The 282971-nt window shown below is 44.9% G+C and overlaps 1 protein-coding gene and 1 long non-coding RNA gene across 2 annotated transcripts; both read left to right on the plus strand.

Annotated features, from left to right (window-relative positions):
- The first annotated feature begins 89026 nt into the window (after positions 1-89026).
- Positions 89027-240440, plus strand: PPP3CC (protein phosphatase 3 catalytic subunit gamma). The gene is made up of 14 exons (XM_082255785.1): positions 89027-89342; positions 170162-170359; positions 171382-171506; positions 172011-172122; positions 200380-200525; positions 204151-204290; positions 204390-204467; positions 204749-204843; positions 210005-210130; positions 212693-212770; positions 213445-213526; positions 233483-233580; positions 236475-236495; positions 239627-240440. Exons 1-14 carry the CDS (start codon positions 89288-89290, stop codon positions 239779-239781), a joined length of 1509 nt encoding a protein of 502 aa, XP_082111911.1. The 5' UTR covers positions 89027-89287; the 3' UTR covers positions 239782-240440.
- Positions 240441-245745: 5305 nt separating this feature from the next.
- Positions 245746-247316, plus strand: LOC309554170. The gene is made up of 2 exons (XR_014225209.1): positions 245746-245800; positions 247070-247316. It is a non-coding gene; the product is annotated as an uncharacterized lncRNA (long non-coding RNA).
- The last annotated feature ends 35655 nt before the right edge of the window (positions 247317-282971 follow it).

Genomic DNA, 282971 nt, shown 5'->3' on the forward strand with positions numbered 1-282971 from the left:
GACCCCCAGTGGGCTCCCCATCCCCAATTACTGGCATCCATGGTGATACGGATGGACACTAGAAAGGACCACTGAAGACTCTGCAAGAGGTTCTCTTCGTCCCTCCACCACCACAGAAACCGTTTGGTCTTTGGAAATAAGAAAGATCTTGTTCAGCGATTTGTTGTCTGCCATCCCAGTTTCCTAGGATATTGGCCTAGAGACACCTGAAATGGCCCCTTGTGCACAGAACCGCTGGGATTGTTGCTGCCAAGAGACCTAGACCCGACATGTCTGTTTGGACAGTAACCGCTTGACTGCTTTGAAAGGAAGTGGCTGTAGCCTTTACCTTTTTCTACCTTCTCCACCGTGAAAGAGACTTTCTGTGTTACCAAGTTACCCTAGGTCCTGTGCCGGGGTTGGGTTCCATTTTTCCTTGTTTATCAACCACCCCAGATCTTGCAGAAAAGTAATTGCCACCCGCAGGTCCCCTTGTATTTGGGGCGAGGAGGGGGCAAAAAATAAAAGGTCATCTAAATAGTGCCTCTGCCAGGATCTTCGTAAAAATCCTGGGGGGTGAGGACAGGCCGAACGGCAGAGCCCTGAACTGGAGATGGCAGACTTTCTTCTCCCACTTGGTTGCCACTCTCAAAAATGTTTGCGAATCTTTGTGGATCGGTATGTGCAAATAAGCGTTCCTCCATTCGAGGAAAGCCATTAAGCAATTTGGGAGAATAGATTTTGCCGTAAAAATTGTTTCCATTCAAAACTTCTTGTAGACCACCCAATTGTTCAGAGACTTCAAATTCAAAAATAGGTGGTATTTGCTGATTGTTTCCGAACCACGGAAATGTGTGAGTAGAAACCTTGGTTTGTCTCTTGCTGCGACAACTGAATGAGAACCTGCTGGTCTACCAGGTCACCAATTTGAGAGAGAAGGGCTGTAGCCCTCTGAGGAGCTGTGGGAGAGGAGGTTACAAGTGTCCTTGCGGGTGGAGTGCCCTTGAACTGAAATCCATAGCCCTCCCTGATTATCCTCAGTATGAAACCATTTGGAGTAACCTTTTCCCACTGTGGGAGGAACCACCCCAGTTTCCCTCTCACCAAGTCATTGGGATATAGGGCTTTTCATAGGAGAGGAAAAAAGGATGGCACCCTTCTGTTTTCCCCTACCCCACTGCTTCTAAGTGGCTGGTACTTTAGGGGCCTGCCCCTGCATCCTTTGGCAGCGAAAAAAAGAAAGCCTTTCTGGGGTCTTCTTGGTTTTGATCGGAAAGGCTTTCTTCTTATCCATGGTTCGGTCTAAGACCTTATGCAGGTCATGTCCAAAAAAAAGGTCCCCTCTCAAAGAGATGCCACTAAGTCTTATTTTTGACGCCGAATCTCAAGACCAGGATTTCAGCCATAGAGCACGGTGAGAAGAATTGACCAGGGCTGTGACTTTAGCTGCGAGTGTGACATATTCCGCTGAGGCATCTGCCATATAACCCGTGGACTTCTGTAACATAGGCAGGCAGGGAATCCAGGATTTCCTTCTGTAAAGTCCTACCTTCTAGATGGGCCTGTAGCTGGTTTAACCAGACCTCCAAATTGTGAACTACCACTGTCGTAGCCATTGCCTTAATTTCTTTCTTCACACCCGAAATCAAGTCCTTACACACCCCTGTTGCTTCCTTGTATACCAATTTGTCTATACAAGGCTTGCAGAGAAGTTTGTTCCATCCCTCTTTAAACTTGGACGCACAAGCCGGGCACCTCTTCCTCCCCCACTTTCTCTGATTCTTTTGGGTTGAGCCTGAAACAAGAGAAGGGGAGAAGAAGGGAAGGGAGGAAACAAAAAAGGACAAAATGCTGTCAAGCACCCTAGACATGAATGGGTGCACCTTCACCAACACCCACGTGCACCCCCCCAACAGCCGTAACCAGATTCACAAGGCTCCCAACCAGGATCCGGTAACACTAAGGAGGGTGGGGGACCCTGGGGGAACCCCCCAGCCCTACCCTCCACCCCGTAGGCCAAGTATCCCCAGTGTTTACTTACCTTACCTGAGTGTGGCTGGCACCACTTCCACTCTGCTCTGCAGCCTCCATGGGTTTTTCGTCATCCTGCAGCATCTCACTGGTGCGCTTGTGTCAGTGGATCCAGGACCACGAGCCGCTCATGGCTGACATTCCATTAAACCGCCAGAGTCCCAGCGTCCATGCTCCCTTCGGGACCTAAAGGGGTGTGCCGCAAGCCCTGCCCTCCTTCTGTGTTCCAAACGTTAGAACTCGAGACCTCGCTCCCACCCTCCACCGTGCTCACTCGGAATACCCTGGTATCCAGCCTGGCAGAGACTCTCTCCCCACTGAGCGGACCACGTGGGGAGTGTCCAGCCCTCCCTGGGCTAACATGTGTAAGGTTCTGGCACTCTCAGTGCCTCCTATCACATTATTTCCGGGTGATTTCCATCTACCTAGATAGAAGAAACACATATAGGTGTGTTTCCCTTTAAGACTGATGCTGTCATCACTCAGCGCCGGACTAGATGGCTATTTAAATCGCCGGTTCTCACTCACATGTGTTCGTTCAAACACCCTTACCTGGATGCTAACTTGGCTTGAAGCTTTCGTGCTTGCAAGCATACCTCGCTGACGGAACCTCGCTGCGCTGATCCCTGCATCCCGCTTCCGGATCATCCGCTCCTCCTGAACCAACCTTCGGCTGTATTGCTATTAGTGCTAAGTACCCCGCAGGGGAACCCTCTATAAACTTATACTAAGCTTACACTATCTAGCTCTGCATAGTAAAGACTATTTATCACATCTGCATATCTAGATTGCTAGCTCTTAAGACTACTGCTACTTATTCCTGCACTGGGTTGATCTCTCTTGTATGTCCACCTGCTACTCTGTCATCTACTACCATACATGATTGCTAAACCTACCTGCATCCATCTGCTACTGTCTTACCTTCAAGTGTCTGTCACCTACCACCTCCACTCAACCTGTCTCTTAAATCTTCATCACTGTGTTACTACATACATAAAGTCACTCTAGGAACCAGCTTGTTGAGTGTGTGTATTTACTAGCTGAATTAAGACCTTCCACACATGATGAGTCATTGAGGTTGGGAATGGTATCTCAGCATCTCTCTTACATGACTACTGAAGTGGAATATTTCTGCAGCTGAAAATCCACACCATACATGAAACGCAGGAGCGTTACAGATTGAACGAACCTCAAATGGATTCAGCAGAAATAACCACTCAGGTGACACAATTAAAACAGCAAGTAACTGCGTTAATACACGCACTTGCTGAATTAAAAGAAGACAATCAGGCTCTGTCGCAGCAGGTAATTAGACTGACACAACTTACCTCTGCTCAGTCCCCTGAACCCAAGATAAATCCCCCTTTGGTATTTACAGGCGATCGCAAAAAATTTCGCGAATTTAAAAACGCATGTGAGTTACTTTTTTTGCTAAAACCTCGTACCTACCTTACTGATCACATTAAGGTTTGTACTATTATTTCTTACCTAACAGGCGATCCTCGAGCCTGGGCAGACTCTCTTTTTGAGAAAAACGACCAGCTTCTCAACTCCTATGCCTTGTTCCTAGCAGAACTCACTAGCCTATATGATGACCCCAATAGGCAGAGTACTGCTGATCTTCAATTAAGATCCTTGAAACAAGGAAGGAGGCCTGTAGAGGACTTTGTCGCGGAATTCAAGAGATGGACCCTTGATTCAGAATGGAATGATGCATCTCTGAAAACCCAATTTAGGCTTGGCCTATCAGAGGCCGTTAAAGACGAGCTGGCCCGAGCGGATCTGCCAAAAACCCTGGATGCATTGATACAACTCAGTATCACCATAGATAGAAGACTACGAGAAAGGAAGTCTGAAAAAATGGGAATGCCATTATCCAGTTCTTCTCGGATTTCGGCCGTTGACCCCACTCCTAAACCTGCTCCAGGTAACCACAGACCCCGGTTACCTAGGGAAAATAGGAAACCAAATAAATATGGTGATCCTGCCTGGTCATGGTCCAAGCCTGCCTTAAACAGTCAGCCTTGTCACTCTGACACATCCCATTTGAACCCTGATCCTACAGAGATGGATGAAGAGCCTATGGAGATTGGTGCCGTACATACTAAGTTGTCCTTACAAGAAAAAAGAGATCACAGGAGAATCTGTGGCCTTTGTTTTTATTGTGGTGAAGGAGGACATTTCATTACATTCTGCCCAATCAGACCCCATAGGCCTAAGGCTCTCCCAATGGAGGCCAGGCGAATCCGAAGGGTCTTCCCTGAAAAACAGCCTGGAAATTACCAAGGCTGTTGCCAGCCCTGTCCCCGTTCTATATCAGAAAAGGACACCCAGAAATTGGCAGATGTTGGTATAGATACTCCTATTTTTGCAAGCACATTTTTAGCTTCCAATGAAAACATTGAGATTCTTGCACCTGACTGCGTACGCGCTTCTAATGGCACGGTGGTATGTAGGAAGGATCTGAGGATGTTTGAAGAAGCATTGGTTGCTAGGACTACTAGGATTACTTCGGATGGTTATGCGTCCGATTCTAGTGAGGGGTTCATGTAGCAGACACCCTAACAACAAGTGATCCGATTTTCATATCGGCAACAAGTGATCCGATTCTCAGATCGGTTACCAACCTGATCCGATTTTCATATCGGCAACAAGTGATCCGATTCTCAGATCGGTTACCAACCTGATCCGATTCTCATATCGGCAACAAGTGATCCGATTCTCACATCGGTTACCAACCTGATCCGATTCTCATATCAGCAACAAGTGATCCGATTCTCACATCGGTTACCAACCTGATCCGATTTTCATATCGGCAACAAGTGATCCGATTTTCATATCGGCAACGAGTGATCCGATTCTCACATCGGTTACCAACCTGATCCGATTTTCATATCGGCAACAAGTGATCCGATTCTCAGATCGGTTACCAACCTGATCCGATTCTCGTATCGGCAACCAGTCTTATCCGATTCTCGTATCGGCAACCAGTCTTATCCGATTCTCGTATCGGCAACCAGTATTATCCGATTCTCATATCGGCAACCATTTTTTTTTTTTTCCGATTTTCATATCGGAAACCAGTCTTATCCGATTCTCGTATCGGCAACCATTTTTTTTTTCTCTTCCCGATTTTCATATCGGCAACCAGTCTTATCCGATTCTCGCATCGGCAACCAGTCTCATCCGATTCTCGCATCGGCAACCAGTCTGATCCGATTCTCGTATCGGCAACCAGTATTATCCGATTCTCGTATCGGCAACCAGTCTTTTCCGATTCTTATATCGACAACCAGCCTTAGAGGCCTTCCGGAGCCGGCCTTACGGGGGGGGTACTGTAAGGTTCTGGCACTCTCAGTGCCTCCTATCACATTATTTCCGGGTGATTTCCATCTACCTAGATAGAAGAAACACATATAGGTGTGCTTCCCTTTAAGACTGATGCTGTCATCACTCAGCGCCGGACTAGATGGCTATTTAAATCGCCGGTTCTCACTCACATGTGTTCGTTCAAACACCCTTACCTGGATGCTAACTTGGCTTGAAGCTTTCGTGCTTGCAAGCATACCTCGCTGACGGAACCTCGCTGCGCTGATCCCTGCATCCCGCTTCCGGATCATCCGCTCCTCCTGAACCAACCTTCGGCTGTATTGCTATTAGTGCTAAGTACCCCGCAGGGGAACCCTCTATAAACTTATACTAAGCTTACACTATCTAGCTCTGCATAGTAAAGACTATTTATCACATCTGCATATCTAGATTGCTAGCTCTTAAGACTACTGCTACTTATTCCTGCACTGGGTTGATCTCTCTTGTATGTCCACCTGCTACTCTGTCATCTACTACCATACATGATTGCTAAACCTACCTGCATCCATCTGCTACTGTCTTACCTTCAAGTGTCTGTCACCTACCACCTCCACTCAACCTGACTCTTAAATCTTCATCACTGTGTTACTACATACATAAAGTCACTCTAGGAACCAGCTTGTTGAGTGTGTGTATTTACTAGCTGAATTAAGACCTTCCACACATGATGAGTCATTGAGGTTGGGAATGGTATCTCAGCATCTCTCTTACATGACTACTGAAGTGGAATATTTCTGCAGCTGAAAATCCACACCATACATGAAACGCAGGAGCGTTACAACATGGAGGACAGTGCCAGTTCTAGCTTCCCCTGCAGCCTGAATGGGGGCCCAAGACCTCTGCACCCAGGTAATATACAGACCCCCCTCCCCCAGCTCCACACCTTCCTCCTCCATTGGAGGAAACACAAAAGACTGGGGAAGAGGGACAGTGACCACCCTTTATGGAATTAGGATTTTTGTTTTCCTGCCTCTGGAGGTGGAGCCTTCTCTCCTATGCTGTCCTGGACAGAAGACTGGAGAAAAAAAAACCACACATGATACAAATGTTATAAATTAAGTTGCTGTTCAGTGAGTAAAATAAGTATTTGATCTCCAAGGCAAACATGATTTAGTACTTGGTGGAGAATTCCTTGTTGGCAAGCACAAAGGTAGGATTTTTCTTAGTGACCAGGTTTGCACAGATCTCAGGAGAGATTTTGGTCCACCCGTCTTTACAGATCTTCTCTTAATCCTTACGTTTTCCTGGCTGTTGTTTGGCAACTCGAAGTTTCAGCTCCCTCCAATTTTCTATAGGATTATGGGCTGGAGACTGGCTAGGCCACTCCATGGTCTTAAAATGCTTCTTCTTGAGCCACTCCTTTGTTGCTTTGATTGTATGTATTGGATCATTGTCATGCTGGAAGACTCATCCATGACCCATGTTCAGTGTTCTGGCTGAGGGAAGAAGGTTCTCATCCAAGATTTTACAATACATGGCCCCATCCATTGGCCCCTCAATGCAGCAAAGTGGGCCTGTACCTTTAGCAGAGAAACTGCCCCAAAGCAAAATATTTCCACCTCCGTATTTGACTGTAGGGATATGAGATTTTTTGCTGGAGGATAGGAAAAATTGCACCACATCCCCAATCTTGAATACAGAATGTCAATAGGGATCTTTTGGGACTTTAAAGGTGCATAAATCACACATGAATCTAACTGATGGAGAAAAACCCCAATGAAATATAAAATCCTTAAAGCTTTTTATTTAGAAAAAATTACAAACATATAAAAGTACAAAAAGGCACTTGTGATGGTGTCGGCTCTACATGTTTCTCCATGATAACATAGCTTCCTCAGGAGACTTCTGAACCAATAATACAAGTGATGTTCTGTATATAACGACAAAGAATCATGTAAGAATTGGTGTGGAATTTAATTACATATAGCTGTGTAAAGAAACATACATACTTATACAAAAATACAAAGATCTTTTTCTTCACTATTGGATAAATTTAAATGTGCACATGTAGGAAAGAACATACCTCAAGAATACTCAATTTGTGCTGGCTGTTGGTGGCAAGCTGTGGATGAAGAGGTCTCACATGAGAACCAACGGAGAAAACCCATCAAAGCATTGGTGAGTCCTAGAGGGAAAATGACAACAGCATAAAATTACCTATATGTTGACAATGCAACACATAGAAACATGTAGACTGAATTTGATAAAAATCTGATTCATTCTACTTTTCTAACCAATAACAGAAACAATATATGGATAACTAGATCGGGAACATTAACCCTATGACGGGATGATCCTAGGCTGGATAGTTCATATGTTGATGGTTATGATGGTCTGGTAAGGTTTTCCACTAGATCCTCAGCCCCCAAAAGGAGAACTTGAAGAGCTATCAAAAAATTGATACTTGTCGCTAGATATAATAGTACCCAAGAATAGTCTATATTATTCGATTTGGTAATGACAAAGCATGCATAAACAGTATCATTTGCCAACTAGAAAGGGACATTGTTCAGTTTGAGAATCCTTATATACCTTTTGTAATGGTTAACCTCTTCAAGAGGAATATATATCCAAAGCTGATAAAATCCCTGACCCTTGGGCTTCAAATCCAGCTGGCTGCAAAAGAGTATACATGCATGAAGCATATCCAATCCATAAATACAATCTACAAAATGAACCATTTGGTTCAAGGAATCACTGAACAATAAAAGGTACTTTACCTAGATGACACAAATAGCAGCCAAGATTGATTCCTTCTATTGAGCAGTCTCAGAATGAATACTGCTATTGAGCTGGGCTTTAAATGTTCCCTCCATTCCGGCGGCGTCTGACGTCACCGCCGGAATGAGAGCAAAGTGTTCTCCCACTGCTGAATGTCTCCTCGATGATAGATGCTTGCCTATTGGCCGGTAAGGGCACGTGACCAACGGAGCCGCATGATGACGTCACGCGCATGCGCGGACCGCATTTGGAAACCCGAACGGCCATCTGATGGATGTCTATGTCTTTACAGTAGGTGAAGGAAAAAGTACTGGCAATAGTACTATTAGCTATTAGACATGTTCTTAGAGTCATAGTCAAATTTTTCTTCCTCCAAACATGACGAGTTCCCCTCTTCAAGAAGGCACATCTAGAGTCATGCCAGTGAACATCTAAATGATTCAGAGAAGAATTGGGAGAAAGTGCTGTGGTCGAGCTCTTTGGCATTAACTTGCTGTGTTTGGAGAAATAAAAATGCTGACTATGACCCTACGAACACCATCCCTACAATCAAGCATGGTGGTGAAAACATAATGCTGTGTGGCTGTTTTTCTGCTAAAAGTACAGGCCAACTTTGTCGCATTGAGGGGCCAATGTATGGGGCCATGTATTATAAAATCTTGGGTGAGAACCTTCTTCCCTCAGCCCAAACACTGAAGATGAAAAATATTATATAGAGTTCATATATAAGAAGTCCACATGGACTAACTGCCACATCCCCAAAAAGTACGAAAGGACAAAGTTATTCCCAGTGGGATTTTTTAGGCCGTAAACAGGGAAAGAAAGTATATCAAGTAAAATGTATTTTATTCAAAAAAGATAAAAGATGCAGAATACATCATACAAAATGGTATAACAATATACGTGCATTAGTGTACATGTAATACTGGTTCAAGGTGAACAGGCCAGGGACATCAATCCCATGAATTCACAGATGCCAACATGTTTCGGACAAATCCTTCTTCAGGGAATTTTGAACACAGTAAAGGCCTATATGATAAAGTATATATATCAATACAATACAGTGGCGGCTGGTGCTCAAAATTTTTTTGGGGGGGCGCAAACAGAAAAATCTAATAGGCATTGCTTTGCGGCAAAAAACGCGGCAAAAAATTGCATAACTTTGGGGTCACAAAAGTATGAAAGGGGCCTTCAGTAATCAAAGTATAGTGTGCCCCCCATTCAATGCGGAGGGGAAAGAGAAGGAGGGGGGGGAGGGGGAGAAAAAGAAGGGGGAGAATGGAGAGGACTGGAAAAGAAATAGAGAGAGGGGGGAAAAGGGGAGAAAAAAAGTGGAAAGAAAGAGAGGGAAAGGGAAAAAAGTAAAGAAATGAAATGAGATACAGTGAGATGAAGAAAAAGATGAGAAAAATGGTGAGAAATGGGGAAAAAAAGGGGGGAAAGAGAAAGAAGAGATACAATCAATCATTATATGTCACACAGAGTAGAGTATAGGCAGAGCAACTGCTAAGAAGTACCTGTTTGGAGTAAAAGAGGCTCCTTTGGTGTGTGTGGTACACAGCATTTAATAAAAGAGACTACTGAGGATCAGCATATATGCACGTACCTGGTGATTAAATTATTGCAAATAGGTGCGGAGAGGAGATAGAAAAAGGGAGGGGAGGAAAAGAAAATGAACGAGGAGGAGGAGAAAAAATAGGGGAGTAGAAACTGGATCGATCCATCCAGAGGCTGTCAGTGTGTGCCCCCCCATGCCCTGATGTGGCCATGTGGCCCCTGAATCGGGTGTAGACATCCATCGTCTTACCGCCACAAGCCCTGTGTCACTAGCAGCGGTCCCCCGGCTCGGCTGCGTCCTGGGCGGCTGCGCATGCACAATGGCATCCAATGTCAGCGGACCGCCGGCACGTGATAGGCACCATGGACACCCGAGATGGAAGGGGCAGATGGGTGCGCTCTCCAAACGGAGGTAATGATTGATTGCATCTTTTCTTTCTCTTTCCCCCCTAATTTCCCCCTCCCCTTTTTTTTTTTTTCATTTCTCACCATTTTTCTCATCTTTTTCTTCATCTCATTTCATTTATTTTCTTTTTTCCCTTTCCCTCTCTTTCTTTCCACTTTTTTTCTTCCCTTTTTTCCCCCTCTCTCTATTCCTTTTCCAGTCCTTTCCATTCTCCCCCTTCTTTTCCTGCCCCTTTCCCCTTCCCCTCTTCCTCTCTTTTCCCCTCTATCGAACCTCCCCCCTTTTTATCTCCCCCTCTACCATCCTTCTCTTTCTCTTTTTCCCCTTCCCTTTTTTCCCCTTTCCTTTTCTTTTTTTTTCTCCTCTCTCCCATTTTCCTTCTTCCCCCTTTCCCTCTTTTCCCCCTTTCCCCCTTTTCCTCCCCCTTCTCTGTCCTCCTCTCTCTCTCTCTCTCTCTCTCTCTCTCTCTCTCTCCTTTTCCTTCCCCTTCTTTCCCCCTTTCCCCTTTTCTTCTCTATCTACCTTCCCCCTCCTTTTGCTTTTACTTTTTCTCCCTTTCTCTCTCTTGCCTTTATTTGTCTCTTTTTTTTTCCCCTTTCACCTGTTTTTCTTCCCTACTTTTGGGGTACACACACACCCCCCTGACATGCCATATATCCATTGCAGGTCCAGGTGATTTCTGGCACATAGCGATCCTTAAGGGCGGTGTGTGTGCGGTTGTGGTCCCAGAGATCTTCTCCTTCCACTATATACCAGGTGGAGGGATTTTGCCTGACAAAAAAAAACACATGGGTGTCCAATTGCTTCTAAACAGCCCTATACTAGGGGCTTTTTTTGCACTGCATTCTAAGTGAAGCTGGCACTTGAATACTCTATATACTGCTATATTGAACAAATGTGAGTATATATATATATATATATATATAGTACACACACATTTTTTGCCATTGCTATGTTATTGATATGGACATTTTACTTTTACCTATGTTTTATGCAATATTATATTGTATTGATATATATATACTTTATCTTGATGTTCCTGTCCTGTTCACCTTGAACCAGTATTACATGTACACTAATGCACATATATTGTTATACCATTTTATATGATGTATTCTGCATCTTTTATCTTTTTTGAATAAAATACATTTTTACTTGATATACTTTCTTTCCCTGTTTACTGCCTAAAAAATCCAACTGGGGGATAACCTTGTCCTTTCAAACACTGAAGATGGGTCATGGATGAGTCTTCCACCATAACAATGACACAAAACATACCGCCAAGGCAACAAATGCGTGGCTCAAGAAGAAGCACATTAAGGTCATTGAGTGGCCTAGTCAGTCTCCATACCTTAATCCTCTAGAAAATGTAGAGAGGGAGCTGAAACTTGGAGTTGCCAAGAAACCAAAAATGGATGTAAACCCCATTCATGAAATTTGACCTGGGCCCATATATCTTTAGTGTTTACTTATCTCTCTCCAAAGCCCTAAGTCCCATGTCTTTCTGCTGCTTCGTTCCTCTCTCATCAGCATGATAACTCCTGACAAGTTCTCAACACAGGAGATAAAAGCGGCTGGAAATTTGTGTCAGGTGGGTGCATAGAGATCGATTAGCAGAGAGCTGGTCCATTCACAGCACAGCTCTGCATGTTCCTTCTGTTCCTTCCTTCCTCTGCCTATGTGGAGGGTGTGTATGTGCGTGCCTTTCCTCCAATCAGCTGTCACACAGTGTATGCCAAGACTCCACACCCAGTGGTGGAACAGGAAGAAAAAATTCTAACTCAATATTCACTTTCTAAACAGTTTAAAAAAGCTGAAGATCGCAGATATACAAATAAATCTTATGTAGGGAGATTTTTTTCATCTGTTTCATCTGAGGCTGTTCACTTCACTGGGTATATGTGAGGGTTTACATCCACTTTAAGAATTTATAGAAGATCTGTAAAGAAGAATGGACCAAAATCCCTCCCGAGATGTGTGCAAACCTAGTCATTAATTACAAGAAACGTCTTACCTCTGTGCTTGCCAATAGGGGTTTCCCCACCAAGTATTAAGTCATGTTTTGCTTGGGGATCAAATACTTATTTTACTCACTGAACTGCAACTTAATTTACAACATTTGTATCGTGTTGTTTTCTGGATTTTTGGTTGATATTCTATCTATCATTTTTTTATAAAATACACCTATGATAAAAATGATAGACCCTTAATTTTTTTCTAAGTTGTAAGACTTACAAAATCTGCCGATGGTCAAATAATTATTTTCCCCACTGTATATATACCTGCAAATCTGGAACTGAAGGAGCAGCACCTCTAAGGGACTAAAGTAGGGGTGTCCAAACTTTTTTCAAAGAGGGCCAGATTTGATGAAGTGAACATGCGTGAGGGCTGACCATTTTGCCTGACATCTTTGGACCATTAGAATTGAATGAAAGCTAACTTTTTTATGCAAAGTTTATTGCAAATGGCATACTTTTCATTTCATCACATGGATGACAAATCTAAACAGGTATTAAATCACTCTGCCTTTCATATCTGAAGGCCAGATGAAAAAAGAAAAAATCCAGGAAGCTGAAATATATGTCAGGAACATTGTAAAGTACATTACGTATTATTGGTAATAAAGGTTGTCTGTCAACTTTTAAATTAAAAAAAAATATGAACAGGAACATAACACCAAGTATACATGTTGTGTCCAAATATATTTATAACTGTTTTAGACCAACTGACATTAACTGAGATTTTACAATGTATTCATCTCAATTTGGAGCATGTGTGCTCCCTAATCCATCACACAAAAGGTTAACCACATATAAGAGTTATATGAACCCACCAAAGATGATTAATGATGGCAGCAATAATAGTCATGAATAATGCCAATGTAGTAAACAGAACATTGAAAAACAGTTCCATGTATGTATAAAACAGCAGTACACATTGTACAATGACGCCCGCTGGATCTGCAATATTGAAGCCAAAATAAGGGGTTAAAAAATGCAAAGCTTGGTGTCCATCCAGTGTGTGAAGACATAAAACTAGGCAGTAACAATGCAGCAGTGTGGACAGTTGTGCCTTGCTCAGGCTGTGAGGAGATGATAACGGAATGCCTCAATCCTGGACAGGGAAGGGTGGAAAAGGGGTCACACAATGCCCGGTAAAGGAGGCAAGGAGGGTTGCCGTCTGTGGCTGCTCGGATCACCCATGATGAGTGCCGACTGGGAAGGGGACCCGGACGTAACGTCAGACTCTGGGGGAAGGAGGGCCATAACGAGGCTTGAACCGCTAAAGAGCCACTGATGGTGAGTGGCATGTGCGGTGACTCAATGCAGGGGAGCCAGGGGAGCGTGAGGAGTGCCTGCTTCTCGTATGGTTGTCCTGACAACTTTTTAATGTTCTATTTACTACATTGGCATCATTCATGACTATTATTGCTGCAATCATTAATCATCATCGGTGGGTTCATATAGCGCTTATATGTGGTTAACCCTTGTGTTTTGTTCCCACACAGCTGCTACTTGACCCCCAGGTGTAATACCAATTATCATGGAGAGGGTGCTGGTCCTGTCATACTAGTGCTGGAATAATTTGTGTTTTTTAGTGCTCCCTAATCAGGCTAAGTCCAAGGCCATATTGAGCAAGGGATATAAAGCTGGGAGCGGGCGGTGGGTGTTAACAATAGTGTATTCACAAGTAACAGGAAAAACTGGAATTGGATGCAGCAGGCCAGGATGGACCATCATTTTGAGTATAAGTCATTCAAAACAGTAGCATATATGAGGATGTATAAAATTAATTGTAAAATAACTAATATGGCATGCATGCAGTCCCGCGGTGTTGAAAGATCCAGAAATCCCAGGGGTCCTGAGCAGTGCCGGGGATTCACAGGGGCCACAACAATAGATTTTTCCAAAATACCTGTGGGGGCATATTAAAGCGGCCCGCGGGCTGCAATTGGCCCACGGGCCAGACTTTAGACATGCCTGGACTAAAGGAATCCCAATCAATGAAGCAGAATCCCCAAGACCCTGAGAAAGGTCCCATAAGGTTAAACAAGGTACTATGAACCCTAAGTAGAAAAGATAAAATTGTACAAATGAATACCGATCCTAGGGTTTGATAAGAAGGCAGCTCAAACATAGTAGTATTAGTGTTGATAAGGTGTTTTATAGCCTACCCATCATAATAAGAAATAGACGTGTATTCAGTCAATGTTATCCCCTTGGGTGGTGTATCCAGAGTGTAAGCACATGGGAGTTATAAAGGGGGCCAGGGTGGTGGCTGGAGGTAATGAGCCAGTCCACTTCATGACCGCACCTTGGTGCATATGTTAAAAATACCCAGTCCAATCATGTGGTGGGAGTGCTGTAGGCACCATCCACCTATTCCAGCATAACTGTGGCTGGAGAGGGCCAGAATAGCAGCTGGATGCTGCTCATGGCCCAGCAGTAATGGTGTCCCCCACCTGTAGATTCGTGGGTGACATCACGTCCGCCGACACGCTGTGTCATTTCCGGAACTATGCTGCTGACGGCGCACATCCCCGACACTCATAGAAAGCTGCCAACACGCAAAGGAATAGCTCTCCTGGAAATGCAGGATGCGGGAACGTCCAGGGCCAATGGAAAGAGCCACCTAGTGGAGGAGAATTGGTATTCACCCCATGCTTCTCACCAGCCAGGTAGATCAAGAGAGCCCCAATCATTCGCAGAAATTTGCCCATGGTATTTGACACTTTGGGCCTAATTCAGTATAAGTTTGGAGTAGAGCTGCTCACTTCTCCAGAAATAAGCCTAAACTCATTAGCATCCTAATTAGGTATGTGGCTGGAGTTAAACCTTCAACTAGGTGCTTTAGTGAATTCGGAGTTGGAGTTAACTTAGACTGAATTCGGGTTTGGAGTTAACTTAGGCTGAATTCGAGTTTGGAGTTAACCAAAATCCCTTTGTGTTTTTCATAAAAGGAAATTTGTCTATTCTGAATCACTATTACAAAGCAATGTCATCTATTATGGTTTATTTTAATTTTAAGGTATAGTTATGTATCTTATGTGTTTTAACCTTTAGATTTACTAATAGCAGACTACATAGCTGTCTAATTAGCAATCTTCATTCTTTATTCATCTGAAACTTTCAGGCATATCTGATTGTATTCAGCACTTTGGTGTAGTGGGCTAAGCTCATAGACAAAGATTGCTAGGTCATGAGTTCAAGGCCCAACCATGATAACACCTTGTGTGCTCAGTTGTGTGTCATTTTTTTTGGCCACATAGTAATACATTAGCTACATTACCTAAAATTGCATGGCAATGGCTATGTATATTCAAGAAACAAACATGCATATGTGCAGGGTGCAATTATGCATTTGCCTAGTTTTAGTATTTATTTACAGCTGTCTAAAATTTAAGGAGTTGATGGCACACTTGGGATTTGAACTCATGCTCTCAGTGTTTATAGACAGGAACACTAACTACTAAACCATTGAGCAGAGCATGATTACCCCCTGGAATATTTATTCCCACGTTTCAATAGTTAACCACTTCCTTACAGGGCAGTTACACCCCCTTCCTGCCCAGGCCAATTTTCAGCTTTTTATACTGTTGCATTTTGAATGACAATTGCACAGTCATGCAACCCTGTACCTAACACAAATTTATGACATTATTTTCACACAAATATTGCTTTCTTTTGGTGGTATTTGATCACTGCAAGGTTTTTTTTTTATTGGCAAAAAGAAGACCTAAATGTTTGACCCCTAAAAAAATGTGTTTTTGCTTATGTAATAAAATTTGGTAAATCAATATGTTTTTGGTTGCACTGACGAGCATTGATGAGGCTGCGCTTGCAGGCACTGATGAGACACTAATATGCAGCACTGATGGACACTGATAGGCGGCACTGATATGCCCCTCCCCCCCCCACACACACCCCCCCACATACACACCTACCTCCCCCCCACATACACACACACACCTCCCCCCCACACACACACATAGCCCCCCCACACACACCTCCCCCCCCCCCATACACACTTCGCTGGAGTACAGGGAGAAACCCTACCCATGTTCATACTGTACTGCCATTGCACACACACAAAAAATCCAAGAAATTGATTACATTCAATAGACACAAAAGATATCTGAATTACATCCAGACAAATATGAAGAAAAGAAAACAAAAAACCATGAGCTGTGTACAAATGAATAAGCTTTATTGAACATGTATAAAACATCAGTAATCACTCAAGCAGGCATGTGAAATGTCTCCCCCCCCCCAAAAAAAAAAACCCCAAATCAAGTAATTTTTATTCAAATTACAGTGCAAAGATACAATATATGATGGATAGATAGAGCTTACAATATCCAACAGTCAAGCAAAATAAGTTGTAGACACCTTAGTATTAAGCATAAAATATACCCAACATACTTTTATGGTTATTGTTTGCATGAGCCTGCCTTTCCATTTAAATACCATCAAATCAGTAGAACATACAGCTACACAGAGGCATGAAAATAAAAAAAAACACATGTATAGAGTACATAAAGACACACTTTGCAAAAACTATACAAAACATTTAGAGCATGAAAAGTATTCATCCAACAAAATACACTTACTGCAATATGGGTCCTTAGGCATGCCAGCAAACCCCCCACCCCCAAAAGCAAATTCGGACATAAAGACATGTGGCTCTGCTGCCAGAAGCCAAATGAGCTGCTCTTATACATCCCTTTATATAACCTTGGTTAAACTACACCCACCCAGTATAGGAAACGCCCAGCAAAGTAATTAATTGGGCCTCTTGGGTCCTAAACCAAAATCACTAGTTCACTAATGAATGAGTGTTTGGCTGGCCATACATGATCCAAGTTTCTTACAAGTCAACACACATAAGAAATGCTTTCAATAATCTCAGCATGAGCACAAAGTGGCTTTTTCATTTAGACTAAGGCTGGCCATACATGATCCAATTTTCTTACAATTTTCTGTCCAATTTTCTGTCAATTTACCTTCAACTATGTAGTACAAAGGCCTGCCTAATTAGATACAAGTGAATGTGTTGTTTACCAAAACCAGATAATATGAGGTCAAACCTAAACACTTTCAATTTGTATGCAATCTGACAGGCCATTGCACTACATAGAAAAGGTAAATCTGAAGGAAAAAGTCTTCAGAAAATCTTATAGTATGTATGGCCCTTTAGGCTGGCCATACATGTTTAATTTTTGTTGTACAATTTTCTGATAGATTAACCACAAACCACATAATGTGAGGTCAAAGCTAAAGAACACTTTCCCTTGTATCCAATTAGGCAGGCCTTTGTACTACATACTTGAAGGTAAATTTCAAGAAAATTGTAAGAAAATTGTAAGAAAATTGGATAATGTATGGCCAGCCTAAAGGGCCATACACACTTTAAGATTTTCTGAAGACTTTTTCCTTCAGATTTGCCTTTTCTATGTAGTGCAAGGGCCTGCCAGATTGCATACAAATTGAAAGTGTTTAGGTTTGACCTCATATTATCTGGTTTTGGTAAATCTAAAGGAAAAAGTCTTCAGAAAATCTTATAGTGTGTATGGCCCATTAGTCTAAATGAAAAAGCCACTTTGTGCTCATGCTGAGATTATTGAAAGCATTTCTTATGTGTGTTGACTTGATGTAGTATTTTTTTTTATACATATATATCTATTTTTTGGGGGGGGGGGGGTTGTTGGATTCTCAGTTCTGGGGTGCCACTGCATAGGTTCAATCAATTTGCAAATTCTCAGATTTGCAAGCTCAAACACTTTGCTATTTTTCAGAGTGTAATGTGGCTCTATATAGGAAGCAACACTAATATGGCTCCCCACTCAACCAACAAATATATTAATTTCACACATATACAATGTTTTATTTTTAGGGAGAAGCCATATTAGTGTTGCTTGTCATATATAACATCAGACAGTTGTAGGTAGTTCAGGGATTTGAACACCCAAATACAGTGTTGCATGGCAGATGTGCTCAAGCTCAATACATATTTGCAACATTTTGCAAAGCACAATTTACACAAACATAATCACTTTGTTACTTTTATTTCATAATATATGCCACTGATAGTTTCTTAGCCTATCAATTTATATTTAAAATGCTAATTTTTCACAGAAATAAATGTTTTAAACACCTACATTGGGTACGGAAAGTATTCAGACCCCCTTAAATTTTTCACTCTTTGTTATATTGCAGCCATTTGCTAAAATCATTTAGGTTCCTTCTTCTTCCTCATGAATGTACACATAGCACCCCATACTGACAGAAAAACACAGAATTGTTGACATTGTTGCAGATTTATTAAAAAAGAAAAACTGAAATATCACATGGTCCTAAGTATTCAGACCCTTTGCTCAGTATTTAGTAGAAGCCCCCTTTTGATCTAATACAGCCAGGAGTCTTTTTGGGAAAGATGCAACAAGTCTTTCACACCTGGATTTGGGGATCCTCTGCCATTCCTCCTTGCAGATCCTCTCCAGTTCTGTCAGGTTGGATGGTAAACGTTGGTGGACAGCCATTTTTAGGTCTCTCCAGAGATGCTCAATTGGGTTTAAGTCAGGGCTCTGGCTGGGCCATTCAAGAACAGTCACGGAGTTGTTGTGAAGCCACTCCTTCGTTATTTTAGCTGTGTGCTTAGGGTCATTGTCTTGTTGGAAGGTAAACCTTCGGCCCAGTCTGAGGTCCAGAGCACTCTGGAGAAGGTTTTTGTCCAGGATATCCCTGTACTTGGCCGCATTCATCTTTCCCTCGATTGCAACCAGTCGTCCTGTCCCTGCAGCTGAAAAACACCCCCACAGCATGATGCTGCCACCACCATGCTTCAATGTTGGGACTGTATTGGACAGGTGATGAAAAGTGCCTGGTTTTCTCCACACATACCACTTAGAATTAAGGCCAAAAAGTTCTATTTTGGTCACATCAGACCAGAGAATCTTATTTCTCACCATCTTGGACTCCTTCAGGTGTTTTTTAGCAAACTCCATGCGGGCTTTCATGTGTCTTACACTGAGGAGAGGCTTCCGTCGGGCCACTCTGCCATAAAGCCCCGACTGGTGGAGGGCTGCAGTGATGGTTGACTTTCTACAACTTTCTCCCATCTCCTGACTGCATCTCTGGAGCTCAGCCACAGTGATCTTTGGGTTCTTCTTTACCTCTCTCACCAAGGCTCTTCTCCCCCGATAGCTCAGTTTGGCCGGACGGCCAGCTCTAGGAAGGGTTCTGGTCGTCCCAAACGTCTTCCATTTGAGGATTATGGAGGCCATTGTGCTCTTAGGAACCTTAAGTGCAGCAGAAATCTTTTTGTAACCTTGGCCAGATCTGTGCCTTGCCACAATTCTGTCTCTGAGCTCTTCAGGCAGTTCCTTTGACCTCATGATTCTCATTTGCTCTGACATGCATTGTGATCTGGAAGGTCTTATATAGACAGGTGTGTGGCTTTCCTAATCAAGTCCAATCAGTATAATCAAACACAGCTGGACTCAAATGAAGGTGTAGAACCATCTCAAGGATGATCAGAAGAAATGGAAAGTTAAATATATGAGTGTCACAGCAAAGGGTCTGAATACTTAGGACCATGTGATATTTCAGTTTTTCTTTTTTAATAAATCTGCAACAATGTCAACAATTCTGTGTTTTTCTGTCAGTATGGGGTGCTATGTGTACATTCATGAGGAAGAAGAATGAACCTAAATGATTTTAGCAAATGGCTGCAATATAACAAAGAGTGAAAAAAAATTTAAGGGGGTCTGAATACTTTCCGTACCCACTGTATATATAATTTCCAGCATGCAGGATTATTTTTAAAAATGTGTTGATTTTATACAGTTTCTCTAAACTAGGTTAATTATTTGGGAATTGTGGTCTCTGAGGTTTATTTTTTTTTTATTTTTTTGTTGTTTTTTGTTATCTTTATACCAAACATACATGCACTGGCACCTTAAAAATTAATATAGTTTGATTCGATTAGTCAATCAAATTTTTTTAATAAAAATTATTTGAGCTTGAATTGGGTCTAAATAGTATATATATATATATATATATATATATATATATATATATATATATATATATATATATATATATATATATATATATAATTTTTTTTTTAAAAGCACAAATCACACATGCTTTGAAAAAAATGTCATTAGCCTCAGGTGGTTAAGGGGTTAGCACAGCTGCCTTGCAACAGTGTATTTGGGTGTTCGAATCCCTGAACTACCTACAACTGTCTGTTGTTATATATGAAAAGCAACACTAATAGGGCTCCTCCCCCCTAAAAATGAAACATTGTATATGTGTGAAATTAATATATTTTTGGGTTGGTTAGATATAGGAAGTAACAATAATATATTGTTTTTTTGCATATATATATATATATATATATATATATATATATGCATATGCAAAAACCCATATATTATTGATATATATATATATATATATATATATATATATATATATATATATATATATGTGCATATGCAAAAACCCATATATTATTGTTACTTTCTATATCTAACCAACCCAAAAATATATTAGTCTCACACATATACAATGTTTCATATTTGGGGAGAAGCCATATTAGTGTTGCTTTTCATATATATATATATATATATATATACACATATAGGCAAATCAATAAATAAAACATATATATATATACATATAATTATTTTTTGGGCATCTATATATATATATATATATATATATATGTGTGTGTATATATATATATATATATATATATATATATATATATATATTTATTATTTTTTTTGTGATTCATATATATATATATATATATATATATATATATATATATAGACATACATAGATATGTGCAAAAAAAGAAAAGATATGTGCATTTCTCTCATTAGCGCTGGAATAGCGCCGTTTTACCGCGAATTTGCGGCGGTATTTGCCGCAAATTCACTATAACACCCACTAACGTTTTCAAAAACATTATTTTCAGCCTAATTTTTGGTATGGAGCATGCGCACATGGGCTATCTGCCAGAAATTGACTCTGGAGCTATTTTTGCATTTTACACTTTTATTAATATCTTTTTTTCTACTTAAAGTGGTTGTAAACTCATTTTACATTTTTTTTTTTTTTTTACAACCTGAAAGAGAAACACATAATGAGCTAGTATGCATCGCATACTAGCTCATTATGAAATACTTACCTAAGAACGAGCCCCCGCCGTGCCTCCCGCTTACCTCTATGACGGGCGACATGTTCAGTCGCCCGTCTTCCAGGATCGCGGCATCCGGCCATCTGATTGGCCCGGAGCCGCGGTGGCGGCACGGGGCTCTGAAGGAACGGCACGAGTGGCTGTTCCTTCAGAGCGCATGCGCCAGTGACGTCACTGGCTGCATGTAAGGTAAATATCTCCTAAACTGTACATGTTTAGGGGATATTTACAGTACCTATAGGTAAACCTTATCATAGGCTTACCTATAGGTACAACTTGCAGAGGAGGGTTTACTTCCTCTTTAACTTTTTCACACAGTTTAAAAGCAGTTTAGCTCAAAATCAAATAACACATCTTTCCCACACATTTTTTATTTTTTTCCTGCCATATTTTGTGATTTTGAAAAAATTAGTCCACCTTTTAGCTGGACTGTTTTTAAGTACAGTCCTGACGTTATTTTATCTTAATGAATTTGACACTGCTCATAACGTTTCTGATGGTGTTATAGTGAATTGCATTTGCACCTAAAAATAGTCAAAATGGAGGTAAAATAGAACAAAATCAGCATTGGAGGTACAATGAATTAGGCCCATTGTATCCACTATTGGAAGAAAAATTCCTGGAGACCAATTTGTCGTGAAGAGACGGAGCTCTCCTAAAGGTAATTTGGGGACATGAAGGAACTATTCTGGCCACCTTTGTATCTGACATCAGGAGATGCTAATCTTTTTGGATGTATTTCCTAACACTATCGTGCTTGGCATTAGAGGTGGTGAAAATGCGCAAAGACTGATTATCACTCATTTTCTGCTTGGGTGCAAAAAGTAAATTTGATCGTGTTATACAGCTCTGTTGTAGGCCCTAAGCAGACAGGACTTAGATTATGTTCTCTGCGAAAGGCGATATTTCAGTTCATCGGCCGCTTGTTTAAATAGAGTATCATCGAAACAATTGCGCCGAATGCAATAATATTGTGCAAATGGAATAGATTGTATTAAGGGGCCAGATAGGAAACTTTTAGCCTGGAGAGTTGTGTTACCCACTGTGGGGTTCCTATATAGATTGCTTCTCAGGACACCTTCATTGGTTATTTCAATCTCCAGATCGAGAAAAGTCACTTGACGATCAAATGCCATTGTGAACACCAGATTATAGTAATTAGAGTTCATGGTCTTCAGGCATTAGTTTAGTAGAGAAAGGGGACATCCCAATTAAAAAAAATGTTGTCAATGTATCTCAAAACCAAAACTTAACTTAAGATACACTCAAAATATTATGATGAATTGTCCGAAAGTAAAAAGACCGCTCCCACTCCTCCAGGTACAAATTGGAATAGGATGGGGCACTACACTTCCGCATCACTACGCCATGTACCTGGAGGAAGTGGGACCTGTTAAACATGAATGCATTATAGTGCAGGATGAAACTTAGGACCTGCAAAACAAATTCAAATACCACTGCTGGATATTGAGCACTTTGACGAAAAAAGTTTTTGATAACGTCAATCCCTTTGGAATGTAGGTCCGTGCACATCCTACAATAATCTGGATAAGGCTTCAAAATGTCTTTGGGTCAAACTGGAGTCTAAATTTCTATGGTGTGGAATACCTTCAATCGCCTTGGTAACACATTTTACAAAGGCAGAGATCCTATGATTCGAATTAATAGAAGGAAATTTATGGAATTTTCTCTTAAGTATAGAGGGGTCACATAGAGGTGGTGTTGATGCAAGAGTCTCTAATAAAGAGTCTAGATCCAGTTGATCAATGAGGTCCAAGAATATATCTTCCTCACATTGATCATACAAGAGAGTGAGGTCCCGTAGGGCTGTACATTTCTTTCTCAGGATTGGAATTGCATAGATGTAGGACAATTTTACGAACAAAGATATGGAGATCTTTAATAATGTTCTATCAATCTATCAATGTCAGAGGTTGGGCAGAAACTCAGGCTCAAGGATAGGACCTGAGTCTCCTCCAAGGAGAGGAAGTGTGAAGACAAATTAATTACTTTTAGTCCTGCTTCATCATTGAAAGAGGCCTGTGAGATACGACTCAATCCCCTTGCCCCCTCTGGCTCGATTTGGGTCCAAGGGGGACTTGGGTATGGGAGAATAAGGAAGAGAGGAAGCAGAAGCAGCACTAGTAGAGGCACCCTGTTTGGCCAGTGCCACCAGTTCAGAGGGCAGGGCTGCAGCAGCCTGACCCTCACTGGAGGGCATGGCAAACACAGGTAATATTTCTTTATATTCCATCTATCTTGAGATTAACTCCTTTGACAAGTGTCGGTCATATGTTCCTCTTCACATCTGGGTGTTGTATCCTGTATGTAGGTTATGTGAGTGGTTATACTTCACCTACTGGGCATTTTTTTTTGTTTAGCGGCAGCTTGTCCCTTGAATCCCTTGGGTCTCTGGGGTACTCCATGTTTGGAATGGCTTTTGTCATCAACGTTGTAAGTTTATGCATTTACCCTGCTTTTGTTCATTATCCTTTACTGTATTGAATTCTAAACATTGTATTTATACGGAACTTACTCATCAATTCAGGGCGTGACTTCCTTTACCATGCAAGGAAGTGGTTAGAGGAGTGTGGTCAGCGGGAGCTCCGTGCTCAGCCTCTAGTCTCCGCCAGAATCCTGTAATATATCTGTGGCTCTGAGGACCCATAAGGGGGTTTTTTCATCCAGTGAATACGGCGACAGAATGAGCAAGGACTGACATGCGGTGGCGGAGCGGCTCCAAGAATATGCCAGGAAAGAGAAGCAGGAGGGCGGACGGAGCCCGTCTCTGACGCGGAGTGGCGGCCCGCCAAATGTGGAGACACAAAAAGTGAGCACCGCTCAGTCTGAGCAAACTGACCAGCAACCGAGGCTTACTCTGGAGCAAATGAATACACAGCTTCTGGCAGCAATACAAGTAAGCAGCAGCACCTTAACAGGTAAAATGGAGGAGCTAAAGGAAGATATAGGACTGCTTAGACATGATATTAAGAACATTCGGGAAAAGATGGCTGAAGTAGAAAACAGAGTGTCAACTTTAGAGGATGCAATTCCTCCGATATCTAAAAAGTAGCAGACATGGGAAAGCAAACTGTTTGGTTGCAACAGAAAATGGATGATTTGGAGAACCGCATACGGCGGAATAATATTAGGATTGTGGGGATGCCTGAAAGAGCTGAAGGGCAGAACACGGGTGTATTTGTGGAAAAATGGTTAAAAATAGTTTTTTCTGAGGTAGAGTTTTCCACTGCATTTGCAGTAGAGAGAGCTCATAGAGTTCCAGCAAGATCCTCACAATCAGGTGCACCTGCAAGACCAATAATAGCACGCCTACTAAACTGCAAGGATCGAGATCAAGTGTTGTGGAAGGCAAGACAGAAACGCATCATACAGTTTGAAAGTCACAAAGTATCCATATTCCGAGATTTTTCATTGGAATTACAGAAACAGCGTGCTACATTTAATGAAATTAAGCGGACACTTCAAGAAAAATAAATAGTATACTCAATGGCATATCCTGCTAGACTAAGAGTAGAGGATAATGGAAAAGCAGTGTTTTTTAGCTCTCCAGATCAAGCACAAGAATGGTTGAGAACATATAAAGCTGCTTTGACAGAGTAAAAACATAGCTACAAAATGATTAAATAGTGAAGCTGAATGAACATATAAAGAAATAGTTAAATAAGGATAAACTTGATACTGTGGGATAATTAACTGATTGGTTCTATAATGGACTATGATGATGGATTTTGTGGGGGGAGGAGTGGTAAAAATTTGGTTTAATTTTTTTTATTTTTTTTATGCTGGAGAAGAGGTTGCACTATTGCACTTATTTTCCCCCCTTTTTTTGTGTTTTGGGATTGAGGTGTATTGTTGTTGTTTTTTATTTATTTATTTTTTTTTTGCACTGAAAAATAGATTATTTGAATGCACTGTCAACAGGTTTGGGTTTAGTTATATAGAAGGAAGGAAGAAATAAGGATATAAACACCATGGAGTAATAAGATGATCACAGGATAATTTTGGGATAGATAAAAAAAAAAAATACATTATTGTGGCTAAGGAGCATATAAAATGTCTCCTTTCCCCCTTTTTTTTATTTTTTTTTTAATAGCACTGCACTAAAACACTTTGTATGTTTGTGGTTGAGGAGCATATAAAATGTCTCCTCTCCTCTTCCCCCCCCTTTTTTTTTTTTTAAATAGCACTGCACTATAACACTTTGTATTTTTGTGTATTTTTGTGGCTGAGCCCCGGTTCACACTACTGCGTGTGCGGGGTTCGCATGTCATGTCGGAGCGCACTGCTCCGACATGACATGCGATCAGCTGTGCGGTGCGAGTTTAGCCATACAGTTTGTATGGCTAAATTCGCATCGCACCCGCAGCAAACACGCACAGGAGGCATTTTTGCTGCCGCATCAGGATCGGATCGCACAGCGGTTCACACTTGTGCGATCCGATCCTGTGCGAACTGCACGATCGCACTGCGATATGCGATCAAACTGGGGGTGTCGTTAAGATTACATTGACACCCCCAGCGTATCGCATATGGCAGTGTGAACTGCCGGGGGTGCGTGTGCGATGCGGGAACAGGCTGCGAATTCGCAGCCTTCCCGCATCGCATATATGTGAACCGAGCCTGAGGGTGTCAAATAATTTTTTGTTGTCCTTATAGAATTAGAAAATAAGCAGAAAGGAAGAAAGGAATACTAATGGGTCCCCAGAGCTGGATGGGCTGAGCTTAATCTATATTGCCTACATATAAGCATATGCTTTATAGTGGCAATGCCCTATAATTTTTTTTTCTTTTTATTACTATTATTTGGCTGTATGTATTTCTTGGATGGGGTATGAATGTAGTAGAGTGGATGATTAAGAATGGGTTTTATGTAGATAGAGGAAAAGAGATTGGTGTATACAAGGACGGGTGCTGGGAGCTACTTAAAAATAAGGGATGACGAGAAATGGGGAACATATGTGGATGGAATTATATTATAAGTTAGATATTGGAATAGATCAAAATGGTTGAGCAATGTGGCTTTCTAACATGGAATGTAAGGGGCCTTAGAACAGCAGAAAAACAAAATCAAGTTTTTTCAATTATTCATAAAACTAGGGCCCAAATGATCTGTTTGCAAGAAACACATATGACAAAAAAACGTTTAGAATGTTTAAAGAAAGTATGGGCTCCCTGAGTGTGCCATACGTGTCACACAACATATTCAAGAGGTGTTACACTGATGGTACATCGGTCTGTATCTTGGGAATTTATTCAAGTTAAAAAAAGATTCAGAAGGAAGATATATACAGGTCCCTCTCAAAAAATTAGCATATTGTGATGAAGTTCATTATTTTCTGTAATGTACTGTAATAGACTTTCATATATTTTAGATTCATTACACACAACTGAAGTAGTGCAAGCCTTTTATTGTTTTAATATTGATGATTTTGGCACACAGCTCATGAAAACCCAAAATTCCTATCTCAAAAAATTAGCATATCATGAAAAGGTTCTCTAAACGAGCTATTAACTTAATCATCTGAATCAACTAATTAACTCTAAACACCTGCAAAAGATTCCTGAGGCTTTTAAAAACTCCCAACCTGATTCATTACTCAAAACCGCAATCATGGGTAAGACTGCCGACCTGACTGCTGTCCAGAAGGCCATCATTGCTGAACGAATAGGCTGTTCCCAGAGTGCTGTATCAAGGCACCTCAGTGGGAAGTCTGTGGGAAGGAAAAAGTGTGGCAGAAAACGCTGCACAACGAGAAGAGGTGACCGGACCCTGAGGAAGATTGTGGAGAAGGACCGATTCCAGACCTTGGGGGACCTGCGGAAGTACTGAGTCTGGAGGAAGACTGGGGAGAGGGAAATGCCAAAATGCCTGAAGTCCAGTGTCAAGTACCCACAGTCAGTGATGGTCTGGGGTGCCATGTCAGCTGCTGGTGTTGGTCCACTGTGTTTTATCAAGGGCAGGGTCAATGCAGCTAGCTATCGGGAGATTTTGGAGCACTTCATGCTTCAATCTGCTGAAAAGCTTTATGGAGATGAAGATTTCATTTTTCAGGACGACCTGGCACCTGCTTACAGTGCCAAAACCACTGGTAAATGGTTTACTGACCATGGTATTACTGTGCTCAATTGGCCTGCCAACTCTCCTGACCTGAACCCCATAGAGAATCTGTGGGATGTTGTGAAGAGAAAGTTGAGAGACGCAAGACCCAACACTCTGGATGAGCTCAAGGCCGCTATCGAAGCATCCTGGGCCTCCATAACACCTCAGCAGTGCCACAGGCTGATTGCCTCCATGCCACGCCGCATTGAAGCAGTCATTTCTGCAAAAGGATTCCCGACCAAGTATTGAGTGCATAACTGAACATAATTATTTGAAGGTTGACTTTTTTTGTATTAAAAACACTTTTCTTTTATTGGTCGGATGAAATATGCTAATTTTTTGAGATAGGAATTTTGGGTTTTCATGAGCTGTATGCCAAAATCATCAATATTAAAACAATAAAAGGCTTGCACTACTTCAGTTGTGTGTAATGAATCTAAAATATATGAAAGTCCAATGTTTATCAGTACATTACAGAAAATAATGAACTTTATCCCAATATGCTAATTTTTTGAGAGGGACCTGTATTTGTATATGCTAGGGTGTTCTCATTACCTTTCGTAATAATAGGGCTTTATAATCCCCCCCCCCCCCCAGCCAATATGAAAATATTAAAGGAAGCTGTTATATTTATGACGCAATACCCGGATGCATATGTTATATGTATAGGAGACTTTAATATGTTAATGGACCCCACATTAGATAAAAACGGGAAAAGCATACGGGACCGAGTGGGGGGGAATACGTATATTAACCTCCCTGGCGGTATGATTCTTTCGGATTTTAGGTGCTGAAAGTAGTACCATTATTTTGCATATAATTCTTAAGAATGAGCAGCCCAAAGCAACTATTTACATATGATTTTTTTTTTCTGTGCGTTCTTCTTTATAACATCTCAGGTATGATAAAGTTTGAAACAAAAAAATCATAAATTATAATATAATTAAAAACTATAAATAAGTTAAAGTATGTATGTATATATGTATACATATATATATATATATATATATATATATATACTGTATGTATATATATATATATATATATATATATATATATATATATATATATACGTATACATATAGTATACATATATATATATATATATAGTACAGTAAAACTGCAGGAAAGGGCACTGGGGGGCAAACTAATGTGACTATATTTTATTTTGCATTGTATCAGTGTGTTTGGTGTGTTTTACATTTGAATTTGCCGCCGGTTCCACCCCCCTGCGAACGTCACGTCGCAGGAGACGGAAGCCGGGGCACAGAGAGGATCGGGAGGAAGCTCCGCCACCGCACACTGCCGGGATACATCGCTGGATCCCGGTGACAAGGTAAGTAACCCCCCTACCAGGATCCAGCGATCTTCTTAACTGTACCCCGAGTGTGGCTCGGGAATACCGCTAGGAAGGTTAAAAAAGGTTGCACGGGAGGTAGGCTGGGTGGATATTTGGAGGTCAAAGTATCCCCATACTAGAGCATATTATTGTTCGGTACCCGGTAAGTGGCGATTCACATTTCTGCGATCACAGAGACCGCATGTAATTCCGAGCGCACTGCTCCTAAAATGACATGCGATCTCTGTGCGGTGCAAATTCAGCCATACAGTTTTTATGGCTTAAATCGCACCGCAATCGCACCTAACTCGCACAGGACCCTTTTTTTGGTCCGCAGCAGAATCAGATCGCATGGTGGTTCACACTAGTGCGATCCGATTCTGTGCAAACTTTCAGATCGCACTGCGATATGCGATCTGATCTGGGGGTGTCGTTAACTTTTATTTGACAACCCCAGCGTATCGCATATGGCAGTGTGAACTGCCAGGGGTGTGGATGCGATGCGGGAACACGCTGTATATTCGCAGCGTTCCCGCATCGCAGAAATGTGAACTGGCACTAAGAAGAGCTTGTCTAGGATAGACTTGATACTTGTTAATGCGAAAACAATACCTTTGGTGGACTCAGTCAAGTATCTACCACGAAGTGTGTCCGATCATTCATTCACCATTGGTCTGCTTTTTAACAATAGGCCCTAAGGGAAGAGGCCCTGGATGGAGAGTACACCCATATTGGTTGTCTCAGATAGGCACAAATGATAGAGCAATAGATCAGTTAAAAATGTTCTGGGAGGCTCATGAGGACTCCCAAATGGATGGAGTTATATGGGATACATTTAAGGCATATTTACGAGGAACCTTAAAATCTACAATAGCATTTATAAAAAAGACAAACGGAAGAGAAGAGGAGGAGTTGGCACAAGCATATATGCAGGCAGAAGTAGATTTTATAAAAGATAGTACAGATCATAATCAACAAAAATGGGAAAATCTTTGCTGCAGACATAAGAATCATATTATAGCCAATTCTAAGCGAAGATTATTCTTCCATAGACAAAAGAAATATGAGCATGGAGATCAAATAGGTAAACTGTCAGCATTTCTGATAAATCAGCAAACAACAGCATTAGTAATCCCAAAAATTAGAGATAAAAATGGAGAAGAGGTATATTTAACGGAAGAAATAAGTAAAACTTTTTATGATTATTATGTTTCAATGTACACATCCACAATGTCATATAGTGAGGAAGAAATAGAAAGATACTTAACCACTTAAGCCCCGGAGGATTTGGCTGCTAAAAGACCAGGGGGTATTTTGCGATTTTTTACTGCGTGATTTTAACGGACCATTGCGTGGTCGTGCAACGCTGTACCTAAACGAATTTGACGTCCTTTTTTTCCCACAAACAGAGCTTTCTTTTGGTGGTATTTTATCACCTGTGCGATTTTTTGATCATGCGCTATAAACAAAAAAAGAGCGTCAATTTTGCAAAAATAACAATATTTTTCACATTTTTTTATATGAAATTCCCCCCAAAAAAATGTAAAAATCAAAATTTTTTAACATTTTCGGCCTATTTGTTTTATGCTACATATGTTTGGTAAAAAAAAATTGCGAAAAGCGTATTTTGATTGATTTGCGCAAAAGTTATCGCGTTTACTAACAAAGGGAAAGATTTTTGTCATTTTTGGTGTTTTTTTTTTTAACGAGTAATGGCGGCGATCTGCGTTTTTTTTTGCGGTACTGCGACATTGCGGCGGACAGATCGGACCCTTGACTGACATTTTTGACACTTTTGGGGTTACCAGTGACATTACTGCAGTAATCAGTGCTATACATATGCACTGTTACTGCAAAAATGACACTGGCAGGGAAGGGGGTTAACTGTATTGGAGAGGGAGGGGTTAAGTGTGTCCTAGGGGTGTGATTCTAACTGTAAAGGGACATGGCTATTGGTGTAAAAACAAAGATTACGGTCCTACATAGTAGAACCGTCTGATCTTCATTTTTACACCAGGGAGAATTACAGACGGCTTGTTTACATACGCCGCCTGACTTTCTCCCTTCACCGGAGCGATCGTGAGTGACCGGCAGACGATCGGGTCCGCCGGTCACACGCACTGACTTGTCAGTGAACGAGCCGGTGCGGGCGCGTGCCCGCCCGCAATCGGCTCACAAGTCAGTGACAGGCGAGTGACGTACCCCTACGTCACTCTGCCTGGCCGGGGCTGACCGCCGCAGTATATAGTCGTGCGGCGGTCGGCAACCGGTTAAGTGACTTAGTTATCCCTGAGCTTGCTATGGAGAATAGATTGAGAATGGAGGAGCAGATCACGGAGGAAGAGGTGAGAATGGCCATTTTAGCAATGACAGAGGGTAAAGCTCCGGCCCTGATGGGATACCGCTAGAAGTTTATGTACAATATATAGATATCATGGTACCAGCCCTCACTAAGCTATATATAAATATGTTTAGGCAATGGTTACTGTCTGAATCTATGTATGAGGCTACAGTTATACTTATACCTAAACCTGATAAAGATATGAGAGTATGCTCTTCTTATAGACCGATTTCATTGTTGAATATAGATTACAAAATACTAACAAAAATTTTGGAAAAAAGATTAAATACAGTTATTTCAACTATCATCCATAATGATCAGACAGGATTTATGCCTGGGAAATCAACATCAATAAATATAAGAAGAATGCAAGTAGTGGCACAATTAAAGGATTATGTCCCGGAAACAAGTGCGTTGGCATCTTTGGATACAGCAAGAGCATTTGACTCTATTGAGTGGCTGTTTCTAAGGGTGGCGATAAATAAATTTGGATTTGGGGAAAACTTTATTAGGTGGATAGAGATAATATATAAACAACCATGGTCGACTATATTGGTAAATGGTAAATTGTCATCCCCTGTAAGATTGTATAGGGGGACAAGACAGGGGTGCCCACCGTCCCCCCACTTGTTTGCTAAAGCAATAGAGATAATGGCCCTGGGATTTAGACAATCTAAGAGATATAAAGAGATAACGATAGGAGGGAGGACGGAACATATTGGGTTATATGCGGATGATATTATATTGTATATGAATGATCCCCAGAGTACACTGGATGAGGCAATGAGGATTATAAATGATTTTGGTGATTTCTCCGGTTTAAAGATAAACTGGCAGAAATCAGTATTGATGCCACTTCAACAGGAAATACAGGCAAAGGAGAGTAGGAACTACCCATTAAAAATAGTTGAGACATTTAAATATTTGGGGATCTACATTACCCTCCAGCCAAAGGATTCGCTGGGAGCTAATGTATATCCCCTAATGAAATATATAAAAAATACATTTGGGGATATGGTCTAAAATGCCACTATCAGTGGTAGAAAGAATAAGTTTGATTAAAACAATAATATTACCAAAATGTCTATATGTATTCTCACATTCACCAGTAATAATACCTAAACTGATATTTAAAAAATGGAATTCTTACTTTACAAAATTTATATGGATTAATGGAAGATGTAAATTAAAATTAACAACATTACAGTGGCCAAAAATGGAAGGAGGACTGGCTCTACTGGATGTATATTTGTATTATCTGGCAGGTCAGCTAAAGCATCTACAGAAGTGGTTGAATCTGGGCTATGGGTTAGATGTAGAGGGATGCTTTTTAAGAATGCTGGGAATCGATTAACTTATTGTGAGTTTAGAAGCACAAGCAGAGAAACTACCTAGAATAAAAATTCCCATTGTAACCCTAGCAAAATCGGTCTGGAGAGAAACAAAAAAAGTGGTGGGATTTAGTGATATTCCACAAGAAGTCCCATTATGGAATAACGCGGGCTTGGATCAAATAAGTACTGATATAGACAGGGAGTTTTGGAAACAGAAAGGCATTTATACGCTGGCACAAATAATATATAATGATGGGGTAATATACTCTTTTGAGTATATAAGAGAGCAGTACAACATAACCCAAAAAAATTTCTATAAATATCTGCAACTCCGGCATGCCTTACAGACACAAATGAGGGCACAAAAATGTAAGATATCAAAATACCCTATTATTGGAGTATTGAGGTCACAGGGCCCAAAGGGTCTGATCTCCATACTCTACTCATGTTTAATCCAGGCAAAGGTAAATAGAAATAAGTTGAGAGTAAGAGATACATGGAAGAGATTTGTTCTATACATTTAACAGTATCACCTGCAGCAAATAATAGATTAACACAATTATATATGACACATCAAATATATTTGAGTCCAAGTAGATTACATAGAATGGGACGGAGGGCCACATTGGAGTGTCAAAGATGCCACCGAGAGGGGGCGGATTTCTTGCATCTGATGTGGGATTGTGAATTCACAGTTGAGTTTTGGAGACAAGTGAGGGAGATCTTGTCAACGGTCTTGACAAGACCAATTCCATGTATTGTTGAACTTTGTCTGTTTGGGTTGTTGAAGGAGGAAATATGGTCAAAATATAATAAGATACTAATACAGGAAACATTATTTTTGGCCAGAAAACAAATAGCGGTAAAATGGTTACAGACGACATCACTGTCAGTGAATCAATGGATTAAAACTGTTAATCAAATTATTCCCTATGAAAAGATAATGTATGAACATAGAGGGGTAATACAAAAATACCATAAGATTTGGGATGTATGGATAAATGCTTAATAAACAGGCAAAAAATTTGGGGGAGCATACCCATATATTTCCAAAGCTGCTGCAGCTATGAACCAAAAGACATGTATATTAAAAAAGAATAGCGCGCAAATGCAAAAGAAATTACTACCAAATCTGAAGAGAGTCCATAAATAAAAATGGGGGTTTGGTCCCACCATATGGCCATATCGTGCTCAAGCCCACTACTGCGTCAAAGTACCCCATTATCAGTGGGATCCTACACTATCCATGAAAAAAGAGATGAATCCAGCCTTTCTAACCCTTGGAGACAACACTCCTTGCTGGTAGAGATGTGCAAATGCACTACAGGGGACTCCTCCTATATCCACTTGATGGTGGACACTGATTGAGTACAGGTGTGTGTGGGGGGTGGGGAGGGCTGCTCAACCTCGATAGTCTGGTCAGACCGAATACATAATAAACAGGCAAAAAATTTGGGGGAGCATACCCATATATTTCCAAAGCTGCTGCAGCTATGAACCAAAAGACATGTATATTAAAAAAGAATAGCGCGCAAATGCAAAAGAAATTACTACCAAATCTGAAGAGAGTCCATAAATAAAAATGGGGGTTTGGTCCCACCATATGGCCATATCGTGCTCAAGCCCACTACTGCGTCAAAGTACCCCATTATCAGTGGGTCCTACACTATCCATGAAAAAAGAGATGAATCCAGCCTTTCTAACCCTTGGAGACAACACTCCTTGCTGGGAGAGATGTGCAAATGCACTACAGGGGACTCCTCCTATATCCACTTGATGGTGGACACTGATTGAGTACAGGTGTGTGTGGGGGGTGGGGAGGGCTGCTCAACCTCGATAGTCTGGTCAGACCGAATACATAATAAACAGGCAAAAAATTTGGGGGAGCATACCCATATATTTCCAAAGCTGCTGCAGCTATGAACCAAAAGACATGTATATTAAAAAAGAATAGCGCGCAAATGCAAAAGAAATTACTACCAAATCTGAAGAGAGTCCATAAATAAAAATGGGGGTTTGGTCCCACCATATGGCCATATCGTGCTCAAGCCCACTACTGCGTCAAAGTACCCCATTATCAGTGGGTCCTACACTATCCATGAAAAAAGAGATGAATCCAGCCTTTCTAACCCTTGGAGACAACACTCCTTGCTGGGAGAGATGTGCAAATGCACTACAGGGGACTCCTCCTATATCCACTTGATGGTGGACACTGATTGAGTACAGGTGTGTGTGGGGGGTGGGGAGGGCTGCTCAACCTCGATAGTCTGGTCAGACCGAATACATAATAAACAGGCAAAAAATTTGGGGGAGCATACCCATATATTTCCAAAGCTGCTGCAGCTATGAACCAAAAGACATGTATATTAAAAAAGAATAGCGCGCAAATGCAAAAGAAATTACTACCAAATCTGAAGAGAGTCCATAAATAAAAATGGGGGTTTGGTCCCACCATATGGCCATATCGTGCTCAAGCCCACTACTGCGTCAAAGTACCCCATTATCAGTGGGTCCTACACTATCCATGAAAAAAGAGATGAATCCAGCCTTTCTAACCCTTGGAGACAACACTCCTTGCTGGGAGAGATGTGCAAATGCACTACAGGGGACTCCTCCTATATCCACTTGATGGTGGACACTGATTGAGTACAGGTGTGTGTGGGGGGTGGGGAGGGCTGCTCAACCTCGATAGTCTGGTCAGACCGAATACATAATAAACAGGCAAAAAATTTGGGGGAGCATACCCATATATTTCCAAAGCTGCTGCAGCTATGAACCAAAAGACATGTATATTAAAAAAGAATAGCGCGCAAATGCAAAAGAAATTACTACCAAATCTGAAGAGAGTCCATAAATAAAAATGGGGGTTTGGTCCCACCATATGGCCATATCGTGCTCAAGCCCACTACTGCGTCAAAGTACCCCATTATCAGTGGGTCCTACACTATCCATGAAAAAAGAGATGAATCCAGCCTTTCTAACCCTTGGAGACAACACTCCTTGCTGGGAGAGATGTGCAAATGCACTACAGGGGACTCCTCCTATATCCACTTGATGGTGGACACTGATTGAGTACAGGTGTGTGTGGGGGGTGGGGAGGGCTGCTCAACCTCGATAGTCTGGTCAGACCGAATACATAATAAACAGGCAAAAAATTTGGGGGAGCATACCCATATATTTCCAAAGCTGCTGCAGCTATGAACCAAAAGACATGTATATTAAAAAAGAATAGCGCGCAAATGCAAAAGAAATTACTACCAAATCTGAAGAGAGTCCATAAATAAAAATGGGGGTTTGGTCCCACCATATGGCCATATCGTGCTCAAGCCCACTACTGCATCAAAGTACCCCATTATCAGTGGGTCCTACACTATCCATGAAAAAAGAGATGAATCCAGCCTTTCTAACCCTTGGAGACAACACTCCTTGCTGGGAGAGATGTGCAAATGCACTACAGGGGACTCCTCCTATATCCACTTGATGGTGGACACTGATTGAGTACAGGTGTGTGTGGGGGGTGGGGAGGGCTGCTCAACCTCGATAGTCTGGTCAGACCGAATACATAATAAACAGGTAAAAAATTTGGGGGAGCATACCCATATATTTCCAAAGCTGCTGCAGCTATGAACCAAAAGACATGTATATTAAAAAAGAATAGCGCGCAAATGCAAAAGAAATTACTATCAAATCTGAAGAGAGTCCATAAATAAAAATGGGGGTTTGGTCCCACCATATGGCCATATCGTGCTCAAGCCCACTACTGCGTCAAAGTACCCCATTATCAGTGGGTCCTACACTATCCATGAAAAAAGAGATGAATCCAGCCTTTCTAACCCTTGGAGACAACACTCCTTGCTGGGAGAGATGTGCAAATGCACTACAGGGGACTCCTCCTATATCCACTTGATGGTGGACACTGATTGAGTACAGGTGTGTGTGGGGGGTGGGGAGGGCTGCTCAACCTCGATAGTCTGGTCAGACCGAATACATAATAAACAGGCAAAAAATTTGGGGGAGCATACCCATATATTTCCAAAGCTGCTGCAGCTATGAACCAAAAGACATGTATATTAAAAAAGAATAGCGCGCAAATGCAAAAGAAATTACTACCAAATCTGAAGAGAGTCCATAAATAAAAATGGGGGTTTGGTCCCACCATATGGCCATATCGTGCTCAAGCCCACTACTGCGTCAAAGTACCCCATTATCAGTGGGTCCTACACTATCCATGAAAAAAGAGATGAATCCAGCCTTTCTAACCCTTGGAGACAACACTCCTTGCTGGGAGAGATGTGCAAATGCACTACAGGGGACTCCTCCTATATCCACTTGATGGTGGACACTGATTGAGTACAGGTGTGTGTGGGGGGTGGATAAATGCTAATGTTACTCTCGATAAGAGTGAAATATGGAAGGAAACGATTGTCTAATTACCAAAGTATAAGGGTATGTTAATATATTAAGATGGATATATATCATGTTATATAGTACGCTGATTCTCTTCTATCTGTATTGTTGTGAATGTAGGGATCCCTTGGGGAACCAAAAGTATGTGATTGAGTATGTTAAGAGATGCATATTATTTGTAATGATTACATAATTCTGTAATAAAGAGTATTTAAAAAAAAAACCATTGTATTTATGTTCTATATTACTTTGTAAACATATTGGTTTCTTGTAGAATCTACCCTCCCGGCATTATCCCCGAAAAAGACAATAATTGTTGAAACGCGTTGGGATACATTTCCATGCTTTAAGCTCAGTTTGGTTCTTTGGGGTATGCATGTATTTGTATATATATGTGACTCATACGTACAAGGGATTCACATGTTTTTAATCTCTGTACCTGTTTTTAATCATGATGTATAATAAACTTTTTGCACTTTTTATGGTTGTCATTTTTGGTACCGTTCAAATCCCATTCATTATCTTTTTCATTTAAAATGTTTCTATGAATGTGGCACCAGCCACATCTGGTCAGGCATCAATTGTCTGACATAATTTCCCTGTAAATAAACCAGTTTAGTACATTTAGGATTCCATTGAAGTGTCCGGTCTGGACAAAATTTTATTGGCTTTTAAACTAAATCAGCTGACTCAACAATGACAATATAGAATGTTCTGACAAACTATTTTTTCACTGTGTCTACGTGAATGGTCAATCTAAAACCTAACCTTTCAAAATCCTATATTTATTTCCACATTGTATTTTAATTATTTCTGGTCTACTTCTATTAATCTGAACAATCTTGAAGTTTTGTAAACTTACTCTGTGAGGATCCCCATATCTTTACTTCCTTAAATTCTGTGACACATATTCCCTATGCCCTGTGAGTACTGCTGTGTCACAGAATTCAAAGTGCCTGCCTTCTGATCTATGCAGAGGTGCTGAGAGGGAGGAGTCAGTACAGGAATCACTTCTTGCAGATGACAAGGTACCATGGGATATGTAGTCCTTAGAAACGGTAAGCAAACTGCAATGAAGAAGCAGTAAAGCATGCAGGGAACCCAGGAAGGTGTGGAAAGAGATGGCCAGCATACAGGCAGAACTCACAACGTGAAAGGAGAGATTTCAAGTAAGTTTAAAATGGATTGCCAAAAATAACTATTGTTTGTATTGATATTACAATGTTGATGTTGACCTTGAAGCTCTGCTGCGTAATTCTGATGTAGAACAATAACAAGGTCTATTACTGGAGTCCTTCAAAATTAGAGTATTAATTTGATAAAGTCATGTCAGAGGTAAGAGTCCATAATCACCACTACATCCTTTATCTGCATTCAGTAGTTCACAACCAAGGATAAACCTGGAAAACAAGGTATGTGGGACTTTTAACCACTTGAAGACTAGACTTTTTGTGGCACTTTTTTGTTTAAAAGTTTAAGTCCATTTCGGAAACCGGCCCAGCGGCTCATAAACTGCTCAGACCGTTTTCATGAGAAAGTCGTCTGCTGAAAAAAAATGGTACCGTGCTTGTGGCTGATATTTTCAGTCATAATCCTGGTACACTGCAGTCTGCAAGTGGTTAAAGTGGATAATCTCTCAAAAAAAAAAAAAGTGAAGAAATCAAATATTAACAAATAGCTTTTGTTTACATACATATCAGTTACATTTATAACCATGAAACATGATGCAAAATAACACAAGAAAAATATTTATGAACTTTTTATTGTGGGAAATAAAGAAAAAACCCCACACAAATATCTGTGTCCTGCAACAAAACGTGCCTTGAGTACCTTTTTTTTTTTTAACTGCCCTCCAACTGCAAGTGTAAACTAGGCCTAAGGGTGGCCATACATTTTACAATTTTCTTGTACAATTTTCCTTTACTGTAGATCTACCAAAACCCATATATTTTGAGCTCAAATCCAAACAGTTTAAATTTGGATGCAGTAAGGCAGGCCCTTGCACTACATCAGGGGTCGGCAACCTCTGGCACGTGTGAAAAGTCTGCCTTTTTCAGTGGCATGCGCTGGCTTCCTTGAACTGAGGACAGTTCCACTGTTCTGGCAGAGCATCTGTAATTTTTTCCCCTCTTTATTACTGCTGCGTACATCCAGCTCTTGTCCCTTTCACCCCGGAACTCACAGCCACATGAACCACACCAGGAAGTGCTAGAAGCAATATACAGCAGCCAAGCCGAAAATACAGCACCGTGAAAGCAAGATCAGGAGACATAGTGTCAGATACCAGTGAGCGGGAGGAGTAGCGGGAGGTACCAGTGAGCGGGAGGAGCACTGTTGGAAAAAAATTAGCAGGAGGTATGGTGTCAGGTACAGTGGTGTGTGTTGATGAGCAGGAACAAAAGTGCCAGGTATAAATGAGAAGTGGGGTACAGTGGTGGGTACAGTGTCAGCAACAGATGTTTGGCGGTACAGCGCTGGGGCAGAAGACCAGGGCATACAGTGTTGGGGAAAAAGTTAAGAGGGCATAATGTTGGGGCAGAAGTGAAGAGGGTACAGCGCTGGGGCAGAAAAGCAGAATATACAGGAGTGAGGCAGAAGAGCAGACGGTGCAGCGCTGGGGCAGAAGAGCAGACGGTGCAGCGCTGGGGCAGAGGTGCAGTGCTGAAGCAGAAGAGCAGGGGATACAGCTCTGGTCAGGGGCGTAACTACAGGGGTTGCAATTGCAACTGGGCCCCATGCTCCAGGGGGCCTGTGCGGCTCCCCTGTACACCTGGATAGGAGGGGCGGCGGGGGCAGCATGTAAAGAAATCACTGTTCTCCTTTTTCCTCCTGTAGCTGCAGGAGGAAAATGGAGGAGATTGGTTCCTCTGTATGCTGCCCCCTTCACTCCTATCCAGTTCACTTGTGTTCTGCTGTCTCTGGGCCGCTGTGTGCTCCCACTACTGTGCTCTCTTTCCTCTCCTTCTGGATGCTGCAGGGGATGTGTCACAATAGAGAACCAGGAAGGGGTCGGTAGATATGTCATTTACCAGCTCCTTCCTTTTCTGAATGGACAGAGTCATAGTCAGTGACATTGTAAAAAAAAAAATAAAATAATTAAAAATAATAATATTAAAATACCAAAAAATAAAAAAGACTGACACCAGTGGATGAAATTCCTGGCATTCCACCACAGTGGGGAGGCCCCAAGATTTCAGGAAGGGAGCCTACTGCAGAACTTGTGAAAGGGTCCCGCAATGAGAGTAAAGGGCCCCAGGATCAGTGGGAAGAGTAACAGGCTTGAAGGGAAGGGCCCCGGCCAGGGGTCCGGGGGGGGGCCTTCATGGTTTCTTGCACCGGGGCCCTGAAGGTACTAGTTACGCCTCTGGCTCTGGTACAGAAGTACAGGGTGTACAGCAGTAGAGTAGATGAGCAGCGGGTACAGTGCTGGGACAGATGAGCAGTGGGGCAGATGAGAAAGGGGGTACAGCAATGGGGCTGAAGACAAGGGGGTATAGTGGTAGAGCAGATGAGCAGTGGGGACAGAGGTGGGGCTGACAAGAAAGGACAAATGGGAAAGGCGGGTAAAGCGGTGAGACAGATGAGAAAGGGAAGTATGGTGGTGGGGCAGATGAGCAAGAGGGGGGCAGTCATGGGTTGGATCAGCAGAAAGCACAGTGGTGGGACAGATGTGCAGTGGGGTACAGTGATCTGAGGTGTGAAGGTGCAGGAATTGGGGTGATCTGAGGTGTGAAGGTGCAGGATTTGAGGAGATGCCCCAAATCCTGTGAAGGTACAGGAATTGGGGTGATCAAAGGTGTGATCGTACAGAAATTGGGGTGATCCGAGGTGTGATGGTGCAAGAAATGGTTGGTCTGAGGGCGCTGTTGTCCATCCAGCTCTTTGTGTGCCCCTGGGTGCAGGAATTGGGGTGATCTGAGGTGTAAAGGTGCAGGAATTGGGGTGTTGTTTAGGTGCAAAAATTGAACCTGTTCTGAGGTGTTAAGGTGCAGGACTTGGTGTGATCTGAGGTGTGAAGGTGCAGGACTTGGGCTGATCTGAGGTGTGATGGTACAGGAATTGGGGTGATCTGCGGTGTGATGGTGCAAGAATTGGGCTGATCTGAGGGTACCGTTGTCCATCATGCTCTGTGTGCCCCTGGGTGCAGGAATTAGGGTGATCTGAGGTGTGAAGGTGCAGTATTTCGGTGAACTGAAATGTAAAGGTGCAGGATTTTTAGTTATGCCCCAAATCCTGTGAAGGTGCAGGGATTGGGTGGATCTGAGGTGTGATGGTACAGGAATTTGGGTGATCTTAGGTGTGATGGTGCAGGTATTGGGCTGGCCTGAGAGCTGTCCGTTCTGCTCTATGTGTGCCCCTGGGTGAAGGAATTAGGGTGATCTGAGGTGTGAAGGTGCAGGAATTGGGTGGATCTGAGGTGTGAAGGTGCAGGAATTGGGGTGACCTGAGGTGTGAAGGTGCAGTATTTAGTGTGATCTGAGGTGTGAAGCTGTAGGAATTGGGGTGATCTAAGGTGTGATGGTACAGGAATTGGGGTGATCTGAGGTGTGATGGTCCAGGTATTGGGCTGGTTTGAGGGGACGTTGTCTGCCCTGCCCTGCCTATGTGTGCCCCTGGGTGCAGTAGTTGGGGTGATCTGAGGTGTGAAGGTGCAGGAATTAAAACTGATCTGAGGTGTGAAGGTGCAGGAATTAAAACTGATCTGAGGTGTGAAGGTGCATGAATTTGGGTGATCTGAGGTGGAAAGGTACAGGAAATGGTGATCTGAGGTGTGAAGAAGCATGAATTGAAACTGATCTGAGGTGTGAAGGTGCAGGAATTGGGGTGATCTGAGGTGTGAAGGTGCAGGAATTGGAACTGATCTGAGGTGTTAAGCTGCAGGAAATGGGAGTGATCTGAGGTGTGAAGGTGCAGGAACTGGGGTGATCTGAGTTGTAAAGGTGCAGGAATTGGGGTGATCTGAAGTGGGAAGGTGCAGGAATTGGGGTCATCTGAGGTGAGAAGGTGCAGGAATTGGAACTGATCTGAAGTGTGAAGGTGCAGGAACTGGGGTGATCTGAGTTGTAAAGGTGCAGGAATTGGGGTGACCTGAGGTGTGAAGGTGTAGTAATTAGGTAGGTTCAGGAATTGGGGTGGTGTGAAGGTGCAGGAATTGGGGTGATCTGAGATGGGAAGATACAGGAATTGGGGTGATCTGAGGTGGAAAGGTGCAGGGATTGGGTTGATCTGAGGTGGGAAGGTGCAGGAATTGGGTTGATCTGAGATGGGAAGATGCAGGAATTGGGGTGATCTGAGGTGGAAAGGTGCAGGAATTGGGTTGATCTGAGGTGGGAAGGTGCAGGAATTGGGTTGATCTGAGGTGTGAAGGTGCAGGAATTGGGTTGATCTGAGATGGGAAGATGCAGGAATTGGGGTGATCTGAGGTGGGAAGGTGCAGGAATTGGGTTGATCTGAGATGGGAAGATGCAGGAATTGGGGTGATCTGAGGTGTGAAGGTGCAGGAATTGGGGTGTTCTGAGGTGGAAAGGTGCAGGAATTGGGTCGATCTGAGGTGGAAAGGTGCAGGAATTGGGCTGATCTGATATTAGGATGACCACTATCACCTCACGCTTTATTTCCAACGGTATATTTCGCAGAAGTTCTTGGCTGGCACATCCATTTCATCCTTACAATATTTACCTTTCAGCACACGTCTTTTTGAACAAGAGTAAGTTACCTTTTACTTTACCACATCCCGATGATCTTCGAAAGCTTATTTTTATTCAAGTAGTTTAAAGCATTTATTTTTTAGAAAACAAAAATCACTTTCATGATTTTTTTTTCTTTTTTTTATATCTGGCCCTCTTAATTTCTTTGAAAATATTTTTTGGCACACTGTGCTCAAAAGGTTGCCTATCCTTGCACTTCATAGTTGATGGTAAATCTAGAGGAAATTGAACAAGAAAATTGTATAATGAATGGCCAGCTTTAGGCTACATTCAGAAAAATGTGTTGCGCTTGTGATGCCATTCACCCAAAACACTGCAAGCCAACAATACAAAACATGCAATTAAAAATGTGTAAAGCTTAACGCTTAAAAAAAAAAAAAATGGGATGTGCTACTTTGCCACAATTTTCACACATAGGGCACATAGTGTGACTCCTGATGTTGTGAATCATAATGTGAATGGAGCCCTGGTGATTTTTTACAAGCAGACTGTTTATTTTAATTCATATGACATGTGTCATCAGTCTTACAATCCATCACTTTAGCCTCTTTGATTAGATAAAAGTATCCACTCAAGTGTTTTGTGTCATAGTGTGCAGCACAAAGGAAAAGAAAATAAAAAACCAGTGAGTCTGAGAGCCGGTTCACACTGGGGCGACTTGTCAGGCGACCTGGTCGCCTGACAAGTCGCCGCGGGTCGCCTGCCATAGATTAGCACAGGGCCCGTTCTAATAGGAGCGACACAAGTCGCCCTGACTTAGAAAAAGGGTCCTGAGCTTCTTTGGGGCGACCTGGAGCGACCTGCATTGACTTCAATGATATGAAGTCCGTGCATGCCGCTCCGAGGTCGCGGTGCGAGCTGCGCACCGCGACTTCACAGGTCGCCCCGGGAAGTCGGGTCGCCTGTATGTGAACGGGCTCTAAAGAGCAAAGGAAGAAGGCAAGAGACCAGCATGGTTAACCACTTTACGAACGCTCACATTGCTGCTACTGGGGCAATGTGGCTCGTTATCGTCCAGCGACGTAGACCTACGTCGCTGGACTCCTCCCCTTGTGGGCGCCGTGAGCGCGCCGCCGGAGGCTCGCTCCCGCCGTATTCAGTTACAGCGGGAGTCGGGCCAGGGGAGGAGCGGCTCTTCCCCGATCCTTGGGGATCGTGTGTGGAGTTCCGCCCGCTTGTGTAAACAAAGCGGGCGGATCTCCTAAGTGACAGGCAGGGTCAGATTGCAGGATTCAGCATAGCTGAACCTGCGATCTGTCCCTGTGTCACATAGTCCCCTCCCCCCACACACATCAGTAAGCACCAGGCATACATTAACCCCTTGATCGCCAATAAAAATTAACCCCTTCCCTGCCAGTGTCATTTTTACAGTAACAGTGCATATTTATAGCACTGATTACTGTAGTAATGTCACTGGTACCCCCAAAAGTGTCAAAAATGTCAGTCAAGGGTCCGATCTGTCCGCCGCAATGTCGCAGTCCCGCAAAAAAAATCGCAGATCGCCGCCATTACTAGTTTAAAAAAAAACAATAAAAATGACATAAATTTCCCATAGTTAGTAGCTGCGATAACTTTTGCGCAAACCAATTAAAATATGCATATTGCAATTTTTTTTACCAAAAATATGTAGCAGAAAACAAATTGGCACAAAAAGTTTAAAAATTTTGATTTTTAAATTTTTTGGGGGGAATTTCATATAAAAAAATGTGAAAAATGTTGTTATTTTTTCAAAATTGTCGCTCTTTTTTTGTATATAGCGCAAAAAGTAAAAATCGCACAGGTGATCAAATACCACCAAAAGAAAGCTCTATTTGTGGGGAAAAAAGAGCATACATTTAATTTGGGTACAGCATCACACAACTGCGCAATTGTCCGTTAAAATAACGCAGTGCCGAATCGCAAAATATGGCCTGGTCAGGAAGGGGGTAAAATCTTCCGGTCTTAAAGCTGTTAAAAATACGCTCATTGAGAAATTTTTTGCCAAAGACATGTAGCTAAATACATTTTGGCCTAAATATATGGCATAAATTGAATATATTGGATATTTTTTAACTGTCAAAGTAGAAAAATATTGTTATTTTTTTCAAAATTGTCGCATTTTTTTATTAATATCGCAAAAAATGAAAAGCACAGAGGTGATAAAATACCACCAAAAGAAAGCTCTGTTTGTGGGAAAAAAAGGACGTAAATTTTGTTTGGGTACGGCGTTGCATGACCGCGCAATTGTCAGTTAAAGGCGCACAGTGCCGAATCGTAAAAAGTGGCCTGGACGTAAGACAGCAAAATCCTCCGGTGGTAAAGTGGTTAAAGATAAAGACTGCAAAACTAACTCCAAAGAACTTCCTATTTCTGTGCCCACTTTGCTAATATCATCATGCAACTAATGGCGCTTTTCCACTGCATGGAACGGATCGGTTTGGCTCGGTTTGCACTGGTTTTCCACTGCATGATACCGCATGGTACTTGTTAGAACGATTTGGTATGGTTTGGTACAGCGGCGCTTTTCCACTACATGGTTGTGGTTCCAAGCGGGCCGTACCGATACCATATCCCACAATCCTTTGCATGCAGCATTGATTGTTTGTCACTACTAGCCACCGATTGGTCAGAGAATCGTTGTAATCCCACCCACTTACTACATAGTGGAAAAGCAAAACGAGCCGAGTAGAGCCTATACAGTGCTGAAAGGTGCCGACTCGTACCACGCAGTGGAAAAGCAAACTGAGCCGAGCTGGGCCAAGCAGTGCCGAGTGGAGCCGAGCCGGTACTTGCAGTGGAAATGTGCCATAATGGGACCCAACCTCCAGTACTACAGATTGAACAGGAGGATAATCTGAATGATTGAGAACGATACTTTACATGGTTGTAAAGGCAGAAGGTTTTTTTTTTTAACCTCACCCCCCCCCCAATACATACCTGAGCCCGATCTCAATCTGGTGATGTGCACAGAACCTGAGACTCTCTGGACTCTCTAACTTCACTTTGGCTTAGATACAGCAGCAGGAGCCACTGGTGCTGCTGCTGCTCCTCCTGCTGCTGTCTGTCAATCAGAGTCAGTGGGGAGAGAGCTGGGGTCAGGGCCAAGTCTGAAGCAAGCACACACACACGAGTGCCCCCTGTCGCTTGCTATGGGGCACTGGGGGGGATGGAGCCAGGAGCGCCGGTGGGGGAACTGAAAAAGAGAAGGATCGGGGCTGCACTGTGCAAAACCATTGCACAAAGCAGGTACGTATATTATGTTTATTTAAAAAAAAAACTTAAAAAAAACCAAGCCTTTAACCGCTTGCTGACTGCTCACAGTATATTTACTGCGGCAGTCAGCCCCTCACAGGCAGAGTAACGTAGGTCTACGTCGCTCGCCTGTGAGGCTCTGGGGAGCGAGCGCGCGCCCGCGGAGGCGCGGTCTCGGACCCCCCCGCGCGTGTGACCAGCGGACCCGATGTCCGCCGGTCACTCGGCGATCGGCGGGGGAGAGGGAGAATGTCAGGCAGCTTGTGTAAACAAGCCACCTGTCATTCTCCTCGCTGTAAAGACACTGATCACACGGATCTAGTATGTAGATCCGTTGATCAGTGTCCTTACAGCTCAAGCCACAGCCAATCACAGTAGAAAGCACGCCCCTAGGGATACACACAGCCCCTCCCTCCCAAATAAAGTTAACCCCTTCACTACCAGTGTATTTTTACAGTAACAGTGCATATGTATAGCACTGATTACTGTAGAAATGTCACTGGTAACCCCAAAAGTGTCAAAAATGTCAGTCAAGGGTCCGATCTGTCCGCCGCAATGTCGCAGTACCGCAAAAAAAATCGCAGATCGCCGCCATTACACATTAAAAAAAAAAATAACAAAAATGACAAAAATCTTTCCCTTTGTTAGTAAACGCGATAACTTTTGCGCAAACCAATCAAAATACGCTTTTTGCAAATTTTTTTTTACCAAACATAGGTAGCATAAAACAAATTGGCCGAAAATGTTAAAAAATTTTGATTTTTACATTTTTTTGGGGGGAATTTCATATAAAAAAATGTGAAAAATATTGCTATTTTTGCAAAATGTACGCTCTTTTTTTGTTTATAGCGCAAAAAGTAAAAATCGCACAGGTGATCAAATACCACCAAAAGAAAGCTCTGTTTGTGGGAAAAAAAAGGACGTTAAATTCGTTTAGGTACAGCGTCGCACGACCGCGCAATTGTCCGTTAAAGTCACGCAGTGCCGAATCGCAAAATACCCCCTGGTCGTTTAGCAGGAAAATCCTCCGGGGCTTAAGTGGTTAATATTACTTTAACGAGGTGGAGAAGCAGGGCACTGATGTCACACTCTCCATCTTGTCCAATCAGAAATTGCAAAACATTCTCTGAATAGAGCTTATGCCAGGCATTCAAACTCCTATGTTCAGCAGGGCAGCCAGTTGGTGCAGGACCCTTAAGCAAGTGGATATCACTGCCGTAGTGGTGTCTACTTCAGTGATTTCCAGCTTCCAGAGGCATCCGCCAGGCATGGTATATAGTATACATAGTTCCAATGATTCGAGCTGGACCAGTGTAAGAGTGACCATACATTATACAAATTACTTGTACAATTTTCCTTTAGATTTACCAAAACCTTAGATTATGAGATCAAATCGAAATACTTTCAGTATTTGTATGCAGTCAATCAGGTCCTTGTACTACATAGTTAAGGGGAAATCTAAAGGAAATTGAACAAGAAAATTGTACAATGCAGTGTTTCTCAACCTTTTTAAGTCTAGGCACCCTTAAGGCCCTGTTCACACCTGAGCATTTTTCAGCTCATAAAACACTCATCTCTAAAGTTGCAAAATGCTCATCAAGCAAAATCGATTTCATTTCAATGGCCCTTGTTCACATATGAGTGATTTTTCACCTGAAGAAAATAGTCTGAAGCTCAAAAAAAAAAAAAATACATGCGCTTCTTTTTTGGCAAATTACAAGCGTTTTTGGTCAGATGTCAATGCCTGCCTCCAAACACCTGCAAAAAATGATATGCTCAGGTGTGAATGGAACCTTAAAAATTATGGACAATCTCGAGGCTCCATTAACCCCTTGCCTACTGGGCACTTAAGCCCCCTTCCTGCCCATGCCAATTCTCAGCTTTCATTGCTGTCGCACTTTGAATGACAATTGCATGGTCATGCAACACTGTACCCAAATGAAATTGTTATCAATATTAGAGCTCTCTTTTGGTCTTATTTAATCACTGCTGTTTTTTTTTTTTTTTTAGCTGAACAAACAAAAAAACACTGAAAATTCTGAAAAAAAAAAAGTTTATAGTTTACTATAAAAATTTGCAAATAGGTAATTTTTATCCTTCATTGATGTGCGCTGATAGGCTGCAATGATGGGCATTGATAGGCTGCACTGAGGGGCACTGATAAAGCAGGAATGATAAGGTGGCACTGATGGGCACTGATGGCTGGCACCAATGGGCACTGATAGGCAGCACCGAAGGGCACTGGTAGATGGCACGGAAAGGCCCTAATAGGCACTAATAGGTGGCACTGATGGGTGGCACTGATGGGCAATGATAGGCACTGGTAAGTGACACTGATTCAGCTCTGATGATGGGGCACTGATAGGTTGCACTGACCTGCACTGGTAGGTGGCGTTGGTGGGCACTGATAGGTGGCACTGGGGCACAGAGTATTCTCTCCTCTTCGGGACTGATGTCCCTCTTACAGCAGCCGGCGATCGGCTTTGGCATGAGGAGAAAAAAAAACTGATCTCCGGCTGCTGTTTACATCACGTGATCAGCTGTCATTGGCTGACAGCTGATCATGTGGGAAGGGGCCTGGATTGGGCCCTTACTCAGATCTGTGATCAACCGAGTCTCATGGACTCGCTGATCACAGAGCAAGCTGCGCGCAGGCAACTCATGCACGGAACGACATATACATAGACACTCCCGGCAATTAAGGTCCGCGCTATAGTCATCTTTCGGCTATAGCACGATCGGGAAGTAGTTAAAAAAATGATGGACAGTCTAGAGGAACCCCATTCTAAAATGTAAAAACTATTCTAGTAGTTTTACATAATGCAGCAACATCTACACAAGTAGGACACCCAACGTTAGAGGTGATGTATTCTTCCAACACAAGTACACTTTTGCAAACTGGTACTGACTAGTATTCCAATGTTTCTCCTCTCCCTCAGTTTTTCTCCATCACTCAGCTAATGTGAGCCCCAATGCTTACAGAGAGGGGCAGGGGAGGGTCAAATAAGGATGCTGTGCAGGTAACTGACATGCTTCATATCAACTGATGATGCCATTGGTTGTTCAGATGCTGGCAGCTAGAAGGTTGTATTGGTGCACAATGAAAATCTGTGGCTTTGTGTAACTAAAAGGCAGCCTTCATACACAAGCTGGCTTGAATACAATTCGTGGGCAATTTTTGGCATTTTGCCAAGGCACCCTTGAAGAAACCTCAAGGCACCCTGGTTGAAAAAGGCTGGTATAGTGTATGAAATACATAAACGTGATGCGCTAGAAGTGCACTCAATAATACTGTAGTGATGATATAAATAAAGAGTCCATATAAATAGTCCACTGTGATCGTGTTCAACTTCAACAGATGGTGCATAAGTGATCAAATCAACAATTCCAATCTTGTGGGAAACAAACACCCATAGTGAAATCCCTCCACCAGACAGATTGGCCTCTCACCTCAGTAGGGACCCAAACGGGCCAGCATACGCCTATATGAGGGTATAAGACTCCTAGGGTTGACTCTCCAGCTGCTCACCTCCGGAGGTCCCGGGACATGTAGTAAAATAATAATAAAGGCAGATCTAATGCTCTCAGTATATACACTGTGGTAGGCTTTATTAAGAAAAATTGGGCAACTCACATGTTCATGGCACTCAGCCGTGCCTGCTAGTAAAGCGAAAGCGTTATCCACTGGGAGAGAGAATCTGCGTCGGCCACGCAAGCTCCGCCCACCCTATACGCGTTACGTCAGAGCGTAGGGCTCCGTTGACTTCCTCGGTAGGGGTGGCCTATGCGTGTCAAGCCTCGCTATAAATCAGCACAATGAGAGGTGGATTGGCCAGCGGATCTCTGCCCCTCCTCCTATTACCAGCACTATACGGGACACCGGAACCAACGATCTAAGCACCAGATCTTCGGTGTCACGGGCTGGCATGTTCTATTGGGGCAATCTAGTGCATATAATATACACCTTAGACATCTATAATTATCTTATTATTTGCGGAGATCGCGTGCCTGCTTCATTCTCTCCCAGATGTCTTGAATTCATATATATTACATAGAGATATGCCATAAATAATTAAATCAGTTAAAAATGCAAACTTAAAATACAATTAAATCACATATGCCATACAGTATTCTAAAATAACATATTCAAACATAACACTGTAAAATCTAGTGTAAAATAATTAAAAAATTTTTTTTAAAATATTAAAATATTTTTTTAATTAAAATATTAAAAGCTATATTATTTATTTATTTAAAATACCCCGGATGTTTCTAATATATGAGGAAATATCATCTATTACTAATAAAGCAATTGAGGTCAAAGTCTTTGTTAAGACCTCTGGGTGCCAAAACCTTGGCCTCGTATACCCAGAAAGACTCCCTCTTGCTTAGTTGACGGATAAAATTCCCTCCTCTCCAGTGAGGTTGTACATGTTCAATCCCCCAAAATTTAAGGGAGTGGGGTTTCCTATCGTGAACTTCTCTAAAATGCTTTGATACATTGTGTGAGACTTCTCCCTTCTTTATGTTAGTGATATGTTCACCTATTCTCACATTCAAAGGTCTGGAGGTGCGGCCCACATATTGGAGTCCACACCCACATTCCATCATGTATACAACTCCAATGGTGGTGCATGTTATTAGGTCTTTAATTTGGTATTCATTGCCTGTGCTGGTGCATATAAACGATTTCCTTTTCTTTACATTTCTCCTCGTTTGTCGGCAAACTCCACATTTTCCACACGCGTGGAATCCGGATAGGAACTGGAAAACAGTATTTTTCTTCAGTTTGGGGGGGTTAATCACTCCCGGTGCTAGCCTGTCCTTCAGAATAGGTGCCCTCCTATATATGAAGCCAGGTCTCTCCGGGAGGTGGGGTCCTAAAATTCTGTCCTGCTTCAAAACACCCCAATGTTTCTTAATGATACGCTCAATCTGCCTATGTTGGGCGCTAAAATCAAACACTAGTTTAAAATTACTGTTATCCTCCTTGGGTAAGGCTATTTTGTTCTTTAAAAGCTCTGTTCTATTCAATGAGGATACCTGTCGCAAATCAGAGGTTACTTTTACCATGTCATAACCTTTGGCCTGAAATCTGTCTACCAATATTTTGGACTGTACTTTAAAATCCTCCTCATTCGAGCAATTCCTCTTAATACGGATAAGCTGACCCCTTGGAATGTTAAAAAGCCAATTCCTATGGTGGCAGCTATCGATGGGTAGGTAGGAATTGCGATCGGTGGGTTTGAAGAAGTTCCTTGTGTGTATATGGCCTTCTTTCTTAAAAATTTCTAAATCTAAAAACTGTATCCTTTCCATACTTTCAGTCCATGATAGAACAATATTCCTATTATTAAAATTCATTTTCGCTTTAAAATTATTGAAAGAATTCATATCACCCTCCCAAATCATGATCAAATCATCAATAAATCTTTTGTAAAAAATGAGTTCTGAGGGTCTATTGGATAAAATCTCCTCCGCTTCCCACTGGGCCATAAATAAATTGGCTACACTGGGGGCAAACCTTGCCCCCATCGCCACGCCTTTGGTTTGTAAAAAGAAATCCCCAGCATACCAAAAATAATTATGTTTCAGACAAAAATCCAAACAGTCTAAAAGGAAATCTACATGCTCATCATCCAAATTCGAATCATCCAGGGCCCATGCTGCCGCCTTCATTGCGTCCTTGTGCCCTATGATCGTATATAGAGAACCTACATCTGCGGTGGCTAAGATGCAGTTCTCTGAGATGGGTAAGGTCTGTAGATTCTGTATGACATGTTTGGTGTCTTTGATATATGCTTGTGTACGGGTAACCAATGGCTGTAAATAAAAATCAATGTATTGGCCCAGTCTAGAACTCAGGGAGTCAATACCATTGATGATTGGTCTCCCCGGAGGTTTTTCCATAGATTTGTGTATCTTCGGGAGGAAATAGATAATAGGAGTCCGACAGGCTATAGGGTTCAAATACAGTGCTTCTTTTTTGTTTAAGATATCATTACCCGACCCTTTTCTAATTAATTCTTCCAGTTCTTTTTTATACTCATTCAACGGATTCCGTCTCAATCGAGAGTATGTGTTCCGATCTGAGAGTTGTCTATTCATCTCATTAGTGTAGTATTCCGCACTCATGACAACTATCCCACCCCCTTTGTCCGCTGGTCGTATTACCAGTTTTTTATTATCCTCCAAACTGGCTATACCATTGCGAATCCATTGGGGGTCTTGAACTTTTCTAATTTTCAATTGTTCAATATCCTGGGATACCAAATTCTTAAATACCTCCATATATTTACTGTCTTTATTTGGAGGGTTAAAAACAGATTTGTTTCTTAAAATGGAGTGATGTGTTCTCTCACTGGTAACGGGGCGATTATCAGGTTTGGATAAAAAATATTTTTTCTGGTTTAAATTCCTCATGTATTTTTGTAAATTGACATAAGTGTCAAATTTACTTAAATTTTTTACCGGGGCAAATTTTAACCCTTTATCGAGGACTTTCGTCTCTTCTTTACTCAAGGGTATGCCACTGATGTTAAATATTCCTGCTCCTATTGGCTCTTGCTTTTTTTGGAGGCGTCGACCTGCTCGTCGTCCTCTTTTTCTTTTCTTTTTTCCCCAGATTGTTTTCCAGTTGATCCCCTGTACCCCCATAGGGCACTGGGTTTCCCTAAAAAAACATCTGGGGGATTTTTCACAGCTGGCGGGTATAGTGGAGAAAACCTATTCATGGTGGGGATCTCATATGACGTAGATGGGCGGGGGGAGTCATAAATTGACTCCACCCTCCCATCCCTATACTGATCCTGGGTCCCCCTTGGTTCCTGGGGGTACCAATTCCCTTGCATTGGTTGATAAGGGCCATTGTTGTTCCCTTGTGCCCGTTGAAATGAGCCCCCACTGTTTCCTTGTGCTTGTTGGTAAGGGCTATTATTATTTCCTTGTGCATATTGATAGGGACCACCATTATTTCTCCATTGTCCTCTACCTCTTCCTCTAGGTCCACCTCTTCCTGCTCTTCTCCCCCTTCCATTGCCCCTTTGAGGGGGATGGTAGGTGGGTGCAGGAACAGTATTTAATTCACGCCCTACAGGAGCAGGTGGTGCTCTGCTCCACACAGGGGGTGTCATATCGACTCTCTCAGGTGTACTATCTCGAGATGGCAAAACTGAGTTACTTTGTAAATCCTTTTGCCATTTGAAGACTTCATTCCCTCTATAATCGTTCATGTCCCTAATGAACTTTTTCCTCTTTTTTTCTTGAGTCTCCTTATCCGCTTTTTCTAGTTTCTTTCTGAGCTCACCAGCTAATTGGTTGAACTCAGGAGAATCTTTCAATGGTTCTAATTTCTTTTTGAGCTCAGCTATGTTAGATTCAACTAATGCTAATTTTTGTCTTTTGCGTTTAAGCAAAAAATTCATAAGCTCTTGCCCTTTAAGGTTAAAGAAAATGAACCATTCATTTAATGAGTCCTCATCCTCAAGACCGTCATTAGGGGGAATATCCCACCTGAGACGTCTTGGGGTTAGTTGGTGGGCTATATATTGCTCAAAAGAGACAATATCCCACCAAGCCCTAGTTTTCTTTTCCATAAGAAAGCCTAGTTTTTTAAAACTCTGTGTTATATCCTCGTACTTGCCTCTATTTTTATCCCCTGAAAATATATCATCAATAATAATATTCCTATTATCAAAATAGTCAAATATCTCCATGGCTGCTGCTAATAGGTAGGTGAAAGATCAAAAGTACTCAAAACAAAAAAACTATCAGCGCAAATCCAAATCTGTGCGGTACAAACACTAAAACACAAATAAATCACTGTGCATGAAATATGTGCTAAAAAACGTAAAATACACGCAAGCAAAATCATAAATTGTGCATAAATAAATCCAGCAGCATACACCAATCGTGTTCACTCCTCACAATAAATCATAAAATACATAAACGTGATGCGCTAGAAGTGCACTCAATAATACTGTAGTGATGATATAAATAAAGAGTCCATATAAATAGTCCACTGTGATCGTGTTCAACTTCAACAGATGGTGCATAAGTGATCAAATCAACAATTCCAATCTTGTGGGAAACAAACACCCATAGTGAAATCCCTCCACCAGACAGATTGGCCTCTCACCTCAGTAGGGACCCAAACGGGCCAGCATACGCCTATATGAGGGTATAAGACTCCTAGGGTTGACTCTCCAGCTGCTCACCTCCGGAGGTCCCGGGACATGTAGTAAAATAATAATAAAGGCAGATCTAATGCTCTCAGTATATACACTGTGGTAGGCTTTATTAAGAAAAATTGGGCAACTCACATGTTCATGGCACTCAGCCGTGCCTGCTAGTAAAGCGAAAGCGTTATCCACTGGGAGAGAGAATCTGCGTCGGCCACGCAAGCTCCGCCCACCCTATACGCGTTACGTCAGAGCGTAGGGCTCCGTTGACTTCCTCGGTAGGGGTGGCCTATGCGTGTCAAGCCTCGCTATAAATCAGCACAATGAGAGGTGGATTGGCCAGCGGATCTCTGCCCCTCCTCCTATTACCAGCACTATACGGGACACCGGAACCAACGATCTAAGCACCAGATCTTCGGTGTCACGGGCTGGCATGTTCTATTGGGGCAATCTAGTGCATATAATATACACCTTAGACATCTATAATTATCTTATTATTTGCGGAGATCGCGTGCCTGCTTCATTCTCTCCCAGATGTCTTGAATTCATATATATTACATAGAGATATGCCATAAATAATTAAATCAGTTAAAAATGCAAACTTAAAATACAATTAAATCACATATGCCATACAGTATTCTAAAATAACATATTCAAACATAACACTGTAAAATCTAGTGTAAAATAATTAAAAAATTTTTTTAAAATATTAAAATATTTTTTTAATTAAAATATTAAAAGCTATATTATTTATTTATTTAAAATACCCCGGATGTTTCTAATATATGAGGAAATATCATCTATTACTAATAAAGCAATTGAGGTCAAAGTCTTTGTTAAGACCTCTGGGTGCCAAAACCTTGGCCTCGTATACCCAGAAAGACTCCCTCTTGCTTAGTTGACGGATAAAATTCCCTCCTCTCCAGTGAGGTTGTACATGTTCAATCCCCCAAAATTTAAGGGAGTGGGGTTTCCTATCGTGAACTTCTCTAAAATGCTTTGATACATTGTGTGAGACTTCTCCCTTCTTTATGTTAGTGATATGTTCACCTATTCTCACATTCAAAGGTCTGGAGGTGCGGCCCACATATTGGAGTCCACACCCACATTCCATCATGTATACAACTCCAATGGTGGTGCATGTTATTAGGTCTTTAATTTGGTATTCATTGCCTGTGCTGGTGCATATAAACGATTTCCTTTTCTTTACATTTCTCCTCGTTTGTCGGCAAACTCCACATTTTCCACACGCGTGGAATCCGGATAGGAACTGGAAAACAGTATTTTTCTTCAGTTTGGGGGGGTTAATCACTCCCGGTGCTAGCCTGTCCTTCAGAATAGGTGCCCTCCTATATATGAAGCCAGGTCTCTCCGGGAGGTGGGGTCCTAAAATTCTGTCCTGCTTCAAAACACCCCAATGTTTCTTAATGATACGCTCAATCTGCCTATGTTGGGCGCTAAAATCAAACACTAGTTTAAAATTACTGTTATCCTCCTTGGGTAAGGCTATTTTGTTCTTTAAAAGCTCTGTTCTATTCAATGAGGATACCTGTCGCAAATCAGAGGTTACTTTTACCATGTCATAACCTTTGGCCTGAAATCTGTCTACCAATATTTTGGACTGTACTTTAAAATCCTCCTCATTCGAGCAATTCCTCTTAATACGGATAAGCTGACCCCTTGGAATGTTAAAAAGCCAATTCCTATGGTGGCAGCTATCGATGGGTAGGTAGGAATTGCGATCGGTGGGTTTGAAGAAGTTCCTTGTGTGTATATGGCCTTCTTTCTTAAAAATTTCTAAATCTAAAAACTGTATCCTTTCCATACTTTCAGTCCATGATAGAACAATATTCCTATTATTAAAATTCATTTTCGCTTTAAAATTATTGAAAGAATTCATATCACCCTCCCAAATCATGATCAAATCATCAATAAATCTTTTGTAAAAAATGAGTTCTGAGGGTCTATTGGATAAAATCTCCTCCGCTTCCCACTGGGCCATAAATAAATTGGCTACACTGGGGGCAAACCTTGCCCCCATCGCCACGCCTTTGGTTTGTAAAAAGAAATCCCCAGCATACCAAAAATAATTATGTTTCAGACAAAAATCCAAACAGTCTAAAAGGAAATCTACATGCTCATCATCCAAATTCGAATCATCCAGGGCCCATGCTGCCGCCTTCATTGCGTCCTTGTGCCCTATGATCGTATATAGAGAACCTACATCTGCGGTGGCTAAGATGCAGTTCTCTGAGATGGGTAAGGTCTGTAGATTCTGTATGACATGTTTGGTGTCTTTGATATATGCTTGTGTACGGGTAACCAATGGCTGTAAATAAAAATCAATGTATTGGCCCAGTCTAGAACTCAGGGAGTCAATACCATTGATGATTGGTCTCCCCGGAGGTTTTTCCATAGATTTGTGTATCTTCGGGAGGAAATAGATAATAGGAGTCCGACAGGCTATAGGGTTCAAATACAGTGCTTCTTTTTTGTTTAAGATATCATTACCCGACCCTTTTCTAATTAATTCTTCCAGTTCTTTTTTATACTCATTCAACGGATTCCGTCTCAATCGAGAGTATGTGTTCCGATCTGAGAGTTGTCTATTCATCTCATTAGTGTAGTATTCCGCACTCATGACAACTATCCCACCCCCTTTGTCCGCTGGTCGTATTACCAGTTTTTTATTATCCTCCAAACTGGCTATACCATTGCGAATCCATTGGGGGTCTTGAACTTTTCTAATTTTCAATTGTTCAATATCCTGGGATACCAAATTCTTAAATACCTCCATATATTTACTGTCTTTATTTGGAGGGTTAAAAACAGATTTGTTTCTTAAAATGGAGTGATGTGTTCTCTCACTGGTAACGGGGCGATTATCAGGTTTGGATAAAAAATATTTTTTCTGGTTTAAATTCCTCATGTATTTTTGTAAATTGACATAAGTGTCAAATTTACTTAAATTTTTTACCGGGGCAAATTTTAACCCTTTATCGAGGACTTTCGTCTCTTCTTTACTCAAGGGTATGCCACTGATGTTAAATATTCCTGCTCCTATTGGCTCTTGCTTTTTTTGGAGGCGTCGACCTGCTCGTCGTCCTCTTTTTCTTTTCTTTTTTCCCCAGATTGTTTTCCAGTTGATCCCCTGTACCCCCATAGGGCACTGGGTTTCCCTAAAAAAACATCTGGGGGATTTTTCACAGCTGGCGGGTATAGTGGAGAAAACCTATTCATGGTGGGGATCTCATATGACGTAGATGGGCGGGGGGAGTCATAAATTGACTCCACCCTCCCATCCCTATACTGATCCTGGGTCCCCCTTGGTTCCTGGGGGTACCAATTCCCTTGCATTGGTTGATAAGGGCCATTGTTGTTCCCTTGTGCCCGTTGAAATGAGCCCCCACTGTTTCCTTGTGCTTGTTGGTAAGGGCTATTATTATTTCCTTGTGCATATTGATAGGGACCACCATTATTTCTCCATTGTCCTCTACCTCTTCCTCTAGGTCCACCTCTTCCTGCTCTTCTCCCCCTTCCATTGCCCCTTTGAGGGGGATGGTAGGTGGGTGCAGGAACAGTATTTAATTCACGCCCTACAGGAGCAGGTGGTGCTCTGCTCCACACAGGGGGTGTCATATCGACTCTCTCAGGTGTACTATCTCGAGATGGCAAAACTGAGTTACTTTGTAAATCCTTTTGCCATTTGAAGACTTCATTCCCTCTATAATCGTTCATGTCCCTAATGAACTTTTTCCTCTTTTTTTCTTGAGTCTCCTTATCCGCTTTTTCTAGTTTCTTTCTGAGCTCACCAGCTAATTGGTTGAACTCAGGAGAATCTTTCAATGGTTCTAATTTCTTTTTGAGCTCAGCTATGTTAGATTCAACTAATGCTAATTTTTGTCTTTTGCGTTTAAGCAAAAAATTCATAAGCTCTTGCCCTTTAAGGTTAAAGAAAATGAACCATTCATTTAATGAGTCCTCATCCTCAAGACCGTCATTAGGGGGAATATCCCACCTGAGACGTCTTGGGGTTAGTTGGTGGGCTATATATTGCTCAAAAGAGACAATATCCCACCAAGCCCTAGTTTTCTTTTCCATAAGAAAGCCTAGTTTTTTAAAACTCTGTGTTATATCCTCGTACTTGCCTCTATTTTTATCCCCTGAAAATATATCATCAATAATAATATTCCTATTATCAAAATAGTCAAATATCTCCATGGCTGCTGCTAATAGGTAGGTGAAAGATCAAAAGTACTCAAAACAAAAAAACTATCAGCGCAAATCCAAATCTGTGCGGTACAAACACTAAAACACAAATAAATCACTGTGCATGAAATATGTGCTAAAAAACGTAAAATACACGCAAGCAAAATCATAAATTGTGCATAAATAAATCCAGCAGCATACACCAATCGTGTTCACTCCTCACAATAAATCATAAAATACATAAACGTGATGCGCTAGAAGTGCACTCAATAATACTGTAGTGATGATATAAATAAAGAGTCCATATAAATAGTCCACTGTGATCGTGTTCAACTTCAACAGATGGTGCATAAGTGATCAAATCAACAATTCCAATCTTGTGGGAAACAAACACCCATAGTGAAATCCCTCCACCAGACAGATTGGCCTCTCACCTCAGTAGGGACCCAAACGGGCCAGCATACGCCTATATGAGGGTATAAGACTCCTAGGGTTGACTCTCCAGCTGCTCACCTCCGGAGGTCCCGGGACATGTAGTAAAATAATAATAAAGGCAGATCTAATGCTCTCAGTATATACACTGTGGTAGGCTTTATTAAGAAAAATTGGGCAACTCACATGTTCATGGCACTCAGCCGTGCCTGCTAGTAAAGCGAAAGCGTTATCCACTGGGAGAGAGAATCTGCGTCGGCCACGCAAGCTCCGCCCACCCTATACGCGTTACGTCAGAGCGTAGGGCTCCGTTGACTTCCTCGGTAGGGGTGGCCTATGCGTGTCAAGCCTCGCTATAAATCAGCACAATGAGAGGTGGATTGGCCAGCGGATCTCTGCCCCTCCTCCTATTACCAGCACTATACGGGACACCGGAACCAACGATCTAAGCACCAGATCTTCGGTGTCACGGGCTGGCATGTTCTATTGGGGCAATCTAGTGCATATAATATACACCTTAGACATCTATAATTATCTTATTATTTGCGGAGATCGCGTGCCTGCTTCATTCTCTCCCAGATGTCTTGAATTCATATATATTACATAGAGATATGCCATAAATAATTAAATCAGTTAAAAATGCAAACTTAAAATACAATTAAATCACATATGCCATACAGTATTCTAAAATAACATATTCAAACATAACACTGTAAAATCTAGTGTAAAATAATTAAAAAATTTTTTTTAAAATATTAAAATATTTTTTTAATTAAAATATTAAAAGCTATATTATTTATTTATTTAAAATACCCCGGATGTTTCTAATATATGAGGAAATATCATCTATTACTAATAAAGCAATTGAGGTCAAAGTCTTTGTTAAGACCTCTGGGTGCCAAAACCTTGGCCTCGTATACCCAGAAAGACTCCCTCTTGCTTAGTTGACGGATAAAATTCCCTCCTCTCCAGTGAGGTTGTACATGTTCAATCCCCCAAAATTTAAGGGAGTGGGGTTTCCTATCGTGAACTTCTCTAAAATGCTTTGATACATTGTGTGAGACTTCTCCCTTCTTTATGTTAGTGATATGTTCACCTATTCTCACATTCAAAGGTCTGGAGGTGCGGCCCACATATTGGAGTCCACACCCACATTCCATCATGTATACAACTCCAATGGTGGTGCATGTTATTAGGTCTTTAATTTGGTATTCATTGCCTGTGCTGGTGCATATAAACGATTTCCTTTTCTTTACATTTCTCCTCGTTTGTCGGCAAACTCCACATTTTCCACACGCGTGGAATCCGGATAGGAACTGGAAAACAGTATTTTTCTTCAGTTTGGGGGGGTTAATCACTCCCGGTGCTAGCCTGTCCTTCAGAATAGGTGCCCTCCTATATATGAAGCCAGGTCTCTCCGGGAGGTGGGGTCCTAAAATTCTGTCCTGCTTCAAAACACCCCAATGTTTCTTAATGATACGCTCAATCTGCCTATGTTGGGCGCTAAAATCAAACACTAGTTTAAAATTACTGTTATCCTCCTTGGGTAAGGCTATTTTGTTCTTTAAAAGCTCTGTTCTATTCAATGAGGATACCTGTCGCAAATCAGAGGTTACTTTTACCATGTCATAACCTTTGGCCTGAAATCTGTCTACCAATATTTTGGACTGTACTTTAAAATCCTCCTCATTCGAGCAATTCCTCTTAATACGGATAAGCTGACCCCTTGGAATGTTAAAAAGCCAATTCCTATGGTGGCAGCTATCGATGGGTAGGTAGGAATTGCGATCGGTGGGTTTGAAGAAGTTCCTTGTGTGTATATGGCCTTCTTTCTTAAAAATTTCTAAATCTAAAAACTGTATCCTTTCCATACTTTCAGTCCATGATAGAACAATATTCCTATTATTAAAATTCATTTTCGCTTTAAAATTATTGAAAGAATTCATATCACCCTCCCAAATCATGATCAAATCATCAATAAATCTTTTGTAAAAAATGAGTTCTGAGGGTCTATTGGATAAAATCTCCTCCGCTTCCCACTGGGCCATAAATAAATTGGCTACACTGGGGGCAAACCTTGCCCCCATCGCCACGCCTTTGGTTTGTAAAAAGAAATCCCCAGCATACCAAAAATAATTATGTTTCAGACAAAAATCCAAACAGTCTAAAAGGAAATCTACATGCTCATCATCCAAATTCGAATCATCCAGGGCCCATGCTGCCGCCTTCATTGCGTCCTTGTGCCCTATGATCGTATATAGAGAACCTACATCTGCGGTGGCTAAGATGCAGTTCTCTGAGATGGGTAAGGTCTGTAGATTCTGTATGACATGTTTGGTGTCTTTGATATATGCTTGTGTACGGGTAACCAATGGCTGTAAATAAAAATCAATGTATTGGCCCAGTCTAGAACTCAGGGAGTCAATACCATTGATGATTGGTCTCCCCGGAGGTTTTTCCATAGATTTGTGTATCTTCGGGAGGAAATAGATAATAGGAGTCCGACAGGCTATAGGGTTCAAATACAGTGCTTCTTTTTTGTTTAAGATATCATTACCCGACCCTTTTCTAATTAATTCTTCCAGTTCTTTTTTATACTCATTCAACGGATTCCGTCTCAATCGAGAGTATGTGTTCCGATCTGAGAGTTGTCTATTCATCTCATTAGTGTAGTATTCCGCACTCATGACAACTATCCCACCCCCTTTGTCCGCTGGTCGTATTACCAGTTTTTTATTATCCTCCAAACTGGCTATACCATTGCGAATCCATTGGGGGTCTTGAACTTTTCTAATTTTCAATTGTTCAATATCCTGGGATACCAAATTCTTAAATACCTCCATATATTTACTGTCTTTATTTGGAGGGTTAAAAACAGATTTGTTTCTTAAAATGGAGTGATGTGTTCTCTCACTGGTAACGGGGCGATTATCAGGTTTGGATAAAAAATATTTTTTCTGGTTTAAATTCCTCATGTATTTTTGTAAATTGACATAAGTGTCAAATTTACTTAAATTTTTTACCGGGGCAAATTTTAACCCTTTATCGAGGACTTTCGTCTCTTCTTTACTCAAGGGTATGCCACTGATGTTAAATATTCCTGCTCCTATTGGCTCTTGCTTTTTTTGGAGGCGTCGACCTGCTCGTCGTCCTCTTTTTCTTTTCTTTTTTCCCCAGATTGTTTTCCAGTTGATCCCCTGTACCCCCATAGGGCACTGGGTTTCCCTAAAAAAACATCTGGGGGGTTTTTCACAGCTGGCGGGTATAGTGGAGAAAACCTATTCATGGTGGGGATCTCATATGACGTAGATGGGCGGGGGGAGTCATAAATTGACTCCACCCTCCCATCCCTATACTGATCCTGGGTCCCCCTTGGTTCCTGGGGGTACCAATTCCCTTGCATTGGTTGATAAGGGCCATTGTTGTTCCCTTGTGCCCGTTGAAATGAGCCCCCACTGTTTCCTTGTGCTTGTTGGTAAGGGCTATTATTATTTCCTTGTGCATATTGATAGGGACCACCATTATTTCTCCATTGTCCTCTACCTCTTCCTCTAGGTCCACCTCTTCCTGCTCTTCTCCCCCTTCCATTGCCCCTTAACCCTTGCCTACTGGGCACTTAAGCCCCCTTCCTGCCCATGCCAATTCTCAGCTTTCATTGCTGTCGCACTTTGAATGACAATTGCATGGTCATGCAACACTGTACCCAAATGAAATTGTTATCAATATTAGAGCTCTCTTTTGGTCTTATTTAATCACTGCTGTTTTTTTTTTTTTTTTAGCTGAACAAACAAAAAAACACTGAAAATTCTGAAAAAAAAAAAGTTTATAGTTTACTATAAAAATTTGCAAATAGGTAATTTTTATCCTTCATTGATGTGCGCTGATAGGCTGCAATGATGGGCATTGATAGGCTGCACTGAGGGGCACTGATAAAGCAGGAATGATAAGGTGGCACTGATGGGCACTGATGGCTGGCACCAATGGGCACTGATAGGCAGCACCGAAGGGCACTGGTAGATGGCACGGAAAGGCCCTAATAGGCACTAATAGGTGGCACTGATGGGTGGCACTGATGGGCAATGATAGGCACTGGTAAGTGACACTGATTCAGCTCTGATGATGGGGCACTGATAGGTTGCACTGACCTGCACTGGTAGGTGGCGTTGGTGGGCACTGATAGGTGGCACTGGGGCACAGAGTATTCTCTCCTCTTCGGGACTGATGTCCCTCTTACAGCAGCCGGCGATCGGCTTTGGCATGAGGAGAAAAAAAAACTGATCTCCGGCTGCTGTTTACATCACGTGATCAGCTGTCATTGGCTGACAGCTGATCATGTGGGAAGGGGCCTGGATTGGGCCCTTACTCAGATCTGTGATCAACCGAGTCTCATGGACTCGCTGATCACAGAGCAAGCTGCGCGCAGGCAACTCATGCACGGAACGACATATACATAGACACTCCCGGCAATTAAGGTCCGCGCTATAGTCATCTTTCGGCTATAGCACGATCGGGAAGTAGTTAAAAAAATGATGGACAGTCTAGAGGAACCCCATTCTAAAATGTAAAAACTATTCTAGTAGTTTTACATAATGCAGCAACATCTACACAAGTAGGACACCCAACGTTAGAGGTGATGTATTCTTCCAACACAAGTACACTTTTGCAAACTGGTACTGACTAGTATTCCAATGTTTCTCCTCTCCCTCAGTTTTTCTCCATCACTCAGCTAATGTGAGCCCCAATGCTTACAGAGAGGGGCAGGGGAGGGTCAAATAAGGATGCTGTGCAGGTAACTGACATGCTTCATATCAACTGATGATGCCATTGGTTGTTCAGATGCTGGCAGCTAGAAGGTTGTATTGGTGCACAATGAAAATCTGTGGCTTTGTGTAACTAAAAGGCAGCCTTCATACACAAGCTGGCTTGAATACAATTCGTGGGCAATTTTTGGCATTTTGCCAAGGCACCCTTGAAGAAACCTCAAGGCACCCTGGTTGAAAAAGGCTGGTATAGTGTATGGCCAGCCTAACGCTGTATAAAATTTCCATACCTGGAATTCATCTTAAATGAAAACTTCAATAGGGATCATGGCTGACCTCTAAGTTCAAGGTATAACAATGTCACATGGCAACAGCTATTGCTGAGTGAATGAAAGTGACCTCCATGGTAGAAAACCCCATGCAAAACCTACATGGAAGAAGTCACAGCAGCTCCATAGTTCATAGACAAAAAATATGCCATTTCTATTGTGAAACATGTAAGAGGCTGCACAACCTAATGGGTTTGCTTTACAGCTTCTGGAATCCTGTACCTTGACTCTGTGCAGAGAACGACAAGGCCAAAATGTTATCCAAGCTTTCAGGGGGTGTAGCCTTAAAGAAGGGCAGTGTGTGAAGGAAGGGGGAAGGGGCAGTGTGTACAAGAAGGGGTGTGTAGGGTTAAAGGGGGGCACTTTGTATATGAAGGGATGTGTGGGGTTAAGGGGGGGGGGGCAGTGTGTATATGAAGGGGGTGTAGGGTTAAAGGGGGGCAGTGTGTGCAAGAAGGGGAGTGTAGCATTAAAGAAGGGCAGTGTGCGCAGGAAGGGGGGTGTAGGATTAAAGGGGGCAGTGTATACAGGAAGGGGAGAAAAGGGGGAAAGGGGAGGCTTTATGTACAGGAAGGGGGGCAATGTGTACAGTTTTATTTTTTTGGGGGAGGGGGTGCAAGGAGCTGTTCTTGCCTAGGGTGAAAAATAGTCTAGCACGGGCTCTGGGCCAGGGCATTTCCTATCCCTCAGCTGCACATATACAAGGAGCATGTATACATGTGGCTACAGGGTGGGGAATGCCCTGACTTCAGATTATTAGCCTGCACAAGAAGTCTAGTTTGAACATGCAGATGTGCATGGGGCCATATATATGTGCAAAGAAAAGAGGGAGGTATAGATAGACCACAAAATTGGTAGAGCTATACCAAGGGGTATAACTGTGTATGCGTATATTTATATAAGACACAAACAGTAAGTATATATAAAAAAATAACAAGTAATTAAGTTGGCTTGGAACAGCCAACTTACTGATATTGTATTTAAACTTATTATTATTCTTCTTCTTCTTATTATTATTTTTCTGGCCGGTAAATTTTTGGACACTATCTCCTCCTAGACCGTTCAAGCTACATACTCCAAACTCGGCACAGACCTTCATACTGTTCTGACTCGGTGTGCTATATCTTTTCAGACTGGTTTAAGTTACGGTTTTCCTAAAAATTAAAATTAAAAACCCAAAAAATGCCCATAGACTTTCATTGACAGGATGTTCAGATGACCCAAGCTCCAAATCCCATTAGACACAATCAACATGCTAGTAACTTTGATAATCATGCTTGTCTTTAAAAAAACAAAAACAAATCCGATGACTTCTATTGCTGTCGCAAGGCAGACAGACAGGCAGACAGACAGACTGACCGCGGGTGGGGGGCGGTAAAATTTTTTTTTTTGTTTTTTTTGTTTTTTCTATTTAGCTTGTCTTTAAAAAAACAAAAACAAATTCGATGACTTCTATTGCTGTCGCAAGGCAGCCAGACAGACATACAGACAGACCGCGGGTGGGGGGCGGTAAAATTTTTTTGTTTTTTCTATTTAGCTTGTCTTTAAAAAAACAAAAACAAATTCGATGACTTCTATTGCTGTCACAAGGCAGCCAGACAGCCAGACAGACAGACAGACAGACTGCGGGTGGGGGCGGTAAAATTTTTTTTGTTTTGTTTTTTCTATTTAGCTTGTCTTTAAAAAAACAAAAACAAATCCGATGACTTCTATTGCTGTCACAAGGCAGACAGACAGACAGGCAGACAGAGAGACCGCGGGTGTGGGGCGGTAAAATTTTTTTTTTTTTTGTTTTGTTTTTTCTATTTAGCTTGTATTTAAAAAAACAAAAACAAATCCGATGACTTCTATTGCTGTCGCAAGGCAGACAGACAGGCAGACAGACAGACCCCGCGGGTGGGGGGCGGTAAAAAATTTTTTGTTTTTGTTTTTTCTATTTAGCTTGTTTTTAAAAAAACAAAAACAAATTCGATAACTTCTATTGCTGTCGCAAGGCAGCCAGACAGACAGACAGACAGACAGACAGACAGACCGTGGGTGGGGGCGGTAAAATTATTTTTTTTTTTTTCTATTTAGCTTGTTTTTAAAAAAACAAAAACAAATCCGATGACTTCTATTGCTGTCGCAAGGCAGCCAGCCAGACAGGCAGACAGACCGCGGGTGGGGGGCGGTAAAAAAAATTTCAAACCTTTTCTATCTATCTATCTATCTATCTATCTATCTACCTATCTTCAAACCTTTTCTATCTATCGATCGATCGATCTAAACTTTTCAAACTTTCTGGTCAGGCTTTCTCAAGCCAACTTAAAGTTTGTCTCGACGAACTTTTTTTTCTAGTTCTTCTTCTTCTTATTATTTTTCTGGCCGGTAAATTTTTGGACACTATCTCCTCCTAGACCGTTCAAGCTACATATTCCAAACTCGGCACAGACCTTCATACTGTTCTGACTCGGTGTGCTATATCTTTTCAGACTGGTTTGAGTTACGGTTTTCCTAAAAATTAAAATTAAAAACCCAAAAAATGCCCATAGACTTTCATTGACAGGATGTTCAGATGACCCAAGCTCCAAATCCCATTAGACTCAATCAACATGCTAGTAACTTTGATAATCATGCTTGTCTTTAAAAAAACAAAAACAAATCCCATGACTTCTATTGCTGTCGCAAGGCAGACAGACAGACAGACTGATCGCAGATGGGGGGGCGGTAAGATTTTTTTTTTTGTTTTTTTTGTTTTTTCTATTTAGCTTGTCTTTAAAGAAACAAAAACAAATCCGATGACTTCTATTGCTGTTGCAAGGCAGACAGACAGACAGACCGCGGGTGGGGGCGGTAAATTTTTTTTTTTTTTATATTTAGCTTGTCTTTAAAAAAACAAATTCGATTACTTATATTGCTGTCGCAAGGCAGACAGACAGGCAGACAGACAGACCGCGGGTGGGGGGCGGTAAAAATTTTTTTTTTTTTCTATTTAGCTTGTATTTAAAAAAACAAAAACAAATCTGATGACTTATATTGCTGTCACAAGGCAGCCAGACAGACAGACAGACAGACAGACAGACCGCGGGTGGGGGGGGCGGTAAAAATTTTTTTTTTTTTTTTTGTTTTTTCTATTTAGCTTGTATTTAAAAAACAAAAACAAATCCGATGACTTCTATTGCTGTCGCAAGGCAGCCAGACAGACAGACAGACCGCGGGTGGGGGGCGGTAAAATTTTTTTTTTTGTTTGTTTTTTTTTTTCTATTTAGCTTGTCTTTAAAAAAACAAAAACAAATCCGATGACTTATATTGCTGTCGCAAGGCAGACAGACAGACAGACAGGCAGACAGACAGACCGCGGGTGGGGGGCGGTAAAATTTTTTTTTTTTTGTTTTTTCTATTTAGCTTGTCTTTAAAAAAACAAAAACAAATCTGATGACTTATATTGCTGTCGCAAGGCAGACAGACAGGCAGACAGACCGACAGACAGACCGCGGGTGGGGGGCGGTAAAATTTTTTTTTTTTTTTTTATTTAGCTTGTCTTTAAAAAAACAAAAACAAATTCGATGACTTCTATTGCTGTCACAAGGCAGACAGACAGACAGGCAGACAGACAGACCGCGGGTGGGGGGCAGTAACATTTTTTTTTTTTTTCTATTTAGCTTGTCTTTAAAAAAACAAAAACAAATCCGATGACTTATATTGCTGTCGCAAGGCAGCCAGGCAGACAGACAGACCGCGGGTGGGGGGCGGTAAAAAAAATTTCAAACCTTTTCTATCTATCTATCTATCTATCTATCTATCTATCTATCTATCTATCTATCTATCTATCTATCTATCTATCTATCTATCTATCTATCTATCTATCTATCTTCAAACCTTTTCTATCTATCTATCGATCTTCAAACCTTATCTATCTATCTATCAATCTTCAAACCTTTTCTATCTATCTATCGATCTTCAAACCTTTTCTATCGATCGATTGATCTAAACTTTTCAAACTTTCTGGTCAGGCTTTCTCAAGCCAACTTAAAGTTTGTCTCGACGAACTTTTTTTTCTAGTTTTTATTTGATATACAGAATATTAAAATACATTATTTGATCTACATCGATCAGCAAATTGAGCAAATAGTACAATATATACAAAAATGCATAACCGTTGCTGGAACTACGCGTTTCGCAGTGGATGCTTCCTCAGGGTCCAGCAAAAAGTGTATATACATTGATATTGAATCGATTATAAGAATCTAAGGGTATATAATATATTTATTAGAATTGTAAACAGCAAGAATCGTGTTCAATTGTTACTTTTAATACAGAATACATTCTATATTATCTATTTTTCTCTACTCGTTAATAATTCCTTATACTCTTAATTTGTTTATGAGGTATATTTCAGAGAACAACTCCTTTAGTTTTCTCTTTTTTTTTTTTAATTCATTATTTAAAGGTATGCCATGAACAATAAGGAACATCAATGCTACAAACATTTGCATGATAGTAGTAAAAATATGGACTACGTTGTACAGGGAACAACCGCGTGTAAAACATACTAACACAAAGCATAACCATATAGTGCAACCTGGGTTCGTATGTTGTCTTATCTTTCATACTTGTACATTCATGTGCAGCATTGTTGTAAACAAGAGTTTGTGTGGAGGGAAGTCCAGCGCCACTCGCCCAAGCGGAGGGGCATAGGAGTCCCCGCCGGCATCTACCACTCGGCCGGCAAGGGGGCCCACCAAAACCCCCACCCGAATCGGGGAAGACCCCGGGACCATCCCCCACCCTGTGTTTGGAGCACACCTAGTGGCATTTTATGATTTAATAGCAGGGATATGGCAAACACAATGCCCTAAGTCAGGAATAGTTTTCTCTTTAAAATGACATAAGGATTTCCAGTATATAAATATCAATTGAATAGTCATATCATCCAATAATATTTTCTTATAGTTTAATCGAGCAGAAAAGTAAAAAGAAATCCATTGAAGAAGGGAAGGAAAAGAAGCAAAAGAAGGAGGAGGGGGGGGGGAAAGGGGGGAGGGAAAAAAGAGGAGAAGGAAAGGGTGTCAAAAGAGAGGGAGGAAGACAAAAGGAAGGGGGGGGGGAGGAGGGGGAAAGGGGATGACAAACATAACATACAGGGAAAAACATCAGAGTAGGGAAATAAGGAAAGATAGGAAACGGATAAGATGTAAGGAATGAATTACCACATCGCCCAAAGGGGGGGGGGGGGGTGTTGGAAGAATAGGCAGCCCCCCGAGTGGGTGAAAACTCGGGGGGAGCCTACCAAAACTGGAGGATAAGGGGAGGGAAAGATGGAATATTGGGGCGCCCACATCAGATAGGACAAAAATGCTGAACATAAACACAATACTAATACACTAATACTAATCTAGAAGCCCATTCGTTTTAAGGTGTAAAGTAATCATCTTACCCTTGTTTGGTGATCAAGGTAGAGAATGTAGAAAATGCTCATTTATTTTAAAATCAGAGGGTGGAGGAAACAAGCCATAGAACCTTTAAATAGGAAAAGGGGAGGGGAATATCTATATTAGCTTCATAATTTGTTTAATAAAATATGTAGAGGCGTGAAAAAATAATGTAAATAGTAAAGTGGGGAGATTGATGTTTACATGGTAAAATGGGTCACATTGGCTATTTTTCTTGTTTCAAAAATATGACATATCACATCTTCTAAGTATTGTGTACTTTAAATACTATCAAAGTCAAGGCATAATATTAAGCTTGCTAAGTCCTTTAGATAAAATTATGATGGTAAATGTGACAAGGGGGGATTAGGAAAAGAAAGAGGAGGTAAAAGTTTAAAGGGAAACTTACCCTAGTATATGTTGCATAAATCTAAGAGTGCAGTGTATCCCGAGATGGGTGATAAAATATAATGGTTATGCTGATTGTATTATCAATCAGTCACAGCAAAAAAAGTGACATGATAAGAGTGCAAGGTTGGCACATATATATGTTTGTTGCCAAATCACGTACAGTATCTCACAAAAGTGAGTACACCCCTCACATTTTTGTAAATATTTTATTATATCTTTTCATGTGACAACACATGGAATGACACCAGCTACAATGTAAAGTAGTGAGTGTACAGGTTGTATAACAGTGTATATTTGATGTCTCCTCAAACTAATTCAACACACAGCCATTAATGTCTAAACCGCTGGAAACAAAAGTGAGTACACCCCTAAGTTATAATGTCCAAATTGGGCCCAAAGTGTCAATATTTGGTGTGGCCACCATTATTTTCCAGAACTGCCTTAACCCTCTTGGGTATGGAGTTCCCCAGAGCTTCACAGGTTGCCACTGGAGTCCTCTTCCACTCCTCCATGACGACATCATGGAGCTAGTGGATGTTAGAGACCTTGCGCTCCTCCACCTTCCAGTTGAGGATGCCCCACAGATGCTCAATAGGGTTTAAGTATGGAGACATGCTTGACCAGTCCATCACCTTTACCCTCAGCTTCTTTAGTAAGGCAGTCATCGTCTTGGAGGTGTGTTTGGGGTCGTTATCATGTCAGAATACTGCTCTACGGCCCAGTCTCTGAAGGGAGGGAATTATGCTCTGTTTCAGTATGTCACAGTACATGTTGGTATTCATGGTTCTTTCAATGAACTGTGGCTCCCCAGTGCCGGCATCACTCATGCAGCCTCAGACCATGACACTCCCACCACCATGCTTGGCTGTAGGCAAGACATACTTGTCTTTGTACGCCTCACCTGATTGCCGCCACACATGCTTGACACCATCTGAACCAAATAAGTTTATCTTGGTCTCATTAGACCACAGGACATGGTTCTAGTAATCAATGTCCTTGGTCTGCTTGTCTTCAGCAAACTGTTTGTGGGCTTTCTTGTGCATCATCTTTAGAAGAGGCTTCCTTCTGGGACGATAGCCATGCACACCAATTTGATGCAGTGTGCGGCCAATGGTCTAAGCACTGACAGGCTGACCCCCCACCCCCTCAACCTCTGCAGCAATGCTGGCAGCACTCGTATGTCTATTTCCCAAAGACAACCTCTGGATATGACGCTGAGCACGTGCACTCAACTTCTTTGGTTGACCATGGCGAGGCCTGTTCTGAGTGAAGCCTGTCCTGTTAAACTGCTGTATGGTCTTGGCCACCTTGCTGCAGATCAGTTTCAGGGTCTTGGTAATCTTCTTATAGCCTAGGCCATCTTTATGTAGAGCAACAATTATTTTTTTCAGATCCTCAGAGAGTTCTTTGCCATGAGGTGCCTTGTTGAACTTCCAGTGACCCGTATGAGAGAGTGAGAGCGATAACACCAAATTTAACACACCTGCTCCCCATTCACACATGAGACCTTGTAACACTAATGAGTCACATGACACCGGGGAGGGAAAATGGCTGATTGGGCCCAATTTGGACATTTTCACTTAGGGGTATACTCACTTTTGTTGCCAGTGGTTTAGACATTATTGGCTGTGTGTTGAGTTATTTTGAGGGGACTGCAAATTTACATTGTTATACAAGCTGTACACTCACTACTTTACATTGTAGCAAAGTGTCATTTCTTCAATGTTGTCACATGAAAAGATATAATAAAATATTTACAAAAATGTGAGGGGTGTACTCACTTTTGTGAGATACTGTATATGAACGCCATTTGACTTCAAGTGGTTATACCGAGATGATGCCTGCAGATACAGGCATCATCCAGTGGTGTATTTAGGTTTTGTGCTGCCCTAGGCCTGACTAATATTGTGCCCCCCTAATTTAAATATGACCCGCCCCTTCCTGTAAAGGCCACACCCCTTCCTGTTTATGACCACCCTGTCATCTGTAAACCACAGACCACAACCACAGTCTATCAGTGCCCATCAGTGTAGCCTCATCAGTTCCCATGAGTGCAGCCTCATTACTGCCCATCAGTACAGCATATCAGTGCCCATCAGTGCAGCCTATCATTGCCCATCAGGGCAGCATATCAGTGCAGCCCTATGAGTGAAGCTTATCAGTGCCGCCTCGTGCCCATCAGTGCAGCCTCATTAGTGCCCATCAGTGCAGCATATCAGTGCTGCCTTATCAGTGCAGTTTATCAGAAACTACCATTGCCGCCTCATCAGTGGCCATCAGTGCAGCCTATTAGCGCCCATCAGTGCAGCATATCAGTGCACATCAGTGCAGCATATCAATGCTGCCTTATCAGTGCAGCTTATCAGTGCCACCTCATCAGTGGCCATCAGTGTCCATGAGTACAGCCTTATGTCACTGGATTAGTAAGATTTCTTCCTTTCTTTTAAGATATTTGGACGTGTTTGCTGCCACTGATTGTATTCAAGGGATTATTTCACTTATTTGTATAATGACTAGGAAGTCTATAGGCAATATACAAATAAGTAAAATAATCAGTGGCAGAAAACACAAGTCCAAATATCTTATAAAATAGGAGTAATCTTACTAATCCAGTGACATATTGCGAAAGCACATATAGGTGAGCAGGTCCAAAATATTATTGCAATCATATACAAATAAAAGTCTTAATTGTATATGATGCAATTCAGTATGCTTGCTCAAGGACAAGGATGTTTAAAGAAATGAAATTATATTATTGACATGATGCCTGCCATACCTGGGGGCAGAGGAGGGTAGGCGGAGCATTAGGCTGCAGTGCCACACTTATTAGCATTGGCGGTTGTTGAACCAGTTGTACTAAGTGTGGTCGGCGGCCAGCGGTCTGTCCGAATGTCCTCACCAGCCGGTATTATCATACCAGGAAGAAGCAGTGTGACCACTTTATGGGGGTGCCAGACTGATTTGCCTCCTGGACCCTGCCCTCCAGCCCAATTCGCCCCATAAGACTGGCACTATACTAAAAGTGTAGCGCAAGCAGCGGGAATTCTTTTGTGCGGGAGGAGGCTGGTTTCTTTTTCGTGCTGGGTGCAGCTTTTTTGCTGCCCCCCTGCAAAGTGCCGCCCTAGGCCTGGGACTTGTTGGCCAAAGCCAAGATGCAGCACTGCCCTGACCCCCTCCCACTACAGCCTCTGACCCCCCTACTGCCCCTGACACTCCCAATACAGCCCCTGACACCCCCACCTCAGCCCCTGACACCCCCAATACAGCCCCTGACCTCCCACTACAGCCCCTGACACCCCCACCACAGCCCCTGACCCTCTGGAAAAGTAATGTACAAGTCTGTGAACTTAAGTCTAATAATTTAGGGAAAAATTTGAAATACAGTTACAGTACATATTTTCGGAACTTGTATTTGTTCTTTTGATTGTTACAGGTACCTATCGCGTACTGTACTGTACATTATTAATGGCAGATACAAAAAAAAAAACTGTAAATCTCTTACCTTGGATATGAAGGCTAAAATTATTAATTGTATGATGAAGGTGTAACTCAAGCTGAAATAGGCTGAAGGCTAGGCTTCATTCAGACTACAGTTAACACCCTCATTAAAAACAGAGAAAAAAATCTTGCAGAAATTAAGAGTGCTACACTCGTTAACAAAACAACAATTTGAAAAAGAGATAGCATTGTCGCAGACATGGAGAGACACTTAACACTTTGGATAGAAAATCAGACTACACGCTATGTTCCTGTCAACCAAGCAATTATACGACCTTAAGGCTAAGAAAGGTGAGGCAGCAAAGGATGCAGCATTTTTTGCAAGCTGTGGATGGTTTTATAGGTTCAAGAAGACCTACATAACCTACATAAAGAACCTACATAACATTAAATTACAAGGAGAGGCAGCTGCTGCCGAAAGCTATCCAAGCGATTTTGCCAAAATTATTCAAGATGGAGGCTACTCTGTGGATCAAATTTTTAATGTGGATGAGACTGGGCTATTTTAGAAGAAGATGCCTGCAAGAACCTTCATCGCAAGACAGGAAAAATCAATGCTAGGCTACAAGCCAGCTAAAGATAGACTAACTCTTCTGTTAGGTGGCAATACTTCTGGTACCTTAAAGCTAAAGCCTTTGCTAAGTTACCAATGGCAAAATCTGAGCGCTTTGAAGAACTACCTTAAAACTAGACTTCCAGTGCATTGGAGAGCTGATAAACAATCATGGGTAACTGCAACCCTTTTTGAAGATTGGTTTGACACCTGCTTTTTTCCAGAGGTGAAAGCCTATTAAAAGGACAATAATGTCCCTTTCCACATTTTGCTGGTTGTTGATAATGCCCCTGGACACCCTTGATGAGCTGAACCCTAACATTCGAGTGCCACCTCACTACTGCAGCCAATGGATCAATTTGTCATAGCTCCCTTCAAGTTGAACTACTTGAAAATGGAAAATTGTATCAAATACTTACCGTAATTTTCCTTCCCTGACGCCAATACATGGCAGCATACACATGATATAGCTCCGCCCCTATATCCACCCACAGGACCTGTTTAAATTTATAAAAGTTTGACTGAGAGCAACCTCCCCATTCTTCGTAAAAAGCATAAAAATCAAGAGGGAGGGTCCGTATACTGCCATGTATTGGCGTCAGGAAAGGAAAATTACGGTAAGTATTTGATACAATTTTCCATTTTCCTGACGCCAACATGGCAGCATACACATGATAACTAATGAGCTTCTGAGAGGGAGGGTTTTAATGTTGCAAACTCAGTCTTTATTTTAACATGTAGACAAAGATGCCTGAATAGTTCTTCCCCCGAACTCCACCGTAGTGAGAGCTGCTAAACCCACTCTGTAATGTTTTCAGAAACGTATGGCGGGAAGACCAGCTGACTGCTCTGCACACTGTCTCCAGAGCCACCCCTGCACGTGCTGCCCAGGATGATGACACTGCTCTGGTCGAGTGAGCCCTCACCACCCCCGGGGAATCCTTCCCAATCGCTCTATATGCATTTTGAATGGTTTTGACTATCCATGCTGATATTGTTCTGGCTGAGGCATCCTTCCCCTTCATTTTCCCGGAAGGAATGATGGTTTGAAGGCAGCCGTTGCCTGTAGATAGGCCTTTAGGATCCTGGGGATGTCCAGTTTCTGAAGGATTAGCCTCTGACCCCTCTGGAAATCCCGGGAGTACCCATTCACTATTAAGATGAAATATTGAAGCCACTTTAGGCACGAAGTGATCCAGTGATCTTAGTACCACTCTATCCGGAAAGAAAGTTGTATACGGGACAGTAGCACCCAGGGTCTGGAGCTCTGACACTCTCCTGCCCGAAGTTATGGCAATTAGGAAGGCAGTTTTCAGGGTGATATTCCCTAATGAACAGTCCTACATTGGAGCAAATGGGGGTTGTGTCAGGAAATTTAGAACTACCACCAGGTCCCATTGGGGAAACCTATTCCTCTTCGGAGGACGAAGCCTAAGAACTGCGCTCATGAACCGTTCCACTAGCGGATTTGCTGACCATTTTTTCTGCGTAAAGGCCGAGATGGCCGAAATTTGAACCTTCAGAGAGCTTAGGCTTAACCCTAGATCTAGCCCCGTTTGCAGAAAAGAAAGGATCTACAAAAGATTGGGGTTACTTGGTTCGAACTGCCGGTTGGTCGCAAAGCTTGCGAACTTCTCCCATATTCTGGTGAATATGGTATTCCTCATGGAGCTTTGCAGTGTACGTATGACCTCTGGTGAACATCCTAGGTCTTGTAAACCTTGCCTTTCAACCTCCAGGCCGCTAGGGTCAGCCGAGATGGATTCGGGTGTAGGATGTCTCCTTGCACCAGGAGAAGCGGGGTTTCTGGCAGCATGACCGGAGGATATATGCTCAGATCCATTGCCAGGGAAAACCATGGTCTGCGTGGCCAGTATGGAAGTATCGCAATTACTTCCAGATTCTCTGCCAGTAGCCTCCTCAGAAACCTCAGTATTAGTGAGACTGGAGGAAAGGCGTAGGCCAGTTGTGCCCTCCACACGTGTCAAGGCGTCGGTCCCCTCCGCCATTGGGTGAGGGTAGCGCGAGAGGAAGCAGGTTACCTTTTAGTTGGTTGAGGAAGCAAAGAGATCCACTTGTGGGAGTCCTCACTGGAGGACGATCTGCCCGAACACTTCCGGGTGAAGAACCCATTCATTGGGGTTCCTGACTTGCCTCGAGAGAATGTCCGCTTCCATGTTTTGCTTGCCTGGCAGATATCTTGCCCTTAGATCTGCCAGTTGTTGTTGTGCCAATGTCACTATTGGTTCTACCTCTGCTAGGAGAGAACGACTGTGTTCCTCCTTGCCTTTGTACATATGCCACTGCTGCTGTATTATCCATTCGTATTAGGACTTGACGCCCACGTATGTAGGGTAGTAAGGTGGTTAGAGCCATAAAGGCTGCCGGAGCTCCAGGACGTTGGAAACTAGGCCCTGTGTCGGGAATTCCCATCTGCACTGAGTCTTGTGTGTTTCGCAGGTAGCTCCCCACCCTGCTGCGCTTGCGTCCGTAGTGACCGTGATCCAATCTTGTGGACCCAACGGCCGGTGTCCCAATAAAGTGTCTTGGCGTGTCCACCACCAAAGGCTCATTTGGAAGCTGACCCTGATGGGTTGAGCTAGTCTCAGTTTTCTCCACTGCGTTAGGAAGTCCAGCTGGAAGATTCTGAGTCTCTGATGTGCCCATGGAAGCATCGGAATACAGGACGCCCTGGTCCCTAACACCGATATTGTTAGGGTCTGCTGTATCTTTTTCCCTTATCTTGGGGAATTTTTGTAAAGGTAAAAAGACTGTGGCCTCTTGGGTATTAAATTGGGCTCCCAGGTAGACCATATTCCACGTAGGTTCCAGCTGGCTTTTCTGTAGGTTTACTATCCAGCCGGATGTCCTTAGGGTGGCCAAAGTAAGTCTCTTTGCTGTAGTAAGAGGTCTAAATTTTGGGCTATAAGAATAATATTGTCCAAAAAATGGTGGACCCTGAGCCCCTTCTCTCTGAGGGGGGCCAAGACTGCAATTAGTACCTTGGTAAAGGTTCGCGGGGACGTTGACAGCCAAAGGGGAGGCAGACAAATTGAAAGTGGTCTTCCCCTAACGCGAACCTGAGGAACTTTTGATATGCTTTGTGTATTGGGACGTGCAGATATGCGTCCTGTAGACCCACTGAGATCATCCAGTCCCTTGGCTGGATTATTTAAAATTATCGTGTTGAGGGACTTCAATTTTGAACCTCTCCAACCTGATGAACTGGTTCAACCTCTTGAGGTCTATTTCTGGCCTGAAACCTCCTGTTTTTTTTTTTTGTCTGGACCAGGAACAGAGGCGAGTAGAACCCTGTAAACCTCTGATAGGCAGGAACTGCTACGATCGCCTCCTGATCCAGCAGGATATTGATATACTCCTGCAGTGCTGACATTTTTGAGGGAGACTGATGTCTTGGTGCGGGTAAAGGAATACTCGGGGGGGTGCTGCTTGAATGGGCAATAGTGGCCCTGCCGAACTGTGGACTGCACCCGCCGGTCCTGACAATGATCCTGCCAGATTTGGGCAAATCTGCGCAATCGCGCCCCGACCGTTTCCCTCTGGACTGGTTTGGCGTCAAAAGGGTTTCTGGGAGGCAGGGGGATTTGTAGGGGCCTTGTTTCTTTGATTTCTCAAGAAGGTGGAGCGAGTGCCTCTCCAGTTCCTTCCGGAGTCTCCGTTGTACCGAGAGTTCCCGTATGCCCGGAAATAATTCGGTATCACTCTGGAGAGTCGTCCCCTCTGTCTCCTGGTTTTTCTGTCTTGGGGCAGAAGACCCGACCTTCCGCCCGTGACTCTGGAGATGGCCGTCTCCAATTTTGGCCAAATAAGGCTTTCCCGTCGAAGGGAAGCTTGCAGCAATTTTGCTTCGATGAAGGGTCTGCCGCCCAGGGTTTTAGCCATAGGGCCCTCCTGGCTGTCACCGAGCTGAGCATTGCTCTGGCGGACCACCTAATAATGTCTATCTCCGCTGCCCCTTTGAATATTGAATCATTGGGAGAAGTTGAATGGACTTTAAAGGCACAAATAAGGGTGAAGTAAAAAACATTTTTATTGATTGGCTTCCCCTTTGAAGTCTGCGGAAAGTTTAATTTCATCCAGAGCTTTAATGATCTGGTCTTTCGGCAGTTGGCTATTGATGGCGCATTCCAAATTCTGCGTCCATACTCTTATGGTGCTTGCCACAGATGTTAATGCTGGTTTACAGGCGCTACCTGCTGCAAGGTAGGCTCCTTTTAAGTCAGTGTCGATACGCCTGTCTGGAACATACCTGAAGGAGGAGTAATCCTCCATTGGGAGGGTTACATTTTTTGGCCAGTCTGGTGACTGCCGCGTCCACCACAGGTGGATTGGATAATGACGCCCCGTCTTCTTCTGTGAGGGGGTATAGCTTCTGGAGTCTACTGGAAGAAGAGGATCTTCTTTCTCCCTTCTCCTATTCTTCCTGAAACAGACCTCTTATTTCTGCCTTAAGAGGGAAGGTATCGACCTGCTTTTGCAGCCTGGGATAGTAAGTCTTCCCCATCTTTTGGGGGGGGGGGGGGTTCCGGGTCCTCCCATTCCAGTTACGGCTTTTATAAATGGGGAAACCATGAAAAATTTGAATCCGGAGTCCTCTTCCGAGGAGGCCTGGATGGTAGGCTCATGAGCCATTATGGGGGCCGTGACTTGCCCACCTGCCATTGGTTGCGTCAGGCGCCCCGAAAATTCCGCCAGTGAGTCTTGAACTACCCTTTTCAGCAGGGTTGAGACTTGCTGGCTTTCAAGCTCCTGGTCTCTGGCTAGCTGTCTGAAGCAGGGACTGCACATTAATTTGCCCTCCATTGGGTCGTCTCTGCACGACCAGCATTTGCCTCTCGGGCTCTGCGTCCACTGTGGCGATGCTGTGTTTTTTCTTTTTTTGAGAGCATTTGCGTCCTCGTGCTTGAGGCCTGCCAGGACTCAAGGAGTCACTTTCTGCCCTTTTTTTTTGGAGACACTTTGGTGATCCAGAGAGGCTCTGGACCTCGTGTAGCGGGAATGCGAGCGGCTGGGGATTGAGGGCACTCTTTTTTCCCGCTTCTTCTTACTTACCCGATGTTGGCTCTTTACCTGATATGGTGGTTGTCTTGTGTGTGTGGCGGTAAGCTCATGTTGAAATGGGATACTCAAAGGTGCAGGGGGGCTGCATAGTCATAGAGAGGAAAGGAAAGGAGGAAAGATTTCTAATAATTTTCTTATCTATATACATGCAAAGATACCTTGTGACATGAAATGAACACCTATGTTTATTTAAATCTATACCAACACACTGAACCTTTATATATTTTTATCACTATCCCCTCCCACCGCCCCTTCATAAAAACCCCTAGAAAAGGAAAAATATTATTATTTTTTTTTTTTATATATATATACATACATACATACATACATACATACATACATATATACACATACATACATATATACATACACACATATACACACACATATACATACACACAAAGAAACCCTTTTTTTTTTTTTTTTTTTAAATAGTCATAAAATACAAAAAAACTGCCTTCTCTCTATTTCCTATCCCCCTCTAACATCCCCCATAAGACACTTACCTGTTTTAGTAGACTGTCCGTGGCATGCTGCTTTCTTGGCATCCTGTTCCTATGTTTTTCCTTGTTGGCTGGGGGTTTAATTAGGCTGTTGAAATAGCCATGACCCTCCCCCCTCCCAGCTTTTTATAATAAAGTTAATTTGGATGAGGGAAATGACCTTTTCAACATACAATTACTTTTTTTCAACTATACAACTAGCAGTAAGAATACAAAACTGAGTTTTTGCACACACCAGCTACTAGATCACCAGGGAATGTTATATAACAGTCTACATATCGATATACATATAGGGAAATAATTTTGATGCAAACCCCTGCCCCCCCGAACAGAGAAACATCAAGGAAAGGAAGGAAAGAACCATGAGATATGCTGCCCCTGCTGCCATAAACAGATCCCACAACATGGAAGCCACGAGAGGGACACCATCTCTACCAAGAGAACTCCTCACCCCAGAAGACCACCAGAAGGGGTTCCTCACCTTGTTGGCGCCATTGGCATGCCTAAGATGCAGGACTTCGACCTGGGAGAGGCTGAACCCAGACGGAACTGCGACATAGTCGGTAGGTAGGAGCTTTTGTCTTGAATATGATGGTCTGTAGGTGTTGATCTTTTGAGGACAAAAAGGAGAATAGGGAGGTTGCTCTCAGTCAAACTTTTATAAATTTAAACAGGTCCTGTGGGTGGATATAGGGGCGGAGCTATATCATGTGTATGCTGCCATGTTGGCGTCAGGAAAAGAATATTCAGTAAGTATATTGCAGCAATAGACAAAGAAGAAGGAGACGGTAAAGAAGTCCTATCCAGATTCTGGAAAAGCTACAAGATTGCATTAAAACTGTAAGAGATGCTTGGGATGACATATAGGAAACCACAATGGAAAAGGGCCTGGAAAAATTATGTCCACAGTAAGTTGATGATTCCATAGGCTTTGAAGATCATGTAGCTAATGTTACTGAAAATAATGTAAAGATAGAAAGGCAGTTAGAGCTGGAAGTGGAGCCAGAAGATGTTGCTGAACTGCTTGTGTCCCACACTGAGCCCCTCAGCAACGAAGATCTTCTAGAACTTGAAGAGGAGAGAGAAGAAGATGTGCAGGGTGAGGATGAGATCTTTGAACAGCCTGAAGGCTTAACTGCAAAAATTATCTTTGAAGCTTTCCGTCATCTTGATAGAGCCATGGCTCTTTTTGAAAAGCATGATAGGGATTTTGAAAGAAGTTCCAAAGTCAATGTTAACATTTCAGGGGCTTATGCCTGTTACAAAGAAACCTACAGGGAACAAAAAGAGAGTTACACTTCAAACCTCCATAGACACTTACTTTTCTAAAAGTCCATCTGCCCTCAGATCATCAGCATTGACTGACAGTCATTTTGATCCCAAATCATCATCAACTGACAGTCCATTTTCACCATCAAGTTGAAACAAAAGAAGTAGATCTGCCACTGTATGTTCTTGATAAAGTGTCTAGCTAATCTCCATCCCTAAACATATATAGCAAAAAAAGGGGGGCAAGTGGGACTTTAGATGAGTACGGCTAGACACAGGGGCTAAACACTATTGGTAAATTAATATGAACAAAAATAAATAAATATATATCCATGTATTGCATATAGATACAGAAATAAATAAACGATTTTAATGTGAAAGCAACTACTCCGTGGGTACCAATTATATATGATGCAAAAAACAAAACTTTATATAAACCCAATTAAAGGGGGACCAAATGGAGAGCTGACACAGAATCGAATATCTAATTGATCAATAAGAAACTCTAAAATAATAGGTCTAATTAATATTAAAAGACATTGATCCATACAATGGGTCATAAATAGGAATGAATACATGGATAGCAAATACAATTCATTAAAACCGATATGATCAAGGACTAAATGAAATAAAAACATCAACTGGAAATGAAAATCAGATAGGATTGTATAGATGATTGTCGGCTCCTATTTGTGAAGCCTTGAATAGGGTTGTCTGAATATGTGTCTGCTCTAAGCGTTTCGTGGATCTCCGTCCACTAATCAGGAGCATTTGTAAATCTATGAATAAAAATGCAGAATTGCAATAAAAAAACAGAATTGCAATAAACGATGCCCTGCGCCCACAGAGCCGCACTTTGTTAATGACAGCCATCTTGTAAGTAACCATAGGATTGGATAACCCTTTCCTCCCTCCTCATTTTCATATATGCGATTTTAGTCGATCAACAGATAGTTACATTTATACTTTTTACATTTATACTTTTTACAGAGTTTTTGGCATCCGCTCCTGAAGAGTGGTATTTAGCCATGAAACGCGTAGAGCTACAAGGATATCATCAATTTTTCTACTATACAGAAATTAATCACTACTCAATCAATTTAAACAGTTACTTACCTGTTGAACGTTTATTGCAATTCTGTGTGATTCAACACATGATATATATTAGGTCCATGACTGCTGCAGCAAGTTTTTGATTCAACATTCATTACCATGGTGCACCCTGCAGACCGCCTACAGTATGGCAATAATGTAGCAACTTTGGACCGTGTGGCCAATACGAAGTGCCATAGTCCTTATACTCTTTATGCATATTTTGTGTACCTGCAAATGCATCAGACAGATCAATATGTTTATAATATGCTGTTTATACATGAATTGCTATTTTACATGTTGTACTTTGTCTATTGATGTTGTACAGTAATAAAATGTTTTTATTACCCATGTCTCCCAGCGTTCTGGTCTCCACCTCACTCAAAGTCCCAAACCTTTCCTTTATTCATGTAATCAGGGATGGGGGCACTATATGCGGTGCTCCATTTAAAGTCCTAACTTCTGCCTTTTTCTAGTTTGACTTGTGAAACAGAAGATACCTGTATGCCTTCATCCTTCCTACTACAATAAATTCTCTCAGCTTCTCTGACCTTGCAACAACAATCAGATAGGGTAAGCTTACAATTTTTCTTTTAATATTGTGTTTATTTTAGTTATCATTGCAATATTTATATCCGTTATGCCTGTAAATGACTTTTGGAATGCAGTACATGCATTGAGAAGTGAAAAAAGGTATTGCTTCACTTTAAGTACATTTTCGTTTTACATACATGCTCTGGTTCCATTGTGTACTTAAAAGTGGGGTATGCCTGTAGATACCTAACATGTTACGGTTTAAAATTGCGCACACTCGTGGAACGGTGACAAACTACAGTACTTAAAAATCCATAGGTGATGCTTTAGAAATTTTTAATGGTTACCAGTTTAGAGTTACAGTGGAGGTTTTTTTCTAGAATTATTGCACTCGCTCTAATGATTGCCGCGATACCTCACATGTGTGATTTTAACACCATTTACATTTGAGGGCGTGACTTACGTATGCATTTTCTTTGGTGCGCGAGCTTACGGGAACATGGGCGCTTTAAAATTTATTAATTTTTTCCTATTTATTTTATTTCATTTTTAACTATGTTCCTTAAAAAGAAAAAATCTGATCACTTTTATTGCTGTCACAAGGAATGTAAACATCCCTTGTGAAAGTAATAGGCAGTGACAGGTACTCTTTATGGAGTGATCTGGGATCTAAACCCCAAACCCCTCCAATGCATTTCAAAGTATTCAAAACACCAAAATCTGCATTTTTGAAAACTGTCAGTTTGTTTAAATGGGCTCCGATAGCAACCGAGTAAACCGTAAGTGACGGTGTGACATGCCGACGGGAGACCCAGGCAGAGCAGCGAAAGGCGGCGGGAAGAGGAGGACGTCCCCTCTCGCTCGCTGGGATAACGCCTGAGTGGCTGCTGAGCTGCATCTGTTGTTATCACCAGAAAGCCGACTGCCGGCTCTAAAAATCGGTACAGGGTTGATGCCTGCAGGTGCAGGCATCAACCCGGTACAACCATTTCTTCAAGCCGACGTACAGGTATGTCGGTTTGTGGGAAGTGGTTAAAAGCATCTGATCATACCAATCATGGTGTGATCAGATGCTTTTAAGGGCTTTTAATAGACCCCAGATCTCTCCATTAAGAATACCTGTCACTAAGATTATTTACATTCCTTGTGACAGCAAAAGAAGTTATTACACTTTTCTTTTAAAGAAACATGATTATTGACCCCACATCTCTCCATAAAGAGGACATGTCATGCACTATTCATACAAACCTGATTCCAAAAAAGTTGGGACACTGTACAAATTGTGAACAAAAACAGAATGCAATAATGTGGAAGTTTCAAATTTCAATATTTTATTCAGAATACAACATAGATGACATATCAAATGTTTAAACTGAGAAAATGTATAATTTTAAGGGAAAAACAAGTTGATTTTAAATTTCATGGCATCAAAACATCTCAAAAAAAGTTGGGACAAGGCCATGTTTATCCCTGTGTGGCCTCCCCTCTTCTTTTTATAACAGTCTGCAAATGTATGGGGACTGAGGAGACAAGTTGCTCAAGTTTAGGAATAGGAATGTTGTCCCATTCTTGTCTAATACAGGCTTCTAGTTGCTCAACTGTCTTCTTTGTCACATCTTCCTATTTATGATGTGCCAAATGTTTTCTATGGTTTAAAGATCTGGATGGCAGGCCGGCCATTTCAGTACCCGGATCCTTCTTCTACGCAGCCATGATGCCGTAATTGATGCAGTATGTGGTCTGTTATTGTCATGTTGGAAAATGCAAGGTCTTCCCTGAATGGAAGCATATGCTGGATGGGAGCATATGTTGTTCTAGAAATTGGATATACCTTTCAGCATTGATGGTGCCTTTCCAGATGTGTAAGCTGCCCATGCCACACGCACTCATGCAACCCCATACCATCAGAGATGCAGGCTTCTGAACTGAGCTCTGATAACAACTTGGGTTGTCCTTGTCCTCTTTAGTCCGGATGACACGGTGTCCCATTTTTCCAAAAACAACTTCAAATTTTGATTTGTCTGACCACAGAACAGTTTTCCACTTTGCCACAGTCCATTTTAACCACTTGCCGACCGCTCACATGGAGCGTACTGCGGCAAAGTGGCTCGTTCCCGTCCAGCGACGTAGACCTACGTCGCTGGACTCCTCCCCCTGTAGGCGGCGCTCGCGCGCCGCCGGAGGCGCGCTCCCGCTGTTTTCATTCACAGTGGGAGTCGGGCCAGGGGAGGAGCAGCGGCGATCGTCGGGGGAATCTAGTGAGGAGATCGGCACGCCTGTGTAAACAGAGCGGGCGGATCTCCATAGTGACAGGGACTGACAGATCGGAGTTTTCAGCATAGCTGGACATCCGATCTGTCCTTCTGTCACTCAGTCACCTCCGCCCCCCACACGTCAGTAAGCACCAGGCATACATTAACCCCTCCCTCTCCAATAAAATTAACCCCTTCCCTGCCAGTGTCATTTTTACAGTAACAGTGCATATGTATAGCACTGATTACTTACCGATCTGTCCGCCGCAATGTCGCAGTCCCGCAAAAAAAAATCGCAGATCACCGCCATTACGCGTTAAAAAAAACCCACCAAAAATGACAAAAATCTTTCCCTTTGTTAGTAAACGCGATAACGTTTGCGCAAACCAATCAAAATACGCTTATTGCGATTTTTTTTACCAAACATAGGTAGCAGAAAACAAATTGGCCAAAAATGTAAAAAAAAATTGATTTTTACATTTTTTTTGGGGGGAATTTCATATAAAAAAATGTTAAAAATATTGTTATTTTTTCAAAATAAACGCTCTTTTTTTGTTTATAGCGCAAAAAATAAAAATCGCACAGGTGATCAAATACCACCAAAAGAAAGCTCTGTTTGTGGGGAAAAAAAGGACGTAAATTTTGTTTGGGTACGGCGTCGCACGACCGCGCAATTGTCAGTTAAAGTCGCACAGCGCCGAATCGCAAAAAGTGGCCTGGACGGAAGACAGCAAAATCCTCCGGTGGTCAAGTGGTTAAATGAGTCTTGGCCCAGAGAAAACGCCTGCACTTCTGGATCATGTTTAGATACGGCTTCTTTTTTGGCCTATAGAGTTTTAGCCGGCAACGGTGAATGGCACGGTGGATTGTGTTCACCGACAATGTTTTCTGGAAGCATTCCTGAGCCCATGTTGTGATTTCCATTACAGTAGCATTCCCCTATGTGATGCAGTGCCGTCTAAGGGCCCGAAGATCACGGGCACCCATATGGAAGAAGAATATATTTCCAATATATTTAGGAAAAAATTTTTTAGAAATATTTGAATATGGCCAAAATTGTAGCATTTCAAATATATTTCCAATATATTTGGGAAAAATAAAAAATGTTTATTTTAAATATATTTTTCTTCCATGTGGGCATCCAGTATGGTTTTCCGGCATTGACCCCTACGCACAGAGATTGTTCCAGATTCTCTGAATCTTTGGATGATATTATGCACTGTAGATGATGATAACTTCAAACTCTTTGCAATTTTTCTCTGAGAAACTCCTTTCTGATATTGCTCCACTATTTCTTGCCGCAGCATTGGGGGAATTGGTGATCCTCTGCCCATCTTGACTTCTGAGGGACACTGCCACTCTGAGAGGCACTTTTTATACCCAATCATGTTGCCAATTGACCTAATAAGTTGCAAATTGGTCCTCCAGCTGTTCCTTATATGTACATTTAACTTTTCCGGCCTCTTACTGCTACCTGTCCCAACTTTTTTGGAATGTGTAGCTTTTGTGAAATCCAAAATGAGCCAATATTTGGCATTACATTTCAAAATGTCTCACTTTCAGCATTTGATGTGTTATCTATATTATATTGTGAATAAAATATAAGTTTATGAGATTTGTAAATTAGCCCATTCCTTTTTTCCTCACAATTTGTACAGTCTCACAACTTTTTTGGAATTGGGTTTGTATTACAAGGGATGTTTACATTTCTTGTAATAGGAATAAAAGTGAATAAAAAAAAAAATAAAATTTTTAAAGGGAAAGTGTAAAAATAAAAATAAAATAAACAATAAAAAAAAAGAAAATTGAAAGTGCCCCCGTCCCCGTGCAGAAAAGAAACATATATGCACGTCGCACCCACATATGTAAACAGCATTCAATCTACACATGTGAGGTATCACCACGATTGTTAGAGCGAGAGCAACAATTCTATCCCAAGACCTCCTCTGTAACTCTAAACAGGTAACCTGTAAAATATTTTATGCTTTTCCTATGGAGATTTTTAAGTACCGAAGTTTGGCGCCATTTCACAAGCGTGCAAAATTTTAAAGTGTGACAAGTTAGGTACGTATTTACTAGGTATAACATCATCTTTCACATTATACAAAAAAAAAATGGCTAACTTTACTGGGTTTTTTTTTTAATTAATGAAATTGTTTTTTTCCCCAAAAAAAAAGTGTTTGAAAAACTGCTGCGCAAACAAAGTGTGACATAAAACGTTGCAATGACCGCCATTTTATTCCCTAGGGTCTCTGCTAATATATACAGTGCCTTGCGAAAGTATTCGGCCCCCTTGAACTTTGCGACCTTTTGCCACATTTCAGACTTCAAACATAAAGATATAAAACTGTAATTTTTTGTGAAGAATCAACAACAAGTGGGACACAATCATGAAGTGGAATAAAATTTATTGGATATTTCAAACTTTTTTAACAAATAAAAAACTGAAAAATTGGGCGTGCAAAATTATTCAGCCCCGTTAAGTTAATACTTTGTAGCGCCACCTTTTGCTGCGATTACAGCTGTAAGTCGCTTGGGGTATGTCTCTATCAGTTTTGCACATCGAGAGACTGAAATTTTTGCCCATTCCTCCTCGAGCTCAGTGAGGTTGGATGCAGAGCGTTTGTGAACAGCAGTTTTCAGTTCTTTCCACAGATTCTCGATTGGATTCAGGTCTGGACTTTGACTTGGCCATTCTAACACCTGGATATGTTTATTTGTGAACCATTCCATTGTAGATTTTGCTTTATGTTTTGGATTGCTGTCTTGTTGGAAGACAAATCTCTGTCCCAGTCTCAGGTCTTTTGCAGACTCCATCAGGTTTTCTTCCAGAATGGTCCTGTATTTGGCTCCATCCATCTTCCCATCAATTTTAACCATCTTCCCTGTCCCTGCTGAAGAAAAGCAGGCCCAAACCATGATGCTGCCACCACCATGTTTGACAGTGGGGATGGTGTGTTCAGGGTGATGAGCTGTGTTGCTTTTACGCCAAACATAACGTTTTGCATTGTTGCCAAAAAGTTTGATTTTGGTTTCATCTGACCAGAGCACCTTCTTCCACATGTTTGGTGTGTCTCCCAGGTGGCTTGTGGCAAACTTTAAACAACACTTTTTATGGATATCTTTAAGAAATTGCTTTCTTCTTGCCACTCTTCCATAAAGGCCAGATTTGTGCAGTATACGACTGATTGTTGTCCTATGGACAGAGTCTCCCACCTCAGCTGTAGATCTCTGCTGTTCCTCCAGAGTGATCATGGGCCTCTTGGCTGCATCTCTGATCAGTCTTCTCCTTGTATGAGCTGAAAGTTTAGAGGGACGGCCAGGTCTTCGTAGATTTGCAGTGTGATACTCCTTCCATTTCAATATTATTGCTTGCACAGTGCTCCTTGGGATGTTTAAAGCTTGGGAAATCTTTTTGTATCCAAATCCGGCTTTAAACTTCTCCACAACAGTATCTAGGACCTGCCTGATGTGTTCCTTGTTCTTCATGATGCTCTCTGCGCTTTAAACGGACCTCTGAGACTATCACAGTGCAGGTGCATTTATACGGAGACTTGATTACACACAGGTGGATTCTATTTATCAACATTAGTCATTTAGGTCAACATTGGATCATTCAGAGATCCTCACTGAACTTCTGGAGAGAGTTTGCTGCACTGAAAGTAAAGGGGCTGAATAATTTTGCACACCCAATTTTTCAGTTTTTTATTTGTTAACAAAGTTTGATATATCCAATAAATTTCATTCCACTTCATGATTGTGTCCCACTTGTTGTTGATTCTTCACAAAAAATTACAGTTTTATATCTTTATGTTTGAAGCCTGAAATGTGGTAAAAGGTCGCAAAGTTCAAGGGGGCCGAATACTTTCGCAAGGCACTGTATATATATATATATATATATATATATATATATATATATATATATATATATAAATATATATAATGTTTGGGGGTTCTGAGTAATTTTCTAGTATAAAAATGATGATTTTTACACGTAGGAGCGGAGCTCTACAATTGGCCGTGGTTAGTGGTTAAATAGCGTAGTTTGTCGCTATTCCACAGATGTACCAAATTTTAAAGCATGACATGTTAGGTATCTATGTACTTGCTATAACACCATCTCTTATATTTTTACCACAAATTGGGTATTATATTGTGTTTGTGTGCATTAAAATTCATTTAAGTGTATCTTTTCCAAAAAAAATTGCATTCGAAAATACAAATACATATCATTTTATTCTCTAGGACTTCTGGTAAAATAAATATATATATAATGTGTGGGGGTTCTAGGTACTTCTCCAGCAAAAAAATACGGATTTTTACTTGTAAATAAAAAGTGTCAGAAAACGGTATGGTCTTTAGGTGGTTAAAAAAAGTACCATATTGTTTTATCAGCTCAGATATTCCATGTCAGGAGTCACTCCACTCCAAAGAGCAGTGTCTGGGTATCAGCGGGACTACACTTCCCATCATGCCTCGGGCTCTACCCACGTTCCCGTACGGCTGTGCCCGCTGCATGCTGGAAGATGTAGTACACGGCTGTGCCCCGTGACGTAAGAAGGGGGGTGGTGCTAACGGGCGCGGTCTCGAGGCCGGCAGGTGGGCGGGAGGTGCGCGCTCGAGTGACAGAGAGAAAAAAAAAAGAGACCGGCGGAGGGACGAGAGGATAGAGCGCCGCTCCTCAGAGAGGGAGGGTACAGTGTGTGCCAGAGAGAGACAGTGACACTCCGGATAGAGGGAGAGGGCAGTGTGAGAGGGTGATACCATCTCCAGCTGAGGGGGGGACAGGCTGACAGCAATGTGAACACCTCCTCCATTCAGCACACATTGGCTGGCTGTATTTGGAGGAGCACCCAGGGGCCTGCAGCCACACAGACTCCCTGTCATCTCCTGGATTGTCCTCTCCATACAAAGGATTGGGGAAGAGTGGGACATGGAGAAGAAGTGACAGAGGGCTAACCTGCAAGATTCATACCCCACCACCCACCACAGGAGACCTCTGCAGGCAGGTGGAATCATGTCCGGGCCCCGGGCTCCTATCAAGCTATCCAGCACGGAGCGCCCTGTCAGAGGTACATTGCCTGACCACTGAAGACTTCTACAGACTGTGACCTGGCTGGAGTCCCTGACCTATACAGCCTCTGACTGGACTGACCACATGTACCGGAAATGGGATACACACATTTCACAGCTGCTAACCTCTGCCCCTAACCTGACACCACCATTCCTGACCAGCACTACCCATTTCCGACAAAACCATTCCCAACCAGTGCTACTCATTCCTGACAAACCATTCCCAGCCAGCACTACCCATTCCTGATCAGCTCTACCTATTCCTGACAAACCATACCTCACCAGCTCTACCCATTCCCGAAAAAAAAAAACATTCCATACCAGCGCTTTTCTTTCCTGACCAGCTCTAGCTATTCCCAACAAAGCTATTATGACCAGCGCATACCCAATCCTGACCAGCCAAACCCAACTAGCGCTACCCATTCCTGACCAACCATTTCTAACTACCGCTACCCATTCCTGGTTAATCATTTCCGACCAGCGCTACCCAGTCCTGACCAACCGTTCCCCCCCACCAGCGCTACCCAGTCCTGACCAACCGTTCCCCCCCACCAGCGCTACCCAGTCCTGACCAACCGTTCCCCCCCACCAGCGCTACCCAGTCCTGACCAACCGTTCCCCCACCAGCGCTACCCAGTCCTGACCAACCGTTCCCCCCCCACCAGCGCTACCCAGTCCTGACCAACCATTCCCCCACCAGCGCTACCCAGTCCTGACCAAACGTTCCCGACCAGCGCTACCCAGTCCTGACCAACCGTTCCCCCCCCCCCCCCCCACCAGCGCTACCCAGTCCTGACCAACCGTTCCCCCCCCCCCACCAGCGCTACCCAGTCCTGACCAACCGTTCCCCCACCAGCGCTACCCAGTCCTGACCAACCGTTCCCGACCAGCGCTACCCAGTCCTGACCAACCGTTCCCCCCACCAGCGCTACCCAGTCCTGACCAACCGTTCCCCCCACCAGCGCTACCCAGTCCTGACCAACCGTTCCCCCCCCCCCCACCAGAGCTACCTAGTCCTGACCAACCGTTCCCCCCACCAGCGCTACCCAGTCCTGACCAACCGTTCCCCCACCAGCACTACCCAGTCCTGACCAACCGTTCCCGACCAGCCCTACCCAGTCCTGACCAACCGTTCCCCCCCACCAGCGCTACCCAGTCCTGACCAACCGTTCCCCCCCCCCCACCAGCGCTACCCAGTCCTGACCAACCGTTCCCCCCCCACCAGGGCTACCTAGTCCTGACCAACCGTTCCCCCCACCAGCGCTACCCAGTCCTGACCAACCGTTCCCCCCACCAGCGCTACCCAGTCCTGACCAAACGTTCCCGACCAGCGCTACCCAGTCCTGACCAACCGTTCCCCCCACCAGCGCTACCCAGTCCTGACCAACCGTTCCCCCCACCAGCGCTACCCAGTCCTGACCAACCGTTCCCCCACCAGCGCTACCCAGTCCTGACCAACCGTTCCCGACCAGCGCTACCCAGTCCTGACCAACCGTTCCCCCCACCAGCGCTACCCAGTCCTGACCAACCGTTCCCCCCCCCCCACCAGAGCTACCTAGTCCTGACCAACCGTTCCCCCCCACCAGCGCTACCCAGTCCTGACCAACCGTTCCCCCCACCAGCGCTACCCAGTCCTGACCAACCGTTCCCGACCAGCGCTACCCAGTCCTGACCAACCGTTCCCCCCACCAGCGCTACCCAGTCCTGACCAACCGTTCCCCCCCCCCCCCACCAGAGCTACCTAGTCCTGACCAACCGTTCCCCCCACCAGCGCTACCCAGTCCTGACCAACCGTTCCCCCCCCCCCCCACCAGCGCTACCCAGTCCTGACCAACCGTTCCCCCACCAGCGCTACCTAGTCCTGACCGACCAGCGCTACCCAGTCCTGACCAACCATTCCCGACCAGCGCTACTCAGTCCTGACCAACCATTCCCGACCAGCGCTACCCAGTCCTGGCCGACCAGCGCTACCCAGTCCTGACCAACCGTTCCCGACCAGCGCTACCCAGTCCTGACCAACCGTTCCCCCCACCAGCGCTACCCAGTCCTGACCAACCGTTCCCCCCACCAGCGCTACCCAGTCCTGACCAACCGTTCCCCCCCCCCCACCAGAGCTACCTAGTCCTGACCAACCGTTCCCCCCACCAGCGCTACCCAGTCCTGACCAACCGTTCCCCCCCACCAGCGCTACCCAGTCCTGACCAACCGTTCCCCCCCCCCCCCACCAGCGCTACCCAGTCCTGACCAACCGTTCCCCCACCAGCGCTACCTAGTCCTGACTGACCAGCGCTACCCAGTCCTGACCAACCATTCCCGACCAGCGCTACTCAGTCCTGACCAACCATTCCCGACCAGCGCTACCCAGTCCTGGCCGACCAGCGCTACCCAGTCCTGGCCGACCAGCGCTACCCAGTCCTGGCCGACCAGCGCTACCCAGTCCTGGCCGACCAGCGCTACCCAGTCCTGGCCGACCAGCGCTACCCAGTCCTGGCCGACCAGCGCTACCCAGTCCTGGCCGACCAGCGCTACCCAGTCCTGACTAATCATTTGCGACCAGCGCTACCCAGTCCTGACTAATCATTCCCGACCAGCGCTACCCAGTCCTGACTAATCATTCCCGACCAGCGCTACCCAGTCCTGACTAATCATTCTCGACCAGCGCTACCCAACCATTCCTTACCAGCGCTACCCAGCCCTGACCAATCGTTCTCGACCCGCGCTACCCATTCCTGACTACCACTACCCCTAATATGAATTACTATGGCTGACTGCTACAAATACCATTACTAATCGTATTTGACCCTGAAAACCCTTCTACCACAAACTATTGATGACTGCTGCTGACTAAACACAGCTTCACACTGCCCTGTTGCTCTTTTACTAAAGCGCAGCTAACCTGTGGCTGTTGTGTTGGTCAGTGCTGCTGTTTTGGTGCCATTCAGAAAACGTGCCAATACTCCTGCATGCTGCATTTTTGGTGCGCTTTCTGAAGCCACACCAAAACCACGGGACTTCATAGAAGTCTATGCAAAAGCACAGCTGCTACTGACCCTACTATCTGTAACTGTTATCGGCTGCTACTGACCCCACTATCTCTAACCGGTACTGCCTGCTGCTAATTGTTACTGACCCTGTTATTATTAACCATTGGGAGCTGCCGCTGACCCTAACCATTATTCGCTATCCCTAACCCTCATTTCACTAACAATTACTGGCTACTACTGACCCTACTACCTCAAATCATTACTGGCTACTACTGACCCTACTACCCCAAATCATTACTGGCTGCTACTGACCCTACTACCCCAAATCATTACTGGCTGCTACTGACCCTACTACCCCAAATCATTACTGGCTACTACTGACCCTACTACCCCAAATCATTACTGGCTGCTACTGACCCTACTACCCCAAATCATTACTGGCTACTACTGACCCTACTACCCCAAATCATTACTGTCTGCTACTGACCCTAATACCCCAAATCATTACTGGCTGCTACTGACCCTACTACCCCAAATCATTACTGGCTGCTACTGACCCTACTACCCCAAATCATTACTGGCTACTACTGACCCTAATACCCCAAATCATTACTGTCTGCTACTGACCCTAATACCCCAAATCATTACTGGCTGCTACTGACCCTACTACCCCAAATCATTACTGGCTGCTACTGACCCTACTACCCCAAATAATTACTGGCTGCTACTGACCTTACTACCCCAAATCATTACTGGCTGCTACTGACCCTACTACCCCAAATCATTACTGGCTGCTACTGACCCTACTACCCCAAATCATTACTGGCTGCTACTGACCCTACTACCCCAAATCATTACTGGCTGCTACTGACCTTATTACCATAAATCAATACTGCCTTCTACTGGCCCTACGGTCTCTAACAATTGTTTGCCACTAATCCAACTACTAAGACTCATTACTGGGTGCTACTGACCCATCTATCTCTAATCATTACTGATTGCTACTGACCCTACTGCTATGAATCAATACTGGCTTTTATTGGCCCTACTGTCTCTAACAGTTTCTGGCTTCTACTGTCCCTGCTAACGCTAGCCATTACTGGCTGCCATTGACCCTACCACCCCAAATCTTAACTGGATGCTACTGACCCTACTACCATAAATCTCTACTGGCTGCTACTGTCCTTACCAGGGCTTGACAAATTTGCTTGAAATCTAGGAGCCAGCTAAAAAAAGTTTGGAGCCTGATGTTGCCCAGCTTTTGACCCGTGTGTACTTGACTTGATGGTGTGATGGGCAGTGGCTCACTAGGGAAGGACAGTTGGAGGCGATAGGAGATCCAGTGACTCATGGCACCTTAGGCCCCTTTCACACGTGCACCCCTGCTTGCTCAGCAGGGATTTCTCCGCTAATCCCCTTTGAGCAGGTGGATGACAGGTCTTGTCCTCCTCTGCTATGCAGAGCGAACACGGACACAGTCCCGCTCTCCTCTATGGGGCAGTTGGATGGAAATGGACTACCTATCCATTTCATTCTGATGCCATCCGATTCAATCCGTCAAAAGGATGGAAAGTAGGAACACCATTGGTCTGTTTTTGGCCCGAGAGGATTGGATGGCGGCAGTTGTCAGCGCACATCCGCCACTCCATAGAGGAGACTAGAGGTTCTGATTAGGTCCACCTGAAAAACTGACAGGCGGACCTGATTAGACAGCCCGTGTGAAAGGGGCTGTATGGCATGACAGGGAGAGAATTAAAAAATTAATTTTAATGGAAAAAACTAAAAAAATAGTTTCCATCTTTGTTGGGTTGTAAATGGAACGGAGGCTGTTCCGGCCAGCTGCCTCACACTCCCTGTCCACTCACTGGTAAGGACAGGGCACCAGATCAAGCCCTCAACATCTTCAACCTCTTCTCCGAGCTGTGAGAACAGGCAGGGAAACCCTCAGCGCTGCCACTGACTGCTTGTTGTGGCCCCGGCCACTACAAGAGGGTGCCAGTTCCCTGATGTAAGCATCTCCCTACAGCAGGCCGAAAAACCGCGGCATCTTAGTCTGGGCGGGGGTCGCATGGGGACAAGACACCTGCCACAGTGTAGCCCAGGTGCCAGGCTGCAAATTGTAGTCGCCAATGTAACCTTGCGCCTGGGGTTTGCTGAGCCCTGGTCCTTACTATCTCTAACCAAATAGTGGTTGCTACTGACCCTATTACCATGAATTATTACTGGCATCTACTGACCCTAATACCATTAATTAGTACTGCCATCTACTGACCCTATTACCATGAATTATTACTGGCATCTACTGACCCTAATACCATTAATTAGTACTGCCATCTACTGACCCTATTACCATGAATTATTACTGGCATCTACTGACCCTAATACCATTAATTAGTACTGCCATCTACTGACCCTATTACCATGAATTATTACTGGCATCTACTGACCCTACTACCAAGAATCATCCGTGGATGCTATGAACCCTACTATCTCTAAGCATTAGTGGTTGCTACTGACCCTACTACCGTGACATCTTACTGGGTTCTACTTGCCCAACTGCCACAAATAATTTACTGGTTCCTACTGATCATGCTACCATAAATCATTACTGATTGTACTGTTTCTAATCATTACTGGCTGCTACTGAACGTATTCCCACAAAATATTACTGGCTGCTACTGACCCTGCTACTACTAACCATTGCTGATTGCTAATGACCCTATTACCACTAACCATTTCTGACTGCTAAAAAAACTCAATATCACCACTTACTAATGCCTGCTATAGTCCTTACTACCACTAATCATTACTGACACCAATTAACCTTTTTTTTCATTAACCATTACTGATGACTACTGACGATATTACAACTAACAGTTCCTGACTGCTTTGAGTTCTACTAAGACTAAACATTACTGACCAGGAAAGACCACACTTCTGGTAAGTATTGGTTACCATTAACAATTCCTATCTATTACAGACCTACTACCTCTAAGCGTTATTGCCCCCACTGATGAAACTTCACCCAATCATTCCTGAACATTACTGACCTTCTTATCTTGAACCATTGCTGACCACAGCAGTAACCACTATCTGCTACATTACCATTACTTTCCCTACAGCATTCACTAGTACAACAAACTTTGCTCCATACCACCACTAACCATTCTTTCTGTGTACAGGTCCTACTACTGTTAACTACTGCCTTCCTTTACAGGCTCTGCTGGCATTAATCTATCCTTCACAACGCAGGTCCTACAACCACACACTCTTCCTTCTTAATAACAACCTTCTATCATTTACCAATCCTTGCCTCAATAGACCACAGTGCCTCTAAAAAATGTACACTATAGTCCTCACTAATACATTTTTTTTTTTTTTTAACAGAGCCCCCAGCCACCACTGAATGTTTTTTTTTTTTTTTTTTTTTTTTTTCCAGGGACCTTTATCACTAACTATGCCGGATGTCTGTAGGTTCTACCATCACTATGTGGGACCAGTGTATTTGTTTCTTTTAGAGCCATTGGTCATTTTTAGCTACTAAATGCTTTGCCCTTCATCTTACTGGCTCCTGAAGCTTACTCCTGACCAGTGAAGTTCAGTGCACCAAAAGGCAGTTCATAAGACCCCACCGCTACTAACCACTCTAGACTAGACTAGCTTACAAATCTACTATTTCTACCTATTCTTGGCCCTTTACAGTCTCTTCTGCTGTTTCTTCTTGACAATTTAAATTTTTACTAGTATGATGGGGCACTATCCCCCCCCCCCCACTGCCACCAGCGATGGGGCACTATCCTCCCCCCACTGCCACCAGCGATGGGACACTATTCCCCCCCCCCACGGCCACCAGGGATGGGGCACTATTCCCCCCCCCCCCACTGCCACCAGCGATGGGGCACTATTCCCCCCCCCCCACTGCCACCAGCAATGGGGCACTATTCCCCCCCCCCCCACTGCCACCAGCGATGGGGCACTATTCCCCCCCCCCCCACTGCCACCAGCGATGGGGCACTATTCCCCCCCCCCCCACTGCCACCAGCGATGGGGCACTATTCCCCCCCCACTGCCACCAGCGATGGGGCACAATTCCCCCCCCCCCCCCACTGCCACCAACGATGATGGGGCACAATTCCCCCCCCCCCCCCACTGCCACCAACGATGATGGGGCACAATTCCCCCCCCACTGCCACCAACGAAGGGGCACTATTCCCTCCCACTGCCACCAACGATGATGGGGCACTATTCCCCCCCCCCCCACTGCCACCAACGAAGGGGCACTATTCCCCCCCCCCCACTGCCACCAACGAAGGGGCACTATCCCCCCCCCCCACTGCCACCAACGATGGGGCACTATTCCCCCCCCCCACTGCCACCAACGATGGGGCACTATTCCCCCCCCCACTGCCACCAACAATGGGGCACTATTCCCCCCCACTGCCTCCAACGATGGGGCACTATTCCCCCCCCCCCCACTGCCACTAAAGATGGGGCACTATCCCCCCCCCACTGCCACCAACAATGGGGTACTATTCCCCCCCCCCACTGCCACCAACGATGGGGCACTATTCCCCTGGTACCAGGACATTTTCTACTCCCCCCCCCCCCCCCCCCCCTGGCCACAGTCCAGCCCCCCTAGAGTCCGAAGGACAGTAAACTGGCCCTTTGTTTAGAAAGTCTTGAGATCCCCCTTGTGTATGCCCTTGATACCTGCAGGCCATTGTAGCTCAGTGCACCAAATGGAAGTTCTTGCCCTAAGCAGACTCCACCACCACTATAGACTAATTTAACTATCTGCTATTTCTAACCATCCCTGGGAGAGAAATCTCAACTAAAACTACCTTGTGATGGGCTCTACTTACCCTACCATCTGTAGGTCATTCTTGACCACTCTAAATACAACAATTAAACACTTAGATACTGACAGTCTTTGACCTTCTTGATCATTGAAATCACCACTGTAACTAACCTTTTTAGAGTGGTATACCTACCAGCAGTAATCTCTCCTTGTTGTTCTAAACAAGTTCACACGCTCACTGCCGCCAACCCATCTGAGTCCTGTAGATCTTTTGTCAACTACTGTTGACCCTGTTTACTAATTAGTCCAACCACATGGAAACATTACAACTAATTGTAGCTCCCAATACTATCCCCTGACAGGCTTTTGTTCTACCGGAGCATGCCTCGTCATCAATCTTACACATGGCTTACCCTAACTGACGGGAGTACGAAGGGGTATCCTTAAACTTTTTCACAAACAGCGAACTATGACTAGCTAGGCACATGGATGTTAATGGTTTCTGACTCATGGCTGTTCCTAGCGGTTATTAGAATCCTACCAGGATTACTAGGAGTTGAAGCTTTCTCTAATTAAGCTAATTGTTTTATTTTTTTTATTACCTCTCTGGGTTTTGGTTTTACAAGCCTTTGACCTATGACCATTCCTGGAATGTTTTATTTGTCTGTGATCATACTGTCGTTGCTTTTATTACATTTTTAGACAGTTATCTGTTTATAATGCTGTCGATCTTATTGTAAGTACAAGGCTGCATTCTCTCATAGATTTTACTTATTACTATACTACTCTGATTGACATGGTTGTCACAGCAAACTACCAAAATGAGAAGCACCATATGGAAGCTGCCATGGACTCCTGGCCTGCATATTTGTTCCAATGCATAGACATCCATGACCTTCGTTGTATGTTGACTATCTTCTTACCGACGAAAGCCGATGCCGCAGTTTGCTTTACTATTAGTAGACCTGGCTGTAGAGTGTAATCAGTTCTCATGTGCATGGGTTATGGCCTGATTATGAATTGCTATCACTGTCTGTATCTGTATCTCTTTACACCACTTGAGGCTTGTGCCATATTCCAAACAGAGGTTGGCAGTGATGCCAACACAGGGTGTTGGTAAGCTCTGATGAAAGTAATGATATTAGCTGGCCAAATGTAGTCTTAAATGAGAAGTTGACTTGTGTGGCTATTATGTGCACTGCACATAGTGTAGAGGTTGGCAGGAGGAACCACTAAACTCAACTGGGAACACAGAAGGCTGACAAACCTGGAAGTGTCTTTTTTTTTTTATAAGGAACTACAAGGAGGGATTTCTCTACTTTGGAGTGCATTCGCTAGCACGGGCAGGAGAGAGATGTCTTTTCTTGCTTCTTTGCAGTTCTCTTTTTCTGTTCAATATATTTTTTAAAATTGTATTTAAAATAAACCAATACAGCAGAGAAATGCACCCCATAAGCAGCAGTGAGTAGCAGAAGGTATAATTATAGCTAAATGGTTATAGACCCCTAATTCTGGAAGACCAGTAAACTAGGGCTACATGAAATTTGGGGATAAAAGTACACTGCGATATTAAGTTTTTAACGATATATATCGCAATATTTCTCCCGGACAGTCTCCGGAGGAGGGATCAATGAGCAGAGCTCAGCTCTCCACCAGGGGATCCGCCACACTTGTAGAACTTCTCCCGCCCGGACAGCCCAAGCCTTGTGTCGGAGCCGGAGTGTGGAGGAAGCGGGCTGAGTGAAGTGTCCCAGCAGTTGTACGGTAGCAGCCTTTGTCCCCTGGTGCTCCTCCGCCATGTTCCGGACGTCTCTCTCCCCTCTCCTGCTGCTTTGCACTGTAGCGCTCTGCAGCCTCTCCGCTGCCATGCAATCCAGCTTTGCCTCTTAGTCTCCAGCCGACCATTACTCCGCCCATTGTCTCTCCATTGAATCTATTTACAAAATATTACAGCCTGATCCCGCCCCCGATGCAGCCAGGAGAGACAATGGGCGGAGCAGGGTGGAGTAATGGTCGGCTGGATACTAGAGGCAGAGCTGGGAGGGCTGGATTGCATCAGGCTGGAGGGGCGGAGTTCCGATCACAGCCGAAAGCAAAACGGATGTGTCGGCTGCCAGCACTGTGAGTCGTCCTCCCCCCCGAGTCCCGAATTCTCCCTGCCAATGCTAAATATCGCGTCTTCGGCGATATGAATATCGCCCACGCCCGCAGAACGATAGTCGATATCACATCGACTATCGTTCAGCCCTACAGTAAACTGTTCTGAAAGTATAAAATGCGTATTTCAGAAATTATTACATAAAATGAAGATATAAATAAAGTTGCAATGCTAAAGGTGGATCTCCATGGCAAATCCTAGGTAATCTGTGGCTGCTATGTAAGGTATAGAGCAGGGGTACTGAATTAAAAATTCACGGAGGTCCATTTGGTAACATTTTCTTTTTGCAGAGACAGATCCAAATCAAATTTTTCTTCTAAGACTCAGGTCTTTTACATCACAGCCCCTTTTACATTGCTGTCCTCGGTCCCCCCTTTCCCATCACAGCCCCCCATATCACAGCTTCCACCTCTCACATCACAGCCCTCCAGTATTACAGCCCCCCCCCCCGCCCCCATATTCTTTCCCCTACCTTACCAGAAGGAATGGCAGGGTGGACTCCACTCCTTTTATGTACTCACCTGCTCCCACTGAGCTGGTTGCACGGAAGAGGGCAGGAGGAATGGCAGGGTCGACTCCTCTTCTGAATGAACTCGCCTGCTGCCGCTGCCCTCACTGCGGGAAAGAGGGCAGGAGGCACGAAAAGTCTGCACTGAGAGCGGGGGCTGCCCAACTCTTCTTGTTAATATGAAACATTCGGCATCTGCCGCTTTCCACTGTAGAACTTCTGTACTTCCCACCCTCCTCCTTGCTTTGAGTTCAGTGGTAGCAGGCGAGTACATTCAGAAGAGGAGTCCACCCTGCCATTCCTCTCACCCTCTTCCCTGCGGTGAGTTCATTGGCGGCAGGCGAGTACATTTAGAGAAGGGGTCCACCCTGACATTCCTCCCGCCCTCTACAATGCTGTGATTTTTTAACAGCTGCAGCGGCGAGAGGAGTCCACGCAGGCTGCTAAGTGGTGCGGTTCGGACAGGACTGTCACTTGGTCCGTGTCCAGACTGCTGTCCGCCATTTAGTGATGCCTGGTATGGAGCGTTAATAGTGGTGGTGAGAAAGAAAGGTCATATTGGGACAAGGAAAACGGCTGGGAATTGGGTGTAGTGTGTTAGGTTATGGGGAGCAACCTTCAAAGAAAAAGTGGAAAGTGGTTAACATCTGAAGGGAGGAAGTTTTAGAATTGGGAAGGGGGCGGGTCCAAATTTTCTCAAATTTAGGCATCTGATCTGTCAAGGTCACAATTGTTTTTTTCATTCCGTAGAGCCCAGGAGACTTTTGCCATGGTTTCTTGAGGATTGAGTGTTGGAGATGCAGACATTGGCTATGGTTTGCTTCATTGCAGTAAAAATAACAAATATCAGCTTAACCACTTGCCGACCGCTGCAAGTACATATACCGGTACGTCACTAGCCTGTGAGGCTCTGGGGAGCGAGCGCGCGCCGCCGGAGGCGCGATCACGACCCCCCCCCCCCCCCGCGCGTGTGAGCGGCGGACCCGATGTCCGCCGCTCACTCACGATCGTCCGTGACAGCGGGAGAAAGGCAGGCGGCTGATGTAAACAAGCCGCCTGTCATTCTCCCCTGTGTAGGAACAGTGATCATACGGTTCTACTATGTAGGACCGTTGATCATTGTTCCTACACCTCAAGCCACAGCCAATCACAGTTAGAATCACGCCCCTAGGGACACACACAACCCCTCCCTCTCAAAAAAAAGTTAACCCCTTCACTACCAGCGTCATTTTACAGTAACAGTGCATATGTAATGTCACGGGTAACCCCAAAAGTGTCAAATGTCAGTCAAGGGTCCGATCTGCCCACCCCAATGTCACAGTCCCGCAAAAAAATCGCAGATCGCCGCCATTACGCGTTAAAAAAAAAAAAAGACAAAAATCTTTCCCTTTGTTAGTAAACGCGATAACTTTTGTGCAAACCAATCAAAATACGCTTTTTGCAATTTTCTTTATTACCAAACATATGTAGCATAAAACAAATTGGCCGAAAATGTTAAATTTTGATTTTTACATTTTTTTTTTGGGGGAATTTCATATAAAAAAATGTGAAAAATATTGTTGTTTTTGCAAAATTGACGCTCTTTTTTTTGTTTATAGGGCATGATAAAAAAATCGCACAGGTGATCAAATACCACCTAAAGAAAGCTGTTTGTGGGAAAAAAAGGATGTCAAATTCGTTTAGGTACAGCGTCGCACGACCGCGCAATTGTCCGTTAAAGTCACGCAGTGCCGAATCGCAAAATACCCCCTGGTCAGGAAGGGGGTAAAATCTTCCGGGGCTTAAGTGGTTAAATTGGGAACACTATTTTTTTATTTTTTTTTAAACACCTTAAAAAAAAGCAACGGTTGCTTTAACGGAAACCTTTTCCTGGCTAATTCCAATTGCCTGGCTGCCATGAGTTTTTGCCCTTCCTCCAATTGTTGATGTGAGCGGTGCAGGAAGTAGCTATACATTAGACAGGGTTACCATGTTCACCTTTCTCAGGAGTCATGAAGTTTGGAGCACTAGCTTAATTTTTATTATGAGGTGACTGTAAGAGCTTCTTCTCACTATGTGTGGGTTAAAGTGCACACACCTTGATTTAGGCAGGGCTGTTAACGCGCCCCCCTACATGAAGAATAGCACCTACATTCTTTTTTCTGGCACACGGCTATGCATTTGTTTACTGTATTTGTGTATTGGGTGCATTTAAAGTAGAACTTCCCTCTCCTAATTAACATTGACTATATTTAATCCTTATGCTGCTAGCATTAGTAAATATAGGAAAGTATATCATATTTGCTTGCTTTAAACTTTTTTTATTTCATTTTATATATCTTCAGTTACTTCCTGGCTTCCAGGCCCTGGCAAATGACGTAATACTTCCCAGGAATCTTCAGTTGGGGAGGAGGGGCTTACTCAGCTAAGCACACCCTCTCATGCTTGCATGAGCAGGTGGATTCCTGGAAGTAAATGCTACATGCTTACTCAAGATAGCCACAGGCCAGAAATGCTAGCAGGGTGTTTTTCAAAATGATTTCTCAACAAAAAAAAAGCATGGGGACATGGATGGATGGGGAAGTTTGCTTTGAATATTAAGTGAATTAACCCCTTCCCACCTGCACTATAGCCGATTTCAGCGCAGGCTTACTTTGTTGGGGGGGGCGTCCATGGATGTCCTCCCGTGATCGCCCTGCAGACTCAGCTGATCAGATTGGGGTAAAGGGCCAATCACAGTGGCCCTTTACCATGTGATCAGCTATGTTCAACGACAGTTAATCACGATGTGTAAACAAGCCAGTTATCGGCCTTCCTTTTCCTCATGCTGACAGTGAGCTGATAACCGGCAAGTGTTAAATGGCCATCTATACTAGTAATCAGACCATTGATTATCAGTGCAGTCACAACAGTGCCCACCTGTGCCTCCTCATCAGTGCACATCAGTGAAGGAGAAAAATTATGTTTGCAAAATTTTATAACTAACTTTAACAAAGTTTTTGGTCTTTTTTTCGTTTCGTGGCAATTAACTACCCCCAAAAGAAAGCTCTATTTGTGTGGAAAAAAAAAATGATGCAAATTTCATATGGGTATTGCATGACCACGCAATTGTCATTCAAAGTGTGACGGCAATGAAAGTTGAAAATTTCTTGGGCAGGAAGGGAGTAAAAGTGCCCAGTAGGCAAGGGGTTAAATAGCATTTTTGGTTTGTGGTGCTCAGATGCAGTGTAGTTCCGCTTTAAGAATGAGTTGCGTGCGGGGTGTGCCTGGGCACACACTAATCACCCCGTTTCGCGCAGATTTTCCCTGTTTGGACCCCTGATATTTTACCAAAGCTCCCTAACGGGGCTCCTAAAAAAAAAAAAAATAAAAAAAAAAATTGTAAAAAATAATAAAAATAAAAACTACGGAAACTTTCCACTGCCCTACCGACACCACTCTCTGCCCTACTGACACCGTCCACTGCTTTACTGTCTGTGTATACATGCACACACGCATAAGTTCTTTGGGGTGCACACCCTAATGCAATAGGCTGTTCATACCTATGGTTGCAATGCACATATACAGTGAGCTTGTTACAGTATAATGCGCCTAAAAAATGAGTATTACTGCATGTACTGTACTGCAAGACAAACCCTAAGGGTCACATACAAACATGTATTAAAATGTCTCTGCATTTCTCCATGTTAGCCTGTATTGTCATCGGCACCCTTCCCAATTATCCCACAGAGATGCATTGCTGCCTCCAAAGAGTACCATGTGGTTCTCATCATACTTTACAGTTGCTTCCTAATGTTTTGCATACTATAAATACTGAGGGACTATGCTGGCTGTCCTTGGTGACCTCACCTTCTGTGTATAGTAGTTGCCTGGTTGTCATGTTGAACTTTCTAGATTACTGATCTGAAACAAGTGTGCAAACCATAAGTTCTGACTTTCCTATCTCCGTTCTTGTTCCTAGGCAATGACTATGCGCTGAGGTTAGGCAGGTAGCATTCTTGGAAGGTGGTCAGCAATAGAATCCTCTTCTTTCTCTCACTGTGTTCTACCTGAGAATGACTTTGACGGGTATAATCTTTTACCTGCAAGTGTTAGAATGTTATGCAGGACTTCTAGATAAGCTATAGATATGGTATAAAGCTAGGCCTGGACTAGTTGGTAACTGATTTCGGTGGTTCATTTCTCAGTAAGTGCTGTAGAATGTGATCGTAGGGATGTAAATTAGGAACCAGCGGAAAAACGCCAGAAGCTGGTGACCAATGTTTGTTAAAATACCTATAGAATTATCTTGTCACTTCTTGAACTTATTTATTATTCTAAGTACAAGTTGCTATAGGATTCATGTTGTTACCCTAAATAGGCCCTTTTTTCCTATGTTGAATGTGACCATACCAGATAGCCGATACCTTCTAGGCATGCCACCTGCCCTCCCCCTTGTGACAACTTTAATGAAGGACCGTGGCAGCACTTAGTGGTTGTAACCCTAAAAAAAAAAAATCCTGCTACCTTTATAGGAGTTTAAACAGCACAACGCCGTGCTTGTGCTGTCAAACCTGTCCCTCTGTAAGCTGTAAAAGACTTGGCTGATTCTGCCCCCCCCCCCCCCTGTAAACTGACCACAGTTTATCATGGTTGCTGAGCTCTGACACCGTGGTCAGTTTACGTGCCTCCGTCATTCGCTGCTCTCTCCTTCTCCCCCCCCCCCCTCCTGTGTCTGTGTGAGCCGTCTCTGCCCCCCCCCCCACTGATATTGGTTATTGGTATAAAAGTCAAAAAATGTCACTGCCAGCTTCTCTCATGTATGCAACCATATCTTCAGGTCGGTCACGTGACTCCCGGCCGCTCTCCTTTTTCGATCCAGGGCTACAGCAGGAGGGGCTGAGCGGTCAGCATGATGGTCACGTGACCTCCCCCACTGACATCAGAGGGAGATCTCGGTCCCTTCTGCTGTAGCCCTGGATCGGAGGAGAGTGGCCGGGAATCATGTGACCGACCTGAAGATATGTGAAAAAAGGGTATTTAGAGGCACTGTTTAAAAAAAAAACTTCCACAGTGTTATTACTGCATACCAGAGAAGGGCTGGCAGTGAATCCCTTCTTTGGGTTACAGCCACTTTAATTATAAGTCCATATGAACTGACCGTTTTTTCTCTTTACAGTACTCCTATAAATATACATTGCTAAGCCTGCTAGTGAAGTCCACCTAATGTAGCTTCCTGTTATGGTGTGGCAACGATGCTGCACTGCTCTTCAAGAGTTGCCACACTTAGAGCCATTTCACACAGGCGCTTCTAAACTGCCCATAAAACGCTGAGTGCTTTTCAGGCATCTGCAGTGTGCTTTTTAAAGGACACGTGATTTAAAAACTGTTTCAAAAACCACTTTGAGGCTCTTTTTAGGCGCTTCCCATTTCTTTTTTAATAGAGGGGCAATTTTGAGGCACTTTGTTTAGCTTGCCAAACATGCGCCAAAGATGCTTCATGCCGGATTTTTTTCTACTGCACTGCCAGTGCACCGCCCTAGTGAAAGCATTTTTCATGAGCTTTTCAGGTGCTTTTTGTAACACCAAAGAGCTTGAAAAACTCTTATGTAGGCTGTGAATTTTTATGCTACAGTGGGATGTGAAGATGATGCAGGGGGTGTGTCTGTGAGGATTGTAACTGCTGATAGCCTGACAACCAGCTCCTGGCCACACCCAGTCCAACCCACTGCTTTCTGGATTGGCAGCACTGCCCTTTTTTGCTGCAACGCTCCCACTGCAGTGTCTGGGAGGGGGAGCATGTGAGAGACAAATAGAGGGATGCGTCCCACTCAGGGAAGGTTAAAGTGGTTGTTAAGCCACTTAGTGTTTGTGATACATTTTCCTCTGTTATAATAAATGTGCCCCAGTGTATGTGTTTTGTAAAAATACCTTATTTTATAGCGGTGCTGATGTTTCCGGCCGCCCCTCTCAATCTGACACCAAAGTGGGCGGGGCCGAGAATCCCCCGCTGACGTCAGCTGGGATGAGGAGAAGAGGGAGGCAGCCGGTCAGTCACGTGAGCGGCGCTACAAAATAAGGTATATAGTGCCATATTTTTACAAAACGCATACACTGGGGCACTTAATTTACTATAACAGAGGGAATTGCAGCATGAACACTAAGTTAGGATAGCAGCAGGATGGGAGGGCTGGGATCAGAGCTGACGGGGGGGGGGGGGGGGACAAAGAAGAGGAAAGCAGAGAAGAGCTGTGGATGACGAAGGCATGTAAACTGACCACGGTGTCAGGGCTCAGCAGCCGTAATAAACTGTGGTCAGTTTACAGGGGGGGGGGGGGCAGAACCAGGCAGGGTCAGCCAAGTATTTCAGGTGATCGTAAGAGCCAAATTACACAGCACAAGCTGGATAAAATGCTTTAACCACTTGCCTACAGTGCACTTTCACCCCCTACCTGCCCAGACCGATTTTCAGCTTTCAGCGCTCTCACACTTTGACTGAGAATTACTCAGTCATGCAACACTGTACCCATACAAAAATTGCGTCCTTTTTTTCACACAAATAGAGCTTTCTTTTGATGGTATTTGATTAATACTGGGTTTTTTTATTTTTTGTGCTATAAATAAAAAAAGACTGAAAATATCATGAAAAAACGCATTTTTCTTTGTTTCAGTCATAAAATTTTGCAAATTAGTAATTTTTCTTCACAAATTTTGGCCAAAATTTATACTGCTACTTATCTTTGGTAAAAATAACCCAAATAAGTGTATATTATTTGGTCTTTGTGAAAGTTATAGAGTCCACAAGCTATGGTTCGAATCATTGAAAATTGATCACACTTGATCACACCTGATGTACTGAAGGCCTATCTCATTTCTTGAGACACTAAAAAGTCAGGAAAGTACAAATACCCCCCCAAATGACCCCTTTTTGGAAAGTAGACATTCCAAGGTATTTAATAAGGGGCATGGTGAGTTTTTCGAAGTTGTAATTTTTTCCCACAATGCTTTGCAAAATGAAAATTGCCGTATTAACAGGTTATTTCTCTCACACAGCACATGTATACTTGCAACTACACCCCAAAACACATTCTACTACTCCTGAGTATGGCGATACCACGTGTGAGACTTTTTCACAGCCTGGCCACATACAGAGGCCTAACATCCAAGTAGCAGCGTCCGGCATTCTAGGAGCATAAATTACACATATAATTTCCTGACAACCTATTGCACTTTTGAAGGCCCTGGAGCACCAGGACAATGGAAACCCCCATAAAATGACCCCATTTTGGAAAGCAAACACCCCAATGTATAATCTTTGAGGCATAATGAGTCTTTTGAACATGTCATTTTTTTTCCACAAGTTTTTGGAAAATGTGGAAAGAAAATGAAAATGCTTTTTTTTTTACACAAAGTTGTCAATTTATGCAATATTTCTAACACATAGCATGTACATAGCAAAAATTGCACCCCAAAATACATTCTGCTACTTCTCCTGAGTATGCTGATACCACATGTGTGAGACTTTTTCACAGCCTGGCCACATACAGCGGCCCAACATTCAAGTAGCCCCGTCCGGCATTCTAGAAGCAGAAATTACACATATAATTTCCTGACAACCTATCGCACTTTTGAAGGCCCTGGAGCACCAGGACAATGGAAACTGCCATAAAATGACCCCATTTTGGAAAGCAAACACCCCAACGTATAATTTGTGAGGCATAATGAGTCTTTTGAACATGTCATTTTTTTCCACAAGCTTTTGGAAACTGTGAAAAGAAAATGAAAATGCATTTTTTTTTTTTACACAAAGTTGTCAATTTATGCAATATTTCTAACACATAGCATGTACATAGCAAAAATTGCACCCCAAAATACATTCTGCTATTCCTCCTGAGTATGGCGATACCACATGTGTAACACATTTACACAGCCTAGCCACATACATAGGCCTAACATCCAAGTAGCTCTTTACACAAAGTTGTCCATTTATCCACTTTAAGACTAAGCCTATTTTTGACACTTGGTGTTTATAAGCTAAAATCATTTTTTTGCTAGAAAACTACTTAGAACCCCTAAACATTATATATTATTTTTTAGCAGAGACCCTAGAGAATAAAATGGAGATCAATGCAATATTTTTTATCACACCATATTTGCGCAGCAGTCTTCCAAATGCAATTTTTTTGAAAACAATTCACTTTTTTGAATAAAAAAATAAGAAACCAGTACATTTAGCCCAATTTTTTTCCATAACGTGAAAGATAATGTTACGCCGAGTAATTAGATACCCAACATGTCATGCTTCAAAATTGCAAACGCTCGCGGAATGGCGCCAAACATTGGTACTTAAAAATCCCCATGGGCAACATTTTAAAAAATTCTACAGGTTACTAGCTTAGAGTTACAGAGGAGGTCTAGGGCTCAAATTATTGCTCTCGCTCTAACGATCATGGCAATACCTCACATGTGTGGTTTGAACACCGTTTACATATGTGGGCGGGACTTGCGTATGTGAGACTTTTACATAAAATACATCTAATTTCCTGACAATCTATCATTTTTGAAGGCCCCTCACATTTTTAACACATAGCATGTACATAGCAATAAATACATTACAAAATACATTCTATAAAGGAAAGTGTAAAAAAAATTATTACCTGTGGTTGTAGTAGTGCAGTTGTCCACAGAGGAGAGCATTAGTCCAGGCAGCAGGCAGGGATATGCTTAGCGACGACAATAGCAATTTTCCAGGCAGCAGGCAGGAATATAGTCTATAGTCTGGGATATTGTCAGCACAGCCGCAGCATTTGTCCAAATGAATTTTCCAGGCAGAGACATGGTCAGCACAGCCATAATATTGGTCCCGGTACACTGCAGACAATCATTGTACCACTCTCCAGCTAATATCATGCAGCAGGCAGAGGCATGATGGTAGTAAGCTGAGGGCCTTGGTCAGGTGAGACCTGGGGACAGGGGTAGAGGCTTCTCCCACCCAAATTTCTTTAAAGCCTCCGGACTCCAGACCCTAATCCGGAATTTACGGAACCCAGAGAGAACCAAAAAAATTGGTTTTCTCTATCCGGAAAAACAACTCTGGAGCCCCTCACATATGTGAGACCCCTGTGTACTACAGTAGCAGGGGGGCGACAGATCAGTTCAAGCGGTAGGCAGAAGAATAGTCGGTAAAACAAGCCAGGGTCAGTTCACGTGCAAGCAATCCAATCGGCAGGCAGAAGAGTAGTTGAAAAACAGGCCAGGGTCAGTTCACAGGGAAGCAATCCAAACAGTAAGAAGAAGCGTAATCGGTAAAACAAGCCAGGGTCAGTTCACGTGAAAGCAGTCCAAACAGTAGGCAGAGGCATAGTGGAAAAACAGGCCAGGGTCAGTTTATGTGGAAGGCAGTGGCATGAGAAAAATTGGTCAGCACAGATGAAAACGGGGAAATGGGCTAGTAATTTATGAATGTATGGTACCGTGTGAAGCATTCTCCAATGCACAGGCCAGGTTGGGAGGGACAGTACCGACAATAGAAGCTGGTGTCTTTACGAAACCCCCTTCTGCTGCACACACGGCATCTTTTTTGGCGTCTTCGGCCTCCTTCAGATGGTGGAAGGTAGTCTGGGAAGTGGCGCTCACTAAGTCGGCTAACAGCCTCAGAGCGAAGGTTTTCTTGGGGGGAGTCCTTGTGGGTAGACGAGGGTTGTGATAATTTCTTCAATGAATTTTAGGAAGGGGATGGGGCTTTCAGTGGATTTGGAGTAGATCACATAAGCGTTATAAAAGGCCAATTGAAATAAATAAATTGCAACCTTCTTATACCAGAATCGGGACTTCCTTGTGGCCAAGTAGGGCTGAATCATCTGGTCGTTAAAATCCACCCCCCCATGTAAAGATTGTAATCCTGCACACATGATGGTTTTTGGATGGGACCTCTTCTTCTCCGAACCTCCACTGTGGTGTCGTTATGAATGGTGGACATCATGTACACATTTCTGTTATCCTTCCATCTCAAGGCCAGCACCTCGTTGTTTCTCAGGGCTGCTATTTCCCCCTTCCTCATTCTTTTATTTACTAAGGACTGTGGGAAGCCCTTCCTGTTCTTCCTGGTGGTTCCGCAGGCCAGGGTTCCTTCAACGTAGAGATGTCTGAAGAGGGGCAGGCTGGTATAAAAATTATCTAGGTAAAGGTGGTAGCCTTTCCTCAGCAGTGGGTACGCCAGGTCCCATACAACTTTTCCATTTGTGCCCATGTAGGCCGGGCAGTCAGGGGGATTGAGCTGGGAATCTCTTCCTTCGTATATGCGGAACGCATACAGATATCCCGTAGCTCTGTCGCACAATTTGTATCGTTTGACCCCATATTTGGACCCTTTGCTTGGAATATACTGCTTTATTCCAAGCCGGCCTGTGAAGTGTAGCAGGGACTCATCTACACAAATGTTTTGATCTGGGATGTAAAGTTCTGCAAAACTTTGGGAAAGAAAATTTATGAGGGGGCGAATTTTATACAGCTTGTCAAAATTTGGATGTTTTTTGGGGGGGGGGGGGGGCACTGGCTGTTGTCACTAAAATGAAAGAAGCGCATGATGATTTCATACCTGGACCTGGACATTAGGGCAGAATATATGGGCATAATGTGTATGGGGTGGGTGGACCAATAGGCATGTCCTTCATTTTTTTTTTTTTTGTAACCCCCATGTTTATGGTGAGGCCCAAAAACATTTTAAATTCCTCCAAAGTTAAATATCTCCACTCAAACCGACGGGAATAGGAAGATTGGGGGTTGTTAGCAATAAACTGCTGGGCATACAGATTTGTTTGGTCCACGATGTATTGCAGAAAATCATTGGGCAAAAATAAATGGAGAAAATCAATAAAAGAAAAATTTTCTGTATTGGCCTGCACACCTGGCTGTGCGGTAAAAGGGGGAATATTTGCTGATCCCGAGTTGGAGGGCAGCCATCTTGGGTTGGCAAGAGCATCTGGGAGGTGGATAGTGGCCCTGGCTCTTGGGGGATGTGACACTCCAGTGCTGGTAGAAGGGGGATTTGAAATTGGGAGTGATGCCGCAGCGCTGGTGCTGGGCCTGGGCATTCGCTCCTGGGGTGTTTCGCTGGGGGCAGAGCGGGTACTGGGCCTGGGCATAGGATCCCGGGGTGTACTGGTGGTGGCAGTGCTGGTGCTGGGCATAGGATCCTGGGGTGTATCCCTTGTGGCTGCCCGGTTTCCAGAGCGCCGTGCCCTTTTGGGAGGGACCCATTCTTCCTCCGAGTCCATCTCTGATCCGCTACTGTTAGCAACTTCAAATTCTGAATCGGATTCAGAATTGGATTTGGATACTGATGAGAGCTCCCCGGTGCCCTCATTATCCATAGAGATGATCTCAAACGCCTCCTCGCTGCTGTACAACCTTTTGGACATTTTGGCTGTGCGACGGGTGACTGCGGATGATCACTGATGAGTGGCAGGTGACGGATAGGTGGCAGGTGACGGATAGGTGGCAGGTGACGGTCACTGATGGGGTGACAGATGACGAACACTGATGGGGTGACAGGTGACGCTGATTGATGGGGTGACAGATGACGATCACTGATGGGGTGACAAGTGACGATCACTGATGGGGTGACAAGTGACGGGCGCTGGTCACCGATGGGTGACAGGTGCACCACTGGCGATACTGTTGGCAGTCTCTGGTGACAGGTGCACTTTATAGGTAGTGATTTTATGCACTGATGGTGACAGGTGACTGTTGGGTGACAGGTGAAATTGGGGGGGCTGGTGACACTTTTTTTTACACTGAAAAACACAGATCAGTAACTCACTGTTTCTGGCTCAGCTCTCCTCACACTGGAAACGGTGTGTGAGGGAAGATGAGCTAGTAACAGTCAGTTACTGCTCTGTGTTTACATTTGTGATGGGCTGTGAATGGCTTCACAGCCCATCACATGGTAATCAGCCACTGTCATTGGCTGTTTTTTACTGTCGGTGACTAGCTGTGTTCCTAGGGAACACATAGCCACCGACATGACCGCGCTGCGCGCTCCCGATCGCGCATGCACGGTCTTCTGCCGTTTCTACTGTTGTGATTGGCTATGTCATTGCAACATAGCCGATCACGTGGGAAACAGCCATGCCTATTGGCTGTTTCCCCCCTGCCGGTGACCGGCTGTGTCCCGTGGACACGCCGACACCGGCAGTGCACGGCGGCGCGCCCGCGATCGCGCGCCTGCTATGCATTTACTGGGTCACGTCATATGACGTCCGCCCAGGATTATAGCCGCACCGTCCCGCCGTCATATGACGGCGGGCGGTAATTGGTTAAAGGAACAGGATCTGTCTAGCCATCAAGTGGCTGGTATCATAACTTATCACGTGCAGCATCAGAATAACTACAGGCTAAGATGACCGCTTCCTTTGCTATTCGGGATAGGAGGGTTTAGTTCTACTTTTAAGATTTTTGTTTTACTACATGAGGCGTGTGCATCAAATTGTCAATGGATTTGGTATTTGTTTATATTGTCATGCAAGAACTTTTGGTTGTACTTTTAGGCTGCATTCACACTTGTGCGATGCTGGAAGGCTGCGAATTCGCAGCCTGTTCCCGCATCGCAAACGCATCCCTGGCAGTTCACACTGCCATATGCGATATGCAGGGGGTGTCAATGAAATGTTAACGACACCCCCAGTTTGATCGCATATCGCAGTGCGATCTGACAGTTCGCACAGGATCGGATCGCACAAGTGTGAACCACTGTGCGATCCGATCCTGATGCGGCTGGAAAAAAGGGTCCTGTGCGTCTTTTGTGCGGATACAGTGCGCATATAGCCATACAAAGTGTATGGCTGAATTCGCATCCGCACATCTGATCGCATGTAATGAAGGAGCAGTGCGCTCCGAATTACATGCGATCGGCGCACTCGCAAAAGTGTGAACCGGCCCTAAGGCTGCATTCACACTTGAGCGTAGCGTTTTCACTGCGATTTTTACGGGTGTTTTCAGGCGTTTTTTTTTTTTTTTTTTACAGGCGTTTTTGGAGGCAGGCATTGACATCTAACAAACGCTGGTAATCAGCCCAAAAAGAAGTTCCTGTACTTTTTTCAGCTACAGGCGTTTTGCTTCAGGGTACAAAACACTCAGATGTGAAAAGGGGCCATTGAAATGAATGGGATTTTGATTGTTGGGCGTTTTGGATTTTCACAGATGAGCGTTTTATGAGCTGAAAAACGCTCAGGTGTGAACAGGGCTTAAGCAGAACTATACCCGTCAATATAAGGGCTCATGCGCACTGCAGCTCAAAAAAAATAAAAATATTATTTTACAGGCATTTAAGCTTTTATTTCTCTGCCTAAAAGTTTGAAGCTTGTGCTTTTTTGTGCTCTTTTGCAAGTTTTTATTGAGTTTTATTTGGGCATTTTTGAGCATAAACGTATTTTCACAAACCCTCTCCTCAGCTCTTTCTTGCAGCTTTTTTTTGTTTGTCTTTTCTCAGCGTCTCAAACTTCTCTTATAAACACGAGTTTGGTGTTTTTTTTTTTTTTTTTTTTTGTTTCTGCCTGTAAAACAATATGTCGGAAAACTCCTGAAAAAGACATAGTGTGCATGGACACATTGGCTAATATGAAGGGTAGTTTCCAGGCAGAAAAATGAGAGCTCAAAAACCTGTAGGAGCAGCTTCTTTGAGCTTCTTTGAGATGCAGTGTGCATGAGCTCTAACGGTTTCAAAAAGAGTTACATTTTTGGCACGTGCCTGGAATGTAACTGTTACATTGGTTGTGGTGTCATAACTGATCACATGTTCAGCATCATGGCAATTACTGTATTTTCTGGCGTATAAGACTACTTTTGAACCTCAAAAATGGGGGTCGTCTTATACGCTGAGTGTAATATCTCCAAGGTAACCTAAGTATAAGTATTACCGGTAGATGAAAATTAGGTGGGTCGTCTTATACGCCGGAAAATATGGTAAATATCGGAGTCCAAGATGGCAGCTTCCTTGGCTGAAAATGATAGGAGGGTTTAGTTCTCTTAAAGTGGTTTTAATGGCAGAAGGGTTTTCTTTTTTTTATCTTCATGCATTAAGATATAAAAAGCTTGTGTGTAGCAGCCCTCTGATACTTACCTGAGCCCAACCTTGATTCAGTGATGTTTGCACGAGACCCTCGGCTGTCCAGGCCTCTCACTCCTGATTGGCTGACACACAGCAGTGGGCGCCATTGGCTCCCGCTGCGGTCAGTCAGTGAACCGGTAAGGCGAGAGTAGGGGTGGGGCCGAGCCACGCCTCTGTGTCTGAATGGGACACAATAAGCAGCAGCTCGGCTCGGGTGCCCCCATAGCAAACTGCTTTCTGTGGGGGCACTCGGCAGGAGGGAGGGGCCAGGTCAAATATTTACATAGACACACTCCTAAACCTTGTGGACAGCCTTCCCAAAAGAGTTGACGCTGTTAGAGCTGCAAAGGATGGGCCATCTCCATAATAAGCCCTACGGACTAAGACCAGGATGCCATTTAGGTTCATGTGCGTGTAAAGGCAGTCGTCCCAATGATTTTGGTAATATAGTGTATGTGCAATGCATGGAAACCCTCAAAAAATATAAAGAGATGCAGCCACGCTTGGTCACACCTGTAGGTGTGAACCAGGACAAAAGCCCATTCTCTTCCCTTCTTACGCCCGTCTTCCCCCAGCTGCTTCATTCATTCTTCCAAGATGTTGCAAAGTACTCTGTGTATGGGGGAGCGTGTGATCTCGATTCATTGTGCAGTGCTGTGACCTTTATCAGCCAATGACTAGGACTGCATGCTGTCACATGACAAAAGGGGTGACCTCAACCCTGTGTAAGCTGTGACATGGAGCTTCCATTGGGTCAGTACAGCAGAGGGGTGGTGAGCATAAGTGGTTTAGTGCTGGGCTTTAAAGAGCTCCTATCACTTTGACCCAAATGAGCCTCTAATGGTGTGGTCTAACTTTTTCAAGCCTTTTCTGGCACTGTCAATGGGAATACCTGTGTTCTGGCTGGATCCTAGATTCGGCTGATTGGCTTTTAAATTCCACAGCAATGGGGCAGCTATATGAAAGATGTACAAACAGAAATCAGTGGTGTGGTTTTTATATCGGGAAATGACAGCTAGAATCTGGCTGCTATTGGCAAGAAGAGATGTTCCCTGTAGTATGCAGGACATAGACAGATATGGGGGCCCTGGTATCAATGTTGGCCTTGTGGCTTTTCATTATGTGTTTATGAAGTGTTCTTATGTCAAGTGTGCTATAGACAGTTATATGTACAGTAATCTAGCAGTTCTGTGTCCCTGATCAGGGATCTCCCTCCCACCCCCCCCTCCTGACTCACTAATAGGATTTCCTGGCCTCCTCCCCCACACTGCAGCTTTGCTCTAGGTGTATGTGTGTGCGTGCTCGCGCTGCAGCTTTAGAGTTCCTCAGTCCCCTTCTAATCCTCTACCTGGTGGGACGGATGCGGCATGGGGACAGGTAACAGCCAACCAACCCCTGACAGGGACATCACAGGGGGCAAGGCTGAGAAAGAGAACAAAGCTGAGAAAGAGGACAGGATCCTCGTCAGTTCACCTCCTTTGGCCCCAGAAGCAACAAGGGGAGTGACCGGTATGGGGTAAATTTGGGATGTAGTAGATGCACCATAGAAGGTCTAACGTCGCTCCTCTGTCTGTCTTTTCATGTCAGCAGTGCCTCTTAGACTTAGAAGATAGCAGCACTGCTTAGTGTGTTCTTAGCCTGCTTATAGATGGAGAGATTTGTCTGATAAAGTTTTATAATTGAAGACAATTGTGAATGACTTAAAAAGCTGGAAGATATCAAAAAACTATTTTTGTCTGTTGTGAGAGATGTCCCCCTCCTCCCATTCGTTTTGTTCAGGGGTCTCCAAACTGCGGCCCGGGGGCCGGATGCAGCCCTTTGCTTGCCTTTTATCCAGCCCTTGGGGCACTATTCCTCCCACTGACATCAATGATGGGGCACTATTCCTCACACTGACATCCAGTGATGGGGCACTATTCCTCACACTGACATCCAGTGATGGGGCACTATTCCTCACACTGACACCAATGACTAATGGGGCACTATTCCTCCCATGGGCACCAGTGACGGGGCACTATTCCTCCCATGGGCACCAGTGATGGCCCACTATTCCGCCCCCCCCCCCCAAATACTAAAGATGGGGCATAGTTTACCCCCTATTGATGCCAGGATCTTTTCTACTCCCACTGGCCACAGTCCGAGCACCCCTTCCCCAAGATCTGAAGAACTGTAAACTGGCCCTTTGTTTAGAAAGTTTGGAGATCCCTGATTTAATTGAATCTTCTTTGGATCAAATAAATTGTTCCATTTATGGACAGCTTTAGACCAATGTCAGATGGGTGACCGAATCGCCAGCATCAGGATAGCGAGGAGGCTTGCCTGTCTGTGTCTATAGGATCGCTCCCCCCCCCCAAAAACGCTGGTGAATCTTGATTCCTGGCATCTTGCTGCCTCATCTACTGAGGGAGCCGTTGCATAGAGGGCCTCTTAGTGATTCTGCTGCTGGTGATTGCAACTAGTTGTCAGTGGCAGAGTTGCTCTTCTGACATCACACACTCGGATTGACCATACACTAGGAAAGATGTTCAAGCTCCAGATTGGGCCTCTTTGGCTGTTGATAATGATTTTTCTCTAAATATACAGAGTTGTGCATTGCAGGTAATGCACCGCTTTTTCGGCAAACTGATGCACAGAGTGTTTATTCATTTAAAATGGTTATAAAGTTAAAGTATAACTAAAGGCAAAGTTTTTATTTATATATATTTTTAAGTCTTCTATAGAATGCAGATGGATTAGAACCCCTGTCAGGTTTGTGTTCCCATTTAGGAGATTCACCCTCTCCATTTGTCCTGTTTACCATTATCATTGGAAGTGAAAGAAAATCCCAAATCCCCAGAAAAGTAATAGAGGGGACACTAGTTATGGTGACCTGGGGGTCCCCAAGAAATTCCCATAATTTGCAGGGATTTCCTCACCCTTCTGGTTTGGCTATGAGACAGGAAGTGAAGGGAAATCTCCGCACTGGGACAAATCTGGCTAAAAAAGATCTTACAGGAGTTACTCCCTTACTTTATCCAAAATGGAAAAAAGGTTTTGCCTATGTAATATTTAACCATTTAAGAGGAGCTCCAGACTCCAGGATCCAGTGATGTCCTCCCCAAAGCCAATTCTTCAATCGGCTTCGGGTTCAAGCGTCAGCATCTCTAGTAAGGGAAACTGTAAGTGAAGGCTTCCTACTGTTGAAGTTTCCTATTGCGCATGCGCAAGCCTGGTGAATGGCCTTGTTGTGTTCTGGGACCTGTGATGTGTCCCAGAAGACTACGGAGGAAGGAGGGCAGGAGGGGGGTGAATCTTCCGGCTCAGATTGCCACAGCAATCTGAGCCAGAAGTGGGAGCGGGTACCTGTCAAAACCAGGTACCCACCAAAAAAAGGCAGTGGAGGGGGAGTGGGGAAAGAAATCTAGAGGACCTTCCCTTCTTGATGAAGTTCCGCTTAAATCCATTCCACCCTTACCTGAGCCCTCTCTTGATGCAATGTTGTGCCCGTCTGCAGCACCACTGACCTCTCTCACTCTTCTCACAGGAAAAATTGAGAGTAGTGGGAGCCATTGGTTTCTGCTTCTGTCAGTCATATCCTGTGAGTGGGGAGGTGGGACTGAGGTTGGTTGTGTGTGTCTACGAATGCAAGCTGCTTGCTATGGGGGCACACACAGGAGTGGAGGAGCGGACAGCGCTGGCGGGGGACCCTAGAAGAGGAGGTAAGGACCGCTCTGTGCAATACCATTGCACAGAGCAGGTTAGTCTAAACCTTTTTTTCTTTTTCGTTCATTGATGGACACAGCTCCCGTCATTCTTGACCATTAGATTATACTGCCCCCTGCAGGAGTAGGACACTAGGCAGAAAAAATTCCTGGCTACACACATGGGCAGTCCCAGGGGGTATACCCCCTCTCCCTGCAATAGTCACGCAGTGTTTTTTTTTTTGTTTTTTTTTTGGCCTAGTCAGGAGTAAAGACCTAGTTCCTTGCTGGACTCTTTGGTCCTGGCAAAAAATCTTAAGATAGCAAATTTTCCCCTGGATTTTTCCTGTCTACTATCAACTGCCGTACTGGGTGACTGGCTGGATGATCTAGATCCAGTGGTCACCTCAGTCTTGCCAAGGAGCGTGCGCAGGTTGGCCGCGACATTAGACGGCCAACGCCCACTAGACAGGGTCTGGCCCTGCGAGTTAAACATCTCGTGAGGTCGCATACGACCTGGACTCGGCCTCAATCGCAGCGTTCCTCCTGGCTGACAGCCCCCTTTATTTTCATGGTGAGGAGGAGCTGTCTGGAGCGGTGCCCACCTGGTTCCTGGTATGGTGAGTAACTGTCCCCCCCTCCCACTCTGCCCCTGGAAGGTTTTGGGGGAGACGTGGGCGCCTCCTTGGGATGGTCGGACCTCCAGGTTCCCCTCTTTTCCGCGGGTACCCCCTTCCTGTTTTTGCCGAGCCCTCAGCCTGCTCCCCCTCCACATTCACTGGGGCAGTTTGGGTGCTCTGGTCACTGGTCTGGGGGCAGGGTGCTAACTGGCAATGGGAGCAGGGGGGTGCGCCGCCAGTCACTGGACAATTGACTGTGCGGGGGGGGGTTTGTACCTGGTGGGGGGCTTCTGCCAGGCCCTCCCCCTTTCCTGCCTGAATCTGTCCTTAAGGCCTAGTCTCCCAATTATGAGTCCCTGTTTGCCTCGTGGTGTCGCGTGGGGCTGCCATTTTGTTGTAGCATATGTATTCCAGTACACAGCGGCCATGTTTGTGTAGTCCGGCAGCTTTTTCATTGTGGTTTGCCATTGCAAATAGCGGTGGCCATGACAGTGGAGCCCTGTGGGTAGCATTTCGACAGTGGGAGCCCCTCCTTATCACCTGGTGTTGACTCCTTGATTATTTAGCTTCCTGATCACTGCACGTCTAGTGCAGATTCTCCTGGTGGTTGCAGGTTCCTGTGTTGGTGGGCGGTGAGTCTGGTTGGGTCCTCTTCCTCTCTGCTGAGGATCGCTCTGTGCCTTGTGCTTGGGGACCGGGTGTTGCTGCCAGCACAGTGGGGGTTGTCCCTTAGCAGTGTGTTACACCTTTTCGTGGGGTCCCCCTAGTGACTCATGGAGTCTTTGGAGCACATTTCCCCACCTGATCCCCTCTCTGAGGCTGCGGGGCCCTCTCGGTCCCAACCAACCATCCATGCACTGACGGCGGTCCTGGAGTCCCGGGTGGAGGCGGCTGGCGGGCAACGGGCTAGCAAAAAGCGTCCCCCTGCCTCATCTGTCCCATCAGATCCTAAATCTGATTTGGCAGCTGCGGATGTGGGTCACCCTTCTGTGTTTGCGACCACGCGCCTGGAATCTTCTGATAGGATGATTCCTCCATGTCTGTGACTGTGCATGAAAGGGCGCTGGTGGATGCGCTGATTGTATCTGTGCATGAGATCCTGAAGATGGAGGATGCAGCTGAAGCTGCGACAGGGGCGCTGGTACCCTTTGGCACTCACAAGCAATCCAGAGCGGCAAAAGGTGTTTCCTTTCCCTGCTTATTTTGACAGAATTGTCGCTAAAGAGTGCTTTATTAGGCATTAGCCTTATGAGGAGTCCCTTCTTAAGAAGTGGACTGTCCCTCCGGTGGTGGACCCTCTGGTTTCCAGATTAAACAAGGCAACCGTGATTCCGGTCGAAGGTTCCGGTTGCCTTTGCTGAGCCGGCGGACCAGCTGGTTCAGGGGCTACAGTTTATCTGTGATGTCTCTTTGGATGCGGCTTCTCTGTTCTGGTGGTGGTCCTTCAGTGTGTCTTCTGGCTCAAATGCTGGTCTGTGGACCAGAAGACTTCTAAAAAGGCCTTGACTGATCTTCCCTTTCAAGGAGATCGCTTGTTTGGAGCTACTCTGGATGACCTCATTAAAGGTCTCACGGGGGGGAAGAGTACCTTTCTTCCGCAGGGTTCTAAGGGCAAGGACGTGGACCTTTTTTCTCGGCTCATACGTTTTTTTTTTTTTTTTTTTTGTTTTTTTTTGTCCGTCAGGGTCGGCTGACAAGGGCTCAAAGCCTTTTAGGGCCTCCTCTGGCGGATCGAAACAAACCTGGTCTTGCAAGCTGAGAGCGGGCTTCTCCAGGCCCGTAGACGAGGCTCCTTTCAGCGTGAAGGTGCGTCCTCATCCGTATCAGGGGTGGGAGGACATCTTTGCTGGTTTCCCGACCCGTGGACTTCCTGTTACACAGGACAAGTGGGTCCACTGAGTCATTTGGTCCGGCTACAAGATTGTTTCACTGTAGTACCCCGGCAAGGTTTTTCCTTCCAACCTGCGCCTGTCCCCCGACCGGTTACAGGGTCCGTTTGGGACAGTACAAGACCTGTTTCTTCAAGGGGTGATTATCTCGGTTCCGCCCTCAGAACGTTTTCAGGGCTTTTACTCAAACCTGTTCACAGTCCCCAGGAAGGAAGGCAAAGTGCATCCAATCCTGGACCCCAAGGCACTCAACTGCTTTGTGCGGGTACAGAAGTTCAGAATGGAGTCCATTCGAAGGATAGTGGCATCCCTGCACCGGGGGGGGGGTTACTCGCCTTTGGCATTGCCTCCGCTCCTCGGGTCTTCACAAAAGTGTTGGCTCCGGTGCTAGCCTTGCTACACCAACGGGGGATCGCGGTACTGGGCTATTTGGACGATCTTCTCCTGCGAGCGGAGTCTCCCTCTGCTCTGGTGGAGAACCCGGAGATCACAATGCGAATTCTGCGGGAGTTCAGCTGGATTCTGAATTTTCTGAAGTCTGTCCTGGTTCCGTCCACAAAGCTGGACTATTTGTACCTGACTCTGCCGTAGCCAGAGTGCTCCTTTCTCTGGACAAACTCCAGAAATTGCAGACTGCTATTCGCCGACTGCTGTCCAACAAATGGTCATCCCTCTGGACTTGCATGCATTTGCTGGGCCTGATGGTATCTACCTTCGAGGCGATTCCATTTGCACAGTTCCATACAAGGTCCCTGCAAAGGGAGATTCTGGCCAAGTGGGACAACTCTGCAGTCTCTGGACAATCTCATCCGGCTAAGTCGGGGAACAAAGGAGTAGCTGATATAATGTCTTCGGCTGGGAAAATCCTTCCTCCCCTTGTATTGGACAGTGGTCACTACAGATGCCAGCTTGTCTGGCTGGGGAGGCATCTGTAGTAAGCATTCTGCTCAGGGGATCTGGACGCTGGCAGAGTCCAGACTACCAGTCAATGTCCTGGAACTCCGAGCGGTCAGACTGGATCACTGGACAGATCCTCATCAGGGATGTCCAGTGCGCATTCAATCGGACAATGCCACAGCCGTGGCTTATGTAAATCGCCAATGGGGCACAAGAAGTGCCCTGGTGGCTCTGGAGGTAGCCAAGATTCTAAGGTGGGCAGAACGGTTCATTCCAGCCCTCTCCGCCCGTACACATTCCCAGGGTGGAATACTTGCAGGCGGATTACCTCTGTCGGCAGGCGTTGACCAAGGGGAGTGGTCCCTTCATCCAGAGGTGCTCATCAGCTGTGTCTCCGGTGGGCCACCCCCGAGGTGGATCTGTTGGGAGTCTCGGCTCAACAGAAAAGGGGCAGAGGTTTGTGGCTCAGTCAAGGGATCCACTGGCGGACGCCGTGGGGTCAGTATCGTCTGATCTACACCTTCCCTCCTCTCAAAATTCTTCCCAGACTCCTATGCAGGGTGGAGGCAGAAGGGATTACGGTCATCTTAGTGGCCTCGCCGGTCGTGATACGCCGATCTGGTGTGGCTGGTCGCCGACGTTACTTGGCAGCTTCCTCTCAGGGAGGATCTGCTGTCCCAAGGACCAATCTTCCACCCTGCTTTACAGTCACTGGCTTTGACGGCTTGGCTGTTGAATGCCAGGTGCTAGAGGATAGAGGTTTGTCAGTGAGTCCTACATTGTTAAAAACTAGGAAATCTATTTCGAGGACGATCTACCATCGTACGTGGAAGACGTACATTGTGTGGTTTGTGTCTTTTGGGGTTCATCCTCACTCCTTCTCGGTGGCTAGAACCTTAACCTTCAATGGGGGGGTTGAACAGAAATTTGCCTCGGTACCATCAAGGGCCAGGTATCGGCCTCGGCGGTCTTTTTCCAACGACCTATGGCTACACACTCCCTGGTGCCTACTTTTTTCTTCAGGGTGTCCGACATCTGGTTCCTCCAGTGTGGGCTCCGTTGCCGCCTTGGGATCTTAATTTGGTGCTTTCAGCTCTACAAAAACCTCCCTTTGAAAATTTTAAGGAGATTCCCCTGCTTGCGCTGTCCCAGAAAGTGGCCTTTTTGGTGGCTTTTAACTCTGCGCGCAGGATGTCGGAACTGGTGGTGTTATCCTGTCGTTCACCTTATCTGGTGATTCACAAGGATAAGGTGGTGCTTCGCCCCTGTCCGTCATTCCTTCCTAAGATGGTCTCTGCCTTTCATTTGAATGAAGACATTGTGTTGCCTTCCCTGTGTACCAGGCCTAAACATCCAAAGGAAATTGCCTTGGATGTGGTTCAGGCAATTGGGGTGTACCTGGCAGCTTCGGAGTCTTTTTGGGAAGTCACACTTTGTGCTCACGGATTGACCTTGCAAAGGGTTGTCTGCTTCCTCTGTGACCTTTTCCAGATGGATCAGACAGACGGTGGTTCAGGCCTATTGAATCGGGGGTCAGGTTCCTCCTTTCCTTGTCAAGGCACACTCTACTAGGGCCCTTAGTGCCTCCTGGGACCTCTGCCATCAAGTGTCAGTGATGCAGGTTTGCAAGGCGGCCACCTGGTCGTCAGTGCACACTTTTACAAAGTTGTATAAAGTGGATGTCTTGGCATCTGGGGATGCTTCTTTTGGCTGCAAGGTTTTGTAGGCTGCTGTTTGAGGACCTGATTCTCTTTGAGCGTGTATTGTTTTTTTTCAGGTGGGCTCCAGTTGTTTTGGTTGAACCCCAGTTGCCTGGTTGGCTAATGTTTAGCCTTGAGATTTTTTTTTTTTTGCGGTTTCCCACCCCTCATGTTTAACACTGCCTTGGGACGTCCCAGTGGTCAAGAATGACAGGAGCTGTGTCTCTCTGTGGAGTTAATTCCCCTGACGCTGCTTGTAACAAAACTGACTGACTATAGCAGGGAGAGGGAGTATACCCGCTGGCACTGTCCATGGGTGTAGCCAGATGTTTTTTCTGCCTAGTGTCCTACTCCTGTAAGGGACAGTATAACCCAATGGTCAAGAATAACGTGAGCTGTGTCCGTCAATGAACAGCAGAGAAATGGATTATACGGTAAGTCAAAAATCCAATTTTAGATATATATATTTTTTTTATTTTGGGGGGAAAAAAGTCTTTACAACCACTTTAATGGCTGAACTCCAGGCTATCACAATTGTACAGGCTCCTCTTGTTTGCTGAAATGGCTTTCTGTTTTTTCACTGTACATTGTAAACTTCCAATAGTGTGCTTAGAAGCTGCAACAAGTCAGAGCTCGCCTCATTGACTGGCTGGGAGACCTTCTGCATCTTCTTCTTTTTTTTTTTCTCCCCAGCCTGAGGGACTCTGGCCCACTCTTTCATTCATTGGATTTCAGCCCTTTCAATCATGGAGGCTTAACATCACATGTAGACGTTACTAGGGTGTTCTGCATGCAAATACTCTCTGCCCAGGAACACCTGATCCTCTAGACTGACATCCTTCAATCAAGGCATTTTGATATTTGCATAACTACTCCCAAAAGCCAGCCTTTTGCTTGTATCAGAGCTGAGGTTTGCAGGAAAACCGCATTTGATTCGGATCGGAATCGCACTGCCTTCCTATTCAAATCACATGCAATACTTTGCAGTGCGGTTTGAGCCTATTTATTTTGTACGGGTGAAATCGCACTGCATCTGCATGAAAAAGGTGCACGCACACTTTTTTTTTTTCCTGCGCTGGAATCAGACCACATGGGTGTTCTCATCCACGTGATCCGATTCAGCCAATTGCACTGCGTTTTGCGACCTGCTTTTGGGGTGTTAACTTGCCATTGACACCCGGAGTGGTTTGCATGAACTAAGTGCGATTGTGATACAGTGTGGGAAATGTGGTAATACTGTGGCGCTAATCCTATTTATAAAGTCCCAAATATAAAACTGGATATAGCAGTCCTTGAGTGTCCACTTCAAACCAAAGGTGTAGAGAGCCGCAGGCCCGGAGAACCACCACCAAACACACTGATCACACTGCCTCTTACCAGAGATGGATGGCCCTCATTACAAAGGTCTAACACGGCCAACTGATTACAGTGCTGTAACGATCCTCCTCTCAGAAGACACAGGGCTCACAAATTCAACCACATGAAGGCTCATGGAATACAAAGCAAGACACTCCTCATAGTGCAGACTGCATAAAATGATTTATTTCCACGCACGGTTAAAAACACTTACACTCATATGAAGCATAATAGGCATCTTATCTAGTAATGAGTGTTCCTCTCCATGTACCGCTGTATGCCAAAAACCGCCAACAAAATGGCCGCCGCGTCTCCTCCACGTGTCGGCGTGCGTCACCGTGAGCGCCATCCAACGCGTTTCGTCATCAGCAGACGTCGGTCAGAAAAAGGTGCACGCACTTTTTTTTTCTCTGCGCTGGAATCGGATCACATGGGTGTTCTCATCCACGTGATCCGATTCAGCGAATTGCACTGCGTTTTGCGACCTGCTTTTGGGGTGTTAACTTACCATTGACACCCGGAGTGGTTCAGTTCACGGCATTAACTGAGTGCGATTGTGATACAGTGTGGGAAACGCACAGAAATTGCAGCAAATCCTGCACCGCGTCTGTGTGATCCAAGACGGGGGGGGGGGGGGGTGGGGTTGTTACTGAGTCAGGGTGATGTGATGTATTCAGGAAGCTACACCCAACCAGCCTCTCTCACCAGTCATCATCTCCCTGTATTATTCTTAAGCCACAGATGACATCACTGGGTCTAAAATGAGGTATGTAGTGAAAATGGGAAGGTTTTATATAAAGATATCATTAGTATATCTATGAACAGGAAAAAAAAAAACACGGAAGGCAAAATATATGTGCATTCATAGCGCATTGCTGTACCCGTACATTTAGATTACCCAACTGGCCTAAATGTTCCCCTAATAAATGTTCCTTGTCCAATTATAATTTTGCATGACAATCAATTTCGCTCTATTTCTTTCATCTACTAAGGCAAATGATAAAAAAAATCAGCAAATCTTTCTGTACAGAGCGCGCTGCTCAGCTTACACATTGTACCCTATTTTACAGTACATCGCCTGCTTATATTTCAAGGATCCAGGTCAGCTGCTGTCTTTCTGCTTTGCAAGATACTTTAATGACTCTTTATAATATACACAAAATGGAATAGTACTGTACAGACCTAAAAATCTAAAATGAATTTCCCGGAATATTTAAAGTGGACCTATAAAAGTTCATCTCCCTTGCCATGGATTTAAAAAAAAAAAAAAAACCCTCACTGTTTCGGAGCCCCTCCATGTGACCTACAGCCAAGTCCAAAATCTCTATGGACTTTGGCAACCAGGGGCACTGTGCGAGTTTCATGTGTGGTAGACCTAAGAGGATCTGCATGGAACAACCAGACAGAAGAGCCTGCAAATGTAATAATCAAAGGTGGACACCCCCATGTACATATATAAAATATAATTACCAAATATCCTAAGAAACAAGGATTGTATAGCATTAAAGCTGAACTACTGGGAGAATCTGAAACTATCATCACAGTGGTGCTCCTCCACTCTGCAAGGTTTAAATGCTTATTTTTGTCTAGGGCAGTGTTTCTCAACCTTTTTTCAGTCAAGGCACTCTTTAGAATTATGGACAGTCTCGAGGCACCCCATTCACATGTAAAAACAAATATTCTAATAGTTTTACATAATGCAGCAACATCCACGTGTAGCACACCCAACGTTAGAAATGATTTGTTCTTCCAAAGCTAATACACTTTTGCACACTGATACTGACTAGTATTCTGATGTTTCTCTTCTCCCTCAATTTCCCTTGATCAGTCAGCTAATGTGACCCCAGTGCTGAGGGAGAGGAGCAGAGGAGGGTAAAACAAGCATGCTGTGGAGGCAACAGACATTCTCCTTAAAGAGGTTGTAAACTCAGTTACATTTTTTTTTTTTTACAAGCTGAAAGAGAAACACATAATGAGCTAGTATGCATCGCATACTAGCTCATTATGAAATACTTACCTTAGAACGAGCCCCTGCCGTGCCGCCCGCTTACCTCTGATGGGCGACATGTCCAGTCGCCCGTCTTCCGGGACCGCGGCATCCGGCCATCTGATTGGCCGGAGCCACGGTGACGTCCCTCCCAGGCGCGGGAGCCGCCGGTCGCGGCACGGGGCTTTGAAGGAACGGCACCAGCAGCTTTTCCTTTAGAGCGCATGCGCCAGTGACGTCACTGGCTGCATGTAAGGTAAATATCTCCTAAACGGTACATGTTTAGGAGATATTTACAGTACCTATAGGTAAGCCTTATCATAGGCTTACCTATAGGTAAAAGTGTCAGAGGAGGGTTTACTTCCTCTTTAACTGCTGACGTCATTGGTTGCTAAGATGCCAGTGTCTAAAGGTAATAGTGCATAATGAAAATCTGTGGCTTTGTGTAACTAAAAGGCAGGCCTAATCTTCCCGCTTGCTTGCGTACCATTTTTGATAAATATTTGGGCATTTTGCCATGGCACCCCCGAAGAAATCTCAAAGCACCCCAGGGTGCATGGGCACTGTGGCTGAAAAAGGCTGGTCTCGGGTACCATTAAAGTGCACTTCCAGCTATACACTTAATAAATAACCTTAAACCTGTTCCCTTCCTCCTCGTTAAGGGATTGTAAAGTCTCTTTGTTTTCCTATAAAAATAATAAATATGTTATACTTTGCTCCTCTGTGCAGTGGGTTTGCACAGAGCAGCCCAAATCCTGCTGTTCCCTCTTCTGTGATCCTGGCCCCCTCCCTCCTGTTCAGTGCCCCTGCAGAAAGCAGCTTGCTATGGGGGGCACTCAAGCTCATTCACAGCTCCCTGTGTCCATTTAGACAACAAGCCCTGACCCGGCCCTGCTCCCTTTTTACCCTGATTGGCTAGCTGACCTTGACAGCAGCGGGAGCCAATCAGGAAGGAGAATCTTGGTCTGCTGAGACACTCATGGACATCGCTGGATAGAGAATGCATTAAGATAAGAAAAGATTAAGATAAGAAAACCTTCTGCCTTTAACAATTGTGTAAGAAATATTTATATACTTGCCTATTTTCAGGTCACTCTGGTCTGGTCATGTGATTTCCCCTATCTCAGTGAGCTGCAGCTGCATGTGAGAGGAGAGAATACTCCAACAATGGCTAGTAAAGCCTGGAGCAGTGACGTCACCTATAGGCTTGAATGGCCCATTCATTGTTGGCAGTCCGCTTCTCGGCCTTTTGGCTAAGATCAAGTGTAGTATCTGTTCTTATCAGTTGGTATGGGCCTTAGCTAGTACCAGTATGACCGAAACCCGGAGCGCTCAGAATATTGAGGTATGGGGAGTAGGTCATCTGGGAAAGCATGTGGGGCCCGCCGCCTTCTGATTTGAATGGGTTGAACTGTCCTAACCAGTTTGAAGGGAGCAGGAAAGCCGGTCTGGAGGGTGAGCCCTTTGGAACTGCTCCTGGATGTAATGGGCTGAGGAACAGGATGGCGAGGGGAGGGCTTTCTCTCCTGGGTTTTGATCTGGCTTGGTGACGGGCCTGTCCCCAGTTGTAGGTAAGCTCTCTCTAAGCTGTCCAGGTTCTGATGTCTGCTGGTGGGGATAGGCTACACTCGGTCTGGCCGGGGGCTGAGATTGAAAAAGCCCGTAGTGTAAGTGCCCCTGGGGTGGCAGCCCAGGGGTGCCTTAATTTCTTACTGGTGAGGGGAAGCTCGCTGTGAGTTTTTTCGGCACCTTGGTCACTGCACACCTTTTTCGCACCTGCCTCTTGGGACAGGCCTTTTGGCTTGCACCAGAGGAATTTTTTATTCCGGCTGGAAGGCCTGCCTTGGTCCCTCACATGGCACCATCGCACTTTCCCCACTTCCCTTTCCCCACTTCTTTGTTTGTTTGTCCTTTTCTTTGGAGTTTGTCACTGCACTGTCACCTTTTTTCTTTATTTGCACGACTGGAGTGTGTGGGTCCTCGGGCCCAGCCTTGAGTCTTGGGAGGGGGTGGATATGGCCTTTTTGGCTTAGTTCGCCCTCTCCCATGGGGTCTCCCTTCGGGGGAGCCCTACTTAGTACTCGGTGGGGGCTGTTTTGGCAGTCCCCCTGAAGAACGGGGTCGGTCTGGTTTCGGCCAGGCAGACCATGAGTACCTTATATCCCTGTCAGGAGTCTTGCGCCCCGGGGGATCGAGGTTTCGGGTCCTACCTCTTCGGAGGGAAGACCATACGTTGTCGCACACCCTGTGCTTTTTTTGTGTTCTCACTTTGTGTGTGTGCACTTTTTTATGCACCGGGTGGAGTCTTTTGAGTGTGTTGCACACGCTACCGGCTTAAAAAAAAAAAAGAAAAAAAAAAAAATTCTTTGTCGGCAGTCCCTCCTCTCTCCGAAGCTGTGCTGGCTGACACGGGGATCTGGATCACGTGACCCGACAGGGCCGAAAATGGGTAAGGTAAGGGGGAATGGATAGTTTTAAGGCTAGTTGGGTGTATAGCTTGAATTATACTTTAAAGCTGAATTTCAAGTATGAATTTTATTACAGTTAAATTGGTCAAGTTTAGACCAAATGTCAAAAAGGGGAGTGATTGGCGCTGCCAGGAAAGTAGGATAATGGGAAATCTGGGTTAGGCTCCTATAATTCAAGACCAAGTTCAACACATGCAAATGCACATAGAATGTATGTGGGAATGAGAACTATATAAGTAATAGGATATAAAAACACAATGGGTGTGTAATATGTGTGTAAAATTAACACTATGTGCTGATACCAAATCAATAAATAAATAAATGTGTTGAATACCTAAACGGCTTATTGAGACTCAACATAAATATGCAAATATATGTAAATGTAGGTATAAAAATATAAAAGCATATAAAGATAGTATTAATAAATTATGGTGATATAGAGAGTTAGTGTGCAAAGGTGCTAAAAAATAAATATAGTGCACTAATCAAACTAAATAAGGTGCATTCCGAATAGTCATAACCATCTATTCAATAAAGTGCAACTGCATACTCATAAGCAATGAAAATAAATAAGTGGGTGAACTATGTGCATCCCACACTGGTGACAATATAAACACTAGTAAATAAATAAGTGCAGCCGTGCAAATAACTATATAAATTATGAAAGTGAGAACCATATAAATTCAAAGGCTCAAAAAGCAGGTTCTGTGTATTTTAAAATTGTCCAAAAATAGTGCAATCAGAGTTGGTACAGAAATCATAAAGTTCTATAGTCCATATAAGGATGGAGTAAGGTGCTCTTTTTTTCTATGAAGCCGGGAGTGCAGTGAGTGATTGGAAGATAGGGTGCTCCCCCTCTCCTGGGGTCCTGTGCTTACCGGATGTCCGTACCCCTTCAGGGGTAAATGGCGGGTCGATAACAGGGATCGCTCCCATACACCGGCAATCTGGTTCCGTCCTATCCTTCCTATTATCACTCGTATCCACTCCTTGCTCCGGTACACATAGGGGTTAAAGCATCAGGGAGAGAGCTCCAGTACAATTCCCGGGTATATGAAAAAGGGGAAAAACAGAAGCCTCCGATAGTGCAGGATTGCCTTTAAAACTTTTATTTAGATTCCAAAAAAAGACATGTACTCACATAAAATCAACATGCAGCGCATCCGTATGGCATAGGGTCCGCAACTACCTCGTTCGCGGTGCTCGCCTGGGATCAGCGTGCGTTCCTAGCCTCGGGATCGTTCAGACGGAAGTGATGTGGTCACGTTCTCGACGCGTTTCGTCACACTGACGTCATCTGGAGAAGCCTTCTCCAGATGACGTCAGTGTGACGAAACGCGTCGAGAACGTGACCACATCACTTCCGTCTGAACGATCCCGAGGCTAGGAACGCACGCTGATCCCAGGCGAGCACCGCGAACGAGGTAGTTGCGGACCCTATGCCATACGGATGCGCTGCATGTTGATTTTATGTGAGTACATGTCTTTTTTTGGAATCTAAATAAAAGTTTTAAAGGCAATCCTGCACTATCGGAGGCTTCTGTTTTTCCCCTTTTTCATATACCCGGGAATTGTACTGGAGCTCTCTCCCTGATGCTTTAACCCCTATGTGTACCGGAGCAAGGAGTGGATACGAGTGATAATAGGAAGGATAGGACGGAACCAGATTGCCGGTGTATGGGAGCGATCCCTGTTATCGACCCGCCATTTACCCCTGTAGGGGTACGGACATCCGGTAAGCACAGGACCCCAGGAGAGGGGGAGCACCCTATCTTCCAATCACTCACTGCACTCCCGGCTTCATAGAAAAAAAGAGCACCTTACTCCATCCTTATATGGACTATAGAACTTTATGATTTCTGTACCAACTCTGATTGCACTATTTTTGGACAATTTTAAAATACACAGAACCTGCTTTTTGAGCCTTTGAATTTATATGGTTCTCACTTTCATAATTTATATAGTTATTTGCACGGCTGCACTTATTTATTTACTAGTGTTTATATTGTCACCAGTGTGGGATGCACATAGTTCACCCACTTATTTATTTTCATTGCTTATGAGTATGCAGTTGCACTTTATTGAATAGATGGTTATGACTATTCGGAATGCACCTTATTTAGTTTGATTAGTGCACTATATTTATTTTTTAGCACCTTTGCACACTAACTCTCTATATCACCATAATTTATTAATACTATCTTTATATGCTTTTATATTTTTATACCTACATTTACATATATTTGCATATTTATGTTGAGTCTCAATAAGCCGTTTAGGTATTCAACACATTTATTTATTTATTGATTTGGTATCAGCACATAGTTTTAATTTTACACACATATTACACACCCATTGTGTTTTTATATCCTATTACTTATATAGTTCTCATTCCCACATACATTCTATGTGCATTTGCATGTGTTGAACTTGGTCTTGAACTATAGGAGCCTAACCCAGATTTCCCATTATCCTACTTTCCTGGCAGCGCCAATCACTCCCCTTTTTGACATTTACACCTGACGCTCCCCCATTGGGGGTGCATCTTTTGGAGTGGGCAGCAGCCATTAGTGTTTTATTTATAGAAATTTTACGCACTATTTTATAGATAGTTTATCCTAAGCGCGGATCTTTCTTCTTTTCTTCAAGTTTAGACCAAAGTATGCATATGCCAGACCTGTGGGACCACTGTGGAAGCAGAGAATCGCTGTTGTGGGTGCCACTGCTATGGTAATTTCTGCTATCTTGTGAGGTCACCTTCTGTCCTCTTCACCTTGTCCAATCAGACAATGCATTGCATGGAAAAATGTAAGGCATTCTGTGAATGGCCGATTGAGTAATCACCTGTGGTACTATGCAGCAGGGCACCCTCTCATATCATCACAGGACCTAGTTTACAGCTCTACCGTGTGTGCATATATTATTCAGGCTGGACCAATGTAACTGCAATAAAATCCATACTTGGAATTCTGCTTTAAAAGTAGGCTAAAGCCTGGTACACACTACTAGTGTTTTTTTTTTTTTTTTTTCCCCTTATTCAACCCAGTGAGCTGACCGAAAAAACAAAAAACAAAAAAACTGTCCACTCAGGAGGAGCCGCTGTACTAACAATCCCATGTTAGTACAGTGATGTCTCTTGCTCTTCTGTTGTCTTTTAACAGTGGGGACAGCCCCACCCGCCAGAACACTCTGGTCAGCGCTCACAGCCATTGGCGGGGAGTTGTGTGATGTGCAGTCTATTGCATCACACAGCTCCCCCTTTTTTTTTTTTTGTAAACTTTATGTGAAGTTCACAAAGTGACACTTTACTGTTCACACAGCAGCATGTTGTGCCTACTGTGCAGTGGCATGCAATGCCATCCAGTGAGGCTCAATATTAGGAAAACATGTTGCAAGATATGTCATACTCTGGAACGCGCAGAAACACAACTATTGTTTTAGGTGTGTCCTTGCAGTTACCTGTGTTTTATTCAGGAGGAAAAATGCAGGTAACCATACATAGTGTGAGCAGGCCCTTAAAGATGTCTGTCATTTTGTATAGCTATCAAATTAATTTTACCCCCCCCCCCCCCCCCCACTTGTTTGTTTATAACAGTAAAAGACCACCCAGAGCTGCAGCTCTGTGTAAACTATCTGTTGATGCCCTGTATGGAGTAAAAGCAGCCACAGGTGCATTACAGAGCTGCAGCTCTAAGTGATCATTTGCTACCGTGCTTTGTGAGCTTTCACTTTCTTTATAAATGACTGGTGCTGTGATCAGTCATTCATAAAACTCCTAGTGGTGCAGCGTTGTGTGATCCAATGGTGTGTATGTGTAAAAGCACCAACCAAAAGACACTCAAAGCTGCCAGCTGTGTTTTTTTTTTTTTTTGTGAATGGCAGTTTTGGTCTTCAGAGAGGCCCCTGCTGCCAGTAACCAGAGTTGCCACTAGAATAAGCTGATATTTTCCTATTAGAGACCAGACATGCCAAAGGAGTTTCCAGCGGCTTTTTTAAATTTTATTATTACTTCTATTTTAAGCTAACAAGGAAAGCTTAAGATTCTTTTTTTCACTTTGCCCATTGTTAAAAAAAAAAAAAAAAATCCTTTGCCAAGGTCAATAGCTCAGGCTGCAGTTTATAAGCACACATGGATCAGAGTCCAAAGAGTGAATATAAGATGGATGGTGCAGGCAAAAGTTTCAGCAAGATGAAGAAAACTTCAAAGTATGTGGATACCACTCCACATTGTTGCTTTCCATAAAGATGAGGTTTGATTAGTTTGGTGTGGAGGAACTTTAGTGACCTGCCAGAGCCCTGATCCCAACCCTCTAGAACAGCAGTTCTCAACCTGTGGGTTGCGACCCCTTTGGGGGTCGAACGACCCTTTCACAGGGGTCGCATAAGACCATCGGAAAACACATATTTCCAATGGTCTTAGGCAGGGAATGCACTGTGGCACCGGCATCTGAAAACGGGTGCACTGCACATGCTCGGCCGCTCGGGAAAGCCCGTACATGCTCGGCTATTCTTGGGCAGACGGCGCATGCACAGTGACATGTTGGCGCCGGGCAACGCCATTTTTAAATGCAAGGCGCCCCCCAAATGGTAAGTAAGACCCACTCCGCGGCCCCTGCATCTCCTGTATCATGCCCGCAGCACTGCCTCTCCTGTACCATGCCCACAGCTCTGCATGTATCATCCTCACAGCCCTGCACCATGCCCGTGGCCCCTGCATCAATTTGTAACAATGAAAATACATCCTGCAGTTTAGGTGCCTCTGTCATCCGCAGCTCTCCTGGCCTCGTCTGTCTCCCTCTGTCCTCCTCTGTCGTCCTCTGTCCCTCCCCTCCTGCTGCTAAAATAACTTATAATACCTTTTATATAATCCTCTTTTTCTCTTTCATTCATTGACAGACACAGCTCCTGATCTTCATAACCATGGGGTTATACTGCCCCATACAGGAGTAGGACACTAGGCAGAAAAAGAATCTGGCTATGCCTATGGGCAGTTCCGGGGGGGGGGGGTATACGCCCTCTCTCTCTCTCTCTCTCTCTGCTATAGGTACTCTTTTTTTTTTTTTTTTCTGCCTAGTCAGGAGTAAGGACCTAGTTCCTTGCTGGGATCTCTGGTCCTGGCAATTTTTTTTTTCTTTTTAGATAGAACTTTTTTCTCCTGGTTTTTCCTGTGAGATCTACAATCAACTGCCAGACTGTGCGACAGGCTGGATAATCTAGATCCAGTGGTCACCGCAGTCTGACCAGCGAGCAAGCGCAGACCTCGGCTCCACACTAGGTCGGGCGCTACATAGCCCCACTGGACGGGGGCTGGCCTGCAAGTTAAAGGCCTCCGATGATGCATACGACCGGGTCTCGGACCGAGTGGCTGTGTTTCTCCAGGCCGATGGCCCCCCATTTTGATGGTGAGGGGTTCTGTCTGGAGCGGTGCCCATCTGGTTCCTGGTATGGTAAGTAGCTGTCTCCCGCTGGGGGGTTTTGGGTGGACCCCTCCTCGGGATTGTCGGACCCCAAGGTTCCCCTTCTCATCAGGCAGCCCCCCTTTTATCTGTCCCCTCATCCTACCACCCCTCCCTCCACTTATATGCTGGGGCTGTGTGGGTGGTCTGGTCCACTTCTTGGGGTGGAGCAAGGGCTCTATGCTGGCAATGGGGGCCGGGGGGTGTGCCGACAGGGCCCGGAAGATCCACTGTGTGGTGGGGGTGGAGTGTTTGCACCTGGTGGGGGCTCCAACCAAGGCCCTCATCCTGCCTGGGCTTGTCCTTGTAGCCTAGGGATCCCTCCTGGGTCCCTGGAGGCCTCGTGGTGCCGCGCAGGGCCGCCATTTTGCTGTAGCCTGTGTTTCAATGCACGGCGGCCATGTTTGTGTAGTCCAGTGGCCATTTTGCAGTGGTATGCCATTGATAATAACGGTGGCAATGACGGTGGAGCCCTGTGGGTGGCAATTTCAGCGGTGGGAGCCTCTCCTCCTCTCCTGGTGCTGACTCCTGGATCTTTTCACTTCTTGATCGCCACACATGGCGTGCAGATTTTCCTAGTGGCTACAGGTGCCTGTTTCTGCTGGGCTGTGAGTCTAATGGGGGTTCTCTCCTTCTCTGCTTATGGATCACTTGGCGCTTGTGCATGGCGACTGGATTGTGCTGCCAGCGCGGTGGGGGTTTTCCCTTTGCAGTGTTGTACACTTTTTGTGGGGTCCCTCTGGTAACTCATGGAGTGTTTAGAGCACATCTCCCCACCTGATTACCCTCTCTGAGGCTGCAGGGCCCTCCGGGTCCCAACCATCCATTGATGCACTGACGGTGGTCCTGGAGTCCTTTGTGTCCCGGGTGGAGGTGGCTTTTCGGCCAACGGGCTAGCAAAAAGCGCCCCCTGCCTTCCCCTGCCTCATCTGTCTCATCAGACCCTGAATCTGATTTGCCCCCCGCGGACATGGGCCACACTGTGGCGTCTGCAACCACGTGCCCGGAATTCTTTGATAGGGAGGACGATTCCTCCACATCTACTAGCGCGCGAAAAGGCTCTGGTGGAAGCACGGATTGGATCTGTGCGTGAGACCCTGAAGATGGCTCAATCACGGGATCCTCTGACAGACGCCACAGACGTGCTGGTGGCCACGTGGGGTCAGTATCGTTTGATTTACGCCTTCCCACCTCTCAAGCGTTTGCCAAGACTTCTAAGCAGGATCGAGGCAGAAGGGATTCCGGTCACCTTAGTGGCTCCGGACTGGCCTCACGGGGCTTGGTACGCCGATCTGGTGCAGCTGGCCGACAATGTTCTTTGGAGAGTTCCTCTCAGGGAGAATCTGCTCTCCCAAGGACTTATCATCCATCCTGCTTTACAGTTGTTGGCTTTGACAGCTTGGCTGTTGAACTCCAGGCGTTGAAGGATAAGAGGTTTATCTAAGTCGTGATTCCTACACTGTTAAAAGCTAGAAAATCTACTTCTAGGAAGATCTACCATCATACTTGGAAGACATACCTTGCATGGTGTAAGTCTCTTGAAGTTCATCCTCACTCCTCCTTGGTGGCTCGGATCTTGACCTTTCTTCAAAGGGGGTTGAACAGAAATTGGCCTTGAGTACTATCAAGGGCCAGGTTTCTGCTTTGGCAGCCTTCTTCCAACGACCCTTGGCCATACACTCCCTAGTGCGTACCTTTCTTCAGGGTGTCCGACATTTGGCTCCTCCAGTGCTGTCTGCGTTGCCGCCTTTGGACCTCAATTTGGTGCTTTCGGCCCTCCAGAAGCCTCCCTTTTGAGAATCTTTAGTTGTCGTCTCAGAAGGTGGCTTTTTTTTTTTTTTTGTGGCTATTACCTTTACGTGCAGGGTGTCGGAACTGGCGGCGTTATCCTGTCCAACTTACCTGGTGATTCAGAGATGAGGTGATTTTTCACCCATGTCCACCGTTCCTCCCAAAGGTTGTCTCTGATTTTCATTTGAATGAAGACATTGTTTTGCCTTCCCTGTGTCTCAGGCCTAAACATCCAAAGAAAATTGCCTTGCATGCCTTGGATGTGGTCCGGGCAATTAGGGTGTACTTGGCAGCTAATGAGTCTTTTAGGAAGTCAGACTCCCTATTTGTGCTCACGAATGGGCCTCGGAAAGGGTTGTCCGCTTCCTTTGCAACCATTTCCAAATTGAGAAGACAGATGGTTATTCAGGCCTATTCCATCAGGGGTCAGGTTCCTTCTTTCCCTGTCAAGGCGCACTCTACTAGGGTGCTTAGTGCCTCCTGGGCCTTCCGTCATCAGGCGTCAGTGACGCAGGTTTGCAAGGCGGCTACCTGGTCATCGGTGCACACTTTCAGAAAGTTTTATAAAGTGGATGTGTTGGCCTCTGCTGATACCTCCTTTTTGCCGCAAGGTTTTTCAGGCTGCTGTTGAGAGGACCTGTTCCTCTAAGAGGGCGTATTTTTTTTTATTTTTTTCCAGGTGTGTTCCAGTTTTGGTTGAGCTCCTGTTGCCTGGTTGGCTACTGTTTAGCCTTGGGAATTTTTTTGCTGTTTTCACCCCTCATATTTAACACTGCAATGGGTCGGCCCAATGGTTATGAAGATCAGGAGCTGTGTCCGTCAATGAACGAAAGAGAAAATGGGATTTTTGACTTACCGTAAAATCCTTTTATTTCTCTGATGTTCATTGAAGGACACCGCACCCACCCCTCTGTGGAGTTGTAATTCTTCTGACACTGCTTGTAACTAAACTGAGTACCTATAGCAGAAAGAGGGAGTATACCCCCTGGGACTGCCTATAAGCATAGCCAGATTATTTTTCTGCCTAGTTTCTTTCTCCTGTAGGGGGCAGTATAACCCAATGGTTATGAAGATCAGGAGCTGTGTCCGTAAGTGAACACCAGAGAGAGGAATTTTATGGTAAGTCAAAAGTCCCATTTTTTCCTAATGATAGGTGCTCCTGTCACTAGTTTTATTAAAATAAAAGCAGTTTATATCAGTTTTCAGAGCGCCGCTCGGCCGTCACATGACCAGTTGGCTCTCCTCCCGACTGTCAGTGGGGGAATCTCGGCCCCGCCGGCTGCAGCTGTTAGATGTGGAGAGAAGAGAGGCAGCAGGTCACGTGAGCTTTGATTGGTGTTTTAAAAACTTGTATAAGCTGCATTTTTTTTTTTTTATTTTTTTAATATCCGACAGGAAAACCTAGCATAACGAGACACAGAATATAAAGTTAGCAGAGTGGGTTAGCAAGCACTTTAACACACCACAGCAAGGCCAATACTGCAACTGTTCCTTCTTCCAAAATGCAATCTATAGTAATGCAGTGCACCAACGCCTGTAACGTGTTAATGTAGTGCAATAGTGTGAATCCATCCTAGTTTCTCATATCACTTTAACATGTTCAGAAGTAATTTTGATCTTTAAATCTGCTTTTTATTAAGATAATACCTGATGATCCTGCTGTGGTGGCTCTTGGTCAGGCACCTTGTGTTATAGGGTGACAGTGCTCTGCCCGGTCTCGACAGCCTATGAATTTGTACAATTAGAAGAAGGCAACCGCACACCAACTTGAGAGTGATAGTAAATGATAAAAACTTTTTATTGAAAATCCATAAAATCCAAAACGACAAACCAGGGACAGGAGGGCAAAAAACAGTTGACGCGTTTCACAAAACTATGTTCGCTTAGTCATAACGCGTCAACTGTTTTTTGCCCTCCTGTCCCTGGTTTGTCGTTTTGGATTTTATGGATTTGATTAAAAATGAACGGCAACTCCGCGTGTTTTTTTTCACCTCCCGCCTGCTGTATTAACAACAGTGGGCGGGTAGCTCTGTTGTTCTGGGATGATGTCACATGTCATCGCCATACTCTCGACGCGCTTGCGGCGATTGAAGGCGCGCTGTGCTTGCTTATTAGTGCTGCATATTAGTGCCTCCCCATGCATGCCATTCTTTGCAGCTTCATCAACGCACACCGAAATAGGAAAAATTACTTATTTACAAAATTTTCTAAATTTAAATACCACTAAAAGAGCTCTATCTCAAAAAAATTCGAAAAATGTAATTTGGGTACAGCGTTGCATGACCGCGCAATTGTCATTCAAAGGGTGACAGTGCTGAAATCTGAAAATTGGCCTGGGCAGGAAGAGGGTTAAAGTGCCCAGTATTAAAGGAGTTAAACAGCAGCGCAACCACCTGCGATAGTGTGAACCATACCCTACGTTGTCAACCTATCCCATGGGTGACTACAAGGGGCCATGCAGTCACAACAGATTTGCTTTACTGTTGTCAAAATCAGGAAACCCACCCTGCGAAATGCATGCAGCCATCACTGGAGTGCATGTGGCCAGAAAGTGGATGCAAAGAGGCTACAGAAGACCAACATCACTAAGATGCAACAAAAGAAAAAAGGCGAAAACAGTATTTTAGTTTTATTTAACAATGGCAGTTTATGATTCAGTTATTTAGCAAATTAAGGAGCTGAACTGTGGAAGCTATGTCCAAAAATAAGCTGGCAGATGGCAAAGTCACCATTATTTGTTAAGGTCTTCATGCAGCTGATCTTTTTCTATTACTGAATTACAATTGTGTGTGTGTGTGTGTGTGTGTGTGTGTGTGTGTGTGTGTGTGGCAACAGCCATGTTGGTAGAGGAAGGGTTTTGCTTCCTCATGTCGGAGCCTCCAGCAAGAACAATGAGCTGTACTGTGGTGACATCACCGACTCTAAAACTAGTAGTCAAAAAAAAGTGCCTTAGATCTCACACTGCATGATTTTAGAGGCACTTAAATGAATAGTCCCTATTATTATTATTATTATTATTATTATTATTATTATTATTATTATTATATGCACCGATCAATCATAACTTTATGACCACTGACAGGTTAAGTGAATAGTATTGATTATCTTATTACAGTGCACAAAAACCCCTAACTAGTGAATTGAGGATTTTTAAGTGCTGGTTCACACTGCCGCTACCACTAAAGTAGCGTCGCTTCCAGCGCGACTTTGACGCGATTTTGACGCGACTTTGGCGCGACTTTGACGCGACTTTGGCGCGACTTAGCGCGACTTTGACGCGACCTAATCGCGAGGCAACTTTTTATTTGGCCAATCACAATCTGATGTCTTGTGACCTAATTTCCTTTTCCTGTGTTTTTTTTTTACATATTTCCTTTTTCCCATGTGTGCAGTGTTGTGTGTCTCACATAGCTTTGTTTGTCTGTCCAGAAACGTAAAAAAAAAAAAGAGCTTTTTTCCTATAATTTTTAAGAAGCACATGCCTCCAAAGACACCCAAAAAATGCCCGTAAAATGTCTGCAAGAAAAAAAGCCAGCCGCAGAGAAGCCATATTACAGAAAATATAGTAAAAATGCTGTTTTTTAGGGGTTCTGGAGATGCTACAGAGCTGAAAGTTGACAGGTACACTTTTTTGTCCCCCAAGACACTAAATCCAGAAAATGACATGCCTGCCTAAAAAAATGCCCGCTAAATGCCTGCAAGAAAAAAAGCCAGCCGCAGAGAAGCCGTATTCCTGAAAATATAGTAAAAATGCTGTTTTTTAGGGGTTCTGGACATGCTACAGAGCTGAAAATTGACAGGTACACTTTTTAGACCCCCCAGACACTAAATAAAAAAAAAATGACATGCCTGCCTAAAAAAATGCCCGCTAAATGCCTGCAAGAAAAAAAGACAGCTGGTAAGACACTACAAAAAATTATAAGAAAAATGATTTTTTTTAGGGGTTCTGGACATGCTACATAGCTGAAACTTGACAGGGACACTTTTTTGACCCCCCAGACACTAAATCCAGAAAATGACATGCCTGCCTAAAAAAATGCCTGCTAAATGCCTGCAAGAAAAAAAGCCAGCCGCAGAGAAGCCGTATCCCTGAAAATATAGTAAAAATGCTGTTTTTTAGGGGTTCTGGACATGCTACAGAGCTGAAACTTGACAGGGACACTTTTTAGACCCCCCAGAAACGAAATCCCAAAAATGACATGCCTGCTTAAAAAAATGCCCGCTAAATGCCTGCAAGAAAAAAAGACAGCTGGTAAGACACTACAAAAAATTAAAAGAAAAATGATTTTTTTTAGGGGTTCTGGACATGCTACAGAGCTGAAACTTGACAGGGACACTTTGTAGACCCCCCAGAAACGAAATCCAAAAAATCACATGCCTGCCTAAAAAAATGACCGCTGATGAATGCCTGCAAGAATAAAAGACAGCTGGTAAAGACACTACAAAAAATTAAAAGAAAAATGATTTTTTTTTAGGGGTTCTGGACATGCTACAGAGCTGAAACTTGACAGGGACACTTTTTAGACCCCCCAGAAACGAAATCCAAAAAATGACATGCCTGCCTAAAAAAATGACCGCTAATGCCTGCAAGAAAATTATGCTCTTTTCTTGTTCACTGCCATTTTTTAGCAAAGTCGGATGACAAGTCGGATTACAGGTCGCTTCAATTAAGATAAGGAGGCGACTCCCATTGAAGTATATGGGACAGGTCGGATCACTGGTCGCCTGAAAGTAGTACAGGACCCTTTTCTGAAGTCGGAGCGACCTTAATAGCGGCAATTAAGACGGCACTGATTCATTTACATTGGTTTGGTCATGTCAAGCGACCTGGGGCGACCTGGGGCGACACAAGTCGCCTCGTGAGTCGCCCTAGTGTGAATGGGGGCTAATGGTACTTAAGTATTGTAAAATGTATCAAATGTTTGTTTATACAAAAGTTAAACATTAAGGGCTCTTTCACACGGTCCACCTCCGCAGGCGGATCCGTGCTGCTCAGCAGGGATCGATCCGCGATCCCCGCTGAGCCGGGCGGATGACAGCTCCGTCTCCGCTTGCAGAGAGGAGAGGGAGGTGTCTCAGCCCCCGCTGCCCTCTATGGGGGATCGGAGGAGAGCGGACCGCTTGTCCGCTCTCATCAGATCCACTCCGATCCGATTACTGAACGGATGGAAAAATAGGGTTTCCATCCGTCCAGATTTCAGCACAGGATCGGATGCGGATGGCAGCGGGTGTCAGCGGAGGTGTCTCCGCTGACACCCGCTGCCCCATAGAGCTGCATGGAGGATCCAATCAGATCCGCCTAAAAAACTGACAGGCGGATCTGATCGGATCGCCCGTGTGAAAGAGCCCTAAGACAATAACACAATAGATATGAACATTCACAGATAAAAATATGATACTGTTGGGCAGTTTCCACATCATCCCTGCTGTGATTGGGTGATGGGTACATGGTTGGCGAATGGTTTGTCTTGTAGTGGTTAAAGTCCAACTCCAGAAATTTGAAGGGGGGAAAAAAAAACACTGTTTGCAGTCCCCCAACCCCCCCCCCCCCCACAATGCAATGCTTGTAAGGTTTAGTTGTGGAGGAATAATTTATCTCCATGCTGGTACCTGAAGCCTCTTCCCAAAGGTGCTGCAGCTGGTGTGCTCTCTCCGATGTCATAAAGTACATTGCATGATCAATAGTCCTGCGTTGTATTTGAGGATGGCATGAGCCTTTTAGCAAGCGGGGTTGTCGGAGAAAAGAGGAGAGCGCCTGAAACCTGCTGCAGAAATAAATAAGGTAAGTATTGCAGCTAATTCCTATACCTATGGACCTAACAATTATTTAATCCTTGCGTAATGGTGCTGCACATGTACATCATATGTTTGGCTGAATCTGGAGTATTTCTTGAACTGGGTTATTCTGAGCAACCCTGTAGGCTTGTGTCACCGTGACAGGATTTCTGGGGGGGGGGCAAACTTAGTTTCTTGTTAAAGGGTACTGTTAGCTTTTTGCCACTACTGGTTCATTTAAATAGTTGTCTTAAGCAACACATGCAGTTCTTGTTTCAGATCCCATGTGCAATAAGACCTAAGGGTTTTTTTCTTTTTTTTTTTTTTTTTTTTTTTTCTAGCTTGGCATTTCTTTTTGTAGTGCATACAAGAGCCATTGGATTCCATAACTGTGCTGATCTGCCTGCTACAGCCTCATAGCTATGTACAGTGTGTATAGGTATTAGAAGCAGGAAGCTAACCCCTGGCAGGCAGTCAGGTTGCTGTTTGTGTGTGAGTGGATCTGTAGCAGGGGAGATTATGGCACTTCTAGTCAGGCCTTGAATCCGCTGACTGCTGAGGAGTGATGTGCCCTAATTAGTTGGATCACTGGGGTTCCAAAGAAGAGGAGGGAGGTGTCCACTGTGTGGCTGACCACAGAACTGTGCAGCCTGTGTACACTATATTTATCACCATCCATCTGCACATACCAAGCTATAACCTTGAGCAACAGGTGCTGTATTAGCTGGCCTCTGATCCTTCAAGTCATCAGACCCTTATGTTATGTGCTGTATGCACAGAAAAACATATCCACTTGTTCTATATCTTGTGCTAAGAGGTTATTGCTATGTTATTGTGCAAGCTTTTTACTGCGGAAGAAGCATACTATAATGTAAAGGAGGCAAACCCACCGCAGCTAGCTAACCAAGGCTTGGACTTTGTTTGGTGGAGGAGGAATGAGGGGTGAGCGTGTTTTGGTCCAGTAAAACCAGCTTTGATAATGCTCCACAGTCCACAATACCACTGGTCACCATTAGAGGGAGCCTTCACTGAAATCTAGGTGGCTGGTACAATTCTTACATACAATCTGGTGTACTCTTAAGTGTTGGGGAGCAGTTTAGCAATTAAAACACACTTCTGGGGTGTGCAACCCTGCAAGCTAGAATCCTTGTGTTCATTTTCCCACTGCCCATGCACACACCAAATACCCGACTGAAAATTGCTTGCCACCACCTAGCTGTTGATTGGTCTGCTAGGAAACACATACAGATCCCTGTCTGGTGCTCAATCTGCATGCATTCCGCCAACACAGTGCAATCGCTCACAGATTAGCAAGGATCTTAGATTGAGCATAACGGCACTGGAAACAATGCCACATTCTCTCTAGGGATACAAGTCCTAGTTTTTAATAAACAAGCCAGCTATTCATTTTATAGTTTGTTATCCCAAAGGTGGGCAGTGCATATGTACAAAGATGATTACAAAAAAAGGCATATAGAATTTGGCTATTCACTATGAAAAAAGGGGAGAAAATACAGAAATTTAGGCCCCGTTCGAACCTGTGCAGTTTTCTGCTTGAAGCTTGCAACTCCAATATGCCCATCAAACCAAATCCCATTAATTTCATTGGACCCTGTTCACATCTGAGCATATAATAGCAAATTGCCTGTCGCTCAAAAAAAAGTGCATGAGCTTCCTTTAGGCAGATTGGCCCCATAGATTGCAATAGAAACACCTGAAAAACGCACAATATAAGTGTTTCACAAGCATTTTGTCGCATGTTTTCTGACAAAGACCCTAATCCCCCCCCCCCCCAGTGCTTTCTATTGGCTAAAATAAAAACGCTTGAATACACATGTAAAATGCTTGTAATAAGCTTCTAAAACTCTCCTAATATACTTGCAAAACTCTCCTATAAAAACACCTGAAAATCGTTCTGCTCAGGTGTAAATGGGGCTTACCATTTGAGAAATGGGGTTTATCCTACTGGCAAGAGCACCACAAGGTCCAGCAAATGGTCTTGTTCACAACAGGCTCTGTGCGAATCTGGGTTTCATGCTCCTTGATTTTTTTGAGATATACAGTACATTTGGGCTGGATTCTGGATGTTTTGGCATTCAGGTGTTCATTTCCCCAATCTTCAGTTTCAAAAGCTGTCTATTCAAAGTATGTTAACTGATTATTTGCCTAGTACTGAACATTGAATTAAGAGAATACTGTATATTTAATGCCACTCAATTAAAATATCACATTTGCAGTCATTACTTCCAGCTTATGCCACATCTCAGCTATTTGTAAAATCACCCCACTTTATTTTTTTTACGCTATCTCTTTTCTGTAATCCGATTCTTACCTCCCTGTTTGCCTTCTTAGGCTCGGTTCACACTATGAACTACATGTGAATCGCACAGGAACCACACCGCATTCCTGTTCAATTCACATGAGATTCATTGCGGTGCAATTTGAGACGTCAAGATTAAATCTATAAAAGGAAGAAAGTCTGACTGTAGAGGCGAAACAGAGGGATATCCATAATTGGATAAAATACCTTTTTATTGGATCAAAAAATACATATAAAAGCAATACACAATGACAAGTAAATAAAAACAATCCCTTGAGAGAAATTATTGTACCTGGTGTAATAAGTACTATATAATTGTGGGTCTTCTTGGGTCTTCAGTGCCGACGTGTTTCACCAATTGGTTCCCCAGGGCTACAAAGACCATACAGTACCTCTATGAAGAGAGATAAAATATTTCCACACCAGTGGTCAAAAACCTAATCTATACATTCCAATATATAGCAGTACTGAGATGGATGTATGTATGTATGTATATACATATTTGTATATATAATATAACAAACCTATTGTGGTGCACATGCAGAGTGTGTTCCCTTGGCAGGCACATGTTACCTTATCCCGACACTGCCAATCAAGATGGCTAAGGATCCCATACCCAGAAGACCGGGCAAAAAATGGCACCAGCGAAGGGGTTTCATGGACGTCTTTTTTTGCTGGAGGGGAAGTGAGCATAGTTCTTGCTTTAGGAAATTACAACTTTTATTTATGTTGTTGTTTGTTGGGAGTTCCACCCAAAAGTGAAACTTCTGCTTTAGGTAGTCCTAACCCCCTGACATGACACATTTGGCATGTCATTTTTTGGGGGGGGGGGGAGCGGGTACCTAGTTTTGACAGGTACCCGTTCCCACTTCCACTCGGAGCACCGCGGCGCCCTGAGCGGAAGTTCTCCTCTCCTCCTCCTTCCCTGAAATCTTCTGGGACATGTCAGAGGTCCCAGAAGATTGCCGGCCAATCAAGACTCGCAACTCGCGCATGCGCAGTGCGTATTTGGCTGTGAAGCCACAAGCTGTCACAGCCGGGTGCCCACTCCAGTGATGCCGGGACCAGAGGGAGAGGATCGAGGCTTCGGGCAGCCGCATTGCTGGACCATGGGACAGGTGAGTGTGTGTTTATTAAGTCCGCAGCTACACTTTTTGTAGCTGCTGAGTTTTAATAAACACAGAAAAGGCTGGAACTCCGCTTTAAAGTGGTTGATACCGCAGAAATCCTATTAATTGCCAGCCCCTCTATTATAATGACGCATAACAAACAGGGTAAATATTTTTCTAAAACAAAGCTTGTAAATACTGTTTTACAGCTATCTTTAGGGCGATCACATGACTCCCAGCCAGTCTCCTACTCCGATCCAGGGCTACTGTGGGAGGAGCAACTGGGGAGAAAAACTTTTACCCTGTGTTCTATGCCTCGTTATAATAGTGGGGCTGGCAGTGACAATTGTTAATCTTTTATTTCTACCATAAGCAAAAGGAGGGACAGTGTGGGGGACAGAGGAGAGCTGTGCATGAGGCATGCAGGCTACCAACACTGATCAGGGCTCATTGGCCATGATTATCGTGGTGAGCTCACGGGGGGGACACAGGAAGTGGCAGGATCAGCCAGGTTTTTTTTTACAGCTTAGAGAGGGGCAGATTAGACCGCACAAGCACTGCGCTGTTTAATTTGCTGTAAGGTAAGCAGATCCCTTTTTTTTTTCTTCTTCTCTTTAGTCAGAAAATGAAGTCCTGCTAGATATCTTCAGGCTGGCCCATTTTGCAGGTATAGCTATGTAAAACATTACAAATAATGCTGGCCATACACTAGCCGAAAAATTTTTGAAAATCGGTCATTTGGTCTGTTCGTTCGTTTTTCGTTAATGGGCACAAATAGAAAATCGGTTTTAACTTTTCAGAGCTGAAAAATCGAAGGAACAGTTTCGAAAATTCTAACGAACGATAAATTGAAAGGTTAATATGTTTCTAGCCCGAACTGTTTGCACAAGGCATAGTTGACCAAATGAACGAAAAACTGATTCATTTGGTCATTACATGATGGCACGATCGCCTGCTCTCACAGTCGAGTGTTAGTTTTTCGAAAATGAGCTAGTTTTGGTTTAGTGTATGGCCAGCATTGAACCCTTCCTATCCTTTACAACCAAGGATGCTGCTTCTGTTTAAACTGCAACTGCCATGGTGCTCATGTGATCAGTTATGACACCAGCCATTTGATGGTTTGACAGTTTGGTTGAGAACACAAGCAAATGTTGACAGTTAGCTATCCCGGAATTTTGTTTTTGATACCATTAAATCGATGGGTTTAGTTCCACTTTGATTTACTGCTGTTTGGGGGCTCTGGGCTTTAACAAAATGGCAACCCTCAGCAAGAAGCAAGTTATGGTTAAAGTTCTGCTTTTAACTTCTTGCAACTTCTTTTGATGACAGCACTGCTACTGAATATAAAGCAGCATGGTCTCTCCTGTAGGCTGTTCGGTAGAATGAGAAGATGGTGCACGCCACTGCACCATGTCACTGCTGGTCCACAAGTCTGTAGCTTGTCAATTAGAACCGGGTTATACCCAGTCCTGCCCATTGCTTTCTGGATTGGCAGCGCTGCCTCTGTTACTCCCACTAGTAGTGAGTTGGACCCAAATAATGGAGCATTTGGCTCTGGGGAGTTAAAGGAAGGGTTTTTTTTTTTTTTTTTTTTTGAGGCTTGTGTATCACATAGTAACTGGATTTGGGATCTGTTTAGGCTGTCATTCAGGAACCTTTATATTTACATTAGATCTAAAATATAACTATAGCCCTTTTTATCACATTTGATTTGGAATATGACAACAACTGTACTGAAGCCAGACAAATAAACAAGACCAAATGAATGCAAATATTGTAAAGCCGCAGTGTGGTGTGCTCATGTTATAGTGCTGGATGGTTTGTCCCCACTGTTACTGATCTGGAATGCTCCCAGTGTTGCTATGGTATCAAGGAAGCAACATTTGAATTTTTAGTACGGTTTAGAAATGGAGAAGTGCTGGAGATTGAATAGTTACATTTTAATAACACGGCTGAAATTTTAGCAGTGTATGCCCTGCCGACACCGTTTTATTCGACAATTGTGCCGTCATTTTTTTTAGTTGCAGGAGCCTGTCAAAAAATTGTTGCTTGATTAACACCTGCATCAATTTAGATGCAAGCACTGTACAGGTATTCTGACCACCCTTGTTGCCAGCTATCCGAATGCAATAACCTGGCAGGGGAAATTCGTCCATCCACTGTGGGTACGAATGTAAAATCTGTGATATTTCTTTCCTCATCCTGTTTGTTTTTATGAGCATATTTATTCTTCCGCTCCTTCATTTGTCTGCTGGAGTACTTGGAAGTCCCTGGTACATCCCAGTATGTCAGGGAGCATGTGATCTTCTTTTCTTCCCAGGCAGCAGTGCTCAGGTGTGGTGCTCAATCACCTCAGACTTCTCCCTATATGGGCAAAGTGACAGGTTCTATTTAAAATGTTGAATTTCTACAGCTGGGTTACAGAGATGGGTATGATTTTACACACAAGCTTCTTCCTCCCGGAGCAAGATGAAAGAGGAAATTCATATTTTACTGCGTCAGACACCACTTTGTAATGTTGGTTTTGTTAAGCAAATGAAGCTGTAGGGTGATAAAGTTTGAACTGCACACAGGGACCCATTTGTCATTATATGCCATTATCTTGAGTTCAACCTCCTGCATCTCTCAGCATGCAGTGTTCTTCAGCCCTAAAAGTCACCCATGACCAGCATGGTGACGTGTGTTCCAGAGAGAACGATCTGATTGGGGAGGCCTTGATGCTGCTAACTTCTGGGGGGGGGGGGGGGGGGTGAAGGTCTGCTATGCCTGTCCACTACTTTGCAGGAGATGGGTGGCCACACGCCTAGCAATATGGTTATTTAATTGGTCATTTAATACAACTAACCTAATTAAACTTAGAGATTCACAATACCCTTTTTTTTTTTTTTTTTTTTTTATCGGCAAGTACAAGTAACGATACTTTGTGTTACCGATACAAAATGAATGTGTTGTAGCTACAAACTATGGGATACATTTATGGACTTTTTTTTTTTAAAAAATTAGTTTTTACTAATAATCGCGGCAATCAGCGATTTTTAGCGGGACTGCGACATTGTGGCGGAGAAATCTGACAATTTAGTGATCAGTGCTAATAAAAATGGACAGTTATTGTATAAATGACACTGGCAGGGAAGAGGTTAACACTAGGGGTGATCAAGGGGTTAAGTGTGCTCCTAGGGAGTGCTTTCTAACTGTACTGGGACTGGATGTACTAGAGGAAAAGAGACCTGTTTTTGAGCTTAGCTGAAACACAAGATCCTTCTGCCTCTGTGACAGAACAGCAGTCTGCCTTGTTTACATCGGAAGACCTCCATTCTGTCATTCCACGGAACGATCGGTGGGTACCAGGGGCCACGACTCGCTGATTGATTCCCGCTGTGTCCAATCACAGCGGTAGCTGCGCCCCCAAAAATCTGTGCACAAAATCACGTACTTGTACGTGATTTTGTGCATCTAGGCTTCCCTGCCGCAGTATATATGTGGTGGGCAGTCCTGGAAAGTGGTTAATTAATATTATGAATTTAAATGAATATGAATTTATTGGTGGCCATTATCGGCATTTTTACCGCAAGAAAAGCTCAAAACTTCATCCCTGTAAATTATGTTGCACTTCTGTTGTGGTCCGTTGCGCTTTTGTTGTGGTGGTAAAAATCTTGCTTGCTGCATTTTTGGTCAGTTAACGAAATCTTCACCAAAAACGCACCTCCCCGTTAAAATGCATTGAAAACGCAGCAAGACCGCATCTGAATCTCAGTTTGAGTCCCATGACCTATGAAAAAAACATAGACGCGTGCGTTTTCTGCACCATTATCTGCAACTTTTTCTCTATTGGCAAAATGCCGAAAACCCCATTTATGGACGGTATGTTTTCGGCCGCCAAAATTCCAGTGTGTCTCCAGTGTAGGCAGATGAGATTCATTGATTTGTAAGCGTATATATTCAATCAATACCGTATGTTCATCATTTTAATTGATGAATTGCTCGTTTGCTACTGCTCATACCTAGATCAGTCACAAATCCATAAGCCTAGACCTATCTTTATACTATAGCTTTCTGCTGATAAGCCATTTTACATTGCAGCATGTGCACAGATCAGACACTATTGTCAGCAGGATTCAGCAATGAAAGGGTTACTCTGCATGTTCTTGTGTTTATCTGAGATGTATACTTCTCTATCCCACACACATACACTTGTGCAGTGCGGGCAGCCATGTCTTGTGGGGGCTGATTCTCTTCCTGCCATGTAATTAGCACCCTGCTCCTCACACACTGACAGCCCCTTGGCATTGCCACAGAAACTGCACAGACAGACCCTATATTTGGGAATAGTGTGTTCCTCAGCACCAGCGGGCACATAGTATGTGTGTGTGTCTTTGTCTCCTTTATGGATGCAACTTTCTGTGTGTGCAGCTTTGATTTATTGTTCCTTTGTGCTGGATTCTTTCCCTCCCTTATTAAATTAAAATGTTTATTTGCTGCGAGGTAAAACATGGCATTCTGTTTTATAACATGCTGTGTGTCTCCTCTGTATATCAGCATCTGGAGTATATATTTCATTTATACAAAAGAACAATTTTCTGTCTTTATATGGTGGTATAGAATGCAGTGTGCTGTATGGATCTGCTTTGTTTAGAAAATGCAGTATCCAATGTATAGGTAGGTCTCAGTTGTATAAAATTACTTTTCACCTCTCTTATGCCTCGTACACACGCACCGATTGTTGGCCGACCGATCGGCCGTCTTTTGTCCAGTGTTGTTGTGTTGGTTGAAATGTGCTCTAGACTGCACACAAATTTTGTCGGCCAACAACAACCAACTGCAGAAGTGATGTCATGTTCTGGTTTACTTTTCGTGTGTTTTTTCTTCTCTGAGCATGCCCAGTCTTGATAATCACATTTTTGTCTGCCGAAATCTGTACTAACTGAAGAACAATCGGCCGTTCTGGTGACGGCCAACAAATATTTTATAGCATGCACACCAGATTTTGTTCGGCCGAAAAGTCGCAGTCGGTTGTCGGAAGCATCATACTAACAAGCCGACAATCGGCCGATCGGACGTTGGCCGAAAATTCACGGCCAACAATCGGTGCGTGTGTACGAGGCATTAATCGGTGTATAGCCTACAGTGTGCGGAGTATAGTTTTTGTTTAAATTATAGACCTTTCTCCTCTGTATATCCGTGTATAGGGCACAGTGTTTGGTGTGTAGATCTCATTTTATGTAACTGTATTTTTCTCCTCTGTAATATCAGTGGATAGGATACATTGTATGGTGCTCCAGCAGGTAACAGGGTCTCTGCAATAATTATGCTCCTTCATTCAAAGGTTCTGAAGATAGAAAATTTGAGACCCTTCTTTACTCTGGCAGGCCCAACCCTGCAACCAACTCTTGATGCAATTTCAGTATGTCAGACCACAGCTAGGACAATAAAACACAGAATAAGATCCTGTATTCCAGGACTGTGCTTTTAATGAAGTAAAAGTCCAAGCCTTTAAAATCAACAAAAACGACTTTGGTTTGTGGCCAGGACTAAGAAACCTCTAGCAATGGCTTTGGATGCCTTGATAATAACTGGTTTCAGTTCAGACTAATCTATGCCTTTCCCCATTATGAATTCTACCTTGTATGCTCAGAAAGACAGAGCAAGAAAGGAAGGTGATTCTTATTGCACCAAATTGGCTTAGAAGAACCTGGTACACAGACATACTAAGACGTCTATTAGACGAACTCTGGTCTCTTCCCAACAGGCTGGATCTGGTGTCTCAGGGCCTTTTATTCCATCCTGGTTCTCAGTCTTGGGCTTTAGCAAAATGGCTGTTGAAGCCCAGGTCTTAAGAGATATAGGGGCCTCTAAGTCTATTATTCAGACCTTGCTGAATGCAAGAAAAGCCATTTTGAGAAAGATCGAATATCTTAGGCCGGCCATAGACTGATCGAAGTTTGATCAGTTCAGCATAACCAACTGAATTTCGATTGGTCTATGAGCAGGCTGGTTGTACTGAACTCAATCCATCAATCGACTTCAATACAACCAGATTGTTGGATTTTTCATGCAATCAATGCCAGGGTCTATTGCTTCCAGCAGTGATGATTATATTGTGATGGCTGGGAAACCTCCCTTTGTCAGAATACAGTAATGCGGAGGAGGGATTCCCAATCAACACAATGTTGATGGGGAAATCAAGCGATTTTTCTTTCCTTTTTAACCTGTGGTTGAAGGAAATAAAATTGTATAATGTATACCCGGAAATCCTTCTTTGATTGGTGTAAACACAGCACTTAAGTTCCATGTTCCTTTGTGCCTTTTATTCTGGCCTATCTACAGTCTGGTCTTGACCAGAATTTGTCCTTAAGCACTCTAAAGGACAGGTTCGGGCCTTGTCCATTTTCTTTCAAAGACCTCTCTTGTAAAAACCCTTATTTAAGGTGTATCTTGCTTCAAGCCCTCTTTGCAGGACCCTGTGCTTCTTTGGGATCTCAACTAGGTTTTCTCTGCCCTCCAGAAACCACAGTTGGAACCCATCAGGGATATTTCCTTAGATAACCTCTCCTGCAGAGTAGGCTTTTCGATGCTATCACATCTCTGACAATGTCTCTGAGTTCATGGCTCTCTCTTGAAAAGAAATTAGTCCTCATTCTTCACCATGGCAAGGTTGTCTTACTCCCAAGGCCAGCCTATCTTCCTAAGGTGGTATCAGTCCTATCATCCTTATGCTCTGCTCCAACACAGTGTTGTGGAAATCTTATTAATATTTGTGTGGACATTTACCAGGTGTTTTATTTAAATTGCCAGTATGTCTCCCAGTGTCAGTTTACCGGTAAGCGCTATGCACAGCGAATATGGCTTTAAGGCTCGGTTCACACTGATGCGATGCGGGAAGGCTGCGAATTCGCAGCCTGTTCCCGCATCGCACACGCACCCCCGGCAGTTCACACTGCCATATGCGATCCGCTGGGGGTGTCAATGTAATCTTAACGACACCCCCAGTTTGATCGCATATCGCAGTGCGATCGTGCAGTTCGCACAGGATCGGATCGCACAAGTGTGAACCGCTGTGCGATCCGATCCTGATGCGGCAGCAAAAATGCCTCCTGTGCGTGTTTGCTGCGGGTGCGATGCGAATTTAGCCATACAAACTGTATGGCTATACTCGCACCGCACAGCTGATCGCATTTGTCATGTCGGAGCAGTGCGCTCCGACATGACATACGAACCCGGCACACGCAGTAGTGTGAACCGGGGCTAACTGGCATTGAGGAAAGACCTGTAGTTGTGGAAACCTTCCATTAAATAGAGACGGCATACCACTCACCTGATCTCCCGAACTGTGGACGCTCTGAGCGGCTATTGATGGAGAGAACGCCAGTCTGGATCTATGGCAGTGTGATGCGAACTCCACCGCGCAAATGTATATCAGACAGCCAGGGCCCCGGTATTTACTGACGGATGTATGTTTGTGATGTGGAATTATTATCGTTTTGATAAATATCTGCCCTTTTACTGGAATAATGACTGGTAGCTTTCTATTATGCTTGATCCGTATAATTGAAATACTGCTGCTATTTTCCTTTGCAGATATCGTCCCATTTGCTGGAATAGTAGAATAACTATCAAATATGGTTTTTATGAACTATATTATATAGGATTCACTCTAACAGGTTATGACGGGAATGCATGCTTATGAATTGGCGTGGCCGAGTCCACGATAGTGTTTGGCAACCATTTATAGTAATAGTGCATTGTTTCGCTTTCACTTGACAGTTGGAATCTCATGCACACGGTCTGGTTTCTCCATAAACATAAGCTCCCCTTTCCTATTGTACTTTTGAAAGTATACATGTCTGTGATTGGTTGCGTTGACGTCACCTCCCCTGTAAACCCCTTTTGTTCTCTGACTATAAAATAAACAAGAGCGCTGCCTTGGGCAGGACTGCTCCTATGGACATTGACGGTGATATGCCTGTCTCTCTCTTTGTCGCCATACGCACTTTGATTTGTTTATACAAAAGAGCTGTAAACATGGCGCGTATTAATTTTCACAAGTGCGCTTTTCAGCGCACAAAGCAAATTTCTATGCTCCAAACTCCATTAATTTCCAGAACAACCGGAAACAAAGGAAATCTCTTTCCATTGCCTGTATGTAGTTTATTAGTCTACCTCAAAGCAACAACTTTGATCAGACAGACAAATTGTCTATTTGTCCTGTCCTCAGGACCTTGGATAAGAAATCTGATCACTAGAGCTTATGCTCTTGGGGACTAACCTCCTCCTATACTTATATATAATATAATATATAATATCTTTTTTATTGTATTTATAAATAACAGTACAGCTTATGCAGTATGTCACATACAAGAAAAAAGCAAATTGTACATATATCAAACTTTGTACAGGAGAGCGTAGTAATCCTAAAACAAACCTATCGTCAGAAACGTTTCAGGCCACATGCTGTTGTATATCTGGGATTCACGTATTGTTGGTATGTTCAAAGATCTTAAAATACACATTTTTAAAACCAATGAATAAAACTATTAAGCCTTGAGAAAAACGAACAAAAGAACAAACACTGTTGATGTAGTGGTCTAAGAAGAAAGTCTCCATGATATAAAGTTAACACATCCAATCGAAGGTTACGCATATAATCATGGGTCTTCCTGCACTTTTATGCTCCATTCCACCCAATTGGTTGGGTTTCATCGACATTCTGGTACTAGGTCTCTGTAGCCCATCTGTGTAAGTCCGCCACCTTTTCCTCTGTTCAGGTTCTACCAAGTAGATCCAATCTTCGGATGCCAATTTTTGGCTTCCAGGTCCTTGCAGTGGCACTCTGAAGTTAGATCTTTTCACCCTTGTTTTTAGGCCTGTTGACATGGGTCTGTTTGCCCAGTTGTTGCCCACCCTTCTCAATCATTACTTGGGGATGTCCCAGGGCCTTTTAATACTTTGTCTGTGTCCTGTACTTTATGATTAAGATGAGAGGAATTTAGACTTGTCTATAATTTTATATCTTGGAGAACCATACAGGGCACAAGCCATTCCCCTTCCTTTCTTTTGTTAATCTGCATTGCTTGCTACCAAACCAAGGATCCACTGAATGGGGAATGGTTAATGGCACCCAGCTGCCGCTTCCCTGAAAGCATTGCCAGTGTCCTATCATCTGAAGTTACGAGCCCCCTAACCCAGGGTCTACCAATATATTGCCTGTGTCCTGCACTGTACTCCTAAGATAGGGAATTTACAGGTAAGACTTCATTCACACTTGTACTACTTCAATGTCTTTGGAACTTTGATGCATCTTTGTTGCAACTTTGGATGCGGCTTTGACCACTGATAATGGACAACTGTTGCACAACTGTCGCATGTATAACATTCACAGGCCTTTTGAGGGTTTACATTGCGATCTATGGCACTCGGGTCATATCACAGATCAAAGTAGTGCAGGAAACTTTTCAAAACATATTTGAACGGTTGTCATTGAAAAACATGGGGTGTGACTTTAGTGTGCGACTTGTCATGCAACTTTGGACAAGTAGGAATGGAGCCTAAGTCAAAATTCCTTTATTCTTCTATGTTTATCAGTGTATATAATGCAGTCTCCGGTAAATAGATGTCATTTTATACATTATGACTTTTTTCTCCTGTCTGTATATCAGGGTATAGAACAGTTTCCAGTGTATATATCTTCTTTATGTCATTAAATTGTATAGGATGGAGTGTCCAGTAGATTGATATCATTTATACAATGTGACATTTCTCCATAGTATATTGGTGTATAGGACATCTAATTAAATAGGACTTTTCTACCTTGTATATTCTTGTATAGTAGGGATCCTCCAACTACGGCCCTCCAGCTGTTGCGGAACTACACGTCCCATGAGGCATTGCAAAACTCTGACGTTCAGACATGACTGGGATTAATGGGAATTGTAGTTTCTGAACAACTGGTGGGCTACAGTTTGAAGACCCCTGTTGTATAGGATTAAGTGTCCAGTGTATAGATCTCTTTAATACAGTAGGAATTTTCCTTTTTGTAAATCCGTACATAGAATGCAGTGTATAGATGTAATTTATTTATACAATAGGATATTTCTGTATATAGATGTAATTTATTTATACAATAGGATATTTCTGTATATCTGTGTATGCGGATAACACTTTTGTCTGAGCCTACCTTAAAAAAAGAATACCTTGATTTAAAATAAATGTGGACTACTAGGCAACCACCAACTGTTGAGATATACACATTGGAAAGGAGTATATAATGTACCACCCAGCTGATAAAGTCCGGCAGCCAGGTGTATATAATGTATAATATAGTATGTAGAATGCATCAGTCAGGCGTATGTAACAAACATCAGTGCACTGATCAGAAATATATGAAATGCAACATGGCATATATGTTGGAGAGGTCAGGACTATATAAAGTGGTATTAAGCCCAAAAACCATAATGTAAAATAGCAGCTTACCAATGGCTGCATTCGTTTTTTTTTTTTTTTTTTTAGGCTTTTCCACCGCTTGATTTCTTTATCACCTGACGATCCAGCAAGAACACACTTCCTGCCTAAGCCTGGGTTCACACTTGTGCAGGGTGGGACACCACATGGGATTCGGATATAAATCGCACTACAGTCTTATTCAAATCACATGCTATTCTTTGCAGTGCGATTTGAGCCCATTCATTTTGTATCGGCTTTATTCACACGACACCACACGAAAAAAGTGCAAGCATCCTTTTTTTTTTTTTTTTTTTTTTTTTTTGCCTTACCGGAATCTGTGTGAACACCCATGCGATCTGATTCTTGCAATCGCACTATGTTTTGTAAACTGTTTTGGGGTGTCAGTTATTTAACATTGGCACCAGTGGCAGATCACATGAACAGAGTGTGATTTCAATGCAAGTGTGGGAAACGCTCCAGGATTTGCTGCATTTCCTGCACTGCATATATGTAAACAGGGGCCTAGTACACCCAGTATGCTGAACGAAGCTGAAGAGCTCAGGAGGAGCCGCTGTACTAACTGTGATGTTAGTACAGTGATCTCCCAGCTGAGCTATTGTGTTCTGACAGGAGGACGGGGGGCCAGAACACACCAGTCAGCACTCTCAGGATGAGAATGCTGATTAAATAATCAGCAGATCTTTTTCGGTCTTGCCCCTTTGACTGGCCGGCTTCTGTCGGACCGGATGCCGCCCGATATTCAGCCAGTGTGTACCACCCTTTAGTCTACTACTGGATGAAGTTGTAAAGACACCTTTTGGACAGCAGCATTGTCAGCCTGGGTAGAGGGTAGTGTTAGACTAGCAGATTTAAATTGATTTGACTAACCAATTGAAACTAAACTCATCAATCCTTCTTTTTTTATTTTTTTCCTTTTTTTTGGATGATTTTTATATAAATGAACAAAAGCTGATCATTGTAAGCACCACTGTCGGCGGTAAATGATTGGTCTTAGCCTTAACTGCTTCTATGTGTGGAACATCTTGGCCTGTTAAAGGAAGTTGAAAATTACCAGACTTACTAGCCAAATCACCAGGTGAAAACAAAGAAAAAGTAACTAAAAAAAAAAAAAAAGAGCACTTCTTGCAGCCATGGCATGGAAGAAGTGGTAAGCTGTAATTTAATAATTATTTTATTTGGGTTGATATCGCTGTTTTACTGCGGCAGGCTGGCTCGGCTGCACGAAAGAACGTAGCCTTATGTCGATCGAGCACGTGGTGCTGGGGAGGTGAGCACGCTCCCACTGGCGGCGCACTACCGCTCCCACTAGGCAGCGGGGATGCCGATCCACGATCGCTCCCCGCTGAGAGAGGAGGATGGTCAGCTGTTGTATACACAGCCTATTGTTCTCTCTGAAATGATCAGAGTGCCAGCGATCCTTCTATATAGGATCACAGGTCTCTATGATCATTTCACAAGCCCATCCCCCAAACAGTTATAAAACGCTTCCCTAGGCTCACACTTGACAATTTAATCACCACTGTGTTAACCCTTCCCTGCCAATGTCATTATTACAGTAACAGTGCATATTTATAGCACTGATTACTGTAGTAATGTCACTGGTCCCCCCAAAAGTGTCAAAAATATCAGGGGTCCGATCTGTCCGCCGCAATGTCGCAGTCCTGCTAAAGATCGCTGCCACTACTAGTGAAAAATACACAAAAAAAATAATAAATAAAAATAAACAAAATCTCTTCTTGAGATTTTGTTTTATCAAAGACCTGTGGCTGAATACATTTTGGCCTAATTTTTTGAAAAAAATGTATTTTTTTTTTTTTTTTTTATATTGGATCAGTTTTGTAGCAGAAAGTAAAAAATATTATGTATAGGTTTTTGTTATTGATCGCAAAATTAAAAAACCCAGTGGTGTTCAAATACCAACAAAAGACAGCCCTATTTTTGTGGAAAAAATAATATAGATTTTGTTTGGCTACAGTGTTGCATGACCATGCAATTACCAGTTAAAGTAACACAGCGCTAAATTGCAAAAAAGGGCCTGGTCATGAAGAGGGTAAAATCTTCCGGAGCTCAAGTGGTTAAACATAATTTCTCTTTTGTTCTTTGAGGGACACAGCGCTCCATATTCAGAACCATAGGGTTATATTTCCCCTTACTGGAGTAGGACACTAGACAGAAAAAAAACTTGGCTATGGGCAGTTCTAGCTGGTATACACCCCCCCCCCTCTCTGCTATAGACCTCCATTTTTGTTTTTTTGTTTTTTCTGTCTAGTCAGGAGTAAGGACCTAGTTACCTGCTGGGATCTCTGGTCCTTGCACATTTTTCTTTTTAAATGCCATTTTTTTACTCCTGTTTTTTTTTCCTGTGAGATCTACAATCAACTGCTGGGCTGGACGATGGGCTGAATAGCTAGATCCAGTGGTTGCCCCCCCCCCCCCCAGTCTGGCCAGCGCTCGCACGCAGACCAAAGCTCTGCCCTGGGTCGGTGGCGACATAGTCCACTAGATGGGGGCTTGGCTGCCAGTTAAACGCCTCACAAGATCACATACGACCAGGTCTTGGCCCAAGTCGCAGCATTCCTCCTGGCCGACAGCCCTCTATTTCGATGATGAGGAGGTTCTGTCTGGAGTGGTGCCCGCCTGGTTCCTGGTATGTTGAGTAGATGCCTCCCCCTGGATGTGGTTCTGGATGAACGCGGGCTACTCCCTGGAAGTAAGACCTGCGGGTTCCCACCCCCCGGACCCCTCGTTGTTTTGGTGGTCCCTGTGGGTCATCTTGGTACCCCTCTGAGGGTAGCGGTGTGGGTTTGCTGATAGATGGGGCTGGTATGCTGCACTGTATCAGTGGGGGTGGGTTGGCATGCTGTCGGCAGACGGACTTCCCGGCTTGGATGGGGCGCTGGCCATTGTTGGTGGTCCTGTGCCCGGATCCCCCTCCTAATGTGGCTGTAGCCTGGGCTCCAGGGGTCCCTCTTGGGTTCCAGGGAGCCTCATGGGTGCTGCATGTGGTGGCCATTTTGCCATTGTCAGCGCCATTGTATTGGGGGCCTGTGTGAATCTATATGCCAGGGGCCATGTTTGTGTAGTCCGACGGCCATGTTTGTGTAGTCCGGCGTACATTTGGAGCAGCTCCCATGATAGTGGAGCCTCTGGGCAGTGATTTTTGGCTGTGGGGGCTCCTCCTTTTTCTCCTGGTCTTGAATCCTGGGTTTCCTTTTCCCCTGGACCCTGCACGTGGATACTGGCCATCTCTGGTGCAGACCGGTGCTACTCTGGTGGGGTGGTGAGTACTGGTGGGGTCCCTTCCTATCTCTGCTGCAGGCTGTGGGGTGCTCTGCTTTCAGGTACCCTTGTGGTGATACAGGTGCAGTGGATGAGTTCCATGCTAGACACTTTTGGCTGGTGGGTCCCCCTTTACCTTATGGAGTCTCGGAAGCCTGTTTCCCCACCTGATCCCACCTCTTGGAGGCTGCAGGTCCCTCGGGGTCCAAGCCCTCCATTGATGCACTGATGGCAGCCCTGGAGTTCTATTGTTTCCTGGGTGGAGTTGCCCTCCCCTGCCTCATCTGTCTGGTCAGATCCTGAATCTGGCTCTGCCGCTGCGGATGTTGCGCACTCTGCGGGGTTTGTAGCCATGCTCTTTAAACTATCAGATAGTGAGGATGATTCCTTCATACCTGTAGCTGCGCACGAGAAGGCACTGGTGGTTGCACTGATTACATCTGTACGGGAGACTTTGAAAATGGAGGATGCAGCTGAGGCTGCTGCAGAGGTGACTGTCCCCTTTGGCACCCACAAGCTGTCTCGTATGGCAAGTGTCCCATTATCCCTCCTATTTTGACAAATTTGTCTATAAAGATTGGGAGCGTCCAAAGGGTCGCTTTTTTGTGGTTCCTAAATGCTTTGTGTTGAGGTACCCCTTTGAAGAATCACTCCTCAAGTAGTAGACTGTCCCACCAGTGATGAATCCCCCGTTTTCAGGTTGAACAAGGCAACCATGGTTCCGGTAGAGGAATTTTCTGCTTTTTTAAGAATCCGGCTGAAGGGAAGGCGGAGTCTGTGGCCCACTATTCACTATTGCTGGTTCGTCGCTAAAGACGGTCCTGGCCATTGCCCTGGTGTCACAAACGGTGGGCAAAACTTTTCTACCATAATCTGGGGGGGTGAGCAGATTCCTCCGGCTCTTCTTTCTCCGCACACAAAAATGTTTTCGTCCCTCAGGGTCCACTGACAAGGGATCAAAACCTTTCAAGCCCTCCTCGGGAGATTCCAAGTAACCCTTGTCTGGAAGCATGAAGGTGCACCCTCATCCATGCATGGGGTGGGCTGGCATCTTCGTTGGTTTCCGGGCACGTGGACTTCCTTAGTAAACGACAAATGGGTCCACCAAGTGATATTGTCCGGTTACAAGATAGTTTCGTTCTTGCCCTCTGAATAGGTTCTTTCCTTCCAATGTACGTCTGTCCCTGGACCGATTGCGAGCTGTCTTCGGGATGGTGCAGGACCTGTCGCTTCAGGGAGTGATAGTCCCTGTTCCCTTATTGGAATGGTTTCAAGGTTTTCTTTCAAATCTGTTAACGATCCCCAAAAAAAGAGGGCAAGGTCAGTCCAATTCTGGACCTCAAGGCCCTGAACTGCTTTGCACAGTGGTGGCATCCCTACATCAGGGGGATTTTGTAGCCTCTATCGACTTCAAGGATGCCTATTTGCACATTCTGATATGTGCCCGACACCAGAGTTTCCTCCTCTTTGCCCTGGGAGAGGAGCATTATCAGTTTGTGGCATTACCCTTTTTGGTCTTGCTTCTGCTCCTCGGGTCTTCACAAAAGTGTTTGGCCCTGGTTCTGGCTTTGCTACATCAGAGGGGGATTGCTGTACTGGGCTACCTGGACGATTTCCTCCTGCAAGTGAAGTCCACTTCTGCTCTGATGGATAATGTGGAAATCACTGTACGGACCCTGAAGGAGTTTGGTTGGCTTCTAAACTACCAGAAGTCTGCCCTGATTCCATCCAGAAAATTGGATTATCTAGGTCTGACTCTGGATTCAGCTCTAGCCAAGTATGTTCCTTCCTCTGGACAAACTTCAGAAGTTGCATGCTGCAATTCATCTTCTGTTGTCCAGCAGATGGTCTTCCCTCTAGACTTGCATGTGAGTGCTGGGCCTGATGGGGTCTACCTTCAAGGCGGTTCCGTTTGCACCGTTCCATACGACGTCCCTCCAAAGAGAGATCCTGGGGAAATTGGACAAGTGTCCAAAGTTTCTGGACAATCTGATTCTGCTGATCCGGGGAAACCAGGGGTTCCCTGGTCTGGTGGCTTCGTTCTCCGACTCTTTGGCAGGGCAAATTCTTTCTTCCCATGTATTGGACAGTGGTCGCCACCGATGCCAGTCTGTCCCGGTGGGGAGGTGTCCTGGGTCTGCGCTCCGCTTAGGGTTGTTTTTGGACGCTGGAGGACTCCAGACTACCGATCAATGTCTTGGAACTTCGGGCGATCAGGCTGTGCCTTGATCACTGGACGGATTGGCTCTGGGGGCTCCAGGTACAGATCCAGTCAAACTGCGGCAGCAGTGGCTTATTTGAATCACCAGGGCGGCACACAAGTGTGTTGGTGGCTGTGAAAGTAGCCGGCCTTTTCCTGTGGGCAAAACGCTTCGCTTCATTCCAGCCCTCTCCGCTGTACATATTCCTGGAGTGGAAAATTTGCAGGCGGACTATCTCAGTTGGCAGGCGCTGGAGTGGCCCCTTCATCTGGACGTGTTTTAGCTGCTATGTCTGTGGTGGGTCACCCCCGAGGTGGACCTGTTGCATCTCAGCTCAACAGAAAGGTACTGAGGTTTGTGGCAAGGTCATGCGATTCTCTGGCGGAGGCTCTGGTGGCCCAGTGGGGCCAGTATCCTCTGATCACCTTCCCTCCTATTGAGCTTCTTCCGTGGCTTTTGCACAGGATCAAGGCCAAAGGGATTCCGATCATAATAGTGGCCCCGGATTGGCCTCGTCAGTCTTGGTATGCCAACTCGGTGCGATTGGTTGCCGACATCTCTTGGAGACTGCCTCTCAGGGAGGACCTGTTGTCCCAAGGGCCGATCTTCTGTCGCTGGCTTTCACAGCCTGGCTGTTGAAAGCCAGGTGCTGAAGTATAGAGGTTTACCTGGGTCGGTGATTCTGACACGGCTGAAGGCTAGGAAGTCCTACCTCCTAGAAAGATTTACCATTGTACGTGGAAAGTGTACATTTCGTGGTGTGAGTCGATCGGTGTTCACTCTTGTTACTTTTACGGTGGCTCATATTTTTACGTTCCTTCAACGGGTGTTGAGCTGAAGTGGGCCTTGGAGTACCATCAAGGGCCAGGTGTCTGCCTTGGCGGTCTTCTTTCAGCAACCACTAGCCACGCACTCATTGGTAGTGTGCACTTTTATTCAAGGGGTTCGACACATGACTCCACTGGTTCGGTCTCCTCTACCTCTGTGGGATTTGAATTGGGTGTGGGATTTGAATTGGGTGCTATCAGTTCTCCAAAAGCATCCCTTTGAAATTATTCGGGCGATTCCCCTGCTTACGCTGTCACAGAAGGTAGCTTTTTTTTGGTGGCCATCACCTCTGCTTCCAGGGTGTCAGAGCTTGCGACGTTGTTTTCGCACCCCCCCCCCCCCCCCCCAATCTAGTGGTCCACAAAGATAAGGTGGCTTTGTCCACGCCCGTTCTTCTTACCGAAGGTGGTCTCTAATTTGAATTAAGACATTGTGTTGCCTTCCCTTTGTCCCAGGCCCGCATCCCAAGGAATTTTACGTTTTCATGCCCTGGATGGTGGTTTGAGCAATTTGGGTGTATCTGGTAGCCACAGAGCATTTTCGGAGGTCAGACTCACTGTTTGTGATCACGGACGGGCCAACGAAAGGGCTGTTTGCTTCCTGTTTTGCTTCTTCTGCGACCATTTCCAGACATGGATGGATCAGACAGACGGAGACTCAGACTTATTCTATCCGGGGTCAGGTTCCTCCTTTCCCTGTAATGGCACACTCTATTTGAGCGCTTAGTGCTTCTTGGACCTTCCGTCCTCAGGCGTTAGTGGCGCAGGTTTGCAAGGCAGCCACTTTATCGTCGGTGCACAATTTCATTAAATTCTACAAGGGGGATGTGTTGGCAGCTGCGGATGCTTTATTTGGCCAAAAGGTTTTGCAGGTTGCTGTTAAGATGGTCTGTTCCCTCTTTGGGGGTGTATTGTTCAGGTTGGGCTCCGGTTGTTTGTTGAGCTCCTGTTACCTGCTTGGCTTCTTGTGTTTAGACTTGGGATTTCTTTGTGTCCCACCCCTCTTGTTTGCCACTGCTTCGTGATGTCCCTATGGTTCTGAATATGGAACGCTGTGTCTGTCAATGAACAAAAGAGAGAATAGGATTTTTGTACTTGCTGTAAAATCCATTTCTCTTCCTTGACGGACACGGCACCCACCCCTCTACTAAGTTTTTGATACTGATGACACTGCTTGTTACTAAACTGAAGGCCTATAGCAGAGAGGGGGATCTATACAAGCTAGGACTGCCCATAGGCGCAGCCAAGTGCTTTTTTATTTTTATTTTTTTTTATTCTGCCTAGTGTCCTTCTCCTGTAGGGGGCAATATAACCCTATGGTTATGAATATGGAGTGATGTGTCAATGAATTCAGAGAAATGGATTTTACGGGAAGTACAAAAATCCTATTTTCTCTTTCGTTCATTGACGGACACAGCTCCTGATCTTCTTAACCATTGGTTATACGGCCCTCTACAGGAGTAGGACACTAGGCATAAAAAAGTCTGGCTACGCCTATGGGCAGTCCCAGGGGGTATACGCCCTCTCTCTGCCATAGGTACTCAGGTCCTTACTCCTGACTAGGCAGAAAAAAAAATTTCCTTGCTGGGATCTCTGGTCCTTACAATTTTTTTTTTTTTAGATAGAATTTTCTTCTTCTGTGAAATCTACAATTAACTGCCGGACTGGGCGATGGGCTGGATAATCTAGATCCAGTGGTCCCCCTTGTCTGGCCAGTGAGCGCGCGCAGACCAAAGCGCCGACCTGGGTCGGCTGCGACATAGTCCCACTGGACTGTCTTGTCTGCCAGTTAAACTCCTTGTGAAATCGCATAAGACTGGGTCTCAGCCCTAGTCGCAGCTTTCCTCCTGGCCGACAGCCCCCCCCATTTTGATGGTGAGGGGTTCTGTCTGGGGAGGTGCCCGTCTGGTTCCGTGTATGGTGATAAGCTATTTCCCCCTCTCTCCCCCCCCCCCCCTGGAGGGTTTTGGGGTGGACGTGGGCCCCTCCTTGGGATGGTCTGACCCCCGGGTTCCCTTCCTTCTCGTCAGGTACCCCCGATCATCTGTCCCCCCATCCTACCCCCCCTCCACCTATGCTTGGGGCTGTGCAGGTGGTCACCTCCTAGGGTAGGGGCAGAGTGCTATGCTGGCGGGGATGTGCTGTCGGCGAACGGACGATCGGCTGTACGCGGGGGAGTTGTACCTGGTGGGGGCTCCTGCCAGGGCCCCTCGTTCTGCCTGGGCCTGTTTTTGAGGCCTAGGGATCCCTCCTGGGAGCCTCGTGGGGCCACCATTTTGTTGTAGCCGGTGTGCTCAATGCACGGTGGCCAAGTTTGTGTAGTCCAATGGCCATTTTACAGTGGTTTGCCGTTGAAAATAGCAGCGGCGATTTTGCGGTGGGAGCCCCTCCTCACCTAGATCCTTTCATTTCCTGGTGGCTGCGGTGCCTGGTTTCTGCGGGGTGGTTAGTCTGGTGGGGTCCTCTCCCTCTCTGCTGAGGATCGATTGGTGCTCTGTGACTGGCAACTGGGTGGTGCTGCCAGAGCAGTGGGGGTTGACCCTTAGCAGTGTTTTATGGGGTCCCCAAGGTGATTTATGGAGTCTTTGGAGCACATCTCTCCACCTGATCCCCTCTGGGGTTGCGGGGCCCTCTGGGTCCCATCCATCCATCCATCGATGCGATGAGCTGGCTTAAAGCGCCCCTTCCTCATCTGTCCCCTCAGATGCTGAATCTGATTTGGCCCCCGCAGACGTGGGTCGCCCTGCTGGGTCTGCCACCATGCGCCTCGAGTCCTCAGATAGTGAGGATGATTCCTCTGCTTCTGCAACTGTGCACGAAAGACGCTGGTGGACGCACTAATTGTTATCTGTGCTTGAGACTTAAAGTTAGAGGACGCAGTTGCAACTACAACGGAGGCGCAGGTTCCCTTTGGCACTCGCAAGCCATCCAGAGCGGCAAAGGAGTTCTTTCCCCTCCTATTGTGACAGAAGTGTCACTAAAGAGTGGGGGCGACCAAAGTGTCCCTTTGGGGTCCTTAAGCGAGTTGCTCGGCGATACCCCTATGGGAAGTCCCTTCTTAAGAAGTGGACTGTTCCACCAGTGGTGGACCCTCCAGTTTCCAGACAAACAAGACAAGCATGATTCCGGGTTGAAGAGTCCCCTTTCTTTAAAAACCAGGCTGACAGGTAGGCGGAGATTGTGGCCCTCAATATGTACACCCTGACTGGCTCAGCACTGAGGCCGATTTTCGCCTTTGCCCTGGTGCTGCAGATTCTGACCGAGTGGGCTAAGCTTTTACGCAGTGACCTGGAGTGGGAGGCTTCCCCCCCTGCCTTTGTTGAAATTAGCGGTCCAGGGGCTGCAGTTTCTGTGATGCCTCTTTGTATGCGGCTACCCTAGTGGCTCGCCTCTCTGTTTCGGCAGTGGCCCTTTGGCGTGTCTTTTGGCTCAAATGCTGGTCTGCAGACCAGACTTATAAAAAGACCTTGACAGATTTTTCCTTTCAAAGAGATCACCTGTTTGGTGCTACCGTGGATGACATCATTAAAGGTCTCACAGGGGGGGGAGAGTACTTTTTCTTCCATGGGCTACTAAGGGCAAGGACTCTCGTAGACGTGGGCCCTCCTTCTCGGCTCATAAGAAGTGGTTTCGTCCCTCAGGGTCGACTGACAAGGGATCCAGCCCTTCGGGGCCCACTCTTTAGGATCCAAGCGAACTTGGTCTGGCAAGTCGAGAGCGGGCTTCTCCTTCAGCAGGCAGGTGCTCCCTCCCCTGTATCTGGGGTGGGGGACGTCTTCACTGGTTCCCGGACCCGTGGACTCACCTGGTACAAGAACCATTGGGTCTGCCAGGTAATTCGGTCCAGCTACAAAATCGAGTTTTGTTCTTACCCTCCGGTAAGGTTCTTTCTTCCGACATGCGACTGTCCTCGGTCCGCTTACAAGTTCTTTTTGGGGCGATGCGAGGTCTTTTACGGGTGATGGCTCTGACTTCAGAACGTTTTCTGGGGTTTTACTCAAACCGGTTTTCAGTCCCCAGGAAGGAAGGCAAGGTGCTTCCAGTTCTGGGCCTCAAGGCGCTGAACTGCTTTGTGCAGGTGCAGAAGTTAAGATTGAAGTCCATTCGCACGGTAGTGGCCTCCCTTCATCAGGGGAATTTTTCTTGCCTCCATCGACATCAAGGACGCTTACCTTCATATTCCAATTTGTGTTGATCTCCAGCACTTCCTCCGCTTTGCCGTGGGAGAGAAGCATTATCCGTTTGTGGTGTTACCTTATGGTCTCGCCTCTGTTCTTTGGGTCTTCACGAGTGTTGGCCCTGGTGCCAGCATTGTTATGCCAATGGGTGATTGTGGTACTGGGCTACTTGGATTCTGCGAGCGGAGTCTCCTGCTCTGGTGCAAAACCTGGAAATCGCCATACGAGCTTGAGGGAGTTTGGCTGAATTCTAACTTTTTTCAGAAGTCTGCTCTGGTTCCATCCACTAGCTGGACTATCTGGGTCTGACTCTGGACTCGGCCTTAGTCAGATTGCTCCTTCCTCTGGACAACCCCAGCAACTACAGGCTGCAATTCGTCTCGTGTTGTCCAGCAGATGGTCATCCCTCCAATCTCGCATGCGGGTGCTGGGCCTGATGGTGTCTACCTTCAAGGCGGCTCAGTTTGCACAGTTCCATACGAGGTCCCTGCAAGGGAGGGAGAGTCTGTCCAAATGGGACAAGATGTCTCTGGACATTCAGACCCCGCTGAGCCAGGGAACTAAAGAGTCCCTGATATGGTGGCTTCGTGCTTCGGCTGGGCAAATCTTTCCTATCCTTCTATTGGACAGTGGTAACCACGGATGCCAGCCTGTGCGGTTGGGGAGGCGTCTTTGGCAAATATTCTGCTCAGGGGATCTGGACACTGGAGTCCAGACTACTTATAAATGTCTTGAAACTCCGAGCGATCAGACTGTGCCTGGAACATTGGACTTCTTCAGGGATGTCCAGTGCATATTCAATCGGACAATGCCACGGCTGTGGCTTATGTCAGTAACCAGGGAGGCACAAGAAATGTCCTGGCGGCTCTAGAGGTAGCTGGCATTCTAGGGTGGGCAAAACGTTTCTTTCCAGCCCTCTCCGCTGTACATATTCCTGGGGTGGAAAACTTGTAGGCAGTTTACCTCAGTCGGCAGGCGTTAGACCAAGGGGAGTGGTCCCTTCATCCGGAGGTGTTTTATCAGTTGTGTCTCCGGTGGGGCATCCCTGAGGGAGATCTGATGGCTTCCCGGATGAACAGAAAGGTGCAGAGGTTTGTGGCTCGGTCACGGGATCCTCTGGCGGATTCCACAGATGCGCTGGTTGCCCAGTGGGGTCAGTATTGTCTGATTCACTCCTTTCCTCCTCTTAAGTTTCTGCCAAGACTTCTACGTAGGATCGAGGCAGAAGGGATTCCGGTCATTTAGTGGCCTCGCTGGGCTTGGTACGTCGATCTGGTGCGACTGGTCGCCGACGTTCCTTGGAAGCTTCCTCTCAGGGAAGATCTGCTGTTTCAAGGATCAATCTTCCACCCTGCTTTACAATCATGAGTCGGTGTTTCCAATGCTGTTAAAAGCTAGGAAACCTATTCCTAGGAAGATCCACCATCGTACGTGGAAGGCGTACATTGCGTGGTGGGAGTCTCTTAGGGTTCATCCTCGCTCTTGTTCGGTGGTTCGGATCTTGACCTTCCTTTAACGGGGGGGGGGAGGGGTGAGCAGAAACTGGCCTCGAGTACTATCCAGGGTCAGGTGTTGGCCTTAGCGGTCTTGTTTCAATGGCCCTTGGCCACATTCTCCCTTGTGCATACCTCAGGGAGTTAGGCACTTGCCGCCTTCAGTGCGGTCTCTGTTGCTGCCTTGGGACCTCGATTTGGTGCTCTTTCCTCCAGAGGCATCTTTTTGTGAATTTTCAGGGGATTCCCCCTGCTTACACTGTCCCAGAAGGTGGCCTTTTTAGTGGCTTTAACCTCTAGCTGCAGGGTGTCGGAATTAGCGGCGTTATCTTGTCCACCTTACTGGTGGTTCACAGTGATTAGGTGGTTCTTCGCCCCTGTCCGTCATTCCTTCCTCAGTTTTTTCTCATTTTTCATTTTGAATGAAGACAATTGTGTTGCCTTCCCTGTGTCCTAGGCCAACATTCCTGAAGCAAATTGCTTTGCATGCCTTGGATGTGAACCGGACAATTAGGGTGTACCTGGCAGTTACGGAGGTTTTTTTTAGGAAGTCAGACTCACTATTTGTGCTCACGGATAGGCCTCAGAAAGGGTTGTCCGTTTCGTCTGCGACCATTTCCAGATTGATCAGACAGATGGTGGTTCAGGTCAATTCCATCCAGGGTCAGGTTCCTCCTTTCCCTGTCAAGGCGCATTCTACTCGGGCACTTAGTGCCTCCTGGGCTTTCTGTCATTGGGCATCAGTAACGCAGGGTTGCAAGGCGGCCTCCTGGTCGTCGGTGCACACTTTCAAAAAATTCTATAAAGTGGATGTGTTGGTATGTGCGGATGCTTCTTTTGGCCGCAAGGTTTTTTCATGCTGCTGTTTAGAGGATCTGGTTCTCTTTATGGGTGTATTGTTTTTTTCAGGTGAGCTCCGGTTTACCTGGTTGACTATAGTTAAGCCTTGGGAGTTTTTATTTTCGCTGTTCCCACCCCTCATTTTTAACACTGCTTTGAGACGTCCTAATGGTTAAGAAGATCAGGAGCTGTGTCAGTCAATGAACGAAAGAGAAAATGGGATTCTTGACTTACTGAAAATCCATTTCTCTGATGTTCATTGAAGGACACAGCACCCACCACTCTGTGGAATTGTAATTCTTCTGACACTGCTTGTAACCTATAGCACAGAGCGGAAATATACCCCCTGGGACTGCCCATAGGCGTACCCAGACGTTTTTTCTGCCTAGTGTCCTACTCCTGTAGGGGACAGTATAACCAATGGTTAAGAAGATCAGGAGCTGTGTCAGTCAATGAACATCAGAGAAATGGGTTTAACGGTAAATCAAAAATCCCATTATTCGGGCAGGCCTTGACAAATTTGCTTTGAATCTAGGAGTCAGCTAAAAATGTTAGGAGTCAGGTTTTTTTTTTTTTTTTTTTTTTAAACCAACAAAGCTTACATGTAATGTTACTGAAGGTGAACTTCTCCTTTAACCCTTTTTCTGCCACAGCGGTTTTTGCATTTTTTTTGCACTCATGTTAAAAAAAAAAAACCTCAAAAACATTATATATTTTCTGAAAGCAGACACCCTAGAGAATAAAATAGTAATTCCATGATATTACTGCAAAGGTTTTCAGTAAAAAAAAAAAAAAAAAACACACATTAAAGTTTTGTTTTTTAGGGGGCACAAAAACTCAATAAATTACTCAATTTTTTTGTTAAAATATTAAAGCCGAGGTTGCACCGAGTAAATAGATACCCAGCATGTGTCCGTGAAATGGCGACAATCTTCAGTACCCTATATTTTCTATGAGCACCTCCTATTAAAAGCCCCCTATAGGTCATCAGTTTAGCATTACGCAGGAGGTCTTGTGCTAGATTTATTGCTCTCACTCCGGTGTGCACAGCAATGTGTAACCTGTGTATCGCAATGAGGTGCAGGCACCCCGACGTGTGTGTTTGTACATGTGTATATGTGTTTGTGGGGGGGTTATGTGTTTGGGTGTAACTTTTTTTTATTTTTTTTATTTTTTACAATCAAAAAAATATATTTTTGATGAAGGGTTCTCTTTTTGAGACATTCCAGGGTTTAAAAGATCATGCATGCCTCCCTTGTGCTCCAATGAATGTAAAGCAATGCACATCGCACAGCATTACAATTTTTTCCTGGCCTTGGGTCAGCAACAAGAAGGGGAGGAGAGCAGAAGTTTGTCCGCTCTCCAGCCTCCCCCCTCTTCTCGGCGGCATGCAGATGGGCAAGCATAGCCCGGGATATGGAGTGTTATGTGTGGAAGCATTCGGGTAGGTTTTTGAGACCTACCTATTTTTGAGCTGGTTTACTTTATCAATAAATGGACATGTTCCCATTGTTCCTCGATTCTGCTGGTTTATAAAAAGCTACTTGATTTTGTATTTGTATTAGTATGGTAGATCAGGTACTGCTGCCACATGTGACTGGAAGACTCATGTAGGTGGCTGAGAGACCAGAGCTTTTTCTGTTTGGCTATGCTAGTTAGACTTCCATTGTTAGGTTATATTGACCTATACATGAACCATGGCTGCCAAAGTACAAGAGCAAGTGGCAGGGGCATCGAATGCATTCAAGTGTTACCACTTCGTTGTTGCTAGATCATTCCTATAGGTAGACTGAAGGAGAGGACACAGGTGCCCTGGTCATTTTTTTCTTTTCCTCAGTAGATGCTCTTGATGGAGTTTGCTCTGTGCCTTTAGTGTTTGTGCTCTTCCATTCACATTGTCTCTTTGTGTATTCTATACTCCTTCTTCTTCTTCTTCTTCTTCTTCTTCTTTTAGACCATGATTACTTTCTTTTCATTGCAGCCGTCCCTTTTCCGCCCACACGGCGGCTGACTATGAATGAGGTATTTGTGGAAGGCCGTCCTCAGCTGGAAACGCTGAAGAATCACCTGGTCAAGGAGGGGAGACTGGATGAAGAGGTGGCTTTACGTATAATTCGAGAGGGAGCAGCCATTTTGCGACAAGAGAAAACCATGCTTGAAGTGGAGGCCCCCATCACAGGCAAGTTGGCGGCATCTATATTCACCTTTTGCTCAGACTGGTAGACTTGGTATTATCACAGCACAGGATCAATCATTGACCCTCATCAATGTAATGACTTAATACAATTTTTTTATGCCACATGAATACGTAGACGTTACACACCTCTTGATTATTGATACATCCTATGACCATTCCTTCATTGTCTTATTATTTGATTAATACCTTTGCAATAATGGAAACCGTTTTCTTGTTGTTTAACTTCTATTGGCATATATATCACAAATGTAGTAAGCAATATATGTCTGCTGGAACAAGAGGGCATCTTTCCCGGCAAAAGTGAATTGTACTGCATCACTCACTGGTACGGTGATTGCGGAAAGTTTGCCGGCACCATGTCAACCCATTACTCTGATCCAGATTTCAGAAGACAGAAGTCTGCCACCACCAGATACAGCCCTTCTCTTGCCCTATGCCGCACTGCTGGACCCAAAAGAAAGGGCTCAGATTTTAAGATGGGACGGATTGATTGGGGGGGGGGGGTGTATCTGGAGGGCTCTGTGATGGGGGGGACTCTTGTATAGGTAGCTTCTGTAGAGAAGTGACTCTGATGTGATGGGGGCTGTCAGTTATGAGGAGGCTCTGACTTAAGGGAGATGTTTGATGTAAAGAAGGGCTCTGATGAGGAGGGTGAACTTCCTCAAATATGAAGGGAGGGCTTCTGGTGTGCAGTTCAGTTCACCGGGACAGCTGTGTTCACATTCAGGCTCGAGTTTCCCAATGATAAGTAACGTTTACATTTTAGACTAGGCTGCTTCGAGATTTTGTATACGTAGAGGGTGCTGCGATTGAAAAAAACAATAAAAATAAACCAAGAAATAACTTACAAGACGCTTCCGACACAGAATATTAAACAAATGAAATCTAATCCTGTTGTATATAGCTATTATAATGTAAAGCAAAGTTCTTTCCATTTTGTCTACCTAAAACCTGTTTCATACCTTGCATGGTCTTGTGTTTTTTTTTTTTTTTCTTCCTTGCAGTATGTGGAGATATCCATGGACAGTTTTTTGACCTTATGAAGTTGTTTGAGGTTGGTGGTTCTCCTCACACCACACGCTACCTCTTCTTAGGGGACTATGTGGACCGAGGATACTTCAGTATAGAGGTCAGTGCAATGTAGATTAAGTGTGCCCCAGACCTAATTTATCCTATTGTCTAAAGGAAGACCCATGGATGTTAGCCCCAGCAGCCACTCATGTCCTTTTACCTTTTATGTTTCAAATAATGTAATTGAAGAAGCAGACTGATTTCCTTAACCGTGTCACACATGGGCTGAAAAACGTCCGAAAATGGTCTGTTTGGCAGGAACTGGCTGACTTTTAGCCTGTGCACAGCTCCTCATCCGACAGAAGCCAGTCTCACAACCAGCTTCTGTTGAACGAGCATGTTGAAAATTAGCACTGATCAATGGGTCCTGGCAGGGGGGTGATCAACGGGGAGATTGCCGCACTAACATCGAATGTGTTCGATGATCTGTACGTTTTTTTAATTTATTGAATAAAAAAAAATTCCGGTGTGTACCCAGCATTAAACACTTTACACACGTACAGGACAACATCTATGCATAGCTTACGTCTGAACAATTGCTTTTAATTCTGTCTCCTTTCAGTGTGTCCTTTACCTCTGGAGCCTGAAAATTATCCACTCCAAAACCCTGTTTCTGCTGCGAGGGAACCACGAGTGCCGACACTTAACAGAGTATTTCACCTTCAAGCAAGAATGTAAGTATAGACTATACTAGGTTTCTTTGTGTCTTGTTCTCCCTCAGTGCTCTGTCACTAAAGGTATTTTTTAGAGGAAATATCTTAAAGCACCTCTAAACCTAATAAAGCGGTAGTAAACTGATGCAGAATTAAAAAACAAAAAAAAAAAACACCTGCAATACAATGGCATAATGTGCTAGTATGCGTTGCATACTGAAATACTTACCTTAGAACAAAGCTCTTCCAGCAGAGCCTGGTCAGCGCTAAGAGGGCTGACCTCCTCCCCCCGGTCTTTCTTCCCGGTTCATGGGCTCTGGCACTGTGAGTGGCTGGAGCCGCAATGACCTCACTCCCACACATGTGCATGGCAGCCCTCAGTTCCGCCAAGAAGCTCTGAAGGTCTGGCATGGTATGCAGGACCTTCAGAGTGCATGCACCAGTAATGTTAGCGGCTGCAGTCAGGGTGAATATCTCCTAAACAGTGCACATTTATGAGATTTATATTACCTACAGGTAAGCCTTTAATATAGGCTTACCTGTAGGTAAAAATAACAAAGCGTGCTTTACTATCCCTTTAAGGTTACATTGTATAAATGAGATACAAGTAGCACATTTTTTTTTTTTTTTTTTTTTTTTTTTAATATTGGGAAAGCATAGTGTATGTATAGTGTAATGAGTGTTTTTTTTTTTTTATATGACGTTCACCTTATTAAATGCTTGCCCTTGTATCCTGTCGTAGGCCCTATTTGGGGGTCCATAGAGATAAAGCAGTTCTTCGTCCCTGTCTGTCATTTCTGCCTAAAGTTGTCACTGACTTCCATTTGAATGAGGACATTGTGTTGCCTTCCTTGTGTCCCAAGCCAGCTCATCCCAAGGAATATGCTTTGCATACCCTGGATGTGGTTCGGGCGATTCGAGTGCATCTGGCAGCCACAGAGTCCTTCCGGAGGTCAGACTCACTTATTGTGGTTACGGATGGACCAAGAAAAGGGCTGACCACTTCTTCGGCTACCATCTCTAGATGGATCAGACGGACGGTGGCTCAGGCCTATTCTATTAACGGTCGGGCTCCTCCTTTCCCTGTCACGGTGCATTCTACTCGGGCGCTTAGTACTTCCTAGGCCTACCGTCATCCTGCATCAATATCTCAGGTTTGCAAGGCGGCCACTTCGTTGTTGGTGCATATTTTCACCAAGTTCTACAAAGTATATATTTTGGCATCTGGGGATGCTTCTTTTGGCTGTAAGGTTTTGCAGGCCGCTGTTTAAGAGAGGCTGTTCCCTCTTGAGGGGTATTTTTCTTAAAATTTTTATTTTTCAGATGCGGCTCCTGTGACAAGTTTGGCTGTACATCTCCTATGGATCACCGGAGTGCAGTGATCCTGTGACCCATTTTCAGCAGAGAGTGGGCTGAAGTCCGCTCTCTGCTGATGTTTTAGAAGTTGCGTCATCAGGACCACGGAGTTGGGATCCGCCAGCTGCCTGTACCAACACCTGGCTCAGCCTCTCAGCGAGACGCTGAAAACCTGAGCCAGCTGCTCCCCGCTCCCACACAGCACAGCGCTCCAAAGAGCGAGGAGGAGGCAGAGCAGAGAGTTGCTGACTGACAGTCAGCAGTTCTCTGCTCGGGGAGCTGTCGTAACCGAGCGAGTGACTGTGTTAGATCGCTCGGTTTTCATTGTAGAGGCGCCGTGGGACCAATTCTGCATCCACTTAGGTAGGTATAAATGGGGGGGGGGGAAGGAATCCTATACTTCTCTTTTAGGGCTCCTGTGTCCTGGTTAGGGCTCTTGTGTTTTAGCCTTGGGGTATTTTCCCCACCCCTCATTTTCTTTTTGCACTGCTTTTAGACGCCCCAGTAATTTATGATTTATGGAGCATTGTGTCCGTCGGTGAACGAAAGAGAAAAGGAAAAAATTGCCAGGTCCAGAGATCCCAACAAGGAACCAGGTCCTTACTCCTGACTAGGCAGAAAAAAAAAGTACCTATAGCAGAGGGGGGGGGGGGGGGCGGTGGTCGGGTATTGGGGGTATACCCTCTGGGACTGGCCATAAGCGTAGTCAAGTTCTTTTTCTGCCTAGTGACCTACTCCTTTAGGGAGCAATGTAACCTAATGGTCAAGAATCCTAAGGAGCTGTGTCCGTCAGTGAACAAAAGAGAAATCCCATTTTTTAAATGGCTTTTTTTCTCCTGTTTATTCCCTCTGAGATCTACAATCAACTGCTGGACTGGCTGAGGGGCTGGATAATCTAGATCCAGTGGTCACCCCAGTCTGGCCAGCGAGCGTGCGAAGACCACAGCTCCTCGCTAGGTCGGGAGGGACATAGCCCCACTGGACGGGGGCTGGTCTGCGAGTTAAACACCTCGCGAGGTCGCATACGACTGGCTCACGGCCTGTGTAGCACCGTTCCTTCTGGCTTGACAGCCTTCCCATTTTGATGGCGAGGAGGTTCTGTCTGGAGCGGTGCCTGTCTGGTTCCCGGCATGGTAAGTAGCTGTCCCCCCTCTTCCTCTGGAGGCTTTTGAGGTGGATGCATGCCCCTCTGCAGACTGGTCAGACCCTCGGGTTCCCCTCCTTTCTTTTAGACCTCCCTGTATTCTGGTGGTACCTATGGGTCATCTAGCCCAGTGTTTCTCAACTCTGGTCCTCAGGGCACACTTACAGGCCAGATTTTAAGTATTCGTAATAAATATTGCTGCGCCAAGTGAGAGAATAAATATGTTGAAATAATTAAGATCAGAAAGCAACTCAGTGCTTATAAAAATCAAATAACAGTGATTATCAGTGAAAATAACAGTCCCAATAGTGAAAACTGAATGTGAACAATAAATCCTATAAAGCAATCAATCTTCATCTGTGATTTAAATAAAGTGCTGCATGCTTCACTCCAGTGCTCCCAGTGGCTAGTGCAAGATAAGCAGCTCACCTTAGGATTAGACTCCTGAGAGTCATACACGCTTTGGGATGTATACAGATGGATATGCAAGGATAGCAGCCTTTTCTCACACCGGGTCCTTGGCCCACGTGGAGCGGTAGCTGGAAGGAGTGGATGAAGGGAGACCAGGCTGCTATCCTTGTATATCCATCTGTATACATCCCAAAGCGTGTATGACTCTCAGGAGTCTAATGGCCCGTACACACGATCCGAAAATCGGACGAAAAATAACGCTTGTGAAAGGATCGGACGATAATCTGATCGTTAGTACACAGCTTACGAGAGGCGATCACGACAGTTCACCCGATTATTATCCGGTCATGCAAGCATAAAAATTTTGATCGTATTATAACACATCGTACGATAATCGTATTATCAGTATGTTGTTCATCCGAAAAAAATGGTGAGCAGGACAGCGCATGAGCAGTAGACATCATTTTCCCCTCACACGGTACAGCGTGGTTACGCATACCGGAAGCTTTTGAATCATTGTCAGAGAAAATTCGTATGGTAAGTAACCTCTCCCATTTGTGAATATAATTGAGAGTTCCTAGCAACCAAATAAAAACAGACGGAGAGTCGTCCGATTTTCGGATCGTGTGTACTGGACATAATCCTAAGGTGAGCTGATTATCTTGCACTAGCCACTGGGAGCACTGGAGTGAAGCATGCAGCACTTTATTTAAATCACAGATGAAGATTGATTGCTTTATTGGATTTATTGTTCACCTTCAGTTTTCACTATTGGGACTGTTATTTTCACTGATAATCACTGTTATTTGATTTTTATAAGCACTGAGTTGGTTTCTGATCTTAATTATTTCAACATTTATTCTCTCACTTGGCGCAGCAATATTTATTACTAATTTATCACAGGTGTTGTGTTTAGCACTAATTGTTTGCAGCCTTGTGTATATAATTATACAGTTTTGTTTGGTTTGCGCTGATTATTACGATTTATTATTTAGTCAGATTTTAAGTATTACCTTGGCGAGATGCCGACTAGAATACTGCAATCACTGAGCAGCCAATGATTTCACTTGTGATGTATTTCAGTTTTCTTGCAAACCTGCCTGTTAGTGTGCCCTGAGGACCGGAGTTGAGAAACGTTGATCTAGCCCCCCAACTCCCCCCCCCCCCCCCTCTATCTGGGGCAGTGTGGTGGTCTGGGCTATCTCTGGGACTGGGGGGGGGGGTTTCCGCCGGCGATTGGGCTAGGGGGAGGGGAACTGTACCTGTGTGGGAGCTCTGTGCCCAGTTCCCTCCTTTTTGGTAAATGTTCTGGTCCCCAGGAATCCCTCCTGTGAGCTGCTCGGGTGGCCATTTTGTTGTAGCCTGTGTTAGTCTATGGCCAGTGACCATGTTTGCTTAGTCTGAAGGCAATTTTTCATTGGTCCGGCATAGTACAGAGTGGCGGAGATTTCAGCTGTGAAAGCCCCTCTTTTTCCCCTGGTTCTGACTCCTGGTTCATTTCTTTACCTGGACACTGCATGTGGAGCAAGCGTTACCCTGGTGGGGTCCCTCCCTCTCTCTGCGGCAGGATTGTGGGGGACTCTGTTGCTGGTGAATCCGGTGGTGATACCAGTGCAGTGGGGGGTATCCCCGGGCAGTGTTTGACACATTTCTCTAGCGCTCATTGACAGACGTAGTCCTCGGTGATACAGCACCTTCGGGTTATGTTGCCTCCACAGGAGCAGGACTAGACAGGAAATTAAAAAGCTCTGGCCACACCCTAGGGGCAGTCCCAGAGGGTATATCCTCTCTCTCTCTGCCTCAGCAAATCAGTTATTTTCTGTCTAGTTAGGAGTAAGGACCTAGATACCTTGCTGGGATCTTCGGTCCTGGCAAGATTTTTTTCTTAAAAGATTTTTTAGACAGCTTTTTTTCTCCAGTGTTCCTGTGAGATCTTCAAGCAAGAAAGCTGAGCTGGGCGACGGGCTGGATGTTGAGATCTGGTGGTCACCCCAGTTCAGCCTACGAGCGCGTGCAGGCCATAGCTCCGCGCTGGGTCGGCCGCGACAAAGTCCCATTAAGGGACTGACCCCGCGAGTTAAACGTCTCGCTGAAACGCCAAAGACCATGAGTCACGGCGTCCATATCGGTCGACAGCCCTCCCGCCCCGGTGGAGAGGGGTACTGTCAGGAGTTGGTGCCCGCCTGGTTCCGGTATGGTGAGTAGTATGTTCCCCCTTTTCCCCTGACGGGTCTTGTGGTGAACGCGGGCCCCTCTCTGTATGGTAAGATAGAGTCCCTTTCTATCCTACAACATGACACAGATCCTCCTACTTTGAGTGTGATTTTATGTGCAAAAAGCCAGGAGGCTTGGTTTGGGAGCTAACAATCTAATTGTATACATGTTTAAAAGATTGTAATCAGTGGCATTCTGGGAATCTTACTATGATGAGAATAAGCTACCTACCAGTCAGAAGCCACGGACATGTAGACTGCCTTCCTAAATCAGATCTCCAGCTATAAGCAGGCCTCCCGAACGGCCATGCGGTCCACCAGGGCCGGTACCGCCAACCACGCCAAATCCCCATGCAGAGAGAGTGTTGTGTGCCCTGCAGCACACCGCTATTCAGTACAGGCCGCCGCCATTTTTTTTGCTGGATCGCACGAGCCGCCATCTTGGCGTAGCCTCGTGTCTCCAGCATGGGGGCGGCCATGTTTGAGGTGATCCAAACACCTCGTGGAGCTAGGGGAGGCGCCGGAAGGCGTGCAGAGGGGCGGAGCCGCCTCCTTTCTTCCTGGGCAGCCAGCCAAAAGACTTCCTGTTTGTCAAGACAGCGCTGTAACCTGTTGCAGTTAAACTCTGAGCATCAAGTGGTGAGCCTGGGGGTCTATCTCTCTCTCTCGATCGATAGGGATCCCTAGCAGGTAACACTAAGGGGCTTTTTGTGGCGCTGGGGGTCTGAAAAAAAAAAAAAAAAAAAAAGTTTTTTATTTTTGAAATATATTATCCAGGAAGTGACTGGAATTATCATGGACCCTGCCACACATATTCCCCCACCTGTTTCCCTCGAGGGGGCCACGGGACCCGCCGGTGCACAGAGTGTAGAGTCATTTACAGCAATTTTGGAGTCTATGGTGGCTCGGGTGGAGGCGGCCTGTCAGGGACGGGGGTCAAGGAAGCGACCCCCGCCTACCCCTATACTATCTGACACCTCTGACTCAGATTCAGAGATGGTCACTGCAGTTGCAGGTCCCTCTGCAAGGGCTGTTATCTCAGGTAAAGCTCCCTCAGACAGTGAGGAGGATGTTTCTTCTCCCGCTATAATTCAGGAAGAAGCATTGGTGGACGCACTAGTTGTGGCAGTGCAGGAAACCTTAAAACTTGAGGTTTTACCGACAGAGGCAACTGAAACAGAGATTCCTTTTGGTACTAATAAGCCCATCAAAACGGTGAAGGTTTTTCCTGTACCCAAGTGTTTCGGTAATAAGATTAAAGGAGAATGGGAGCATTCTAAACGTACCTTTACTATTTCCAAGCGTATTGCTAGACGCTATCCGTTTGAGGAATCCATCATTAAGAAATGGACGGTACCACCAGTGGTGGATCCACCTATTTCCAGGCTGAATAAAGCCACGGTAATCCCAGTGGAGGACACTTCATCCTTTAAGGATCCGGTGGATCGAAAGATGGAAGCAGAGTCCCGCACCATCTTCTCTCTGATAGGGTCAGCATTTAGACCAGTAATTGTTATTGGTCTAGTTTCCCAGACACTTACGGAATGGGCGAGAATGGTACGCCAAGACCTTAGGGGAAAGGATATTCCCCAGGAGACATCTGATTTGATGGAACAGATTATACAAGGGCTACAGTTTATCTGTGACGCAGCCTTGGACACTACTCCCCTATTAGGGCATGCATCTATGTCAGCGGTCATCCTCAGACGTGTGCTGTGGTTAAAATGCTGGTCAGCTGACCTAGGTTCCAAAAAGACCTTGACAAATCTCCCCTTTCAGGGGAATCGTCTATTTGGGGCCAACCTAGATGAAATCATTAAGGATGCCACTGGGGGCAAGAGCACTTTTTTGCCACAGGCTGCTAAAGCTAAGGGACCTCGCAACAAGCGAGGACCTTTCTTTACCGCCCATAAAGGGCGCCCGGCTGGAACAAGCGGGAAAGGCAAGACTCCTCCAGGAGGGTTCAAGAAGGGCTGGTCGGACAAACAGAGGACCAACCCAGCCAAACCCGAAGCAAAGGAGTACACAGCCTGAAGGTGCGCCCCCACCCGGTTTCAGGGTGGGGGGACGTTTTCACCGGTATTCAGGACATTAGATCGAGCATCAACCACTACTACCGGTGCGATTCTTCCCTTCCAACATTTAAGTACTACAGGAAGCGGTAGTTACCGTTCCCTGAATAGATCTTTTCCTTTACCTTTTCCTAAGATTAGTCCCTATACCTCACAGGAATCGGATCTGGTTGACCAGATAGGCCAAGAAGCCTCTAGTCGGGTGACTTCGGTCCCTGAGGTTCAACCAGAAAAGATCACCCTTCCTGATAACAATCAGGTATCTGATAAATGTGTGGGAACAGAAAACGACCAGACTTTCTCGGATGGTCGGGGCCAGATACCTCTAGGGACGCCTGGTTCAGATCCAATCAGCGCCAATGGTCCTAGAAATTCTAGGTTGGCCTCGTCAAGCCGGCCTGGCCGACTTGGACATGCTAGTCGCAGACGTTCCGTGGGAACTTCGTCTCAGGGAGTGTCTGTGGTCTCAAGGACCAATTTACCATCGTGCTTTACAGTCGCTGGTTTTAATGGCCTGGCCATTGAGACCCAAGTACTGAAGGACAGAGGTTTGTCTACTTCAGTCATTCCTACCCTTATTAAAGCAAGGAAAGCGACTTCCAGCAAGGTCTATTATCACACATGGAAGACTTATATTGCATGGTGCGAATCTTTAGGATTTCCTCCACGTACCTATTCGGTGACTCGAATACTGGCCTTTTTGCAACAAGGGGTTGAGCAGAAGCTAGCCTTGAGCACCATCAAGGGTCAAGTTTCAGCAGTAGCAATCTTCTTTCAGAAGCCTTTAGCTACCAAGTCCTTGGTGCGGAATTTCATCCAGGGGGTGCGGCACCTGGCTCCACCAGTCCGCGCGCCCTTACCGCCCTGGGATCTTAATTTGGTTTTGTCGGTTCTACAGAAACCTCCCTTTGAAAACATCAGGGAGATTCCCTTGCTTACTTTATCCCAGAAGGTGGCCTTCTTGGTGGCTATCACTTCTGCTCGCAGGGTGTCAGAACTGGCTGCATTATCATGCCAGTCCCCATACCTAGTGATTCATAGGGATAAGGTAGTACTTCATCCTAAGCCATCCTTTCTTCCTAAGGTGGTTTCAGAATTTCATCTGAATGAAGATATTGTACTACCTTCCTTGTGTCCTCAGCCCAAGCATCATCGGGAACATGCGTTGCATTCCTTAGATGTGGTTCGGGCAATCAGGGTATACCTGAAAGCTACGGAATCATTCCGTAAGACGGATTCACTTTTTGTGATCACGGATGGCCCCAGAAAGGGTTTGCCTGCATCTGCCGCGACCATTGCCAAATGGATTAGACAAACGGTGGTACAGGCTTATTCTATTAAGGGTCAGAGTCCTCCGTTCCCTGTTAGGGCGCACTCCACTCGAGCGCTCAGTACTTCCTGGGCCTTTCGCCATCAGGCGTCAGTGGTCCAGGTATGTAAGGCGGCCACCTGGTCGTCGGTACATACCTTTACAAAATTCTATAAAATTGATGTGACGGCATCGGCGGATGCCTCATTTGGCCGCAAGGTTTTGCAGGCCGCAATTTGAGGAGACCGGTGGTCTACCTCGAGGGTTTTTTTCTGTTTGAAAAAAAAAAAAAAAAAAATTTTCTCTTTTTTTGTTGAGTCTCATCATTAAGGATGAGCATTGTAAACTTCTAGTTGGCACCGGTTGGGCCTTCTAGATTGGGATTTGATTTTCATTTTCCCACCCCTCATTTGTGATACTGCTCTGGGACGTCCCGAAGGTGCTGTATCACCGAGGACTACGTCTGTCAATGAGCGCTAGAGAAAAATGGATTTTTGTAAAATCTTACCGTAAAATCCTTTTCTCTTAGCTCATTGACAGACGTAGTCCCCACCCCTCTGTTTTTTGGGTTGGGTTAAAATCTCTAAAGACTGCTTTTTCACATAACTGATTTGCTGAGGCAGAGAGAGAGAGGATATACCCTCTGGGACTGCCCCTAGGGTGTGGCCAGAGCTTTTTAATTTCCTGTCTAGTCCTGCTCCTGTGGAGGCAACATAACCCAAAGGTGCTGTATCACCGAGGACTACGTCTGTCAATGAGCTAAGAGAAAAGGATTTTACGGTAAGATTTTACAAAAATCCATTTTTTGTGGGGGTCCCCCTATTTACTGAGGGGGTCTTTGAAGCACGTTTCCCCACCTAAACCCCCCTCTCAGGGTCCCAACTATCCATTGATGCGGTCCTAGAGTCCTTTGTGTCCCGAGTTGAGATGGCTTTTGGGCGGCGGCCAAGCAAAAAGCATCCCCCGCTTTCCCCTGCCTCATCGGTCTCCTGAGATTCTGAATCTGATGTGGCTGCCATGGATGTGGCCTACCTTGCAGGATCTGCAGTCATGTGTCCTGACTTTTCTGATAGGTGGATTCTCCACACCTGTAGCTGCGCACGAAAAGGCGTTGGTGGATGCACCGATTGGGTCTGTGTGTGAAACTTTAAAAATGGAGGATGCAGCTGAAACTGCGGCGGAAACGCCGGTCCCCTTTTCCTTTTTCCTCCTATTTTGACAGATTTGTTGCGAAAGAGTTGGAGCGTCCAAAACGTCCCTTTTGTGGTTCCTAAACCCTTTGTGATGAGGTACCCCTTTGAGGAATCCCTCCATAAAAAGTGGACTGTTCCACTGGTGGATTCCCCAAATTCCAGGTTGAATAAGGCAGCTATAATTCCTGTTGAGGAATCCCCGGCCCTGTAGGATCCAGCTGACAGGAAAGCGGAGGCTGTGACATGCAATATGTTCACTGTTGTGGGTTCGGCGCTTAGGCCGGTCTTCATCATTGCCCCCGGTGTCGCAAACTCTGACCGTGTGGGTTAAACTTATGCACCATGATCTGGAGGGTGAGCAGCTCCCCCCTACTTTTGCTGAACTGGCAGACCTGTTGGTCCAGGGGCTGCAGTTTATCTGTGATGCCTCTTTGGTCTCTTTGGATGTGGCTCCCCTGATTTCTAGGCTGTCTGTTTTGGCAGTGGCGCTTAGGCCCATATTGTGGGTTAAGTGTTGTTCTACGGGCCAAACCTCTTAAAAAAGCTTTGCCGGATTTACCTTTTCAGGGCGATTGGCTGTTTGGGACTACCCTGGATGACATCATTAAGAGTCTCACAGAGGGGGAAGAGTACTTTTCTTCCGCAGGCTGGTAAGGGTGAGGAACCTTGCCGCAGACATGGCCCATCCTTCTCGGTTCACAATTGTTCAAAACCTTTTAAGTCGTCCTCGGGAGGTTCCAAGCGCCCCTTGTCTGGCAAGCCGAGAGTGGGATTCTATAGACATGCGGACAAGGCTCCTTCAGCTTGAAGGTGCACCCTCACTCGTGCCTTATACACTTAACTGCTTGCTACCAAACTGAGTTGGGATGGCTGATTGCAGGGGGGTATTGGACCAGTGGGACAGCCCCCATGGGTGTGTCTATGTAAATGCTTTGTTTTTTAACAAGTCTTATGCCTAGTTACTCCTGTGGAGAGGAAGTCAATACCCCATTGGTGAAGACTGTATGAGTGGATGGCGACTGTCGGACTCGGAAAGGAATCCCAATCCACCCAATCCACTCCTGGAAGCTGCGGGACCCTCTGGGTCTGTCTGCCCTGGCAGCCATGATGGCAGCCCTGCAGTTGCTAGTAGCCAAAGTAGATGACCCTGCAAAGGAGACCTGGCAAGAAGCGCCTCCCCTCCTTCACCTTTTTATCCTCTGCTTCCTCAGATTCTGAGGTGGATTTGGCTCGAATAGTGAAGAGGAGTCGTCCTCCTCTGCAGCCATGCATGTATCAGTGCGGGAAACTTTAAAGTTGGAGGACTCAGCTGCTGCTGAGTCGGCTACGCCGGTGCAATTTGGCACCTGCAAATCTTCCAAGGTGAACAAGGTATTTCCCTTTCCTGCCTATTTTGACGAGATTGTCACTAGTCAGTGGAGTTCCCCGAAACGCATGGTTGGTATACCTAAACGTTTTGCTTGAAGAGATCCCTTTTGAGGAAATTAACGATTCAGCTATCGGTGAACTCAGGTTTCCAGGCTAAACAACGCCACACTTTTGCCAGTGGAGGATTCCCTGTCTTCTAAGGGCCCTGCGGACAAAAGAGCTGAGGCTCTGGTCCGGTACCTCTTCACCGTGGCTGGTTCCATTTTGAGACCGGTGTTTGCTATCACCTTGGTACCCCAGACTTTAACAGAATGGGCTAAGATTTTGAGCCAGGATCTAAAGGAGTAAACCTCCTTCTGAGTTGGTGGATCAGTTGATCCAAGGGTTACAGTATATTTGTGATGCATCCCTGGATGCGGCCCCCTTGACTGGCAGATTTTCTGTGACAGCGGTGATCCTTCCAACTTGCGCCTGTCTTCAGAGTGGCTACAGGAGTTATGGTGCCGGTTCCAGAGTCGAACGTTTCCAGGATTTTTATTAAAATCTGTTTACAGTTCCCAAGAAGGAAGGCAGGGTTTGTCCGATCTTGGATCTCTAGGCTCTGAACCACTTTGTGTGGGTTCAGAAATTTTGGATGGAATCCATCCGCACAGTAGTAGCTTTACTTCATCAAGGAGATCTGCTGGCTTCTATCGATCTCAGGGATGCTTACCTTCATATTCCAATATATTTTGGGCATCAGCGTTTTCTTCGTTTTGCCGTGTGCGAGGAGCACTTTCGATCGTGGTGTTAGCTTTTGATCTTGCCTCAGCTCCTCGAGTGTTCACAAAGGTTTTGGCCCCAGTTCTGGCCTTGTTACGGCAGAAAGGGATTGCAGTACTGGGTTGCCTGGATCATCTGCTTCTGCGTGCCGAGTCTTCCTCGGCTCTAGAAGGCGACTTGGAGGTTACGGTGCAAACTCTGCAGGAGTTCGGGTGGATACTACATTTTCAGATATGGGCTTTATTCCGTCCACAAAGCTGGACTACTTGGGTCTGATGCTGGACTTAGCGTCAGCCCGGGTGTTTCTTCCTCAAACAAAACTACTGAAGGTACAGGAGGCTATTCGGCTCCTGTTGTCAGATCATCACTCAGGACTTGAATGCAAGTGCTGGGTCTGATGGTGTCCACCTTCAAGGCAGTTCCGTTTTGCGCAGTTCCACATCAGACCTTTGCAAATGGAGATTCTGGTCAAATGGAACAAGGATCCGCTATTATTGGACAGTCTGATTTGGTTGAGTCGGGGTTCGAGTCAGTTTCTCCTATGGTGGCTCCGCTCCCCTTCCCTTCATCTGGGAAAATCCTTTATTCCCCTGTAATCACCACGGATACCAGTCTCTCCGGATGGGGAGGTGTCTTGGGGGTGTGTTCGACCCAAGGTGTCTGGACTCGGAAGGAGTCCAGGTTGCCGATCAACATCCTGGAAATTTAGGTGATCAGACTTTGTCTCAGTGGCCGGATCGTCTGCAGGGGCATCCTGTGCAGATACAATCAGACAATGCTACCGCTGTGGCATATATCAATCATCAAGGGGGCACAAAGAGTGCCCTGGCGGCCCAGGAAGTGACTGGCATCTTGGGGTGGGCAGAACGATATGTTCCGGCCCCCTCGGCTGTACTTGCATCTTTGGATGCAGCGTTTGGCTGCAAAGTTTTGCAGGCTACGGACGCGGAGGCTTCCGCTTTTTGAGGGTGAACATTTTTTTTCTGGTGGTGAGCTCCAGTTGTTCCTAGTTGAGCTCCTGTTGTTAACAGGTTAGCTATGTTTAGCTTTGTTGGGAATTCTGCCTTTGCTGTGTCGTCCCAACCCCCCCCCCTTAAGTTGACACTGCTTTGGGACATCCCAATGGTCTGAAGAATTGAAGCGGTGTCTGTCAGTGAATGAAAAAGAGAACTGGATTTTTGTCTTACTGTAAAAATCCTTTTCTCTGAGGTTCACTGACAGACACAGCACCCGCCCTTCTTTTGGGGTTGAGTTATGTGTTGTTCTGACACTGCTTGTTACAAACTGGAAGTCCTATTGCTAGAAGTGATAGTATAATATAGATAGTTTCTGCCTAGTCCTACTCCTATAGAGCAAGAGTATAAGCCCAATGGTCTGAAGAATCAAAGCTGTGTCTATCACTGAACCTCAGAGAGAGGATTTTCGATCCTTTTTTTCCGAGTTTTTTTTTTTTTTTTTCCCCTTTTGGGATAAATGTTTAACATAAATCATATCTCTTTGTTAGCACCTCTGCCAGTGTTGATTTGTTTGTCTCCTCCTTGTAACTGATACATCTGCAAGAAAACTGGTTCTTTTGAAAAACAGAGTTACTGGCTGGATCACCAGGTGAAAATAGAAGAACTAGTCTAAAAAAGAAAACAAATGCAGCCATCCCATCTAAGAATTTGTAAGCTGCAATATAATTGTTTGCTTTTTGGGTTTAATACCGCTTTAAATAACACTTGTAGGTCTTGTCTGTGCCCCCAGGCTGTGATTGGACAGTAAAAGGAGAAGCAGCAGAAGGATGAACTGATCCCTCTGTCACTATGCTGTTTGCGGTTTCCCTCTTTTAGCATGCTCAGTGTCAGAACATGAATAGACTGGCTTCTTGTTCTGCTTCTCCTGTTGCCAGTCTTGGCTCTGCTGTACAAGGCACTTCAAGATTTTAGTTCAGGGACACACACCATTATTTTTTTTTAAATACATTTAATGAAGTTTGCTGTGTTGTATACAGTGCTGTATTAATTTGTGTATTTTATACGTGCCTGGAATTCAGGTTAAAACACAGTGCTAAAGCATGGTGTGGTACTGTGCTGCTATGTAGCACTTATTGATCGCTTTACACCCGATTGTCTTCCCGTTGATGCATGGCAAAATGTAAGACACCAGTGCCGGCTTTTAATAAATCCTATATAAAAACAAAAAAAATGAACAGGTTGCGTGTTTGCCCATCATCCTGAGCAGCTTATGACTGGCTTTGTTCAATCACTTCTTTTAGCAGAGTGCAGTTTTCAGTGAATATGTTATTATGTAAAATTTGTGCTAGCATAAAGAGAGATGCCATAAAAGCAGTGATAAATAGGGAAGTGAAGAGTGAAGTCCCATACCGGACTATAGTGGTAATTCTTTGCATTTTTTCTTAACCACTTGCCGACTGCCGCACGACTATTTACGTCGGCAGTCAGCCCCTCACCGGCAGAGCGACGTAGTACTACGTCGCTAGCCTGTGAGGGTCTAGGGAGCGAGCGCGTGCCCCCGTGCGGTCACGGACCCCCCCGTCACTCGGCGATCATCGGTGCAGAGGGAGAAAGGCAGGCAGCTGATGTAAACAAGCCGCCTGTCATTCTCCCCTGTGTAGGAATAGTGATCATACGGTTTTACTATGTAGGACCATTGATCACTGTTCCTACACCTCAAGCCACAGCCAATTACAGTTCGACTCACGCCCCTAGGGACACACATAACCCCTCCCTCTCAAAAAAAGGTTAACCCCTTCACTGCCAGTGTAATTTTACAGTAACAGTGCATAAGTAGAGCACTGATTACTGTAGAAATGTCACTGGTAACCCCAAAAGTGTCAAAAATGTCAGTCAAGGGTCCGATCTGTCCGCCGCAATGTCGCAGTACCGCACAAAAAAAATTTGCCGCCATTTTGTGTTAAAAAAAAAACAAAAATGGCAAAAAATCTTTCCCTTTGTTAGTAAACGCGATAACTTTTGTGCAAACCAATCAAAATACGCTTTTTGCGATTTTTACCAAACCTATGTAGCATAAAACAAATTGGCCGAAAATGTTAAAAAATTTGGATTTTTTCATTTTTTTTTTGGGGGGAATTTCATATAAAAAAAAATGTGAAAAATATTGTTATTTTTTCAAAATTGACGCTCTTTCTGTTTATAGCGCATGATCAAAAAATCGCACAGGTGATCAAATACCACCAAAAGTAAGCTCTGTGGGAAAAAAAGGACATCAATTTCATTTGCACGACCGCGCAATTGTCCGTTAAAGTCACGCAGTGCCGAATTGCAAAATAGGCCCTGGTCAGGAAGGGGGTAAAATCTTCCGGGGCTTAAGTGGTTAAAGCAGAGCTCCAGGCTCCTTTGGGGGAAAGAAAAGGCCTTTTAATGATGGGACACTTACCTGTCTGTGAATCCAGCGGGGTCCTCACCCAAGCCGATTCTTCAATCGGCTCTTTGGTGTTGCCTCTGCCATCTCGGCTAATGGAAACCGTCAGTGAAGCCTTGCGGCTTCACAGCCGATTCCCTACTGCACATATGCGAAGCGTGCTGCGCTTTGTGAATAACCTGGTGGCGGCGGAAGCAAGAGGGGAGTTTGTCAAAACCAAATATGAAATACATTTTAGCTCACAGGACATTTTCACAGCAATGGATCACAACTGAGCGTTTTTGAGCTCGTAAAATGCTCATCTCTGAAGTTCCAAAACCCCCAACAAGCAAAATCGCGTTCATTTCAATGGCCCCCGTTCACACCCCCAACAAGCAAAATCACGTTCATTTCAATGGCCCCCGTTCACATATGAGCGTTTTGTCACCTAAAGCTCAAAAAAGTACATGAACTTCTTTTTTTGGCAAATTACAAGCGTTTTTGGTCAGATGTCTATGCCTGCCTCCAAACGCCTGCAAAAAAAGCCTGAAAACTGCTTAAAAAAATGCCCCAAAAAGCGCCTGAAAACAACACGCTCGGGTGTGAATGGAGCCTCAGCGTATTGTTTTTGGGTGTTTTTTTGGGGGTTTTTTGCAGGCCCTTGTAGGCAAGCATTGACATCTGAGCAAAAACACTTGTAATCTGCCAGAAAATAAGCTCATGTACTGATATGTTCACTCATGTGAACAGAGGCCATTGAAATGAATGGCATTTTGCTTGTTGGGTGTTTTGGAACTTCAGAGATGAGCGTTTTACGAGCTGGTGTGAACAGGACCTTAACCACTTGCCAACCCAACCGCCCCACGCAGATTTACTGCGGCAGGGCGGCTCGGCTGTGCATAATCACGTAGATGTACGTGATTATGTGCACGTGAATTCGGCGGCACATATGCGCCGCCAGAGCGGAACTCCCGCTGTGATTAGACACAGCGGGAGCCAGACCGTGGGAGGAGCTGGCTCGATCACCGCAATCTTCAGCTAGAATGACAGAAGAGCCGTCTGCTTATGTAAACAAAGCAGGTGGGTTTTCTGTCCGAGAGGCTAAGCTAAATCACCGATCTCTCCCTGCCTCTGTCCAACCCATCCCCCCACACAGTCAGTAAGCACTATTAGGCACACCACCCCTTGATCACCCCCAGTGTTAACCCCTTCCCTGCCAATGTAATTTATACAGTAACAGTGCATAGTATTTAGCACTGATTACTGTAATAATGTCACTGGTCCCCAAAAAGTGTCAAAAATGTCAGTCAGGTTTCCGATCTCTCCGCCGCAATGTCGCAGTCCCGCTAAAAATCGCTGATCACCGCCATTACTAATAAAAAAAAAAATAAAGTCCAAAAATCTATCCGGTAGTTTGTAAACGCTATAACTTTTGCGCAAACCAATTAAAATACACTTTTTAGGATTTCTTTTATCAAAAATATGTAGCAGAATACAAATTGGCCTAAACTGATAAAAAAAATTGATTTTTTAAAATTTTTTTATTGGGAATGTTTTATAGCAGAAGGTAAAAAATATTGCGTTTTTTTTTTTTTTTGTTTTTTTTTTTTTTTTTTCAAAATTGTCGCTTTTTTTTTTTGTTTATAGTGCAAAATCTAAAAAATGCAGAGGTGATCAAATGCCACCAAAAAAAAAGCTCTTTGTGGGGAAAAAAAAAGGACACCAAATTTGACAGGTCCCTGCTGAACCGTCTAAATTTCAATCCACCCTATAGCACTTTTACTGCTCCAGGTCTGCAGCTGTGCATAGGATCACATGTGTATATACGTGATCCTGCAATTCTGCTTGCAGGGGTCGCCTGCCTGCTGCCAGCGGGCTACTTCTGCAATGATAATTCACAGCAGAAGCCGATCTGTGGGTGCTGTGCACTCTGTCCTCCTGGCACCCGCCAATCAACGGCAATACACAGAGAAATGAGATATGCCTATGTAAACCAGAGCATGTCTCAGTTCTGACAGGGGGGGAGGGAATCTATCCTGTGTTCCTGCAAATCAGGGACTAGAATCCATCTTTTCCCCTAGTGAAAGCAGCACAATGTGTTAACAAAAACACTGGCTAGGCACACAGTTACCCTTTGATCCCCCTAGAGGCTTATTTTTTTTCCCAGCCAGTGTCATTAGTACAGTGACAGTGCATATTTTTAGCATTACTCAATGTATTAGTGTCACTCGTCCTCAAAAAGTGTCAAGGTCCGCCGCAATATCGCAGTCCCACTAGAAGTCGCTGATCACCACCATTAGTAGTATAAAAAAAAAAAATTCCATAAATATCCCATAGTTTTTAGATGCTATGTCGTTCTTCTAAACCAATCAATATACGCTTATTGGGATTTTATTTTACCAAAGACATGTAGCAGAATACATATTAGTTAACCACTTACCGACCGCCCACCGTCGATTTACGTCTGTATTTTGACGCTAAATACCGGGGGTTATGGCAGCAGAGGGCTACTATAACCCCAGTATTTTTGAAAATGGCGGAACGATAGGCTTTCAGGTAAGGATGGTCCCAGCAGGGATTCGCCGCAGGATCACCCTTACAGTGCTGCGGAAGAGGTGTCCGCCGCGTCCCGGTCCTTTTTCCCCGCTTAATGGACCCGCCGGCAGCGGGGAAAACGATCCGGTCCCGGATCCTTTAGACAGGAAGTCGAGTGAGGGCAAGATGGCCGTCACTCGACTCTATGGTCTTGGAGGGTCAGAGGGATGTCAAACGTCGTTGCCTAGCAACCGGCATAAACAGACGATTTATTATTTTATTTTTGACCCCAGATCTCACAATAAAGAGGTCCTGTCATGGCTATTTCTATTACAAGGAATGTTTACATTCCTTGTATTAGGAATAAAAATGATCAATATTTCTTTTTTTTTTTTTTTTTTTTTTTTTTAAAAACTGTGTAAAAATAATAAAATAAATAGGGGAAAAAAATGAAAGCGCCCTGTCCCCGTTAGCTCGTGTGCAGAAGCGAACGCATACGGAAAGCCCCGCCCACATATGTAAAGAGTGTTCAAACCACACATGTGAGGTATTGCCAAGATCGTTGGAGCGAGAGCAATAATTTGACCCCTAGACCTCCTCTGTAACTCTAAGCTGGTAACCTGTAGAAATTTTTAAAATGTCACCTAAGGGATTTTTAAACGCCAAAGTTTGTCGCCATTTCTCAAGCGTGCGCAATTTTCAAGGATGACATTTTGGGTATCTATTTACTCGGCGTAACATTATCTTTCACATTATGGAAAAAAAATTGTGCTGATTTTACGGTTTTCCTTATTTTTTTTATTTAAAAAAAGTGATTTTCTCCAAAAAAATTGAGTTTGGAAGACCGCTGCGAAAATACGGTGTGATAAATATTGCAACGATCTCCCCTTTATTCTCTCGGGTCTGTGCTAAAAAAAATATATAATATTTGGGGTCTAAAAAAAAAAAAAAAAAAAAACCACCAAGTGTCAAAAAATAGGCTTGGTCCTAAAGTGGTTAAACGGGTGCTTCCGCACTATGGACCTGGTAGTGTGTATCCCTATAGCTGCTGTCTCCGCTGAAATGATTACCAAAGATGGATGTCCGGTTTGAAGAGAAAAGAGGATGAAGTGGATGTGGCGCTGCTACTGATAAAATGTGCTGTGCGTGTTAAATGTGTGTAAACTCAAAATATTATACAATACGAATAGGTGAACATCCATACCAATTATGTTCAATAATACAATAGTATATAGGTGCCAGAAAACTGAAAGTGCAAAAAGCATTAAAGTGACAAGTGCTTTGATTAATAAGTCCATTGGTGGTTCAACATAATGTGACAAGTGCTGTGGTTAAAAAGTCCTTGGGAAGATATGGCAAAAGGATCTCTTAGATCTGTAATTAGTGCTGCAAGGGTCACACAACCATGCAGTGTGTCAGTGCCTCCACTCGCGCTCCCCCCTTATTTGCGCCATTCACTGGATAACTCTCCCCACCAGGGAGTAACCAGCATTCACTGTACCAATGACTGCTAGAAGATCCTAAGCCAAGCTGATGTCTGTGTTTTCTTAGTTTCCACTGCCCCAGTAGCCTCTTGCAAAGATAATAAGAGCCTCCATAGTATAACTGTTTAGCAGTTTTTTTAACCACTTTACCACTAGAGCATTTTGCTGTCTTACGTCTGGGCCACTTTTTGCGATTCGGCGCTGTGCGACTTTAACTGACAATTGCGCGGTCATGCAACGCCGTACCCAAACGAAATTTACGTCCTTTTTTTCCCACAAACAGAGCTTTCTTTTGGTGGTATTTGATCACCTGTGCGATGTTTACTTTTTGCGCTATAAACAAAAAAAGAGCGTTTATTTTGAAAAAATAACAATATTTTTAACTTTTTTTATATGAAATTCCCCCCAAAAAAGATGTAAACAATTTTTTTTTTTAAATTTTTGGCTAATTTGTTTTCTGCTACCCATGTTTGGTAAAAAAAATCGCAATAAGCGTATTTTGATTAGTTTGCGCAAAAGTTATTGCGTTTACTAACAAAGGGAAAGATTTCTGTCATTTTTGGTGTTTTTTTTTTTAACGAGTAATGGCGGCGATCTGCGATTTTTTTTTTTTTTTTTTTTTTTTTTTTTTTTTTTTTTTTTGCGGGACTGCGACATTGCGGTGGACAGATCTGACCCTTGACTGACTTTTTTGACACTTCTGGGGGTACCAGTGACATTACTGCAGTAATCAGTGCTATAAATATGCACTGGTTCTGTAAAAATGACACTGGCAGGAAAGGGGTTAATTTTATTGGAGAGGGAGGGGTTAATGTATGCCTGGTGCTTACTGACGTGTGGGGGGGGGGAGGTGACTGTGTGAGACAAGGACAGATCGGATGTCCAGCTATGCTGAACACTCCGATCTGTCACTGAGGAGATCCGCCCGCTCTGTTTACACAGGCGGGCGGATCTCCAAACTGGATTCCCCGACGATCGGGGCAGAGCAGCGGCGATAGCCGCTGCTCCTCCCCTGGCCTGACTCCCGCTGTGAATGAAAACAGCGGGAGCACGCCTCCGGCGGCGCGCGAGCGCCGCCTACTGGGGGAGGAGTCTGGCGACGTAGGTCTACGTCAGACGGGAACGAGACACTTTGCCGCAGTAGTACTCTGGTACATAGCGGTGAAGTGGTTAAACAAGTAAGGTAATGCACCTACATGTGTAAGGATAAAAAACAGGCGTTTGGTATGTAAAACCAGGAAGTCTGGGACGTGATGTGCTCCACGGACTTGAAAACTGGATGTGATGCATTGACGTTGTAGCTCCGTCCTTACACGTTTCGTCACTAAGATGTCATCAGAAGCCTTCCTGGTTTTACATAACAAACGCCTGTTTTTATCCTCACACATTTCCTTCCTTGTTTACTAAAACTGCTAAACTGAGTAATGCTATGGAGGCTCTTATTATCTTTGCATGAGACTACTGGGGCAGTGGAAACTAAGAAAACACTGACTTCGGCTTGACTTAGGGTCTGCTAGCAGTCATTGGTACTGTGAATGCTGGTTACACCCTGGGGGGGAGAGTTATCTGGTGAGTGCAGCAAGAAAGGAGGGAGCATGAGTGGAGTCACTGACACACCGCGTTGCTGAGTGACCCTTGCAGCGCTCATTTCAATTCTGAGATCCTTTTGACATATCTTTCCAAGGACTTTCAGTTTTCTGGCACCTATATACTATTGTATTATTGAGCATAGTTGTTATCGATGTTCATCTATTAGTATTGTATAATATTTTGAGTTTACACACATGTTGTAACACGCACAGCACATTTTATCACTAGCAGGGCCACATCCACTTCTTCCCCTTTTTCTCTTCAGAATACATATTGCCTTAAATTTATGAAGAAATTAAAGTGTTTGTAAAGTCTCGTGTTTTTTTTTTTTTTTTTAAATAGCATACGTTATACTTGCCTCCTCTGTGCAGTTAGTTTTGCACAGAGTGAGCCTGATCCTTCTCTTCTTGGGTCCCTCGTTGCTGCTCCTGTGTCCATGCAGACACAGAGCTGACTGTTGGCCCCACCCCTTCTCTCTCCTGATTGGCTCCCGCCACTGTCAAAGTCAGTTAGGCAATGGCGCTGCGGCTGCGTCTCAGCCAATCGGGAGGGAAAATCCCAGACGGCCGAGGGATTTGTGAACATCGCTGGACCGAGATGAGGCACATGTAAGTATTAAGGGCTGCTACACACGGAAGGCTTTTTATCTTAATGTATAGAATGCATTAATATATAAAAAAAAAACCTTTACAACCCCTTTAAATTTTTTCACATTTTTTTTACTGGGAATATTTTATTGCAAAAAGTAAAAAAAAAAAATATATATATATTTATTTTTTAAATCTTCGGTTTTTGTTAATATCGAAAATAAGTATCACAGTGGTGATCAAATACCACCAAAAGGAATTTTTTCTATTTGTGGGGAAGAAAATGATATACGGTACATTTTATTTGGGTACAGTATTGCATGACTGTGCAACTGTCAGTTAAAAAATAATGCAGAACCGTTTAGCAAAAAATGGCCTGGTCATGAAGGGGGTAATTCCCCTGGAAGTCAAGTGGTTAAGACTATACCAAAAAAGGTTACAGTCTGGTTTTTTGTCTTCATCTCCATGTGAATCATACCATCCTCTCTTACCTGATCTTGTGGTCATCTATCCTTATGTGCATGTGTTTATCCCTCCATATGTCTAGCAGAGTTAAATACATGTCTTTGAAATTTTGATATCTGCTTGTTCTGCAACATTAATATTACGTGGTTCATTTATTTTTATGCTGTGTAAAAATGTACTCCGTTCTTGTCCAGTGGTGATGCTATAATGCTGCCACCTGTACACATGTTGTACACGTAATACCTGTGCCTCCTTTGCTGTTTGTCCAATCTGTTCTACAATGTCCAGAAGTGAAGCTGAGATCCAGCTTTATTCAGTACAAAGCACATGTCAGCCCTGTCCCATCTGATTAGTCTGCTGCAGCCTCTGTCTGCTTCTGTGCTTCCTTCTGCAACTTCATTTTTATTGCTAGATTTGAGTTGGCTGCTGCACTACTTTCACCATCGGTTCATCTGCTCATCGGTTTTTAAGAAACTGGTGGTAGTAGTAGTATATGCATTTGGGGACATCTCTTCTGCATTCGGGAACATAATACATTTATTATATTCATAGAACAAAGGTCACTCTACCATAGTTGTACAGTCCCTAAAGTGGAAATAAAGGCTAATACAGTTTAGGCTTAAAACTTTGCTTACCCCTCCTCATACCCACCCTGCTTCCTCTTTGTAAAAGCTGCTGCTCCTCTATGTAGGTTTGCTGCTTCTCATGTAGGTTTTTTAACAGCTACAGTTTGACAGTAGAGACTGGAGTAAAGGTGCATCAATAAGGTGAACAAGTGTTTTGCTCATGTCTGACAGTCATGGGTTTCCTTTATCATCATCATCATACATTTACCATCTCTTTGCTCCAGCGCCCCTGTTCAACCACGTGAGAGAAAAATGCCAAGTACTTCTGGGTATAGTGGAACATCAGTCTCTCCCCTATTCCTAATACAATACAGTTCTGAGTTCCTCAGAAGCCAATAGCCAAGCTCCAGTGTATGGATTGTTGGAGAAGCATGGACTTTGAAGGCACTGGGTTGATTAAAAAAACAATTTTATTAATTCACAACTAAAATACATAAAAAATGTGAACACCTCACCTCAAAAGAGGCGTTGATCTATACCACTGTATCTGATTAACAAAGTGCAGATATACATACAAATACTGGTAATTGCGGTCATTTATTAAATACGTCACATCAAGAGGATCTCATAGAAGGTGACAGATGTGTAGACTGCCGTCCATCGAGATCGATCGATGTGATGGTAGATATACAGAGAGTTCATAGAGCCAAATTGCTCGACGTGTTTCGCTTGAATAGCTTCTTCTGGAGCTAGTAATTAGATGCTCTGCATGATTGAAAAACCAACATTAGCTAGCATAAATAAAAGTACCAATATCCATCAGTTTATAATATCGAATAATCACACAATAAGGGAGAAAGATTGCATACTTGAAAGAAACATTACTAAACAGAAAACAATGAAGTACAATTGCAAATCAGATACAGTGGTTATATATATCAACGCCTCTTTTGAGGCGAGGTGTTCACATTTTTGATGTATTTTAGTTGTGAATTAATAAAATTGTTATTTTAATCAACCCAGTGCCTTTAAAGTCCATGCTTCTCCAACAATCCATTTTCTAGTTCATATGGGATGTGACACTTAATAACATGTACGTGCGCTCAGTTTACTGCTCCCTGATGGTGCGTTTAATCCAAATATCAAGCTCCAGTGTAGTCACATGGCTGTGGGGAAGAAAGTCCTTAGCCATGTGTTAGCTCTGAACGGAAGCTTACTGGCCATTCGGTCTTCACTGTCAAGAGAAGGTGGGTAAGTTTAGACCTGCATCTAAGTTGTATTCGGACCGCGCTTTAGAATCGATTGACAGGCAGCGAGTAGGTGATGTGATGCCTCCATGCCACCTGTTTATTTTTGCTGACAAACGTAAAAATGCTTGCCACTGATCTCTACATGTTGAGTAGATTTTGCCACGGACACAAAGCATTGCGACTGCGACATGTACCCTAATCTACTGCCTATTGCAGCTTAGGGGGGGAGCGGTTGGGAGGCAGTAAAAACATGGTCCAACTGCACATCTAAACTTATCCTAAAGGCATCTGGGGGATGGGACAGCAACTGTATAAACACAACACAGGTTTATTTTAAGAGGTCTGTGTAACACCAACCTATATGAGAGATTACCATAGGGGTAGATATTACTTAAAACTAACCATGTTATGAAACGGTTTCTAAAAGCACTTTTTAAAATTAAACTAATGAAAATCTTATACTTACCTACTCTTCTGGTTCCCTTGGCGACGATCTTGGCTCCCCCTTACTTTTGTGTCTGCCCCCATAGCAAGCTGCTTGGTATGGGGGCAGATGTGCGGGCTCGCTCCTGAGCCAGGCTGTGTTTGTCTATAGAAAACACAGAGGCTTGGCCCTGCTCCTCACTCTCTGTTCACTGCATTCGACTGGCAGCAGCAGGAGCCAATGGCTCCCTCTGCTGCCCGATCCTCCTGTGAGAAGAGAAAGACCAGGGAGAAGAACTGCAGATGGGCACAGTGCTGGATCGATACAGGGCTCTGGTGAATATTTTAGGGGGGATGGGGGGTTGGGCGCAGGTAGTTGCAAAAATTTGTATGCTGTGTTTTGCTGGCATTTTGTAGGGGCAATGGCTGGTGTTAGTGCTTCAATCATCACAGCACCATGGTTGATATGGTGTCAGGATGATTTAAGTGCATTATTCCTATTATTAAATTTTATTCTAAAATAAAATGGTTCATAATGCAGACTCACCGGGCCCTGTCGCTTGCCACGTTGACTGCCACCAGATGCAGCTTGTTGCTTGCCACGTTGCCTGCCACCAGATGCAACTTGCCACATCGCCTGCCAACAGATGCGGATTGTCACTTGCCACGTCGCCTGCCACCATATGCGGATTGTTACTTGCCACGTCGCCTGCCACCATATGCGGATTGTTACTTGCCACGTCGCCTGCCACCAGATGTGGATTGTGATTGCATTGGTTGCAGCACAGACGTGTACATTTGTTCATTGAGCACAGAGGCAGGCCTCAGTGCAGTTAAATCCAACAAAAAGCCAGTAACTCTGCGTTTCTTCTTAAAAAATTCTTTATTGATGCACAACAGCAAATGCAATGTTCATATATGCTAACGCTTTCAGCCTCAGCCTTCCTCATGCTATGAGGAAGGTTGAGGCCAAAACGCGTTAGGATCTATGGACATTGTATTTTCTGTTGTGCATCAATAAAGGATCTTTTAATAAGCAGCACAGAGTTGCCGGCTTTTTGTTGGATTTATCTACAGTGGACTGGTTGGCCTGAGCACCGCCACTCTTCACATCATTTATATGGTGGTAGAGCTTGGGTTAGTCGTGTGTGTATGTATAGGTGTGTGTGTGTGTATGTTTTATATATAATTTATCCGCCTCATTGCAGTGGTGTATTCTGAGTGAGGGCGGAACAGCTGTGATGCCGGGCAGTGAGATGTCATCTCTCTGCTCACCCGCCGCACCTCCGACAGTGTAGCAGCCCAGATGTGAGGCAGACCAGCAATAATGCAGGGCGGGCAGTGAGAGATGTAATCTCTCTGCTCGCTCGCTGTTGCACCTCTGATAGTGTAGCTTTAGAGCCACTTTAAGCTCTACCTTGGTAAAGGGAAAAATGGGTGCATATTCTACAGTGAGCCAGTCAAAGCCCTGATTCCTGTAGAGCATAGTGGTACGCAGGCGTCATCTGACTAACCAAAATAACCTGGAATAAATGGGATAGGATTGCATTTGAACACTGCAAATCTGCTACATACTTACAAAGCTCTTATTGCTTCTAAAGATGGCTCTATAAAATATTAAAATGTGTGAATTAAAGATTTATGCACACAACCAATTTAAAGGTTTTATTTCTAGTAGGAAAAACCTGTACTAAAAAAAAAAAAAAAAAAAAAAAAAAGAGGCTCCCATTAATGCCCCTTTTCTGAAGATGCTAGTTGCTTGGCTGTCTCTAGCTTTATTATATTTTCGCTGTCTTAGTACAAGCATGAATATCAGGAAAATCACAGTGAAATGAAAACTAAGGGTGGATGTCTTTTGTATTCAATGGGTTTTTCACAAGACAGGGCCTCTGTCCCTTCTAACAACCCCAGTATGCCTATCTACTCTTTCTGACCCATGTCCTACTACCCCCAACCCTGCTTTCCCTAGACCCTTCCCCTATCTTTGCTCAACTTTCCTCTCTTCTGTCTTTCATTAAAAACAGAATTACGAACTACTAACTTGCTGTGATAACTCCTATCATTGTGAATCAAGATGTATCAACAGAGGATTGTTATCCAATGTACCCTAAAAGTCTCCTGAGTTTGTATTAATCTGCTGCAAATTCTTAAAATTTTCTGTTAAAGTGGTATCAAACTCACTTATTTAAATTGTGCTGACAGGCAGGGTTTTTATAGCAGAAGGGACCTGATTTTGTCTCTTCTGCCATAAAGGTTTCCTTCTGCCATAAAGGTTTCCTCCTGCCTGTGAGCTCTCATGTCCACTGAGCTGTGCATGTGCAGCTCAATGAACAAGCATGGCACCCGATCTGCACAAGAGTGACATCATGGTCGGCTGGCCATTCAAGAGACCAAACAAATGGAACCCAAAAGGAAGACAAAGCGTGCTGACATCGCAGCACTGTAGAGCTTCCTTTGACAGGTAAATCCTGTCATAATGTGCTAGTTTGTGGTGCATATTCTAGCAAGAGCTGCACGATTCTGGCAAAAATGAGAATCGCAATTATTTTTCTTAGAATGAAGATCACGATTCTCTCACAAATTATTAATTTCATTATATTATTTATTATATTAATTTATAATATATAATTTCAAAGACAGGAGCCGACAAGTGCATTTTGATGCAAGTCAAACTGTTCTCAGCAGAATACCCTAAGGAAGAAGGCAGGCAAAAAAAAAAAAAAAACCTAGTTGTAAAAGATAGTGTAAATGTGCAGTGCAGCCGTCAAAGATCACATTTGGCTGTAGCATAAAGGGAAACTACTATGTGTTTCAATTATATAGAAAATGTAATCTTATATATATATATATATATATATATATATATATTTTTTTTTTTTTATTTTTTACCATTTGAAATAAAGCTGTGACAAGGATTACCCCCTCCTCTGTCATGATAATAATGTGTTAAATAAAGACTGCTCACAAAAGCATGGCATGAATGTACACTTCACGTAGAGGGATGAAGGGAGCAGTGTCCCCGGGACCTCTGTCTGAATAGAAACGTGGTACCACTCATCCACCGCATCACGTCTCTCAGCTGACCGTTCCTGTATCAGCGCTATTTGCGTTCCACACTGGTTTTGCCTCCGCCGCCTGCTTCCCCTCCGGTCCAGGCTACCTTACCAATCTAGCCACAGTACCGATGCCAGCATTCCAGGGACACCCTTGATCCCAGCATCTACACAAATGTGAGCTGATAATTTTACTGGGTGTCATCTTAACCCGTTATGACTGCACTGAGAATCGTGGAAATTCGGGGATGAGATCGCGGAGCGGGGGTGGGGGCGGTGAATCTAGATTGCGATTATTATACGGTTAATCTTGCAGCTCTAATTATAGCTTTAATCACCTGGGGGCCTTTTTTTTTTTTTTTTTTTTTAAAGGACTACAGTTTCAATAAAAACATTGAAGGAGAAAATAAAGACTATTCCTGGAACACTTTTATAAAGATGGCTCACTTAGCCCATCTCCACGTTGGTCTCTGTGTGCCTCAGAAATGTCTGCAATAAAAACAATGGTGCTGCCAATGATTGGCAATGAACTTTTCCCTATCATGTTACCAAGTCTGCTCCTCTAAGATTGTGCTAGTGTTCCTGGTTGCATAATGCCCAGCACCATGCAATCCACTTCCTGTGAGTGGGGGCAAAAAAAAACCCAATATTTTAATTTGCTGTAAGTTGGCCTTTGTGTGTCAGTGGCTTATGTCTCTATTTTTTTATTAGCTAGCCACATTTTTAAAGTGTTGCCAGAAATGTTAGATGTGCTGAATAAAGTTATTCTACTCTTAACTGTCTTGCTGCTGCAGTGGAGCAGTGCAAGGTTAACATATGTGGTGGTACTAGATGACCGATCATTTCATTTTCAATGTCCAAAGCCTGTATGTGTCTGCCTTGTGTTTAGCAGATAATGCCTGCAATGTGCGTATCTTCTCCCAGCTATAGCAGGGAACCAATGTGTACCCAATAATCCATCATGGTTTGTGAAATCAAATTGGGCAACATGGAAGTAAAGGACAGATTTTTGCATGCGGAGTTCAGGATGAGACTCTAGTTTCCTGTGCACTGGAAGATGGCTGCTTTTGTTATATCGTTCAAACTGTCTTGTCTATATTTTTCTAACTATCCCATCCAATCCTATCCCTTCAGGTAAGATTAAGTACTCGGAGCGAGTGTACGACTCCTGCATGGATGCCTTTGACTGCCTCCCTCTGGCAGCTCTGCTTAACCAGCAGTTCCTGTGTGTGCATGGGGGTCTCTCTCCGGAAATCACCTGCCTGGATGACATCAGAAAAGTGAGTTCCTACTAATTCTAACTAATGCAGTGGATATGTGACCACAATAGTCTGTTCATATGTGGACAGAAGTTTACTAACAACTGGCCACTGCCCTCACCTAGAACTGGCCTTAACAGCAAGGAGCCCATGGAAGGGCACCGCATGCAAATCCAAACCAAAGAAAATTCCCAGCTCAACTCCACTATGTGCTAACTAAACCCCTGTATTTATTGCAAGCTGTAAGACCAGATACTTTGGTTGGTTTCAGACTGGCTGGCGAGTTCAGCTTGAAATTTTCTTTGGTTTTGTTTTGGACAAAAGTTTACACATTTTACAGGATTGCACATTTTACAAAAGTAAAATTTGCTGCTGATAGAAAAATTAAAACTTAAAGGAGAAGTATAGCCAAATCTCGTTTGGCTGTACTTCTATCAATCACCGGAGTGCAATTCGTTTTGCACTCCTGTGACCCGTTTTCTTGAGAGTGGGCTGAATTCTGCTCTCTGCCAACATCACAGAAGTCGGTCCAGGCACTGCGTCATTGAGACAATGGAGTCTGGATCCACCAGGTGCTTGGACCGACATCCGGCTCAGCCTCTCAGCAAGCCACCGAGAGGCTGAGCCGGCCGCTTCACCCCCTCCACAACTCAGCGCTCCAATGAGCGAGAAGGGAGCGCAAAGCTGCTGACAGTCAGCAGCTCTCTGCTCGGGTTGCTGTCGGGATCGAGCATTTGTGTTTGACTGCTCGGTTCTCAGTGTAGAGGCGCTGGGGGACAGATGCAGTATCGGATTGATGCTGCATCCACCTAGATAAGTATTATTCTTAAAAAAAACCCAAACCTCTACTTATCTTTTAACTTTCAATAATTGTAAAAAAACATATCACTGAGAAGTTGCAGAATCTTGGTGGCCAGGTGAGAACCAGTATCCTGCTAATGAGTTCATGGGAATCCATTGTATAGCACTTCCCAGAGTTCTTAGAAGCCAGGTAAGTCACACTCCCCTTGCTGCATTTTTAATGTGAAATTAAATAAAGAATCCATTAATAAGACTTAAAGTGATTGTAACGTCTCATTGATATTTTTTCAAGAAAATAACAAACCTGTTATACTTACCACCTCTGTGCAGTTGATTTTGCACAAGGCAGCCTGAATCCTCCTCTTCTCGGGTCCCTCGTTGCTGCTCCTGGCCCCTCCCTCCTATCGAGTGCTCCCACAGCAAGCCACTTGCTAAGGGGGCACCCGAGCCAAGTCACAGCTCCGAGTGTCCATTCAGAGACGGAGCTGCCGTTCAGGCCCCCCTCTCTCCTGATTTTGCTCCCGCAGCTGTCAGTCAGTTAGGCAGGGGCGCTGTGGTTGTGTTCCAGCCAATCAGGAGATACAGTCCCCTATAGCTGAGGGACTTGTGGACAGAGGACGACATCAGATAAGTAGTAGGGGGGCTGGGGAGACTGCTACACCCAGAAGGTTTTTTTTTTATCTTAATGCAAAGAATACATTGAGATAAAAAAAAAAACCTTCCTGCCTTTACAACTCCTTTAAGCGACCAAAGATTTCCTTTCCTGCAACCCGTGAAACTCTCTTGAAACCCATCAACACAGTCAGTGTTGATTGGGGGTATCCCTCACGGGGAGCCAATCTGTTTCCTCCGGGAGGGTTGTCCTTGCAGGGAGAACACACACGGTGATTATTGCTAGCGGCAATCGATGGATCAACTTGGGTACAGTCGACCTACCTATATATTGTTTAAATCTCGGACAATCCCTGCTGAACCGGTCAAGATTCAAACAGTCTATAGCCTGCTTTAGACTCCCTTGTAAATTCCTTGCCAGGTGGACATGTCTTACTATTGGAATCTTCTAGATATTTAGGAAACTGGTCATTGATTCAACCCACTATCATCAATACAAACCTGTAATGTCAGTTTTGGGTAGACTGACGGTATAAAGAATACATTTACGTTTAAAAGAAAAGCCAGTAGTGGTCTCCACCTTTGCGAGAAAAGTTGCTAAATTAAAAATAATGCCTGTGTTCAGCAGGAACCATGCTGTGTCTGGCTTGACCAGTGTGTGTAGCACTCATTAGGATCAGCACGTTTTAAAGCAAAACTACATTGTATTTGAGCGCCACAAACCAAAAACATTTAATTCACATTTAATATTCAAACCAAACTCACCTATCCATCCATGTCTCCATGCTTAAATTTGCTGAGAAATCAAAACTCCTGGCAGCATTTCTGGCCATGGCCACCTTGAGTAAGGGTAGATGATTTATGTAGCCTTTACTTTCTGGAATCCATTTTGCCCTACTCAGGCATGCATGCAGGAGTGTGTGCGCTTAGCTGAGAAAATCTCTCCTCCCCCCTGAAGACTCCTGGGATGTATGACATCATTGTGGCCTAGGCCTGGAAACCAGGAAGTAACTAAAGAAGTGAAAAAAAAAAAAAGTAAAACCTATTGAATGTTATATGCCTTTCTATATATATTTACTAATGCTAGCAGCATAAGAATTAAAAGTAGCCAGTGCTGATTGTGCAAGTGAAGTTCCGCTTTAAGATGAACACTAAGTCTGGGTAAGCCTGGCCATTTTCTCTTTCATTCATTGACGGACACAGCTCCTTCTTGACCATTGTGTTATTATGCCCCTTACAGGAGTAGGGAAAAAAAAAGCTTGACTATGCCTATGGGCAGTCCCAGGGGGTATACACCCACTCTCAGCTCTAGGCATTTTTTTCTGCCTAGTAAGGAGTAAGGACCTAGTTCCTCGCTGGGATATCTGGTGCCAGCAATTTTTTCATTTTAAATGGAATTTTTTTTCCTTTTTTTTTTTTTTTTTATTTTGTTCCTGTGAGAACTACAATCAAGTGCCGGACTGAGCGATAAACTGGATAATATAGATCCTTAGGGTCCCCCCAGTTCGGCCAGCGAGCGCGTGCAGACCGCTGCTCCACGCTAGGTCAGCCCCGACATAGCCCCTCTGAACGGGGGCTGGCCTGCAAGTTAAACGTCTCACGAGGACGCATACGAACTGGCTTTGGCCTGAGTCGTAACGTTTCTCTCTGACCGACAGTACCCACATTACAATGTAGCGGTGTCCACCCTGTTCCTGATGTGGTAAGTAGCTGTCCTGCCCACTACCCCTGGAGGGTTTTTGAGAGTGGGTGTATACCCCCTTGGACTGCAGATAAGCATAGTCGAGCTTTTTCCTGCCCAGTGTCCTAGTCCTGTAGGGGGCAGTATAACCCAATGGTTAAGAAGAATCTGGAGCTGTGTCCGTTAATGAACATCAGATAAATGGATTTTACGGTAAGTCAAAAATCCCATTATTCCCTGCTGCCAGAAATGTGACCATTATAGGCACAGGAGATATCCTAATGATTGACAGAATCCGATGCTCAAGACCCTGCTTATTTTAACTTCTGCTAGGTCTAGGTGCTGTAGCCGGTAAACCCTGTGCTGCCTCTGGACAGTTGACTGTTTTCTGTTTAAACACAGAGGGAGGTGGTGGTGGTGGGGGGGGGGGGGGGGGACTGAGAAGAGTTCTTGGAAAGGGCAGTGTTTGCCTTGGCACAGGAACTTTTGTGACTGGTATTTTCCCTATACTACCCTGATTCTGCTATCTCCTCTTCCTCTCCACCTCATCAGTTAGACAGATTTAAGGAGCCGCCCGCCTTCGGCCCTATGTGTGATTTGCTATGGTCTGACCCTGCTGAGGATTACGGCAATGAAAAGACACTGGAGCACTTCACCCACAACACCGTGCGTGGCTGCTCCTATTTCTACAGGTAACTGCCTTAGTACTCGGCATGTGCTACATGTAGCTTGCTATTGTATTTTAGAACTAATTCCTATAATCTTTGATTAATATGATGCCTGTGTTTTAGCTACCCTGCTGTCTGTGAATTCCTGCAGAACAACAACCTCCTGTCAGTGATCCGGGCCCATGAAGCACAGGATGCTGGGTAATGTTTTTCCCTTCCTATTGTTATCTGGCAGAGAAAATATGCCATCACGTCATACTGTGTTTTCCTCTCTGGATGATGTTAAATAAATAGGGAGAGGAGGACAGATAAGAGGTGCAGTTGCAGAGACTGGCAATAGCTATAAAGAAATATATATGTGCAGTCTTTGTTTTTAATCAGAAAGTGTCAGTACAGTTGTTGCCATAGACAGTGGACAGTGATGTAGTTGCATGGTGATGCCTGTTATACACCACATATCATGCTTCTCTTTCAATCTGCAGTTACCGGATGTACCGAAAGAGCCAGACGACTGGTTTCCCATCTCTCATTACCATTTTCTCTGCACCGAATTACCTTGATGTATACAACAACAAAGGTTAGAGGGATATCTGGCTTGTGTGCGTCTTATAGTTTAAAGGGGCCTTCCTACTTTTTAGGAAATAAAAACAGAACACCCTAAAATAATGGCCATTACAGGGGTCCGCTCTTTTTTCTTCCTGACTAATAAAACCACTCCAGTAGCTGGCCAAAACATTTTACTTTAGGTACTTTATTCCCTATGCCATTCAAAGAAAAGAGAGTAACTGAAGATTAAGACTCTCCCTGATGGCCAATAGCTGGATGGTATGTTTTCTACACTTCTTTTGCCAACTTTGTAAAGATGTTGACTGCAGTAAAGTGGCACAGTGTTTAGGATGTTAAAGAAGAATTAAAGATAACTTTTTTGTTTTTGTGCCATCTGTGGTGTGCTATTGGGGAGATTTCCATTCATTTCCTGTCCCATAGCCAAAACCGGACGTGAGAGGAAATCGCTCCAAAGTGAGAGAATCCATGATTCTCACCAGGGTCACCAGAACTAGTGTCCCCATTGGAAGATATCCCCCCTATCCCTGTTCTTGGTAAAATCCAAAATTTTGAGATTTCCAATAACTGTCGGTGATAATAGTATACAGGACAGAGAGGGTGGATCTTCCTAACGATTGCAAAGAGCAGGTAATTATGACATGTTTGTTCTAAACTTCTGAAGGTTATATGGATTTACACAATGCAGAGGATTAACCCCTTAGGTCCATATAATGTCTGAAAGACATTTATTCTTTAAAAAAGAAGCGTGGCTTGTTATACTCACTCTGGAACCTAACAAACGTGCTCTCAGACTGATATAGTGGATCTCACTTCTATTTGCCTCCAAGATTGATTCCATTTGTTAATGTGCTTATTCCTGAGTAATTATGCTTCTATATATGGTGTTTGGGAAACATTATAATTTAGTTACTGGACTCTCAACGCCACACAGTTATTGACTTTTTTTTTTTTAATTGTTTTTATTATCTTTAAGAGCCGGTCCACACTGCCGCGACTTGTCAGCCTGACAATTTGCGGTCCATTGACCGCTACAGGACCCGTTCTAATGGGAGCGACACAAGTCGCTCCGACTTAGAAAAAGGGTCCTGTACTACTTCGGGGCGACCTCGGAGCGACTTGCATAGACTTCCATTATGTGAAGTCCCTGCAAGTCACTCCGAAGTCGTGGTGCATGGTAATGCACAAGTCGCCCCCGAAGTAGTACAGAGTCGTGTCGCCTTAGTGTGAACCGACTCTTAAGGGACCCATTCTTCTTCTAGGGCAGCCATTCTCAACCAGGGTTCTGTGGAACTCAAGGGTTCCTCCACAGATTGCAATGCATTCTTTACATTTTTTTTTTACCATGAAGTGGGGCTTTGCCCACATTGCATGGGTTACCTGCTTGTTTTTGTCTAGGGGTTCAGCGAGCCGAGATATACTCTCCTAATCCTCCGATCCTTCCAGCCCAAGACCATTGGCTCCTGCATCCCCCTAGCAGTCCAGTGATCTTGTGGGGTGAAATGTTCCTTACGTTATCACCCCCATAGACCAGCTCTGGATGTGAAGACATCAAGAACAGTTGGACTGTGGGAAGTGGGGGAGTGTTGTTTTCCCAAGGATTGGGTAAGGATAGGCTCTGAGTTCACCCCTGGACAAAACGAGCAGTTAGCCCATGCACGCACGGCCACACTGCATGGGGGAAAAATATTTGCCTGGAGGTGGGCTTTAAACAGTGCTTGATTAAAGTGATTGTAAAGTCCTGTGTTTATTTAAAATAAAAAAAAAAAAAAAAAAGGTATATTTACCTGCCCTGTGTATTGTTTTTGCAAAGGGCAGCCCGGATCCTGCTATTCTTGGGTCCCTCATTGCTCCTCCTGGCCCCTCTCTCCCTGTCAAGTGCCCCCACAGCAAGCAGCTTGCTATTGGGACACCTGAGCTGCAGCTCCGTGTGTTCAGTTAGACATGGATTTGTTGTTTGGCCCCACCCCCTCTCTATCCTGATTGGCGCAACTGACTTTGATTGATAGCAGCGGGAGCCAATGGTGCCACTGCAGTGTCTTAGCCAATCAGAAGGGAGAGTCCCGGAGAGTCACTGGATAGAGATGGGGCTCAGGTAAATATTAGGGGTTGCTGGGGAGGCTGCTACACACAGAAGGCTTTATATCTTAATGCATAAAATGCATTAAGATAAAAAACCTTCTGCCTTTACAACTCCATTAAACTCCCACCTGGTGGTGCCTGGATAGTTCTGGCACCAATGCCGCTTTGCAGATCTAGCTGCATAGGACCAGTAGAGCTTCTCTTTTCTAAGGTAATGACTGACATCAATGATCATGTTAGTCGTCTATGAAGAGGGACATTCTTTTCACTGACCACCAATGTAAAGCACATTCTTTCCACTTTCCATCAGCGTTAGGGGACTGCTTTGTGTTCACCACCAATGTAGTGTGGCTAATGTACCAAGATTTATTTGCACAATTATTTTTAGCAGGGGATCCTGAACATATTATTTTAAGGGTTCCTCCATGACTAAACTGTTGAGAAAAGTTGTTCTAGGGAATACTTTACTTTCTTTAGTTTCTTTTTTTTTTATATTTTGAGAAACACCTGAAATTCTTTTCCTTTTGTATGGTATCCATATTTAGTATTTCTTCTTCAGGCAGGCACAAGTCTGTGTTTTTAGAGAAACAGGCACACAATCTCTAACTTTGAGTCTGTGTGTTCATCTTAAAGCACCTTGATTGTGAATATATCTGCTGGTGACAGCCTGTTCATAGAAAAGTAACAGTGCAGTTTTCAAGGTTAGCAGTACATTCTGCTGTGGCATGTGCTGATACACATGGATGGTAATGTGCACATTTTACAGTAAGGAGCCCAAAATAGGTCTAGCAGGTATACCCACTGTTGTCAACTTCCCCAGAAGCTTGATTACTATCAGCGGATCATAAAGTGAACCTGTGCTTTACTTATCTCTATCTTGGAGCAAAACTTTGTTTTTAACAGTTGGGATTGGTGAAAATCTGATATTTTATTTCTTGTGCCTCAGCTTTCGGGGACGCTCTCCTGATTGGCTGAGACACAGTGGCGGCACCATTGGCTTTGGCTGCTGTCAATCGAACTCAGCCAGCCAGGAGAGTGGGGGGGGGGGGTCGAACGACAGCTCCGTATCTGAATTGGCATAGAGCTGCAGCTCGGCTCAGGTGCCCCTATAGCAATCTGCTTGCTGTGGGGCACTCGTCAGGAGGGAGGGGTCAGCAGCTCCAGCCAGGGACCCGAGAAGACTAGGATCTGGGCTGCCCTGTGCAAAATCACTGCACGGAGGAGGTAAGTATATGTTATTTCAATAGGAAAAGAAAGGAGACTTTACAATCACGTTAAAGTGGAATAAAAGCCTAAAGCTGGCCATACATGTATCAAAATTTCAGCAATTTCACAGGGACTAGCCAACTTTCGATCCATGTCTGGCCACTGTGGTTGAGCGGATGTCTGTCTACCAATCAGCTTCTATTTAGCTGCCCTGTTGGTATATTTTTGCTTGATCAACACTACAGGCAACATCTGTAGCATTGATTTGTGCATTCTGAAGGTGGGGAAGGTCTCCCCGCTGTCAGAATACAATGGCAGAGTGGGGAGGATTCCAAAATCCACATCAAATGTGTGCATAGGGGAATTGGGTCAGGTTTTTTTCATTCAACCTGCAGGTTTAACAAAAATAAAAAACTGACCCATGTATGGCCAACTTAAGTCTAACTGCTCTTAAAATAGTTCCCTCCACCCCCCTTCCTTCTACTTATCCTGCCTAACCTGCATAAAAGAGATGTGTATGCTTACATGTTATAAACCTAGTCTGGTCATGTGTTGAAGATATATTGCACACCAAGGATCCAAAATAATGTCCAAAGGGTTTATTAAAATGATCTCATCACATCTTAAAGAAGCAATGTTTCAAAACCCCACACTACCCCTTGGTGTGGGTCGCCTTGGTGTGCTGGCAACATATCTGATAATCTGTGCTGTTTCCCAGTCCTCAACCAGTGGTCGCTGAAGCATCCACCTTGCAGCCATTTGCAGGAACATGTGCATTGGGAAAGTTTCTCTGCACCTGTCATGTGACCCCACAACTCCTTCTCCACTGTGTGTCAGTGAGTGGCTTTTGCAGGGGAGAGGAGGGAGCGCTGACTGGCTGAGCTATGGGAGCCTATGAGTGATGTCATGGGTCCACAAGTTCCCTGATCTTGTTGGGTGAGCCAGAGCTGCAGGATCACGTGACTGGACCTAAGTGGATTAAAAATATGCAAGTACAGAAATATATATATTTTTTAATACTGGTTAGGCAGGATAGGTAAGAAGATGGGGGGTGGTGGAACATTTTTACGAATGCATCCGCTAGATTAAGTTGCCCATACATGAATTGAAATTTGACCAGTTCACCAGGAACCAGATGCATTTCAATGCATGTATGTCCATTCATCGGCATGAGCTATTTATCAACTTCTCACGAACGGTACTGCTAGAAAATTCCAGTTGAATCAATCCTGCAGCACTAATCTGTGTATTCTGACAGCGGGGAGGCAGGGGACTCTCCCTGCTGTCAGAATACAAAGACACAGCAGGGCAGATTTGATGTGTGGATCGGGGAATATGGTCAACTGGCTTGCTGAATAAAAAAACACTGGCCCCTGTAGTGGCAGCTTTAGGCTTTTCATCCACTTAACTTCCCCCCTTGACCTGAGCTTCCAGAAGCGAAGAGAAATACCCTGCTGGGTCAAAGCACAGGTCTACAATTAAAGCACTGTTGGGTTGGTTTATGACAAATGGCCAGTGTTTCATGGTCAGATGTGGGTTAGAAAATAAAATCTAAAATGTGATTGCTTGCTTTGGACACCAGCCTTATTGTCATCTTCTCCAGTTTAAAATAAACAGGTGCTTTGTGACAAATATTTTATTTTTCTTTGTATTAGAAGATGAACAATGGCTTAGTGTATGTTTCACATAGGTGGCTGGCTGGGTGTGATTATTCCAGCATGTCTTTGTTTGGCTGAAGTTGGAGTCGTCACTATGTGTTTGTGTGTGCGGTGGAAGTCTATGCAGCCAGCAGTGTGCATGTTGGAAGCAGTTACTAGCACTGCTTGTTTGTGTAGGCGTCTACAATGTATGTAAAATCATCTCCTTCCTCTCCTCTCTCCTCACAGCCGCAGTGCTCAAATATGAGAATAATGTGATGAACATCCGTCAATTTAATTGCTCTCCACATCCTTACTGGCTGCCAAACTTCATGGATGTGTTCACTTGGTCTTTGCCCTTTGTTGGGGAGAAAGGTAATAAACACACTGAACTGGGTATATATACAGATAAACATATATAGTATATGTAGACTTATATGTAGAACAAAGCTCTATTGTTAGCATGGTAATAGTGACTGAGAACAAAGTAGATTGTGAAAGGCTACATCTCCTAATGACTATAAAATATGTTCTTTATCTACAGTTGTTGTATTGTGGTATAGCTTCCTTTAGTTACAACATACTTGTATATTTGAAGCCAATGGACTGATTTTTATTAAAGGGGTATCAAGATCACTTAAGCCAGTGACCTTTTGTTTACTTTAAAAATGGAATCTTGTGCAGGGGAATGTAATGACTGGATGATTGATGTGAGCTCCGCTTTATGGGACTAAGAGGACATTTAATCTTCAAAATGACCTGCTTTCTTACAAAAAAATATGAAAAAAAATCAGGACCTGTAAAACAGGGTTTCTACTCTCCTGTCTTGCAACCTGTTCCTCCAATCTTTGCTCACTTGATGTGATACAGCCACTTCATATCTGTTATTTGAGGGTGTGATGTATGTCTGGTCCCCTACTGTGCTCTATGGTTCTAGGCTTGTAGTCTGTATGACTGGTGTTGCAGGCATTAAACGCCCCTGGAAGTGTTGCATGTCCCATTGCGCACCCCCGGAAGTGTCACATGTCAAAATGCACACTCCTGGAAGTGTCACCTGTCCCACCGCGCAGCCCTGGAAGTGTCCATATGTCACGACATACACTCCTGAAGGTGCAACCTATCCTATTGAGCAGCCCTGGAAGTGTCCCATATCACGATGCACACTCCCAGAAGCGCCACCAGTCCTGCTGCACACACCTGGCATGGAAGTGTTACCTGTAGTTAAAGAGTTCAACTCTAATAATTTCCCCCTGCCCATCCCCTGATCACGACTGCTCCAATTTCCTTCTTTTTCTTACTGTCTTCTCAGGGTGCACAGCTAAATATTAAATTACAGACTACAGAAATGGAGGCCATCATAGCTAACCTGCTTCTGAAAATTCCTGTTGCCTTCTTGGCTTCAGTATGTTATGCCTAACTGACAGGTTACAGATCTGATCACAAAGTTAGAATTCTTTGTGACTCAAAGTGCTGAAGTCAACTTATTCAACATGACAAGGCTTGGGCCCCTTTCGCATGAGGCGGACTCCCCTATAATTTGTACGCTGGTCCCCGCTGAGCAGGCGGATGGCTTGCCTCTGTCTGCTTCACTTATGCGGAGTGGATAGACACCTCTCGCTGTCCTCTATGGGTGGTCGAATTTAAACAGACCACCTGTCCATTTTACATCCGATCCGATTTACTAGACGAATGGGGAACGTTTTTAGCAGATCGGATGTTGGCGGGTGTCAACACACATGTCTATTGACACCAGCCGCTCCATAGAATGCAGTGGATGGTCCAATTGAGTCTGCGTAAAAAAAACGGACAGGCAGACCCGATTGGTCTGCTCGTGTGAAAGGGGGCTTGAAGGAGAAGTTCTGTGAATGGGAAACTATAAATACCAGCAACCTTTGCGGCTGTTGGCTTGTAGTTCTCAGTGAACTACCATGGTGCTGTTGAGCGCTCTGGTAGTTCATTGTTTCTTCCAGTCATTGTGTATCTCCTTACCTGTACAAGGTATGAGATAACCGATACACTGACAAGTCTGCGGGGGTCCTGCATGGCACCCACGATCTGCTTATCGTGGGTGCAATGCTTGACAGGCTCCTAGTAAAAAATATAAAATGCACATATTTTTTTTTACCTGCGAAAAAAGGTGTGCATTTATAATTTTCTCTATTGTTTATCGACAGACGCAACTCCATATTTTCTTAGACCATTGGGCTATGCTCCTCCAATCAGGAATAGGACACTAGGCAGAAAAAAGCTTTACCACGCCTATGGGGGCTGTCCCTGCAAGCATAACCCCACACACTCTGCTGCAGCAGCCAGTTTTGTTTCTGCTTAGTTTAGGAATAGGACCTAGTTCCCTGCTGGGACTTCGGTCTTCGTTATAATAGGGAAATTTTGTTATTTTGTGATTTTTTTTTTTCATTTTCACTAGTTAGAAGAGTGTCTTGGCGACCAGGGAGGTGGCTGGGATTTTGGCCTGGGTGGAACATTTTGTCCCAGCCCTCTCTGCTGAGCACAGCAATTTGTGCCTTTCCTCCACTGAAACTTCTGCCGAGGTTTTAACGCAGAATAGAGGTGGAATGGATTCTGGTGGCTCCAGACTGGCCTCGCCGGTCTTGGTACGCAGAATCTGGTAAGGTTGGTCGCTGATGCTCCTTGGAGACTTCCCCTCATGGTACAGCAGGCACATACCAGGAATATGAAGTGTTGAGTTAACAAATGCTTTAAGTGTCCTTTGCCCTTCACAAACAGACTCCAATAGACCTGTTTCTAGCACAGCTTGGAAAATCAAAGGGATTTTTGTAAGGGCAACATAGATGCACGACGGTCCCTCAATTTTACGTTTAATGGTGGGATATCTGGGAAAGTCAATACATGATATATTCATGGTATAATAAGTGACATGAGGTGGTGATTGTACATTGTTGTCTCTCTCTCTCCCAGTCACTGAGATGCTGGTAAATATTCTCAGTATCTGCTCAGATGATGAACTGATCTCAGAAGGAGAGGACACGCTGGAAAGTAAGTCAAATACAGAACATCATCTTTCTATTCTCTTTTAGTTTCTATATTGCATTTCCCTCTTGCTGTACCGCTTCTGCTGCTCTGCATATTGTTTACATAGACTGTAATATAATGAAGTATCATCTTAGAGGTGGCAGATTGCGCTGTTCGGAATCTGCAGGCATAGTCGTCAGCATTTTCACAGCTCCAGACTAGCAGCCAAAGAAATGAGACAGATAATGATTAAATAATCTGTGGTAACTCTTTTAGATTAACCTCCCTAATATCCATGAAGGGATGCCTAGGGTCAGTAACAATATTTATCCTGTTGCATTCAGTGATGCCCATATCAGTATTGGAGTACCACCATGGTAATGCCACCTTGCTTGTACTAGCCCACTGGAATAAATCATTCTCCCATACATTAGCTTTATAGAACAGGAAAGCCTGACTTCAACTTTTACCCTGATGTGTGGCAGTTCAGTATAAACATGGAATTCAGGTGAATGCACTGGTAGATAGAAAAGTGATTTCATGCAATTTTGAAGGAATCCCTAAGGATGCTTTTTATATATTCACATCATCACATGGTGTTCTTTAAACTGTAACAACCAGAGTTTTGTGCAGCTTGTCTCACATTGACCTGTTAGTTGTGTTCCCTCATAAGAATGTTATTCTCTTGTCTTCTCTAGGTGGTGCCACTGTACGTAAAGAAATTATACGGAATAAGATCCGAGCGATTGGGAAGATGGCCAGAGTATTCTCTGTTCTCAGGTGATGTAGCTTATACGTCCTCTGATCTGATAGGCCTACACACTACTCACTCTTCGCAGGTCATATAAAATTAAAACAATGTACAGTAGCTGTGGCTTTGGGCAGAATATGCAAGACTAATAAATACTCACAACCTTGGACAAGTGTAGTACTTAAAGTTCTGTTATCCAGATAAGTGATGGTAATTATTTTTAGCAAACCATTGCTACGGAAAGGCTGGTTTCTCACACATGCAAACTTATGTAATAAGACAGGGCATAGATTCAGAAGCATTGCGAAGTGCAGTGACCTGCATAAACTAACCTGATTTCAGTTTTCTGAATCTACACAAGTAAAAAAGGACTTCTGATTTACATGAGTCAATGCTTTCTTATTACAGTAGCCAGGGCTTCAGTCCCCATACATTCCTAATAAGAATTAAGTGTCTTGGCAGTAGATCAAATGCAGGTATAAGGTGGTCCCTTGCAGGTCAAATGCAGGATAGAAAGTGGTCCGTTGCAGGTCAAATGCAGGTTAGGAGGTGGTCCGTTGCAGGCCAAATGCATGTTAGAAGGTAGTCAGTGTCAGTTGCTGGTCAAATGCACCTTCAATGAATTATGACAAACGCCTCTGGGACTGATGCAATTTGCCCATCGAAGCCTGTGGACAGTAGCCCTAAAAGGTTAGATCTGATTGGTAGCTATGGGTTATTGCACATTGCACTTCCTTATTAGATAAGGTTGTTAACAGATTTTCAGGGCTAAAACCATATTTATAATGCTGCCTATCAGTTTATTAAAGCGGAACTAAACTCTCAATTAACATGAACAATTTTTTTGAAGCAGTTGGTATTGAGATTTTAACAATTTGTCATACAAAAAAAGAAATCCTTAGAACACAGTCTGTTCCCCATACAATACAGAAAGGTATGCATCAAAGGACAGTATGGTATAACAATACAACTTTTCTCTCTTGTTCATTGACGGACACAGCTCCAGATCTTTTTGACCCTTGGGTTTATGCTGCCCCCTACAGGAGTAGGACTCTAGGCAGAAAAAAGTTTGACTGCACCTATAGGGCAGTACCAGGGGGTATACTCCCACTTCCTGCTGTAGGTCTTCGGTTTTTTTCTGCCTAGTCAGGAGTAAAGACCAAGTTCCTTGCTGGGATCTCTGGTCATAGCATTTTTTTTCTTTTTAAAATGGAATTATTTTCTTTTATTTTCTGTTCCTGTGAGATTTACAATCAATTTGGTTTCTGTGAGAACTACATCAACTACCGGATTGGGCGACGGACTGGATATCCTAGATCCTTACGGTCTGGCCAGTGAGCGTGACCCGACCTTACATCCGCGCTAGGTTGGCCGCAACATAGCCCCAGTGGATGGGGGCTGGCTGGCGAGTTAAACGCCTTGCCCTGGACACGACCTGTGTTGCAGCGTACCTCTGACCCGCAGAACCCCCATTCCAAGATGGTGTAGTGGTCTGCCTGGAGTGGTGCCCACCCAGTTCCATGGTGTGGTTAGTGTCCCCCCTGTCCCTTGGTGGTCTTTCAGGATGGACGTGGGCCTCTCCCTGGGATGGTTGAACCCTTGGTTCCCCTCCATCCCACCAGCCCCTCTAAACTGTCACTGTGGGTCTTTTGGCCCCAACACATTCTCCTCCCCCCCCCCGGGGAGGTTAGGAGCTGGATTTGCCACATGCTCCGGAAGAGGGGGGAGGTTGGATGTGGTTGTTGCTGACCGGATTGCACAACAAGGGGTTTTTGAGCGGGTTCCCTGCCTCCTTGGGGTTAGTGACTGGGGCAGGGATGTCCTTTGGGCTCCCTGTGGCAGTTGTTGGGCTGGGGGGCAGATGTTTTTATAATCCACGGGTACACGCCTTACGCCTTACGTGGCTGAATCAGGCCGAAAATTAAGGCTGCGGCTTTATGGCCTACTCGCGGCTGGCAGACCAAGCTGTCCGAGCTGCTGGGCAAGCGGATAGAGCTGCTGACTGGCATACGCCTCCCCCCGCTTCCGTGGGTGGTCTAATCTGCTGGGGCATGCAGCTGGGCGCTCTAAAAAAATTTAGGCTGCGGCTTGCGGCCTACTGGGTCATGCGGCCGCTTTGGGCACTGCCGTTTTGGGGGCAGCCTCTGTGAGTTTAGCTGAAGCCCCCAACTCCCTCCCTTGGCATCTGCCAGACTGTGGATCCGGGCATTTGCGGCTGGGCCTCCACTGAAATTTAGGCTGCAGCCTGCGACCTTTTGGTCCATATGGTCAGCCTGGCGCCTTCCTTTATTATTATTGTGTGGACGAAGGTACCCTGCCTGCGCGTCCGCATCACGGCGGGCTCCTCCTCCCCTCCTTCTCAAGATCCTATTATGTCCTCTGAGGGCGACCCTTTTGCTTTTTTGTGGGGTCTAATAGGTGGTCCTTTTTTGTGGACCTCTGGCCGGCATCTCCTTGTGGGACCGATGTCCCCTGCTTGTTATGTTTTCAGGGTGAGCTTAGTATATAGCGACCCTTCTGAGTCTGTGTCCATGCACTTTGAGTGCTCCGACAGTGAGGATGATTCCCTTTTTACTGCATATGCGCTGGTGGATGCACTGATTGTATCGGTGCGGGAAACTTAAAAAATGGGGGATGCTGCTGCGTCAGGGGCGCCGGTCCACTTGGGGCCTGCAGATCCTCTAAAGCGGCAAAGGTATTCCCTTTTTCCCACCTACTGTGACACAATTGTCGTGAGTCAATGGAGGAGTTTTAAGCGCAATATGGTAGTGCCTAAGCATTTCAATAAACTGTACCTCCTGAGGAGTCTGTCGAGTACGTGGGCAGTCCCATCTGTGGTGGACTCTCAGGTCTACAGGCTGAATAAATCCACCCTAATTCTGGTGGAGAAGTCTCCGTTTTAAAAGATCCTTTTGACAGGAGAGCTGAGACATGGTCCGCCACAAGTTTACTGTGGCTGGTTTGGTCCTTTAGGCCGATGTTCACAATAGCATTGGTGACTTTCCTGAGTGGGCAAAGCTTTTGAACCAGGATTTGGAGAGGGAACAGCTTCCTCCTGCCTTTGCGGAGCTGGCGGACTAGTTGGTCCAGGGGTTGCGGTTCATCTGAATGCAGCTCCTTTAGTCTCTGGGCTGTCCATGACAACAATGATCCTTCGACGCATGATATGGCTAAAATGCTGGTCTAAAGACTAGACTTTCCAGAAGACCTTAGGTGATCTTTCCTTTGTGGGGAATCGCCTGTTGAGAGCCTCCCTGGAAAGACCTCCTCCGGAGGTTCCATGAGGACCTGGTCTGGTATGCCGAGAGTGGGTCCTTCCAGACCTGCAGACAAACACCTCTTATGCCTAAAGGGGCACCCTCACCTGAACCTGGGGTGGGGGAGGACGGCTTTGTTTCTTTCCGGACTCGTGGACCTCCCTGATTCAAGACAAGTGAGTCCACGAGCTTATTCGGTCCGGCTACAAGATCGAGTTTTAGGTCTTCTCCTCTTGAGAGGTTCTATCCTTCCAACCTGCATTTATCCCCAGACCGCCTGCGAGGTCTCTTCGGGGTGGTGCAAGACTTGCTACTACAGGGGGTGATTATTCTGGTCTCAGAATCAGAACATTTGTTTCATGGGGTTTATTCAAACATGTTTGCAGGTCCCAGGAAGGAAAGCGAGGTACGTCCAATCTTTGACCTCAAGCTCTGAACCGCTTTGTGCAAGTATAGATGTTTTAAATGGAGTCCAATCGTACGGTAGTGGTATCCCTACATCAGGGGGATCTTCTAGCCTATTAAGGACGGTTACCTTCATATTCCGATATGTCAGTCATCCGTGCTTCCTCCACTTGTTGTGGGCGAGGAGTATTATCAAGAGGTCTCACCTCAACCTCTCGGGTTTTGCAAGTGTTGGCCCCAGTGTTGGTATTGTTGTGCCAGCCGGGGGATTGCGATACCGGAGTACCTGGATGATCTTCTTCTGCGAGCAGTGTCTCCTACTGCTCTGAAGGACAACCGAGAGATAACTGTGTGGACTCTACAGGTGTTTGGTTGGAAATTAAATTTCCAGGTATTTGCTCTGGTTCCGTCCACCTAGTTGGACTATCTGGGTCTGTTCTGGACCTATCCTCAGCCAGGGTGTTCCTCCCATGGGACGAGTTCCAAAATCTGTCTACACGAGACCTCTGCAAGGAGAGATTCTTGCCATGTGGGGCAAGAATCCACAGTCTCTAGACAATTTTGATCCTATTGAGCGAGAGGCGACCCTGATTCAGTGGCTTCGCTCTCTGGCCCCTCGACAGGGTAAATCTTCCTTCCCCTGTACTGGACAGTGGTCACCACTGATGCCAGCCTGTCCCAAGTGGGGTGGCGTTTTTTGGCACCAATTGTGCTCAGGGGGTCTGGACTCTGGTAGAATCCAGACTACCAATCCATATACTGGACATTTCCTCCGGAAGGGTTTCATCAGTTGTGTCTCCGGTGGGGAACTCCCGAGGTGGCTCTGTTGGCCTCTCGTCTCAACAGGAATGTGCTTGGGTTTGTGGTACGGTCTCTGGATCCTCCGGCTGACGCAACAGGCGTACTGGTGGCTCCTTTGGGACCTGTATCGTCTGATATGTCTTTCCTCTTCTAGAACTTCTGCCATGACTCCTGTGTAGGGCTCGAGGCAGAAGGGAATTACGGCCATCCTACTGGCTCCAGAATTACCTCATCGGTCTTGGTACGCAGATCTGATATAGTTGGTTGTCGAGGCTCCTTGGAGACTTCCTCTTAGAGGAGATCTGTTGGCTCAAGGGCCAATCTTCCATCTTGCTTTACAGTCACTGGCTTTAACAGCTTGGCTGTTGGAAGCCTGGTGCTGAAAGCTAGAGGGTTGTCTGAACCGGTGATTCCCACGCTGCTGTCAGCTAGTAAATCTACTTCTAGGTAGATTTACCATCGCGTTTGAAGAGCGTACTTTGCGATGTGAATCTCTTGGGGTTCACCCCCACTCCTTTTCGGTGACTCGGAGTTTGGCTTTACCTCCAACGAGGTGTGGAGCAGCGTCTGGCCTTGGGTACCATCAAGGGCAAGGTTCAGCCTTGGCAGTTTTCTTTCATCGTCCTTTGGCTACGCTTTCTGTGGTTCGCATCTTTGTTCAGGGGGTTCGCCACTTGGCTCCCCCAGTGCGGTCTTCATTGCCCTTGTGGGATCTCAACTTGGTGCTGTCGTTTCTTCAGTAACTGCCGTTGGAAAATATTTGCGAGTTTCCTCCGCTTACATTGTCCCAGAAAGTAGCCTTCTTGGTGGCTTTTTCTTCTGCACGTAGGTTTTCAGAGCTGGCAGCTTGTCTTGTCATTCACCTTACTTGGTGGTTCTGCTCACTCTGTTGCAGAAAGCAGCCTTCTTAGTTGCTTTCACTTCTGCATGTCTTGTGTCAGAGTTGGCTGCGTTGTCCTGTCGGTCACCTTACTTGGTGATTCATAGGGACAAAGTGGTGTTACGACCCTGTCAGGCGTTCCTTCCTAAGGCTGTCTCTGGGTTTCATTTGAATGAGGACAATTTTGTGCTACCGTCCTTATGTGCTAAGCTGTAACATCCTAAAGAAATTGCTTTACATTCCTTGGATGTGGTCAGGGCGATTTTGGGTGTACCCTGGCGGTGACTGAACCGATTTAAAAATCAGACTCTTTTTTTTTTGTTCTTATGGATGGACCTCCTAAGGGGCAGGCTGCATCTACTGCGACCATTTCCAAATGGATCAGGCAGACAGTGGTGAAGGCCAACTTCATTAAATCGGAGGTATACCGCTTTTTGTGACTTTTAACTACAGGTAAGCCTATAATAAGGCTTACCTGTAGGTACAATTAATATATCCTAAACCTGCACGGTTTAGGAGATATTTGCACTGCATGCAGCCGCTGACGCGAGCGGCGCATGCGCTCTGAAGGTCCGGGGGGACCTTCAGAGTTCCTTGCTGGTAAGTGCCAGAAAATGACTCCTGCGCGGGAGTGATGGCATCGCGGCTCCGGCCACTCACAGCGCCGGAGCCGCCGAACCCGGAAGAGACGCAGAGGGATCATGTCAGCTCCCACAGCGGTGTCTGGGGGTCCGTGTCGGGGCTTCGTTCTAAGGTAAGTATTTCATAATGAGCTAGTATGCGATACATACTAGCTGATTATGCCTTTTGTCTTGCAGGGTTTTTTTTTTTTTTTGTATACTACCGCTTTAAGTGTCAGGTCCCTCCTTTCCCTGTTAAAGCGCATTCTACGAGGGCACTCAGTGCCTCCTGGGCCTTCCGTCATCAGGTGTCAGTGGTTCAGGTGTGCAAGGCGGCTACATGGTCGTCTGCACACACATCCACAAAGTTTTTTTATAAGGTGGATGTACTTGCATCTTTGGATGCGGGATTTGGCCGCAAAGTTTTGCAGGCTGCGGTTGCAGAGGCTTCCGCTTCTTGAGGGTGTCCTTTTTTTTTTTTTCCTGGTGGTGAGCTCTAGTTACTAGTGGAGCTCCTTTTTTTTTAACCTGATTGTCTATATTGAGACTTGTTGGGAATTCTTGTGTATTGCTGTTATTTTTCCCGCCCCTCATATTGATACTGCTTTGGGACCTCCCAATGGTCTAGAAGACATGGCGATGTGTCCCTCAGTGAACGAAAGAGAGAACTAGACTTTTGTCTTACCGTAAAATATTTTTGTCTGAGGTTCACTGACGGACACAGCACCCGCCCCTCTGTTGGTTTGAGTTCTGTGCTCTTCTGACACTGCTTGTTACAAACTGAAGCCCTATAGCAGGAAGTGATGGTATACCCACTGGGACTGCCTCAGGGACGTAACCAAAAAGGTTTTTGTCTAGTCCTACTCCTAGAGAGAGCAGCGTAAAGCCTAATGGTCTAGAAGACATGGAGCTGTGTCTGTCAGTGAACCTCAGAGAAAAGGATTTTACAGTAAGACAAAAATCCAGTTTCTCTAGCGCTCATTGACAGACGTAGTCCTCGGTGATGCACCACCTTCGGGTTATGTTGCCTCCACAGGAGCAGGACTAGACAGGAAATTAAAAAGCTCTGGCCACACCCTAGGGGCAGTCCCAGAGGGTATATCCTCTCTCTCTCTGCCTCAGCAAATCAGTTATTTTCTGTCTAGTTAGGAGTAAGGACCTAGATACCTTGCTGGGATCTTAGGTCCTGGCAAGATTTTTTTCTTAAAGGATTTTTTAGACAGCTTTTTTTCTCCAGTGTTCCTGTGAGATCTTCAAGCAAGAAAGCTGAACTGGGCGACGGGCTGGATGTTGAGATCCGGTGGTCACCCCAGTTCAGCCTACGAGCGCGTGCAGGCCATAGCTCCGCGCTGGGTCGGCCGCGACAAAGTCCCATTAAAGGACTGTCCACGCGAGTTAAACGTCTCGCTGAAACGCCAAAGACCATGAGTCACGGCGTCCATATCGGTCGACAGCCCTCCCGCCCCGGTGGAGAGGGGTACTGTCAGGAGTTGGTGCCCGCCTGGTTCCGGTATGGTGAGTAGTATGTTCCCCCTTTTCCCCTGACGGGTCTTGTGGTGAACGCGGGCCCCTCTCTGTATGGTAAGATAGAGTCCCTCTCTATCCTATAAATGACACAGATCCTCCTACTTTGAGTGTGATTTTATGTGCAAAAGCCAGGAGGCTTGGTTTGGGAGCTAACAATCTAATTGTATACATGTTAAAAAGATTATAATCTGTGGCATTCTGGGAATCTTACGGTGATAAGAATAAGCTACCTACCAGTCAGAAGCCACGGACATGTAGACTGCCTTCCTAATCAGATCTCCAGCTATTAGCAGGCCTCCCGAATGGCCATGCGGTCCGCCAGGGCCGGTACCGCCAACCACGCCAAATCCCCATGCAGAGAGAGTGTTGTGTGCCCTGCAGCACACCGCTATTCAGTACAGGCCGCCGCCATTTTTTTTTTTTTGCTGGATCGCACGAGCCGCTATTTTGGCGTAGCCTCGTGTCTCCAGCATGGGGGCGGCCATGTTTGAGGTGATCCAAACACCTCGTGGAGCTAGGGGAGGCGCCGGAAGGCGTGCAGAGGGGCGGAGCCGCCTCCTTTCTTCCTGGGCAGCCAGCCAAAAGACTTCCTGTTTGTCAAGACAGCGCTGTAACCTGTTGCAGTTAAACTCTGAGCATCAAGTGGTGAGCCTGGGGGTCTATCTCTCTCTCTCTCTCGATCGATAGGGATCCCTAGCAGGTAACACTAAGGGGCTTTTTGTGGCGCTGGGGGTCTGGAAAAAAAAAAAAGTTTTTTTATTTTTGAATTATATTATCCAGGAAGTGACTGGAATTATCATGGACCCTGCCACACATATTCCCCCACCTGTTTCCCTCGAGGGGGCCACGGGACCCGCCGGTGCACAGAGTGTAGAGTCATTTACAGCAATTTTGGAGTCTATGGTGGCTCGGGTGGAGGCGGCCTGTCGGGGACGGGGGTCAAGGAAGCGACCCCCGCCTACCCCTATACTATCTGACACCTCTGACTCTGATTCAGAGATGGTCACTGCAGTTGCAGGTTCCTCTGCAAAGGCTGTTATCCCAGGTAAAGCCCCCTCAGACAGTGAGGAGGACGCTTCTTCTCCTGCTATAATTCAGGAAGAAGCATTGGTGGACGCACTAGTTGTGGCAGTGCAGGAAACCTTAAAACTTGAGGTTTTACCGGCAGAGGCAACTGAAGCAGAGATTCCTTTTGGTACTAATAAGCCCATCAAAACGGTGAAGGTTTTTCCTGTACCCAAGTGTTTCGGTAATAAGATTAAAGGAGAATGGGAGCATTCTAAATGTACCTTTACTATTTCCAAGCGTATTGCTAGACGCTATCCGTTTGAGGAATCCATCATTAAGAAATGGACGGTACCACCAGTGGTGGATCCACCTATTTCCAGGCTGAATAAAGCCACGGTTATTCCAGTGGAGGACACTTCGTCCTTTAAGGATCCGGTGGATCGAAAGATGGAAGCAGAGTCCCGCACCATCTTCTCTCTGATAGGGTCAGCATTTAGACCAGTAATTGTTATTGGTCTAGTTTCCCAGACACTTACGGAATGGGCGAAAATGGTACGCCAAGACCTTAGGGGAAAAGATATATTCCCCAGGAGACATCTGATTTGATGGAACAGATTATACAAGGGCTACAGTTTATCTGTGACGCAGCCTTGGACACTACTCCCTTATTAGGGCATGCATCTATGTCAGCGGTGATCCTCAGACGTGTGCTGTGGTTAAAATGCTGGTCAGCTGACCTAGGTTCCAAAAAGACCTTGACAAATCTCCCTTTTCAGGGGAATCGTCTATTTGGGGCCAACCTAGATGAAATCTTCAAGGATGCCACTGGGGGCAAGAGCACTTTTTTGCCACAGGCTGCTAAAGCTAAGGGACCTCGCAACAAGCGAGGACGTTTCTTTACCGCCCATAAAGGGCGCCCGGCTGGTACTAGCGGGAAAGGCAAGACTCCTCCAGGAGGGTTCAAGAAGGGCTGGTCGGACAAGCAGAGGACCAACCCAGCCAAACCCGAAGCAAAGGAGTACACAGCCCGAAGGTGCGCCCCCACCCGGTTTCAGGGTGGGGGGACGTTTTCACCGGTATTCAGGACATTAGATCGAGCTTCAACCACTACTACCGGTGCGATTCTTCCCTTCCAACATTTAAGTACTACAGGAAGCGGTAGTTACCGTTCCCTGAATAGATCTTTTCCTTTACCTTTTCCTAAGATTAGTCCCTATACCTCACAGGAATCGGATCTGGTTGACCAGATAGGCCAAGTAGCCTCTAGTCGGGTGACTTCGGTCCCTGAGGTTCAACCAGAAAAGATCACCCTTCCTGATAACAATCAGGTATCTGATAAATGTGTGGGAACAGAAAACGACCAGACTTTCTCGGATGGTCGGGGCCAGATACCTCTAGGGACGCCTGGTTCAGATTCTATCAGCGCCAGTGGTCCTAGAAATTCTAGGCTGGCCTCCTCAAGCCGGCTTGGCCGACTTGGACATGCTAGTCGCAGACGTTCCGTGGGAACTTCGTCTCAGGGAGTGTCTGTGGTCTCAAGGACCAATTTACCATCATGCTTTACAGTCGCTGGGTTTAATGGCCTGGCCATTGAGACCCAAGTACTGAAGGACAGAGGTTTGTCTACTTCAGTCATTCCTACCCTTATTAAAGCAAGGAAAGCGACTTCCAGCAAGGTCTATTATCACACATGGAAGACTTATATTGCGTGGTGCGAATCTTTAGGATTTCCTCCACGTACCTATTCGGTGACTCGAATATTGGCCTTTTTGCAACAAGGGGTTGAGCAGAAGCTAGCCTTGAGCACCATCAAGGGTCAAGTTTCAGCATTAGCAATCTTCTTTCAGAAACCTTTAGCTACCAAGTCCTTGGTGCGGAATTTCATCCAGGGGGTGCGGCACCTGGCTCCTCCAGTCCGCGCGCCCTTACCGCCCTGGGATCTTAATTTGGTTTTGTCGGTTCTACAGAAACCTCCCTTTGAAAACATCAGGGAGATTCCCTTGCTTACTTTATCCCAGAAGGTGGCCTTCTTGGTGGCTATTACTTCTGCTCGCAGGGTGTCAGAACTGGCTGCATTATCATGCCAGTCCCCATACCTAGTGATTCATAGGGATAAGGTAGTACTTCATCCTAAGCCATCTTTTCTTCCTAAGGTGGTTTCAGATTTTCATCTGAATGAAGATATTGTACTACCTTCCTTGTGTCCTCAGCCCAAGCATCATCGGGAACATGCGTTGCATTCCTTAGATGTGGTTCGGGCAATCAGGGTATACCTGAAAGCTACGGAATCATTCCGTAAGACGGATTCACTTTTTGTGATCACGGATGGCCCCAGAAAGGGTTTGCCTGCATCTGCCGCGACCATTGCCAAATGGATTAGACAAACGGTGGTACAGGCTTATTCTATTAAGGGTCAGAGTCCTCCGTTCCCTGTTAGGGCGCACTCCACTCGAGCGCTCAGTACTTCCTGGGCCTTTCGCCATCAGGCGTCAGTGGTCCAGGTATGTAAGGCGGCCACCTGGTCGTTGGTACATACCTTTACAAAATTCTATAAAATTGATGTGACGGCATCGGCGGATGCCTCATTTGGCTGCAAGGTTTTGCAGGCCGCAATTTGAGGAGACCGGTGGTCTACCTCGAGGGTTTTTTTCTGTTTGAAAAAAAAAAAAAAATTTTCTCTTTTTTGTTGAGTCTCCTCATTAAGGATGAGCATTGTAAACTTCTAGTTGGCACCGGTTGGGCCTTCTAGATTGGGATTTGATTTCCATTTTCCCACCCCTCATTTGTGATACTGCTCTGGGACGTCCCGAAGGTGGTGTATCACCGAGGACTACGTCTGTCAATGAGCGCTAGAGAAAAATGGATTTTTGTAAAATCTTACCGTAAAATCCTTTTCTCTTAGCTCATTGACAGACGTAGTCCCCGCCCCTCTGTTTTTGAGTTGGGTTGGGTTAAAATCTCTAAAGACTGCTTTTTCACATAACTGATTTGCTGAGGCAGAGAGAGAGAGGATATACCCTCTGGGACTGCCCCTAGGGTGTGGCCAGAGCTTTTTAATTTCCTGTCTAGTCCTGCTCCTGTGGAGGCAACATAACCCGAAGGTGGTGTATCACCGAGGACTACGTCTGTCAATGAGCTAAGAGAAAAGGATTTTACGGTAAGATTTTACAAAAATCCATTTTTTTCCTATCTTTGTTATTTTGTGCCTGTTCCTGAACAGACTGGCTAATCTAGATTCGGAGAGTACCCCCAGTCTGGCCAGCGAGCGCATGCAGGCCCCAGCTCCGCGCTAGGTAAGCCGCGACACAGCTCCACTGGATGGGGGTTGGCCTGCGAATTAAACATCTCGCGAGGGCACATACGACCAGGTCTTGGCCTGAGTCGCAGTGTTCCCCCTGGCCGACAGTTCCCATTTCGAGGGAGCGGTGGTCTGTCGGGAGCGGTGCCCACCCTTTTCCCTAATATGGTGAGTAGCTGCCCCCCCCTCCCCTGGATGGTTTTGGGGTGGACGCGAGCCCCTCCCTGGGATGGTGGGACCCCCGGGTTCCCTCCTCTTCCCCCCCCCCCCCAGCCCCTCTAAAATTTTGGTGGTCACTGTGGGTCTTCCAGCCTCCCCTCCCTGCATTGTGTTATGAGCTGGCTTTTGCCACATGCTCTTAAGGGGTGCTTGTTGGAGTTGCTGCTGGCCAGGTTTTTCTTGGTATGCAGTGGGGGGCTGAGCAGGGTTCCTCACCACCCTGGGGGTTGGTGACTAGGGCAGGGATGTCCTCTGAACTCCCTGCTGCAGTTGTTTGACTGGGGGAGCAGATGGTTTAGTATCCGTGGGTCCGCGCCTCACGCTTCTGGTTTCGGCCAAAAATGTAGGCCGCGGCTTTGCGGCCTACTGGTCGGGAGCTATGTGGGGCAACCCTAGTGAGGGTGGCTGAAGCCACTATCCTCCGTTTGGGCATCCACCCTTCCCTCTGCTGCCCCTAGGTGGTTGGCTCCGCTAAGGCTTGCGCCCAAGCGGCTGGGCGTCCATGAAAATTTAGGCCGCAACTTGTGGCCTATTAGGCCATGTGGCCAAGCCGGGCGCCTCTGTTGGGGGCAGCCCCAGTGAAGTTGGCTGAATTCCCCGCTCTTCTTTTGGGCATATTTTTTGATGGCAGCATGCCACCATTTTTGTGTAGAGCACCTTCCCCCTTTTGGCGCTGCGGGATCATCAGGGTACCCTGCCTGTGCGTCCACGTCATGGCGCGCAGTCCTCTGTTAAGGAGGCTATTTTCAATACGCGGACCTCTATGGAGGGGCTCGGAGGGTGACCCCCTTGTTTTTTTGTTTGCGGGGTTCAGTAGGTGGTCTATTCGTTGGCCCTTGGTCGGCGTCCCCTTTGCGGCCCTCCCCTGATTGTTATGTTTTCCGGGTGAGCTTAGTATAAAGCGTCCTCATCTGTCTCATCAGATCCTGAATCTGTTTTTGCCACCGCAGACGCGAGTCACCTTACAGGGTATCCGTCCATGCACCCTGAGTGCTCAGATAGTGAGGATGATTCCTCTGCTCCTCTAGCCGCACATGAAAAGGTGCTTGTGGATGCACCGATTGTGTCAGTGCGTGAAACGTTTTAAAAATACAGGATGCGGCTGATGCTGTGTCAGAGGCACCTGTCTTTTTTGGCACCCACTGGCCCCCTAAAGCGACGAGGGTGTTCCTCTTTTCTGCCTACTTTGACAACATTGTAACAAAACAGTGGAGTTGTCCAAAACACACTCTTGTGGTCCCTAAGAGTTTTGCTATGCGGCATCCTTTTGAGTAGACTCGCCGGTTTCCAGGTTAAAAAAAGCTACCTTAATTCTGGTTGAGGAGTCCCAGGCCTTTAAATATCCGGCTGATTAGCTTGTAATGTTAAAATTAATAATCTACCACAGGAAGCACCCTCATGGTTAACGGAAGACAGACTCGGAACTAAACTTGAAATACTTAACATAAATAAGTCATCGGGACCAGGTGGCTTACACCCGAGGGTCCTTAAAGAACTCAGCCAAGTGATAGCCAGACCTTTGTTCTTAATTTTTTTGGATAGTCTACTCTATGGGAATGGTGCTAGCTGATTGGAAAAAAGCCAACGTGGTACCAATATTTAATAAAGGGCAGAGATATATCCCAGGGAACTATAGGCCGGTTAGCTTAACATCATCCCCTCCAAAATCTTGCAGACTACTGATAAGGGACTATATACAAGACTTTAGTAATGAAAACAGTATTATTAGTAGCAATCAGCATGGATTCATGAAGAATCGTTCTTGGCAGATCAATCTATTAACCTTCTATGAAGAAGTAAGCTGCCATCTAGATAAAGGAACGCCTGTGGATGTGGTGTATCTGGACATTTGATACAGTTCCCCAAAAACACGTACTGTACAAACTAAGGTACGTAGGTATGTACCAGAGGATGTGTACCTGGATTGAAAACTGGCTCCAGGGGGAACAGGGTGATGATAAATGGGGAGTACCCTGATTGGTCGGGTGTGGAAAGTGGGGTCCCCCCAAGGATCTGTCCTGGGACCAATCTGGTTTAATTTATTCATAAACGACCTAGAGAATGCGATAACCAGCAAAATCTCTGTATTTGCGGACGATACTAAGCTAAGCAGGCCAATATATTCTATACAGGACGTGGTAACCTTACAAGCATACCTGAACAAAATGAATGGGGTGGGCAACTACATGGCAGATGAGGTTTAATGTTGAAAAATGTAAAGTAATGCACTTGAGTGTCGGAAATGCAAAAGCAAGTTACTTGCTAGGGGGTGAATCTCTGGGTGAATCAAAGATAGAAAAGGACCTGGGGGTCCTAGTAGACAACAGGTTTAGCAATGGCATGCAATGCCAAGCTGCTGCAAGCAAAGCCAACAGAATAATGGCATGTGTAAAAAAGGGGATTCACTCCAGAGATAAAGCGATTATTTTCCCACTCTACAAGACTCTGGTCCGGTCACATCTTGAATATGCCGTCCAGTTCTGGGCACCGGTCCTTTAGAAAGGATGTGCTGGAACTGGAGAGAGTCCTGAGAATGGCAACAAAGATAATTAGGGGAATGGAGGACATCAGCTATGAAGAGAGACCAGAAGCATAGAACTTATTCTCTCTGGAGAAGGGACACTTGAGAGGGGATATGATATCAATGTATAATTTCTGAACTGGTGACCTTAGCATAGGGAACAAACTTTTCAGAGAAAGGGAATTCAATAAGACACGGGGCCACTCACTAAAACTAGAAGAAAAGCGGTTTAACCGCAAACTGCGTAAGGGGTTCTTTACTGTCAGAATGTGGGATTCTCTTCTACAAGCAGTGGTATCAGCAGGAAGCATCCATAGTTTCAAAAAACGATTAGATGGGCACCTTAAAGACCACAACATACAAGGGTATACAATGTACGGTCAACAGCACACACACACATCATAGGTTGAACTGGATGGACTGGTGTCTTTTTTCAACCTCACTAACTAGTATGTAACTATGATAGGAGGACGGAGGCTGTGGTCCGCTATATGTTCACTGTGACTGTTTCGGCACTTGGGCCGGTATTTACTATTGCCCTGGTGTCCCAAACTCTGACCGAGTGGGCTAAACTTTTACGCCAGGACCTGGAGGGGAAAAAACTTCCCCCTGTATTTGGGGAGCTGGTGGATCAGTTGGTCCAGGGACTACAGTTTTCCTGTGAATCCTCTTTGGATGCGGCTCCTTTGAATTCTAGGCTGTCTATATCAGCAGTGGTCCTTTCGCCGTATTATCTGGCTGAAATGCTGGTCTGCAGACCAGACTTCTAAGAAGGTCTTGTGATCTCCCCCTTGTAGGGGGATCACCTGTTTGGAGCTTTCTTGAATGACATTTTTGAGAGTCTCACAGGGGGGAACTCTTCTTCAGCAGGCTACCAAGGGCAAGGAGCCCTGTCGTAGATGTGGGCCATTCTTCTCGGCTCATAAGAGGCCTTTTCATCCCTCAGGGTCTCAAAACAAAGGATCAAAGTCCTTCAGGGCCTCCACCGGAGCTTCCAAGAGGACCTGGTTCTGGCAAGCCATGAGCGGGCTCTTCCAGACCTGTGGACAAGGTTTCCTCTGCATGAAGGGGCGCCCTCACTTGTATCTGGGGTGGGGGGACGTCTTCGCTCGTTCCTGGATCTGTGGACATCCCTGGTACAGGACAAGTGGGTCCACGAAGTAATTTGGTCCGACTACAAGATCGAGTTTCGGTATTATCCTCCGGAAAGGTTCTTCCCTTCCAACCTGCACTTGTCCCCACTTGTCGCTTATGGGGTCTCTTTGTGGCAGTGCAAATCTTGTTACTTCAAGGGGTGATTGTTCCAGTTCCAACTTCGGAACGTTTTCAGGAGATTTACTCAAACCTCTTTACAGTTCCCAGGAAGGAAGGCAAGGTACATCCAGTTCTGGACCCCAAGGCGCTAAACTGCTTTGTGCGGGTACAGAAGTCCTGAATGGAGTCTATACGCATGGTAGTGGCGTCCCTGCATCAGGGGGATTTTCTCGCTTCTATCAACATCAAGGACGCCTACCTTCCCATTCCAATATGTGCCGGTCACCAGCGCTTCCTTCGCTTTACCGTGGGAGAGGAGCATTATCCGTTTGTGGCATTACCTTTTGGTCTCGCCTCTGCTCCTCGGATCTTCACAACAGTGTTGGCCCCGGTGCTAGCATTGTTGCGTCAGTGGGGGATCGCGATACTGGGGTACCTGGACCATCTTCTGCAAATGGAGCCTCCGACTGCTCTGATGGACAACTTGGAGATTACTCTGTGAACTCTGAGGGAGTTTGGTTGGATCCTGAACCTTCAGAAGTCTGCTGTGGTTCTGTCCACAAAACTGGACTGTATGGGTCTGACTCTGGAAAAACTCCAGACATTGCAGGAGGCAATTCAGCTTCTGTTGTCCAGCAGACGGTCATCCCTCCGGGCTTGCCCAACAGGGAAAATCCTTTCTTCCCCTGTACTGGACGGTTGTCACCACGGGTGCCAGCCTGTCTGGGTGGGGAGGCGACCTCGGCACAGTTTGTGCACAGGGGGTCTGGAATCTGGATGCTGCTGAATTATTGTACTGGAACTCAGAGCGATCGGACTTTGTCTAAGTCATTGGACAATTCATCTTCAGGGGTGTCCGGTACGAATTCAATCGGACAATGCCACGGCCATGGTCTGTTAATCACCTAGGGGGCACAAGAATTGTCCTGGTGGCTCCGGAAGTAGCCGGCATTCTAAGGTGGGCAGACCGATTCATTCCAGCCATCTCTGCTGTACACTTTTCATGGAAGGTACAGAGGTTTGTGGCACAGTCTCGGGATCCTCTGGCCGACGCCACAGACACATTAGTAGCTTCTTGGAGTCCGTATCGTCTGATTTACGCCGGGTTTTGAGGGGGATTGAGCAGCGCCTGGCCTTGAGTACCATCAAGGGCCAGGTTTTGGCCTTGGTGGTTTTCTTTCAACGTCCATTGGCCACACATTCCTTGGTGCGTAGCTTTTTATCCAGGGAGTTCGACACTTGGCTCCTCCAGTGCGGTCTCCATTGCTCCTGTGGGACCTCAATTTGGTTGTCAGTTCTCCAGAAACCCCCCTTTGAAAATATTCGGGAGGTTCCCCTATGTAGTTGTCCCAGGAGGTGGCCTTTTTTGATGGCTATTACTGCTGCGCAGGGTGTCGGAGCTGGCGGCATTGTCTTTGTCGTTCACCTTACCTGGTGGTTCACAGAGATAAGGTGGTTCTTCTTCCTTGTCAGTCGTTCCTTCCAAAGGTCGTCTCTGATTTCCATTTGAATGAAGACATTGTGTTGCTTTTCCTATGTCCCAGGCCTAAACATCCTAAGGAAATTGCCTTGCATTCCCTGGATGTGGTTTGAGCAATCACGGTGTACCTGGCAGCTACGGAGTCTTTTAGTAAGTCAGACTCACCATTTCTTTTCACGGATGGACCTCGGAAAGGGTTGGCGGCTTCTGCTGCAACCATTTCCAGATTGATCAGACCGACAGTTATTCAGGCCTATTCAATTAGGGGTTGGGTTCCTCCTTTCCCTGTTAAGGCGCACTCTACTCGGGCGCTTAGTGCCTCCTGGGCCTTCATCAGGCATCAGTAATGCAGGTTTGCAAGGCGGCCACCTGGTCGTCTGTGCACACTTTCGCAAATTTTTATAAGGTGGATGTGTTGTCATTTGCGGATGCTTCTTTTGGCCGCAAGGTTTTTTTGCAGGCTGCTGTTTAGAGGACCTGGTTCTCTAAACTGCAGCATTCAAAAAAGTGAGCATCCAAAAAAGGTTTAGAGGTTTCTCATATGTAGGCAATTCTCAAACAAACTGTGACAGTAAACTGGGTCCTTGGAATGCTGTCTTCAGATTAGACAAAGTTTTAGTCATCACCTCACCTAATCTTAGGTTGACATTCTCTGCTCTAATGATCTAAAAATTATGTAAACTAGTCCTTACCAAATCAAACGGTGTCATGTCTTTCCGAAGTTCAGAATAAAGGATTGTCTAAAAAGTCTAGCTTTTAACAGAGTTCATGTCAATTTTGGGTGATGGCTTTTAAAAGGGGTATTTTACCTAAATATTACCCACTTTATTAACAGCCTATATCCTTAGAAACAGTGGAGCAGGTTATAAGCAGAGTGTCAGGGCTATGGTGTGCCAATATACAGTATCTCACAAAAGTGAGTACACCCCTCACATTTTTGTAAATATTTTATCTTTTCATGTGACAACACTGAAGAAATGAAACTTTGCTACAATGTAAATTAGTGAGTGTACAGCTTGTATAACAGTGTAAATTTGCTGTCCCCTCAAATAACTCAACACACAGCCATTAATGTCTAAACCGCTGGCAACAAAAGTGCATACACCCCTAAGTGAAAGTGTACAAATTGGGCCCAAAGTGTCCATTTTTTTTGTGTGGCCACCATTATTTTCCAGCACTGCCTTATACCTCCTGGTCATTGAGTTCACCAGAGCTTCACAGGTTGCCACTGGAGTCCTCTTCCACTCCCCCATGAGGACATCACGGAGCTGGGGATGTTGGCACCTTTAGTTTCTCCACCCTCTTTTTGAGGATGCCCCACAGATGCTCAATAGGGTTTACGTAGGTCTGGAGACATGCTTGACCAGTCCATCACCTTTACCCTCAGCTTCTTTAGCAAGGCAGTGGTCGTCTTGGAGGTGTGTTTGGGGTCGTTATGTTGGAATACTGCCCTGCGGCCCAGTCTCCGAAGGGAGGGGCTCATGCTCGGTTTCAGTATGTCACAGTACATGTTGGCATTCATGATTCCCTCAAACTATAGCTACCCAGTGCCAGCAGCACTCATGCAGCCCCAGACCATGACACTCCCACCACCACCATCATGCTTGACTGTAGGCAAGACACACTTGTCTTTGTACTCCTCACCTGGTAACTGCTACAAACGCTTGACACCATCTGAACCAAATACATTTTATCTTGGTCTCATCAGACCACAGGACATGGTTCCAGTAATCCATGTCCTTAGTCTGCTTGCCCTCAATAAACTGTTTGCACTCTTTCTTGTGCATTTTCTTTAGAAGAGGCTTCCTTTTGGGACAACAGCCATGCAGGCCAACTTGATGCAGTGTGCGGCGTATGGTCTAAGAACTGACAGGCTGACCCCTCACAGGGTTTAGCCTCTGCAGCAATGCTGTCAGCACTCATACGTCTCTTTTCTAAAGACAACCTCTGGATATGATGCTAAGCACGTGCACTCAACTTCTTTGGTCGACCACGGTGAGGCCTGTTCTGAGTGGAACCTGTCCTGTTAAACCACTGTATGGTCTTGACCAGCGTGCTGCAGCTCAGTTTCAGGGTCTTGGGAATCCTATAGCCTAGGCCATCTTTATGTAGAGCAATAAATATTTTTTTCAGATCCTCCGAGTTCTTTGCCATGAGGTGCCATGTTGAACTTCTAGTGACCAGTATGAGAGAGTGAGAGCGATAACACCAAATTTAACACACCTGGTCCCCATTCACACCTGAGACCTTGTCACATGACATTGGGAGGAAAAATGGCTAAATGGGCCCAATTTGGACATTTTCACTTAGGGTGTACTTACTTTTTGTTGCCAGCAGTTTAGACATGGCTGTGGCTGTGTGTTGAGCTATTTTGAGAGGACAGCAAATTTACACTGTTATACAAGCTGTACACTCACTACTTTACATTGTAGCAAAGTGTAATTTCTTCAGAGTGTTGTCACATGAAAAGATATATATATATATATATAATATTTACAAAAATGTGAGGGGTGTACTCATTTTTTGTGAGATACTGCATCTCTTCCACCTACAATTAAACTTTTTGAAAAAGCAATGCTCTCAGAAGTGTTAGATCCTGTTGTAAGGGTGGAAACCTTTTACTTCTAATTCTCTGGGGCCATTTACACATTCAGAACAATGTGTGTTTGTAACAAATGGTATCTCTAGTCTGACTTTTTCCCTTCTATTCAACAGGGAGGAGAGTGAGAGTGTGCTGACACTGAAAGGACTGACACCCACAGGAACACTACCCCAAGGGGTCCTGTCAGGTGGAAGACAGACCCTGGAAAGTGGTAAGAAATGAACTTGAGCAAAGGAAGTCTTATATTCTGAAATGTTGGCTGGAGGGAGATTCCTGTATAGACCTGGCACCGTCCCCTAAAGGAGTAAAAAGTACAAAATGTGTTCCAGGTCTCAAGAGAAGAAAGTCTTCTCTTGAGACCTGGAACACACTTTGTACCTGAAGTCTTATATTCTATTCCATAGAGAAGCACAGGGTTCAGGAAAACATGCACTATATTGTCAAAAGTATTGGGACACCTGCCTTTACACACACATGAACTTTAATGGCATCCCAGTCTTGGGCCTCGTACACACGATCAGATTATCAAATGATCTGTCGTCCATTTTTTGTTGCATGCTAGTCTCATGTTGAAAGTGAAGAGGTTACTTTCATACGAAAATTCCCGTATGACAATCCTACTTCAGAAGTGATGTCATGTGTCGAATTGTTTTGCATGTGTTCTTTCGTTTCTGAGCATGCCTATTCTTGCTCTTAAGATTTTTTTCAGATGAAAACTGTACTAATTAAGCGAAAATAGGACGTTGTGTTGACGTACGATAAAAATTTTATAGCCTGCACATCCAGTTTTTGTCGTCCGAAAATCAAATCGGCTGTCGAAAGCACTATACTAACAATCCGAAAATCGGCATATCATTCATCGTACGAAATTTTCCTTCCGATTTTCTTATCATGTGTACGGGCCTTTAGTCTTTAGGGTTCAATATTGAGTTGGCCCACCCTTTACCGCTATAACAGCTTTAACTCTTCTAGGAAGGCTGTCCACAAGGTTTAGGAGTGTGTCTATGGGAATGTTTAAACAAAAGGAGAGGCACCTCTTAAGTGTAGACTATAAACTTTATCACACAATAGAACAAATAGTAAATCACATAGAGTAGGTATGGATGACCATAATAAGTAGAACAGTCACATAAATCATCCGGTTGGTGTGTGGTCATCCGCTGACACGGCAACACCGTGCAAACTGCTCCCCGCTGTTCACTGTAGGGCCGGCCGTGTGGTGGATGGAAATCCAAAGCGAGGCTTGGAAAGCAGAAGGTCAAGTGGCGTGGGTGTATGACGTCACCAGGGTGCAACGCGTTTCCGAGCGTGCGTGCTGCGAGTAGTACGTCAGCCGCGCTCCTTCATAGCAACATACAGAGACTGGTCCTATACTGTATTTTTTTTACACCACTAGGGGGAGGTGCTCATTTACCAACATATATAGCAAAGAAATCAGTATACAAGGGCTGGAAATATGGGATACTTGTGAGACACACAATACAGAGTGTGCAAATTGTTAAAATAAACAAAATCCTTAACGTACACAAATTATATCAGTCTTGTTTCTGAAGTGATTTGATGTCTTCTGTGGCACAGCTTCAGGTCTATACAGCGATACTGGTGCAACTCCAGCTATGGAGAAAAGAGGCACTGGGCTGTCCGATAGACATTTCATTATTGCTCGATCTGCCAAAAACAGGCACATTAGGCCACTGCCATGCCTGTGGGCACCTTAGCAGTCCAGGAGCCAGTTATATCTAGGTGTCAGTGAAATTGTTTTAGTGAATTATGTAATTTGACGATATTGAGTATATTGGTATTTTTTTTGTAGCATTGTCTTTTCAAATTTGCCGCACTGGGATAACACAGAAATGGTTAATTAGGCTTGCTTTTAAAAAGCCTTTTCTTATATTATAACAATACCTTTCTCCAGGGGCTTTCTGTACTATGTAATAAAGAATTGTACAGAGACTCTTTGTTCCCATCCACTCATCATACATGTCTGAGCAATGAGTAGTTGCAGGTGGAATTTTTTGGTGTGTTGCATTGTACAGCTCATGTCTTTAAGCTGCAAAAATCTCTTTATCTTAACTATATAGTACTTTTATTCTTAGAAAGTGAGTTGTATGCAGATTATCTTAAGGTGACTGTACACTGTAGCAGCCCCTAAAGCGTACTTGTATAACCCCGCCCTATCTTTGAGACGCTATTCAATTTTTTTTTTCTGTGAAGCTTCTATGAAGCGCTGACAGTGTGTAGTAGCTTGTTTGTAATGTTGACTTTGGACACTGGATCCTGCATTAGGCACTCACCTTGCCATGTAGTACAATGTATCTAATTAGCAATAGGGTGCTATGCAGGTCATTACACTTGACCACCACTTTCTGGCTGTTGGTCTCTGCAGAGAGGAACAGCTTGTTCTCCATTACTGGCTGCATGAGTATTATACTGCTATGGATTGATGAATGGGGGCGGGAGCGGCTGGCCCAGGCTCTCAACAGCTTACTGGGAGGTTGGGCCAGGTGCCAGGCCAGGGTTCTATGTGGATCCCAACCATATGGCGTGATCTTTCCTCAACCTGGACCTGCTCTGTGACATCAGCCAGTGATGAAAATTGGTCACAGAATGAACTGCACTCCTGTGATCCACAGGAGAAGTACAGACAAATGAGCTTTGGTTGTACTTCTCCTTTAAGCATATGTATAAGTTGGCAGCTCTTTCTTGTAAAGAGTCCTCCTTCTTTTTTGTTTTGGACAAGGTGGTTTTGAGACAGACTGTCCTTCCTACCGAAGGTGATCCCTTTGTTTCACCTCAATGAAGATATTCTTCTTCCTTCACTTTTTCCTGCCCCAAAACATGATCGGGAAATCATCCAAAATGAAATGAAATAGCTAAAAGGAATTGTATGTTAAGTTTGCAGTTTGTTTGTTGAATTTGTCTCTATTAGGAACTGTCTGTTCCTTGATAGACCCAGTCAGATTCTTTCTTGAGTCCTTTATTCAAATGTGGTACTGATTCTGGCTGATTGATGCAGGAATTTTCTGATACTTTGTTGGATGAGGGTCAGCATTATCTGCAATTTGGATTAAATGTATTGCTGTTCTTTTTGTGTTTATTTTACAGCCACAGTTGAAGCTCAGGAAGGTAAGAGACACCTATTTCTTATCTAAAGCTCCTGCAAAAAATGTTCTGTTTACTATCATTCATCCTGCAGTTAGAAGAACTGACACAAGGGGGTGCTGTAGTGTGTGAATTTTTTTAATGCCTTTAAAAAAAAAAAAAAGACCTAAGAGCTTACATAGTCCCTTCTGAAGATGCTAGCTGTGTGACCAGTACACTGACCAATTGGGTTGAGAAAGGTTTATCACTGACCTGGGACAAATGTGCAGATATTTTTATTTGCAAGCTTGTTTCAAACAGGAAATGGATACAGCAAATAAAAGCAAGAGGGTAAATATGACAGCTAGGAGACTAGCATGTGCAGAATGAGAAGTATCAATGACCGGTTCTGTGTTTAACCTAGAAAGGCATTGCCTTTTAAAGGAAACCTGTACTGAGGGAGTATGAAAGCGGCTTTTGATCTTTCCTTCTGAAAATGCTTGTTCCTTGGTTGTCATGATCCAAATTAATTCTATGCTTTCTGTTCAAGTGGAGCACATTAAAAACATATATAGAAGATGCAGCTGCTGATTTCCTTTTCAAAATGCATGTTAGAAGACTGTCTCTGACTTAAGTACTTTGAGACCCTGACTTCAAACAAGCATGTAGATTAGGATGTTGGAATAAAGTAAGCACTCTTGATACTGTTTCTAGTGGTCTCAGCAGCCTTGAGGTATGGGAGGCAGAACAAAGTCCTCTAAACCACAAAGTGAGGATGCTAAAGTGTACCTCAACCCAGCTCTTTCGTTAACATTAACTTTAAAACCATTAAAAAAAAAAAAAATTAGGGAAGGAAAAGAAGGAATTAATACTAATATTAATTAGTAGGGGTTAACTAAAGTTTTTAAGTAATTTTATTCTGCGATTTGTCCCTTTTTTTTAAAAAAAGGTCCTGGAATTGTTTTCCTGGTACAAAGCATTTTTATTTGGCACCACAAACTAAATTAAAATAACTGAGTTGTTAAAAACTAGTTTGTTTTCACTAAGAGAAAAAATAAGTAGTAGAGCCAAAGCTTTTTTGATCATCCTTCTCTTGTGGGTCACAGGAATTGCATATTGTTACATAGTTAGTCTGGTTGAAAAAAGACACACGTGTATCTAGTTCAACCAGTACACTTGCATGTGCTCTTCTGTGACCCAGAATCAGCTGATAGCAGGCTAAAGTCCACTGTCAGCTGATGGCACAGAGCTGATTCATGCTCTGGAAGGATCCCCACTATTTTATTGTAATTCACACCAGATACCTGATTTACACCTGGCTCCAGCTTTCAGCGCATGGTTGAGAGCTGAAGCCAGCTGCATCTGTCCTCTTTCCAGACCAGTGAGCGCTGAAGGGGCAGATCAGTGAGTGGTGGCTGACGGTTATAGCTTTCTGCTCAGAGCTGAGAAATGAGTCATCAGCGCTCATGTGATCACTCAGTTCTCAGTCTTGGAGCCGGCAGGGGACAGCTGCAGCATTACAATAATGCTGCAGCAGTAGAGGTGAGTATGTGTGGGGTTTTTTTTTTTTTTTTTGTAACCCCAAAGTAGCTTTCATTCATAAATAAATGCAGAACAGGACCTGAGCAGTGGATGGCTTTCACACTGACAGCAGGGTTCTGCTGGTTACACAGGAAGAACTGCGATCTCCCAGTGTAATCTTTGTCTGATTGTCAGCTGAGTCCTGCACAGTTCAGGACATGGCTGGGTGATGCAGAGGCAGGAGAGGCTTGCAACCCAGCTACACCAATCCCACCCCACCACCACAACGCTTAAGGCAGGTGCCTTTGCTTCGGCCTGGCCCTGTACTTGCCTGATGGGTAACTACAAGAAAGCATGGGTGTATCCTTTTTCACATTTCCCATACAGCCGACTAATTGGACGGTGAGGGATAGCAGCGGATCACTGCCTGTGCTCCTCTACCTTTCAGTATATTCAGTGTTAAGATGACGTGCTGTACATAGCAGCAACGCTCCAAATGCCTCTGAGTGCTGCCCTTCAGGCTGTAGAGGATTGCCAGATGCCTGTATAAAGGCCGATTCATTTACATGTTTTATGTAAAGTACATTTATTTGTAATGGATATCCAGCTAGACTAAGTGGTACATTTTAAACATTTACATGGTTTTATGCTTTAAGAAGGTCCACATCTGATACCTGTTATTTTGACAGATGTTGATCTCTGATCTGTGCATGTGGTTGTGTTGGCAATGGTACCAAATGTTGCAACAGCATTGCATGACAGAAACATAGGGAGGGTGAAATTTCTGTTGCTGGATTAACTCAATGGTAAGCTCAGGGATAAAATCGGCACCCCTCATGTGCATTCAAAGATAGAAGTGGGTGTCAGGAGGAACAAAGGGCTTCCTTTATCAATGGCCCTAAATATAGCAATGTCTGGGTTGCTCTTTGCATCCAGTTATCTTCTCTGTTTTTACAGCACACCTTGAAGGATCTTCTTGTTGTATATAACACAGGCAGTTGTTTTAGATAACCAGGGCTTAAAGGAAACCTGCACTGAGGGAACCTATCGCATTTTGCCTAAAGCAGCTGAACTGTCACTTTGATCCAGTGGCTTTTATACTTTAAAGTAGGCCGTAGATGATTAGATTTTCTTTCCTGCAACCCTGGGTTGCAGGAAAGAAAATCGCTTGAATTCCCCCATCAACACAGTCAGCGTTGATAGCTCTGCGAGACATATTCCCCTATCGTGTTCTCCCAGCGGGGGCAGAGCCATCCTGACCAGAAGAACACACAGTGATTACTGCCAACAGCTATAGCTGCTGGCAAAAAAAAATGCATGAAAAATCCAACAGCCTTGGTTGTATCCAAGTTGATTGATGGTTCGTATCTTGGCCGGTCCCTGCTGAACCGGACAAAATTCAAACCATCTATTGCTAGCTTTAATCTCCAATACAGATCAGACTTCACTGGCTGCATTCTCATTCCATGTAAGTGACACACAAAATATGAGGTATCCAGGCAACAACCGTTTTCAGAATGAGGGTTAGCAATCGTAGCATGCATAGTTTTTTGCTTCTTTTTTTTCCCCTTGCTGAAGGTGCTTCCCAAAGTTCTTCTATGTTTGTCATGTATACAGTATGAGATGTGTTCATCAGCAATCTTTTCTCCCCACAGCTGTCCGAGGCTTCTCTCCACAGCACAAGATCCGCAGCTTTGAAGAAGCCCGAGGTCTGGATCGGATCAATGAGCGCATGCCTCCACGCCGCCCCTCCTCCCAGGACATCAATCTGAACTCTACCGATAAGAACAGTAACAGAGGTCAGCAGTGACCCTCTGATTCTGTGCGCAATTCTCCCATCACCTCCACCGATAACGTGTGCTCGAGGGCGGGACTCTCAATCTAAGCAAAGGACACATATACACTGATCTACAATGCTCTACAATTTCTGACTCAATACTGATCCATACAAACTGACATACTGTATTCAAGGGCCCATCCTGGGATATTCATGTGTGCATACAGCTGTACACACTCATTGTTGATCCATGTAGCTATAAACAATAAACCCCCTATGGGTTATACATAAAGCTGTACACTCTCATTGCTGATCTGTACAGCTGTACACACAAATTCCAATGGTTTATTTGTATGGCTTTACACACTTTGTTGATCCTTACGGATGTTCACACCTACCCCTGTGGGTTTTCCATATGGTTGCGCACACACAAATTCCTATGGGTTATCTGTATAGCTGTGCACACTTATTTCTGATTCCCACAGCTGTACACACAACCCCATATGGGTTATCTATATAGCTGTACACACTCATTGCTGATTCCTACAGTTGTACTCATACCTGGCTCTAAACTGTCACTGCTGATCCCTACTGCTGTGCACAAACATACAAGGCTCTGTGTTGCTGTTTACACACAGGGGATCTCTAGGACCTGTACTGTGTATGTATACATGTACACTGACTTTATAAACCAGGACTCTTAAATGGTGGGGTCCGTTATTGCTGTTCATACACACCCCCACACACACACCCACACATGCCATGCTGCCGTACACATGGGATTTGTACACTGCCATATACACAGAAAATCCCTAGCACTAGATGCACCAAGAATCTGCTGTGCATATGAACAAGATTCTTACTACTGTATGCACGTACCCCTACAGAGCATCTATATAGCTTTATCTATGGTAACTGTGCATGTTTACGTGTACACTGTGCCCATACTGCTATATACTATACTGCCATACACAATACATCTCTAGAATTGTCTACACCCATGACATTAACTGCTATTCACATAAATAGGACTACTACAACCCTGAAACCATGCACATGTTGCGGACGTGTACTACCTTACGCTGTGTGTACCACTCACTGCTCTGCACACATAGCCAGCCTATTACACACAGGGTCCATTCTGCTCCACATACATACGTATACAGGATCTATTCTGCTCCACTCGCATACCTATACAGGATCAGTTCTGCACCCCACACATACCTAATACAGGAACCATTCTGCACCACACACATACAGGTTCCATAGTGATCTGCACACAAACCTTTAGATACCATATATAAGTATACATGTGGGAAAACGAGGCCAACTAATATACAAGTATTTGTGCAAAAAGGGTCCAAAACATCATACCACAGATGTCTGCTGTAGAAACAGGGACATATGAATGCTGGGTTTACAGATGTACACAGACAGACTGACCTCTACACACACGCAGTTTGTTAAACACGAGTTGTGAGCACACACACACACACACACACACTGAAATGGTCTGTCCCGCAGTTTGTATTCTCTTTGTAAATGTCATTTGCGTTCTATATATATATATTTATACATGTGTAATATAAAAAAAACCCTGTTTTTTAATGTAGGGGTTGTTTGGCGGCTACAGCTTCAGTATTTACCATACTATAAGGGCCAGCTGTGTGGCTGCCCCCTCCGACCCAGCACAGAGCCACCTGCACTGCACCCAGAAACAGACCCGTCCACATGGGCTACTGCTGCATGGAACAAAAAAAGCGAACAGCAGATTTGGTGTTAATCAGGCTTCTGTGGTGATACATAGCTGCTGTCCATACCAACATTTCAGACTCGGAAAGAAAGAAGGCAGAATTCCATTATGATGGTATAAATTGAAGCCCTGACAAAAATATATTTCTCTTTCGTTCATTGACGGACACGGCTCCTGATTCTTCATAACCATTGGGTATACTGCCCCCTACAGGAGTAGGACACTAGGCAGGAAAAAGCTTGTCTACGCTTAAGGGCAGTCCCAGGGGTATACTCCCACTCTCAGCTATAGGCACTCTGTTTTTTTTCTACCTAGTCAGGAGTAAGGACCTAGTTCCTTGCAATTTTTTCTTTTTAAATGGAATTTAATCAAGGTCTCAAGACAAGGGATCAAAAGCTGCCACCAGAGGTCCCAAGAGGGCCTGGTCTGGCTAGCCATGAGTGGGCTCTTCCAGACCTGCGGACAAGGCTGCCTCTGCATGCAGGGGCGCCCTCACCCGTACCTGGGGTGGGGGGGACGTCTTCGCTGGTTTCTGGATCCATGGACCTCCCCTGGTACAGGAAAGTGGGTCCACAAAGGTATTCTGTCAGGCTACAGGATCAAGTTCAATCTTATCCTCTAGAAAGGTTCTTCCCTTCCAACCTGTACTTGTCCCCAGATTGCTTACGGGGTCTCTTTGGGGCAGTGCAAGACTTGTTACTCCAAGGGTGATTGTTCTGGTTCAGACTTCGGAACATTTTTAGGGGTTTTTACTAAAACCTCATTACAGTCCCCAGGAAGGAAGGCAAGGTACATCCAATTCTGGACCTCAAGGCGCTAAACTGCTTTGTGTGAGTACAGAAGTTCCGCATGGAGTCCATTCACACGGTAGTGCCGTCTCTACATCAGGGGGATGTCTGCTCGCTTATTTCGACATCAAGGACGTCTACCTGCACATTCTAATATGCGCCGGTTACCATCACTCCCTGCCTACGGCAAAACGGAGGAAGCATTTTCAGTTTGTTGTGTTGACCTTGGTCCTGCCTCCGCTCTTCAGGTCTTCATAAGAGTGTTTGCCCAGGGGCTGGCATTGTTTGCGTCAGTGGAGGATTGCGGTACTGGGGTACCTGGACGATCATCTTCTGCGAGCGGAGTATCCGACTGCTCTGGTGGCAAACTGGAGATTGCTTTGTGAACTCTGAGGGTATGGTTGGATTCTGAACCTTCAGGAGTCTGCTTTGGTTCTGTCCACAAAAACTGGACTATCAGGGTCTGACTCGGCCTCAGCCAGAGTGTTTCTTCCCCTGGAAAAACTCCAGACATTGCAGGAGGCAATTCAGCTTCTGTTCAGCAGACGGCCATACTCCCGGGCTTGCATGCGGGTGCTGGGCCTGATGGTGTCCACCCTCGAGGCGGTCTCTTTACACGGTTCCACACAAGATCACTGGTAAAATGGAACAGGATCCACGGTCTCTAGAGGGGGCTTTGTTCTCTGGCACTTCGAAAGGGAAAATCCTCCCTCCCCCCCCCCCCCCCCTGTACTGGACGGTTGATACCACGGATGCCAGCCTGTCCAGGTGGGAAGGCATCCTCAGCACAGACGTGCTCAGGGAGTTCAGACTGCCGATTTAATGTACTGGAACTCGGATCGATCAGACTTTATCTGGCTCATTGGACAGTTCGTCTTTAGGGGTGTACAGTACAAATTCATTCAGACAATGCCATGGCCGTGGTCTACCTTAATCATCAAGGGGGGCACAAGAAGTGTCCTGGCGGCTCAGTAAGTAATCAGCATTCTAAGGTGGGCTCACCGACTCATGCTATTGTGTACGTACCCCCCCCCCCCCCCCCGAACACACTGGTCAGCGTTTGCGTTGGCTGTGAGCGCTGTTCAGATGCCAATTGACTGCTGGTGTTTCAGCATGCTTGTTTGACAGAAGCTGGTCATGAGACCAGCTTCTGTCGGACAAGGAGTTGTACACACTGGCCGACAGTTTTTTTTTCTTATGATTTTCGGCCCATATTCCTTTCATACACTGCAGTATCCTCCTTCCATCATTCTCATCCTTTCTCCCTTAATTGCTTAATTTCTCCCTTAACTGCTAAAGCTGGCCATACACTGTCCAAACGCTGTTTAGGAATCCATCCAAATTCGCCCACAGCTTGAATTTCAGCTCATTCAGCAGGAATTGGCTAGAAATCTAGCAATGTATGGCAAACGTAAGACTTTAGAAAGAAACTACTAATTTTTGGGCATGTACAGCTGTATAAATGTGCTATAACAGCTACTACAGGGCAAAAAACAAATCTCTGCCTATAGAGTTATTTTAAATGTGAGATGCACAGAGTCCCATTCCAAAATGATTTGCTGTGTGTTTTATAAAATGTGACATTTCTATGATGAGCTTTAGTTTCATACTGTTGAGCGTGATTCTCTGTATCGGCAGCGTTCATAAGTAAGGTTAGAAAGTTTTAGTTCTCTACATTTTAATTTTTATTAATGCATTTCTTTCTGATTGAAGATTTTTAATGTACAGGTGAGATAACTGCATTATGCATTTTTTTTTTTTTTTAAAGATGCCGTGTGCAGCAAATAACAGCATTTATGATAATGAACATATGATCGGCTGCGTTCATACATGATTGCTAGTGATGTGCTTCTTTCATAACCGACAGAAGTACCATGTAATGATATGTATTCCTTGCTAGCCACACGTGGCTTTTCACACAGCTTCTATATGGGTCTGTAACCTCTTGTTACATGTTTCTGCAGCAGTCTCAAAGAAAGGATGGTGTGCATTTTGGCCTACCATTTTTTAACTCACCAGATAAGGATAGTCACAGAGGCAGGTACAAAAGCCAAAACTAAAGGCTGTGTTCCTCCTTATTGGGTTTCAGGGCAACATGTATCTTTTTTACTGGTGTATAACATTAAAGGAATACTGTCACAAGAGAATATGTAGGCTGCCATTTCAGGCTTCATCTGAAAATGCTAATAACCTGGCTGTGTCATGCTGCTCTTTTCACTTCTCCAGTGAGGTCCCACTCTGCATGCTTGTTCAAGGAACTGAAGCCATAGGATCAATATGCCAGTCAAGCAGTTAGCATCGTCAGAAGATGGACTCAGCAATGGCAGGCTGGGCTCATCACAGATTTTCTTCAGTTTTTGGAAAATATCCTGACAAAGTGCTGGTCTAAACTGCACCCTTGTGCCACCATACTTTCTGAGCCTGGTTTTCCCCACTTCTGCAGATGAAAGTAGCCCACCACTCAGAGCTTAGCCTGACCAGTAATATATGACAGCAAACAGACAAGCTGCCCTCCTTTGACTATGTACTGCACCTAATATCTACCATGCTGCCTGGGGTATGATTCTTCCTCCGCATAGGGCAACACCAGAGGAGCTCTGTAGACTGAACTCTGTCATGGGTGACACCTCACTTCAATTGCACTGCCGTGGGTGGCTCTGCTGTAACTGGGCAGCTCTGCATGCACAGAATGTACCGCTGGTGGAGAGGCGGCAGCGCATAGCTGGTCTCGCAAGCACTAATGGTTGCAACTAAGAAAATGTAATTTATTTTCATTCTTGAAGGGGGTCATAAAGAACCTCCCACACTCCTGTTTATCCCTGTACCTCCCCCTGTCAGGGCACATCCATTGTATTGGGGGGGGTCATTTTAGGGCTATCTACAGAGGAAACCTTTGTACTACAAGGGCTTTTGGTGACACAAAGTTGTAAAATTAATATGGCACTCAAATACTAGGATACCTATATTGTAAAGGAGAACTCCAGACTAGAATGCTATGTGCAGCCTAAAGCCAAAATTACGGGTACACATTTTTTCACTTACCTTTTTATCTTTTTTATTACTAATTTACAAAATAACATGGTTGTGATGTGTGGCTATAAACTCCTTTTCTTCTGGAACTTTGCTGAGATTGCAAGCCGTGGCTTGCTACAAGTTGATTTTCTAATACCAATAGTTGTGGTCAAAAGTAAAAAAAAAAAAAAAAAAAAGTCACACAGATTAGAATTTTAAAAATTTAGCACAATCAACTGATCAGATAGAAATGTGACAGCACTTCAAAGTAAACCTGTCAACCATTTTGAACTTTTATTGGTAAATTTCTACCTAAGAGTAGATGGAGCAAGGTGTTTGCTCTTTTCATATCTGCTGGAAAATGTGCGCCTCATATGAACTACCATCTCTTTATCATGGGAATCTGACTTCTGATTCCCAGTGAGAGCGGTAGTTGGTAGGGTGGAGCCCAGAAGTCTGGAAAAGGGTGAAACTAGTTTATGAGAGGTACACAGAAGAGGCTTTTTTTAAAGATAAAAGGAATCAGTGCAAAATATTCTAAAAATTGGTGAACCAAACAGACTCAAATAAATAAATGGAACTTATGACTGATGAATAAATATGGATAAAACCAATATTAAATCACAATAAAATTCAATAGATAAATCTAATATACATATAACTATAATAACTGATATGTAAAGTGCAGACGTGATATATGAAGTGCTTCAGTGCTAAGAGGGTGATTACAAAATGATAATCACAATGTGAAGAAAGTGATCACTATGGTGAAGGGATTCAAAGTGAAGAATAGTGCAATGCAGCTGGTAAAGTGACAAAGTGAAGAATAGCAACTCAAAATTGCAAAGTGATGGTAGAATTAGCTGAATGAATGACCAGTGAAAAAATAAAGTGCCAAAGCACCAGAAAGGCACGGAATAAAATAAATCTGTGAAATGATAATACAGTAAAGTGACAGTGCGTGAATGTGCTCACTATATTGAGATAAAAAAGATGCCAAGCTAAAAAATTCATAGAATTCATATGAAATAAAAAATCGCAAAGTCCCAAATAAAGTGCAACTAGTGCAAGTGAACGCCAAGGATGGCAATGGTAAAGCAGTTCAATGGTGATGGTATAACACAGGACACTTCCGGTGACCGCCCAGTGCGATTTATCCCATCCCCACTTTACTGCATTATCATTTCACGGATTTATTTTATTCCGTGCCTTTCTGGTGCTTTGGCACTTTTTTCACTAGTCATTCATTCAGCTAATTCTACCATCACTTTGCAATTTTGAGATGCTATTCTTCACTTTGTCACTTTACCAGCTATATACCAGCTGTTTTGCACTATTCTTCACTTTGAATCCCCTTCACCATAGTGATCACTTTCTTCACATTGTGATTATCATTTTGTAATCACCCTCTTAGCACTGAAGCACTTCATATATAACGTCTGCACTTTACATATCAGTTATTATAGTTATATGTATATTAGAAGATTTATCCATTGAATTTTATTGTGATTTAATATTGGTTTTATCCATATTTATTCATCGGTCATAAGTTCCATTTATTTATTTGAGTCTGTTTGGTTCACCAATCTTTAGAATATTTTGCGCTGATTCTTTTTATCTTTAAAATTGTCTATAGTATGTGGGGGCACTACTGAATCGGCTGCAGATTTCTGGTGCTCCATTCTTTTCTCATCTTCTCCGTTCTTCATCCTTTTCTTCATTTACCTATTGGTAGCACATAGGTCTCTTTCTTATACATACAGAAGAGGCTTTACTAGCTGAACCCTAAGAAAGGAGACTTACATTTCCAAAAGTTCAAACTTTCTGACAAGTACTCATGAATGTAAAAATTGTTGATTATCCTGATAATGGAGGAGAAACCCTGCTCTTCCCTGAAATGTGACATCAAATGTTGTAGTCTTTGGCATAAAGTCCAAGTGCCAATGAATGTTTGCATTTTCACATGCATTTGTTGGATCCTTAAAGTAATTGTAAGGTCTCTTTTTTTTTTTTTTTTTTTTTTCCCCCCCTATAAAAAATGTTACTTACCTGGTCCATTGGAGTGGATTTGCCCAGAGCAGCCCAGATCCTCTTCTGTGATCCTGGCCCCTCCCTCCTGTTCATTGCCCTCACAGCAAGCAGCTTGTTATGGGGGCACCCGAGCTGAGTCACAGCTCCTTGTGTCCATTCAGACACGGAGCCACGACCTGGCCCTGGCCTGCCCCGGTTCTCCCATGATTGGCTAGCTGATTTTGATTGACAGCAATGGGAGCCAATGGTGCCGCTGCTGTGTCTCGGGCAATCGGGAAGGAGAATCTCTGTCACTGAGACACTTGTGGACACCGCTGGACAGAGAGGGACCTCAGGTAAGTGTTCGGAGGGCTGCTGCACACAAGAAGGCTTTTTATCTTAATGCATAGAATGAACTAAGATAAAAAATACCTTCTGCCTTTACGACTCTTTTAAAGTGGAATCTAATAAAATTAACCCTGTGAGACGTAAGCTGGTCGTAGACTGCTCAGATTTTGGCTGGATCCTGCTCAATTAAACAAAATGCAAGTGGTTGGTGGCCCTGCAAGCACCACTTAGCTTGAAGAAATTTGATTTAAATTTGGCTGAGCCAGGTAGAAAATTATTAGCTGAACAATTGCTGTGTCCTATCTTTTGCAGTCACTATTCAGGCAGTTCTTTGTGAACTTTCAAGCACAAAACTGCATGCCTTGCTTGGCATATTTGGGTGCCATTAGCAATGAATGACGCCACAAGTACAACATTATTTATTTATTTTTTTTTTTGCACGCCTTGTCAATGTATGCAACAACACATGATACACAAGGGTGAATACAGACTTGGCATGGATAGGGGAACCAGGTGCTACACAAGAGAAAATCAAGCCGTGTATTGGCTATCCTTACCTTCTGGTGGCTGAAAGGATTTCCTTTGGTTTCTAATACCTTGTCCTTCCTGATATCACCAGCAAGGTGTGCTGAAATCTGCTTTTGCGTAATATCGTCCGAAAGGAACAAACGTTTTCTTTTTTTAATTCAACAGGGAGCTTGTCACATGACCTTGTTAGACTGTAATGGCATCAACTGGAGTTCTTCTTTATTAACCAGGGACCAGTACTGCCATGGCAATAAGGCACTCAGGAGCTGGGTTACCTTAGACAATCTCATCCTTAGAACATCTCCTGCGGGGTCTTTAGAGAACCACATAAGAGTCACATCATCCAAATATGAGGACGTTTTCCATGGTTCCTTTAGACGCATAGTGGCACAGGAATTCCTACACCCACATTCAGGTTTTAGATGGCCCATCCCAGGGGGAGCTTGGCGATGTGCCCAGTCCCCTGCTCTCCATCTTCATCAATCTTCTCTCCATTAAGTTTATTATTTGCTGAGTTGTCTTGTATTAAAAAGAAAAAGAAAAAAAATGATGGAAATGTTTTTAAAGAAGTACAATGCTGATTTTTTTTCCACAAGAGAATGGGAGGAAAAAAAAATATGTTCAGATTAAATGACAAAATAGTTAACCAAGGTGTCTGTTGTCTTTATTGCCAGAAGAGTTGTGTTGAGCTGATATGAGAGGCGAGCAGCTACTGTGTTATGAACTGTGCAGTCGCCTGACGTTGTTCGATCTATTTGTGCGACTTCTTTTATTATTTACTATTATTCCCTATTCTAAAGCAAATTACAATGAAGATAACATGGTAGCAGTGGGATGCAGAAGAGGGTGGTCTGCTTATCCAGCAATGCTGGGATTCAGTTGTTGATCTCCACCAGTGACACTGTTGTTTTGTAAAGGTTTCCCTGTGTCTGCTGTTTTACTTCCACAAATCAAAAACACAGCAATGGGTTGATTGGCTCCCACGTACGATGGATCTATAGTTTGTGTTGAGGATATTGGGGCAGGAACTGATATGATTGTTCTCTGCAAAGCAGAAGAGCAGAATAGATAAACTTAAAGTGGTTGTAAGCCTGTCAATATACCCAGTAAAGTGGCTGGCCTCAGGTGCTACACAGAGCTAAAAAAACCCTCCTGCATAAGTTGTACCTGTTTATCTGCTGCTGTCTTTCCCCTACATCCATTCAAAGTGCAGAATTTACACAGGATCTCTCAGAAAAACATGGGTGGAGGGCAGATAGTTAAATCAAAGAGGAGAATTTTGAGAGCTGATTGGAGGGAAGAGACACACCCTTCTTCACACAGTAACAGAGCTGAGGTTGTCAGTCACAGACCGTGCCCTGCTGTCACCATTTTTCTCTTAGTGTCCGGAAAACTTGTCAGAAGTGACTCATGCTGATAGCAGAGGAACAAAGTAGCACACAGAAATGACACCTAATGCTCTGGGTTGAGGCAAGCACACACTATAGAGGGATATGCTTTGTTCATGTTTAATTTTTGAGGTTTAAAACCACTTGAATACAAGGAGGGACGCACAATGGCTGACACAGAAAAACTGCATGACTTTACAAATCAATTCCAATCTTCTAGATTTAATTTAGTCTTTCTTGGAAACAGCTGAGAAGCTTACAAAAACCAAAGCTCCCAATTTTCTAAAATGAGAAGGCATACCTTACAGAAATTGGTACGCAGGCAAAGGACAGCCCCTGCCACGCAAACGCATATATGGACCACAAATGTTTAATACAAAAAAATGATTGGGGTCGCCCACAATTTTTTTTTTTATTGGTACTTTTTCTTTATATTGTTTGCATTTTATTTTTGAAAAAAAAAAATCATTGAGAGGCTGGAAAGGTTTCGGCCTTATGCACCCGGGACATTTTTGCAGCTCCCTCTATGGGCTTCAGGCATTTTTTCCCTGCCTCTAAACTTCCTTGAATGTTAGCCTATGTGTCCACCTACACTATGGCTTTTAGCAGCTTTTAGAGGCAGAACAAAAAAAAAAACACTGCCAGTGCGTCCAGGAGCAGGGGTGTTTTGGCAGAAAAAAAACGTAGCGCTTGTAATTGTGTCTAAACAAGCGTTAATACTAGGCGTGTTTAGAACCTTGAGCATTAAGTCATTTAAATGGCCAGAATAAATTATTAGTCTGGCCAATTAAATTAACGCCCAAGCGCTTGACGCCTGCAAATGTGCCTAAACACTTATAAAAAAAACATTAGACACCTTTACAAGCGTAAGGTGTTTTATTCTGCCAAAACGCTGCTGTCGGGAGGAAAGTCTTGTAGGAGAGTTTGAAAAACGTTTGGTCATTTGTGATTTTTAGTAAAGATCTATTCTTTGACTAAAAATTTTGAATAACTGAGGAAATAGCGACAGTTCCTCCAACTGAGGGACAGGTGGAGCTGTATGGAAAAACGTCTCCAACTCAGGGTTGCTGGCCATACACAAAGCATGGTGTACTAATGGCGCTGAGTAAAGACTGTACAGAGACATTTTGTATTGGTGGCATTCCGAGAATCTCTGGGGAAATAGGTTATATGGTGCACATTCTATTAATAGAATTCTTTCATGGCTATATTTTGTACGTGTGTTGCTGCACATCATAATCTATTAGTTATGACCTTTGAATATTTTTATGGCATCATATAGGTACTTTTTAACCCTATGACTGCCAGGGAAGCGTGTAGAACAGCTGTTGACGTGTTTCTGTAAATATGAAGAACATACTGAAAGATAAAGAGAAAATGTATGTGCAATTCCATTATGTGCACATTTACAGTGGGAAAAATAATTATTGGATCCCCTGCAGATTTTGTAAGTTTGCCCACTTACAAAGAAATTAGGGGTTTATCATTTTTTCTTTACCATTGGTGTATTTTAAATAATAGAGACAGAATATCACCCAAAAATCCAGAACTAACACATACAAATGTTATAAACCACTATATTAACCACTTCCCACCCACCATATAGCAGAATGATGGCCACAAAGTGGTTAAGGTATCCTGACTGGGCGTCATATGACGTCCAGCAGGATAAGCCGCTCGTGAGGGCGCGCAGAGCGGCGATCGGTGGTGCGGTGTGTTACTCTGACACACCGCATCTCCGATCCCGGTAAAAAGCCTATGACGTAGGCTCTTTACCATGTGCTCAGCTGTGACCAATCACAGCTGGTCACATCGTAACCAGGAAGTGCCGTTTATCGGCTTTCCTCCATTCCCGCTGACAAGGCGTGAGTAGAGGAAAGCTGATCGGCGGCTCTCCTGATGGGGGGGGGTGCGCTGATAATCAGCAAATTGATTATCTGTGCAGACCCATCAGGGATGCCCACTAGAGCTCACCAGGGATGCCAACCCATGCCACTAGGGATGCCAACCTGTGGCCACCAGGAATGCCAATCAGTGCTCATTAAAGATCCCAATCAGTGCCCATTAGTAATGCCTGTCAGTGCCCCCTCATCAGTGCTGCCTATTAGTGCCATCTATTAGTGCTGCCCATCATTGTCCATCAGTGCTGCCCATGAGTGCCTCATCATCAGTGCCACCTTATCAGTAACTATCAGTGCAGCCTCATCGGTGCTCGTCCGTGCAGGAGAAAACGTATTGACAACATTTTTAAGGTAAACAACAAAACTTTTTTCCCTCTATCGTCCATTGACAGACGCGGCCTCATCTTCATCTTCATGAGCTGTGTGGGTTATGTTGCCACCTGCAGGAGTAGTCTAGGCAGTATGTTAGTACAAAGTTTTAGCATATACACGCCCACGGGGCTGTCCCTCCAGACAACCTTCACAGACACAGCCCAGCACATCAGTTTGTTTCTGCCTAGAGAAGGAGAAGGACCTAGGTTTTCTGCTGGGACTCCGTTTTAAGTTTTTTTTATTCTTTTCAGAATATTTTTTATTTCTCTTTACTCACCTACTAGCTAGTGTTCAGGGAAGAATTTTCCTGGTGATCTACAAGCAATGATACCGGCTGGTGCTTCACACTCGATAATCTAGATCCTTTATGGTTCCCCCAGCCTGGCCTACGAGCGTGAGCAGGTTATAGTTCCGACCTAGGCCTAGCCAAGATGGTGCCCCTTTTTGATGGGGACGAGTCTGCAAGCGAATGCCTCGCCGGGACGCAACGACCTGGAACACCCTGAGTCGCAGCCTACCTCTTAGCTGGCAGCACCCCCACTTCGGGTTGGAGGCAGTCTGCCCGGAGCAGGGCCCACTTGGTCCATGGTATGGTGAGTAAATGTGCCCCCCTTTGCCCCTGGGGGGATGTGGGCCCTCTCCTGGGGATAATGGGATTTGTTCCTCCCAAAAGATACCCCTGGCCTGCCCAGTGCCCGGTCTGTGTGTCCTATCCTCCCCCTTCCCTGGCCTTGCTGTGTGTCTGGAGCACCTGGCACCTAGGGGGGGGGGGGGGTGACATGGTACATTGGGCTTGCTGGTCCTGTTGTGGTTCCTGAGGCCTCTATGTGTCGGCTCGCCGCCATCTTAAGTGTGGGCAATGTGATTTTTTTTTTATTTTTCCCCCATAGACTTGTATGGGGCAGTCATTTTCCCTGAGCTTCCTATTGATCTGTATGGGCAACCATTTTTCTCTGTCGCTCATTGACAGACGTAGTCTTCTTGATTCACAAGAACTGGGTTATGCTGCCCTCTACAGGAGTAGGACTAGGCAGAAAGAAAAAACGTTCTGGCTCCACCCTAGGGGCAGTCCCAGAGGGTATATCCTCTTCCTGTCTGCTACAGAGAATCAGTTTTTTTCTGTCTAGTCAGGAGTAAGGACCTAAGTTCCTTGCTGGGATCTTTTTGGTCCTGGCAAGATTTTTTCTTTAGAAAAAATATTTTTTAGGTAGTTTTCTCCAGTATTTTTTTCCTGTGAGATCTTCAAGCAAAAACGCCGGACTGGGCGACACTAGTGGTCACCCCAGCCGGCCTACGAGCGTGCGCAGACCATTGCATTGCGCTTGGTCGGCCGCGACACATTCAAGTAAGTATGCGGGGCCGGGCGACGGGCTGGATGTTGAGATCCAGTGGTCACCCCGATTTCTGCCTACGAGCGCGTGCAGACCAGAGCTCCGCGCTGGGTCGGCCGCGACGGAGTCCCATTGGAGGGACTGACCCTGAGTTAAAAGTCTCGCTTGGACGCCAGGAACCACAGAGTCGAGGCGTCCGGAGTGGTCCACAACCCCCCACCCCGGTGGAGAGGGTATTGTGAAGAGAGGGTGCCTGTCGGTTCGGTATGGTGAGTAAACGTTCCCTTTTTTCCTCGTTATGAGGCAGTATGAATTATGGGCCCCTCCATACATGGTCAGTATATATCTGACACTAAAAGTCCCCCTTGTAAATACAGTATGTGTTTGGTGGGAAGTGGACTTGGTTTGAGAGCGAACACTCTACCCAGCAGACTGTAGTATTACAGCAGACATAGGAGGTATAATCCTACCTTAATTGTAGTGTACCTCCTGCAGATCGATAAACCGCCACTTAGCAGAGATGCAGGTGGATTTGCTGGGAAAAACTATTTCGGCGGTCCGCCGCCATTTTGCCGTAGACCAGGTGCATGTATGTCCTCAGGTCACGCCGGCCGCCATGTTTTTGGAGTCTATTGTCTCCTGTATGGGGGCGGCCATGTTTGATGAGCCCAGCTACCTCATGGAGAGCTGGGAATGCCGGAAGGCGTACACAGGGGGCGGAGCCACGTCCTTCTACCCGGGAAAACGAACACAGCTCTTTCCAGTCTGTAAAAGACAGACGCTGACTGCAGTTGGTTGGAAACTTCTCTGCATCGGGTGGTGAGCCTTGGGGGTCCCTCTCTCTCTCTGTGGGGATCGAGAAGCAGGTACTCTGAGGGGCGCTATTGCGCTAGGGGGAGACACATAAAAAAAAAAAGAGGTATTTTTTTATTTAAAAAAAAAAAAAAAGTTTTTTTGTTTTTTCTGGCAGAGGTGTCCTGAATTAACATGGACCCTGCCACTCATGTATCTCCACTGGATCCCCTTGAGGTGTCTGCAGGATCCTCCAGCACCCCACTGATGGTTGTATCATTGTCAGCTATTATGGAAACTTTTGTGTCCCGGGTGGAAGTGGCTTGTCATTGACAGGGCGCAAGAAAGCGACCCCCGCCTAACCCCTTATTATCTGAAACTTCGGATTCAGACTCTGAGCCTATTTCTGCAGTTGCAGGTACTTCTTCTGGGATTGGTGTCTCGGGTACTGTCTCTTCAGACAGTGAGGAGGATGTTTCGGCATCAGCCATAGCCCGAGAGGAAGCGTTGGTAAACGCACTCATTGTATCTGTTCAAGAAACCTTAAGATTACAGGGTATTCCGTCGGAAATAGCTGAAACTGTAATCCCTTTTGGGACTAAAAAACGCATGAAAATGGCGAAGGTTTTTCCATTGCCCAAATGTTTTTGGCAATCCAAGAGGAATGGAGTCTGCCAAAACGCACCTCTGCTATTTCTAAACGCATTAACTGGCGTTATCCGTTGAGGAAACCCTCATTAAAAAATGGACAGAACCACCTGTGGTGGATTCACCAATTGCTAGATTGAATAAAGCCACGGTTATTCCTTTAGAAGACGCTCCGTCTTTTAAAGATCCAGTGGATCGCAAGATAGAAGCTATGTCTCGCACCTTGTTTTCCTTGATTGGATCAGCTTTCAGACCAATAATTGCTATTGGTCTGGTTTCGCAGACTGTAACTGAATGGACCAAGTGGTTACGCCGGGACTTAGAAGAGGTCCCTCAGGCGGTATCAGATTTGTTGGAACAAATGATACAGGGGTTACAGTTTGTGTGTGATGCGGCGTTAGACGCCACTCCATTATTGGCGCGAGCATCAGTTTCAGCAGTGGTTCTCAGGCGTACACTGTGGCTAAAAGGTTGGTTAGCCGACCAAGGTTCCAAAAAAGCATTAGCTAATATCCCCTTTTTAGGAGAGCGTCTATTTGGAGCCAACTTAGATGAGATCATTAAGGATCTCACGGGTGGAAAGAGCACCTTTTTACCGCAAGATGTTAAGGGTAAAGGAACTCGTCAAAGACGAGGGCCTTCTTTCTCTGCTCACAAAAAAGTTTTTTCGTCCCGCGGGTGAAAAAATTAAGTCCTCCAAAGCTCCTTCAGGAGGCTTCAGGGGACGTTGGTCGGGCAAGCAAAAGCCCGCCCCCTCCAGACCTGAAGATAAATCGTCCAAAGCCTGAAGGTGCGCCCCCACCCATAATTGGGGTGGGGGGACGTCTTTGCCGGTTCCCGAACCATGGCTTTCCAGAATCCCGGACAAGTGGGTTTGCGAAGTCATAAGGTCAGGGTACAAGATCGAGTTTCGATCTCTCCCACCGGCGCGATTCTTCCCTTCCAATATCCGACTATCCCCGGATCGTTTAGAAGATCTGCGGAGAGCAGTCACGGATTTACTACAACAAGGAGTGGTAGTCCACGTTCCTTGGACAGAACGTTTTTCAAGGGTTTTATTCAAACCTATTTACAACACCCAGGAAAGAGGGCAAAGTGCGTCCAATTCTGGACTTAAGGGCACTCAATTCCTTTCTCGACATAAGGAAATTCAAGATGGAATCCATTCGCACAGTAGCAGCCTTCCTGCATCCAGGGGATGTCCTAGCGTCCATAGACATCAAGGACGCCTATCTTCACATTCCCATTTTCCGCAGGATATCAGCGGTTTCTACGCTTTTCCGTAGAAGAGAACCACTATCAGTTTGTGGCGTTACCTTTCGGTTTCGCCACGGCTCCTCGGGTCTTCACGAAGGTGTTGGCCCCAATGTTGGCACTACTGCGCCAAAGAGGCATATCGATTCTAGGTTACCTAGACTATCTCCTGCTTCATGCAGAGTCTCCTCAGACCCTGCTACAAAACATAGAAATTACTATAATTTCTTTACAGGAATTCGGGTGGCTGGTGAACCAGCAAAAGTCATTTCTGGTTCCCACCCAGAGGCTCGAATATCTGGGTCTAATTCTAGACACAGTCAGGACAAGATTTTTCCTTCCGGTAGGGAAACTCCGAAAGATTCAATCAGCAGTCCAGTTGTTACTATCCAACAGCTGGTCTTCCCTTCGGACTTGCATGAGGGTTCTGGGGTTGATGGTGGCTTCCTTCGAAGCAGTCCCATTTGCCCAGTCCCATACCCGAATTCTTCAGCAAGAGATTCTTCTCAGATGGAATCGGAATCCGGAGTCCCTGGACTATCGGATCCAATTGAGCAAACAGACCAGAGAGTCTCTGGTCTGGTGGCTTCGGTCTCCGATGATCAGCCAGGGAAAGTCATTTCTGCCAATATATTGGACGATAGTGACCACGGATGCCAGCCTATCCGGATGGGGAGGAATTCTCGGTCAGTTATCCGTTCAGGGACTTTGGTCCCCGGAAGAATCCAGGTTACCGATAAATGTATTGGAACTGAGAGCGATCAGACTTTGTCTGATTCACTGGACCGAGCAGCTCCAGGGCAGCCCGGTTCGGATCCAGTTGGACAACGCCACGGCCGTGGCTTATGTCAATCACCAGGGGGGCACCAAGAGTGTCCGAGCGGCCAAAGAAGTGCCTTGCATTCTTCGCTGGGCGGAACGATTTGTTCCAGCTATCTCTGCGGTGTTCATTCCGGGGGTGGAAAATTGGCAGGCAGATTATCTCAGCCGTCAGACTCCGGATCAGGGGGAATGGTCCCTCCATCCAGAAGTTTTCCACCAGTTGTGCCTACGTTGGGGCACCCCGGATGTGGATCTGTTGGCATCATGATTCAACAGAAAAGTACAGAGATTCGTGGCTCGCTCCCGCGATCCTCTAGCAGAGACCGCAGACGCACTGGTCACCCCGTGGGGGCAATACCAGCTAATGTATGCCTTCCCTCCTCTTGGGTTACTGCCAAGACTTCTTCGCAGGATAGAGGAGGAAGGAATTCCAGTAATCCTGGCAGCTCCGGACTGGCCTCGTCGAGCTTGATACGCCGACTTGGTCAGACTGGTGGCGGACGTCCCGTGGAGACTTCTTCTCAGGGAGGATCTACTGTCTCAGGGACCGATCTTCCATCCTGCTTTACGATCGCTGGTTTTAAACGGCCTGGTTATTGAGACCCAGGTGCTGAAGGACAAGGGATTGTCAGCTTCAGTTATTCCTACTCTAGTTAAAACAAGGAAAGCGACTTCCAGAAAGATTATCATCGTACATGGAAGTCTTATATTGTGTGGTGTGAATCCCTTGGGTTCCATCTACATCTTTATTCGGTAGCCCGAATATTGGCTTTTCTGCAACAGGGAGTTGAGCAGAAGCTGGCCTTGAGTGTTATCAAGGGTCTGGTTTCAGCATTTGCTATCTTCTTTCAGAAGCCTTTGTCTACTCATTCCTTGGTGCGGAATTTCATCCAGGGGGTGCGACACCTGGCTCCGCCAGTGCACGCGCCGTTACCATCCTGGGATCTTAATTTGGTGCTGTCGGTTCTTCAGACACCTCCCTTTGAAAATATCAGGGAGATTCCCTTGTTTACTTTATCCCAGAAGGTGGTCTTCTTGGTGGCTATCACTTCTGCACGCAGGGTGTCAGAACTGGCTGCATTATCCTGTTGTTCCCCAGATCTGGTGGTTCATAGGGATAAGGTTGTTCTTCATCCGAATCCATCCTTCCTTCCTAAGGTGGTTTCAAAGTTTCATTGAATGAGGACAGTGTATTGTCCTTCCTATGTCCTTAGCCCAATCATCCTCGAGAATTTGCATGGCATTCCTTGGATGTAGTTTGGGCGATCAGGATATATTTGAATACTACGGATTCAATTTGTAAGACGGATTCACAGTTTGTGATCACGGATGGCCCTAAGAAGGGGTTGCCTGTTCTGCTGCGACCATCTTTAGATGGATCAGACAGACGGTGGTATAGGCTTATTTTATCTAAGGGTCGGGATCCCCCGTTCCCTGTTAAGGCGCATTCTACTCAGGCGCTTAGTTTCCTGGACCCTCCGCCATCAGGCGTCAGTGGTTCAGGTTTTCAAGGCGACTGTTTAGTCGTCGGTTTATACCTTTACAATATTGTATAAGGTTTATGTGATGGCATCGTCAGATGCCTCTTCTGGCCGCAAGGTTCCTGCAGGCCACTGTTTGAGGAGACTGTTGGTCTACCTCGAGGATTTGTGGGGTAGGTCTCATCTGTTTACTCGATGAGTCCTTTGATACTTCTGGTTGGCTCCGGTTGGGCCTTCTAGTTTGGATTTTGATTTCGGTCAATCCCACCCCTCATTTGTGGCACTGCTACTGGATGTCCCAGTTCTTGTGAATCAAGAAGACTACGTCTGTCAATGAGCGACAGAGAAAATCGGATTTTTGTAAGATCTTACCGTAAAATCCTTTTCTCTTAAGCTCATTGACAGACGTAGTACCCGCCCCTCTATCATTGAGTTGGGTTGGGTTAAATTCTCTGTTGCTGCTTTGGGACAGAACTGATTCTCTGTAGCAGACAGGAAGAGGATATACCCTCTGGGACTGCCCCTAGGGTGGAGCCAGAACGTTTTTTCTTTCTGCCTAGTCCTACTCCTGTAGAGGGCAGCATAACCCAGTTCTTGTGAATCAAGAAAACTACGTCTGTCAATGAGCTTAAGAGAAAAGGATTTTACGATAAGATCTTACAAAAATCCGATTTTGTGTAGTTCTTGTGGTATGCTGAGCAGCATGACCTTTCCTCAGGCGACATTCCTGTGCATGTGTTTCCTGCTGCTGGCCGAGGTCCCTTCCTGTCTTTCTCTCCATGCTGCTGGAACGATCAGGAGGACGGTTTGTCTTTCTCTCCTTGCTGCTGGAGCGATCAGGAGGACCGTTTTTGTCAGGTGGTACAGTACTTGGGGTCCCTGCGGACGTATCCTTGCACATTCTACTGTCAGTTTAGTTTAAAGGGGTTCCCCGCAGACCGCTGTGTTCAGTGGTGGGTGCCGCGATCGGCCCTCTTAAAGCGACAGTACTCCGGGGTTTGCAGATTGCAATATGGAGTCCCAAACTGGGAAATCACCCTCAGACCCACTCTGTGCGACTCCCGTACAGTCCGCATCGCTGGCCGCGATTTCAGCAGCTCTGGAAAGCCTGGCGACTAAAGTTGATTGTCATTAAAAAGATTGATAGCCGAAAATGGCCACTGCCTTCTCCATCTATGGAGGGGTCCTCTGATTCAGAGCCTGAAGAGGTTGCCCCAGATGCTCCCCTACCTGAAGGGTCGCTGTCCTCCCAGTCAGATGGTGAAGAGGACCGGTCTTCTTCAGCTTCAGCGCAAGAACGTGCTTTAATGAAATCCCTGATTATTTTAGTACGGGATACCTTAAAATTGGCTGAGCCCACGCCTGCAGGGACGCAGGTGGCTTTTGGCTCCCAGAAGTCTCCAAAAGCTGACAGGGTTTTCCCTTGTCCCGACACTTTTCAGGATATTGTGAATGACCAATGGCACTGCGTTAAGCACATGTTAGTGGTGCCACAACACTTTAAACGCCGGTATCCTTTTGCTGAAAAGGTCTCGAACCGTTGGACGGTGCCACCTAAAGCGGACTATTCTGTCTCCAGATTAAACAAATCTACCCTTGTGCCTGTGGAAGATTCCCAGGTCTTTACGGATCCGGTGGACAGGCGGATGGAATCCCTTTCCCGCCATCTCCACATGTTGGCGGGTTCCATTTTGAAACCGATTTTTGTATCGGTTTTAGTCTCCCAGATGGTGACGGAATGGATTAGGGGTTTGCGGGAGTCTTTTGACACCGAATCTGTTCCTCCTGAATACCTGGAACTGTTGGACCAGGTGATCCAGGCTCTGGTGTTCCTGTGTGATGCGTCTATGGATGCGGCTCCCCTGGTGGCTAGGGTTTCAGCCGTGGGCATTGCCTTGAGACGCATGGTTTGGCTGAAGAGCTGGTCGGCTGACAAAGTCTCTAAGAAAGCCCTGGCTGATCTCCCATTTCTGGGAGAGCGTTTGTTTGGCTACTCATTGGATGAGTTGACTGGTGGGAAGAGTACTCGACTTCCTCAACCCTCCAAGGGTAAGGCTCCCCGTACTAAGCGGGGTCCCTCTCTTTCTGCTCACAAGTGTTTTTTTTGTTGGTGCCTCCGGGGCACAAGAAAAAGGTATCAGAACTTCTGGAGGGGCTAAAAAGCATTGGGGCAAGCCCAAGGCCGGTCAGTCCAGTGCTGCTGACAAGTCCTCTTCCTGAAGGGGCGCCCTCACCTGGCTCGGGTGGGGGGGACGTCTGCGCTTTTTCCCAGAACCCTGGACTTCTTTCATTCAGGACGATTGGGTTTGCAAACTGATTTGTTCTGGATACAAGATCTAATTCTGGTCCCGGCCAGGGGACAGGTTTTTTTTTTTTTAAGTCAAATCTTCACCTGTCTCCAGAGCGTTTGAAGGATCTGTGGGAGGCTGTGCAAGATCTCCTGGCTCAAGGGGTGATGGCGCCGGTTCCTCAGCAGGAACGCTCTCAAGGTTTCTATTCAAACCTGTTCATGGTGCCCAGGAAGGAGAGCAAGGTGCATCCAATTCTGAACCTCAAGTCTCTGAACCGCTTTGTGCGGGTGCAGAAGTTTTGAATGGAGTCCATTCAGTCAGTGGTGGCATCATTGAATCAGGGGGATTTTCTGGCCTCCATCGATCTCAAGGATGCCTATCTCCATGTACCCATATTCGAGGGAAATCATAGATTCCTCCGCTTTGCGGTGGCAGAGGAGCACTTTCAATTTGTGGCGTTACCCTTTGGTCTCACTTCGGCTCCCAGAGTATTTACCAAGGTCCTGGCCCCTGTGCTTGCCTTGTTGCGTTGGCGAGGTATCTCAATTGTGGGATATCTGGATGATCTCCTGTTGTGAGCAGTCTCCCCCTCAGATCTGGTGGGCAACATCTCCATCACAATTCAGACCCTTCAGGAATTCGAGTGGACGATCAATTTAAAAAAATCTGCTCCGACGCCATCAGTACGGGTCACTTATCTGGGACTGACCCTCGACTCAGCTTTGGCGAGGGTCTTTCTCCCACTGAACAAACTTCAGAAGCTGCAAAAGGCAGTCAGGTTGCTGATGGTGACCGATGAGTCGTCCTTGCGGGCTTGCATGAGGGCCCTGGGTCTGATGGTTTTTGACCTTCGAAACAGTCCCGTTTGCTCAGTGTCACTCGAGACTTACAAAAGGAGATTCTGGCAAAATGGAACAGCGATCCATGGTCCTTGGTTCAGATTGGCTTGAGCCATCTCACAAAGTCGGCTCTTTCTTGGTGGCTCCGGTTTCCTGCCCTGTGCCAGGGCAAGTCCATCCTGCCAGTGTTTTGGACGGTGGTCACCACGGACACCAGCCTGTCAGGCTGATGTGGAGTGACAAGAGTCTTCCTTGCCGATCAATATTCTGGAGCTGGGAGCGATCAAGCTCTGCCTACTTCACTGGACAAGTCGGCTACACGGCTTTCCATTTCGGATACAGTCGCACAATGCCACAGCCGTGGCTTACATCAATCATCAAGGGGGTACCAAGAGTGTCCTGGCAGCCAAGGAGGTGGCCGAGATTCTGGTTTGGGCGGAACACCATGTTCCATCTCTGTCTGCTGTCCACATTCCGGGTGTGGAGAATTGGCTACTGGATTACCTAAGTCGTCAGGTGTTGGATCAAGGTGAATGGTTCCTTCATCCGGAGGTGTTTCATCTACTGTGTGCCCAGTGGGGGACTCCGGAGGTGGATGTGTTTGCGTCTCGCCTCAACAGGAAAGTTCAGCGGTTTGTGGCCAGGTCTCGGGATCTTCAGGCCGACGCCACAGACGCTCTGATGGCTCCTTGGAGCCAGTATCGCCTGATCTATGCCTTTCCTCTGCTCGTACTCCTGCCGAGGTTTCTTCGCTGGGTGGCCATGGGAGGCATTCCGGTCGTTCTGGTGGCACCAGACTGGCCTTGGTGGTCTTGGTATGCAGACCTGGTAAAAATGGTCGTAGGCCCCTCCATGTAGACTTCCACTGCGGGAAGATCTACTGTCTCAAGGTCCGATCTTCCACACTGCTTTACGGTCGCTGGCTTTAGCAGCTTGGCTGTTTGAAAGCAAAGTGTTGAGGGATAGAGGTCTCTCTGAATCGATGATTCCTACCCTTTTTGAAGGCTAGGAAGTTGACTTCCAGGAAGATCTATCCTCGCACGTGGAAATCGTACATTTCCTGGTGTGAATCGCTGCAGCTGCACCCTCGCTTATTTTCTGTAGCTAGGATTTTGGCCTTTATACAAAAAGCGGTTGGCGTTTGGTACTTTCAAGGGCCAGGTGTCGGCCTTGGCTATTTGCTTCCAACGTCCGTTGGCTACGAATGCCTTAATTGGTACTTTTATTCAGGGGGTGTGTCATCTGGCTCCCCCAAGGAGCTCCCCGTTGCCACCGTGGGATCTCAATCTGGTTTTGTCTGTTCTTCAAAAGCCTCTTTTGAGAATAGGGAGATTTCTCTGCTTTTTGTCGCGGAAGGTTGCATTTCTAGTGGCTATTACTTCTGCTCGCAGAGTCTCAGAGTTGGTGGAGCTGTCCTGTCGTTCGCCTTATTTGGTGGTTTACAGGGATAAAGTGGTCCTCCGACCTAATCCGTCTTTTCTCCCTAAGGTAGTGTCACATTTTCATATTAATGAAGACATGTTGCCTTCCTTATGTTCTAAGCCTAAGCATCCCAAGGAATTTGCCTTGCACTCTGTGTGGATGTGGTTCGGGCAATAAGTCCTTTAGGAAGTGGGACTCTCTCTTTGTCCCTCCGGACGGTCCTCGCAAAGGTTTGGCTGCGTCCACAGCGACCATTTTAAGATGGATCAGGCAGATGGTTGTTTTAGGCTTATTCACTCAAGGGTCAGGTTCCTCCTTTCCCTGTGAAGGCTCATTCTACTTGAGCGTGGAGTGCCTCTTGGGCTTTTTGCCATCAGGCCTCGGTCATACATGTTTGTAAGGCAGCGACTTGGTCGTCTATGCACACCTTTGCCAAATTTTACAAGGTGGATTTGTTGGCTGCTTCGGACACCTCCTTTGGCCGCAAGGTTTTGTAGGCTGCTGTTTCATAAGAGAATGTTTTTGGGCTCTTCTACACGGGCGATCCGATCAGATCCGCCTGCCAGTTTTTTAGGCGGATCTGATCGGATCCTCCATGCAGCTCTATGGGGCAGCGGATGTCAGTGGAGACACCTCCGCTGACACCCGCTGCCATCCGTATCCGATCATGTCCGTAAAATCTGGACGGATGGAAACCCTATTTTTCCATCCGTTCAGGGATCGGATCGGATGAGAGCGGACAGGCGGTCGTCCCTCAGACTGAGCCCAACCCCGATCAAGGTAAACAGCCAATGAAATTGGCTGTTTACCACGTGATCGGCTGTGTCAATCACAGCCGATCACATGAGCGGCTCCAGCGCGAGCCGCTCGTTCCTTCCTCAATGCTCGTCCCTCGGACAGAGCCCATCCCCGATCCCGATCAAGGTAAACAGCCAATGAAATTGGCTCTTTACCACGTGACCGGCTGTGTCCAATCACAGCCGGTCACAAATGTCAACAGAGGACACTGTAACTAGCTGTCATCGTGTTCTCCTCACACACTGATCCTGTGTGAGGTGAAGATTGTGGTAACAGCTAGTTACCAAGTACAGTGCACCCCAAACACACTCATTGCCCCCCCCCCCCAATAAAAAGCACCTGTCACTAGCCCATCAAAGTACCCGAGTACCTGTCACCAGCCCATCAGGTACTCTGATGACAGGTACTTGGGTACTCTGATGGGCTGGTGACAGGTACTCGGGTACTCTGATGACAGGTACTCGGGTACTCTGATGACAGGTACTCTGGTACTTTGAGTACCCATCACCGGAGAACCCGAGTACCCGTCATTGGAGTACCCGAGTACCTGTCACCTACCCATCAGAGTACCAGAGTACCTTCCACCTGCTCATCAGAGTACCTGACACCTGAAGTACCCGAGTACTTGCCACCTGCTCATCAGTACCCATCACTACTCATCAGTACTCATCAGTACCTATCGCCTATCAGTATCAGTACTGATCATCTGTACCCATCAGTACAGTATCAGTATCACCTATCAGTATCAGTACTACTCATCAGTACCTATCACCTGCCTGTCACCTGCCCATAAGAGTACCCGAGTGCCTGTCACCTGCCCATAAGAGTACCCGAGTACCTGTCACCTGCCTATCGGAGTACTCGAGTACCTGCCACTTGCTCATCAGTACCAGAGTACTTGTCACCTGCCCAGCAAAGTATCCGAGTACCTGTCACCCTTCATACAGCCACCATGTCTAAGTCCAAAAAGGTTTATATACGTCCTCCGTTTAAACCTAAATACCGGTGTTATGGCAGCAGATAGCTGCCATAACCCTGGTATTTTTTTAAACGGCGGACGGTTGGCTTTCCGATAAGGGTGGTCCCAGCGGCGGATTCGCCGCGGGATCACCCTTCCGGGGTGGCGGAAGAGGTGCCCCCCCCCTCCCGCTGCATTCTGGTCCTTTTCCCCGCTTACCGGACCCGCCGGCAGCGGGGAAAACGATCCGGTCCCGGATCCTCACAGACAGGATGTCGAGTGAGGGCAAGCTTGCCCTCACTCGACTCTATGGTCTTGGAGGATCGGAGCTACGGCAAACGTCGTTGCCTAGCAACCAGTTTAAAGGTCCCTTTTTTTTTTTTTTCATTTTATTTAATTTTTTTTTTTTTTTTTCTCTCTTTTAGTGTACTTGTGAGATCTAAGGACTTTTTGACCCCAGATCTCACAAAAAAGAGGTCCTGTCGTGCCTTTTTCTATTACAAGTAATGTTTACATTTCTTGTAATAGAAATAAAAATGATCAATTTTTTTTTTTTTTAAAAACAGTGTAAAAATAAAAAATAATAAATAAAATAAATAGTAAAAAAAAAAAAAAATTAAAGCGCCCTGTCCCCGCGAGCTCGTGCGCAGAAGCGAACGCATACGGAAACCCCGCCCACATATGTAAACAGTGTTCAAACTACACGTGTGAGGTATCGTCGCGATCGTTAGAGTAAGAGCAATAATTTGAGCCCTAGACCTCCTCTGTAACTCTAAGATAGCAACCTGTAGAAATTTTTAAATTGTCGCCTATGGGGATTTTTAAATACCAAAGTTTGTCACCATCCTGTGAGCGTGCGCAATTTTGAAGCATGACATGTTGGGCATCTATTTACTCGGCGTAACATTATGGAAAATTGGGCTAACTTTACTGGTTTCTTATTTTTTTATTCAAAAAAGTGAATTTTTTCCAACAAAAATTGCGTTTGGAAGACCGCTGCGCAAATACGGTGTGATAAAAAATATTGCAATAATCTCCATTTTATTCTCTAGGGTCTCTGCTAAAAAAAATATATATAATGTTTTGAGGTTCTAAGTAGTTTAAAAACAACTGATTTTAGCTTGTAAACACCAAATGTCAAAAATAGGCCTAGGCAAGTGGCTAGGATGCATGATGATGCTCCTTGGATGTTGGGCCCCTCTATATGGCTAGGCTGTGAAAAAGTCTCACACATGTGGTATTGCCATACTCAGGAGGAGTGGCAGAATGTATTTTTGGGTGTCATTTTTGCTATGTACATGCTATGTGTTAGGAATATCCTATAAATTGACAACTTTGTGTAAAAAAAAAAAAAAAAAAAAAGTTTTTTTATTTTTTTCCCACATTTTCCAAAAACTTGTGGAAAAAAATGACATGTTCAAAGGACTCATAATGCCTCATAGAATATACGTTGGAGTGTTTGCTTTCCAAAATGGGGTAATTTTGTGGACTTTACCATTGTATTGGTGCTCTAGGGCCTTGAAAAGTGTGATAGGTAGTAAGAAAGTTTTATGTGTATTTATGCTCCTGAAACGCCTTATGGTGCTACTTGGACGTGGAGTCTCTTTTTGTGGCCAGGCTGTGTAAAAGTCTCACACATGTGGTATCACCATACTCAGAAGGAGTAGCAGAATGAATTTTGGGGTGTCATTTTTGCTGTGTACATGCTATGTGTTAGAAATAGCTTATAAATTGACAACGTTTTGGGAAAAAAAAGAAAAAAAATGTTTTCTTCATTTTCCCAAGAATTGTGGGAAAAAAATTATAACTTCAAAAAACTCACCATGCCTCTTACTAAATACCTTGGACTGTCTACTTTACAAAAAGGGGTCATTTGGGGGGTGTTTGTACTGTCCTGACATTTCAGGGCCTCAAGAAAGGAGATAGGCCATCAGTACATCTGGTGTGATCAATTTTCAGTAATTGGTACCATAGCTTCTAGACTCAATAACTTTCACACAGACTAAATAATATACACTAATTTGGGTTAATTTTACCAGAGATATGTAGCAGTATAAATTTTGGCCCAAATATATGAAGAAAAAATAATTTTTTGCAAAATTTTATAATAGAAACTAAAAAAAAGTGTTTTTTTTTTCAAAATTTTTGCTCTTTTTTTGCTTATATCACGAAAAAAAAAACCCCAGTTGTGATCAAATACCAAAATATAGAAAGCAAAAATAGAAAGCTCTATTTGTGTGAAAAAAATGATAAAAATTTTGTTTGGTTACAGTGTAGCATGACTGAGCAATTGTCATTCAAAGTGTGAGAGTGCTGAAAACTGAAAATTGGTCTGGGCAGGAAGGGGGTCTAACTGCTCTGTATGGAAGCGGTTAAGGAGAATCTCTCTTGATAGGCCTCCCTTATATCCACTGCTACTCGCTCTTCACCTGAAATACTCACCCCTCTGTTTCTTTGTTGGAGCCCTTAAAAAAAAAAAACCTGATACTTCAAGGTATGGGTGAGCATGTTACCATCTCCCAGGATGCAGTGCTGGCATTGTCACATGAGAGTTATAGGAAGGACATGGAGCTTATACAGCACTAATAGAACAATGTGATCAGAAAGCCTTGTGAGGGCAATTCTCATGGGGTATAGAGAGGCTAGCAACATCAACATGTATTGTCTCCTGTATGTGAGTTAGAAATAAAGAAGTATTTCAAATATTCGATTTCCTGCTGCTTTCTGACACCTTGGGGAAAGTGCAGAGATGTACTGGTTTCACCATCCTACAGAGCTGGGGAGAAGGTTAATTATACCTGCAGTATGCTATTATGCATTATAATAATTACACTAGCATACTTTATTATACCTACATTATTCTATTTATAATGTTATACATTTTTATACATCATTATAACTATACTATAGCCATCATACTTTATTATACCTCTACCAAAATAATGCATTATACTTTTCTCAACTGATTGTGATTAGCTTGATGAAAATAACCAAAAAGGGTCAGACCCCACAATGGTGATATTTCAGTTGTATATGGAGCATACTAGAAAGAGATCTATTTATTTATTTACTTTTTTAGCTTTCCCAAGAGGAAAGGATATTAGTGGGAGCCTGTAGAGGCTATTTTGCTTTGCTTATAAATGCTTTTGTATGTTCTCTCCTTGCTCATGACCATGTTCACAATGTTGACATCATCAGTGTGCTGCTGTTCCTTTACTGTTTACCCAGTAGCCTGTAAGCAGATCAGTCTTATGAAGCAGGTTTGCCTGCCACAGTACACAGACAGGTCGGTGACCTAATGTTTCTGACTTGCAGCTACATAATCAAGGTTGTGACCTGTCTGTGTACGGCTTCATAAGACTGGCTATAGTGAATTGACAGATAAATAGGCTCAAATATACTGTATGTATCCCAGCTGTGTATTTAGTTGTAAACCTGGAGTTTAGCTTCAATGAAATGTATAAATTCTATACCTTAGTCAGTAAGCGAGTCTCCCCCGGCATTCTTATTTTATGCTGCGTCAGAGAGAGAGAAATGATTTAAAAACAGGCCAAAAAATGCAAATAAAAACACAATGGACCTTTCATGCCCACGATATGTGCGTGGGGCAAAGGTGAAAGGTTAATTTTTGTCACTGTCTTCAGATTCATACTCACAATGACCAGACTCCGAATTGCATGCCTTTTAGAACTCCGGAATGAGCCGGGGGTGGGGGGGTCCAAATATACACATCAATTTATAATGTATTATTTTATCACGATCAACAAGTCATGTCACAAGGGAATGGCAGATTCATGAACTCCGTGCATCTGTACATATTTATTATGAACAGAAATATTTTGTATTTTTAGTAAATTAAATATCAAACATTGCATATTTATATTATGTAATCTTTTATCCAGCCAGCAGATGGGGCTGTCGTTTTTTTTGTGTTTTTTTTTTTTTTTCTTTTTTTGTGTTTTTTTTTTTTTTGTTTGTTTTGTTTTGTTTTTTTAACATGGTTCCACTCTGGTGAAAGTTAGCCCAATGTTCATTAAAGTCAGTGAGGTTTATTTACTAAAGGCAAATCCTTTACTACAAGTGCATTTGGAAGTGCAGTCGCTGTAAATCTGAAATAGGGGGAAGCTCTGCTGATTTCTATCATTCAATCATGTGCAAGCAAAAATTATGATTTTTTTTATTTTTCTTGCATTCCCCCTCAGATCTACAGCGACCGCACTTGTAGTGCACAGTGGATGTGATTTTCGTAAATAAACCCCAAAGAGTCATCACATCAGGAAATCCTATATATCGGAGGGCTTTGTTGTACTGTCCCATCTAACCCGGCCACAGTGCACTGGGAGTCCCTCATTATGCATAAGAAGTTTATTTTTCAAACAAATATGGTATCTATATAATGCGAAAAATTTAAATGTATACATACTAACCCCCCCCCCCCCCCCACCCAGTTGTAAACCTCTGCACTTTTTTTTTTTTTTACCTTACGTGCAAGGCAAGGCATACTGTGCTAGTATGTATCACATGCTATGCATCTCATACTGTGATAGTATGTATTGCATACTAGCACATTATTTGAAACGTACCTGAAAACGAAGCGTTCCAGCGATGTGATGTCATCACTGGAGACAGCGTCCTTCTATACCCGGTCTTCCTTCCGGGTTCGCCGCTTCGGCTCTGACTAGCCAGAGTCGCGATGAAGTCCTTGCGTGGGAGCCACCATTCACGGCACACTGCTCTGAAGAAACCTCAAAAGACGGCTGTTCCTTCAGAGCGCATACACCAGTGATGTATTTGGCTGCTAGGACAGTAAATATCTCCTAAACAGTGTAAGTTTAGGAGATATTTACACTACCTATAGGTAAGCCTTCATATAGGCTTACCTATAGGTAAAACTTAAAGATGGAAGTTTACTTCCTCTTTAAAGTAAAACAGCTCAAATACTGTATATACATTTCTCTAGCGCTCATCGACAGACGTAGTCCTCGGTGATACACCACCTTCGGGTTATGTTACCTCCGCAGGAGCAGGACTAGACAGGAAATTAAAAAGCTCTGGCCACACCCTAGGGGCAGTCCCAGAGGGTATATCCTCTCTCTCTCTGCCTCAGCAAATCAGTTATTTTCTGTCTAGTTAGGAGTAAGGACCTAGATACCTTGCTGGGATCTTAGGTCCTGGCAAGAATTTTTTTCTAAAAGGATTTTTAGACAGCTTTTTTTTTTTTTTCTCCAGTGTTCCTGTGAGATCTTCAAGCAAGAAAGCTGAACTGGGCGACGGGCTGGATGTTGAGATCCGGTGGTCACCCCAGTTCAGCCTACGAGCGCGTGCAGGCCATAGCTCCACGCTGAGTCGGCCGCGACAAAGTCCCATTAAAAGGACTGAACCCGCGAGTTAAACGTCTCGCTGAAACGCCAAAGACCATGAGTCACGGCGTCCGTATCGGTCGACAGCCCTCCCGCCCCGGTGGAGAGGGGTACTGTCAGGAGTTGGTGCCCGCCTGGTTCCGGTATGGTGAGTAGTATGTTCCCCCTTTTTCCCTGACGGGGTTTGTGGTGAACGCGGGCCCCTCTCTGTATGGTAAGAAAGAGTCCTTTCTCTCCTATAACATGTCACAAATCCTCCTACTTTGAGTGTGATTTTATGTGTGCAAAAAGCCAGGAGGCTTGGTTTGGGAGCTAACTATCTATTGTATACATGTTTTAAAGATGTAATCTGTGGCATTCTGGGAATCTTATGGGTTAAGTATAAGCTACCTACCAGTCAGAAGCCACGGACATGTAGACTGCCTTCCAAATCAGATCTCCAGCTATTAGCAGGCCTCCCGAACGGCCATGCGGTCCGCCAGGGCCGGTACCGCCAACCACGCCATATCCCCATGCAGAGAGAGTGTTGTGTGCCCTGCAGCACACCGCTAGTCAGCACAGGCCGCCGCCATTTTTTTTGCTGGATCGCACGAGCCGCCATTTTGGCGTAGCCTCGTGTCTCCAGCATGGGGGCGGCCATGTTTGAGGTGATCCTACACCTCGTGGAGCTTGGGGGAGGCGCCGGAAGGCGTGCAGAGGGGCGGAGCCGCCTCCCTTCTTCCTGGGCAGCCAGCCAAAAGACTTCCTGTTTGTCAGGACAGCGCTGTAAGCTGTTGCAGTTTAACTCTGAGCATCAAGTGGTGAGCCTGGGGGTCTATCTCTCTCTCTCTCGATCGATAGGGATCCCTAGCAGGTAACACTAAGGGGCTTTTTGTGGCGCTGGGGGTCAGAAAAAAAAAAAAAAAAAAAAAGTTTTTTTCTTTTGATTTATATTATCCAGGAAGTAACTGGAGTTATCATGGACCCTGCCACACATATTCCCCCACCTGTTTCCCTCGAGGGGGCCTCGGGACCCGCCGGTGCACAGAGTATAGAATCATTTACAGCAATTTTGGAGTCTATGGTGGCTCGGGTGGAGGCGGCCTGTCAGGGACGGGGGTCAAGGAAGCGACCCCCGCCTACCCCTATACCATCTGACACCTCTGACTCAGATTCAGAGATGGTCACGGCAGTTGCAGGTTCCTCTGCAAGGGCTGTTATCCCAGGTAAAGCCCCCTCAGACAGTGAGGAGGACGCTTCTTCTCCTGCTATAATTCAGGAAGAAGCATTGGTGGACGCACTAGTTGTGGCAGTGCAAGAAACCTTAAAACTTGAGGCTTTACCGGCAGAGGCAACTGAAACAGAGAGGCCTTTCGGTACTAATAAGCCCATCAAGATGGCGAAGGCTTTTCCGGTACCTAAATGTTTTGGTAATCAGATTAAAGAAGAATGGGAGCATTCTAAACGTACCTTTACTATTTCCAAGCGTATTGCTAGACGCTATCCGTTTGAGGAATCCATCATTAAGAAATGGACGGTACCACCAGTCGTGGATCCGCCTATTTCCAGGCTGAATAAAGCCACGGTTATTCCAGTGGAGGACACTTCGTCCTTTAAGGATCCGGTGGATCGAAAGATAGAAGCAGAGTCCCGCACTATCTTTTCTCTGATAGGGTCAGCTTTTAGACCAGTAATTGTTATTGGTCTAGTTTCCCAGACACTTACGGAATGGGCGGAAATGGTACGCCAAGATCTTAGGGGAAAAGATATTCCCCAGGAGACATCTGATTTGATGGAACAGATCATACAAGGGCTACGGTTTATCTGTGACGCAGCCTTGGACACAACTCCCTTGTTAGGGCATGCATCTAAGTTAGCAGTAATCCTCAGACGTGTGCTGTGGTTAAAATGCTGGTCAGCGGACCTAGGTTCCAAGAAGACCTTGACCAATCTCCCTTTTCAGGGGAATCGTCTATTTGGGGCCAACCTAGATGAAATCATTAAGGATGCCACTGGGGGCAAGAGCACTTTCTTGCCACAGGCTGCAAAAGCTAAGGGACCTCGCAACAAGCGAGGACCTTTCTTTACCGCCCATAAAGGGCGCCCGGCTGGTACTAGCGGGAAAGGCAAGACTCCTCCAGGAGGATTCAAGAAGGGCTGGTCGGACAAGCAGAGGACCAACCCAGCCAAACCCGAAGCAAAGGAGTACACAGCCTGAAGGTGCGCCCCCACCCGGTTTCAGGGTGGGGGGACGTTTTCACCGGTATTCAGGACATCAGATCGAGCATCAACCACTACTACCGGTGCGATTCATCCCTTCCAACATTTAAGTACCACAGGAAGCGGTAGTTACCGTTCCCTGAATAGATCTTTTCCTTTACCCTTTCCTAAGATTAGTCCCGATACCTCACAGGAATCGGATCTGGTTGACCAGATAGGCCAAGTAGCCTCTAGTCGGGTGACTTCGGTCCCTGAGGTTCAACCAGAAAAGATCACCCTTCCTGATAACTATCAGGTATCTGATAAATGTGTGGGAACAGAAAACGACCAGACTTTCTCGGATGGTCGGGGCCAGATAGCTCTAGGGACGCCTGGTTCAGATCCAATCAGCGCCAGTGGTCCTAGAAATTCTAGGCTGGCCTCCTCAAGCCGGCCTGGCCGACTTGGACATGCTAGTCGCAGACGTTCCGTGGGAACTTCGTCTCAGGGAGTGTCTGTGGTCTCTAGGACCAAGTTACCTTCGTGCTTTACAGTCGCTGGTTTTAATGGCCTGGCCATTGAGACCCAAGTACTGAAGGACAGAGGTTTGTCTACTTCTGTCATTCCTACCCTTATTAAAGCAAGGAAAGCGACTTCCAGCAAAGTCTATTATCACACATGGAAGACTTATATTGCGTGGTGCGAATCTTTAGGATTTCCTCCACGTACCTATTCGGTGTCTCGAATATTGGCCTTTTTGCAACAAGGGGTTGAGCAGAAGCTAGCCTTGAGCACCATCAAGGGTCAAGTTTCAGCATTAGCAATCTTCTTTCAGAAGCCGTTAGCTACCAAATCCTTGGTGCGGAATTTCATCCAGGGGGTGCGGCACCTGGCTCCTCCAGTCCGCGCGCCCTTACCGCCCTGGGATCTTAATTTGGTTTTGTCGGTTCTACAGAAACCTCCTTTTGAAAACATCAGGGAGATTCCCTTGCTTACTTTATCCCAGAAGGTGGCCTTCTTGGTGGCTATTACTTCTGCTCGCAGGGTGTCAGAACTGGCTGCATTATCATGCCAGTCACCATACCTAGTGATTCATAGGGATAAGGTAGTACTTCATCCTAAGCCATCTTTTCTTCCTAAGGTGGTTTCAGATTTTCATCTGAATGAAGATATTGTACTACCTTCCTTGTGTCCTCAGCCCAAGCATCATCGGGAACATGCGTTGCATTCCTTAGATGTGGTTCGGGCAATCAGGGTATACCTGAAAGCTACGGAATCATCCCGTAAGACGGATTCACTTTTTGTGATCACGGATGGCCCCAGAAAGGGTTTGCCTGCATCTGCCGCAACCATTGCCAAATGGATTAGACAGACGGTGGTACAGGCTTATTCTATTAAGGATCAGAGTCCTCCGTTCCCTGTTAGGGCGCACTCCACTCGAGCGCTCAGTACTTCCTGGGCCTTTCGCCATCAGGCGTCAGTGGTCCAGGTATGTAAGGCGGCCACCTGGTCGTCGGTACATACCTTTACAAAATTCTATAAAATTGATGTGACGGCATCGGCGGATGCCTCATTTGGCCGCAAGGTTTTGCAGGCCGCAATTTGAGGAGACCGGTGGTCTACCTCGAGGGTTTTTTTCTGTTTGAAAATTTTTTTGTTGAGTCTCATCATTAAGGATGAGCATTGTAAACTTCTAGTTGGCACCGGTTGGGCCTTCTAGATTGGGATTTGATTTCCATTTTCCCACCCCTCAGTTGTGATACTGCTCTGGGACGTCCCGAAGGTGGTGTATCACCGAGGACTACGTCTGTCGATGAGCGCTAGAGAAAAATGGATTTTTGTAAAATCTTACCGTAAAATCCTTTTCTCTTAGCTCATCGACAGACGTAGTCCCCGCCCCTCTGTTTTGGAGTTGGGTTGGGTTAAATTCTCTAAGCACTGCTTTTTCACATAACTGATTTGCTGAGGCAGAGAGAGAGAGGATATACCCTCTGGGACTGCCCCTAGGGTGTGGCCAGAGCTTTTTAATTTCCTGTCTAGTCCTGCTCCTGCGGAGGTAACATAACCCGAAGGTGGTGTATCACCGAGGACTACGTCTGTCGATGAGCTAAGAGAAAAGGATTTTACGGTAAGATTTTACAAAAATCCATTTTTTATTGGTTTACTTTACTCTTGGTGCCTGCAGTTCAGCAAGGTGTAAATTAATAATTCTTGCAATGGCATTTAATACCAGAAGCCCCAGTATAATCACACATATATTTATGATGGTAACGGATCTGTTAGGAAAAAAAGATTGCTATTATCAACAGTTTTATAGATCAGAGGTTTCGGTGAATACCATTGAAGTCTTGTTAGTGAACGCCCTTTGTCTAAATAACTTGGAAAGTGAAGTGTCTTAAATTACATTAAATTGTCACTATGAAAGTCATGTGTAAACTTTCCTGAAGATAATGATTGTCAGATCTCTATACCTGTTTTCAGTTTATACAGCGATAGGATGAGTCAAATATTAACGCAAGAATTCTTTTTCTGACTAGAAAGGAAATAGCATAGCCTAACACCAAACCTTTATTTACAACTGGTGTGTATTTTTATGTGGAAAATCCATCTAAAATGTGTGTTTGGAGTATTTAGTTTTATGGGTGGCAGTACAGTGGCTTAGTGGATAGCACTTTTGCCTTATAGCACTGGGGTTCTCAGTTTAAGTCCTGGCCAGGACACTATCCACATGTATGTTCTTTCTGTGCTTGTATAGGTTTCCTCTGGGTACTCCAATTTCCTTCCATGCTCCAAACCTATGCATATAAGCTAATTGGCCTGTATGTGTATGTATGCATGTGAGAAAAGGACCTTAGATTGCAATCTCCTTGAGGGCAATGACTGATGTGAACATCTGTAAAGCGCTGCCCTAAATGTCAGCACTATATAAATGCCTGTGCCATGGTAACATCGCTCACCCTGTCATTGATTTGTGCAAGCTGCTGGCTGCGGCCAGTCACAAACACCTGTGCTACCTGCTGCAGAAATATGCTGATTTTTGGAGTCCTAAAGTGAAAAAAAAAAATCCTCTCCAGCCCATATATTGCAGCAATTTTAGCAATCTTACTTGAAAATAAAACATTTTATTTATTAATATTTTGTATTTTCATATATAGCCAGAAGGGTACATATCATACTCCTTTTCATGATTACTATTTGAATTGTCACCTGTTAACAAAAGCCTCTTGTTTACATAGTTCAGAAACTCAAGCTGAGATTGACCGTGAACAAGCCAAACCGTGTGAGGCCCCGTTCACATAGCAGCGCGCAGCGACCTCGGAGCGGCCGCCACGGACTTCATAACATTGAAGTCTATGGCGGTCGCCTCCAGGTCGCCCCAAAGAAGCTCAGGACCCTTTTTCTAAGTCGGAGCGACTTGTGTCGCTCCTATTAGAACGGGTCCGCAGCTTCCCTATGGGAGGCGACCTACGGTGACTTGTGGGGCGACCAGGTCGCCTCACAGGTCGCCTTAGTGTGAACGGGGACTGAATGTCTCCCCTCCTTACATATTTTAATTCCAAGGTTTTAATTGCAGACAGAGAGAGTGAAAGCTGACCACTACTGCTGTGCTCTCACTGTGGGAAAACCTACAGTTCTCTGTGGATCCTTTGTCAAGGGTGAACTCTGTATTAAATGTTTATTTATGAAACAAAGATTATATAAATAGAACAAGTATGTTAAAATTGGAGTTCCAGTCAATTTTGTGTTTTAATAAAAGTCAGCAGCTACAAAAAGTGTAGGTGCTGACTTTTAATAAACACACACTCGCCTGTCCCACAGTCTAGCGAAGCAGCCGGCCAAAGCCTCGCTTCTCTCCCTCTCCTCTCCGATGCGCCGGCATTGCATGTGTGGGCATCTGGCTGTGACAGCTTGCACCTTTACATCCAGGTGCGCACTGAGCATGCGCGAGGCACGGTGACGTGTCCCAGAAGATTGCAAGGAGGGAGGGGAACTTCTGGTTGAGCCGCCAACGCAGCTTGAGTGGAAGTGGGAGCAGGTACCTGTCAAAACAAGGTACCTGTCTTCCTCCCCCCCCCCTCCAAAAGAAAGAGGAGTGCTTAAAGTGAAACGTCCCCTTTTGGGTGTTGCTCCGATTTAAATATAGGTTTGCAGTGACACCAATGTTTGGGGAGTTCCATTTCAACACTTTCTCCCTTCCCAAGCAAAATTGATGGAATTTTTTAACATTTTTTTTTCTTTACATTGTTTGAGGTTTTTTTCTTATTTGGATGAACTTATGGCCACCATTCCAGCTTAGATCAGAATGATGTGTACCTAGTCCTTCAGCCCCCTGGTATACTTACATCACGTCTCACAGAAGGCTGCAGAATCGGCTCATAGAGCACCCGGTATGCGGGGGGGGCAGATCCAGCGCACCATCAGAGCTGGCTGCCTGCACCCAGAAGTGATGACAGCCAGCTGGAGAGGGTCAAGATGATGGCATGGGACCCATTATATGGCACCTGAACAGCAGATCGCAGCAGGGCAACTCTGGATTTACTATTCAGGTGAATATGTGATTTGAGGAAAAGCACAGCACTACAGGTGAGAAGGAAAAAACGGGTGTGGGGGGGGGGGGGGGTTGAGAACCACTTTAAGGCAAGCTTCATTTGGACATCAGTCTCTAACACCCCTCTGAAATGCAATCCATAGTAGATGGCTTTACAGAGATGGTTTGCAAGTTTTTCGGGAGGCAATAGTGCTGCCTTCTAATTGCCTGTTTGCTTTACGGTTGCAGCTTGGTCCTATTGATTTCAATGGATGAGTATGGCAAGTGGCAGCGCATATCAAGCCCTGTCTGCAGAATTATTATGGTCTTTGGAGGTAGATGCTCAGGGGACAGTAAAAACATGGCTGCCTATGATTGAGGCCTTAGTATACATTTTTTTTTTCAGACAGCCCTCTGTAATATCTTTTTGTGACCTATGAACTGCAGTAATGAAGGAGGATTGAAAATGAAAATTGGCATGGTGTTGAACCCCTTATGTTTTATGGATGTTTGATGAAGGGCTGGAGCTCATCAACTTGCAGCCACACTAATTCAGGTAATTTCTGGCACGCATTGGACCCACCCCTTGTCTGCTACAAGAGCCATTATATTCTTCAAATAAACCGTCTTTCAATTGTTAAAACAATTGCATAGATCAAGGCAACTTGTCAGTAAAGGTTGACCTATTTATATCTATATGGCATGGATGGTAGTAGCCTGCAGTGAGCCATAGGGCATAGTCCATCCGGCCTAAAAATAGTAGAACTTGCCAGAAATTGCGGCATGAGAGAAAATTGTGCTGCTCATATATTGAGCAATTTTCAAGCACAGACCGCAATCTGCCACGCATGGTTTGGTTTTCCAGTGTATGGCTGGTATTACACACATAATGGTTGATATCAAACTTACTAAGTGCTCTCATTGTATCATATACTTTGTTTTTTCTTTTTTATTACAAAATGGAAAAGCCAAAGTACGGTCTCTTATCTGATTTCCTGTTGTGATGATGTGGTTATGTAAGGAACATGGTATAAATAACATTTGCATGATGTGCTGCATGAGAAAGCAATGATCCTGCTCTAGGCATGTGTGTGCTCCATCCACTTCAGGTCCAGGTCCCCCATGGCTCATCCCTGACTATACATACTAACAATCCACAAGATGCCGACCGACCGCATACCAAGATATGATCCCCACTAGCAACACAAGCTTCTCCTCATAAGGACTTAATCTTTGGGCTCATTCTCACCATATTTGATAATCTGCGTTGATTTACATAGATCAACGCAAGTCCAAAGCAAGGAAAACAATTATTTTTTTGTGCACTATGCACATCATACACTTTGTTGAGGTGCAGTGTGGTGTATTGCATAAAAATGCAGCTTATCACGGCAGTGCATAGACATGAGTGAATTGTTAGTTTGTGACAGTTCAATAAAGTGCAATGTGTTGTACCAAGACACTGTTCTAGCTGTTATACTCGCTTCTCTCTAGAGCTGTCCCATGAAGACTCACTGCTTCTAACATCCAGCATCAGTCCACTTATGAGTTAAATGATGGACACTGTCCAATCCTTGTCCACCTTGTCATCCTGGGTTCTTGGTGGAACACTACAGAGTGCAGCGATAATGTCATAATGCCAGGGCCACTCTTTGTAGTAGTGAAAACTCCCCACCACCAATACTGGAAGAACAAAAAAGAGGCCTCAAGACATGACCTGACTGGCTGGAAGATACCTTGATTTCAGAGTTCTGCTTTAAGGTGCATCTCTGTGTGTGTGTAGGCAAATCAAAACAAGTATCTATTGCTCATTGACAGACGTAGTCCTCGGTGATTCAACACCCTCGGGTTATGCTGCCCTCTACAGGAGTAGGACTAGACAGGAAAGAAAACGTTCTGGCCACACCCTAGGGGCAGTCCCAGAGGGTATATCCTCTCACTTCCTGCTCTAGCAAATCAGTTTTTTTCTGTCTAGTTAGGAGTAAGGACCTAGATACCTTGCTAGGATCTTCGGTCCTGGCAGGATTTTTTTCTTAGAAAAGATTTTTTAGACAGCTTTTTTTCTCCAGTGTTCCTGTGAGATCTTCAAGCAAGAAAGCTGAACTGGGCGACGGGCTGGATGTTGAGATCCAGTGGTCACCCCAGTTCAGCCTACGAGCGCGTGCAGGCCATAGCTCCGCGCTGGGTCGGCCGCGACATAGTCCCACTGGACGGGGACTGACCCTGCGAGTTAAACGTCTTGCTGAAACGCCAAAGACCATGAGTCACGGCGTCCGTATTGTTCGACAGCCCACCTACCTCGGTGGAGAGGGGTACTGTCAGGAGTTGGCGCCCGCCTGGTTCCGGTATGGTGAGTAGTATGTTCCCCCTTTCCCCCTGACGGGTCTTGTGGTGAACGCGGGCCCCTCTCTGTAATGGTAAGGATGGGTTCCCCTCTATCCTATAACATGTCACAGATCCCCCTAATTGAGTGTGATTTTTGTGTACAAGAAGCCAGGAGGCTTGGTTTGGAAGCTGACAATCTAATTGTAAAAATGTGAAAATGATTGTAGTCAGTGGCAGTACTAGAACTTTACTGTGATAGTATAAGGTATCCTACCTGTCAGAAGCCACAGGGCGATGTCTATACATGTATACTGCATTCCAGATCATTCCTCCAGCTAAGCAGATGCCTCCCAACGGCCACGGACCGCATACGGCCCGCCAGGGTCCGGTACCGCCGACCACGCTGACCACCATGAGGGTGAAGGGTTGTGAGGCCGAGATCCTTCTGCAGACATGCCGCTATTCTGTGCAGGCCGCCGCCATTGTCTGGTAGATCGCACGAGGCCGCCATTTTGGTGTAGCCTCGTGTCTCCAGCATGGGGGCGGCCATGTTTGAGGTGACTCAAACACCTCATGGAGCCAGGGGGAGGCGCCGGCAGGCATGTTAAGGGGCGGAGCCCCCTCCTTTACCCAGGAAATAGGGCCAAAGACTTCCTGTCTGTAACAAGACAAGCACTGAGCAAGCTGATGAAAACTTCTGTGCATCAGGGATGAGCCTTGGGGTCTCTCTCTCTCTCGGGTCCAAAAAGGCAGGTAACACTGAGGGGCGCTGTTGCGACTGGGGGACACAAAAAAAAAAAGTTTTTTACTTTGTCATTTTTTGTCGCTGGCAAGTGTCTTGTATAATCATTGACCCTGCCGCATAGGTATCCCCACCTGATCCCCTCAAGGTGGCCGCAGGACCCTCCAGTACCCCACTTGTTTTTAATGCATTATTGGCAGTTTTGGAGTCTTTGGTATCCCGGGTGGAGATGGCCTGTCGGGGACGGGGGTCAAGAAGCGACCCCTGCCTACCCCTATTGTTTATCAGATACTTCAGGGGCTGTTGTCTCAGGTAATATCTCCTCAGCAGTGAGGAGCACGTTTCTGCCTCCGCCATAGCACAAGAGTGGTGGATGCACTAGTTGTGTCCGTCCGGGAAACCTTTAGTCTTGAGGTTACACCGGCAGAGGTAGCTGAGACTGAGATTCCTTTTTGGTACTTGTTAGCCTACCAAAAGGGCGAAGGATTTTCCTTTACCCAAATGGGGTCATTTTGAAACGAACCCCTGTTATTTCCAAACGCATGGCTAGGTGCTATCCGTTTGAGGAATTCCTCTTTATAGGATAGACTGTACCACCTGCTGTCTTGCCACAGACTGTTAGGATAAAAGGACCTCGTAACTAACGAGGACCTTCCTTTTCTGCTCATAAAGAGTTGTTCGTTCCGCGAGGGCGGGCGATAAGGCGAAACCCTCCAAAGCCCCTTTAGAGGGGTTTCAAAGGGCGCTGGTCGGCTAAACAAAAAGTCCGGCTCAGCCAAACCTGAAGATACAGCCTGATGCGCCCCTACCCATCTCTGGGGTGGGGGGGATGTCTTCACCGGTTTCTGGAGGACACAGGATCGAGTTTCGATCACTTCCACCGGTGCGATTCTTCCCTTCTAACATTGAACGGTTTCAGGGGTTCTATTCGAACCTATTCACAATGCCCAGGAAAGAGGGCAAGGTGCGTCCAAATCTGGACTTGGGAAGAAATAGAGTCCATCCGTACAGTGGTGGCCTCCCTGCATCAGGGGGATTTCCTGGCGTCCATAGACATTTAGGAGGCCTATCTTTATATCCCCATCATCGCAGGACATCAGCGTTTTTTCGCTTTCCCAAAGATCATCCCTGGTTCCCACCAGGAGACTGAACTATCTGGGCCTAAGGTTGGATACATCCTGGGCAAGAGAGTTTCTCCTTGCGGAGAAACTCCAGAAGGTTCAGTCAACGATTCGGATGTTGCTGTTCGTCAATTGGCTGGGACTGATGGTGGCCTTCTTAGAGGCAGTACCGTATACCCAGTCTCATACCCGAATTCTCCTGAAGGAGATTCTTTTTTAATGGAATCAGAATTCCGATTCCCTGGACAATCGGATCCGGTTGAGCGAGCGGACCAGGAAGTCTCCGATGCTCAACCAGGGGAAGTAATTTCTTCCGATAGTATCCAGATTACCAATAAGGGTATCGGAACTGAGAGCGATCAGATTTTGTCTGATTTACTGGATCGAGCAGCTCTAGAGCAGCCCGATTCGGATCCAATCGCATATGGCCTCTTCATCCAGAGGTTTTTCACTAGCTGTCCCTTCATTGGGACATCCCGGATGTGGATCTGTTGGCACCTTGGCTTAACAGGAAGGTGCGGAGGTTTGTAGCTCGCGCCGCGATCCTCTAGCGGACGCAGCAGAAACGCTGATCGCCCCGTGGGGGCAGTATCAGCTACGGCATGCCTTCCATGCTCTCAAGTTGCTACGGGAACTTCTTCGCAGGATAGAGGTGGAGGGAATTCCAGTTATTCTGGAAATTCCGGACTGACCTCGTCGAGCCTGGTACGCCGACTTGGTGAGGCTAGTCGCGGACGCTCCTTGGAGACTTCCTCTCAGGGAGGATTTGCGGTCTCAGGGACCGATCTTCCATCTTGCTTTACAGTCGCTGGCTTGGCCATTGAGACCCAGGTACTGAAGGACAAGGGAGTGTCAGCTTGTTATTCCTACCTCCAGTTAAAGCAAGGAAAGCGACTTCCAGCACATGGAAGTCTTATATTGCATGGTGTGAATCTATTGGATTTCCCCCACATACCTATTCGGTGACCCGAATTTTGGTCTGTCTGCAACAAGGGGTTGAGCAGAAACTATCCTTGAGCACGATCAAGGGTCAGGTTTTCGGCGTGAGCAATCTTCTTTCAAGAAACCTTTGGCTAATCATTCCTTGGTGCGGAATTTCATCCAGGGGGTGCGACATCTGGCTCCGCCAGTGCGCGCACACTTACCGCCTGGGATCTTAATTTAGTGTGGTCGGTTCTTCAGAAACTTCTCTTTGAAGATATTAGGGAGATTCCCTTGCTTACATTATCCCAGAAGGTGGCCTTCTTGGTGGCCATTACTTCTGCACGCAGGGTGTCAGAACTGGCCGCATTATCTTGTCGTTCCCCATATCTGGTGGTTCATAGGGATAAGGTGGTTCTTCTTCCGAATCCATCCTTCCTTCCTAAAGTGGTTTTCAGAGTTTTTCATCTGAATAAAAGTATTGTGTTACCTTCCCCGTGTCCTAAGACTAGCCATCCTTGGGAGTTTGCATTACACTCCTTGGATGGGGTTCAGAAGGATACACTTGACTACTACGAACTTGTTTTCGTAAGACGGACTCACTTTTTGTGATCACGGATAGCCCTTGAAGGGGGTTGCCTGTGTCTGCCGCGACCATATCTACATGGATCAGTCAGACGGTGGTACAGGCTTATTCTATTAAGGGTCGGAATCCTCCGTTCCCTGTTAGGGCGCACTTCACTCGAGCGCTCAGTACTTCCTGGGCCTATCGCCATCAGGCGTCAGTGGTCCAGGTATGTAAGGCGGCCACCTGGTCGTCGGTACATACCTTTACAAAATTTTATAAGATTGATGTGATGGCATCGGCGGATGCCTCATTTGGCCGCAAGGTTTTGCAGGCCGCAATTTGAGGAGACCGGTGGTCTACCTCGGGGGTTTTTTTCTGTTGAAAAAATTCTGTTGAGTCTCATCATTGAGGATGAGCATTGTAAACTTCTAGTTGGCACCGGTTGGGCCTTCTAGATTGGATTTGATTTCCATTTTCCCACCCCTCATTTGTGGTATTGCTTTGGGACGTCCCGAGGGTGTTGAATCACCGAGGACTAAGTCTGCCAATGAGCGATAGAGAAAAATGGATTTTTGTAAAATCTTACCGTAAAATCCTTTTCTCTTAGCTCATTGACAGATGTAGTACCCGCCCCTCTGTTTTTGAGTTGGGTTGGGTTAAATTCTCTAAACACTGCTTTGTGACATAACTGATTTGCTAGAGCAGGAAGTGAGAGGATATACCCTCTGGGACTGCCCCTAGGGT

Source organism: Pelophylax lessonae, assembly GCF_965119305.1.
Source record: "Pelophylax lessonae genome assembly, chromosome: 4".
NCBI lineage: Eukaryota > Metazoa > Chordata > Amphibia > Anura > Ranidae > Pelophylax > Pelophylax lessonae.

What these genes read in the sequence shown, in the direction of transcription:
- PPP3CC (XM_082255785.1), top strand. Translation starts at nt 89,288, where the DNA reads ATGTCCGGGCCCCGGGCTCCTATCAAGCTATCCAGCACGGAGCGCCCT. An exon ending in GGCTGCTCCTATTTCTACAG is followed by an intron (nt 204,291 to 204,389) that starts GTAACTGCCTTA and finishes CCTGTGTTTTAG; the next exon opens with CTACCCTGCTGTCTGTGAAT. An exon ending in TGATGTATACAACAACAAAG is followed by an intron (nt 204,844 to 210,004) that starts GTTAGAGGGATA and finishes CTCTCCTCACAG; the next exon opens with CCGCAGTGCTCAAATATGAG.